Source organism: Hemitrygon akajei, chromosome 1 (assembly GCF_048418815.1).
Source record: "Hemitrygon akajei chromosome 1, sHemAka1.3, whole genome shotgun sequence".
NCBI classification, from domain to species: domain Eukaryota; kingdom Metazoa; phylum Chordata; class Chondrichthyes; order Myliobatiformes; family Dasyatidae; genus Hemitrygon; species Hemitrygon akajei.
Genome location: NC_133124.1, coordinates 31,976,621 through 32,194,249, shown reverse-complemented (window position 1 = coordinate 32,194,249; position 217,629 = coordinate 31,976,621). Strand labels below are relative to the sequence as shown.

The 217,629-nt window shown below is 40.5% G+C and overlaps 1 protein-coding gene across 2 annotated transcripts; it reads left to right on the top strand.

Annotated features, from left to right (window-relative positions):
• Positions 1-30,997: 30,997 nt before the first annotated feature.
• LOC140725264 (ATP-binding cassette sub-family C member 9-like) lies at positions 30,998-197,287 on the top strand. 2 transcript variants are annotated; one of them, XM_073040510.1, is made up of 32 exons: positions 30,998-31,265; positions 80,837-81,048; positions 82,354-83,016; positions 83,661-83,770; positions 85,280-85,352; positions 92,910-92,966; positions 93,064-93,249; positions 99,242-99,394; positions 102,045-102,200; positions 104,691-104,879; positions 111,284-111,392; positions 120,183-120,223; positions 122,050-122,160; positions 147,137-147,304; positions 152,795-152,952; positions 158,848-158,971; positions 161,402-161,665; positions 162,600-162,661; positions 167,467-167,623; positions 169,121-169,226; positions 173,684-173,973; positions 174,133-174,247; positions 174,393-174,495; positions 175,078-175,266; positions 179,869-180,064; positions 180,300-180,413; positions 183,316-183,448; positions 185,331-185,546; positions 192,372-192,480; positions 192,596-192,674; positions 195,078-195,254; positions 196,480-197,287. In XM_073040510.1, exons 3-32 carry the CDS (start codon positions 82,420-82,422, stop codon positions 196,678-196,680), a joined length of 4,743 nt encoding a protein of 1,580 aa, XP_072896611.1. In that variant the 5' UTR covers positions 30,998-31,265; positions 80,837-81,048; positions 82,354-82,419; the 3' UTR covers positions 196,681-197,287. The 2 variants fall into 2 exon arrangements, with proteins under 2 accessions (XP_072896611.1, XP_072896622.1); XM_073040521.1 differs by lacking the exons at positions 30,998-31,265; positions 80,837-81,048 and adding an exon at positions 82,204-82,262.
• The last annotated feature ends 20,342 nt before the right edge of the window (positions 197,288-217,629 follow it).

Below are 217,629 nucleotides of genomic sequence, written 5' to 3'. Positions count from 1 at the left end.
TTCCGGTCCACCGTCCGCTTCATGTTCCTTATTCCAGGTTTTCTGGTTTTCCCCAGTTTCTGTTGAGGCAGCTGATTCTTGTTTGGGCTGGCCTCATAAATAGCTTCAGGATTCTGCCTCTGGCTGCTGGATTGTTCCTGTTCAAGCCCCCTGTCTGTATCCCTTCCTGCCTGGAGCCTGCCCTGTTTGGAACTGTCTGTCTGTGTTCATGCCTTTGCTAGGTAGGCCTGGCTGTTTTGCTGCTACCTAGTGTTGGGAACTGTCTTGTTGTGTTCAGCATTCTGTGTAATGAGTCCTGGCCCTATGTCCTGTACCCAAGGAGGGGTCCTGGCTCTGTGTTCTGTGTTATGAGTCCTGGCCCTATGTCCTGTACCCAAGGAGGGGTCCTGGCTCTGTTCTGTGTTATGAGTCCTGGCCCTATGTCCTGTACCCAAGGAGGGGTCCTGGCTCTGTGTTCTGTGTAATGAGTCCTGGCCCTATGTCCTGTACCCAAGGAGGGGTCTTGGCTCGGTGTTCCATGTTCTTGTCTCTTCCTTGACTCTGGGCTCTAAGTTCCTGTCCTTCCTTGACCCAGGTTCTGTGTTCCTGTTCTCTCTTGACCAAGGCTCTGGGTTCTTGTCATGTCCATGTGCCTTGCCCAGCACAGGAGTACCTTGCCCAGCCCGGTGCTGGGATTCCCTCGTCCTGTGCTGAGGTTCCCTTGTCCTGTCCAGTAATCTCTTGTCCCATCCTGTGCCTCTCCTTGTCCTGTAGCCTCGTCTTGTCCTTGCCTGGTTCTAGAGTCTGAGCCCGAGTCAAGACTCGGGTTCTGGATCCTTGTCCAGTCTCTGGCTTGGAGTCCAAGCCCAGGCTCCTAGTCCCCAGTTCCATGGCCTGGTTCCCTATCCTAGTCAGGTCCTAGCCCAAGCCTGGAATCGTTGTCTTGTCCAAGGCCGGTGTTATGTCCAGTGTCCTTTCTTCCCCATTTTCCTTGCTTCCTTCTCACGCCTAGTCCTGTTCCTGATACTTCAATGTCTGTGTCTTGCTTTTGGGTCCACTCCAATGCCTCCCATTATGACAAATCTCTATTCTCACTCAGAGATGGCTCTCGAGATATGTGAGGTGATATTGTCATGCATCTTGACTGTCAAGGGGTAGTGCAGCAAGAACAAGTTAGTGAATATTTATCTTCCTGGTGTTCAGGACCAGCCTCTGCCATACACAGAAGATATTCCAAAGAAATAAGTGGGTGAATGGATTGAGAGATTTGCTGAGAATCAACATAGAGTCCAAGAGCTAAAAGGCATCCTTCAATGTTGTACAGAAATATGGGAAATAAATGACAAAAATATACAAGATACTTCAGTGAAGGAATCTAGAACGATTTGGAGATTGGCCTCTGTGTACATACACACATGTGTCAACTGTAACTCAGTGCTGGAAGGGGTGATTTTGGTTCTGGAGAAGAAGATTGAGCAGTTACTTGTCATCCTGTTAACAACTCCATTCCAAGTGGATTCTTGCTGTAGGTGAGCTAAAGCAATGCACTTAGGAAGATTAAGAAAAGGTTTAGTGCAATAACTTAGCTTTGCCACCGATAGAATTGGGATTATGGTGGATTGGTGAGCAGATGTGAAGATGATTGCAATCTTTTGGGGGACTGCCAAATTTGGAAGGATCCTTTATAGTTCCTGGTGTCTACAAAAATTGAAGGCTTTTGAGGTCAAGAAAGTTCAGCTACAGTGGTCGATGTTGTTTCCTGCAAATTTGAGAGATTTACTGTGCCTTTGACAAGGTATCTCACATGAGGCTACTTACCAAGTTAAGAGCCCATAGTATTACAGGATAGCTACTAACATGGTTGAAGCACTGGCTGATTGGTAGGAGGCAGCGAGTGGGAATAAAATGATCCTTTTCTGGTTGGCTGCCAGTGACTGCTGGTGTTCAGCAGGGTTTGGTGTTGGGACCACTTCTTTTTATGCTATATATCAATGATGTAGATGATGGAATAGATGGCTTTGTTGTCAAGTTTGCTGATGATACGAAGATTGGTGGAGGGGCAGGTAGTGTTGAGGAAACAGGTAGGATGCAGAAGGACAGACAGATTAGGAGAATGGGCAATAGACAATAGGTGCAGAAGTAGACCATTCGGTCTGAGCCTGCACCACCATTCTGAGATCATGGCTGATCATCTACTATCAATACCCGGTTCCTGCCTTGTCCCCATATCCCTTGATTCCCCTATCCATAAGATACCTATCTAGCTCCTTCTTGAAAGCATCCAGAGAATTGGCCTCCACTGCCTTCTGAGGCAGTGCATTCCACACCCCCACAACTCTCTGGGAGAAGAAGTTTTTCCTTAACTCTGTCCTAAATGACCTACCCCTTATTCTCAAACCATGCCCTCTGGTACTGGACTCTCCCAGCATCTTGAACATATTTCCTGCCTCTATCTTGTCCAATCCCTTAATAATCTTATATGTTGCAATCAGATCCCCTGTCAATCTCCTTAATTCCAGCATGTACAAGCCCAGTCTCTAACCTCTCTGTGTAAGACAGTCCGGACATCCCAGGAATTAACCTCGTGAATCTACGCTGCACTTCCTCTACAGCCAGGATGTCCTTCCTTAACCCTGGAGACCAAAACTGTACACAATACTCCAGGTGTGGTCTCACCAGGGCTCTGTACAAATGCAAGAGGATTTCCTTGCTCTTGTACTCAATTCCCTTTGTAATAAAGGCCATTAGCCTTCACTTTCTTCACGGCAAGAAAGTGGCAAATGAAATACAATGTTGGAAAATGCATGGTCATGCACTTTAGTAGTAGAAATAAATGTGCGGACTATTTTCTAAACAGGGAGAAAATCCAGGAATCTGAGATGCAGAGGGACTTGAGCGTCCTTGTGCAGACCACCCTGAAGGTTAACTTTCAGTTTAATTCAGTGGTGAGGAAAGCGAATGCCATGTTAGCATTCATTTCAAAAGGTCTAGAATACAAGAGCAAGGATATAAGGCACTGGTGAGGCCTCACCTTGAGTATTGTGAACAGTTTTGGGCCCCTAATCTTAGAAAAGATGTGCTGGCATTGGAGAGAGTCCAGAGGAGGTTAACAAGAATGACTCCAGGAATGAAAGGGTTATCATAAAAGGAACTTTTGATGGCTCTGGGTCTGTACTCACTGGAATTCAGAAGGATAAGGGGGATCTCATTGAAACCTTTCAAAAGTTGAAAGGCCTAGACAGAGTAGATGTGGAAAGGATATTTCCCATGGTGGGAGTGTCTAGGACAAGAGGGCACAGCCTAAGGATAGAGGGGCACTGTTTCAAAACAGAGATGCAGAAAAATTTCTTTAGCCAAAGGGTGGGGAATCTGGAATCTGTTGTCACCTGCAACTGTGGAGGTTAGGTTGTTCGGAGTATTTGAGGCAGAGATTGATAGGTTCTTGATCGGACATGGCATCAAAGGTTACGGGGAGAAGGCCGGGAACTGGGGTTGAGGAGGATAAAGGAAAAAGGGTCTATCAATCATGATTGAATGGTGGAACAGACTCAATGGGCCAGGTGGCCTAATTCTGCTCCTATGTCTTATGGTCTTAAGATCCTTGTATTACCTGCTATAGGAATGATTCCTGCTTGAGAAAGGATGTCAGTAAGCTGGAGGCTGCAAAAAAAAAGGTTGGTTAGGCTAGGATTTTGTTTCCTAGAGCGCAGGAAGCTGAAAGGTAACCTTATAGAGGTTATAAAATCATGAGGAGCGTAAGTCTTTTCTCAGGGTAAGGAGGTCCAAAACTAGAGGCCATAGGTTTCAAGTGAAGGAGGAAAACCTTAAAAGGGACTTGAGGGGTAATTTTTCACACAGAGTGGAAAGTACATGGAGTGAGCTGCCAGAGAATGTGGTAGAGGCAGGTTCAATTATGAACTTTAAAAGGCATTTGGGAAGTTACAAGGATTGGAAAGTTTAGAGCAGGGGTAGGCAACCTTAAGCACAAATGATTTTCAAGCATGTGTTATTCATTAATTTAAGGCAAAACATAACTAGATGTATTTAAATGGATAATTCCCCTATTTCAAGTTTTTTATGGCATTTATCTGGCCCACCGTCCGTTCATTAATATTCGATCCAGCCCACAGAGGCAAAAAGGTTGCCGACCCCTGGTTTAGAGACATATGGGCAAACACCGAAAAATGGGGCTAGCTCAATTAGGCAACTTGTCTGGTGTGGATGAACTGCACTTTTTTTTGTAGTACATGACTCTAATACCTTTCCCAGTGGTCGACACCAGAGCAACTCTTTCATATTGAGCCACAGAATCAGAAAAGTACAGCGCAGAGACAAGCTATTCTAGTCTGTGCTGAACCACTTAAGCTGCCTACCCCCATGACCTGCACAGGGACCATAGCCCTCCACACCCCTACCATCATGAACCTATCCAAACTTCTCTTAAACATTGAAATTGAGTTCACATGCACCACTTGTGTTGGCAGCTCTTTCTACACTCTCATGACCCTCTGAGAAGAAGATTCCTCCTCATGTACCCCATAATCTTTTTACCTTTCACCATTAACCTATGATCTCTAGTTGCAGTCCCACCCAACCTCAGTGGAAAGAGCCTATCCACACCCCTCATGATTTTGTATATCTCTATTACATGTCCTCTAAACCTTCTACATTCCAATGAATAAAGTCCTAATCTTTCCTTATAACTCAAGTCTTCAACGTATCTCTTTTTTTTGAAAATATTTGCGATTACCCAATTACATGAGAAACAAAGACAGTAGATTTTGGAAATCTGAAATAAAGAGAAAATGCTGGAAATACCCAGCATCTTTCTCCTTCCACAGATGTATCCTGACATGCCGGATATTTCTAGGTTTTTCTGGTTTTTATTCATGATGACTGAGTCTCTGAGATTTTCTCTCCTCTCATCCCTTCCCAAATGGGGGAGATAATTCCTGCCAGAAATACTACTTTGCCATGGTTTGATTATACAGTAGGCATTTTATCTGTTCCAATGGTCTTGTTGCTTTTCAGCAGTTGGATAGCCTTTTCAACCCCTCATCGAACTCAGTGACATCTATTTATTTTGGGGAGCTGTGGATCTTCAGTCCTGGTTGAATCCTGGTTGAAGAAATTTACAAAGTGCTTCTCCTAGCAATTGCTAACTGCCTCACTAAACTCAATGTGTTTGCTTCCATTCATGGTTCCTAGCAGTGTGAGAACTTGGGTGGTTGGGCTGCTCCTAATCTTTGACCGATGTAAACAATCTATGTATGTTCTAGATATCAGTGAATCTCCTGAGCTCTTTCCACCCACCATTTGAACTTCAGTTTTGTGTTGGACTTCAGTCCTCAGATCCCTTCAGATTTAGTTTTCCCTTTCTCATACAATATATGAAAGTTGTCATTCATCCTGATTATTATCTAGGTTAAGTTACAAGTGGGCATTAACTAGTTCATTAACTGAGGAGTTGTGATGATAAAATAACATCATGAACTAGCTATATTAAATTATTCATAAAAGCACGTGTTTGCAAATGTATTTGAAGGACACTTTAAAATAGTTTTGAATAATCAATGCTGTCTTATAAGCTCAGTACATGAAGTGTTAGATCAGCTAAATATATTGCTTCATAATGATCATGAAGCTGGCTAAACATTACCAGTTACAGAGCTTCCCTTAGCTTCCCAGCTTTCATCTGATCAGCTATTTGGAGTCATTAGTATATTGGAAATTATTTATCATCTTTTATATAAAAATGAAAATGTGTAAAAAATTTTAAAAATTTAAAAAAAATAAAAAATTTAAAAAAGCCTAACATGGACTTCATGAAGTTCATTCTTCTCCAAAGCATATGCTCCCAAAAAAAATGTTTAGAATAAGTTACAAAGAATAAAAATATAATTGTCCAGATGGATAGTCTGGAAGATTTTTGTTAATAGCAACGTGATTTTGGAAATGAATATCTTTTACGCTACAGTTTATCATTGCTTCTTTTATAAATATCAACTTATTGAACACTTAAGCACTGAAAATCAGTTCAGAAAAGTCTGATGCTAGCACAATTAGCAAAATATCTGATTTGCAGTTAGGTTTGTTAATCCTTAACCAGGCGGTTGCTTGAACGTGGCTTAATGTTTTCATCAATTCTCACCTCTTTGTTTGAAACAGATGAAAGCCCCATATTAATTTCCAAACCCTCCTTTCAAACATCTTCTCTTCAATTGCCAAATGCACTGAAATATAATATACACTACTCTGTGAATTTATTGTTTATTTGACATACAATTCAGAGCTTGGTTACCAGGGAATGGATTCAGGCGCTTTCCCAAACTGGTTGTGTAACTTCCATTGCAGTTTCAGGGCAGTATTCCAGTTTGTATTTCAAAATGAAACCGGGGTCTACAACATTGATTTAAACAGGCTGAAAGAATTGCTCTCCAGCAGAAATATGACTGATACACAGATTTTGTAACATATATTGGAGCTTATCAACACTTAGAAATAATTGCCATGTAAGCTGCAGAATGCTGTATCTTCTCTCTTAGATATATAAACTCAAAATGCAAACAGATAAAGGCCACTCAGCTAAAATTGCTTAATCAATCTCTCTCACACACGGACAACACACCCCTTAGTATGTTGGAAAAATATATAGAGAAGCAAAATGAATTGCTTATCTAAGTAATTGCAGAAACACTATATAAAATGGCAAATTTCTTCTATACAAAAAACCTTTGACTCCCTTTAAATGTTGCACTGCAGTATTTCAGAGATTCAAAGCGTATATTTGTCATTTTAACTTACTTAGATTTCTAATACGCGTACACTGATAAATAGTTCTGCCTCAGTCATTTTGCAATGTGATGTCAAACTATAAGCCCTTACTCCAAAAATGTCTCTGTTTTTTACATCTGGTATTTTCTACCATTCCACTTTCAGAACGTGTACTTTAAAATGCCAGTGCTTTGAGAGCGCAATTATAAATTAGCCACAAAAGGTTACATATCAACATGATATGTAATATCCTTCTGAATATCCTTAATTGGTTAGATAAATCTTGTCTGTTCTTATCTAACCAAATGCAACTTCCTGCTTAGTCAGAAATTATACTGGGTATAAAAGGATAAGAAAATGTGAATTACAGGTCAATGTCACAGTGCTCAAGCTGGTTTACTGACAACTATCCTCTACACTGTATATAGCAGAGTTGTAATGAGCTAAAATTTATAGAGCCCATGGTGTGGTGTGCTGGGCTGAGGCAAAATTTTCATTCCTGCCATTGAGTTAGCACTCTAAGAAGCAAAACAGTAATATAAGAAACCATACATTCTTATGCTCTTGGTGGAAGATGGAGATAGAGAATTGAGTGGCATGGTGTTAAGAGAACAATCTTTCCCTTAATGTCAGAAAAATGAATACTTAATATTTTAGCAATATTTGAGTAATATTGTAAATATTGTTTGATTAAGCATTCTTTGTTGGTTACATAATGCATTGTGGGTTATATGTAAAAGTACATAAATGGCATACACCATTACACCACCACATCATGCGCGCATGCCTTGGTTAAAGTATAAACAAAGTTAAACCCACATTCCCGGCTCCCTTGTTTTCCTTTCAATTAGATTTTATTTTTAGAAGTTACAAAGCATACAGTGGCAATGAGGAATTTTTAAATGAACTCAAGATGACTACTTACCTGTTGAAGTACAGTGAGACATTCAGGATTTTAAAAAAGCATAGCAAAATGTTCAGGTTAAAAAATACACAGATGTTAAGAGTTTAAAAAAAAGACAGAAAACAGAAAAAATTGCAGGTCTATAAACAGTGAGTACCTGATAATAATCCAAAAATTAAAGAGCAGAACTGGCTGGCTACATCAGGAAGTTAGACATGTTCAATTGCACAAATGATAACTGGTTGCTGTATACAAAATGAATTGAGCAGCATTTTGAAGAAAATGAAACAGCCAATGAGAAGTGAGTGTCAATTTTGCTGAGTGCATTGGATTTAAATGCATTCAGTTTGCTTAGAAGTCTGAACGCTCCAACCTAACCAGCTAAAATTAGATTTGTTCACAAAGTAATGCAGTAACATTTATATCTGAAACCATTGTCGAACTCTTTAGGTTTCATAAACTGAATCAAAAGGAAGGGGAGTCCATTTCGGCATATGTGGCTGAATTGAGAAAGTTGTCCGAGCATTATCAGTTCAGAAATGAGCTTTATGATGCATTGAGAGATTGTTTAGCTTGTGGAATCTTATAAGAAAGCATTAAAAAATGGCTCCTAACTGAAGCACAACTTACATTTAAAAGAATAGTTGAAATCTCTGTATCAATGGGAACAGCAGAGACACACAATTGAGTTGCAGTCAGGGATGAAAGTGAGCATGAACAAAATTGCAGCATTTAAACAGAATCTGGCCTGGTTGAACAAATTGTGTCATTATTGTGGTAGGGACTCACATAGACCAGACCAATGAAGATTTAAAGGTGAAACTTGCAGAAAATACAACAAAGTAGGACACAATGCTCCTCAGACAGGATGAAGAGGTCAATACTCCCCAATGCCATTAGGCTTTACAATTCAACCGCCAGGACTTAAGAACTTTTTAAAAGCTATTATTAATGCTTTTTGAGATAGTGATTTAGTTGCATATCATATTTTTTACTGAGTTAAGTATTGTATGTAATTAGTTTTGCTACAACAAGTGTATGGGACATTGGAAAAAAGTTGAATTTCCCCATGGGGATGAATAAAGTATCTATCTATCTATCTATCTATCTATCTATCTACATACCAAAAGCATGTTGAGCAGACAAAAATAAATTACCTGCACAGGTAAGAGAAATAGATAAAAAGTCAAGTTGCGGTTTCAAAAAGAGCTCTAATCTATGTGCTGTTGATGAAAAATCTGATAATGATGAGAGTGACAGTGGACTAGGTAGCTTTGAGATTTGAAGTGTGAAAACTAACAACAGACAAGCAATATGGCTTACACCAGAAGTGAATGGCAAATATATTAAAATGGAATTGGGCATTGGCTGATTCCACAAAATGAGTTTGAATAGCATTTCAAAGATGCTGAACTAAAGCCTTCAACTATCCAACTAAGTACTTGTACTATGGAAAAGATCATTCCTGTGGGAATGACATTCATAACAGTGAAATACAACTATCAACAAGCCACGGTGGGCTTGTATGTGGTAAAAACAGGAGGGCCAACATTGTGGGTATGTGATTGACTGAAACAAGTACAACTTAATTGGAGACCCAACCAGCAGCTGCATGCCACATCCCTTACAATAGAGCCAAATGAAAGCAAATTAAGAAAGATTCTGGATGGTGCCACTGTAGTGTTCAAGGATGGCATGAGAAAACTTGCACATATCAAGGATAAAATAGTGTTAAATGAAAATGCCACACCTCAGTTTTGCAAAGCCCATCCGGTTCCTTAAACCATCCATGATAAACAGCCAGTGAGCTAGATTGCACGGAGGCTGAAGGAGTGCGTTCCAAGATTAAGTGAAGCAACACCAGTAGTCCCAGTAGCCAAGAAGAATGAGTCTGTCAGGATCTGTGGTAATTTTGTGGTCACCGTCAACCCAGTACAGAAAGTAGATCAATACTCTCTGCCCAGGACAGAGGATATCTTTACAAATCCTTCTGGAGAGAAACACTTCAGCAAAGTGGACTTAGTTGAGCCCTACCACAGATGATGATGGAAGAAGAGTCCAAAGTGTTTCTCACTATAAACACTCACAAAGGGCTTTATTGCTATAATAGGCTAATTTTTGGAGTAGTATCTGCACTCTGGCAGAAAGCTATGGACCAGGTGCTGCAAAGTTGCCCAGGCACTCAGTGTTACCGGGATGACATCATCATGACTGGCAAGGATGACAAGGAACATCTCCAAAATCTCAAGACAGTGTTTTAAAGATTAGAAGATTAGGGGCTCAAAGCATGATGCAAAGCAGTGTGAGGCGGCTTTCAAAAAAGTAAAGGAAATGGTGATGTCTAACACTGTAATTACACATTATGATCCATATCATCCGCTGAAGCTTGCCTGTGATGCCTCGCCTTATGCTATAGGTGAAGTTATGTCACATGTTCCGCGTGATGAAAGTGAATGCCTTTACATCATGTTCCCTTACTGCTACAAACAAAAATTAACACCCAGATTCACAGACAAGCCTTTGTCTGGTTTAGGGTGTAAAATGTTTCAACCAGTACTGGTATGGGAGAGAACTGACCCTCATTACTGTTCATCAACCACTAGTGTCCATTTTCAATTGAGAGAAGTGCGTTCCATTAACAGCAAGTGCTGAGATAGGCTCTGTTTCTTGGACAACAAGGTCGATTCAAGAGGACAACTGATTATGAAAATGCTAATAGATTATCCTGCTTACCCTTGGGAAAGGAGATTCCTGAAAAATTTACAAAAGAGAACATTCCTCTTGATGTACTCTCCCTAATGTAAATCAAAAGTCTTCCTATTACTGCAGAGATCATTCAAAGAGAGATCAGGAAGGATGCTACACTGTCCCAGGTCTGCATGGCAACCCAAAATGGCTGAACTGTGCAGCAGAAATCCCAGTTCCCCCATATTTACCAGTGCCGGGATGAACTTGCCCTCAACTGAAGTTGCCTTATGTGGGGTTTGAGAGCTGCTCTACCATTCAAAATGAGAGCTAAAGTGTTGGTGAAGCCACGTGCCAATCATCAAGGCATATTCAAAATGTAAGCATTAGCACAAAGCTTTGTCTGATGGCCTGGGATAGATCAGCAGATCAAGAAGCTTGCCGTGCACTGTTCAGGAAGCCAACACATCCACAGGATGCTAAAGAACAGCCCTGCTCCATTCCTGGGAGGGGCCTGCATTGCCCAGGCAGAGCCACCACCCCTCACCCTGCCCATCAGGAAAGAAATCCTCCACAGTGATTAAGTCTTTAGATCTGAATGGGACAATTAAAAATTTAATATACTGGGGATACCAATATAGTAGTTGTATTATATAGGATTTCTTCTTTGGTAATAGGTGGGCCAGAATTAGGGTGTTTAATATCTGGGGGTTCCCCTCTATTTCTTTCAAAAAGCTGCTCTATATACTGAACCCACCTCTCACATACTTTATCTGGATCTGTTAGTATGGATCCGTCTGCTGATCTTATACATCCTGTAGAGGGGGTTTTCTTCATTCCAGTAATTTCCTTAATTTTCTTGTGCATTTCTTTGCTGTTGTTAATATGGCCTTCTACTTCATTGCATTTTTGATTCAGCCATTCCTCCTTTGCAAAATTGCATAATTGTCTGGTCTGTCTGTCTAGCTCTCTGTGTTGCACGTTATTGCACTTTGTTGCACTAACCTTCTTTGTTCCATCAGATCTAAAATTTCTTCGGCTATCCACCCCTTGTTGGTGTGTTGGATTACTTGTACTGGGATTATCTCCTCTGCTGATTGCTGTATAGCATATTTAAATCTGCCCCAAATAGGTGTTGTTTTCATTGAAGTGTTCTTCTACAGCTGTTTTGAATTGTTGCTTAAGTATGCTATCATTTTTAAGTTCTCCCAACATATACTTCTTTCCTTTCCTCCACCAAAGCTTGGAATCCACCTCCCTGCTGCTGAAGACTTTAGTGATTTTAGGTGACACCACCACCTGGTTATTTTTCTGGTGACAAACACTCGCCATAGACAGAGCTCCTTCAGTGAGATAGTGTGCACCCGGACCTAAATCCTACGTGAAGGCAGAATTGTCTTGGGTGGGAAAGCTATATAATTGTTATTGGCATTTCCTGATATTTAGTCAGGACCTAACCACCCCATACACATCCAGACATTAAACACCCTAATTCTGGCCTATCTATTACCAAAAAAGAACTAACTAAAGCAATGAAAAGCATGAAACATGGTAAAGCCACTGGACCTGATGAAATTTCAGTGGAAATCATACAAGCCGTAGAAGATCTGGGCATAGATATTCTTCTTGAACTGTTTAATGCCTGATGATCTCTTGAAATCAGTATTTATCTCTCTGTGAAAAATTCCTGGAACTATTGACTGAGAAAATTATAGAACAGTTAGTCTTATGAATCACATAATAAAAATGTTGTTGAGAATCATTTTGTGTTTAATTAAAAACAAGTTAAGGCCAGAAACTTCTAAACTGCAAAATGGGTTTATTGAGGATAGAGGAACTAGGAACGCAATTTTCATGCTACGAATTCTTTCAGAAAGGGCAATTGAATATCAAAATGATGCCTTTTTAGGTTTTATTGATTTCACTAAAACATTCGACAAAGTGCAACATGAAAAATTATTTCAAATTCTCGCTAAACTAAACATAGATGGAGGGAACAATTGCTTCAAAATTTTTATTGGAACCAAACTGTGGCGGTAAAAATTGATGATAATATAAGCAGTTGGACTAAAATTCAAAGAGCTATATCTATGTCCCTAAAACCTTTGCACAGTACTGTACGTGTGCATATACTGTATATGATGGGTACTTATGGTATAATTGGGTACTGTATACCCAATTTCCCTTGGGATCAATAAAGTATGTCTGTCTGTCTGTCTATGATGACTAGAGAGCAATATTTTACATATTTGTTTTTGGATATCCATAATATGCCATATTAGTGGATGCGGTTACAAAGTGTCAGAAGTGTTCCCAATAGCCTCCACGACAGCCTTGTATACCTCTGATCTGTTGAGAAGCCTCTTCTCAAGGACTGGTGTCCCAGAACACGTAGTGACAATGGACCACAGTTCATTGCGGAACAGTTTCAGTCACTCTTGAAAATGATGGAATAAGACATATTACAACTGTACAGTACCACCCAGCTACGACTGGCTTGGCCAAAGTTGGAAAGCTCTGTCCAGATTCTAAATAACATACTTTGAGCAATGTCAGCAGAACATGCTACACTGACACTGAGTCAGAAGCTCGCCAATGTTCTCCCTTGTTTTACTTTCAATTAGTTCTAATGTTTGGAGTTACAAAACATAACATTGGTCAGTGACTTCAAGAAGCGGGATGGAGATATGCCTTCTTTTGTATCAATACTGGAGATGGTTAAGAGTTTCAAGATCCTAGGTGTAAATATCACCAACAATTTGTCCTGGTCTAACCTCCTGGATGCTACAGCCAAGAATGCACACCGATGTCTCTGCTTCATAAACTAATGAAATTCAGCATGGGCCTGATGACCCTTACCAATCGTTATAGATGCAGCGTATGCTGTCCAGATGCATTGCAGCTTGGTACGGCAACTGCTCAGCTCAAGACCATAACAAATTTGCAGAAAATTTTGAATGTAGCACAGCCCCTGAAAACCAGTCTCCCTCCACGCACCATCGACTCCATCTGCAATATTTCCCATTGCCTCAGGAAAGAAGCCAACATAATCAAAGGCCCATCTCATCCTGTCACTCTGTCAGGCAGAAGATATGAAAGTGTAAGAGCATGTACTACCAGCTTCAAGGACAACTTTTATATGTTAGAACATAGAGTAGTACAGCACATTACAGGCCTTTCGGCCCACAATGTTGTGCCGACCCTCAAAACCTGCCTCCCATATAACCCCCCAACTTAAATTCCTCCATATACCTGTCTAGTAGTCTCTTAAACTTCACTAGTGTATCTGCCTCCACCACTGACTCAGGCAGTGCATTCCACGCACCAACCACTCTCTGAGTGAAAAACCTTCCTCTAATATCCCCCTTGAACTTCCCTCCCCTTAACTTAAAGCCATGTCCTCTTGTACTGAGCAGTGGTGCCCTGGGGAAGAGGTGCTGGCTGTCCACTCTGTCTATTCCTCTTAATATCTTGTACACCTCTATCATGTCTCCTCTCATCCTCCTTCTCTCCAAAGAGTAAAGCCCTAGCTCCCTTAATCTCTGATCATAATCCATACTCTCTAAACCAGGCAGCATCCTGGTAAATCTCCTCTGTACCCTTTCCAATGCTTCCACATCCTTCCTATAGTGAGGCGACCAGAACTGGACACAGTACTCCAAGTGTGCCCTAACTAGAGTTTTATAGAGCTGCGTCATTACATCACGTCTCTTAAACTCTATACCTCGACTTATGAAAGCTAACACCCCATAAGCTTTCTTAACTACCCTATCTACCTGTGAGGCAACTTTCAGGGATGTGTGGACATGTACTCCCAGATCCCTCTGCTTCTTTACACTGCCAAGTATCCTGCCATTTACTTTGTTCTCTGCCTTGGAGTTTGTCCTTCCAAAATGTACCACCTCACACTTTTCCGGGTTGAACTCCATCTGCCACTTCTCAGCCCACTTCTGCATCCTATCAATGTCTCTCTGCAATCTTCGACAATCCTCTACACTATCTACAACACCACCAACCTTTGTGTCATCTGCAAACTTGCCAACCTACCCTTCTACCCTCACATCCAGGTCGTTAATAAAAATCACAAAAAGTAGAGGTCCCAGAACAGATCCTTCTGGGACACCACTAGCCACAACCCTCCAATCTGAGTGTAATCCCTCCACCATGACCCTCTGCCTTCTTCAGGCAAGCCAATTCTGAATCCACCTGGCCAAACTTCCCTGGATCCCATGCCTTCTGACTTTCTGAATAAGCCTACCATGTGGAACCTTGTCAAATGCCTTACTAAAATCCATGTAGATCACATCCACTGCACTACCCTCATCTATATGCCTGATCACCTCCTCAAAGAACTATATCAGACTTGTGAGGCACAATCTGCCCTTCACAAAGCCATGCTGACTGTCCCTGATCAGACCATGATTCTCTAAATGCCCATAGATCCTATCTCTAAGAATCTTTTCCAACAGCTTTCCCACCACAGACGTAAGGCTCACTGGTCTATAATTACCTGGACTATCCCTACTACCTTTTTTGAACAAGGGGACAACATTCGCCTCCCTCCAATCCTCCGGTACCATTCCCGTGGACAACGAGGACATAAAGATCCTAGCCAGAGGTTCAGCAATCTCTTCCCTTGCCTCGTGGAGCAGCCTGGGGAAAATTCCGTCAGGCCCCGGGGACTTATCTGTCCTAATGTATTTTAACAACTCTAACACCTCCTCTCCCTTAATATCAACATGCTCCAGAACATCAACCTCACTCATATTGGCCTCACCGTCATCAAGTTCCCTCTCATTGGTGAATACCGAAGAGAAGTATTCATTGAGGACCTCTCTCACTTCCACAGCCTCCAGGCACATCTTCTCACTTTTATCTCTAATCTGTCCTACCTTCACTCCTGTCATCCTTTTGTTCTTCACATAATTGAAGAATGCCTTAGGGTTTTCCTTTACCCTACTCACCAAGGCCTTCTTATGCCCCCTTCTTGCTCTTCTCAGACCCTTCTTAAGATCCTTTCTTGCTACCCTATATTCCTCAATAGACCCATCTGATCCTTGCTTCCTAAACCTCATGTATGCTGCCTTCTTCCACCTGACTAGATTTTCCACTTCACTTGGCACCCATGGGTCCTTCACCCTACCATTCTTTATCTTTCTCACAGGGACAAATTTATCCCTAACATCCTGCAAGAGATCCTTAAACATCGACCACATGTCCATAGTACATTTCCCTGCAAAAATATCATCCCAATTCACACCCGCAAGTTCTAGCCTTATAGCCTCATAATTTGCCCTTCCCCAATTAAAAATTTTCCTGTCCTCTCTGATTCTATCCTTTTCCATGATAATGCTAAAGGTCAGGGTGCGGTGATCACTGTCCCCCAGATGTTCACCCACTGACAGATCTGTGACCTGACCCGGTTTGTTACCTAATACTAGATCTAGTATGGCAATCCCCCTAGTCGGCCTGTCAACATACTGTGACAGGAATCCATCCTGGACACACTTAACAAACTCTGCCCCACCTAAACCCTTGGAACTAATCAAGTGCCAATCAATATTAGGGAAGTTAAAGTCACCCATGATAACAACCCTGTTGTTATCAGATTCATGAATGGACCTTTCATATACTATAAGATAACTTTAGAACCCTTAAGATTTTTATTTATAGCATGATCTAGCATAATGTATGACATGCTAAGCAAAAACTTTTCACTGTAGCTCAATAATAAAGCAATTCAATCCATCATAATGCTGATGAAACATAGACTTTTGCCTCAAAAGAGGGAAAACTTGTGGTTCTTCTGAACTACCTTTTAACTACTGGCTGAATGACCCAGACCTCATTGTTATTTCAATGAATGATGGGGGTCTTGAACGTCCTTTGGTGACAAGTGTAACACTTGTGATGTTACAACAGCAAATGCCTGCTATATAAAAAACAAACATGACTTGTGAGTCTGAGTTGGTAGACTGTGGGTTGTGCAGCTTAAAAATATCAAGACTGACACTCAAATGCAGGACTGAGGGAATAGTGTATTGACATTAATGTCATCTTCTGGATAAACCATCAAAGCTTGTGCCCCTAACCGGAACTAAAGATTCCGTGCATTCCATGAAAGTGGTCCTCATATTCTGGTCAATATTTTCATCCCAATCAATCTCATTGGGAAAAAGATAATCCCATCATTAAGATGCCGCATTAATCATACCACTAATATTTGAGTGCAGTAGAACTCAAACTGAAAATGTAGATCTGGAGATCTTCAGGTATCCAACTTTGTATTGCAAGGACGTGGCTGTGGACGAACCCAAGTGCAGGATACAGGCGCGGAGACAGAGTCAGGAGGTGTAAGCGCCGTAGCGAGCATGGAATAGGTATCCAGGAGAGTCTTTATGCAGAGACAAGGTTCACGTAGAGAATCCAGGAAACGATGCAGAACTTAGAACTGACAGTCCTAAAGAACCATGAAACGAGGTTATTCATACAACAGTCGACCAACGAACTGGCAGCTCCTTGTTGTGATTCCAGGGTTTTGATCCTGCATTGGCTGATGGAAGGCAGGTGTGTGTAACTATTGGAACTGGGAATGATTGGAAATTAGACGAGGGGATCGAGGCCCAATTACTGAGATAATAACAAGGTGGGGAATTGCCAGAGGGCACCATGACACTTTGCACTCTAAAGTGAATGAAAAAGATCCAATGCACCCCTTTGAGACAGAGATGTTGAGTCATCCTTTACATCCTGCTGTCATATACTTATTGTGATCACTCAGTTAAAGGTATATTCTGAATAAAGGGTTTAGCTGTTGCTGTTTGTAGGAACTTGTTGTATACAGATTTGTTGTGTGTGTCCCGCACTACAATAATATGAAAGGTTTCTTATTAGTTGTACAATGGTTTGGAATGTCCTGTAAACCTTGTTGAAAATGAGCATAAAATCATAACAGTAAAACTAAAAGTAATTTACATTCCAGTGTACCAAGTGCAAATAAAAAGACACATTGTAACAACGGTGGTGAAAGAAATTGAAAATTTAAAAGCCAGTTATTCATTCAGAGAAAGAAGGATGTCTGGCATCTTGACAGTTTTCTGTTCAACTGGATCAGTAGGTATTGGACTTCACGTTCTTACTGAAAGAACCTACCAAAAACTAGCTGTCAAATCGTGGGTTCCAAATTCACACAAAGAAGTCAACATTAATATCATGAAACACACACAAATCGCTGGAGGGACTCAGCAGGTCAGGCAGCATCTATGGAAATGAACAGACAGTCTACACTTCAGGCTGAAACCCTTCGTCAGGACTGGAAATGAAGCAGAAGACAGCAGAATAAAAAGATGAGGGGAAGAGAAAGGAGGATAGTTAGAAGGTGATAGGTGAAGGCCGGTAGGTAGGAAAGGTAAAGGGCTGGAGAGGAAGGAATCTGATCAGAGAGAAGAGTGAACTCCAAGAGAAAGGGAAGGAGGAGGAGACCTAGGGAAGGTGATAGGCAGGTGAGAAGAGACAAGAGGCTAGGGTGGGGAATAGAAGGGAGTTGGGGAAGTTCGAGGAGAAATCGATATTTATGCAATCAGGTTGAAGGCTACCAGAAGGAACATAAGTTGCTGCTTCTCCACCCAGAGGGCGGTCACATTGTGGCACTAAGAGGTGGCCATGGACCGACATGTCGGAATGGAAATGGGACATGAGAATTAAAATGTTTGGCCACTGAGAAGTTCTTATTTTGGCAAATGGAGTGGAGGTGCTCGACAATGTGGTCCCCCAATTTATGATGGGTCTCACCATTGTAGCAGAGATCGCATCGGGAGAACCAGACACAATAGATGACCCCAGCAGATGTGTACGTGTAGTGCTACCTCAGCTGGAAAGACAGTGTAGGGCCTTGAACGGAGGTGATGGAGGAAGTGAATGGGCAGGTGTGTCACTTTGGCTGCTTGCAGGGATAAGTGCTGGGGGGCGGGGGGGGGGTGGTCAGATTAGTGGGGATGGACGAATGACCAAGAGAATCATGGAGGGAGTGATCCTTGCAGAAAGCAGGGGGAGATAAAGATATGCTTGGTGGTAGGATCCCTTTGGAGATGGTGGAGGTAGAGAAGAATGATGTGTTGGATCTGGAGGCTCATGGGGTGGTAGGTAAGGACATGAGGAGCTCTATCACTGTTAAGCCACTGGGAAGATGGGGTGAGCACACACACTCAGGAAATGGAGGAGATGCGGGTGAGAGCAGCTTCAATGATGGAGGAAGGGAAATCACCTTCTTTGAAGAAGGTGATTTCTGATGTCCTGGAAAGGAAAGCCTTGACCTGAGAACAGATGTGGCAAAGACAAAGGAACTTAGAAAAGGGAATAGCATTTTTACAGAAGACAGGGCGGGAAGAGATATAGTCAAGATAATTGTGGGAATGGGTAAGTTTATAAAAGATATCAGTTGACAACTTGTCTCCAGAGATGGAGACACAGAGATCAAGAACGGGGCGGGAGGGAGGTGTCAGAGATTAAACCAAGTGAATTTAGGGGCATGTGGAAGGTAGAGGCAAAGTTGATGAAATTAACAAGCTCAGCATGGGTGCATGAATCATTCTCAGTGTAGTGGAGGAAGAGTTGGGGAGCCTTACCAGAGAAGGACATGGTAAGGCATGGACTGTTCTACATAACCAATGAAAAGGCAGGCATAGCTGGGGCCCATGCAGGCACACATGGCTACTACTCGAGTCTAGAGAAAGTGCGAGGTACTGAAGGAAAAATTGTTGAGGGTGAGGACCAATTCTGCCAAACGGAGGAGGATGGTGGTGGAAGGAGACTAGTTGAGAAAGAATTGGAGAGTTTTACGGCCTCTTAATGGAGGATAAAAGTGTATAGGATGAAAGTGAGGCTGTTAGGGCCAGAGAATTGAAAGTTAGTGAGGAGATCGAGAGCATGAGAAGTGTTGCGGATGAGGTGGTAGGGGACTGAGCCAAGGGTGGTAGAATGGAGTTGAGGTATGAGGACACGAAGTCAATGGGGCAGGAGCAGGCAGAGATATAATGGGCCTACCCGGACAAGGTTTGTGGAACTTGGGAAGGAGGTAGAAGTGAGCAGTGAGGGGTAAGGGAAGAATGAGTTTGGTGGCAGTAGCTGGGTGTTCTCCAGAGTGGATGAGGTCAGGGATGGTGTCAGAGGCAGTTTCATGACGGTGTGGAGTGGGGTCCTCCTTTAGGGGTAGATACCAACAGGAGGTGTCTGAGAGTTGTTGCCTGGCCTCAGCAAGGTAGAGGTCAGTCTGTCACATAAAAGTCTGTGGGTTTGATGGTAAAATTAGGATTGATGCGGCCAGAGTGGAGGGCAGTGCATAAAGAGGGGGTAAGGCTCAAGGAGGGGAGAGGAGTGCTGAAGTTGAGATGGTTGATGACTCGTAGGCAATTTGAGATGAGAAGATCCAGAGCAGGCAGAGAACCCAATTGGGTGTCCTAGAAAAGGTGAAGGCTTGGAGATGGGAGACGGGATCATCAGTGCGGGGTGTGGAATCCTTGACAGAGAAGTGGGCTCGGAGTTGGAGGTGACGGAAGAGGAGCTCGGCGTCATGGCGAGTTTGGAACTCACTGAGGTCTGGGTGAAGGGGGACAAAGGCAAGTTCCTTGCAGAGGACAGAACATTCCGCTTAAGAGAAGGGAAGGTCGGAGGGAATGGTGAAGACACGGCAAGGATTAGAGCTGGGATCAGAGCGGGGAAGAGAATAGGTGGCACCAGCAGAGAGGGGAGGGTTGAAGTGTCTGGGAAGGTGGGTTGGGAGGAAGATGCAAGCTCTGAGGACACAAGAGGTGACGGTGGAGACTGAGAGATGTGGAGTTGGAGAGTAGAAGTAGGGAAAGAGTTGCCCAGAGACCCAGCTGCAGCAAGGAAAGTCTCAGCTTTGATGTGTTTCTGATCTAGGTCCAGGCTGCAGCCAGGGATAGAGGTCATGCAAGTATCTTAAAATACTGTTTCAAACCACTAGAAGGTGCTACAGCATGGCATTTAGCCAAAGTACCACAACTACTGTATCATTAGGCTCTCCTTATATTTGCAGAACAACCTTCAAAAAACAACATGCTGCTACACTATATACAAAACAAATGAAATTGCGGAAAAGCATTATTGATCTTTCCTTAATAGCACTAATTTGCAGAATAAAAGGCACATTTATTTTTTGGAGAAGTTAACTTAAATGACATGAACATAGAAACATAGAAAACCTACAGCACAATACAGGCCCTTTGGCCCACAATGCTGTGCCTAACATGTACTTACTTTAGAAATTACCTAGGGTTACCCATAGCCCTCTATTTTTCTAAGCTCCATGTACCAACCAGGAGTCTCTTAAAAGACCCTAACATATCTGCCTCCACCACTGTTGCTGGAAGCCCATTCCATGCACTCACCACTCTCTGTGTAAAAAAAAACTTACCCCTGACATCTCCTCTGTGCCTTCTTCCAAGCACCTTAAAACTATGTCCCTTCATGTTAGCCATTTCAGCCCTGGGAAAAAGCCTCTAACTATCCACACGATTTATGCCTCTCATCATCTTATACACCTCTATCAGGTCACCTCTCATCCTCCGTCACTCCAAGGAGAAAAGGCCGAGTTCACTCAACCTATTCTCATATTCTGTAGCAGTTCTTCAGATCACTGCAAAATGTACAGAACAGCAGGATGCTGTCAAAGAGCATTATGCCTGTCAAAGAGAATCCTTTGTTTTAATCCCAATTGGCCTTGCAGCATTAATTAGATTTATTCATTTAGCATTTGTAGTCCTTTCCTTTTTACTGTTGGCGAGGCTGGTATTTATTGCCTGTCTTAACTGCTCTGAAATCGTGAGATTAATGGAGGTGGGTACAATTACAATATTGAAAGGGCACGTGGTCAGATATGTGGATAGGAAGGGGGGAAATGGGCCAAGTGCAGGAAAGTAGGACTAGCTCAGAAAGATCAGAATAGATGGTTTCAGTGCATTTTAACTCTGACCATCCGCCATAAGCAGGACTTCCCGGAGGCCAATCATTTTAATTCCAATTCCCATTCCTGGTCAACACTTGTAATGAGCAGTTAACATCAACTAATGACACATTCAAAATGCATAGGAGGTAGGTGGGTGGGGGTGGGGGGGAGAGATGAGAGGCAGGCAAACGATAGGTGGGAAAGGTAAAGGGCTGATAAAGAAGGAATATTATAGGAGAGGAAAGGGAACCATGGGGGAAAGGGAAGGAGGAGGGGCACAAGAGGGAGGTGATAGGCAAGGGAGGAGAAGAGAAGAGGTAAGACAAGGGCCAGAATGGGAAATGGAATAAGGGAGAAGGGGGAAGGGGGTAAATGACTGGAAGCTAGATAAACTGACGGTCATGTCTTCATGTTGGAGGCTACCCATTTTGAGGTTCCACTTGAGAACCAGTTGCTGTTCTACCTTAACTTCTATCATTCTTCTGCAGTGATCACTGTAGAATGATAGGTGGGTTGATTGTATGAGTGGAGGTGAGGTGAATGCTCTCTCTCTCACACCTGGATTTGTGATTACCTCACCTCAGTATCTGGACTGATCCAGCCCATGAGCCGGACCCACCATCCCACACTGTGCTCCTTATCTTTGAAAGTTTGTAGACTCACGCCACCAGTTCTTTGTACTTGCCGTCTTTAAAATTCCACCACATAGCTTGCGTTGTCCCTCTTCATTCTTTTTAAATGAAATGTACCTCACTCAGTTCCATCCGTTATGTTTCCGTCATTCCACTGGGCTGTGTATGTTACTTTGAGGTCTATTATTGTACATCTGACTGTTTATGATGCTTCAAGATGTCATCCACAGATTTCAATATTCTGCTTTGCATCCTCAAGTCCAAAGAGCAGTGATTTTTGGAGTAAACCGCTATATACAATTCGCCAGTTTAAAGGACATAAGCCACGCCCTCCTTTTTTAATATTCTTAAGCCATTTGTTGGTTCATTGTCTCAGCTGTTTCATTAGCGATTTTACTAACAAGTTTATTATAACACACTCTTTTAAAAATAAAAATTATCTTTTATTATAACACAATCTTTTAAAATCCATTTGTAGACATCAACTGACTGATGTCATCCAACCTCTCTTTTGGTCAAGTATGATTTTCCCTTAACAAATTTTGCTAGCTCTGCTTTATTTATTCACGCTGGTCGAATTCATTGTTAATTTCCCCTGAATTGTTTTTCTAAAAGCTTCCACATTACGTTCAGATGACTGGCCTAAAAATATCCAGTGTTATTCCTCTCACACTTTCTAAGCAAGCATGTAAACATGTTTCCTTGGAGTTTTCTGGTACTATTCCTGGACCTAAAGAAGACATAATAATTAGGTTTAACCATTTCTATTCTTATATCCCGTAATAACTTGGAAAGAACTCAATCTAGACTAGATAATTTAACCTCTTTAAGTACCACTTTTTAAATTCCTCTTACATATATTTAACCCTTCCAATATTCTAAAATTGTCCTTGTTTGCTGTTGCTTTTGTAATGTCCTCATAATCACTGTGTAAAATATTTGCTTATTAATAGCTTTCAATAAACTGCCAATCCAGCAGGTTAGCTGGATGTTACAACAGGCACCTCAAAGCATTAGAAAAGTACCACATACAGTGTCTCCACAAAATCCTCTCAATCACTGGAAGGATAAACAAAGTTAAATCTGGAAGGCTAGGTGAACCAATGTCAGCATCCTCACCCAGGTGCACATCCCCTCTATTGGGGATGCGTATAAGGCACCACTTCTTTTGTGTGCCTGAGACCAGTCTTCCTTAAAAGGACACCTTATTCTAAAGTAATCACAGGGCAAGATTACCAGCATGGCAAATGAGAAGGTTCAAGGATCTTTTCAAAGTATCAATGAAAGAAGAGCAGCATTCCCACTGGCCCATGACTGTTCCAAAGAAGGAACATTTGGGATCGTATTGAGAATTGGAAGCTCATACATAGGCAGCCCGGCATTAATGATGAAATAATGATATCGTCTCTCAAATTATTCACTTGCCTATGTCAGCATGGGAGTCTGTATATTGGCTTCATCAATCATCTTAAAACACACAAAACTGGAAAGGACACAAGCCATGCTTAAGCCCATGGTACAACTTAAGAAACAAGAAGAACTGCCAATCAGTTCTGGTTTTTGATTTGCTTTCTCAGATCTATTTTGTAATTTTCTATTCAGTTTGATTCCACCTTGAATATCATCGAACAAAGATGTGAAATTCAGTTTGTTGGAGAAACTAAAATTTGTTCAGGCAGTACAGTGCGCCTGATGAGTACGAGTCTTCAATAGTAACATCAAACTGCTGTTTATTGATTACAGCTCAGTGTTCTACCCTCCATTCTAATCAAAACGCTCCAAAACCTGGCCTCTATACCTCCCTCTGCAACCAGATCCTTGACTTAGTCACTGGGAAACCACAGACTCTGAAGATTGGAAATACCACATCTTTCTCTCTGATAATCAACATTGGCACACCTGAAGGATGCAAGCTTACTCTCTGTGCACTGTTGCCAGGAGACTAGGCATGGCTCAAATGCCAACTATAAATTTGCTGATGGTGAAAAGGAGGTGTACAGGAGCAAGAAAGAACAGCTAGTTGAGTGGCGTCGCAGTAACAATCTTGCACTCAACATCAGTAAGACCAAGGAATTGCTTGTGGACTTCAGGAAGGGGAAGTTGAGGGAACACACAAGTCCTTATCGAGAAATCAAAAGCGGAAAGGGTGAGCAGATTCAAGTCCCTGGGTGTCAAAATCTCTGAGGATCTACTCTGAGCTCAACGTATTGATGTAATAACAAACAGCCACAGCAGAGGCCATATTTCATTACGAGTTTCAGGGGAATTGGTATGTCATCAAAGACACTCAGAACTTCCTATACTGTGGAGAGCATCACCATCTGGTATGCACAGGACTTTTACAAAAAAAGCTGTAAACTCACTAGCTCCACCATGGGCATTAGCCTCCCCAACATCCAGGACACCTTCAAAAGGCGATGTCTCAAAAAGGCGGTATCCATTATTAAGGATTCCCATCACTCTGGATATCCCTCTTCTCATTGCTACCATCAAGGAGGAGGTACAGGAGCCTAAAGACACTCACTCAATGTTTCAGGAACAGCTTCTTCCCCTCAGCCATCAGGTTCCTGAAAGGACAATGAACCCATGAACACTAACTCTCTATTTTCCCTCTCTTTTTGTACTAATTTTGTACAGTGGCATGCAAAAGTTTGAGCACCCTTGGTCAAAATTTCTGTTACTGTGAATAGTTAAGTGAGTGGAAGATGAACTGATCTCCAAAAGTCATAAAGTTAAAGATGAAACATTCTTTTCAACATTTTAAGCAAGATTAGTGTATTACTTTTGTTTTGTACAATTTTAGAGTGAAAAAAAGGAAAGGAGCACCATGCAAAAGTTTGGGCACCCCAAGAGATTTGAGCTCTCAGGTAACTTTTACCAAGGACTCAGACTTTAAATAGCTTGATAGGGCTATGGCTTGTTCACAATCATTGTTAGGAAAGGCCAGGTGATGCAAATTTCAAAGCTTTATAAATACCCTGACTCCTCAAACCTTGTCCCAACAAGCTTCCTAACACTCTGAAAGTTAAAATAAATGATGCCCACAAAGCAGAAGGCGGCTATAAGAAGATAGCAAAGTGTTTTCAGGTAGCCGTTTCCTCAGTTCGTAATGTAATTAAGAAATGGCAGTTAACAGAAATGGTGGAGGTCAAGTTGAGGTCAGGAAGACTAAGAAAACTTTTTGAGAGAACTGCTCATTAGATTGCTAGAAAGGCAAATCAAAACCCCTGTTTGACTGCAAAAGACCTTCATGAAGATTTAGCAGACTCTGGAGTGGTGGTGCACTGTTCTACTGTGCAGCGACACCTGCACAAATATGACCTTCATGGAAGAGTCATCAGAAGAAAACTTTTCCTGCGTCTTCACCACAAAATTCAGCATCAGAAGTTCGCAAAGCAACATTTAAACAAGCCTGATGCATTTTGGAAACAAGTCCTGTGGACTGATGAAGTTAAAATAGAACTTTTGGCCGCAATAAGCAAAGATATGTTTGGAGAAAAAAGGGTGCAGAATTTCATGAAAAGAAAAGAACACCTCTCCAACTGTTAAGCACGGGGGTGGATCGATCATGCTTTGGGCTTGTGTTGCAGCCAGTGGCATGGGGAGCATTTCACTGGTAGAGGGAAGAATGAATTCAATTAAATACCTGCAAATTCTGGAAGCAAACTTCACACCATCTGTAAAAAAGCTGAAGATGACCTCAAAATCCACAATGGACTATCTCAAGAGGTGCAAGCTGAAGGTTTTGCCATGCCCCTCACAGCCCCCGACCTAAATATCATCAAAAATCTGTGGATAGACCTCAAAAGAGCAGTGCATGCAAGATGGCCCAAGAATCTCACAGAACTAGAAGAGAAGCCTTTTTCTAGGAAGAATGGGCGAAAATCCCCCAAGCAAGAATTGAAAGACTCTTAGCTGGCTACAGAAAGCATCTACAAGCTGTGATACTTGCCAAAGGGGGTGTTACTAAGTACTGACCATGCAGGGTGCCCAAACTTTTGCTTCAGGCCCTTTTCCTTTTTTGTTATTTTGAAACTGTAAAAGATGGAAATAAAAAAGTAAGCTTGTTTAAAATATTAAAGAAATGTGTCATCTTTAACTTTATGCCTTTTGGAAATCAGGTCATCTTTTACTCACTTAGCTATTCACAGTAACAGACTAGGGGTGCCCAAACTTTTGCATGCCACTGTATATATTCCTTATTGTAATTTATAGTTTTTATTACTACGCATTGCAATATACTACTGCCGCAAAACAACAAATTTCATGTCATATGCTGGTGATATTAAACTTGATTCTGATTCAGAATATGCAAAGCATGATATTTATGGAGTAAATTTGACTTGTAGATTATGAGACATGGAGGTGGAGAATTTACGAACAAAATTAAATCTGGATGTAATTAAGGTAGTTATAGGGGAAAAAGTAGCTGCTGAAAATGGAAATGTGGAACTTGAAAAGCTAACCATGACAGAAATGTGGTTTTAAAGCTCAGCCAACTAATAACACACTAAAGTTCAATTCAGATGTAGTGATCTGGTAGTGCTGTCATTATTGGCAAGGTTTGCAGTGGGAATTTGAGATGGGTTCAATTTCCCACATTCAGTTGAAGGATTTTGTAATTTATCCAAGCCTAAATCTCTTGTGGTAGAAAGACTAAAGTTCAAACTTCAAAGTAAATCAAAGTACATATATGTCATCATATACAACCCTGAAATTCATTTTCTTGTGGCAAATCATAGTAAATACAAGAAACACAATAGACTCAATGAAAGACTACATCCAAAAGGACAAACAACCAATGTGCAAAAAAAAAATAAACAAACTGTGCAAATACTGTACAAAAATGAAAATAAAAAGAAAGAAATAATATTGAAAACATGAGATGAAAAATCCTTGAAAATGAGTCTAGTTCAGTGGGAACAGTTCAGCAATGGGCAAGTGAAGTTGAACCCCTCTGGTTCAAAAGCCTGATGGTTGAGGGGTAATAACTGTTCCTGAACCTGGCGGTACGGGTTCTAAGGCTCCTGTACCTTCTTGGACAGAAAAGCTAGGCGAAGACTGATAAAGAGGTTATAATTGTGGATCGTATGGATAGTCAGAGGCTTTTCCCCAGGGCTGAAATGGCTAGCACGAGAGGGCACTGTTTTAAGGTGCTTGCAAGTAGGTATAGAGGAGATGTCAGGAGTAAGTTATTTTTACGCAGAGGGTGATAAGTGCATGGAATAGGCTGCCGGTGGCGGTGGTGGAGGTGGAAACGATAGGGTCTTTTAAGAGACTCCTGAATGGCTACATGGAGCTTAGAAAAATAGAGGGCTATGGGTAAAGCCTAGGTAGTTCTAAGGTAGGGACATGGTTCGGCACAGCTTTGTGGGTGCAAGGGCCTGTATTCTGCTGTATATTTTCTGTGTTTCTATGTTCCTAATTGTCAGTGACCATGTGCTTGCAAAAAGCAGTATCGCAATAAAAAGGCACTAAATCCTTCTGAAATTTGGTGATAACATTACAAAGGATAGAGAAGCTTCATTGTTTGAAATGTCTACAAATGAAAATCCTGGAGTCTGCTCTATCCTTTGCCACAAAGAACAAAACAGAACATAGGCCCATCTTCCTTTAATGAGACAGGTAGGAATAAAAACTATAATTTAATTATGATTTCAATGTTAAAGGTATTTTACCACTTCAATAACCTGCAACAATCAAGAAGACAATGGTTAAGACAATGGGTCTCGGTTCAAAGTGTCAACTGTACTCTTCTCCATAGATGCTGCCTGGCCTGCTGAGTTCCTCCAGCATTTTGTGTGTGTTGCAATGGTTAATATTAAACAAGACACAGGACTGCAGGTTCTACTATTTGAGTATATACTGCTACTTGTAACAACTGTTCAGTTCATTGGTTATTCTCACCCAGTTACAGAATCATAGAACACTACAGCACATAAACACACCTTTTGGCTCATTTAGTCTGTGCCAAGCTATTAATCTGCCTGGTTGCAATGATCTCCACCCCTCCAATCCACGTGCCTATCCAAAATTTCTCTTAAATGTTGAAATCAAACCCGCATTCTCCACTTCCACACCTGCACCATCACCATCATCTGAGTGAAAAATATTCCCCTTAAACATTTCACCCTTAACCTATGATCTCTAGTTCTAGTCTCACCCAACCTCAGTGGAGAAAGCCTGCTTGCATTTACCCCTCATAATTTTGTATACCTCTATAAAATCTCCTCTCATTCTTTTACTCTGCAGGAAATATAGTCCTAACCTACTCAACCTTTCCCTATAACTCATGTTCTCAAGTCCTGACAACATTCTTTTAAATTTTCTCTATGCTCTTTCAATCTTATTTACATCTTTCCTGTAGGTAGCTGACCAAAATTGCACACGATACTCCAAATTAGGCCTCCCCTACATCTTATACTATGTCAACAGAACATCCTAACTCCTATACTCAATATATTGATTTATGAAGGCCAATGTGTCAAAAGCTTTCTTTACGAACCTATCTACCCTTGATGCCACTTTCAAGGAATTATGGATATATGTATATTCCTAGATGCCTCTGTTCTTCAACACTCCTCAGTGCCCTAACACTCACTGCATGAAACCTACATACCCTGGTTCGTCCTCCTAAAGTGCAACAGCTCACACTTGCCTGCATTAAATCCCATCTACCATTTTTAGCCCATTTTTCCAGATTGTCCAGATCTTGTTGCAAGCCTTGATAGTCTTCCTCGCTGTCCACTGCATCCGAATTTTAGTGTCACCCGCAAATTTACTGATCCAGTTAACCACATTATTATTCAGACCATTGATATAGATGACAGCATCGAACCCAGCACCAATGCCTGTGGCACCCCCTCCCCCCCCCCAGTCACAGGCATCCAGAGAGGCAACCATCCACTACCACTCTGACTTCTCCCTTAAAGCCAACACCAAATCCCATTTACTACCTCATCTTGAATGCCAAGTGGCTGAGCCCTCATGGCCAACATCCCATGCAGGACCTTTGCAAGAACCTGCTAAAGTCCATGCAGACAACATCCACTTGCCTTGCCTTCACAAAAAAAAACTCTAAGATTGGTTGGACATAATCTACCACAAAGTCATGTTGACTATCTCTAATTATTTCCTGCATATCCAAATACTTACAGATCCAGTCCCTTAGAATACCTTCCAATAACTTACCCACTACTGATGTCAGGCTCACCGATCTATACCTTCCTGGCTTATTCTTAGAGCCTTTCTTAACCAACAGAACAACAAAAGCTATCCTCCAATCCTCTAGCAACTTTTGTACCTGCATCTCTACTGGAATTGGAGAGACTTCAGTGCTGGTTCACAAAAATGATTCTGGGGATGAAAGGGTTAAAGTATGAGGCAGGCTCGATGGCTCTGGGCCTGCACTTGCTGGAGTTTATAAGAATGAGTGGTATTCTCACTGAAACCTATTGAACGTCAAAAGGCCTCGATACACTTGAGTGGATGTTTCCTGTAGTAGGCTATAGAGGTGTCCAGAGGGCACAGCCTCAGAATAGAGGAAGATCCATTTCAAACAGAGAAGAGGAGGAAATGCTTTTGCTAGTGAATCTGACTAATTCATTGCCACAGATGGCTGCACGGGCCAAGTCATTGGGTATATTCAAGGTGAAGTTTAAGAGGCTTTTGATTAGTCAGGGTGTCAAATGTTATGGGGAGAACGAGTTTGAGAGGGATAATAAATCAACCATAATGCAATGGCAGGGCACTCGATGGGCCAAATGGCCTAATTCTGCTATGTCTTATCATCTTTATTGTCTTATACCTCACTCACGCTAAGGACATTTTAAGTATCTCTGGTAGGGTTGCTGTAATTTCTGCATTTGCTTCCCACAGGACACGCAGGAACACATTGTCAGGCCCTAGGGATTTATCCACCCTAAGTGACCTGCCTTGGGTGTAACTGCCTTCCTGTATCGTCCATCAATCAACCCCTCAGCCTCGAGAATGATCCAGAGTTCATCCAGCTCCAATTCCTTAACACGCTCTGAAAGAAGCTGCTACTGGATGCACTTTGTGTCAGACACACTAGAGGCCTCCCTGCCTTCCCTCACCCAGTAAGAGGAGCATTCCACTAACCTGCCTAACATCTCCACGGCTCTAACTGTGTAATAAGAAAGAAAGAAAAATTAAATGAAAACAAATCTACCCCTCCTCTCCTTGCCGAAGCCTCTATGGGCCAAAGGCTGAACTCTCCACTCTCCACACTAGCCTACTCACATTAAGGCCGCTCCACTTAAACCTAGCTTCTTTTTATTGGACTTTACCAAGAGCCTACTTATACTGTACACTGTCCAAAGTCTCCCCGAACACCGTGGTGCGCAGAATGTCCCAACTGCCTCCTCCCCACTAACCCCCAAGCTTCTTTATTTAATTCTTTTATGGGAACTAATAATAGTAATTTTATTGAAAAGAAATGTTTTTTGTTTATTGTGATAAATGAAACAAATTGTTAAGGCATGGCTTTAACAACAATTGTGGTGCCTTAGACTGTCTGCATAAACTCTAATCCGGTCTATGTTTTAGTATTAAGCCGATTTAAGTAACAGTGTCTTCGAACCTTTCGAACTCCGGTTTATAAATTAGTTGCTTCTTGTTTTCTTCTAGTTAGGCATGAATATAATCCACAATAAGATATTTTTCCTGTAAACATTATATTTTAAAAGAACGAACTGTGAACAAAATATGAAATCATGAGATCTCTTCTTAAAGTTCATGTCAAAGGAAAATGCTTTCGAAAAAATAATGACATCCCATTTCTAGAGTTGAATTTAATAAACAACAAAATATCCGTGCTGTTGTAAACTGCTGCAAGTTCTACTGATCATCAGACAGTAAACGTGAATATAATTTTGTTCCATTTTTAAAAATAAACACGATTCCCTAAAACAAGTAACGGGGGACGGTTATCATCCAGCACCGAAGAATAGGAGCAGGTGAATTACTGTGAAACTGATTTTTCTCTACGAGAAAAACCCCTGCGGTATTCACAGCCAAGCCCACTGCGTGTGTGTAAAAATATACCCGTGTTTAACAGGAGCGGATGCGGTATGCTTGTCCGCCCGGAGGGGTGACCGACCTGGGCGACGGGGATCGTCATTAGCTAACTCTTGCCCAAGGGAGGTTTATTTGGTGCTCGCCCTGACCGTAAGTGCTGAGCCCTTGCTCGATTAGCGGGCTGTGGCCAGGTAAAGCGTTTCGTGCTGAGGGGCGAGCAGCTGTCCCTCCGCGGCAAGTCCGAGGACTACTGGGCCTACTGCCAAATAAGGAGTGGGCTCTGCAGAAGGTAAGTGCGACCACCAGATTCTTTGAAGTATGCTAGCAATTTTTTTTTAATTTTTAGTGAATTTCCCCTGCCCGTGGCTTTAAAAATAGCACAAATGTCACATTTTGCAGACTGGGCGGACCTGCCAGTGTTGTTGAGAATGTTATTTATCCAGCAGAGTAAAACCCAGGCTTGTGGGTTTGTGAATTCATTCTGAGATCTTCACGTAAATGTACTCCTGCAATACCTCACTGCACGGCGTCTGTGTTTGGGCAGAAATTGGCTGGGTGTTCTCCAAATATGTTTAATGCCGCTTATGTACTCCAGCTGATGTGGAAGGAGCTGGGACCAGTCGCGAAGACGCTGCGGTATAATACATTTGTTTAACCGTTTACTGATAAGTAAAAAAATTAGTCTTTGGAAATGGTAAGTATGAACAGATGAAGATGAATTGACAGGTCATATTTTGGCAAAATGACAAAATCTGCTTTCATTAAATTCCATTAAAAAACTCATTAGTCGCAAGATAATTAAATGAGCTTGGCGACCCATGATGCGCTTTTTTCCTTCACTGGGTTTGGTCCATCGTCATTTTAATCATCAATGTAGCCTGTGGTAGAACTGTTGCCCCAGGAGATAACTAAACAGAACATTAACGTGTAGTATTTCAAATACTTTCTATGTAGATATTAAAATATGCAGCTTTTTCGTACTTTGCTTTCGATTGACTGCAGTACACAAATATCCTATTTAAATCTTTTTTTAAATAAACGAAAGAAAGAGTGGAGTGGAATTTTGCAGTCTGTGGATTTGTGGCAATTGTTTTGGCATACATTGCAAACTGAACCTTCCAGCTGACATCCATTGAAGAATACTAATGTAGAGATTCCTCTGATGTGATATGATTGGCAAAGAGAAACCACAAGAGAGGAAGAGGATTAGGCTATTTGGCCCATCGAGACTTCTCTGCCATTTCTTTATGGCTGATCCATTTCCCTCTCAGCACAGTCTTCTACCTTCTCCCCATAACCCTTTATGTCCTGACTAACCAAGAATCTATCAACTTCAGCCTTAAATATACCCAATTACTTGGTCTCCACTGCCACCTCTCGTGGTTAATTCCAGATTCGCCACTCTCTGTCTGTTCTAAATGCACGTCTCTCTACTCTGAGGCTGTGTCCTCTGGTCCAAGACTTCCCCCACCATAGGAATGATCCTCTCCATATCCACTCTATCAAGGCCATAAGACCAAAAGATATAGGAGCAGAATTAGGCCATTTGGCCCATTGAGCCTGCTCCACCATTTTATCTTGGCTGATCCACTTTTCCTCTCAGTCTCAATCTCCTGTCTTCTTCCAATATCTCGTCAGTGCTGACCTATCAAGAATCTATCAACCTCTGCTTTAAATATACATAAATACTTGGCCTCCACAGCAGCCTGTGGTAATGAATTCCACAGATTCAACACTCTCTGGCTAAAGAAATGATAGATAGATAGATACTTTATTCATCCCCATGGGGAAATTCAACATTTTTTCCAATGTCCCATACACTTGTTTTAGCAAAACTAATTACATAAAATTACTCAGTAAAAATATGATATGCATCTAAATCACTCTCTCAAAAAACATTAATAATAGCTTTTAAAAAGTTCTTAAGTAGTTTACTTAGATACATTAAATACAATCAACCCCGGCACTTTAACATATCTTACTCCTGGCGGTTGAATTGTAAAGCCTAATGGCATTGGGGAGTATTGACCTCTTCATCCTGTCTGAGGAGCATTGCATCGATATCAACCTGTCGCTGAAACTGCTTCTCTGTCTCTGGATGGTGCTATGTAGAGGATGTTCAGGGTTTTCCATAATTGACCGTAGCCTACTCAGCGCCCTTCGCTCAGCTACCGATGTTATACTCTCCAGTACTTTGCCCACGACAGAGCCCGCCTTCCTTACCAGCTTATTAAGACGTGAGGCGTCCCTCTTCTTAATGCTGCCTCCCCAACACGCCACCACAAAGAAGAGGGCGCTCTCCACAACTGACCTATAGAACATCTTCAGCATCTCACTACAGACATTGAATGACGCCAACCTTCTAAGGAAGTACAGTCGACTCTGTGCCTTCCTGCACAAGGCATCTGTGTTGGCAGTCCAGTCTAGCTTCTCGTCTAACTGTACTCCCAGAAACTTGTAGGTCTTAACCTGCTCCACACATTCTCCATTAATGATCACAGGCTCCATATGAGGCCTAGGTCTCCTAAAGTCTACCACCATCTCCTTGGTCTTGGTGATATTGAGACACAGGTAGTTTGAGTTGCACCATATCACAAAGTCCTGTATCAGTTTCCTATACTCCTCCTCCTGTCCATTCCTGACACACCCCACTATGGCCGTGTCGTCAGCGAACTTCTGCACATGGCAGGACTCCGAGTTATATTGGAAGTCTGATGTGTACAGGGTGAACAGGACCGGAGAGAGCACGGTCCCCTGCGGCGCTCCTGTGCTGCTGACCACCGTGTCAGACCTACAGTCTCCCAACCGCACATACTGAGGTCTCTCAGTCAAGTAGTCCACTATCCAATCCACCATGTGAGAGGTGGATTTCTCCTCATATCTATTGTAAAAAGGATGCCCTTCTCTTCTGAGGCTGTCTTCTCTGGTCTTGGACTCTCCCACCATAGCAGACATTGTCTCCACATTCACTCTATGGAGGCCTTTCACCATTCGATATGTTTCAATGAGGTCACCCCTCATTCTTCTGAATTCTAGTGAATACAGGAACAGAGACATCAAATGCTCTTGATATGACAAGCCATTCAATCGTGGAATCATTTTCATGAACTTCCTTTGAATTCTCTCCAGTTTCAGCACATCCTTTCTAAGATAAGGGGTCCAAAACAACTCACAATACTCCAAGTGAGACCTCATCAGTGCTTTATAAAGTCTCAACATTACATCCTTGCTTTTATATTCTTGAATTGAATGTTAACATCGCATTTGCCTTCCTCACCACAGACTCAACCTGCAAATTAACCTTTAGGGAATTCTTCACAAGTCCCTTTATACCTCAGAGTTTTGTATTTTATCTCCATTTAGAAAATAGTCAACCCTTTCGCTTCTTCCACCAAAGTGCATGATCATACACTTCCTAACACTGTATTCCGTCTGCCACTTTTTTGCCCATTCTCCTAATCTGTTTCAGTCCTTCTATAGCCACTCTACTTCAAAACTATCTGCCTCTTCACCTATCTCCATATCATCTGCAAACTTTGCAATAAAGCCATCAATTCCATCATCCAAATCATTGACATATAATATAAAAAGAACTGGTCCCAACACAGACTTCTGTGGAACACTGCTAGTCATCAGCAGTCAACCAGAACAGGCTCCTTTAATTCCCAGTCTATGCCTCATGCCAGTCACCCACTGCTTTATCCATGCTAGAATCTTTCCTGTAATTCTGTGGGCTATAACTTGTTAAGCAGCCTAATGTGTGGTACATTGTCAAAGGCCTTTTGAAAATCAAAGTACATAACATCATTCGGTTCTCCTTTATTTATCCTGCTCATCAATTCTTCAAAGATTTCCCCTTGAGGAAACCATGCTGACTATGGCCTATACTTTCATGTGCATCTGAGTATCCTGAAACCACATCCTTAACAATCAATTCCAAAATCTTGACTGAGGTCAGATTAACTGGCCTGTAATTTCCTTCCTTTTGCCTCTCTCCCTTCTTAAAGAGCAAAGTGACATTTGCAATTTTCCAGTCTTCCAGAAGCTTTCCAGAGTCTAGTAATTCTTAAAAGATCATTATTAATACCCCCACAATCTCTTCAGCACCTCTTTCAGAAACCTGGGTGTACACCACCTGGTCAGGAAACTTATTTACCTTCAAACATTTCAGTTTCCCAAGAACCTACTCCCGAGTGTAGCTTCACACACTTTATGACCCCTGACACCTGGAACTTCCACCATACTGCTAGTGTCATCCACAGTGAAGACTGATGCAGAATAGGTTGTCTGCTATTTCCTTTTCCCCCATTACTACCACTCCAGCATTGTTATCCAGTGGTCTGATATTCACTGTTACCTCTCTTTTACAGTTTATGTATTTGAAGAAAGTTTTGGTATCCTCTTTAATATTATTGGCTAGCTTACTTTTGTATTCTATCTTCACTTTGGGACTTTTCAGTTTCTCAAGCACCTTTTCACTCATAATGGCAACTTCACTCGATTCTGTCCACTGACGCTCTTGAACTTCCATCATTCTGCTAGTATCTTCCACATTGAAGACTGATGCAAAATACTTACTCAGTTCATCCCTCATTTCCTTGTAACCATTACCACCGTTTTCCAGCAGTCCGATATCTACTCTTGCTTCTCTTTCACTCTTTAATATTATTGGTTAGTTTACCTTTGTATTCCATCTTTTCACTCTTTGACTATTTAGTTACCTTCTTTTGGTTTTTAAAATCTTCCTAATTCTCTATCTTCCCATTAATTTTTGCTCTATTATATACAGTATGTATCCTGCGCCTTCCAAATTGTTCCCAGAAACACCAGCCATTGCTCCTGTGCCATCATCCCTGCTAGTGTTTCCTTTCAATCTACTTTGGCCAGCTTCACTTTCAGGCCTCTGTAATTCCCTTTACTCCACTGTAATACTGATACATCTGACTTTAGCTTGTCCCTCTCAGATTGCAGGGTGAATTCTATCATTATGATCATCCCCTAAAGGTTCTTTTATTTTCAGCTCTCTAATCAATTCCAGTTTATTGCACAACACCCAATCCGGAATAACTGATCCCCTAGTGGGCTGAACCATGAGCTGTTCTAAAAAGCCATCTTGAAAGTATTCTACAAGTTCCCCCTGTTGGGATCCAGTACCAACCTGCTTTTCCCAATCTACCTATATATCGAAATCCCCATGACTATGGTAACATTGCCCTTTTGACACGCATTTTCTTTCTCCCATTGTAATGCTGTCCCCCTCAACAGTGTCCAAAATGTTATACTTATTATTTTCGAGGGGAGAGAGTAAGGAAAGCTGACTCTAATGGAGTCCAGACCTTAACATAAGTGCTTGGGAAACTGTTTTGGAGTTGTAGGATTATCCATGCTGATCAAATTGCCACCTGAGTTAGTCCCATTTGGCCCACAGCCCTCTAAACCTTTCCTGTCTAAATTTCTTTTAAACATATAATTATACCCACATCTACCATTTCCTAGGGCAGATTGTGTTTTATATTTTCCCCCTCTGCCCTCCATGTGGAATGAAGTTATGACTCCAGTTCCCTTTACATTTCTCTCCTTAAACCTGTGCCCTCTAGTTTTTGATTCCTCTTCCCTAGGAAATAAACTGTGACTGATCATCTTTTCTATGCCCCTCTTCCTTTAGAACAAAGCAGCAGAGCAAGATACAGGCTGCTACTTCATGAGTAAATTGGAATATCTCTGTGTAATATAGTTCTGAAGTTTGTTTGTGCCAAGTAATATAGGTTTAAATGCTGTTTATATATTTCTATGAAGACGTAACTGCTCTCCTTTACTCCGGAGAAGAAATGACCCAGCCCAACCAGTCTCTCCTTATAACTCAAGCCTCTCAGTCCTGGTGACGTCCTCAGGGATTGTTTCTGCACCTGATGACATAATTCCTGTAACTAGACAACCAGTCAGCCAGTACCGGGGGCAGCACAGTAGCCTAGTGGTTGGCATAACGCTTTACAGTCCCAGTTACTCATGTTCATTTCTCATCACTGTCTGTAAGGAATTGGTACGTTCTCCCCTTAACTGTGTGGGTTTCCTCCAGGTGCTCCAGTTTCCTCCCACATTTCAAAAATGTATGGATTAATTGGTCACAGGGATTTAATTGGTCACTGGCTTGTTGGGCCAGAAGGGCCTGCTTCCACACTTTATCTCTAAATAAAATTAAATTTAAAATAAAATAAAAACCTGCATACAACATTCTAAGTGCAATCTCATCAGTGCTTGAACAGCTGTAATGTGACATCCCAGTTCTTCTACTCAGTGCCTTGACCAATGAAGTTAAGTGTGGCAAATGCCTTCTTTACCAACCTGTCCGTCTGTATCCTGACTCTCATGCAGCTATGTACTTGTACCCCTGGGTCCTTCTATCTTACAACATTCTCCAAGATCCTACCATTTAGAGTACAAGTGCAGTCCTGGTGTAACTTCACAAAATGCAACTCTCTCTACTTGCCTGTGTTAAACCATTTGCCGTTCAAAGGTCCAATTTAATGTCAGAGAAATGTATATAATATACATCCTGAAATGCTTTTTCTTCGCAACCATCCATGAAAACAGAGGAGTGCCCCAAAGAATGAATGACAGTTAAATGTTAGAACCTCAAAGTCCCCCCCCACCAGCTCCCCTCTCTCCCATGTGGCAGCAAGCAATGATCCCCCCCTTCCCCCACCAGCAAAAAAAAGCGTCAGCACCCGCCACAGAGCACTCAAGCGTGAGCAAAGCAACAGCAAAGGCACAGACTTGCAGTAACCCCAAAGACTTTGCGTTTCACCCAGTATTCAACATACCACAGGCTCTCTCTCTCTCCCTGATAAGGGAGAAGGAGATGTCTCCATTTTCCCAGTGAGCAGGGAGGCATAACAAACAACTCGCTGTTTTCTGATGTTAAAAGTCCATTACGTTGCTTTTTTCAAGCTCTGTACCTGAATATCTCAAAGACCTTGGGGCTCCAGGTACACAGCCGTAGATGCTTCGACTGCCCTGACGACACACGGGTCTCCTGCCATGACATCGACTCTTGATCCGCCCGTCTCCAGAGCCCCGAGATCCTAGGCTTCCAAATCCGAGCTGGACTCTTAGGCCGAGCCCTTGGTATGCTGAACAACGGCCAGCTATGAAACCCCGAGAGCAGGTCCTATTCCTGCAAAGAATCGAAGTCGGTGTGTAACTCCAGGTCAGGGTCTTCAAAAGAACCCTGAAAGGGAAAAATAAAGATATTAAAGATGGAAATAGAGCTATTTCAGAAGATGCAAGCAAAGGAGTCGCCGTTTAGTGCCATCATTACTCCACTCAGCCACCACGAGTATGGCCAGTTGATCTAAGTCCTTTTGTAATCTTAGAAAATCTTCACCTCACCTTTAGAATGGAAGGCTGTCAGGGAGGGAAGGGTTAGATTGGTCAGTGTATGTTAAAGGAGCAGCAGAATATTGTGGGCTGAAGGGCCTATACTGAGCTGTACCATTCCGTGTTCTATGATGCCACCAATTTTGATGATGTCCTTAAATACTAACCATTTCTACTACAAACTCATTGGAATCATTAATATAGATGACAGACAAAGATAGCCCCAGCACTGATTCCCACACACACCACTGGCCATGAGTCTGCAGTGTGAAAACAACCTTTGACTGATTGTAGCCTAATCCACTTTTTTTTTATCTCTAGGGGCCAACAATGACAACAAAAAAGTTGCTTGAAGGAAATCATTGTTATACAGTGACTCATAGCCAATCTAATAACTGCTTTATTACAGGAGTGATAGGGTCTTGGCCGGAATGAGCCAAGGACAGTGGAAGAAGACAAACCAAAGGTTTTGCCACATCATGAAAGGAACAGAAAGTGGCAAATGTGAGACTGTTTTTGCAGCCACCATTTAGTGAACTATTGTGAACTGGTTCTTGCTCAGAGATAGCTTAATCAGAGCACCTGAAAGTGGACATGATGAGGTCCTAGCCAATAATAAGACCATAAGATATAAGAGCAGAAATAGGCCATTTGGCCCATTGAGTCTGCTCTGCCATTCAGTGATCCAATTCTTCCAGTCATCCCACTCCCCTGCCTTCTCCCCATACCCTTTGATGCCCTGGCAAATCAACAACCTATCTATTTCTGCCTTAAATACACCCAATGACTTGGCCTTCACAGCCACACATGACAACAAATTCCACAGATTTACCACCCTCTGACTGAAGTAATTTCTCTGTATCTCAGTTCTAAATGGATGTCCTTCAATCCTGAAGTTGTGCCCCCTTCTCCTAGAATCCCCTACCATGGGAAATAACTTTGCCATATCTAAACTGTTCAGGCCTTTTAACATTTGGAATGTTTCTGTGAGATCCCCTTCATTCTCCTGAACACCAGGGAATACAGCCCAAGTGCTGCCAGATGTTCCTCATATGGTAATCCTTCCATTCCTGGAAGCATTCTTGTGAATCTTCTCTGAACCCTCTCCAATGTCAGTATATCCTTTCTAAAATAAGGAGCCCAAAACTGCACACAATACTCCGTGTGGTCTCACGAGTGCCTTATAGAGCTTCAACATCACATCCCTGCTCTTATATTCTATACCTCTAGAAATGAATGCCAACATTGCATTCGCTTTCTTCACAACTGACTCAACCTGGAGGTTAACCTTTAGGGTATTCTGCACAAGGACTCCCAAGTCCCTTTGCATCTCTGCATGTTGAATTTTCTCCCCATCAAAATAATAGTCTGCCCATTTATTTCTTCCACCAAAGTGCATGACCATACACTTTCCAACATTATATTTCATTTGCCACTTCTTTGCCCATTCCCCTAAACTGTCTAAGTCTTTTGGCAGGCTCTCTGTTTCCTCAACACTATCTGCTCCTCCACCTATCTTTGTATCATCGGCAAATTTAGCCACAAATCCATTAATCCCGTAGTCCAAATCATTGACATACATCGTAAAAAGCAGCGGTCCCAATACCGACCCCTGTGGAACTCCACTGGTAACCAGCAGCCAGCCAGAAAAGGATCCCTTTATTCCCACTCTCTGTTTTCTGCTGACCAGCCAATGCTCCACCCACACTAGTAACTACCCTGTAATTCCATGGGCTCTTATCTTGCTAAGTAGCCTTATGTGTGGCACCTAAAAATCCAAGTATACCACATCTACTGCATCTCCTTTGTCTACCCTGCTTATAATTTCCCCGAAGAATTGCAGTAGGTTTGTCAGGCAGGATTTTCCTTTCAGGAAACTGTGCTGGCTTTGGCCTATCTTGTTATGTGCCTCCAGGTACTCTGTAATCTCATCCCTTAACAATCGATTCCCAACAACTTCCCAACCACTGATGTCAGGCTAACAGGTCTATAGTTTCCTTTCTACTGCCTTCAACCCTTCTTAAATAGCGGAGTAACATTTGTAATTTTCCAGTCATCCAGTACAATGCCAAAATCTATCGATTCTTGAAAGATCATTGTTAATGCTTCCACAATCTGTCCAGCTACTATCTTCAGAACCCGAGGTTGCATTCCATTAGGTCCAGGAGATTTATCCACCCTCAGACCATTAAGTTTCCTGAGCACCTTCTCAGCTGTAATTTTCACTGCACAAGCTTCATTTCCCTGATAGTCTTGAATGCCCAGTATACTAGAGATGTCTTCCACTGTGAAGACTGATGCAAAATATGCATACAGTTCCTCTGCCATCTCTGCATCTCTCATTACAATATCTCTATTGGTCCTATAATCTACCCTTGACTCTCTTTTACCCTTTATACTTAAAAACACATTTAGTATCTTCTTTGATATTAGTCACCAGCTTCCTTTCATAATTCATCTTTGCTTTCCTAATCCTAATTCCTTAGTTTCCTTCTGCAAATTTTTAAAAGCTTCCCAATTCTCTATCTTCCCACTAGCTTTGGCTTCCTTGTACACCCTCACTTTTGCTCTGACTTCACTTGTCAGCCACAGTAGTGTCCTTCTTCCCTTTGAAAATTTTTTTCTTCTTATTTGGAAAATTCAAGTTAGTCCATTTTATTCCTTATGCTGCTTGCATTCAAATACAACACTCTCAGTCCAGTATTTGTTGCTTTCTGTTTTAACTGCACCGCGCCTTTATAACTCTTTAACCCATGCCACTGACTGTGATTAAGTCTCATCTCCTGCCTGCTCTTTCTATAATCTCTGTTGCATGCTCCCTTTGATTTATTTCTCTTTTTCCCTTCCTCAACGCTATCACTCCAGTTCTCATTCCCCTGCCAAATTAGTTTAAACCCTCACAAACAACTCTATTAAATGTGCCCGCTAGGATATTGGATCCCTTTGGTTCAGGTATAACCTGTCCTTTTTGTACAGGTTGTGCCTCCCCCAGAAGAGGCCCCAATGACCCTGGAACCTGAAGCCCTGCCGCCTACACCAGTCTCTCAGCCACACGTTAATACGCCTGATCATGCTATTCTTGTACTCGCTAGCACGTGGCACAGGCAGCAATCCTGACATTACTACCCTAGAGGACCTGCTTTTCAGCTTCCTACCCAACTCCCTGAATTCTCTCCTCAGGACCTCCTCCCTTTTTCTACCTATGTCATTGGTACCACATATACCAAGACTTCTGGCTGTTCATTCTCTCCCTTCAGAATACTCTGCACGCGATCTGAGACATCCTGTACCCTGGCACCTGGGAGGCAACACACCATGCGGGTATCTCTATCAGGCTGACAGAACCTCCTGTTTGTTCTCCTCAGTATGGAATCCCCTATGACTACCGCATTCCTCATCTTCCACTTTCCTTTCTGCACCACAGAACCAGGCTCAGTGCCAGAGACCCAATCGCCATGGTCGTCCTCTGTCAGGTCATCATTTCAACCACATCCAAAACCAGATAACAATACCTGAGGGGAATGGACACAGGGGTGCTCTTTACTATCTGAGCTCTTCCCTTCACTTCCCGGACAGTCACCCACTTACCTAACTCCAGCAGCCTTGGGGTGACTAACTCCCTGTAGCTTCTCTCTATCTCCTGTTCACTCTCCCTAGTAGGCTGTAGGTCATGGAGCCGCAGCTCCAGATCCCTAATGGTGCACCTGGCACAGATGTGGCCAGCTGGGAGACTGGAAGATTCCCAGGATTCCCACATCTGACACCCAGAACAAAATACTAACCCTACTGACATGCTCTCTATTCCTCAGAAATAAAGCAAAGAAAAACCAAAAACAAAGTCCACCTAATCTGCTAAACCTGGAGATCATTTCCAAACAACAGGCTGCTTTTTTTTGGTAAAGTGAAAATGACAGTCTTTTGAAAAGAACTGCCAGTGACCTGAGGTAAACTTAGTCCAGTATTTGCTGACCTGGTTATACTGGTTTGAACTGGCTTCACTCGGGGAGAACAAAGAAAGTGACATTTGGCATAATTCTGGTGGAAGAACAATAAAGTGGGCCAGATCTAATGAGAAGGTGACATAGGCTCTGGCCCATCTGACTAGCCTGTGAAATTGAAACACAGCAGTTCTATATGATTTTAAAAGGGATGAGAATTTCAGGTTGGGAATAGCAAAAACTCTGAAAATCATCCATCACAGAGGTTGTACGTGGTCTATTATTGCAATTCGAATGTGCAGGAATGTAAGAACCTGCTGGGAGTGGTGGGCTCTGCCCAATGCATCATGGGCATATCCTTCTCCACTATTGGTAGTATCTACAGGAGATGTTAGCAATAAGCAGGCAACATCTATCATCAAAGATCCCCACCACCTTGCCATCTTCTTGTAGCTACTGTTGGGCAAGAGATACAAAAGTCTGAAATCCCACACCACCAAGTTCAAGAACGGCTACTTCCCTTCAGCCGTTCAGTTATTGAAATGGCAAAATTCTAATCACTAAAGTTTAGCATCACTATGACCATGACCACTTTGCATTAAAGTGGACTTTTTTTTTTAGCAACACACGCAGAATCCTGGGGGATCTGAGCAGGTCAGGCAGCATATATGGAGTGAATTGAGTAGTGGATATTTCAGGCCAAGACCCTTCTAACTGTGTTTTCTTGTAAAGAAAATATAAATTTAATTTATATTTTTCCTGCGAATACAACTTAGATGATGCTGTGTGCCTGTGATGCTGCTGCAATTGTGCATATGACTTTAAATAAACTCGATGTCAGAAACATAAAGATTGTGTCAGGATCAGGAAAAACTCCTGGCCAGCATAAACTCCTATTCCTGGGCTTTATCTTTTCTATTCTTTAGCCGTTCAGGGAGAGTCAGAGAGATCTAGTGAATGTGTGCACAGATATTTGGTCTTGTATGAATTGCATGCTTGCTGTTAATTTAACCAATAAAGGTATTTCTTAATTAATAAAGATTCTCTTTGCCTAAACAATTCATCATTGTAGTTGACGGTGAATACCTGCAACACTGGTCTAGCTTCAGCGCTGGTTTTGACTAATTAAAAAATTGTAAGGTTTAGATTTCAATTGATAAGCAAACCAGTCTATATTGACATGGAAGGAGGCCTGTCAGTTGTGAGAATGTTTCCATTACCCCATTAATCTCCCAGTAAAATATACCAATATCCTTATCAACTCTGTCACACCCACACACCCTTCCTTAAACATTCACCTAGACATTAGAGGCTATTTAAAATGGACACTTCCCCTGGCCAGTAGTATAGTAGTGGGAGGAAACTTGCATAGTGCCATGGAAAACATGAAAACTTTGCATTGAGAGTACCCACAGTCAGGGTCAAAGCTGGTCAGTTGTGCTGTGCAACGGCAGCTCTACTAGCTCTGCCACTGTCCTCTCGGAAGCAGATGGATGCCATGCGTGCTGAAGTTCAAAGAATTGGTAGAGAAGGAAACCTTGGAGACATCATAATGATTACCTCCCGGAGAAAGAATTTTTATTTTCCCGCTATTTCCCACAGGAAATGTCATCCCTAGTGTCCTCCTCAACTGCATCCATCCCAGTTACCACAAACTGTAGTGCAGATTCTTTCATTAGAGGAACAATAGATAAGGACCCCACTGTTCCATAAACTCCAAGAGAAATAACTCCAGCATCAACCATTGTGAATGATTTTTTTTTTCAAATGTCATCTCCAGTGTCCTCCTCAACCACATCCGTCTCAGTGACCAGAAAGGGTGGTGTGGTTTCCTTCATCTGGAGGTGTCGTAGTTAAGGACTTCACTATTGCATAGCTCGAAGAAAAATAATTCCAGCCATGATTATAACCAATTGGTCTGCCACTCATCTAAGCTTGGTGCAGACTTCTGTCAAGCAAGGTTATGTCAGTACCCCTATACATTTCTCAAGCTTTCTCAAGGTATTGTTGTATGTCACCTCCAATGAACTTCCCTCCTGTGACGTAATGGAGATGATCTACATCACTAGTGAGAAAACATTTATCCTTCATTCTAGAAGTTGATCAGGCTATAGCATGGCAAATGATGCCTGCATGTGCACACATTTGGAGGATAACTCCAAGCCATAAATTAATCTACTGAGGCATACACTGGGATGGGATTTCTACTAGTTTGCCCCTGCTTCACCTCATAGTCCTGAAATAAAGGAATTGTCAATATTTCAAATTAATACCCGATTCAGGGTTTCAGTCATAAATGTCGATAATTCCTTCCCCTCGTCCCGTCCACCACCTCCCCCCAGTAGATGCTGATTGACTTGCTGCGGAACGTTTATTGCTGACAGTGAAGCATCTTGCCAAATGGCTTTGACAGTCTACTCTGGTAATCGCTCTGCATCTCTAGAAGTTTCTCCAAGTTTTAGCTGACGTACTGATTCTATGAAAACTTTTAAGAAGGTAGAGGTGTTACAGTGCCTTCTGTATAATGGCACTTGCGTGCTTATCCCAGGACAGATCTGCTGAATGGAAACCCGAGGAAGTTAAAGATTTTGCTTCCTGAATACTTTTGGGTATATTTTATGGATTTTTGTCTGCTGATCATTTTCAGATCAGGCACCATTTTTAATCACCTATGTATTTATTATTTCAATTCATAATTCAAGTCATTTAAAATGTTCTCCACAATGTAAGCTGAAAAGTTTTCCATCTTGTCCAGTTATGCCTGGCCATGCTTAGGCAGGGCAGATGCTGCATAGCAGGACAGGTTTTAGGAAAACAGGACATGGAGTCTGAAGGAGGCAGGTGAAGATGCCACGATGCCTCAGCCAGGAGTGGAAAACAATGCTGATAGAGATTTTTAACCTTCTATGTCATGTGAGCCTCATCTGAGTTAAATAACCTGGTCAAAGACTTGCGTTTGTCAAAAGCAAAAAGCAGAATTACTAGGTTCAAGACTGCAAGGATGGAATCTCCTGTCAGCAGACACAAAATTTTCTGTGAAGGATTTTGATATTTGAGACAGATGTTTCCCGGAATGACTGATACCAAGATTAAAGAAGGCATTTTTGTTGGTCCACAAGTCAAACAGGTCACCAATAACAGGCAATTCGAAGAACATCGAGTGGGATCAGAGAAAATTGCATGGAAGGCATTCAAGGATGTTGTTTAAGATGTCCTTTGCATCTACAGAGCACCAAACTACATGCATCTGGTTGACAGCATGCTTCAAGCATACAAACCCATGACCTTTCCCACTCAGCTGCCTGTTACTGGGTCCCCTCCTCTTTCCTTTTCTCCTATTGTCTACTCTCAATCTCCTGTCAGATTCTTTCCCTTCTCCAGCCCTTGACCTTGTTCACACACATGGCTTCACCAATCACCTTCCATCTAGCCTTTTCCCCTCCCCGCCCCCATGTTATTATTCTGGCATTTTCCGCCTTCCTGCGCTCAGTACCGAAGGAGGGTCTTGGTCCAAAACATCAACTGTTTACCCTTTTCCATAGATGCTGCCTGACCTGTCGACTTCCTCCAGTGTTTCATGGGTGTTGCTTTACTTAATATACAGTATTTCAACCCTACAGACTTAAATGTAGGGAGCCTAATGAAGACATTTTCAGATGATAAAAAAGTTAATTTGTTTTGTGGAAAAAATTTAGTTTGCAGAAGGTCTGGTTAATTGAGCGAAAAGTGCAAGTGGGGTTTAATCTAGAGCAGTGTGAAGTAATGCTTTTGGGGAGTTACAAAGAAATTCAGCAGAAGTAGTTATAGATATTTCTGAGGTGATATCATTTATTAGCCAAGGCATGGGATTGCAGAAAAGAGAAGTATGCCAGAGGGCATACAACATTAGTTTGACCACAGCTCAAGTTTTACCCACAGTTCCAGTCATTGTATTATAGGAAATACATGATTGCACTAGATAAAATTCAGAGGAAATTTTCAATATCTTGTCAAGACTAGAAAACTATAATTCTGAGAAATAATTGGATAAGGTCCCATAAGCTTTTGTAACCATTTTATTGACCTGAACTTCCAGCTTTAAGGATCTCTGAATGTACATGCCAAAGTCATTTTCTATACGCTGCTTAATATTCTGCCGTTTTGCTTTTTGTTCCCTTGTATTTCGGAACAGAGGAAGCTGAGGACAGACTTAACTGAGGTACATAAACTATGAGAGACCTAGACAAGCAATGTAAGAAGGACCTATTTCCCCCAGCAATGGTATCAAAATCAGGGGGGCATAGGTATAAAGTAATCAGTTAACGGATCAAGAGGCGATCTCAGGCAAGATTTTTTTCACCATATCTGCACTCATATTGTCAATTGTACAACAAAGTGGAAGTTTCAGCTGTGTGTCAATAGGTGCTGTAAATCTATGTTGTTATTATTATTAGTAGTAATAGTAGTAGTAGTATAAGCGGCCTTGGACTTTCTGTCTTTATTAACTCCCAAGTACACCAGTAGATTTAAAGTCTTGTAGACCACTTACTGACACTGAAAAACACTGTATGGGCAATTGTAAACATAAGAGACTCTGCAGATGCTGGAAATCTTGAGCAATGCAGGTAAAATGCTGGAGGAACTCAGCAAGTCAGGTAGCATCTGTGGAGGGGAATAAGCATTCGATGTTGGGAGCTTTGAAGGGCGTCATCCCTAATATTGACTGCTTTGGTTGCTGTCTGACTTATTGAGTGTCTCCAGGATTTTGTGTGTGTTGCACAAACAATTGCACCATCTTCAACGTCAGGTCTAAACATGATCTGGAGGAATCTGAAGAATCTAGTTTAATTAGGAGAGCTTGGTAAGTGTGACAGGAATATCTTTATTCAAATTGCCTTAGGACTTAGACCTTGCCAGTACAATTTGTTTTGTGTTTTAAGTGCATATATATCATTTAGTGCACCACCATAATTTGATTTTAAGATGGCCCTCAGTAGTGAAACGGTGTCTAAGGAGCTTACTTTGAAAAGACGCTTTGAGGATTCAAAAGTGGGCGCTTTGGAAGAAACTCAGCACGCTGGCTATTTTGATTTTAGTCCTGTACAATGAAAAGATTTTGTTTCTTTGGGGCCACTCAGCCATTTAATGGAATTTGCTAGCTGTGATTTCTGTGAGTATGAACTCTCAGCCCTGGTGAACTGAAACATGAGCAACTCCGAACTTATTTGAAAAATAAAACTAACAACAAATAAAATCAGAGTTACCTGTCAGCTGCTCTTTCTCGCAGTAGTCAGTTAATGAATTACCTCTTAACAACATATGCATGTATTGCTCATTTTGTGATATTTGTTAGTTATTGTACAAGATAGAACAATCGTGTTTCCCTTGGGTAAACAAGTATGCTGCCTCCTTTTTTTTTATCATTTGGTATTATAAGAATTTATCTTGAAGATTCTTGATAACCATCCAGGCACAATTTATGTGATCGTTATCTAATTATTTGTTTTAGCATTCACATTTTGCCTGCCTGAACAGGGAATCAGATTCCCTATCTCTGGCTTTCCTGAAGCTTATGAACACTTGTTGATGTGGGTTTTCTTCCCCCTTTTCACCCTAGGCTGCTGAGAACAAATGTAATACCACATTGGTTACCATGTTAGAAATAGATAGACTCTGTCTGTGAGGAGTTTGTACATTCTCTCTGTGACCGTGTGGGTTTCCTCCGGGTTCTCTGGTTTCCTCCCAAAGGCGTATCGTTTAGTAGGTTAATTGGTCATTGTAAATTGTCCTGTGAATAGGCTAGGGATCAATGGATTGATTACTGGACAGTGCAACTTGTTGGGCTGGAAGGGCCTGTTCCGTGCTGTATCTCTAAATAAAAAAATTAATTATCAATTTGCTGATTACGCTGTTCCGGGGGAATGGAACATTGCAAATGGCACTCCACTTTTCAGGAAGGGAGGGAGGCAGAAGAAAAGAAATTATAAGCCAGTTATCCTGACTTCAGTGGTTGGGAAGATGTTGGGGTCAGTTGCTAAGGATGTGGTTTCAGGGTACTTGCGGACATATGATAAAATAGGCTGTAGTCAGCATGGTTTCCTTAAGGGAAAATCTTCCCTGACAAATCTGTTGGAATTCTTTGAAGAAATAATAAGTAGGATAGGCAAAGGAGAATCAGTGGATTTGTGGATTTGGATTTTCTGAAGGCCTTTGACAAGGTGACATGAGGCCTAGGGTATTGCAGAAAAGATATTAGCATAGATAGAGCATTGGCTGAATAGCAGCAAGCAAAGAATGGGAATAAAGGGGGCCTTTTCTGTTTGTCTGTCAGTGTCCACAGGAATCTGTGTTGGGCCCGATTCCGTTTGCATTCTATGTCAATGATTTGGATTATGAAATTGATGGCTTTATGGCCAAGTTTGTGAATGATATGAAGATAGGTGGAAGGGCAGGTAATGTTGAGGAAGCAGAGAGACTGCAGAGGGGCTTAGATGATGAGAATGGGTAAAGAAATGACAGATGGAATACAGTGACGGGAAGTGTATGGTTGTGCACTTGGGTAGAAAGAATAAAACCACAGACTGTTTTTTATATGGGGAGAAGATTCAGAAATCCAAGGTACAAAGGGATTTAGGAGCCTTCTTGCAGGATTCCCTAAAGGATTTTTTGCAGGTCGAATCATTGGTGAAGAAGACAAATGCAATGTTAGCATTCATTTCAAGAGGGCTTGAATTTAAAAGCAAGGATGCAATGCTAAGGCTATATAAGGCACTGGTGAGGCCTCACATGGAATATTCTGAGCAGTTTTGGGTCCTTTGTTTAAGAAAGGATATCCTGACATTGGAGAAGGGTCAGAGAGGTTCATGGGAATGAAACGGTTATCGTATGAGCAGCGATCGAAGGCTCTGGGCCTGTACTTGCTGAAATTTAGAAGAATAAGGTGGGGGGGGGGGGTCCTCATTGAATGTTGAAAGACCTAGATAAGAGGATGTAAAAAGGATGTTTCCTTTGTTGAGGGAGTCTAGGACCAGAGGGCATAGCCTCAAAATAGAGGGGCATCCATTTAGAACAGAGTTGTGGAGGAATTTCTTTAGCTAGAGGGTGCTGCAGGTTACTGTGGAAGTCAGGTCACTGGGTGCATTTAAGGTGGAAATTCATAGGTTCTTGATTAGTCAGGGCTTGAAAGATTATAGGTAGAAGGCAAGAGAATGGTGTAGAGAGGAAAATGGATCAGCCATGATGAAATGGCGGAGAGAACTCGATGGGCCAAATGGCCTATTTCTTCCCCTATGTCAAACTTGGGATATGAATGAATATATTTAAGTTAAAGGTGATTTATGAGATTATCTTGAAGTATAAATCTTTTAAACTGCAAAACAAGAGAACGTGTTTTGTGCAGATATATAAAGCTTTTGCAATAGGTTGTGAACTTGAAAGTGTTTTCAATTTGGTCTTGCTTAATAATAGGATAAAATTCTAGGATAGTTTTGCAATATTTATCTATTAGACTACGAGAACTGTGAATTTAATGATTTACAAGGCTTGAATTTGGATATTTCATGTAACTTGTGAGTCTTACCAGTAATAGGCAGGATTGTTTTGTGTAGAAAGTGTTTCTGATCTTGCCTATCAGCCACAGCTGTAGGGGAAGGAGAATATAAATCATAATAATTAAATGTCTAAGAACATAAAACATAGAATAGTACAGCACAGTACAGGCCCTTCAGCCCACAATGTTGTGCCGACCCTCAAACCCTGCCTCCCATATATCCCCACACCTTACATTCTAAAGAACTATGTAGAATTAGCCCATAAGAACTAGAGGGCTTGGCATCTAAAAGTAACATTGTAGCCAAGCAAACTCTTCTGCTTTAATGGTAAAATGTCTTACAAATGTTTTCTTATAGTTGTAGTGATAGGTCTTTAGGATCTGTCAACTGTTTTAATTCTGCCTTGCCGCAAAGTAATCCAGAAATTCCCTACCAATACCTCTCTGCCCCCCCCCCCCACCCCCTGCTGCGGGTTATTATATTATCCAGAACATTAAAACTGCACTGAACCCCACTCCAGAGGAAGAATAGACAGCCACTGGTAACGGAGTGCCGTGCTCTTGACTATACCATCGTTCAGATAAGGCACCTGCACTCATAGCTACCGGTATTTTAAATTCCAGGTGTTATGGCCAATTTGTATCCTTCAATCAGCATTGCTAAAGCGAATTTTCGGTTTGTAGTAAAATTATGTGCTTCGGGGATATCAAACCTGAAAGTTTGGTAAACTGGTCACGTGCTGAGTTACTGGAAAACTTGTTTCGAATACCATTGATACAGATGCTTGTCGTGTTCGGGCTGACTCCTTTAGGATGTGGTGAGAGGGTGGGGGAGAGAACAAAATGGGGAAATTGCCATAGTGCAGAATGTAAAAGAAATTAATTGGCAGAAAGGATAGTGTAAGTTTAAAGAAAGTAGTATTTTTTAGAGGAGGTGTAAATGTAAGGAGTGCAGTTTTTACTTGAAATTATTGAGCTGTGTTGATTTCTAGAAATCATAATGTGTTCAGTTGAAAGATGAGTCACCATTCTTCAAGTATGTGTCATACTTCATTGCAACAGCCATGGTGGGCCAATTTGAGAACGGCAGACAATTGGAAGCAAAGAGCGGAAATGTTTTGCAAGCCAGTTATCCTTTCTATATTTGACCTCTCCTCTGTAGAGGAGACTGCATTGTGAGCAGATAATACAGTACAAGTATGAAATAGTAATGTACTGGGTGGGAAATTAAGGCCAAATAATGTTGGCTAGTTGCAAATAAAACACTGCTGAATTTCTAGATGAAAGCTCTTCAGCCTGGAATGTTAATTCTGAACCATTTTTAAATAGATGCTGCCTGACTCAGAGTGCTTGATTGCATTTTCTGCTCTTATTTCAGATTTCCATTTTTGGTGTTTGATTTTTGATTTATAGTTTCTGGAGGTGATTCATAGGTGGGGCAAAAGAAAGAAAAGGAATAATGATTGGGTCCCCTGTGGATGCATTTCTAAGAACTGAGTCCAGGATAAATCTGAGGAATGAATGGTAATTAGAATATATCTAACAATGCATTGAAAAAAATGGAGAGGTGCTCTATGTACAGAAGCAGGGTATCACCATATTCACCTACTCCCAAGTAAGAACATAACATGAAATAGTTTATTTGACCCCTCGTGTTCTTTACATCATTCATTAAGGGCATAGCTGGTGTTTTACCTCACATCGCTTTCTGTACTAGCCCCAAATCCTTTGATCACCTTAATGTTCAAAATTCTGTCCAAGAGTCAAGATTGTTTACTGCCATTCTTCAAGTGTAAAGGAGAAGAAAATGATTGTTATTCTGGATCTGTTGGCGTAAATTAATCATGGAATACATTCCTTTGGACTTTTTGACATGTATGGTACACTCAAAAACAAATAGTTTTCGTAAAACATGGCAACCTTTTCTGCAGTTTGTCGATGTAAACCTGTCTGCTCTACTAGTAAGGGCTTTTGTATAGGATGTTGTGGTGATGTCTGTATTTTGATGGAAGTGTTCTGATAGCTGATATCTGTGAGGGGAAGAAATGTATTTGAAAATTGAAAGTTTTGTTATGCTGAGCAAAAAAAACAAAGACGCAATAAGCATAAAGAACACAATAAAATAAAGCAATCCTATAAAATACAATGTGCAAGTAATCATTATTTTATATATTGTAAGTACATAAAGTGACACTAAGTGATGTGTATGTAGTGGTGGTAGGAATGGGAATGGTGGGATGGGTTAATGGGTAGAGGTGTCGATCAGTCTGACGGCTTGGAGGGAGTAATTGTTTTCAAGTCTACTACTCCTGAAATGGATGCTGCATAACTTCTTCCCTGATTGGGGTGGGACAAACAGTCGATAAGCAAGGTGGGTGGGACCCTTCATAATATTGTTAGCCTATTTCTGACACCATTCAGTGTATATTTCCAATTGTTGTTTCGAATATACTCAATGACTGAGCCTACACTATCCTCATCAGCAAAGAATTCCAAATGATTTCTTCCCCTCTGGTTGTATTAGGAGCAGAAATAGGCTATTCTATTCCTCATTCAATAAGATAATGGCTAATCTGATTATGACCTCGTCTGTATCTACCTTTAGTAATCTTTCCATCTATTGTTTATCAGAAAACTGTTTATCGGGTCCTTAAAAATGCAGGTCCGAAATTCTGAAATCCAAGAAGCTCCGAAAACCGAAGTTTTCTTCGCCAACAGCTGACATCACTCAGGTGTGACGTGGCAGCACTAGCAGAGGCCGCCAGACGTCAGTTGTGGCTCAGTGCTTGTACTGGTTACACGTGCATTTACTGTTGGCTGATATTTTGTGTTCACTGTTGACTTTGTGTTTAATTTCACTGTGAAAATATCAAAAAGAGCTGCAGATACCCCTACGGGTAACAATGAGAAAAAGAGAAGGAAGCATCTATCATTATCAATAACGCAGAAAGTGGAGTTATTGCAGAAGCTTGATCGTGGTGTGTCTGTGCGGCGTCTTTCTGAAGAATATGGTATCGGAACTACACTGTACATGAAATAAAGAAACAGAAAGACAAGTTACTGAAGTTTTATAGTGACAGTGACTTTCTACATTTATTCCAATAAGTCATTTACCATGTGTTTAATTCGGTTCATTTGAAGCTGAATATTTTTATGTTTTATTGATGTTTTTGTTGGAATTTTTTTTGTCATTATTCCCTAAAGAATTACAGTGTAACAACTATTTACATAGCATTTACATTGCATTAGGAATTACAAGAAATCTAGAGATGATTTAAAGTATATGGGAGGATGTGCGTAGGCCTGGAGCTCCACCAGGTCCTAAAGTCCACCTGCACTGAGACAGATTAAATAAAGGACTTGATTATGCGTGTTTTTTGTATCCGCGGGGGGTCCCAGAACCAATAAGGAGGGATTCTGAAGTCCAAACAATTCTGCATTCCGAAATGCAACTGGCCCCAAGGATTTCGGATAAGGGATTGTGGACCTGTATTGTGAATGTAACAAGCAGACTCAATACAGGGGAAACTACAGATGTAGTGTACCCAACCTTTGAATATATTGTATTCTTAATGTCTCCGCTACGAAGGCAATCGTACCCTACCCTATTTTCCAGTGCCAACACTTCAAGCAACTATGGAATTGCCAGATTGATTACCATCTCTCCTTCTATTACCATTGAGCAGCTGCAATGTCTGCACTTCGTAAGCATGCATTTCATCTGTTTCCCTAAGACCTCTCTTTTCTATTACACTTCAGCTCCCTAAACAACACAAATCTATTTATCAAGCATGTGCTATCTGTTACCAGCATCCTTCGAAGATGTGGCATCAGTTCCTTCATGTGTGCACCATCTCTGAATCGCCATACTGAAATTCCAATGCACAAGCTTCATTACTAGATGAGCAGTAATTTCTTCCACTTTGAAAGACCAAATCTTTCATTGTTTGATTCCCACCACAGACCCCCGCTCCCTGGAGAACTGAACTTGTCTACACACAAGCTTATTGCCATATTTCACCCCAAATTAATGTTTAAATCTCATGTCCACATTTTGAAGACAGCCTTTTTTTTTCCTGAATTCTGACTCCATAAGACATGGGAGCAGAATTAGGCCATCTGGCCCATCAAGTCTGCTCCACCATTCAATCATGGCTGATCCTTTTTTTTCCTCCTCCTCAACCCCAAGTCCCAGCCTTCTCCCTGTAACCGTTGATGCCATGTCCTATCAATCTGTGACTTAAATACACCCAACGACCTGGCCTCCACAACTGCATGTGGCAGCAAATTCACCACCCTTTGGCTAAAGAAATTTCTCCACATCTCTGTTTTGAAAGGACGCCCCTCTATCCTGAGGCTGTGCCCTCTTCTCCTAGACTCTCCCACCATGGGAAACATCCTTTCCACATCTACTCTGTCTACGCCTTTCAACATTTGAAAGGTTTCAATGAGATCCCTCCTCATCTTTCTGAATTCCAGCGTGTACATACCCAAAGCCATCAAATGTTCTGCGTATGATAACCCTTATATTCCTGGAATCATCCTTGTGAACCTCCTCTGGAACCTCTCCAATGCCAGCACATCTCTTCTAAGATGAGGGGTCCAAAGCTGTTCTCAATACTCAAGGTGAGGCCTCACCAGTGCCTTATAAAGCCTCAGCATTACATCCTTGCTCTTGTATTCTAGACCTTTTGAAATGAATGCTAACATGGCATTTGCCTTCCTCACCACCAACTCAACCTGCAAATTAACCTTTTAGGGTGTTCTGTACAAGAACTCCCAAGTCCCTTTGCATCTCAGATTTTTGGATTTTCTCCCTGTTTATAAAATAGACTGCACATTTATTTCTACTACTAAAGTGCATTTTCCAACATTGTATTTCATTTGCCACTTTCTTGCCCATTCTCCTAATCTGTCTATGGCCTTCTGTGTACTACCCGTTTCCTCAACACTACTTGGCTCACCACCAACCTTCAAATCATCTGCAAACTTGGCAACAAAGCCATCTATTCCATCATCTAAATCATCTATATACAGCGTAAGAAGAAGTGGTCCCAACACTGAACCCTGCGGAACACCAAGATTCGCTGGCAGCCAACCAGACAAGGATCCTTTTATTCCCACTCGCTGTCTCCTACCAATCAGCCAATGCTCTAACTATGTTAGTAACTTTCCTGTAATACCATAGGCTCTTAACTTGGTAAGCAGCCTTATGGTGTGGCACCTTGTCAAAGGCCTTCTGAAAGTCTAGATATACAACATCTACTGCATCTGTTGCAATGTGGAGGGGCAAAGGGTGCTGGAGGAGGACCCAAATGCAAGCCACAAGCTTGTTTCGTAAGGTTAACTAAATAGAGTTTATTACTATTTACAAGGAGAGCCATGACGCAAGGATAGAACAGAGAGAAATCGAGGAGAGCAAAGAGGAAATGGGAATAGGCATTAAGGACAAGGACTCAGGCCAGGGACTAGGCTGGGACTCAGGGTCTGGGGCTAGGACTGGGAGCTCGGGGATCAGAGCCAGGACCCAGAACACAGGCCTTGGAGCCAGGACCTGGTACGTGGAACACCCGAGCCAGGACCTGGTACGTGGAACACAGGACATAGAACACTGAGCCGGGACTCCTCCTTAGACACAGGATGGAGTCGGGACACTTTGACACAGGGTCAGGACCCTTCTAGGGTACGGGGCCGGGACCCCTCTTTAGACAGGACATGGATACGGAGACCACACAACGACAGTCCATTCGAGTAGCGGCAAACGGCCTGCCTACTGAGCTAGATACAAGATGACAAAACAACGGACGGTACAATAACTGGGCCCAAGTTTGCTCCAAGCAGCGGGAGCTCTTGACTCACCCTGTTCACCTTGCCAGGACCTGCTCTGGCGAGGGAAGGCTGCTTGTTGGCACTTGCTTCGGGAGGAGACTTGGCTCGCTCCGGCAAGAAACATAGTTGGCTCCTGCTAGATGACTTGGGCTCGCACTGGCTTCGGTGACTTCGTTAACACTCCATAACGCACTCGCACCGAACGACTGAAGCCGGGGCCTCATAAACTACCGGTTCGGTTGAGAGTAAATTGCCTATAATCACCAAGCCCGAGGGACACGGGAAAACAGGGAATTAACAGGAAACAAGGAGTCATCGGTCTGGATCGTAACACAAACTAGGTAAGTTTAAAGGGAACCCAATCCGGACCATGACAGCATCCCCTTTATCTATCCTACTTGTAATCTCCTCAAAGAATTCCAACAGGTTTGTCAGGCAGGATTTTCCCTGAAGTAAACCATGCTGACTTTGTAATGTCTTGTGTCACCAAGTACGTCATCATCTCATCCTTAACAATTCACTCTAACATCTTCCCAACCACTGAGGTCAGGCCAACTGGTCTATAATTTTCTTTCTGCTGCCTTCCTCCTTTCTTAGAGTGGAGTGACATTTGCAATTTTCCAGTCCTCTGGCACCATGCCAGAGTCCAATGATTTTTGAAAGATCATTTCTAATGCCCCCACAATCTCTAATGCTACTTCTTTCAGAAGCCTAGGGTGCAGTTCTTCTGGTCCTGGCGACTTATGTACCTTTAGGTCTTTCAGCTTTTTGAACACCTTCTCTCTTGCACCCACTTCTCTTCCTTCACACGTTACAATGTCAGGCATACTGCTAGTGTCTTCCACAGTGAAGACTGATGCAAAATACTCATTTAGTTCATCAGCCATCTCCTTGTCCCCTGTTATTTTCTAGCGGTCCTACATCCACTCTCATTTCTCTTTTGCAACATACTTGAAAAATATTTTACTATCCATTTTGATATTATTTGCTAGTTTGCTTTCATATTTCATCTTTTCCCTTCTAATTATTATTTTCGGTGCTCTCTGTAGGTTTTTAAAAACTTCCCAATCCTCTATCTTCCCACTAATTTTTGCTTTGTTGTATACCCTTTCTCTTGCCTTTACAATAGCTTTGACTTCCCTTGTCAGCCATGGTTGTACTATTTTACCATTTGAGTATTTCTTCATTTTTGGAATACACATGTCCTGCACCTTCCTCATTTTTCCCAGAAACGCACACCATTGCTGCTCTGCTGACATCCCTGCCAGCAGCTCCTTCCAGTTTACTTTGGCCATCTTCTCTCTCATACTTGACTCGTTACATCTGCTCACCCAAGCTTTTATCACATTTTAGCTTGATCCTGCAAAGCAATTTAAAATGTTTTTGTTACTTTAAGAGGCAACATGTGCCTTTTGGACATTGTTGACAGGTTGAACACTCCAGATCTGAACGTTGAAATAGATTCAGGAATGTGAAGGCACTAGATAGATAGATAGATACTTTATTCATCCCCATGGGGAAATTCAACTTTTTTTCCAATGTCCCATACACTTGTTGTAGCAAAACTAATTACATACAATACTTAACTCAGTAAAAAATATGATATGCATCTAAATCACTATCTCAAAAAGCATTAATAATAGCTTTTAAAAAGTTCTTAAGTCCTGGCGGTAGAATTGTAAAGCCTAATGGCATTGGGGAGTATTGACCTCTTCATCCTGTCTGAGGAGCATTGCATCGATAGTAACCTGTCGCTGAAACTGCTTCTCTGTCTCTGGATGGTGCTATGTAGAGGATGTTCAGAGTTATCCATAATTGACCGTAGCCTACTCAGCGCCCTTCGCTCAGCTACCGATGTTAAACTCTCGAGTACTTTGCCCACGACAGAGCCCGCCTACACAAAATGAATGATGTAAAATAGGAATCAAAGGACATTCCTGACTGGCCTCCCTCATTCACTGGTCCACTAACTTAGAGTGCAAATTAGGCACAGAAGCCAGAGCATCTGCTCCACATTGGTCACTTCAAAGTTCAAAGTGCATTTATTATCAAAGTATGTATACAACCTTGACATTTGTCTCCTGACAGGCAGCCATGGAACAAAGAAACCCAAAAGAACCCTTTTTGTAAAAAAAAGACCATCAAATACCCAATGTGCAAAGGAAAAAAATCATGCAAACGATAAATGCAAGTAAATAGCATTCCGAACTGAGGTCATCAAAGAGTCCATCTCCAGGCCCTTAGTTCAGAGCAGATCAGCAAGCCAAACCAGCCTGTCCCTCACCTTGGGCCCTAGCACCCTGACCTTTTCAATCTGGCCGGGTGCCATTGTCCAAACATTGGATTCAGCTTCTTTGATAAGCTCTGGAGCCTGGATCCCGCTGCCTTGATTCCGCCTATACCTGAACTTCGCAATTCAGCCCTGCGCTTAAATCCTGATCGTGATCCGAACATCGGATTCAGTCGCTTCGATTGGCTCTGGGATCTGGATCCTGCCACCTTGATTTGGCCTGTACCCAACCTTCCTGATTCAGCCCAGCTGTTAAATTGATGTTTCTGTACGTTTTGTAAACTCAATTAGCCTTAAAATCTTTAATTTTGGCTTCAGCAGTCCTTCCAGAGGATTTCTGCCCGAAACGTCGGCTGTACTTTTTCCCATAGATGCTGCCAGGCCTGCTGAGTTCCTCCAGCATTTTGTGTGTGTTGCTCAGATTTCCAGCATCTGCAGATTTGTGACGGGTAACTGGGTGACCATCAGGAGGGAGAAAGGGGATGGGCAGCCAGTACAGAGTACCACTGTGGCTGTTCCCCTCAACAACTGAATACAGCTTTGGATACTGTTGGGGGTTTGACCTAGCAGAGGAAAGTCACAGCAGTCAGGACCCTGGCACTGAGTCTGGCTCTACAGTTCAGAAGAGAAGTGGGCAGATGAGGTGAGCTGTAGTGATAGAGAATTCATTGGTTAGTGAAACAGAAAGGAGGATCTGTAGACAAGAAAGAGATTGTTGCCTCCCAGGTGCCAGGGTCAGGGACATCTTTGACTGAGTCGACAGCATTCGTAATTGGGAGGGTGAGCAGCTGAAGCTTCTGGCCCACATTGGTACCAGTGACATGGGCACTCAGAGTGCCAAGGTTCTGCAATATGAGCTCAGGGAGTTGGTGCTAAATTGAAGAGCAGAACCTCCAGGGATGTGATCTCAGATTGCTGCCTGTGCTAGATCATACAGTTTAACACATGGCTAAGGAGATGGTGCGGGAGGGAGGGCTTCAGATTTTTGGATCATTGGGCTCTCTTCCAGAGAAGGTGGGATCTGTACAGAAGGAACAGTTTGCACCTGAACTGGAGGAGGACTAATATCCATACAGGAAGGTTTGCTGGTGCGAGGAATTTAAACTGGAGTTGCTGCAGGAAGATGGGAACCAGAACGCCAGAACAGATAGCGGAATGGTTGTAGAGAAAGATGTTGTTAAGCTTCCTACGAAGTCTGGAATTGAAAGTTCAAGCATGTGGGGCTAATGTTCTGAGCTGAGCATATTGCAGGAGGAGCAGGACTGGCGGCTCAGTGTTCCAGGGTTCTGTTGTTTTAGATGTGACAGAGTGGGGTGATTAAAGAGGGAGGGGTGGTGTTTCTATTCAGGGAAAATGCCACAACAGTGCTCAGTCAGGGCAGACTGAAGAGCTCGTCTAGTGAGGCTTTATGGATTCATCTGAGGAATACAGAAAGTATGACAATTTTAAAAGGATTATTTTCTAGTCTACCCAACAGTCTGTAGGATTTAGAGGAGCAATTTTGTAGAGAGATTGCAGAAACATAAGTTTTTGATGGTGGATGGATTTAGTATATTGACTGTAAAAGTGCTGAATAGGAAAGAGTTTGTCAAATGTGTTCAGGATAGTTTCCTTAACCAGTACATAGAAGTCTCAACTAGAGGGAGTGTGATACTAGATCTCCTGTGGGGAATGAGACAGGGCAGGTTACAGAGGTTTGCATAGGGGTATGCTTTGATCATAAAGGATAGGTCTGGTCCTCAGGTTGAGATTCTAAATTGGAGAAAGACCAATTTTGATGGTATTGGAAAGGATCTGGCAAGTGTGGACAGGTAATATCCCTACCTGTCTAAAAAGATCTGGGACAGTTTTTTTTTCTGGCAAAAGTGTACTCGATACATAGACGGCTTTCAAAAGTGAAATTTTGAGGGTACAGAATCTGTATGTTTCTGTCAGAATAAAATGCAAAGATGACAGATTTAGGGAACCTTGGTTTTTGAGAGGTACTGGTTTTTAAGAAGAAAGAGGTGAATAGCAGGTATAGACAGGCAGGCACAAATGAGGTACAGTACTTGAGTATAAGAAATGCAAGAGAACACTTAGGAAGGAAATGAGGAGGACAAAAAGAAGACATGAGTTTGCTCAAGTAGTGTGGTGAACTACATATACCTGTCTGGACACGCCCCCTGCTGACTGCTCCTGTGGCTCCTCCCACAGACCCCGGTATAAAGGCGATTGAGGTCTGAGCCCGGCCTCTCTGTCTCCAGGATGTAGCATGGTGGTCAACCACTGCTTGTTCCTTCTTCCAGTCAATAAAAGCCGATACCTCGCCTTTACGTCTCAGAGAGAGTTATTGATGGTGCATCAAGTAGACAAAGTGAAGGTGAGTCTGAAGGACTTGTACAGATATGTTAAGAGCAAAAAGATAGCAAGGGACAAAATGGGCTTCAGCAAGGCCTTTGACAAGGTCCCAAATGGAAAGTTGGTCAAGAAAATTCAGTTGCCTGACATTCAAGTTTAGATAGTAAATTTGGTTCACAGAAGCCAGAAAATGATTGTAGATGTCCTTCTCTGTGACTGAAGGCCTGTGACTAGTGGTGTGCCGCAAGGATCGGTGCTGGGCCTAATGTTGTTTGTCATCTATATCAACGATATGGATGATAATGTGGTAAACTGGATCAGCAAATTTATGGATGACGCCAAGACTGGTGGTCTAGTAGGCAGTGAGGAAGACTTTCAAAGCTTGCAACAGGATCTGAACTAGCTGGTAAAATGGGTTGGAAGATTGACACTTGAAATTCAATGCCCCCACGTGTGAGGTGCTGCTCTTTAGGAGGATCAACCAGGGTATATCTTACACGGTGAATGGTAGGGCACTGAGCAGAGGCATCTGGGAATACAGATCCATAATTACTTGGAAATGGTGTCACAGGTAGATAGGGTCGCAAAGAAAGCTTTTGGTCTTCATAAGTCAGTGTATTGAGTACAGGAGTTGTGATATTACAGGAAAGATGTAAGTATGATTGAATGGGTGCAGAGAAAATTTACAAGGCTGTTGCCAGATTTCAGGACCCGAGTTAGAGGGGAAAGTTGAATAGGTTAGGTCTTTATTCCTAGAATGTAGAAGATTGAGGGGAGATTTGATAGACATTTACAAAATTATGAAAAGTAGAGCTAGGGTAAATGAAAGCATGCTTTTTCTACTGAGGTTGGATGCGACTAGAACTAGAGGTCATGTATCAAGGGTGACAGGTGAAATGTTTAAGAGGAACATGAGGGGGAAACTTCTCAGAGAGTGGTGAGAGTGTGGAACAAGCTGCCAATGGAAGCCGTGGATGTGGGCTCAATTGCAATGTTTTAAGAGGAATGTGGATGGGAGGGGTCTGGTCTGGGTGCAGGCCGATGGAGCTGGGCATATTAATGGTTTGACATGGACTAGATGGGCTGAATGGCCTGTTTCTGTGCTGTAGTGTTCAATAATTCTATGACTCTAATCCTTTTGGGTCCTCTATATGTCTTCAGCTCTTTTACAGAACATAGTTTCTAATATTTCTAAGTATTAGTTTAAGCAATGAACAGTATTTCCAAATGACCATGCATTTTCCTGGAAATACACATTTTTATATTTTACTGCATATCTACTATTTGCATGAAATTACTATATTATTTGCATATGAATAGCATGCACCATTAACTTTCCCGTTATTTTTGCAGTATTCTTTTACAAAACTAAGAGTATAAGCAGTGAGAATATTTATGGATGTTTTCGTTTTCTCCAATGTAACATTATTTGAGTCATTTTTAAACATATTAAATTATTTTCTATTTACTTTTCACTATTAAAATCTACAACCCTTTGGCTTTGGCTCATCAGGCTTGGGTGAGGTAGATTGTCTTGTAAGTTTCTCTTTCAATCTGTGTCATCACTTGTTCATTCCTCATCTGTTAGGAAATAGTAGTTTGGTGAGAATGGCTCCAGGGGCGGTGTTCTGTGCTGTGGATGTGGGAAGTCTGGGAGGCGTCCAGTCTCGCAGATTAAAAACATCTGCACCAAGTGCATCAAGCTGCAGCTTCTCGGGGAACGAATTAAGGAACTGGAGCTGCAGCCTGCTGATCTTCGACTCATACGGGAGAACGAGGAGGTGATAGACAGAAACGACAGGGATGTAGTCACTCCCAGCTTGCAGGTGACTGTCAGGAGAAGGAGAGGAAATGCACAGCCAGTGTAGAGTGCACCTGTGGACATCCCCCTTACTGTTGTGAGGGCTATCCCTCTAGACAACCTCTTACTACGCAGGCCATAGTGTCAAGATAGTCATTTTGGCAGGATTCCAGGAGTTTTTGAAATAAAAGTGATTAAATCAGTCTGAAATGTTCAATAGAATAAACTGGGCAAGTTCTTAGACTCTTTAAAAACTCTTTGGTTTCGATAACTTGAATAGAAATTACTGAAGAGTGTTATTAGATTTTGCCTTCTTAGTTGTAACACAGATGATATATTCCCAGTAACAGTATCTCCAATGTCCTTTTTAAATGGATCTTCTTGAAATATGTACTGGATAAAATGCCTTTTGTAGAAAATATGGAAGAGAGCTATCCATGATTAATTGATCAGCAGCTGTGAAACTTCTACAAACCTGAATTAAATTAATGCCATCCTGTATCATTTGCAGTTTTGGATTTGGCAACAAATGTAACTAGCAGTGAAATTAACAAGAACTTTGTACACGTGTTAGTGATAGTAAGCTTAAATGAATTAGGATGTTGGTAAAGTTTCATAAGAAACCCAGTATTTTTTCACTTGAAAGGCCAGTGATATTTAGGTTATAATTTCCTGTTCTTGTTTTCCTAAGGATGCTGGTTACTGAGCATTGTTAATTTCAGAATGGATTTTCTGAGAAAACGAAGCTTTTTGAGCCAGGGTCGAGAATTCTTGGTTATTCTTTTAATCTATTGATTTAGAGATACAACACATAATAGGCCCTTCCGGCCCTTCGTGGCCACACTGCCTGACAGTCTCCGATTTAACCCTAGCCTGATCACGGGACAATTTACAACGACCAATGAACCCACAAATCGGTACATCTGTGGGAGGAAAACCAAGCACCTGGAGAAATTTGTGCATTCCACAGGGAGGATGTGCAGACTTCTTACAGATGACGTCAGAATTGAACTCCAACTCCAGTGCCCCGAACTGTAATTGCCTCATGCTAACCACTGCTGCACGCCTACTCTTGTGGGGGGGGGGGGGGGGGGGAAATATATTTAAATTAGAATCACATGCATTATGTGGATTGGCAGTAAAATAAATATGAATTACCCAACCCTGAATGAATAGCTTCTCATTTATAAACAATACTAATTCATAAAGCTATGTAGGGGCACGTTCCTGCTAGTCGATTCCATTTGTCATTTACTGTAACTAGGAGCTAACTTGTAGAAATTACTGTAAGGAAGCCGCATTATTAACATTGGGGGAATTATATCGGATTACATTGCTTCTTCCTTAGGGTAGATTGAGTCTGGGAAAGTCCCTAAAAAAAAAAAAAAAAAAATTTGTTCAGTTGAAGTACATTGTGAAATTAGGTTTTCTGTATTGACTGTGTTTACTCTGTGTATAAATGTTGCTGAATATTGAAAGGAAAAAGCATTGTAAACCCTTTTATATGTTGAAATAACAAAGTTGCCCTTTGCAATAAAATAGCATTTTTAGTAAATAATTACCTTACTTGTTGTTAAAGAGTCTGACATTTTTATTTATTTAATGATACAGTGCAGTGTTAGGTGCCAGCAACCCCTGGCAAACCCAGTTAACCCTAACCTAATCATGGGACAATTTACAATGACCAGTTAACCTACCTGGCATGTCCATTGGACTTTGGAAGGAAACCGGAGCACACAGGGAAATCCCAAGGATTCCATGGGGAGGACATACAGATTATTTACAGAACAGCGGTGGAATTGATCTCTGAACTGCAGAATGCCCCAAGCTGTAATAGCATTGTGCTAACCGTGACACGACTGAGGCTTCATCCGAAGTCTTTGAATTGTAAATGCAAACAACATTCCTTTCTTTGTGGAAGCAGCAATTCTGTGGATGTTACTTCTTTTATAAGCCCGATTTTCTCTTTAGGCCATTTAACCCATCGGGTCTGCTCTGCCGTTTCATCAGGGCTGATCCAATTTTCCTCTCAGCCCCAATTTCCAGCCTTCTCCCTGTATTCCTTCGTGCCCTGACCAATCAAGAATCTATCAACCTCTGCCTTAAATATACATAAAGACTTGGCCTCCACAGCTCCCTGCGGCTAAGAATTCTGAGGCTGTCCCCTCTGGACTTAGATAGATAGATAGATAGATACTTTATTCATCCCCATGGGGAAATTCAACTTTTTTTTCCAATGTCCCATACACTTGTTGTAGCAAAACTAATTACATACAATATGATATGCATCTAAATCAATATCTCAAAAAGCATTTATAATAGCTTTTAAAAAGTTCTTAAGTCCTGGCGGTTGAATTGTAAAGCCTAATGGTATTGGGGAGTATTGACCTCTTCATCCTGTCTGAGGAGCATTGCATCGATAGTAACCTGTCGCTGAAACTGCTTCTTTGTCTCTGGATGGTGCTATGTAGAGGATGTTCAGAGTTTTCCATAATTGACCGTAGCCTACACAGCACCCTTCGCTCAGCTACCGATGTTAAACTCTCCAGTACTTTGCCCACGACAGAGCCCGCCTTCCTTACCAGCTTATTAAGACGTGAGGCGTCCCTCTTCTTAATGCTTCCTCCCCAACACGCCACCACAAAGAAGAGGGCGCTCTCCCCAACTGACCTATAGAACATCTTCAGCATCTCACTACAGACATTGAATGACGCCAACCTTCTAAGGAAGTACAGTCGACTCTGTGCCTTCCTGCACAAGGCATCTGTGTTGGCAGTCCAGTCTAGCTTCTTGTCTAACTGTACTCCCAGATACTTGTAGGTCTTAACCTGCTCCACACATTCTCCATTAATGATCACTGGCTCCATATGAGGCCTAGATCTCCTAAAGTCCACCACCATCTCTCCCACCGCAGGAGACATCATCTCCGCATCCACTCTATCAGTCTTTCACCATTTCATAGGCTTCAATTAGTTCACCCCTCATTCTTCTGAATTCCAGTGAACACAAGTCCAGAGCCTTCAGATGCTCTTCATATGACAAGCCATTCAATCCTGGAATCATTTTTGTGAACCTCCTTTCAACCCTCTCCAGTTTCAGCACATCCTTTCTAAGATAAGAGGCCCAAACCTGCTCACCATACTCAAGTGAGGCCTCACCAGTGCTTTATAAAGTTTAAACATTACAGCCTTGCTTTTATAATCTCGTCCTCTTGGAATGGAGTCTAACATTGTATTTGCCTTCCTCACTAAAGACTCAACCTGCAAATTAACCTTTATAGAATCCTGCACAAGGTCTCCCAAGTCCCGTTGTGTATTTCAGTTTTTTTTTGTATTTTCTCTCCATTTGGAAAATAGGCAACCATTTAATTTCTTCTAGATGACCATATTGTATTCCACTTTATTCCATCTGCCATTTCTTTGCCCATTATTCTAATTTGTTTAAATCCTTCTGTAGCCCCTCTACTTCCTCAAAATTATCTGCCCCCCCCCCCCCCACGTAGCTTCATATCATCTGCAAACTTTACAAAAAGCCATCAATTCCATCATCCAAATCATTGATATATAACATAAAAGAACTGGTCCCAACACAGATCCCTGTGGAACACCAGTCACTGGCAGCCAGCCAGAAAAAGCTCCCTTTATTCTCCCTCTTTGCCTCCTGCCAAACAGCTACTGCTTTATCCATGTTAACTCTTTCCTGTAATATCATGGGTTCATAACTTGTAAGGACCCTGATGTGTGGCACCTTGTCAAACGCCATCTGAAAATTCAAGTACAAAACATCAACAGATTCTCCTTTATCTATCCTGCTTGTTATTTCTTCAAAGAATTTCAACATATTTGTCAGGCAAGACTTTTCCCATAAGGAATCCATGCTGATTTTTGCCTATTTTATCATGTGCCTCCAAGTAACCCGAAAGCATAACCTTAACAATCAACTCCAATATCTTCCCAACCACAGAGGTCAGACTAGCTGGACTATAATTTCCTTTCTTCCGCCTCTCTCCCTTCTTGAAGAGTGGAGTGACATTTGCAATTTTCCAGTTTTCTGAACCATTCCAGAAGCTAGTAGTTCTTGAAAGATCATTGCTAATACCTCCACAATCAGCCGCCTCTTTCAGAACTCCGGTGTGTATCCCATTTGGTCCAGGTGACTTATGCACCTTCAGACCTTTCAGTTTCCCAAGAATGTTTTCTCCAGTTATGGTAATTTCAGATACTTCATGCTTCCTGATACCTGGAATTTCCAACCTACTGCTTGTGTTTTCCACAGTGAAGACTGATGCAAAATACTTATTCAGTTCATCTGCTAGTTTGTTGTCCCCCATTACTACCTCTCCAGCATTGTTTTCCAGCGGTCCAAAATCTACTCGCGACTCTCTTTTTACACTTTATGTATCTGAAGAAATCTTTTGGTATCCTCATTAATGTTATTGGCTAGTTACTTTTGTATTCCATCTTTACCTTAATGGCTTTTATGGTTGCCTTCTGTTGCTATTTAAAAGCTGCCCAATCCTCTAACTTCCCACTAATATTGCTCTATCATATGCCCTCTCTTTGGCTTTTATGTTGGCTTTGACTTCTCTTGTTAGCCATGGTTGTGTTATCTTGCCTTTAGAATATTATTTCCTTTTTTGGGGTGTTCTGTTGCCATCTCCTTCAGTGTTCTTTTCCAATCAGTTCTGACCAGCTCCTCTCTGATGCCTCTGTAATCCCCTTTACTCCACTGCAATGCAAACACATCCGACTTTAGCTTCTCCTTCTCAAATTTCAGGGTGAATTTGATCATATTATGATCACTTACCCCTAAGGGTTCTTTTACCTTAAGCTCCCTAATCAATTCTGATTCATTGCACAACACCCAATCCAGATCCTCTAGAGTGCTTGACTAAGAGCTGCTCTAAAAAGCCATCTTGTAGGCACTTTATCTCCCATTGTAATTCGTAGGCTCCAGCCTCACTACTGTTTTGGGGTGTGTGTACAACTCCCATCAGTCTTTTAACCCTTGCAGTTCCTTAGCTCTATCCAAAATGATTCAACACCTCCCAACCCTATATCACGCCCTTTGTATTTATTTAAGTTCACCATTAGATAGTACTGTGCATGTAGAATGTGAATTGCTTGACTTCAATGATTGTAGACTTTAGTATCTGACTGGAAGAAACTCTGCTATAGGAATTTATAATTGTTCCTCTCGTACTTCAGCAGAAATGGAAAGAGTGAACAAGTTCCTGGGTATAAGTATTTCTGATGACCTAACCTGGACGTAACATATTGATGCAGCTATAAAGAAAGTAAGATTAATAGCTATAATTCATTAGGGATTTGTGGAGATTTGACTTGTTAATAAAAACACTCAAACATCTACAGATGTACTGTGGAGAGCATTCTGACTGGCTCCATTACCATCTGGTATGGGGTGGGGAGTGCAGCTACTACAGAAGATCAAAGTAAGTTGCAGAAACTTGTAAAGTTAGTCAGCTCCATCGTGGGTACCAGCCTCTGTAGTATCCAAGACCTCTTCAAGGAGCAGTACCTTAGGAAGGCAGCGTCCGTCATTAAGGATCCCCACCACCCTGGACATGCCTTCTTCTCATTGTTACCATCAGGAAGGAGGTACAGAAGTCACACACTCGGCAATCCAGGAACAGCTTCTTCCCCTCTGCCATCTGATTTCTGAAAGGACATTGAACCCATCAACACCACCTCACTACTGTTTTATTTCTGTTATTTTTTTTACCATTTATTTTAATTTAACTATTTTTCCATTGAGAGTAGGGGAGATTCAAACAAGAGGACGTGATTTGAGAATCAGGGGGCAAAAGTTTAAGGGTAACACGAGGGGGAATTTCTTTACTCAGAGAGTGGTAGCTGTGTGGAATGAGCTTCCAGTAGAAGTGGTAGAGGTAGGTTCGATATTGTCATTTAAAGTAAAATTGGATAGGTATATGGACAGGAAAGGAATGGAGAGTTATGGGCTGAGTGCGGGCCAGTGGGACTAGGTGAGAGTAAGCATCGGCATGGACTAGAAGGGCTGAGATGGCCTGTTTCCGTGCTGTAATTGTTATATGGTTATTTAATAGTTATATATACTTAATGTAATTCAGTTTTTTTCTGTATTTATTTTTCATTCATTTCATTATACTGCTGCAGTAAAGTTAACAAATTTCATGACCTATTCCGATGATATTAAACCTGATTCCGATTCTGACTCTGTGTATATTCCTCAAGATTTACAGCATTTTCAGAATCTCTTGTGTTTATGGGTTACAATTGTCATCAACTTTATTGCCACTGACAAGGCTGCACATTTGGAAGACTATTGTTTTAGGTCTTAAATTAATAGACAGTGCATTCCCCCAGCTAACCCAGTCTTTCAATAACACTAGAGCTGCTATATTCTTTGGTCTCAGTACTATTTCCTGGCATGATTCTCATAACTCTTTATTCTTCTTATTGTCCAAAAATCCATTTTAGTCTTGAATATACACTCTGTGCCCACTTTACTAGGACCTCCTATTAGGTCTTCTGCTGCTATAGCCCATCCACTTCAAGGTTCGATGTGTTGTGTATTCGGAAACGCTCTTCTGCACACCACTATTGTAATGCATGGTTGTTTGAGTTACTGTCACATTCCTATCGGCTTGAACCAGTCTGGCCATTCTCTTCTGAGCTCTCTCATTAACCCACAGAACTGCCACACACTGGACCTATTTTGCTTTTTGCACCATTCTCTGTAAACTCTAGAGCAAGGGTTCCCAATCTTTTTTATGCCATGGACCGAGGGTTCTGTGAAACCCAGGTTAGGAACCCTACATCCAGAGGCTGTTGTGCATGAAGATCCCAGGAGATCACCAATTTCTGAAATAGTCAAGACATCCCATCTACCACCACAATCAGTCCACTTAGATCACATTTCTTACCCATTCTGCTGGTCTGAACAACACTGAACCTCTTAACCATGTCTGTATATTCTTATGCATTGAGTTGCTGACATGTGACTGGCCGATTAGATTTCTACAGATGTACCCAATAAAGTGACCACTGCATGTACAACGCCTCAATACTGACAATTGTCTGGAAGAAAGAGACTTCCAAAAGTTCACAGGTCTCTGCATCTCACTGAAATACTTGACCTTTTATTCTGAAACTCTGCTCACTTGTTCTAGGTTAACCCCAAAAGAGAAAGCATCGACCTTATCAAGTCCACTCAGAAACCTGTGTTTTAGTGTGACAACTTTGTTCTTCTAAACTCCAGAGATTGCAGTGCCATTCTTCCCAATCTTGTACGTCAACATTCTCACCCTGAGAATCAATGTACTACAAATACATCCTAACTTTAAGTATGGAAACTTTAACTGTGCAGGAAACTCCAAGCATGACTGCACCGAAACCCTGCACAGTTATAGCCCTCACTCTTGTACTCCACCTCAATTACACAACATTACATTTGCCTTTGCTATATATGATTTTAGTATTGTGTTTCCAGAATAGCAATAGCTAGATGCTCTGTCCCTCTCTTCTACATTTTCCCTCATCATCTTCCTCCTTGGACAACTTGGTAATCTCTTCTCACAACAAAACAGCTTCTTGGAAGGCGGTCAGGCATCGTGTTCTTCCGGTGAATTGGAAGGATTTTGCATTGCAGCATGGTAATAGTGTTCCAGTGCCTTGAGGTTGCAACTACACCCCAGAACTAAGTATGCGAAGTCTCAATTATCAAGCTGCTATATCAAGATAATTTTCCAGTTTCCAAATGCTCAGAGGCCAAACATCCAACTATTGTCAGCTCATTCATTGAAACATTGAAGAGGATAGGACTTGCACTCAACAAGACAAAATCTATACCAATCTTGACCATTAATTTTTTAATACTTCCCTCTAGTGAATTTATTTATTTTTTTCAAAAGGTATTTTGCCCTTTTTGATCACCTGATATTTTTGTAAGCTTTCATTATGCTTTTGTATTTTTATTGCAAAAGAGGATGTAATGAATCTACCACATCCTTCTGTCTCACAAATAAATCTGACTTGACTTCAAAGAAACATAAATTCTTGCTACCTTCTTCCTTTTTATAATCTGTTTATATTTCTTGATAGATTCTGGGCAGAAATTTGTTCTTTATCTTACTTGATATTTTATTTTTCTAAATTTCTCCAAATCCTCAGGCCTATAATTACTCTTTACAGTATTATAAAACTTGTATTGTTATGCTATTCTTAACTTTAGCAACAGATCTCATGTAATCTTCTCAATATACTGTAAATTCATTAACAATTATGAAATATTTCTTTGTATCCACTACTGCTCATCTGCTGTCATACCTTTCTAATCTGATTTTCCAACTTGCTCTTCATCTATTATTTAAGTTCATTTCAACAAAATATAAAGTTCTGCCACATTATGATCACTGTTCTCAGAACATTCATTACTCTGAAATTACTAATTATTTCTAATTATTAGGTATAAAATCAGTCAATATAATACTGAAGGTGGCCATTCAGCCCATCAAGTCTATGCCAGATTTCTATACAACAATCCAGTCAGTCCCAATTTCTATATTCTTATAGGCCTGCGAGTTTATTTCCCTTAGCTGTCGAGCCAACATCCTTTTAAAATCACTGATCAGCTCCTCTTCCACCATCAAGTTTCATATCAGTACCACTCCATAACTGCTATTAGATCCTACTCAGTTCTTAGAACCATAGAACATTACAGCACAGAAACAGGCCTTTTGGCCCTTCTTGGCTGTGCCGAACCATTTTTCTGCCTAGTCCCACTGACCTGCACCTGTGCCATATCCCTCCAAACCCCTCTCATCCATATACCTGTACAAGTTTTTCTTAACTTTCAAGAGTGAGCCCGCATTCACCACTTCATCTTGCAGCTCATTCCACACTCCCACCACTCTCTGTGTGAAGAAGCCCTCCCAATGTTCCCTTTAAACTTTTCCCCCTTCACCCTTAACCCACGTCCTCTGGTTTTTTTCTCCCCTGGCCTCAGTGGAAAAATTCTTCCTCTATCACTGTCCTCCAATCCTTTGCCATGCCACATCTTTTTACCATGGTACTGTGGCATTATCCATTGATTCCTCTTACTCACTTTTGTGCTGAAACTACTTTGCAAAACTTGCAAAGCCACAAATCATTTAATATTTGTTATTATTCTAGCTCTGTTTTAACAATTGGCATTCTAAATCTACTAAATTATTCATTGTTAATTTTAGTTCCTATTGCTAATAATTTTCTATTATAAAATGTAAGAATTTTGTACTGTGCCCAAGTCTAAAGAGTTTGTGGTTCATTTTTACACAATGTGTAAGTACTAGATGTGAACTTTAACTTCTGAGTCTGCAGTGAAAGATTATTAGAGCATAAACCTTGAGTGGGCAGTTGTAACTAATTTCAGTAATCATGGGCAGAAATCTAGATTAATTACTGTGATACAGTGGAAAACTTTTATGTATTTATAAGTCCAATGCTATGTTTTGATGGAAATTTGTAGGACTACATATCTGTAAGTATAGTTAAATGTACTTACTCTTTCAGAATTCAGCTCCTTTAAAAGAAATGTAGTAAAGCGTCGGGCTTTCACTTATATATTTTTTGATATATGTGATAAAAGAGAGGAAGAAAATGTGAAAAGGAGATTCAGAGACAAATGCAGAAGATCCCAGCAAGATAAATATTTAAATGAATTATAGTTCTCAATTTATTGCATTGTTGACACTGACGAACTGTAAATATTCATCTAACAATAGGCATTTTCAGGAATGAATCACAAACCACACAATTAATATTTGTTAAAACCCCTCACTAAATTATAAATGAGTGCTCGAAGAGATGGAACACCTCTTTCCTCCTTCCGCTCAGTGATGAGGAGCAGCAATGACTCCTACTTGATTTTTCACCAAATACACAAACATTTAGATTACCCTCCACAGGGTATTAACCACTGCCTTACCGTGCCACCTATTGGCGACTATTATGATTGAACAGGCTGGGAATCTAAAAGAGTGAGAGGCATCTTGATTTAAGCGTATAAGATACTCAGGGATAGTTACAGGACAGATGTGGGAAGGAGGATTCCTTGTGGGTCACTGATTAAAAGTAAAATGTCACCCACTTTTGAGAGCATGAGTCTTTGGAACTCTCATCATCAAAGGGTCTTATAAATGTAATCTTTGAATAGTTTTAAGATAACATAGACAGATTTTTGGATAAGAGGTGCAGGTCACTGGGAGCGAGATGGGAGTGTAGGTTATAGTATAAGATATTTGGCCATATCTTGAAGTTGAAGCAGAAGGCCATCTGGCCCTTGGAGTCTACTTTGCCCTTTATTGTGATCATTACTGACCTTCCACCTCTGCACTATTTTTCTGTAATGTTCCCAAATCCTTTAGTATCTTAATGTTCAGAAATCTAGCAATCTGTGTCTTGAATGAACATAAGGACTGAGACTTCAGAGGCTTGTTGGGTAAAGAATTCCAAATGCTCACTAACACCGTAGTGAAGACATTTTTTCACATTTCAGCTGAAAACAGTTAACACCCCTCATTGTGAGATTGTGCCTCCTGATCCTAGAATTGTCAGCAGAGAAAACATCTCTGCACCTGGCTTGTCAGGCCGTTTTAAAACATGTCTACATTTCAATGAGGCCTGCTCTCATTCTTCTGGACTTTAGCTGCTTGGGCCGTGACGAGACCGCAACTGTAGTTTTGTGTATAGTTTGGGTCTACTTCACTAAGAAAGGATGTAATTGCCATTGAGAAAATACAGCATAGATTCACGATCAAGAGTAAATTTGAAAGTTAACAGATGTGGGGAGGGTATTCCAAGCTTTCATGTGCTTGGTGAAAGATCAGTTTTGAATTAGTGCAGTTCATCATTACTGAGGATAATGCAGAAAAGAACTACTCCAAACTCTAAAGAAAACAGTCCCACTCTACCTCAATCTCACCAATATGCCAAACCCACCATCCCTGGATTCAGTAGAATCAGAATCAGGTTTAATTTCATTGGTACATATTGTGAAATTTGTTTACTGTGGGGCAACAATACAATGCAATACATATTAATTGAAAAAACTGAATTATAGTAAATAATTTTTAAATAAAGTAGATAAGTAGTGCAAAAATAAAAATAAAAAGTTCTTTTCAAAAAGTTCAAAGGAACATCTAAACAAGCCTGATGCATTTTGGAAACAAGTCCTGTGGACTGATGAAGTTAAAATAGAACTTTCTGGCTGCAATAAGCAAAGGTATGTTTGGAGGAAAAAAGAGTGGAGAATTTTATGAAAAGAACACCTCTACAACTGTTAAGCACGGGGCTGGATTGATCATGCTTTGGGCTTGTGTTGCAGCCAGTGGCATGGAGAACATTTCACTGGTAGAGGGAAGAATGAATTCAGTTAAATACCAGCAAATTCTGAAAGCAAACATCACACCATCGTAAAAAAGCTGACGATGAAAAGAGGATGGCTTCCACAACAGGATAATGATCCTAAACACACCTCAAAATCCACAATGGACTACCTCAAGAAGCTCAAGCTGAAGGTTTTGCCATGGCCCTCACAGTCCCCCGACCTAAACATCATCGAAAATCTGTGGATAGGCCTCGAAAGAGCAGTGCATGCAAGACGACCCAAGAATCTCACAGAACTAGAAGCCTTTTGCAAGGAAGAATGGGCAAAAATCCCCAAACAAGAATTGAAAGACTCTTAGCTGGCTACAGAAAGCATTTACAAGCTGTGACACTTGCCAAAGGGGGTATTACTAAGTACTGACCATGCAGGGTGCCCAAACTTTTGCTTCAGGCCCTTTTCCTTTTTTGTTATTTTGAAACTGTAAAAGATGGAAATAAAAAAGTAAGCTTGTTTAAAATAACTTTATGCCTTTTGGAAATCAGGTCATCTTTTACTCGCTTAGCTGTTCACAGAACTTTTGACCGGGGTGCCCAAACTTCTGCATGCCGCTGTACAGAAGGTTGTCAAGGTTTTTGATGACATGCTGAATCTCTGGATTAGAAGTAGAGGCACTGTTGTGCTTTCTTTGGCAATTACATTTATATGATGGGTCCAGGACAAGTCCTTGGAGACAGAAACACCCAGGAATTTAAAGTTACTGATCCTTTCCATCTCTGATCCTTCAATGAGGACTGGCTCATGGACCTCTGGTTTCTCTCTCTTGAAGTCTACTTTCAATTCCTTAGTCTTGCTGACATTGAGTGAGAGGTTGTTGTTATGACATCACTGAGCCAAATTTTCAATCTCCCTCCTGTTTGTTGTGGTTGTATCTTGGGTACAATGATGTCATCAGCAAACTTGAATATCATGTTGGAGATGTACTTTAGAAAACCGATGGTAGGGGGGTAAGAAACTGTTCCTGAATCATTGAGGGTGTGCCTTCATGCTTCTGTACCTACTTCCCGATGGTAGCAATGACAACAAGGCATTCCTAGGTGGTAATAATGGATGCTGCCTTTTTGAGGCAACATTCTTTGAAGGTGCCCTGGATACTATGGAGGCTAGTGCCCATGATGGAGCTGACTAAGTTTACAGCTCTCTGCAACTTACTTCGATCCTGTGCAGAAGCCACCCCTCCCCATTCCAGATGATGGTGCAGCCAGTTAGAATGCACTCCATGGTACATCACAGAAGTTCAAAAATACAATTTAACGTCAGAGAAATGTATACAATATACATCCTGAAATGCTTTTTTTTCTTCACAAACATCCACAAAAACAGAGGAGTGCCCCAAAGAATGAATGACAGTTATATGTGCTCCCCCCCTCCGCCCATAAGCAGCAGCAAGTAACAATCCCCCCTCCCCCCTCTGGCAAAAGAAAAGCATCGACAAGGCCACCGAGCACTCAAGTGTGAGCAAAGCAACAACAAAGACATCAACTTGCAGTTAGCCCAAAGACTTCACGTTTCACCCAGTATTTTACATACCACAGGTCCTCTCTCTCTCCCTAATACAGGAGAAAGAGGTGTCTCCATTTTTCCAGCAAGCGGGGAGACATAGCAAACAACTCGCTGGTTTCTGATGTTAGAAGTCCACAACGTCACTTTTCTCGAGCTCTGTACCCAAACAACTGGGCACACAACTGCCGATTTTCCAACTCCCCTGACAACACACAGGTCTCCTGTTGTGACACCGACCCTCGATCCGTCCGTCTCCAGAGCCTTGAGATCTCAGGCTTCCAAATCCGAGCCGGACTCTTAGGCCAAACAACAATGGTCGGTTGTTGTTGTACCCCCGAGAGCGGGTCCCATTCCCTCAAAGAACCGTAGTCAGCATGTAACTCCAGGTCAGGGTCTTCAAAAGAACCCTGAAAGGGAAAAATACGGATATTAAAGATGGAAATAGAGCTGTTTCCGAAGATGCAAGCAAAGGAGTCGCCGTTAGGTGCCATAACCCTCCTAAGCTCTGCCTTCTTATCTGTAAAAATGTGCAAGTGTTTTTGTTGACATAACGAATCTCCTCAAATTCCTAACAAAATATAGGCACTGTCGCCCAAAACTATACACTATTCTTCTACTAAACTCCATATAGACAACATCTACTGCCCTGCCTTCATCAATTTTTGTGGGTTACCTCCTCAAAAGACACAATTAAATTAGTGAGGTAGGGTCTTACCCCACACAATGCCATACTTAATATACCTGATCAAACTATGCCTTTCCAAATGAGCATAAATCCAATCCATTAACATTTTATAAATATTCTATAATTTCCTTACTGCTGACATAAGGCTCACTGCCCTGTAGTTCCTGGTTTAACTCTGCTGTGCTTCTTGTATCAGGGAACGGTAAGATGCAGATCAGAAGATGTAAAAGTCTCAGTTAGGGCCTCATCCTTTCCTGCTTTGCTTCTCGTAGCACCTGGGATAGATCTCATGCAAACTTGGGGATTTGTTAATCCTCATGTGTATCATAACATCTAACACCTCCTCCTCCTTAATACTGACCTAATTCAGTCTATCCATGTACTCCTTCCTGAACTCTATCTTCCATATCCCTTCTCCCTCTATTCTTCATTTTCCTTTTTCCCACCATTCTGCTACCTCTCTGTACTAATCTCAGATTGCACATATATCCTGCCATGGTGCTTCACCTTCTTTTCATCCTGTTTTCCCTGCAAGGGCCACCATATTGTAAGAACAAATGGCAACCTTAGAGAAAGGACTAGAGGAGAAAGCCGAACAGTTACAGGGATGAACAAAACAGTGTCTGTTAAGGGTCAGAATCTTGCCTTCGGTGGGATTCTAAGATGAGTTAGAAAGTTCTGGGGATGTTGCATTCCAAGAACAAAGGCTTTATTAAGATTTTCCATAATGTGAAGCCACATCAGAGGATTAGGCCATTCAGCCCTTTGAGTCTGTTCCGCCAATCCATCATGGCTGGTATATTATCACTCTCGACCCCATTCTCCTGCCTTCTCCCTGTGACATTTCACACCCTGGCTAATCAAGAACCTACCAACCTCCATTTTAACAGTACCCAATAATTTGACCTTTGTAGCTGTCTGTAGCAATGAATTCCACAGATTGACTACCCTCTGACTAAAGAAATTCCTCCTCATCTCTTTTCTAAATTGGTGTTCCTCCATTCTCAGGCTGTACCTCCTGGTCCTAGACTCCCCCATTTTACAAAACATCCAATCCACATTCACTTTTTCTTTGATAGGTTTCAATGAGATTCATCCCCCCCCCCCCCAATTCTTCTAAACTCCAGCAAGTACGGGCCTGGAGCCAGAGAACCTCCTCTGAACCCTCTCCAATGCTAGCACATCCTTTCTTAGATAAGGGAGCTAAAACTGTTCACAATGTTTCAAGTGTGGTCCGACCAATGTCGTATAAAGCTGCAGCTTACATCCTTTCTGTTATATTCTTGTCCTCTCAAAATTAATGCAAATTTTGCATCTGCCTTCCTCACCGTGATTCAATCTGCAAGTCAACCTTTCAGGAATTCTGCACGAGGACTCCCAAGTCCCTTTGCACACTTGACTTTTAAATTTTCTCCCCATTTAGAAAATAGTCAATGTCTTTATGCCTTCCACCAAAGTGTATGACCATAGGCATCCTTACACTGTATTCCATCTGCCACTTCTTTGCCAGTCTCTTAATCTGCCCAAGTCCTTCTGCAGACTTCCTTCTCCCTCATCACCACCTGCTCCTCCGCCTGTCTTTGTAATGTCAGAATCAGAATCAGGTTTATTATCTCCGGCATGTGACCTGAAATTTGTTAACTTAGCAGCAGCAGTTCAATGCAATACAGAATCTAGCAGAGAGAGAAAAATAATAAAATTAATCATAATAAATAAACAAGTAAATCCATTATGTATATTGAATAAATTATTCAAAAATGTGCAAAAACAGAAATACTGTACATTAAAAAAAAGTGAGGCAGTGTCCAAAGCTTCAAAGTCCATTTTGGAATAGGATGGCAGAGGGAAAGAAGCTGTACCTGAATCACTGAGTGTGTGCCTTCAGGCTTCTGTACCTCCTACCTGATGGTAACAGTGAGAAAAGGGCATGCCCTGGGTGCTGGAGGTCCTTCATAATGGACGCTGCCTCTCTGAGACACCGCTCCCTAAAGATGTCCTGGGTATTTTGTAGGCTAGTGCCCAAGATGGAGCTGACTAGATTTACAACCTTCTGCGGCTTCTTTCGGTCCTGTGCAGTAGCCACTCCATACCAGACAGTGATGCAGTCTGTCAGAATGCTCTCCATGGTACAACTATAGAAGTTTTTGAGTGTATTTGTTGACATGCCAAATCTCTTCAAACTCTTAATAAAGTATAGCTGCTGTCTTGCCTTCTTTATGACTACATCAATATGTAGGGACCAGGTTAGATCCTCAGATTTTGACACCCAGGAACTTGTAACTGTTCACTCTCTCCACTTCTGATCCCTCTATGAGGATTGGTATGTGTTCCTTCGTCTTACCCTTCCTGAAGTCCACAATCAGCTCTTTCGTCTTACTGACGTTGAATGCAAGGTGGTTGCTGCGGCACCATTCCACAAACTTGGCCACAAAGCCATCTATTCCGTCATCCAAATGATTGGTATATAACATGAAAAGAAAAGACTGCAACACTTTTCCCTTGGAACACCACCAGTCACAGGCAGCCAACTAGAAAAGACCATAAGACAAAGGATCAGAAGTCGGCCATTCGGCCCATCGAGTCTGCCCCATCATTTTATCATGAGCTGATCCATGCTCCCATTTAGTCCCACTCCCCCGCCTTCTCACCATAACCTTTGATGCCCGGGCTACTCAGATACCTATCAATCTCTGCCTTAAATACACCCAATGACCCAGCCTCCACTGCCACCCTTGGCAACAAATTCACCACCCTCTGGCTAAATTTTTTTTATCTCATCTCTTTTCTGAATGGACGCCCCGCAATCCTCAAGTCATGCCCTCTCGTACAAGACTTCCCCACCATGGGAAACAACTTTGCCACATCCAATCTGTCCATGCCTTTCAATCTTCGAAATGTTTCTATGAGGTCCCCCCTCATTCTTTTAAACTCCAAGGAGTACAGTCCAAGAGCGGTCAAACGTTCCTCATATGTTAACCCTCTCATTCCCAGAATCATTCTAGTGAATCTTCTCTGAACCCTCTCCAACGTCAGCACATCCTTTCTTAAATAAGGAGCCCAAAACTGCACACAGTACTCCAAGTGAGGTATTACCAGTGCCTTATAGAGCCTCAACATCACATCCTTGCTCCTCTACTCTATTCCTCTAGAAATTAATGCCAACATTGCATTTGCCTTCTTCACCACCGACTCAACCTGGAGGTTAACCTTAAGGGTATCCTGCACGAGCACTCCCAAGTCCCATTGCATCTCAGAACTTTGAATTCTCTCCCCATTTAAATAATAGTCTACCAGTTTATTTCTTCTACCAAAGTGCATGACCATACACTTTCCAACATTGTATTTCATTTGCCACTTCTTTGCCCATTCTCCCAATCTATCCACGTCTCTCTGCAGACTCTCTGTTTCCTCAGCACTACCGGCCCCTCCACCTATCTTTGTATCATCAGCAAACTTAGCATATTCCATAATCCAAATCGTTGACATACAACGTAAAAAGAAGCGGCCCCAACACACATCCCTGCTCCTATGGTAACTGGTAACCAGCAGCCAACCAGAATGGGATCCCTTCATTCCCACTCTCTGTTTCCTGCCAATCAGCCAATGCTCTATCCATGTATGTAACTTTCCCGTAATTCCATGGCTCTTGTTTAGCAGCCTCGTGTGGCACCTTGTTAAAGGCCTCCTGAAAATCCAAATACACAACATCCACTGCATCTCCCTTGTCTAGCCTACTTGTCATTTCCTCAAAAAATTGCACTAGGTTTGTCAGGCAGGATTTTCCTTTAAGGAAACCATGCTGAGTTCTGCCTATCTTGTCATATGCCTCCAGGTACTCAGTAACCTCATCCTTGACAATCGACTCCAACAACTTCCCAACCACCGATGTCAAGCTAACAGATCTATAATTTCCTTTTTCCTTGCCCCTTTCTTAAATAGTGGAGTGACATTTGCAATCTTCCATTTGTCTGGAACCATGCCAGACTTTTGAAAGATCATTGCTAATGCCTAAGGCTCCCTTTATTCCCACTCTTTGCCCTCTGGTTTTCTTTTAAAGCTTCCCAATCCTCTAACTTCACACTATTTTTTGTTATATGCCCTCCATTTTCCTTTCATGCTGTCTTTGACTTCCCTTGTCAGCCATGGTTCCCTCATCCTCCTTTTAGAAAACTTAATCTTTGGAATGTTTCTATCTTGTGTTTTCCAAATTGCTCCCAGAAGCTCCAGTCATTGCCGTTCTGCTGTAATCCCTGCTCATATTCCTTTCCAATCAACTTTCGCTAATTCCTCTCTCATACCTCTGTGATTCTCTTTACTCCACTGTATAAATGTTCTATCTAACTTTAGCCTCTCCCTCTCAAACTGCAGAGGCAATTCTATCTTTTTATGATCACTGTCTCCTAAGGCTTCCATTACCTTCAGCTACCTAATCAAATCTGCTTCTCTGCACAACACCCAATCCAAAATTGCCCTTTCCCTAGTGGGCTCAACCACAAGTTGTTCTAAAAAGCCATCTTGTAGGCATTCTACAAATTCTCTCTTTGGGGGATCTACAGCCAACCTGTTTTTCCTCATCTCCTTGCTTAGTGAAGTCCCCATGCCTGTTGCAACTTTGCCATTTTTACATGATTTTCCTATCTCCCAGTGCAATTTCTATCCTACATCCTAGCTACCTTTTGGAGGCCTGTATATAACTCCCATCAGGGTGTTTTTACCCTTGCATTTTCTTAACTCTACCCACAAGGTTTCTACCTATTCTGATCCTATGTCACCGCTTTCTAAGCATTTGACATCCACTACACACATGTCAAAAAATACAAGATATACAAAATAAATTTGCAGTGTTTTTTTTACATGATTTATTTTAGAGCTACTTTTATATTGTATCTCATAATTTCATATTGTGATTTTTGAATTCTGTAATGGTGAATTTCCATAACCCAGGCAACTATAACGTGGGGATTGCCTGTACTTCAGTTTTACCTTACTTTATTTTAAGGTAACACATTGGAGAGGTACTGTGGGAATTACGTAATAACAAGTTTTCTGTTTTAGTAATGAAGTTTCTCATTATTTACTGAAGGGGTATATCTTTGGGTTGTATCTATCCTGAATTTTTAGAGTTTTCAACTTCTTGATTGGCAGGTTGATGTTGGTGAGATGACTGCATTGAATGCCTGGGGCTTTGAGTGAACAGAAGAGCAGCCAAATAATACCGGAAGCAGTCAGAAGGATTTTGAAATAAACAACATGTGGGTTAAGGAAAAAGCATAATAAGAATTGATGATTCATACAGATTCTGGGAAAGAATCTTAAAGAAGTAAAGAGGGGAAAACACAAAAGGAAAAGTAAATAAAGTAAGAATTTGCATTATTAAACTTTCCAGCTGATGAGCAGGAATTAATTTTCCTAATGTCTTAAAGGATGCTAAGAATGAAACGAACAAGTTAAATTTTCTCTGCCGGTTCAGTTACTTTATATTGTGCAGCAGAGCAACTTTCTTTTATTCAGTGCATTTAGTATTGGGGCAATATTGATCATTACATTTTTGGCAGCATTTTTTTTGCCATTTGCTTGAAGTTGTGCATTATTTGCATAAATAAGAATTGGTAGCATTAGCTCTACTGACATTTTAACAGCAACATGTAGCCAATTGTCTACCAGAGCATTTGCTGTAGGTACGAAGCTAAGTTTTTCATGATAGTATTCAAAGAAGGAATATTATTCCTGTGTATGTTCTTGATAATTTTTTCATAAAACTGTACTATTAAAAATATGAATTAGTTATTTATTTCATTTTTTGTTTGTTCATTCTTAATATATATGAATCAGTTGTAGTCAATAAATTATTTTTTAAGTGTATTGTCAAGCACTTTTGACATTTTCAGAATAAGGCAATATAAATTAAAATGTTTTCCATTTACTAGATTCAATCAGATTATATTACATAATTTGTGAAAAATGTTAGCTTTTGTTAGTACAGATCACTTTGGCTCATTACATAGGCTGTGGTAAGAAATATAATTTGTTTCTCAATCTAAGGAACTTTTATTTACATTAGAGATGATTTTGTTTGCCCACCCCCTCAGAAAATAATGCTGCACATTAAATCAGTTACATGGACACTTTTTCTGTTCAATTTCTGTTCTTGCATTATTTGTCAGTGAAGAAGGTTCCTAAGATACAGATGTTTTTTCTTCATTAAAATTTGATGATGAACTGCAATAAAAAATAAATTACAAATAAAAAGAATTCTCATGTGCTTTTCCTGGATGAAGAACATTCCTGATTCTAAAATCTTAATAGAATTATATTTCGCTTCAGTTATTGAGAAAGATCACATCTACCATTGTTTCCCTGCTAGGAACTCAGTGAGTGACGCAATTGAAAGCTGACTCAGTTCCTGTTTTAAATTGTTTTGCTGAGTGACAAGTGTGCAATGAGTGACCTCATTAACTATGATTCTGAGCATTAAAAGGATGTTCTGCTAACCTCAGATTACATATTGAGATAACGAATGACTGAGAACCCAAGTGAATGGTTTCATTAAAGAAAATACCTTCCTTTAGCAGTAAACGCTTATGCTATTTTGAAAATGTTTAAATGAAATGCAATACAGGTATTTTGATCAGTTGATTAATTACTTTATTTTTCTTTTACAGGTGACTTGAAAATAAAGAACACAAGCTGCATTTGCATTGAATGAATACCAAAAAGAAGTAATTGACATGGAAAATGCTTTTATTATATTTTGTGGACTTGCCCACAAAAACTATACTTCTCAACCAGCTGAGGAGGCTCATATTAAAGACATTTGTTTCAGTGAAGGCGTAAACCTCCTTGTACATCTGACATTTGTGTTCTGTTCTGTAATTGGTGTAGTTGTGATTAAGTGCAGACAACGTTCCCCTGCAACATTCCCTACAGGTTTGAGAGGCTGGATTCATTTTCCATGGCACAATGTGCGATGGATATTATCATTTTTCTACATTTTTGTATCAGCCTGTGCTGTGGCAGATGGCATTTTATCACAGTTGTATTCAAAGTTGGACAGACCATTTATTTATGTACCTGATGCAGCACAACTTGTCTCGTGTATCCTTTCTATAGTTTATTACGATGTTGCGGAAAGTGCAAATGCACCCATGTTTTTGGTGCTTTTTATATTTCACTGGCCTGCTGCCTGTAGCATTAGTGTGTTGAAGGCTTATCAGATGTATTCCCAGAGGTTTATCACCAGTGATCTGACTTTTCTCCTCGACTGTACCTTGGCTTCAATCTATGGACTTTTTGTCATTCTGGAACTCAGCATATTTTTTAAAAAGGTATGTCTTGTAATATAATTTCAAAGAAAAAGTGCATGACTTTATAAGAGGCAAATTATGTTCATGTGTTCTGTTCTATTATATTTTTCACTATGAGCCATTAAACCTCTTTATGTAATATAAATTACCACAAGATTGACAGCCTGCAGTGTTGCTTGTGTGGGAATAAGAAGAATACAACTATTGTTTACCATATTCAAAGTTTTGAAGGGACTGAGGCATGTTGTTGTTAGGGTTAGAATTTGCTCTGAGTACAGTGAACCTTTAATGAATGTTGGTTTTCCACCGCAATTAATATAATAGCTATTTAATAGATTAACCATTGCCTTGATTATAGTACTAAATTCTTAAAAGCTGTGTTTTCATTAATTGGCATTGAAAAACAAGTATTATGAGTGCATAGCATTTGTTGGCAATTTACTCTTTTATTCTCTAAAATGTATTAAAATAGCTGCACTTCTGTCATGTTGATCTTTTGAAGTGACAGCACGTCACTGCATTGTATTTTGTGAGTATTCAGATTTACCAAGTTTATTGTTGCAAAGAATATTATATCTATTTTGTGTACTATTGAAAGATGGCAAATTGTTTTTGAAATCTTAAGTAGCAGAATGAGTTTAATTGGAATAATTTCTTTCTTTTAGGGGTATTATGGTCCAGGGTATTCCAGAGATATCCCACCCTTAGAACTACAAGACCCAGAAAAAAAATTTCATCAGCCTTACGTCAATATTTTGTCACAGATCACCTACACGTAAGGAAAAAAATGCTAAATTTTGTTGTCTACTATTTTTAAAATATTATTGTACAATTAGAGTCATAGAGTTCTAGGAAAGTACAGCATAGAAACAGGCCCTTCAACCCATCTAGTCCATGCTGAACCACTTAAGCTGCCTACTCCCATTGATCTGCACCAGGATCATAGCCCTCCTTACCCCAACCGTTACGACTACTCTACCATCCATGTGCCTATCCAAACTCCTCTTAAATTTTGAAATTGTGCTCATATGCACCACTCGCACTGGCAGCATATGTCACACTCACATGACCTTCTGAGTAAAGAAATTTTCCCTCATGTTTCCCTTAAACTCTTCACTTTTCACCCTTAACCCATCACCTCTAGCTGTAGGCCCACCCAACCTCAGTGGAAAAAGCATGCCTGCATTTACCTTATCTATACCCCTCATAATTCTGTATACTTTGATGAAATCTCCTCTCAATCTTTCACATTCCAAGGAATAAAGTCCAAACCTGTTTAATCTTTCCTTATAACTCAGGTCCTCCAGATCCGGCATTAGCAACATCCTTGTAAATTTTATCTACTCTTTCAACCTAATTTACAACTTTCTTGTAGGTCAGTGACCAAAACTGCACACAATTCTCTAAATTTGGTCTCACCTATGTCTTGTACGTCTTTAACATAACATCCCATCTCCTGTACGCAATACTTTGATTTGCGAAGGCCAATGTGCCAAGAGCTTTCTTTGCGACCATATCTACCTGCAACACCACTTTCAATGAATTATGGACCTGTATTCCCTTATGTTTTCATATCTAGAACTTTAACTTTAGATTGTTTTCTTGCTCAGTTGATTGTGTTATATGTAGTATTTTGCCCATGTGCTTGCTATATTTGCAAGTGGCCATTTGACTTAGAAAGGTATTTTAGATAAGTCCATTCCTCCATATGTGCTATATGGAATAGTGAGTAGGAACTCTGATTACTTTTCGAACCAAGATAGCTGAGCCACTTAGCCAAACCACAACCAGTTTACCTGAGAACAATGACATTTCGGTAAGCCACTTTGTGTATGATGTTATCAGGTCTCAAGACAGTATTCTTATTCAGAAGCAGGTATCAGAACCTAGTTAATTATTTTCTCCGTTGTAGACTTATTGCATTACACCGAACTTGATCGTTGTATAAAGTCAAGTCTTTGCAGTCTAAGATTATAAGTTCAAGCCAATATAACAAGACTGATGCTGTAGTGTAAATGTTTTCAATGCATTGCTGAGGAGTAATCTTTTATATAGGACACTTGATAGCAGTTCTAACTTTTATTTTTGATGTATGTACAAGATCCTATGGAATCTTCCAAAGAATAACAAGAAGTTCTAATATGCCTAGCCAAAATTCCATTGGCATCTGGCATCACCAACAGCCAAGTAACCAGTGATTTGAATGTTTGTGAAAGCTTTATTGATAGGAATCGGCTAACAGGTTTCCACTCACTGCAACTGAACCATCTGTTTATTTCCTTAGGTGGATTTCATGGCTATTAGTAAGTGGTTATCGGGAACCAATCAAGATGGAAGTTCTAGGAAAACTCCCTCAGGTTGATTTTGATTTTTCACCTTCCTTGTTAGAATATATGCATCTCATAAAATGTGTATAGAATATAAAGTCAAAACTGTGTGCTCCCTGTATAAAGTGAAACAATCTAAGAATAATTAATATATCAGAATTAGTTTAGAGATGTAATTTTGGTTGAGTACAGTGTATTCTGGTTAATTGGGACACATCGGGACATTTTGACCCAATTAAGCAGATGCTCCAATTAGCTGAATTTTTAGGGAAATTGTGAAAAAGGTATAAAAAAGCAAACTAAGTAACAAATTATGCATTTAAATAAAATACAGAATAAATTAGAACACTACCAATAGTACTACAGTACTATAAAATTGTGTATTAGTTCCTAATAGTTATCAATGGAGGAATTTATCCAATGTACACAATGAACAAAATCAGTGCAGACCCCTAGTGCAGATAATGGACAACGTTCACACAATACTTTTGATGATTGCATCCTTCAAATTCTCATTTTCTTTGTAACTTTCAAGATGATTGTTAATAGATACCTTCAAATTCCTAATAGTTCTGAACCTGTTGAAGTAGTGAAATTATTTTATTTTCACTCCCAGTTGTTTTTGGCAAGTGCACGCCTGAATGCTTGAAACCACAGTGAGTAAAACAGTTTGGAATTGTCTTACTGCTTATTTCTCGCTGACTATCAGTGACAAAAATCACTGCTTTTTGAATACAAACACACGTAACTGATACTATTTAAAAACGTATCGTTTTAAGCACAGTGTACCATCAAATGGCCACACTAGTGTGCGCCACTAATACTAGTTAGAACTTGTTCGGCAAGTTTCCTGCCCCAACTAAGCGGCATAGTGTCCCAAGTAAATGAAAGGAATCCCGATAATTTTCTGGATTTGTTTCTGTTCTTCAAGAGTTGTCCCATATAAGTGGCTGTCCTGATTAACCGATGGCCCAATTAACTGGAATCCACTGTACTTTGGAAAGATCTGCCTGCATTTTTTCAATTCTACCCCAGTGGTAAAGCCACAGCTACTACTTTTGGAAAGGTTAGCATTGGCCAAGATGGAAGCTGACTAGAGTTTTTTTTAAAAATGTAAATGCTAGAAATCAAGCAAAAACAGAAAATATTGGAAGCATTTGACCATAAGATATAGGAGCAGAATTAGGCCATTTGGCCCATCAAGTCTGCTCCACCTTTCAATCATGGCTGATTCTTCTTTTCCCTCCTCAGCCCCACTCCCTGGCCTTCTCCCGTAACCCTTGATGCCATGTCCAATCAAGAACCTATCAGGTTCTGCCTTAAATGCACCCAGCGGCCTGGCCTCCACAACTGCCTCTGGTATCAAATTCCACAGTTTCACCACCCTTTGGTTAAAGAAATTTCTCTGCATCTCTGTTTTAAATGGACACCCCTTTATCCTGAGGCTGTGCCTAGACTCCACCACCATGGGAAACATGCTTTCCACAGCTACTCTATCTAGGTCTTTCAATATTCGAAAGCTTTCAATGAGATACAGTCGGCCCTCCTTATCCGCGGGTTCCGCATGCGTGGATTCAACCAACCGCGGATCGGGAAAACCTGGAAGTTCTCTATCCAGCACTCATTGTTTGAACATGTACAGACTATTTTTTCTTGTCATTATTCCCTAAACAATAAAGTATAACAAATATTTACATATATTTACATTGTATTAGGTACTATAAGTAATCTAGAGATGATTTAAAAGTACAGGCAGTCCCCGGGTTATGAACAAGTTCCGTTCCTGAGTCTGTCTTTAAGTCGGATTTGAAGTCGGAACAGGTACATCTGGGTATTATTTAGCGTCAGTTAGTCAAACATTTGTCTTAGTATATTCTATACATTTTACCTTTCTATGCATATAAAACACTGAAGAAACGTATGTATTTCAATAATTAAACCACTGCGTTGCTTAGTAATAATTGTAACTTTCATCGGGGCAGGGCCTTTCACATGCTCCATTAAAATTGTTCCAATCATTGACCAACTGTAGCCTAATGCTTTTCCAATGACTGATGGCATTTCACCTCTTTCTGATCGCTTTATTACTCCCACTTTATTTTCAATCGTAATCGTGATTATTTTCGTGAACAGAAACACTGCGGATTCAGAGCTGTGCCAGGTCCTAATGTCCACCGCACTGAACACGTTAAATAAGGTCCAGGGTTCAGCTGGGTCCTAAAGACCACTGCACTAGTCAGGCTAAATAAGGGACTTGAGCATCTGCGTTTTTTGGTATCCGCGGGGGGGGGGGGGGGGTCTCGGAACCAATCCCCCACAGATAAGGAGGTCCGACTGTAATGAGGTCCCCCCCCCCATCCTTCTAAATTCCAGTGAGTACAGGCCCAGAGCCATCAAATGCTGTCTATATGATAACCCTTTCATTTTCAGAATCAAATTTGTTAACATCCTCTGAACCCTGTCCAATATCATTTCTTAGATGAGAAGCCCAAAACTATTCACAATACTCAAGGTGAGGCCTCATCAGTGCCTTCTAAAGCCTCAGCATCAGATCCCTGGACTTATATTCTAGATACCTTGAAATGAATGCCAACATTGCATTTGCCTTCCTCACCACTGACTCAACCTGCAAGTTAACCTTAACGATGTTCTGCACAAGTCCCTTTGCATCTCAAATTTTTGGATTTTTCTTCCCATTTATGAAATGGTCTCCACATTTATTTCTTCTACCAAAGTGTATGACCATGCCTTTTCCAACATTGTATTTCAATTGCCACTTTCTTGCCCGTTTTCCTAATCTGTCTAAATCCTTCTGCAGCCTACCTGTTTCTGCAACACAATCTGCCCCTCCACCAATCTTCGTATCATCTGCAAACTTGGCAACAAAGCCATCATCCCATCAGCTAAATTATTGATAATACAGCATAAGAAGAAGCGGTCCCAACACGGAACCCTGCAGAGCACCACTAGCCACTGGCAACCAACCAGGAAAGGATCCTTTTATTCCCACTCGCTGCCTCCTTTTCTGTAATACCATGGAGTCTTAACTTGGTGAGAAGCCTTATGTATGTCACCTTGTCAAAGGCCTTCTGAAAGTCCATATATACAACATCCAGTGCATCCCCTTTATCTATCCTACTTGTAATCTCGTCAAAAAATCCCAACAGGTTCGTCAGGATATACTTAAATTGGAAAATAGTACATCCACTGCTGACAAGGGAAGTCAAGGTTAATGTAAAACCAAAGGAGGCATACAACAAAGCAAAAATTAGCAGGAGGATAGAAGGTTGGGAAGCTTTTAAAAACCTACAGAAACTGACTAAAATGACTATTATAACCTTGCCCTTAAAGAAACAATGCTGACTTTGTCCTATCTTGTCCTGTGACACCTATATCTGTTATCATCTCTCTTTTATTTTTTATATACTGTACTTGAGAAAGCTTTTTCTATCCACCTTAATATTGTTTGCCAGCTTGCTTTCATATTTCATCTTTTCCCTCCTAATGATTCTATTAGTCGGTTTTTAAAAGCTTCCCAGTTCTCTACCTTCCCACGAATTTTTGCTTTGTTGTACGCCCTCTCTTTTGCTTTTATGTTAGCTTTGGCTTCACTCATCAGCCACAGTTGTACTATTTTCCAATTTGAGTATTTCTTTGTTTTTGAAATACACCTATCCTGCACCTCCCTTATTTTTCCCAGAAACTCAAGCCATTGCTACTCGGCTGTCATCCTTGCCAGCATCTCCTTCCAATTTACTTTGGCCAACTCCTCTCTCACACCACTCACTGTAAATTTCCTTTACTCCACCGAAATGCTGATACATCATACTTTCCCTTCTCCCTATCAAATTTCAAGTTGAACTCAATCAGTTGAACCCCCTGCACCAGCTTCTCAGCCACGCATTTATGTGCCAAGTCATCCTGTTTCTACTGGCACATGGCACAGGTAGCAATCCAGAAATTACTACCCTGAATATTCTGCTTCTCAGCTTTCTGCCTAGCTCTCTAAATTCTCTCTTCAGGACCTCCTTGTTTTTCCTGCGTATGTCATTGGTACCAATATGTACCAAGACATCTAGCTGCTCTCCCTCCCTCTCCAAAATGCTGTGGGCATGATCCAAGATGCCCCTGACCCTAGCACTTGGGTGTGCCATTCATGTCCACAGAATCTCCTGCCTGTTCCACTAACTTATTGAGTCCCTGTCACTACTGCTCTCGTCTTCCCCCTCATTCCCTTCTGCACCATGAAGCCATACTCAGTGCCAGTAACCTGGTCTCCCTGGCATTCCCCTGGGAGGTCATCCCCCACAACAGTACCCAAAACTGTATATTTATTATTGAAGGGAATGGCCACAGAGATGCTCTGTGCTAACTGCCTATTCACCTTCCTATTCCTTCTCCTGACAGTCACCCAGCCTCCTGCCTCCTGTGACTTAGAGGTGACTACTTCCCTGCAACTCCAGTCAAAGATCTCCTCACTCTCCCGTACGGGCTGAAGGCTTCACACAGATGTAGTTCCTTGGGAGACTCTGTGTCTCCCGCGACTCCAACATTCAGCATGAGCAACACACAGTGACCGTTTAACCTACACAGTACCCCGACACAGTAAGAAACCCCCTCGCTGTGCGCTGCTCCTGCCACTGACTGGGATGCCGGAATGACACCGTTTGCCCATGAAGCCCACTTTTTAAACAAGCACGGCCAACCTGTGAGAGACCTGCTAGAGACCTCCTCACTGCGCGCTGCTCTCGCCACTGATTGGGCCACCAAAACATCTGGTCAGGCAACAGAGTTATTGTTGCAGGTAGAAGACCTCGAAGTTTTAGCTCTGCTTTCTTCCACAAATTATATCTGATCTGATAAGTGTTTCCAGCATTTTTCAGATTAAGGTGTTTGGTAATGCACCAGTGATAAAAAAATTTCTTTCATGTTAACTCTTCTGAGTGAATGGAAATAATTTTAGATAAATGGAAGCAGATATTTAATGCTGATTGTATTGGGCTACATAATCTATAATACGCACTGAACAGTTATACTAATTGCACCGCATTGCCTCTGTTTTGACTAATTTTCAGAAATCCCAGATATTTAATCTCAAACGTGGCACCCACCAGGGATGCCCTTTAAGTCCTTTTCTCTTTGATTTGGCTATAGAACCTTTGGCGATAGCATTTCGAAATTGTCCTGAATTGACCGGGATTTGGAGAGGGGGTGTTGAGCATAGAGTTTCTCTTTATGCTGATGACTTATTACTTTTTCTTTCAAATCTGTCTACATCCTTACCTCCAATGTTTTCACTTCTTGATCAGTTTAGCCAGTTCTCTGGCTATAAACTTAATTTACATAAGAGCGAACTTTTCCCAATTAATAAAGAAGTACAAGAATTAACATTTCGTGATCTCCCTTTTAAAGTAGTTCATAATCAATTTACTTATCTTGGGATTACAGTCACAAGGAAGTTTAAAGATCTCTTTCGTGAAAATTTTGCCAATCTTTCATATACTATAAAACAGAGTCTGTTACAATGGTCACCTCTATCCATGTCTTTGGTAGGTCGTATCAATGTTGTTAAAATGTATGTTCTCCCTAAACTTTTATATTTATTTCAATCAATCCCAATTTTTATTCCTAAATCTTTTTTTGATTCCTTAGACTCTATTATTTTGTCATATCTGTGGAAGAATAAGCGCTCTAGAATTAATAAAGTTTATCTCCAAAAATCTAAAAAAGAGGGTGGCATGGCTTTACCTAACTTTCGTTTATATTATTGGGCAGCCAATATACGTTGTGCTACCGTTTGGTCTTTTTTCTATGGCCAACCCGAGTGCCCTAATTGGGTGGCAATGGAGTTGAGTGCCACTAAAGATTTATCTATCTCTGCACTTCTTGGCTCTGTACTCCCCAGTAGCTTGTCCAGATTAATTGTTAATCCTCTTGTTAGACACACTTTGCGTATATGGGCTCAGTTTAGGAAGTTTTATGGTTTCCATGGTTTTTCCTTTTCTAGCCCTATCTTACATAATCACCTTTTTTTTACCTACTACGTATGATTCAGTATTTCATGATTGGTATAGGAAGGGCATTAGACATTTTGAAGATCTTTTTATTGATAATCGCTTCGCATCTTTTCAACAGCTCTCTGCTAAGTTCAATCTGCCCAATGCTCATTTTTTTAGATATCTCCAAATTGGACACTTTATTAATCCTTTAATTCCTAACTTCCCTGAAATGCCTGAGAAAAATGTTATGGATTTCTTTCTTTCTGTTAATCCACTAGGTAAAGGTTTAATATCATTTATTCGTGATAAATTAGCATCCTTACGGCGTGCCCCTGTGGATAAAATTAGAATGGCTTGGGAGCATGATTTAAATATCTCCTTATCTGATGAGACTTGGGATTCGATTCTCAAATCGGTTAATTCAACCTCTCTTTGTGCTCGCCATTGCCTTTTACAGTTTAAGATTGTTCATAGAGCCCATATGTCTAAATCTAAACTATCTCGATTTTACCCTAACATTAGTCCTCTCTGTGATAAATGCAAAAGGGGCGAGGCCTCTCTCATTCATATGTACTGGTTTTGTCCTAGCTTGGAGAAATTTTGGAAAGACGTCTTCATAACGTTATCTTGTATTCTGAATCACCACCTAGAACCTAACCCTTTAATTGCTTTGTTCGGTTTTTTGGGTGAGACAGATTTACGTCTGAGTTCGACTAAGTGTTGAATATTATCTTTTGCTTCTCTCCTGGCTAGACGTTTAATCCTCCTCAGATGGAGGGATGTTGCCCCGCCCACGCATGCTCAATGGCTTAATGATATTATGTCCTGCTTAGACCTTGAAAAAATTCATTATTCAGTTCTTAATTCGGATACAAAGTTCCATAAGGTCTGGGGACCTTTTATTGAGTATTTTCATAACCTTCCTCTTAACTAAGGTTTTTTTTTTCGGTCCCTTGCTTTCAGCTCCTTTTTTGTTGGTAGTAGGCATTAATATCTTCTGTTGCTAAGTGTATTTACAGTTTTGGGGGTTTGAATGTCCTGATGTATACTCTCTAGATTGTGTTGTGTTTGGTCTGGAGTTCTTTTTTGTTGCGGGGCTTGGGGAGGATACTAATTTTACATATCTTCAATTTGGGTGCTTTCTCAATTATCTTCTTTTGTATTCTATTATTATTGTATGTTTATTTTTGCACTGTATTAATGTTCTTCATTTCGATCTGGGGTTTTTTTTTATTTGTAGTGATGTAGAAAATGTATAAAAAAACTAATAATTGCACCACATTTGTCACTAATTTAATTTGTAAATGATCATAATGTATAAAAATCTCAGGTCAATTCATTCCATCATTTTGTATTGTTCAAAAAAAAGTACTTTTTGTGTATTTTTGCATTTCACAGAACAATTTTTTTCTTTTCATTTACCTGAAAACTTTGTCCACTTAACGCCTATTTCCTCTCACAACTCTAAGTATACGTGCATTTCAGCCCCACCCTTGTGACTAAGTTAGCAGACCCTTTTTCTGGGATGAGTAATCATGGTGCTGGTACTGTTAAAGACTCTATTCTTATATCAGTATTTTCTCTTTAGGATGAAACTGCACAGAAAAATTTTGATTTGTTAAAATTGAATTATGATAAGGAGAAGGTAAGTAAGTTTTCATGGTATCTGCACATCTAGATAGTTAATTGTTCTGTTTGTAGGATGATATTTGAATTTTAATATATTTTATATTGTATTTTAGGAAAATACATCCTCAGGAACGACAGATTCAAGAGATCTCGTAAAGGTTATTTCTAAAGCTTTTGCAATGCCTTTCCTAATAGCAGGATTTTTGAAGATTATAGGTGATCTAGCAGGATTAGCTGAACCTTTCTGCGTTGATGGCATCCTCAGATTTGTGGATGCAGAGCCTAAAGAATTGGAGAAGGTAAGGTTTTAGTTTATTTTTCTAAGCTGGCTCCACAGAGCACTAAATCTAGCTGTGTAGGTTAAATGCAAGTCAATGCACTCCTCCTTGGCTATATGAAATGTTCCAAGGGCATGTCACTGAGTATTGTGGAGGAGCAGAGAGATCTGGGGTTACATGTCCACAGATCCCTGAAAGTTGCCTCACAGGTAGATAGGGTAGTTAAGAAAGCTTATGGGGTGTTAGCTTTCATAAGTCGAGGGATAGAGTTTAAGAGACGTGATGTAATGATGCAGCTCTGTAAAACTCTAGTTAGGCCACATTTGGAGTGCTGTGTCCATTTCTGGTCATCTCACTATAGGAAGGATGTGGAAGCATGGGAAAGGGTACAGAGGAGATTTACCAGGATGCTGCCTGGTTTAGAGAGTATGGATTATGAGCAGAGATTAAGGGAGCTAGGGCTTTACTCCTTAGAGAGAAGGAGGATGAGAGGAGACATGATAGAGGTGTACAAGATATTAAGAGGAATAGACAGAGTGGACAGCCAGCGCCTCTTCCCCAGGGCACCACTGCTCAGTACAAGAGGACATGGCTTTAAGTTAAGGGGAGGGAAGTTCAAGGGGGATATTAGAGGAAGGTTTTTCACTCAGAGAGTGGTTGGTGCGTGGAATGCACTGCCTGAGTCAGTAGTGGAGGCAGATACACTAGTGAAGTTTAAGAGACTACTAGACAGGTATATGGAGGAATTTAAGGTGGGGGGTAATATGGGAGGCAGGGTTTGAGGGTCGGCACAACATTGTGGGCCGAAGGGCCTGTAACGTGCTGTACTATTCTATGTTCTATATGTTCTATTACAAACCTTTCTTCCTCAGTCGCTTTCTGGATAGTACTTTAATTATACATAGCAAAGAACGAATATGATTACCAATGAATTGTACCAAGAAACATCCTTTACAAAAATTGCTAATGTGCAATTTTGAGATGGGTAGTTAAAAAAGCAAAAATTATGAAAAGAAAACTCAGAAACTACAGAAATTAAAATCAATTACCCTTCAGAAGACAAATAAATAACAAAGGAAAATATTCTCAATAACTATATATGTGATCATCCACTCAAATGCTGGAGACTTGCTCCCAATAAGATCAATTTGAAGTTGAGGTTCAAGTTTATTTGCATTCAACTGTACACATTTATACATCTAAATGAAACATTGTTCCTTTGGGCCCAAAGTGCAAAACCATAAGGCCAAAAATATAGGGGCAGAATTAGGCCACTTGGTGCATCTTGTCTGCTCCGCCATTCCATCCGGACTGATTTACTATCCCTCCTGCCATTCTCCTGCCTTCTCCCCATAACCTTTGATGCACTGGCTATTCAAGAACCTACCAACCTCTGCCTTAAGTATACCCAGTGAACTTGCCTGCGCAGCTGTCTGTGGCAATGAATTCCATAGATTTACCACCCTCCAACTAATAAAAGAAAATTCCTCATCCTCTAAATAGTCTCAGTTCTGAGGCTGTGCCCTCTGATCATAGGCTCCCTCACTTTTTGAAGCATCCTCTCCACGTCCATGCAACACACACAAAATGTTGGTTGGAGGAACGTAGCAGGCCAGGCAGCACCTATGGAAAAGAGTACAGTCAGCGTCTCGGGTCGAGATGCCAACTGTACTTTCCATAGATGCTGCCTGGCCTGCTGAGTTCCTCCAGCATTTTGTCTGTGTCTTTTGCACCAATTCTTCAGCTATACATTCGTCTATCAAATCATCCTATTTACCCTCACTGGCATGTGGCACAGGTAGCAATCCAGAGATGACTAACCTGGAGGTCCTGCTTTCAGCTTTCTGCCTCTCTATATTCTCTCTTCAGGACCTCCTCCCTTTTCCAACCTATGTCATTGGTATAGTATGTACCAGGACTTCAGCCTGCTCACCCTCCCCCTCCTCTCCCTTTAGAATAAAACACAATACATAGAGTCACACTCAGTACATATAGTTACAATCCAGCGCACAGAGCCACAAAATAATACTGGTGCAGGTCCCTGAATGGCATGGCCTGTAGATTGACAGATTGACGTAAAGTGCAAGGTGCATGCTAATGTGAGAGTACTGGTGCTATTATAATAAAACCCAGCAGTAGTATATGAAGCAGCAGCAATAAAAGATTAAAAGTGACCAGTGCAGGATGAGAGTGTGTTGCTGAGTTGCGGGAGGGGTGGAGGGGAGTGACACGGTATTCAGAGTATTAAGAAGTTTAACAGCCTGTGGGAAGAAGCTGTTACCCAGGCTGATAATTCTAGTTATTACGCTGTGGCTGACAGCAGGAGGTCCAAGAGGTTGTGAGAGGATGTTCTGGCCTTCCTGGAGAAACCTTAAAAAAAAATGCATTTAGGTATTTTTCTTGTATTGATTGAGTTGTGGGCCAAATTCATGAAAATCCCGGGGTAGAAATTTATTTTTCAGTAATTTTTTTGTGCTCAGTCAGCTTTGCTAGAATTGTGCATCCAACTTGGCCTCAAAGGTGATCTCAAATCTCTCTTAATTTAGATAAAATATCTGTATTGCCAAATGCAAGGATGCTTTTCATTGACATCTCATTTTGACAAGCTGTCTATTTAAAACTGTGCTCACTCGGTAAAGCTAGCTTTTCTCTCTTAAAGGGTTTGGGGTTGGAGCTGCGTTTTATCTGTTATCGACAATTACTCAAGATTATGGGCAATGAAGTGACAAGGAATTACTAGTTTTCTGAAGACAGGAAACCACAGATGCTGTTATCTAGAATGAATAAAAAAAACTGCAGGAGGAACTATCAACTCAGGCAGCTTTCACTCATTACCATCCTTTCTGATCACCTTTGTGGCCTCCACCATACCTTCCCTGCCTCTGTTGACATCTCCACATTCCCTCCCTCACTTGCTTGTATCTGCCATCGACCCTCTTGGCCTGCATCCACTTGTCACTCCTAGGCCAACTCTTCCTTTAATCCTCCCTCTTACTTCTTCATACTGGCTAACTTCCCTTTACTTCACACTCTTGAGTCCTGGTGCAAAATCTCAACCGCAAAATATGGTCTTACCCTTGGCCTCCATAAATGCTGTTTGACCTGCCAAGTTCCTCTAGTAATTTTCTTTTTTTCTTAACCACTAATTTTCTTACTGCTACTTTTGAAGGAAGCCAGCAGGAACATTTTCTAGTTTACTTTGTGACAGGAAGATCTCCATGAACTGGCACTACAGTCGGTATACTATAGGCATAGCCCCAGTTTATGATAGAAAATGGTCCAGTGATCTCCAGTAAGTCCAGCAACACTTCTAGTGTTAAGTAATTTAGTTCAAACAAATTCTGTGAATTTTTCCTCTATTGGCTCTGCAAAAATATTTGATGGCAAATGCTTGCCAAATGAGCCAAAAGAGGTCTAAAGACCTACATCTAACTTTAGACAATAAGGCAAAGCTGATGGGAAATTGAGTATCATTTGTGAAAGCTGTGCGCTGATTGTTTTTATTTTTTATTCATGGAGTAGGTCCTCCCGGCCCTTCGAGCCTCACAACCTCAGCAACCCCTGATTCAGCCCTCGTCTCATCATGGGACAATTTTTACTAGGGGAATAGAATATAAAAGCAAGGAGATAATGCTGAGCCTTTGTATGACAGTAGTCAGGCCGCACTTGGAGCATTGTCAACAGTTTTGGGTCCCATATCTCAGAAAAGACGTGTTGTCATTGAGAGAGTCGGGAGGAAGTTCACAAGGATCCTTCCGGAATTGAAGGGGTTCACATATGAGGAGTGTTTGGCAGCTTTGGGCCTGTACTCACTGAAATTTGGAAGAATGCGGGGGGATCTCACTGAAACCTACTGAATGTTGAAAGGACTAGATAAGGTAGATGTGGAAAGGATGTTTCCCATGGTGGGGGTATCCAGAACTAGAGGGCACAGCCTCAAAATTGAGGGATGACCCTCTAGACAGAGGTAAGGAGGAATATTTTTAGCCAGAGTAGTGAATCTGTGGAATGCTCTGCCACATACTGCAGTGGAGGCCAAATCTGTGCGTATGTTTAAGGCGGAAGTTGATCGTTTCCTGATTGGTCAGGGCATCAGAAGATATGGAGGTAGGCAGGTGTATGAGGTTGAGTGGGATTCGGGATCAATCATGATGGAATGGTGGGGCATACTCAATGGGCTAAATGGCCTAATTCTACTTCTGTGGTCTTATGGACCAATTAACCTACCAACAGGTATACCTTTGGGCTATGGGAGGAATCCTGAGCACCCAGAGGAAACCCACGCATTCCACGGGGAGGACATCTAGATTCCTTACATATGATGTTGGAATTGAACTCTGAACTCTGACCTCCACCCCTCAGCTGTAATAGTGTCATGCTAACCACTATGCTACCACGTTGCCTGCTTGTGTAGATTCAGTAAGTGACTTTTCAGAAGCACATGGCATCTAACTGGGTCAGCACAGTAGTGTAGCAGTTGGCAGCCAGTAGTAATATTGGGGTTCGATTCCTGCTGCTGTCTCTAAGGAGTTTGTGAGTTCCCCTTCTTGACCGTATGAGTTTCCTCCCACACCCCGAAGACATACAAGTTGGGTTAGTAAGCTCTGGGCATGCTATGTGGTCGCTGGAAATGCGGCTTACCCTCAGCAAAATCTACGCTGATTTAATTTGATGCAAATGACACATTTCACTGTGTGTTTCGATGTATATGTGATAATCAAGCTAATCTTTAAAGAAAATCTGTAATTAAACAGAATCCTAGTTTGGTCAAAGATTCCATCTTATGACATGTATAGTAAATGATGCCTGATTTTATTGTATTGAATCACTAGGAGTACCTATTGAACACCAAAACTATATAGTTTGGTATTTAGAACTTGCATATAACAGCTTACTGTTGACCTGAACTTTGTGGTTTTCACTTTGGATTTCCCAAAGATGTTTTTATCTCTGTGAAATTTTCCTCCCTCACCCCCACATTTTTCGAGAACAAATCATTGAGCTGGAGTATGTTCACATTACCTCATCCTCACAACCCCTTTTGCTGCAACAGCCTTATATAGACTTATATGTTCTCTCTAACTGCAGCCTGTGATAGCCCTGTGAACAGTCCATGAACAGTGACTTTAATTCAAGCAACATTTCTAAAGCTCCTCACTTGAACCCCATTGATGGTGTTTCAGTAATTTCCAAAGCCTTTGATAACTAGAACTTCTTAAAACACAGTTGAAGTAAATTTCCAATGTAGGTACAACACTGGCATTTATCCAACAATTTGGATAATTGTCTAGTATGTTCTGCTCATTAAAAGTATGGTATATCTAATCCAGCCAATTACCACCCAATCCACTCTTAATTATTAACAATGTGATGGAACCTGTGGACAACGTTGTGAATGCAGTGTACTTGGTACCAGTTACGTATTTGCTGATGCCCGTCTCACCAGGTACACTCAGCTCCAAACTTGCACCAAAGAGTGAAATTCCAAAATTCAGGTGAGAGTTACTGCCCAAGACATCAGGGTGTCCTGGAGTCATTGGGCATTGAAGTGGTTGGAGTCATATAAAAGAAAGTTAACGATTGGTGGTTCTTCATCCCCGCTGAGGACATCCCTCATGCAATAACCTTGACCTAGTTATCTCAACATGTTTCACCAATATCCTTACTGCCACTGAAGCAAATTTCCAGAAGCAAGAACGTTCTACACTTCAGCAAATGGATCAGCAAGAACTAGACTACATTCAGGCACAATCTGATAAGTGACAGGTAAACACTTATTTCAAAAGAACCAAGCAAATACCATCTCCCACAAACGAGAATATAACTATCTACACTTGACATTCAATGTCATTACTATTACCAGGTCCACACCAATATGATGATAAGCTTATGACGATCAAAAAGCTGAATGTAAAACAGAAAATCAACATGCTCAACTAAATGTATCTGTTTGTGGAGGTAATGGGCAAGTTTAATGAATTATAATAGTGTTCTATATCCTAATTTTACTTAGGGAGTACATTTTGTGAGTTTCTGGGAATTTACTAATAATGGCTACATTTTGGCATTCTTGATGCTGTGCGTAGTGCTCTTTCGCCACCTCTGCCAACAGACAGCCTTCTACATTGTTATTCGAGATGGAATACGCATAAAATCAGGTCTGCAGGTAAGATTCTTTCAGTTTATTCCATTCTCCCTTCAATGAATTTTCTCCTTCCCCCTCTAAGTGTTGACTTTTTTTCCTGGACTTTGATTTTAGGACATAGAATATTACAGCATAGAATAGGCTCTTTAGCCAACAATGTTGTACTGACATTTTAACCTACTCTTAGATCAATCTAACCTTTCCCTCTCACATAGCCCTCCATTTTTCTATCAACCATGTGCCAATCTAAGGGTTTCTTAACTGTTCCTAATATATCTGCCTCCACCAGCACCACCTCTGGCAGTATGTTCTATGCACCTACCACTCTCCGTGTTTTAAAAAAAACATATTTCTAAACATTCTTCCTATACTTCCCTCCAATCACCCTAAAATATTGTGCCCATCATATTAGCCCTTTCTAGTGGCTGGCCACCAAATGTATGTCTCTTCCCATCCTGTACACCTCTATCAAGTCACTCCTTGCCCTCCTTCGCTTCAAAGAGGAAACCCCCCCCCCCAGCTTGCTCAACCTATCCTCAGAAGACATGCTCTCTAATCCAGCCAGCATCCTAGTAAATCTCCTCTGCATCCTCTTTCCAATTTCCACATCCTTTCTATAATGAGGTGACCAGAACTGAACAAAATATTCCAAATGTGGTCTAACCGGGGTTTTATAGAGCTGCAACTCTATGTTCAATGCCTTGTGGCTGTTGAACTCAAACCATCATCTAGTGAAGGCCAACACTCCATATGCATTCTCAACAACCCTGTCAATTTCTGCAGCAGCATTGAAAGATCTGTGGATGTGGACCCCAAGATCTCTCTTTTCCTCCACACTGCTAAGGATCCTCCCGTCAACCCCATTTTTTGCCTTCAAATTCAACGTGAAACACTTCACACTTTTCCAGGTTGAACTCCACCTGCCAGGCCAGTGGTCACTTCTGCGTTTTAAGCAAAAGGTAACCTTTCTTTAACAGACACACAAGAGAATGCAGATGCTGGAATTTGAAGGAACAAATAATCTGCTGGAGGAACTTAGCAGCTGATAGGAAAGAAATGGTCAACATTTTGGATTGAAACCCTACATCAACCCAAAGGATCAGCAATTTATTTTCTCCCACAGATACCACTAGATTTACCGAGTTACTCCTGTAGATTATTTGTTGGTCATTCTTAAAATTTTTATAGCTGTCTGTGACTTAATCCTATGACCTGACAGGGTTATGGGGAAAAGGCAGGTAGATGGAGCTAAGTTTACGGACAGATCAGCCATGATCTTATTGAATGGTGGGGCAGGCTCGATGGGCCGGATGGCCTACTCCAGCTCCTATTTCTTATGTTCTCATGTTATAAAGTTGTTTGAAATCAGCAGGGTCTTTGGATGGTAATGAAGTGTTCAACCAAGTGTCAATACCCCAGTCTCTTTCCCCCGATATAAAATAAAAGGGGAAAATGTGGGAGGTGTTCAATAGGTCAGGCAACAGGTGTAGAGAGAAATACAGAGCTGATGTTTCAGCTTGGTGACCATTTAAGAGAACTTGTTTTAGAACTTCAGTCTCCCCTCTTCTCATCCCTTGTTCCGGTTCTTTCTCATAGAGGAATGAGGAAGGGTGTGCAAACAAAAGTGGGAGATTAACTAGCTGAGCAAGGTTGGGTGCACAAAATTTTAGCAAACAGACAGGTTTCAAGTTTTTCAGGGACTGGGAAATACAAAAACTAAAATGTGCTGTAAGCACTTCTGATTCTAGTAGTTTAATGATTATTCCAGAACTACTTTGAGCACAAGAAACTGGTGTGCACCCTCACCCCAGCCTCTCCCAGTAAACTTGATACCCCAACCCTCTCCATTAACTATTGTCTGTCCTTCTAGCCTTGCCACAGTTTCCAAACATCTTCCACTGTCCATCATCTTTTCTCATCTCCCAATCCCCAAAACTCAAGACGGGTTTCTGCCCTGAGGCCTGTGCGATTTATTACAGATTGGGCTTTGCCTCTCTCTTCTACTCACATGTTCCAGCTCCAATGTTCTGAATTGCCCTGTGCCATCTCAAGTAAACTTCAGCTGCTGCCTTTTAGGACTACTGTGTCTTTCTTCTCTGACAGCTGCAAGTTTTCTTTTTGACTGATTGTCAGGCAGTGAAAGAGTTTAATTATCTTAACATTAAATCCAGCAGTACATCTGCTTTCCACTTTGCTAGGCCGTACTGAGTTTTCAGACGTTAACCCCCACCATACGTTGTAACCAATGTGTTGCTCTCATTGGTATTCGTCGTGGCTTTGATTAAGTCGTGTTTATATTTCACACTTCAAAAAAAATATTACCTCACCTACAATGACAATACTTCCCATCCACTCATCTTCCACCATCAAAATGCACAAGAGCTATGAACACCTGCAGACTCCCCTCCCAGTCACACACCATCCCCCACTTAGCAATATATCACTGGGACTTCATGTTCACTAAGTTAAAACCTGGATTTACCGTAGCTAACTAACAACACTGGGTCTACCTCTAGCCGAAGAACTCCACCATTTTAAAACTATAGTTCATCTCCACCTCCTTAAGGGCAGTTAATAATAAGCAATAAATCAGACAGCAAGAGCCCCATGCTACTAAGTGAATACATATTTAAAAATCAGAAATATGAATATTTCCATATTATTTTTCCAGGCCATGATTTATTTGAAAGCGTTATCACTGCCAGTGTGGGTCTTCAATGGAGATCATCTGACGACGGGCCAGGTTATCAATTACATGTCAGTGGATACTTATCAAATAATGATGGTGGCTTTTTTGGGATTCTATATCATTTCCATTCCAATACAGGTATGTCAAATTTAATAGAGAGCTAAATGAGCAGATTGATTTTTGTAGGAAAGGTATTATAAACTGGCCTTTCCTCACTGGGGTTACTAGAATACTAGATCATGCATAAATAATTTGGAAGAATTGCGGCTGTCTCCCCTTAAGCACACTGGAACCACATACTTAAAGAATACGGACCATAGAAATAAAGATATTATTGAAGGAATTTTATTTAGAATGATGCACCATCAATAACTCACTCTGAGACGTAAGAAGCGAGGTATTGGCTTTTATTGACTGGAAGAATGAACAACACTACATCCTGGAGAATGAGGCCGGGCATCAGGCTTCAATCGCCTTTATACAGGGGTCTGTGAGAGGAGCCACCGAAGCAGTCAGCAGGGGTCTGTGGGAGGAGCCACAGGAGCAGTCCAGACAGGTATATGTAGTTCACCACATAGAAATATGGCCTTACTTTTGCAACTGAAATAAATATAAACCTGTATGTCTGTGCCCTACTAAGTGTACTTTCAGAAAGTACATTTCTGTACTTTCAACAAGTTTTTTTTTCAAAAAGGGATGTACCTACAAAAAGGTTTGAACCATATTGTGATACATATTGGTAATCAGTGGGATTATGTTCCTGGTGACAAATAAACAATCAATTCAGCACCATTAGTCAACAAGTGGGTTTCCTTTGAAATTCATTTTGTTGTAGTTGCTAAGGAAATTGAAATGAGCAATTTTTATTGAGATGAGTAGTTTTTACTGAAAGTAGAACCCATCAATGACCTGGTTTTTTTTTGAAAGGGCAATACTTCTCTCTTTAATGATAAGTCTTGCTCACAAATACTTTGACAGTCATCAAAGTAAGTCACATATTCATGCATATTAACTGTCAAAATATTTTTAATTGTTTTTTTCAAAATGATTTTGAAAGCAAAAACACATTTAAAAAATCATTATTATGAAAGCATTGTCAGCAAAATTTAATTAAAACCAATTAGAACATTTTTAAAATTACATGCATTAAGTTAAATCAATTTATATTGTTATATCAATTTGATAGAGTCACTGAAATGTAAGTGGGAGTGCAATGTCTGGGAAGCTGCAGGAAGTTGATTTTTCACCATCAAATGTCAGAATAGAATGGTAATTACAGTAGCTAAATCTTCCAGGAAGTTTGGAACATCCATATTTGTGTATACTTATAAGGAGTTCCAAGTTTCCTAACAGTTACAAAGGGAATGCCAACAGTTCAGATGGAACTGCAGACATTTTTCTGGAGAAACATAATCCTTTTGTTAATAATAACTATCCATCAATTTCTTCACACTTCTCTCATGAAAAGTTGAGAAGTAAAACACTAACTACTGACGAGTTCAAGTTAATCTCAATAATTTGAGATTCCCATTTTTAATCGAAAAACCTCAACTTACTGAAGCAATCTCAATGGTAGTGTCTGAAGATTATAATGCGTATATTTTGAAACTTTTGATTTTCTTGGAAATTTCCAGAATTGATCAATTTTGTGACAAAATAGCAAACTTTCCATATTCTGTCAGGGATATTGAAGAAAATTAGTAAGTAACCAGCTGTTGCAAAAAAGCCACTAGGGTAGGAACAGCTGAAGTTCTGAAACAACACAGTCAAAATATTCAAATATCACAGGGAATAATAAAGGGCAATGTTTATCATCCATTAAGTCACCAGCATGGTGTGTATTTTTGGCACAGCTAACCACATTCCCCAAAATCGCATATCATCTTTACTTTGAATGATATTATTGTGGCTTCATCAAAATACTGGAGTTCCCTTACCAATGCTACTTTGGATGTACCATAATCCCATAAACTGCATCAATTCAAGAAAGCATCTTAGGCCCATCTTTTCAGGGGTAATTGGGAATGGGCAATGAATGCTATGACTGCTAACAATCACCATATATTTAAAGAAAAAAAGGAGAGGGAATTTCAGATTCAGACAAGTTTATTGTCATATACACTAGCGTAGGATGAAATCCCCTTGCTCTCTTGAGCAGACAGTATAGATAGTAAATAATAAATACACAAGTGTAGAACAACAGAATGGTACAAAGGTGGTGGTGCAATGTGAAGTCATGCAAAAAGAAATGCTGAAGTAACAAGAGCAGAATAACTGAGTGACGTAGAATTAATAATTCCAAGATTGTCGCGGCACTACTCAGAAGGGGATGGGAAAGAGGTGACTTGTTCAGAAGTTAGTCTTAGTAGTGCGGAAGAAGCTGTTCTTAAGTCTCATCATTCAGGCTATCAAACTCCTGCATCTTCTCCCAGAAGGTAGAAGATTAAAAGAGATGGCCAGGATGACAGGCATCGTTGACAATACTATTTGCCTTCCTGAAAGAATGCACTGTGAATATGGTCAGGATTTTAAAGCCTGTATTTCAATTGCAATTGCATAAACCATTTATTATTTATATACTACTTAATTAATTTTCTATTTACTGTATTACTTGTATCTTGATTTCAGATTATACTGACAATTCTGCTACTCTATCTACAACTGGGGTACAGTGCTTTGATAGGAGTTTCTATCATTATCCTGCTCACCCCTCTGCAGTACTTCATCGCGAAAAAATTTATTTCTATTCAACAAGAAACAATGAAGTGTTCAGATGACAGGATCAAGAAATCCCACGAAATGCTGCAGAACATAAAGGTAATGACTGCTACTCAAGGTTAATCAAATCCAATTCTGCATTCCTCTTTTAACTTGGAAAAACAATGCACATAAAACTATTATCTTGGAGAATTCAATTCACTGTCTGATGTTAAAAGAATACTATCTACTGTCGTACCGAGATGCCATTTCATTCCGACTTGACAGACCACCTGGATCAGTTAATTGAATAAGGAATATGTGATCAGGTTTAAGGTGAGAGGTGGACGTTTGGAAGAGATCTGAAGGGAACTTTGTTGCACAAGAGCTGGTTGGAGTCTGGAAAATATTACCTGAAGAGGTGGTGTAGACAGGGACTCTCAGGACACTTAAGAAACGTAGACAAGTACTTCAATTGTCAAGGCATAGAAGGCTGTGTACCTAATAGGATTATATAGGTTATGGTGGGCCCGAGGGCTGCTTCTGTGCAATATGACTCAGTGACTTTATCACTATGATTGCAAATAACTTGGATTTTGTTCTACCGAATTGAGGAACTTTTCAGCAGCTCTAATTCCAAAAATCAATTTAAGACACAGAGCAGTACGTTTCTTTGAATACTGCTTATTAGGTTACTCCCCTGACAACTTTTTCAGTCAAATAATAATATCCTTAATTATTGTGACCATGGTAGCATTCCCTTCAGTCCCAGTGAGACCTAGATCGAAACTATTCTCTGCAAAACAGTCTAAGAAGTTTAAATCTTCTGAGTCTTGACTAACCACATCTGTTCCATGGTTGAGAGGTTGCGTGGTGGCTGATCTCAAAGTTATTTCAGCTCACAACTTCAAGGCTTTACCTTATTTGAAATTAAATCTGTAGCATAATGCTGCATGGTAGCATAGTGGTTAGCACACACTTTACAGTACACGCAACCCAGGTTCAAAACCCACCGCTGCCTGTAAAGAGTTTGTACGTTCTCCCCATGACCACATGTGTTTCCTCCAGGTGCTCTGGTTTCCTCCCACAGTCCAAAGACATGCCAGTTGGTAGGTTGATTGGTCATAGTAAACTGTCCTGTCATTAGGCTAGGATTAAATCAGGAGATTGCTGGGTGGCATGGAAGGGCCTATTCTGCACTGTATCTCAATTTTTTTAAATGGTTGGATATAGTTATAATGATGCTTTGCTAGCCACGAGAAATCGGTTTGACTTCTCATTGCTTTTGGACTTAATGTGCGAAGAAGTCAGTTGCACAACACCTGAAAACGTACCATAAATTGAAAATTGGCTTGAAAGGAATAAAGTAAAATGTGTTCATTTTTAGGGATAAGAAAAATCAATGATGATATTTAACTCCCAACTCGTCAGTAGTGTATGTGTATCCTAGCACCTTTGTTGGGTGTAATACTCCTCCAAATAGTGTTGGCCTAGCACCCAGAATTAATCTACAATGGGATCTTCATTCTTGCTTGTTCGAACAATGGCAGTCTTTATTTACTTGTGGACCAGTCAGGTTTACTAACACTTTGAAATAATAGTATTTAAAAGACCATCACTCATTCTTTATTCCCTCACAAAACTCCGGCTTCCTTTAACCTCAGATACCACAATATCTGTGCCTTGACTGCTGTGCCTGTGAAGAGCAGATCATGGTCATTCTCAACCTCTTATTCTCAGAATCATTCCAGACTTGTGCTTCTGAACTCTGCCACATCTGAAGGTTTTCTGTTCCCTGAGTCGTATTGCACAGAAACAGCCCTAGGGCCCACTGTGACCTTTCTAATCCTATTTATTCACATTAGGTACACAGTTTTCTATGCTTTGACAAACGAGGTACTTTCCTACATGTTTTTTAAGTTCATGAGAGTCCCTGCTTCCACCACCTCCTCATGTTAAAAGGCCTGAAGAGATTAGATATGACAAAGTTATTTCCCATGGTAGAGAGCACATCTTCAGGATTGAAGGACATCCATTTAGAACTGAGATGCGGAGAAATTACTTTAGTCAGAGCGTGGCAAATCTGTAGAATTTGTTGCCTCGAGCGGCTGTGGAGGCCAAGTCATTGGGTGTATTTAAGGCAGAGATAGATAGGTTCTTGATTAGCCAGGGCATCAAAGGGTATGGGGAGAAGGCAGGGGAGTGGGGATGACTGGAAGAATTGGATCAGCCCATGATTGAATGGCGGAGCAGACTCGATGGGCCGAATGGCCTACTTCTGCTCCTATATCTTATGGTCTAAGCAAAACTGCCTGCTTTGCAGCCTTCCCCAATGTCCATGCATTCAAAGGTTACATTCATGTATTTGGCAATAAAGATGGAGTTTGGAAGTGGTCAGGCCAGATCTTGCCTTGAATGATAATTGCCAGAGTTGAAATGTCAGAGGTCTGTGACAGCTGCCAGAATCTGGCTCCAGCATTGGAGGACCATATTGTATCAGCAATATTTACCCTGCAAGGCAAACTATTGAGTTTCCTCAGAGAATACTCCCTCACTTCTTTTTATTGTAGGATCATTCAGAGGTAACATTCTCCAGAGTTGGAAGAATAAACTTGCATTATTATGTGACCTTTTAAGAACAAGAGACAATCTGCAAATGCTGGAAATCCAAGCCCCACACACAGAATGCTGGAGGAACGCAGCAGGTTCCTGTACCAAAACCATCTTGGTTTTGGTCTCTCTCTCAAATGTCAACTGTACTCTTTTCCATTGTTGCTGCCCAGCCTGCTGAGTTCGTCCAGCATTATGTGTGTGTCCCTTTAAGATCTATCTTTGAAAATTGCACCTGCTGAATTAATTGCATTTAACTTCATATTTGTAAATATCTATTTTCATATGATCCACAAAGCTATTTTATCACTGTTTACAATATATTGGCTTTTGTTCATTAATCGGCAAGAGGTATAACGTACATAATGCAATGCAATAATTTACTTGGTTCACAGCATCTCTCTTCTGTGATCATGCATTCAAGAGGGATTAAAGCAGATTATTCCAGTTTCATTTTAAACTTGTAATACATCTTGTTGGATCAGAATCTTGCAACTTACACTAAAATTTGGCTGTAGAGATGAAGACTGAAATTTCCACCTCCAGAGTTTAAAATGCCAGGTGCTTTCATGTTTCCAAGTGTTGTGTTTCAAAATGTGAATGTGTAAAGTAAACGAAGGTTTGTTAAAGTAACTCTTAAGAGTGACGTCTGTGGCAGAAACAAGCAAGGTACTGGCCAAATTATCAGAATTGTGGGCAGCTCTGAGAGGCTGGTGTCAAAAGGATAACCGAGTGAAAGTTTGGTTACAGCAGAAGTCAAGAAAGAAGCAATAAGGAAAACTTAATTGAATCTTGTTATTTAAGGAGAGAGTTCACTTGCAACAAAGCTAGAGGAAGAGATCTTGTAGCAGAAAAGTAAATTGGATTGGCATGGTAGAGCTGTCTAGACGCCTAAGATTTTAAATGATTTTAAGTTCAAGTTTATTCTCATGGTTGTACATACATACGGTATAAATGCCAATGAATATTAGCTCTTCTTGCTGCAGCAGCACAATATATCACAACATGGGTCTCAGCACCAATCTCTGCCTCACAACTGGAAAATTACCACTTTAATCATACTTTCCATTAACTAATACTCATCCTCGGCTTGTATTTACAGTACTCCCAATACCAATTCTCTAATTTTATTTAAATTTCTTGTGTGGGAACTTATTGAAAGCCTTCTGAAGCTCCTAATATAAGATATAAACTGGTCTGTCCATATCCACCTTGTTTACGACAGCATAGTTCCTCAGGACATGATATCCCATTCATAAATCCAGTACAGTAGTGTATTTGTCAACGTAGAACGGAGATCGAGTTTCTAAATCTGGCAGGAGCAAAGGATGTTGGAATGGTGAGGGTGGAGCGCCACGGGAGGGTTGTGGGGCAAGTGGCAGAGAAGACGTGCCAGGGGCAGGAGTGGCACAGATGCCGACATACCCAGCCCTGAGACACCAAGCAAGGTGACCTGATTCCAAGCAATTGGTTTATTGATCATTACAGAATGTCTCTCTAGTGCTTCTCACTCCATTCCCTCTCCCTTCCCATTTTCCCAACCATGATCCCACTCTCCCTGTCCCCTTACCACTTTCAGTCCATATTAGAGACTATATCAGAATCAGATTTACCATCACTCGCATATGTCATGAAATTTATTTTTTTAGGCAGCAACATTGCAGTGTAATATATAAAATTAGTATAGTATTGTGCAAAAGTCCTGGGCATCCTAGCTATATGTATGTGACCAAGGTTTTTGCATAGTACTGTGTGTAACCACATTACTTACAATCTTCCATTGTGGGAACCATTCTAGAATCTAAGGAATTTCAGAAGATGACAACCAGAGTTCACAGATATCTGCTTTTAGATAATATTTATTTATTTGATCTCATTTATTTTGGACCTGGAGCCCTCTATTATTTACTGAAGATTTTGCCTATGTATTTGATTAATTTCCCTGTCATTTCCTTTTTCCTCTATAAAATTTGTCCTGTAAGCATTGCTCATTAGTTTTGGTTAGTCTTGTTTGTGCATCTGTAGAAACTCTTGCAGTCTTTTGTTACATCTCTTGTTTTTTTCCCTTTTCCCTTTCCTTATCAATCTGCAGAAGTTTGTTCGAGTGTTCTGTAGCAATCCAAACCTCCTATAACTCCTAAGCAAAGATGCGGGCACACTTTTCTTATGATTACATCTATGTGTTTGGGTCCAGGACGGATCATTTGATATGTTAACACTCAGGAAGTTAAAGCTGCTCACTCTCTCCACTGTCAAATTCCCCCTATGTAAATGGGTGCATATCCCCCCTATGTAAATGGGTGCATATTCCCCCTATGTAAATAGGTGCATATTCCCCCTATGTAAATGGGTGCATATTCCCCCTATGTAAACCTTCCTTCCCTGTCCTGAAGTCAACAGTCAAATCTTTAGTTTTGCCTTCATTGAGCTAGAGGTTGTTGTAGTGGCACTGCTCAGCGCAATGTCCTATCTTGCTCTAGTATGCTAACTCATCACCCTCTGTGATTTGTCCAACAACTACAGTGTCATTGGTGAATTTGAAGGTGGCATTGGGGCTGAGCTTAGCCACACAGTCATGTGTTTATAGAGAGTAGAGCAAGGTCCAAGCACGCAACCTTGAGGTGTACCTGTGATGATGACCAAGAAGGAAATATTATTACTGATCCTCACTAACTGAGGTCTGCCCATAAGGAATTCAAGTATCGAGTTGCAGAGGGGCAGAGGGGCACAAAGGCCTGAGTATAGAAGTTAGAGGATGAATTTGGATGGGATGATTATGTTGAATGCTGATCTGTAGTTGGTGAACAGCAGTTTGACATATGAGTTCCCATTGTCCAAATGATCCAGAGCAGAGCTATGTGCCAGAAAAATCGCATCTGCCATTGACTTGTTGTGGCAATAGGCAAATTGGAGCAGGTCCAGGTCATCCTGAGGAAGGAGTTGATTTGCACCATAACCAAGATCTCGAAACTCTTTATGTAAGTGCTATCAGGCGGTAATGTTTGGTGCAGGTCACCACACTCTTCTTGGGTACTGGTTCAATAGATGCCTCTTTGAAGAAGTGGAAACCTCACACTGCAGAAGCAAGAGTAATTCATAGCCGTTCCACTTTCAGTACAACATTATCAATTGATGCTGCATTCCTTTTCGCTTCCCCAACTTAAACAGCCTCTAATGTGACAGCGCTATTTTTGTTTCCAATAGATCAGTATGGTTTCCATCAACTCTTACATACTCACACTTCACCTGCACTGCCTGCCTCAAATTATTTATTTAATTCTCTCACCTTCAGCTTTATCCCCTATCATCAAAGTCCATACTCCCTAGACAATGCACTCATGGGATATCATGCTAAAACATGCTGCCCTTTTACAGTATGTCAGACCACATATTTAAAGTTCAAAGATTCGGATCTTTGCGTCAGATCTTACTTTAATCAACTGGTTCTACCTGGTTGTCCAATTACTATCAAGAGTTGTTCGCCACGTTTTTTAATCACTGCAGCTTTAAGCTGTAAGTGAAGAGGATTTAACAATGAGAATAAATTAGATACATTTCTATTTCTTTGAAAGGTATAATTGAGACTACCTGCCATGTCTGCCAGTTAGGTATTAGGCCTAACTCTATTGTGCTTTGTGGAATATTGAGTGTCTAGAATGAACAGCTGGCTTCCTCTTAGCAAATATTTTAATATAGAGTGATAGATCACAATTCTTGAGAAATGTGTCTAGCATTTGCATGGCCTCTAGAACAAACATTATGAATTTTATTGATTATTCTGTTCCAAATGCGGCCATTCAAGTTTTATTTTTTTACCCTTGCAGTCAATGCCTTTCTACTACAACATGTAAATAAACAGTTCAAAATAATTAAATTGGTGTTCTTATTGTTTCTACATTGTAATTATCTTCCAGCTTTTGAAGCTTTACTCTTGGGAAGGGGTCTTTACCAAGGCCATTGAGATGGCAAGGGAGAAGGAGCTGAAATACATGCTGAAAGGAGCTGTTTACGTCATTGTGACATGTGAGTTAGATTTATCAATGATAATTATTGTGAAATTTTGGTAACATGAATCCAAATCTGCTCAAAATGTCTCTTGTTTTACAAAGTTCAAAGTAAATTTAATATCAACATACATAAATGTTACCTTATATAGCCCTGAAATTTATTTTCTTGTGGGCATTCACAAGTAAATACAAGAAACACAATAGAATCGATGAAAGACCATATCCAACAGGACAGGCAAACAACCAGAGTGCAAAAGATGACAAACTGTGCCAATACAAAAAGAAAAAAAAATTATAATAAATAAACAAACAATAAATATTAAGAATATGAGATAAAAGTCCTTGAAAGTGAGTCCATAGGTTGTGGGAACAGTTCAGTGATGAAGTGAGTGAAATTGAGTGGTTATCCCACTTAGTGCAAGAGCCTGATAGTTGCGGGATAATAACTGTTCCTGAACTTGGGGGTGTGTGTTCTGAGGCTCCTGTACTTTCCCGATGGTAGCAGTGAGAAGAGAGCATGGCCCAGGGAGGTGAGGGTCCTTGATGATGGATGCTGCTTTCCTGCGACAGCGATCAGTGTAGATGTGCTCAATGATGGTGATGGACTGGGCTGTATGCACTATTTTGTTGTCAAGGACAGTGGTGTTTCCATACCAGGCCATCATGCAACCAGTCAATCGAGTATATTCTTCACCACACATCTCTAGAAGCCTGTATAAGTTTCAGATGACATGCTGAATCTTCACAAACCTCTAAAAAAGTAGAGTCACTGCTGTGCTTCCTTCATAACTGCACTTACATGCTGAACCCAGCACATATCCTCAGAATAGGGTGGATGAACTTGCAGCACTGTTGCAGATTGGCAGGTATGATGTTGTAGCACCAATGAATCATGACGGAAAGATTACAGCTGGGAGTTTAATGTCCAAGGATATACATTGCATCGAAAGGATAGGCAGGAAGGCAGAGGGGTGGCGTTGCTCTGTTGGCAAAAAAAAAAATGAAATCAAGTCATTAGAAAGGGGTGACAAAGGGTCAGAATGTGTTGGATCATTGTGGATAGAACTAAGGAACTGCAAGGGTACAAAGACACTGATGGAAGTTGAATACAGACCCACAAACAGTAGTAAGGATGTGGTCTACAAATTACAGTGGGAAGTAGAAAATGCATTCCAAAAGGGTAAAGTTACGATAGTCATGGGGGAATTTCAATATGCAGGTAGACTGGGAAAATCATGTTGGTGCTGGATTACTGAAGGGGGAATTTCTAGGGTGCCTATGGGTGGTTGAGCCCACAAAAAGATCAGCTACTCTGGATTGGGTGTTGTGCAGTGAACCAGAGTTGATTAGAGAGCTTAAGGTAAAAGAACCCTTTGGGGAAAGTCATCATAATATAATTGAATTTACTCTGAGAAGGAGAAGGAGAAGCTAAAGTCAGATGTATCAGTATTACAGTGAAGTGAAGGGAATTACAGTGGCATGAGAGAGTAGTTGGCCAGAATTAATTGGAAAACAACACTGACAGGGATAATGATGGAGCAACAATGACTGGAATTTCTGGAAGCAATTCGGAAGGCACAGGGTATATACATCCCAAAGAGAAAGAGGTATTATAAGGGAAAGATTAATAACCGTGGCTAACAACAGAAGTTAAAGCCAACATGAAAACTAAAGAGAGGGCTTATGATATAGCAAAAATTAATGGGAAGGTAGAGGATTGGGAAGTTTTATGAAGGTAAATATGGAATACGAAAGTAAGCTAACCAGTAATATTAAAGAGGATATCAGAAGTTTCTTCAGACACATCAAGTGTATAAAAGAGGTGAGAGTGGATATCAGACCACTGGAAAACAATGTTGGAGAGATGGTAAGGGGGACAAGCAAATGGCGGATGATCTGAATTAGCGGTATGGTGGAAGTTCCGAGTGTTGGGGGCATGAAGTGTGTGAAGTTACCGTAACTAGAGGGAAGGTTGTTAAGAAACTGAAAGGTCTGAAGGTAGAAAAGTCACCTGGACCAGATGGTGTACACCCCAGAGTTCTGAAGGAGGAGGCTGAAGAAATCATGGAGGCATTAGTAATGATCTTTCAAAAATCACTAGATTCTGGAATGGTTCCAGAAGACAGGAAAATTGCAAATGTCATTCCACTCTTCAAGAAGGAAGAAGGAAGAGAGGCAGAAGAAAAGAAACTATAGGCCAGTTAGTCTGACCTCCGAGGTTGGGAAGATGTTGGAGTCGACTATTAAGGTTGAGGTCGCAGGATACTTGGAGGCATATGGTAAAATAGGCCATAATCAGCATGGCTTCCTCAAGGGAAAATCTTGCCTGACAAATCAGTTGGAATTCTTTGAAGAAATAATGAGCAGGATAGACAAAGGAGAATTCGTTGATGTTGTATACTTGGATTTTCAGAAGGCCTTTGACAAGCTGCCACACATCAGGCTGCTTAATAAGCTAAGAGCCCATGGCATTACAGGAAAGAATCTAGCATAGATAAAGCAGCAGCTGATTGACAGCAGGCAAAGAATGGAAATAAAGGGAGCCTTTTCCAGTTGGCTACTGATGACTAGTGGTATTCCACAGGGGTCTATGTTGGGACCGATTCTTTGTATGTTATATGTCAATGATTTGGATGATGGAATTGATGGCTTTGTTGCAAAATTTGTAGGTGATACGAAGATAGGTGGAGGGGCAGGTAGTTTTGAGGAAGTAGAGAGGCTACAGAAGGACTTCGACAGATTAGTAGAATGGGCAAAGAAATGGAAGATGGAATACAGCATTGGGAAATGTATGGTCATGCACTTTGGTAGAAAAAATGAAATGGTTGACATTATCTAAATGGAGAGAAAATACAAAAAACTAGGTGCAAAGGGACTTGGGAGTCTTTGTACAGGATTTCCAGAAGATTAACTTTCAGGCTGAGTGTGCTGTGGTGAGGAAGGCAAATACAATGTTGGCATTCATTTCAAGAGGACTAGAATATAAAAGTAAGGATGTAATATTGATACTTTATAAAGCCCTGGTGAGGCCTCACTTGGACTACTGTGTGCTAGGTTTGGGGCCCTTATATCTTAGAAAGGATACGCTGAAACTGGAGAGGGTTCAAAATAGATCCCCAAAAATGATCCTAGGATTGAATGGCTTGTCATATGAAGAGCATTTGATGGCTCTGGGCTTATGTTCACTAGAATCCCGAAGAATGTGGGCTGACCTCATTGAAACCTATCGAATGGTGAAAGGCCTTGATAGAGTGGATGTGGCGATGATGTTTCCTATGGTGGGAGAGTCTCAAACCAGAGGACACAGCCTCAGAGTAGAGGGGCATCCTTTTAGAACTGAGATAAGGAGGAATTTTTTTATTCACAAGTGGTGAATCTGTGGAATTCTTTGCCACCAGCAGCTGTGGAGGTCGAGTCTTTATGTATATTTAAGGCAGAGGTTGATAGATTCTTGATTGGTCAGGGCATGATGGGATATGGGGTGAAGGTAGAAGATTGAGGCTGAGAGGAAATTTGGATCAGCCATGATGAAATGGGAGAGCAGACACAATGGGCCAAATGGCCTAATTCTGCTCCTACATATATCTTATGGTCTTAATTATAACACTGAGGAATTTTAAGTTGCTCACCCTCTCCACCTTTGATCCCCCGATGAGTACCAGCTCATGGGCCTCCGGTATCGTTCTCCTGAAATCATTTTCCGAAAGGTTGTTGTTGTGACACCACTCAGCCAGATTTCCATTCTCCCTCCTACATGCTGATTCATCACGACATTTGATTCGGCCAACGACAGAGGTGTGATCAGCTAAACCTAATTATGGCATCAGAGCTGTGGTTATCCTCACAATCATAAGTATAAGGTGTGTAGAGTAGGAGTGCTAAGCACACAGTCTTGTGATGCACCTGTGCTGATGAAGATTGTGGTAGAGATGTTGTTGCCAATCTGAACTGACTGGGTTCTTCAAGTGAGAAACTGAGGATCCAGTTACACAAGGAGGTATTGAGGCTTATTAATTAGTTTTGAGGGGATGATAGTGTCGGTTCGTTTTTTTGAGATTCTTACACACTTGATACAAATGCAATACGCCAACTTCTGTAGATAGCCATGATTCTTTAGTTAAGCAAGTACAAGCTTTTTGGAGCATCACTTAACAAACTTTGTGGTGCTTGTGGAGCCCTGTCAAGCGATGCCGTCCGAACAAGGGAACAGCCCTCCCTTTTTATAGGGTTTTACACCACAGTCAGTACACAATAGACAGTAGGTGCAGGAGTAGGCCATTCGGCCCTTCTAGCCAGCACCGCTATTCACTGTGGTCATGGCTGATCATACACAATCTGTACCCTGTTCCTGCCCTCTCCCCATATCCCTTGACCCCGCTATCTATAAGAGCTCTATCTAACTCTCTCTTGAATGCATCCAGAGACTTGGCCTCCACTGCCTTCTGGGGCAGAGCATTCCACATATCCACCACTCTCTGGGTGAAAAAGTTTTTCCGCATCTCTGTTCTAAATGGCCTACCCCTTATTCTTAAACTGTGGCCTCTATGCAAGTTACAATTTTTAGCTACCCCCACAGTCACATGCCCGGCAACAGTGATAGTACGAGACAAAGAGTACTTAAGCACCTAAAACGGAAGCAAAGGTCATCCACCCAAGAACACTGTGTGTGGTTAGTATCTAAATTCTTGCATGTCATCAGGACAAATTATCCTTTAACATCTCAATAGTACTTGACAAAAACCACTTAATCACCTAAAAGCATCTAATTTCCTGCAAGTCAACAGGACAAATTACCCTGTAACATCTCAATAGTATTGAATGCCGAGATGTAGTCAGTGAAGAGCATCCTGAGGTATGCATCTTCACAGTCCAGATGTTCCAGTGTTGAGTGACAAGCCAATGAAGTGGCATCTGCTGTTGATCTCTTCGTGACAGTAGACAAATTGGGGTGGATCCACGTCACTTCTCAAGCAGGAGTTGATAGGTTTCATCACTAACCCCTCAAAGCACTTCATCACAGTGGATGTGAGTTACTGGATAATAGTCATTGAGGCAAGTTGCCATGCTCTCTTTAGGTATAATTGAAGCCTGTTTGAAGCAGGTAGGTACTTCACACTACTGAAGTGAGAGGTTCAAATGATCGGTGAACGCTCCAGCCAGTTGATCAGTACAGATCTATGGTACTCAGCCAGATACCACATCTGGGCCGGATGCTTTCCATGGGTTCACCTGCCTGAAGGATGCTCTCACGTCACTGAAATCACAGGGTCTTTGAGGGCTGTGGTTCCTCCATGTTTGGACAGTCAAAGTGAGCGTAGAAGGCATTGAGCTCATCTGGGAGTGAAGCCTTGTTTTCATCTGTGTCGCTTGCTTTCACTTTGCAGGAGGGGATAACATTCAAGCCCTGCCTCAGCTGCCGAGCATCCTTCAGTGATTCAAGTATGGTTCAGAATTGCCACTTAGCACGTGAGCTGGCTTTCCAGAGATCGTAACTGGACCTTTTGTATTTTACTTGGTCACCAGACCTGAATGCCACTGATCTGGACCTCAGCAGATTGTGGATCTCAAGGTTCAACCAGGCCTTCTGGTTTGGGAAGACTCTGAGTGACACTCGTCTACAACTGTTTTTATAAAATCCGTGACAACTCTGGTATACTCGCTCAGATCTTCTGAGTCCTTGAACGTAGCCCAGTCCACCGGCTCAATGAAATCCTGTAGTTGCTCCTTTGCCTCCCACAACCACCTCTCTGTTATCCTCATCTCTGGAGCTTTGAACCTTTGCCTCTGCCTGCATGCAGTTAGGAGGAGCACAGATTTGCCAAAATGCAGTCTAAACATGGAAAGGTGGGCATTCTTAATCATAGTATGGCAGTGGTTGAATCTGTTGGGACCCCTGGTGTTGGCGGTGATAGGTTGATGAGAATTGGGCAGATATTTCTTCCAACAAGCCTGCGTGAAGTCCCCAACAAGGATAGGCTGCTTCTTGGGTGTTGATGCCGGCATTCAATGCTTCGAGTGCCTGCTTAACATTGGCCTTTGGCATGGTGTAAACTACATTCAGGATCACGGAGGAGAATTCTCTTGGTAAGTAGAATGGCCGCCACTTAATCATTAGATGTTCCATGTCGGGGGAGCAAGGGTATGGCAGGTAAAAGGGGTTACAAATTTTATTGGTTATTCTAAAATCTGTATGTTTTATTTTATATTCTTTCCCTTTACAATGAGGTGCCTTTGAATCAAAGGCACCATAACACAAAAGACAAGAATTTAATTTAGTTCTGATAAGTAGCTTGTGGGGATTATTGTTTCAGTGCTTTCTAGTGGTTGGCTGATTGCGTTTGTAGATATTCGGGCCACATTTTGTCTGTGGTTGAATCTGTTCATCTGCATTGATTTTTAAAATGCTTAAATAATTGTTTTAGTGTAAAAGCATTGAATTGTCTGGTTTTATTTTTATCTAGTAATGGTGGGTAGTTGAAAAGATGGGAAATAAATAAGGCAACATGTTGAAACTGTGAAATATAGGTTGGAGCTGTTGCAGATAATTGCAAACAAAAGAATGTTAGAAATGCCCAGCAGATGTGGCAGCAGTTGTCAAATAAGGAAAAGGAAGGACATTTTTCAGATAGGTAACCGTACAACAGAATTGGTTAATGTTGATACAGAGAAAGCGAGTTACCTGATAGTGTTCAATGCGAATTTGTGTCCTGAAGCCTGCAAGGTGACCAGATGGAAGATAGGATGCTGTTCCTCAACCTTACATTGTGATTCATTGGAGTAATGCATAAGGTAACAGACAGGTCAGGGTGGATTAGTGAGTAAAAGTCACCGGCAACTGGAAGCTCGTAGCCATCCCTGAGAACAGAATGAAGTTGGTCTGCAAAGCATCCAGCCCTTCTGAGTTTGTTTCTCTGTCACAGAGGAGACCATGTTGTGGGCACTGAATGTAATATATTAGATCGGAAGAGTTGCAAGTGAATTGCTGTTTCACTTGAAAAAACTTGCTGTTTCCTAAATGATGGAAAGTGGTGTAATAAAAGCTGATTCCTTCATCCATAGCTCTACGCAGCTGTTTTAATTCTGGTCTATCTAGCTGTAAACCATATCACCAACAGTGGTTCCTCTTCCAGATCATAGTTCAAAGTTCAAAAGTTATATTTATTATCAAAGTATTACCTCCTGTGTCCTTCAAAGATATGTCTTCAGCCACTTTCCTCTCATCCTGATGCTGTCTCTCTGTAACATTGTCCTGAAACATTTCCACATGTATGCTCCAACCTGTAGTCCTATTTGGCTACTCTTGAACCATTCCACTATCACTAAATTTTCAGATCTGACATGCAGCATTGAATGAACAGAAATTTTCTCACATATTGGAGAGATTAAAGCCTTTGATGTCAATCTTTGTCATAAACTTTGTTCTTTAACGAAAAGTTAGCATCCTAGCCACTGACTAGATCCTTCTCCTTAATACTTGTCTGAAACTAAGATAGCCTTGGTGTCATACTTAGTGTTCATTTGGCCTTTTGAGCTCAGATCATTCATTGCTGAAACTTTTAGCAATACTTTACTGAGCTCTAGGCTTGACTATTTCAATGCATTCTGGCTAGCTATTTCGTTCATTCTATTCTCCCTTACTCAGGTCATTCAAAACTTTGCTATCTGGGCCTTTAACTGCTTTTTCTTATCCCCTTGCAGTTTTGTAATCCTTTGAATATGGAGGTCCTAAAAATTTGGTTTATTGATTAATTCACCATTGGTGACTGCCTTGAGCTGAAGACATTAAACTTTAAAGTTTATGTAGAAATACTTCACCCCCTTTAAGATGCCCCACAAAACCTAACTCTGTCTGAACTTCAGGCTGAGCTCTCTAATATTTCCCTGTAAGGCTTGTTTTAAGTTTTTGTTTAATAACTCCACTTTGGAAATTTTGCTATGTTAAATGTATAGTTACATGAGGCAAATTGTAACAGGAAGACGTGAATTTAAAATAATTACTGAGTGAGGAGAAAATTGTTCGAGTTGCCTTTATTTTAAAGACAAAAGCATTAGTTCTTTTCAGAAAATGTAATAAATACTTGAATTAGAGCATGTTACAGGACTGGTGAGTGCTCTGAGTAAACGGAATTAATTTGGGGTTTCATTAGCAAAACACAAATATATTGGTGAATGACCCATCTGACTGCCATATGATTCCATGATGATTCTTAGTCAGCTTCAGCAAAGGTAAAATTGAATCAAGACAATTACCCTAGAAACACATGAAAGAAACTAGACAATGAACAGTTTGATTTGAAAAAGCTTAAAGAAATTAGACTCTCATTGTCCTATTAAAAATTACAAAAGGGATTAAAATTTACAACATTCATCCATTGTACAAGAGATTTACACAATGAATGCATAGAACCTGAAATACAGTATATTCTGGAATGAGCAGATGGAAAGCATAGGATTAGGTGGCGAAGTAAGAAAATTGCAGTAACATAAGAGGATATTTTGGTAAAATACAGTGTTTTCATACAACTAAATGTCTTAAAATATAACTTCATAGTATTAGAAAAGCTTCTTTCTGAGACTTTAATTGAAACTATCGTAATATCTAATTGTTTAGTTGCCAGATACTTTTTAATTTCTGCTAATAACTTATTCCAAAGCTTGAGCAGTGTGAATGCTGATGTTTAACACTGTATAATTGAAGTTATTAAAGCTCTTGTTGCAGTTTTCTTTTGTAACTCTGTCCTTTATAAAGCTTTCTGTTGTCTCTACTACTTTGGATAATTTATTTTATTACAAATTGTCTTTGCAGTATTCCTCACCCAAGTGACACCTGTTTTAGCAACAGTAGTGGTAGGTAGATGTATATCATTCACCATTTTGATTTAATATTTTTGTCTGTCTTAACTGAGATAACAAAATAATACAAAAATTTAAACTGCAATAGTTTATAGGCCTGCTATAATTTGCAATGATAGTTCACTCTGGAGAGTGAAGCTATGTTTATTTATATCATTCCCTACTCTTCCCTCAAACCACTTAGAATTGCTGAAGTTAATTATATTGTGTGGTCATCAGGAGATGGCAATGCATATATTTTGTAAACCAAATATTTTGATGGCAAGTCTAACCGCATTTTACAAAAGTTGCCATGATCCTGCCTTGATATTGAAATGCATTCTTCCCTTTCCGGACAATTGCTCATAACCTGAAAGTAAGTCAGCTAAGAACAAAAACAGTGTGTGGGAGAGGATCACAGAACACCTATGATGAGTGAGCAAGCAGTTGTGAGATGAGTGGCTGCCAGTGAGCTACTGTCCCATCTCAACTTGGCTTGACACCATCCCCCAGTTGTTACCCTTGGGGGGGGGGGGGTATAATAGAAATGGAAATACAGAAATGCAGCAGCTAGCAAACCCTACCCCATCCATCTTGCTGGTGTCCATAAACCAGACATTTGTAACAGATGTGCTGAAAATATGTGGCATATTAATCAAGATCTGACAGAGAAAAGCTGAGTTAATAGTTAAATTGTCGAGTTTATCAGAAACTAAATTGAGATTTGAGTTCTGATGAAGGCTGTATATCAAATATTAAATTTTCATTTATCTCTCAGGTGCTGGCTAACTTGGTGAACTTTTATCTATTTTTATTAATGTGAAAATTGGAAATGTTCACATTTCTGATTTACATTGCGAAGTAATATAAGTATACAAATTTGGTTGACAAATTCAAAAAGTTTTGCCTTTTTTCCCCGCTGTTGCTTAACAAGAGCATTCAATTATGTCAAGAGCATTTTATTTCAAAGTCCAAAATTTTTAGTGATTAAAATCTCACGGTATTGTGGGCATTAATTTGAAAATCTGAGTTAAAGGTTAGATTCCTTTCCATTCAGTTAATGTCTGGAATTAACAAAAATTTTACTGCTACACTTTCGGTTGTCATCTGTCAGTTTGATTATATGTCTAAGCAGCAAGTTTTGCAAAGAGTAAAAAAAAAACTGTGGTATGACCTGAAAAAATCCAGTCATAGCTTGAGCTGATCTTCAGTTATAATGAGCCTTTTGGTCCCATTTGAAGTGCATTACCATCTGTCATTACCTTTTGAACTTTATGATATTTTTAACAATTGGGATGTAGTGGCATGCCAATGTTATGAAAGAACTATTATTGTTTTGCTATAGTTAATTTTAGCTCAGTCTTCAATAAATACAATGATAAATTTAGTTTGGTCATAGTTTCATTAGCTGTATCATTTATCTCTGCTTATTGTGTGTGCATAGAAATTTAATTCAGGCAGTTTCTGCTTTAATAGCAAAAAGTCCCTGTTGTGATATTTTTAAAAAGGTCAAATTTAATTAGCTTCAATACAAATCTTAAAAATGACAAATGTTATGTATTTTCCAAAAGTCTAACTTTTTGCATTTTAAAATGTTAACATTTTAAAACTTCTTGTATTTCAAAATTAGTTGGATTTATTTATGTATATATTTTGAGCTGCACAAATTGCTATCACTTTTTTTCAAATGCAGTTTGTACATACGTCAAAAGATATATGCAGCACACAAAATATATACATAAGTCAATCCAACTAACCTGTAGGCTGACTCATGTTGTAAGCAATGCAGGGGACCTTTGTTATCATTGATTATTATTTTTTTCTTTCCCTTCTGTGTTTAGACTTTCAGTATCTACTCTAGTTTCAGTGGATCGCCGTTGACTGCTAACGTGGCTTTTTCAGCACTAGCACTTTTTGATAAATTTAATTCTCCACTCATTTTGTTCCCTATGGTAAGTTCAATACTACTTTGTTAAGTACATATAACACAAGACTTTAGAGAGATGAGAATGAAATAATTTGTGATTTGGTCTACTGTGTGGAGTGCTTGTTGAGTCAAATAAAGTATCATTAAGTTTCGAAGAGCTTTTTAAAACTGTAGGGGATCTGTATCCCCGGCCAGTAATAATAAATATTTACATCTGTGCATGAAGAATCATTTACAGTGGAGTGGGTCAATACTTTGTCCATTGTCAGATTGGATCATTCAAGTATGAAGGAAACATTAAAATTGCCCCTTCATGCACGAAAGAGGAAAAGGCCATTCACATCATTGACATGAGAGACTGCAAATGCTGGAAATCTGCAGCAACACACACGAAATGCTGGAGGAACTCAGTAGGTCAGGCAGCATCTATGGAGGGAAGTGAACAGTTGACATTTTGTGCTTGGGTTCTTCATCGTGTCCTGACAAATGGTCTTGGACTGAAACATCAACTGTTCATTTCCCTCCACAGGTGGCCCCTGACCTGTTGAGTTCCCCCAGCATTTTGTTGAATGTTCACTCACATCACTGAGCTCTTAGTTCATGATCGGTCATGAATCAATTTAATTTATCTTATTTTTATTCCTTCTTCCAAATTGGCATCCGTAAGAAAAATCAATACTTGCCTTGAAAATTTAAATTGATAAAAGAAACATTTTTTTTTTGGAATTTCTGACTTCCACTGCTCTTTGTTTAACTTCATCCTCAAATAGGATGACTTGATACTTATTGTGGAAACCACAGAAAGGGTGCAGAGGAGATTTACAAGGATGTTGCCTGGATTGGAGAGCATGCCTTATGAGAATAGGCTGAGTGAACTTGGCCTTTTCTCCCTGGAGCAACGGAGGATGAGAGATGACCTGATAGAAGTGTATAAGATGATGAAAGGCATTGATCGTATGGATAGCCAGAGCTTTTTTTCCCCCAGGGCGGAAATGGCTAACACAAGGGGGCATAGTTTTAAGGCACTTGGAAGTGGGTACAAGGGGGATGTCAGAAGTAAGTTTTTCACATTGAGAGGGGTGGGTGTGTGGAATGCACTGTCAGCGAAGGTGGTAGAGATGGATACAATAGGGTCTTTTATGAGCTTAGGCAGGTACATGGAGATTAGAAAAAAAGAGGGCTATGTGGTAGGGAAATTCTAGACAGCTTCTAGAGTAGGTTACATGGTTGGCATAACATTGTGGGCCAAAGGGCCTGTAATGTGCTGTAGATTTTGTATGTTCTATGTTCTAATTATTATGTTTCTATACGCTTAAAGATATCTTCAATGAATTTTTTTTCTGTTTGTACTGTACTTTATTAAATAGCCTGGTGAGTTTAAACATCTCTCAACCTTTCAAGCTTGGGATAACAGAAGACAACTTCATTTCAGTTGCTATTATATTTTAACCTCTATGCCATTCTAGTGAATCTGTTATTTACCGTTTATCTGAGAAAAAGTAAAATTCTGTGTTTGTTTTAAATGAAAACAAAGTACTGGAAATGGTCAGCAGATTTCCAGGTTCTATAGAAAAACAAGCAAAGATCAGATATTTTGTCAGAACTAAAACAAGTTTATGGTGTAACTATCAATTTGAGTTTGTTTACTCTATTACATTGGTATATAATGCAATAAAAAGATTTGATCTAAAGAGAGAGAGATAATAAAAAGTAAAAATAAAAATACACATTAGTATTTCTAAATCTGTAAGTTACTGCATATAAGTTATATCGCAGGCATAAAGTTGGGGAGAGCTCAGGAAAATTCTAATCTCTTTGGAAGTGGTAATAAGCAAATTGTTGGAGCTGTTGACTGACATTTCCTGGGCTGTGACTCCCTGGCTTTGGAAAAAGTGCCATTGGAATGAAAAACTCTGAACATAATTTCTTTGTTAAAAATGAAGCAAGATAGAAAGCAGGAAACTACAAACAATTATCTTAACATATCTCACTGGAAGAATATTAGAAGCCATTATTATCAAACACATTATTGCATAGCATGCAGAAAATTTCAAGATAATGTGGGCAAAATTAACATGGTCATGTGAAATGGTAATCATTTTGACTGATTTATTGGAGCTTTTAAAGAAAAAAACAACACAGTGGAGGTCAGATTTCCAGAAATTATTTAATAGGATGGCAGTTCAGAGGTTATTGTGGCTCAGGTTGTAGGATGTAACAGTGGCTTGGTACAGAGTAGGCATCAGTGGTGAAAATCAAGAATAAAGTGCAGATGCTGGAAATCTGAAATTAAAACAGAAAATATGAGGAAAAATCAGCAGATTAGGGATGAGAGTCATGATATATTGTGGGATCGCACAGTAGTCATGACCAGCTCCTTTAAAAAAATCTCTCGGCTTTTACTCCAGTTGTATTAAGTTGATGTGCTTTAATCCATTAGCCCCTCAATTAAACTCCTCTCATCCATCTTTCACCCATAAACCCTGATCATTAAATCCCATCCCTTTTCCATATAAACCCCATTTCATAAATGCTTTCCAAATCCACAAGCCTTGTATATCAGATGTGACTTGCATGTGAAGACTGAGACAGCTGTTCGCAAGTCCTTGGGATTGAAGAGGGCAAGGCAAAGGAGGAAATTGGCTATGACTACCTTCTCAAATGAGATTGTGACATCTATCCAAACCTTAATGCCTCACTGTACTTAGTGACTACAACAAAAATGTGACTAAGTTTGTTGTTTCTTTTGCACAAATCCGATTCATCATCTTCAAAGCTAATGCTGGCCTCAGTTGTTAAATAATGGCACTGGGTCACCTTGTCACCAATAATAAAATAGCTTAATATAAGAGAAGAACATCGAGTAAGAATGCATCTCTAGTTATAACATGGGATTCAATAGGCAAAGAGTGTTGGCATTGCAGAAAGTCATGTCAGAGGCTGTTTTCTAGGAACTTGGCCTTGCTGTGTCATAGGGATTGCCTGCATCGTCCATTCTGCCTGGAAAAATAAAATGAACATGTGTAAATAATGAGAGATTGCAGAGCTCTGCCAATCAGAGAGAATTGAGTTTCCTAATTCATGACTTGGAACAAAAATTATGACATGGCTACGTCAAATGATTGAGAATGTTAACAGAATGTAAGTGTTCACTGCTAGGAGAACTGAATGTAAAAATAAGGAGGTTATACCTCAGATATATAGGATGCTGATGAAACCAATTCTGGTATTCTGTGTATAGTACTGATCTTCTAAACTAACAAAGGATAAAAGTGTATTGGAAACAGCTCAAAAGAATTTTACGTGACTAACTCCTAGGGTTGGTTACCTTTTGAGAGAAGTTTGGATAGGTTAGGTTTGCATTTGTCAGTATTTAGGAGTAAGAGAGGACTTGGTTGACTCATGTTGAGGGTGAATGCACAGAGTGTGTTTCCTCTGATGAGTGAATCTAGAACTAAGAGTCACTGGTTAGAAGAAAAGGGTTACTTATTTAAAACAGACGAATTAAAACATTTTCACACACATTTTTAAGGCAGAGGTAGGTTGATGTTTGATAAGTGCGGTAAAAGGTTATGGAGATTATTTGGGATGCATTGAGATCAGCCATAATCTCACTGAATGGCAAAGCAAGCTTGAGGGGCAGAGTGGTCTTCTCCAGCTCCTGATTAATATATTCTTACATGCATATGAACACAAAAACCTCTTTCTATAAAATTAGAACAAGCAAATGGTCCAGGAATATGGCAATCTACAATCCACGTGTTACCCATCTCATTACGTGTTTCTGTCTGACTTCTCATTAATAAGGTTGTGTAAGAATCTCTTCAATACATTTCACCCTAAAGTAGTTGAAATGTTGCTGTTCCTTTACTAAGGCAGCTTTCTCCGATGGTCCTCTGGACTGTTTTGTCATCCTTTCTCATTCTCTACTTTATGGACCTCCTGTATATTTTAGATTGTTTTACATTGTCTCTTGACTTATAATTTTGTCTAATTCTAACAGACACAAAGTGATAATTGTTCAGGCATGTACATTCCCTTTGTTTTCTGAGCTCCTAAACTCAATGTTTCTCCTTGTGAGTGTTAACCCTTGTACTCCCAGCCTTTCATGCTGTCCCCGGATTTGAAAATCCTGTTTGCAAGACCAATGTTCCTTCTGTTGTTCTCTAATGAGGAAGTGTCACATCAGTAGTTTTTTTTTCCATGTTGGGCAGGTCAAAGTTAAAGTAGAATTCTGTGGTCATATGCACAAATACATGTGTGCACTGGTGCAAGGAAAAAATTACTTGCAGCAGCATCACAGGTATGTTGCAGAATTCACAAGAAAAACATTATGCACAATGTTTACAAGAAAACAGGATTAGGACAGGAAAAACTCATTTTATTGCAGAGGTTAAAGCAGTCATGGTTTTGCTAAACTATGGTGATTAGGGTTTTGCCAGTTAATTCAAGTCAAGTAGCTATTCTTGAACCTGGTGGTGTGGGACTTTAGACTTCAGTACCTCCTGCTGGGAGAAGAGGGCATGGTCTTGGTGGTGGGGATCTTTGATGATAGGTGTTGCATTCTTGCATCAGGCTGTTTGAGAGCTGTTGGAGCTTCACTCATCTAAGCTAGTATTTCATCACACTCCTGACTGATGCCTTCTGGAGTGTCAGAGGGTGAGTCACTCAGCGCAGGAAACCCGTTCTCAGATGTACTCACATTACGTGTCTTTCATGTAGCTAACGCAGTTTCTGATCAATAATGATCCCTGAGGAGATAGTGGGGAACTCAATGATGATAAAGCCATTTAATGTCAAGACCAGAGGATAAGACCTTTTATGGGCTGGATATAACAATCATACAGCATCTTTGTGATTTTACTCTGCTTCTTGTGAGCTGGGCGTAATAGGACAATTTTCCACATTTTTGGATAGAGACAGTGTTTTAACTGTACTGGAACAGTGTGGGTAGAAGTACAGTCAGTTTTGCTGTGCAGGTCTTCAGTTTTAAAATGGGGCCAATCATTAGAGCAGGTGAAAAGTTTGGTATCTTGTGCTCTCAACTTCCTAAATAAAGCCTTTTCTAAGACACAGACGAAAGAGATATAGGAGCAGAACTAGGTCATTCAGTTTGCTGCACCATTCCATCATGGCTGATTCATTATTCCTCTCAACTCTATTTTCCTCTTTTCTCCCTGTAAGATTTGATGCTGTTACAAATCAAGAGACTATCAACCTCGGCTTTAAGTATACCCAATAATTTGGTCTCCATAGCTATCGGTGGCTAAGAGTTCAAAAAGTTTAAAATTCAAATTACACAGATTCATCACCCTCTGGCCAAAGAAATTCCTCGTCACCCCTGTTCTAAAGAGCTGTCCTTGTATTCTGCACCCTCTGGTCCTAAACTTCCCCAATATAAAAAGAAGAATTATGGAGTTTAATGGAATATTGTCTTATTTGCCTGGATGAGTGGTGGTCAAGCAGGCTGTTTGATAAGTAAACCCAAGAGTCAACATGCAATGTGTATGCTGCATAGCAGTGGCTTTCCGAGGTCTAAAATCACTTCTAAAACTATGATCTTTGCAACTTAGGAGGAAAAAGCAACAACAACTTTTCCAAGTTGCTCACCATCTGATTTATAGAAATAGTAGTACATCGAGCTGAGCTCTTACAGTGTAGCTGCAGCACTAATATCACTTGACAGCAAAGTTAGGACAACTCATTCTAACCATCTTTCATCTCATTAACTTACTCTTAATCATCTGCAAGGTCATTGAAGGTGTTGCCGACAATAGATGCAGAAGTAGACCATTCGGCCCTTCGAGCCTGCACCACCATTTTAAGATCATGGCTGATCATCTACTATCAATACCCGGTTCCTGCCTTGTCCCCATATCCCTTGATTCCCCTATCCATAAGATACCTATCTAGCTCCTTCTTGAAAGCATCCAGAGAATTGGCCTCCACTGCCTTCTGAGGCAGTGCATTCCACACCCCCACAACTCTCTGGGAGAAGAAGTTTTTCCTTAACTCTGTCCTAAATGACCTACCCCTTATTCTCAAACCATGCCCTCTGGTACTGGACTCTCCCAGCATCTGGAACATATTTCCTGCCTCTATCTTGTCCAATCCCTTAATAATCTTATATGCTGCAATCAGATCCCCTCTCAATCTCCTTAATTCCAGCGTGTACAAGCCCAGTCTCTCTAACCTCTCTGCGTAAGACAGTCCGGACATCCCAGGAATTAACCTTGTGAATCTACGCTGCACTTCCTCTACAGCCAGGATGTCCTTCCTTAACCCTGGAGACCAAAACTGTACACAATACTCCAGGTGTGGTCTCACCAGGGCCCTGTACAAATGCAAGAGGATTTCCTTGCTCTTGTACTCAATTCCCTTTGTAATAAAGGTCAACATTCCATTAGCCTTCTTAACTGCCTGCTGCACTTGCTCAATCACCTTCAGTGACTGATGAACAAGGACTCCTAGATCTCTTTGTATTTCTCCCTTACCTAACTTTACACCGTTCAGATAATAATCTGCCTTTCTGTTCTTACTCCCAAAGTGGATAACCTCACACTTATTCACATTAAACGTTATCTGCCAAATAACTGCCCACTCACCCAGCCTATCCAAGTCACCCTGAATTCTCCTAACATCCTCATCACATGTCACACTGCCACCCAGCTTAGTATCATCAGCAAACTTGCTGATGTTATTCTCAATGCCTTCATCTAAATCGTTGACGTAAATCGTAAACAGCTGTGGTCCCAATACCGAGCCCTGTGGCACCCCACTAGTCACCATCTGCCATTCCGAGAAACACCCATTCACCGCTACCCTTTGCTTTCTATCTGCCAACCAGTTTTCTATCCATGTCAATGTCTTCCCCCCCAATGTCATGATCTTTGAATTTACCCACCAATCTCCTATGTGGGACCTTATCAAATGCCTTCTGAAAATCGAGGTACACTACGTCCACTGGATCTCCCTTGTCTAACTTCTTGGTTACATCCTCGAAAAACTCCAATAGATTAGTCAAGCATGATTTACCCTTGGTAAATCCATGCTGGCTCGGCCCAATCCTATCACTGCTATCTAGATATGCCACAATTTCATCTTTAATAATGGACTCTAGCATCTTCCCCACTACTGATGTTAGGCTGACAGGTCGATAGTTCTCTGTTTTCTCCCTCCCTCCTTTCTTAAAAAGTGGGATAACATTAGCCATTCTCCAATCCTCAGGAACTGATCCTGAATTTAAGGAACATTGGAAAATGATTACCAATGCATCCGCAATTTCCAGGGCCACCTCCTTTAGTACCCTAGGATGCAGACCATCTGGACCTGGGGATTTGTCAGCCTTCAGTCCCATCAGTCTACTCATCACCGTTTCCTTCCTAATGTCAATCTGTTTCATTTCCTCTGTTACCCTATGTCCTTGGCCCATCCAAACATCTGGGAGATTGCTTGTGTCTTCCTTAGTGAAGACAGATCTAAAGTACTTATTAAATTCTTCTGCTATTTCTCTGTTTCCCATAACAATTTCACCCAATTCATTCTTCAGGGGCCCAACATTGTTCTTAACTATCTTCTTTCTCTTCACATACCTAAAAAAGCTTTTGCTATCCTCCTTTATATTCCTGGCTAACTTGCATTCGTACCTCTTTTTTTTTTGCCATCAAATGCAATCAAATAATTTGTAGCTCATTATTGCTAATCCTTTACAAATTCTGATAAAAAAAATATATAGTTTATATATGACGGAGTTCCTTCAAGTACACACTGCAGTCATTCATAAAGGCACCGTGGTTTCAAGGATAATTAGATATGGCCAATAAATGCAGTTTTTGTCAGCTCGGCCAACAACCATGAAAGAATTTTAAAATTGTATGACTATTTCTTTTGAATGCATTCCTTATGATTATTTCATCATGCATTTTATTGTTTTATGCTTGAGGACATTTTTGCTGGGGTGAATTGGGTGCCACTGGGCAATGTTTTAGTAGGATCTCAAATGGTGTGGGTGTCCAAGAAATTGTAATTTAATTCTTTATGCAGGAATTTAACCCTGAAGATGAGGATTTTAAATATGAAGTGTTGGGGAATTGGAAGCAATTATAGGTCAATAATTTCAACACCAAAATACTTTAACTCAATGAATAAGTTTTGAAGAACTGTTGTTGTAACTTGCTCTCAAATACAGCAGGCTAATTGTGTACTTCAACTGGAAGCAAAGCAAGAAATTGTGGCAACCCACTTTCTGCGCAGGCGAACCGGCTCACAAATAGCCAGCGCGCAGGGGGAGACTTTGGTAATGCACCTCTGATGTCATTTCTGCCCGGAGAGGGCAGGTGCTAGGGATTAAATGCCAGTGCCGCAAGGTTTGAATAAACTAGACTTGAAACGACTTACCGACTGCGTGTCGTTATTTCAGCGTTGTGTGTAACACATCACTACATTGGTGACTCCGACGGTCCAAATGGGATTTGGACCAAAGATGACCGACTCTTCATCTGTTCACGCAGTTTCGCTAAAACTGCCGACTTTCTGGTCGCTGCGACCACGCGTGTGGTTTAGCCAAGCAGCAGCCCAGTTCCAGATTCGGCAGATATCTTCTGATTCCACACGTTACTACCACGTGGTGAGCGCCCTTGACCAGGAGACGACCGCCCAGGTTGCAGATTTCATACAGTCACCCCCGGAAGAAGGCAAATATGAAGCATTCAAAGCGCTGCTCATTGGGACCTTTGGCCTCTCACGGCGTGAGCAGGGTGCCCGCCTGCTTCACCTGGACGGTTTGGGAGACAGACTGCCGTCAGCATTGATGAACGAGATGCTGTCCCTGGCTGACGGACACAAGCCCTGCCTCATGTTTGAGCAAGCGTTCCTAGAGCAACTGCCCGAGGACATACATCTGCTGCTGGCCGACGCAGATTTCAGTAACCCCCCGGAAGGTGGTGGCCCAGGCAGACGTGCTGTGGAAAGCCAAGAGGGAGAGCGTGGCATTCGTCGGTCAGATTACCAGGCCACGCGCCCAACAGTGGACCAGACCAGGCCTGGCAGGGGGGCGCACACAACACAGAGGCAGGAGTGAGGAGGACAGTGAACAGTGGTGTTTCTACCAACAGCGGTGGGGCACAAAAGCCCGCCGTTGTCGCCCGCCCTGCAGGGGCCAGGGCCAGCTGCCGCTAATGACCATGGAGGCTGGCCACCAGGACAGCCTCTTGTACGTCTGGGACAAACAGTTGGGATGCCGCTTCTTAGTCGACACCGGAGCGGAGATCAGCGTCTTGCCCCCAACGGTGTACGACACCTGCAACAGGAAGCCAGGACCCACCCTGAAGGCCGCAAACGGCAGCACGATACGGACCTACGGCACCCGCACAGTGCAGCTGCAGTTCGGCATCAGCCGGTTCACGTGGGACTTCACACTGGCCGCGGTGGCCCAACCACTCCTGGGGACGGACTTCTTGCGAGCTCACAGCCTGCTGGTCGACTTGCAAGGGAAAAGACTGGTCCATGCCGAGACTTTCCAGACGTTCTCCCTGGGTGAAGCCAAGTTGCCGGCCCCACACCTGGACTCCATCACGCTGTCAGACAACGAATTCACCAGAATCCTAGCGGACTGTCCATCAATTCTGGCACCGCAGTTCACGGCAGCCATGCCCAGACACGGGGTAAAGCACCACATTCCGACCCAGGAACCACCCCTCCACGCCCGCGCACAAAGGCTCCCCCCAGAAAAGCTCCGCCTGGTGAAGGAGGAGTTCAAGAGGATGGAGGAATTGGGGATCGTACGGAGGTCCGACAGCCCATGGGCCTCCCCCCCGCACATAGTGCCCAAAGCAGCCGGGGGTTGGAGATCATGCGGCGACTACCGCAGACTGAACGAGGCTACAACTCCAGACCACTACCCCATGCCACACATACAGGATTTTGCAGCAAACCTGCACAGGGCAAGAATCTTTTCCAAAGTAGACCTCGTCCGGGGATACCATCAAATCCCGGTGCACCCTGAAGACAAACAGCACTCATCACCCTGTTTGGCCTGTTCGAGTTCCTCCGAATGCCGTACGGCCTGAAGAATGGCGCACAGACATTCCAGCGGCTAATGGATGCGGTGGGACACGACCTGGACTTTGCGTTCATCTATTTGGACGACATCCTTATAGCCAGTAATTGTCGTCAGGAGCATCTGTCCCACCTCTGCTAGCTCTACTCTCGCCTGAGTGATTTCAGCCTCACTATCAACCCGGCCAAATGCCAGTTCGGTCTCAATACCATCGACTTCCTGGGCCACAGGATTACCAAAGACGGGGCAACACCTCTGCCCGCCAAGGTAGATGCGATCCGCCACTTTGCCTGGCCCAACACGGTCAAAGGGCTGCAGGAGTTCGTTGGTATGGTGAACTTCTACCACCGTTTCCTCCCCTCAGCAGCCCGTATCATGCGCCCTTTGTACACCCTGATGTCGGGTAAAGGCAAGGACATTACTTGGGACGAGGAGGCCGCGGCCGCTTTCGTTAAAGCCAATGAAGCCTTGGCAGATACCGCGATGCTGGTGCATCCCAGAACGGATGTTTCGACCGCACTCACGGTGGATGCATCCGACACAGCAGTCGGTGGGGTGCTGGAGCAGCTCATCAAGGGGCACTGGCAACCCCTGGCATTCTTCAGCAAGCACCTACGGCCACCCGAACTCAAGTACAGTGCTTTCGACCGGGAGCTGTTGGCACTGTATCTGGCAATCCGGCATTTCAGGTACTTCTTAGAAGTTCACCGCGTTCACGGACCACAAACCGTTGACCTTCGCGTTCATGAAGGTGTCCGATCTCTGGTCGGCTCGCCAGCAGCAACATCTGTCCTACATCTCCGAGTACACGACGGACATCCAGCATGTCTCGGGAAAGGACAACGTCATGGCGGACGCACTCTCCAGACCAGCTGTCCAGGCCCCGTCCCTGGGGGTGGACTATGCAGCACTGGTGGAGGCGCAGCAGGCAGACGACGAGATGCCCAGCTACAGGACCGCAGTCCCGGATTGCAGCTGCAAGACTTTCTCGTAGGCCCAGGTGAGAGGACCCTCCTGTGCGACGTGGCTACCGGCCAACCTCGCCCCATCGTCCCGGCAGCCTGGAGGCGGCGAGTTTTCAACTCCATACACGGTTTGGTGCACCCATCTATCAGGACAACCGTCTGGCTGGTCTCCAGCAAGTTCGCGTGGCACGGACTTTGCAAGCAGGTCAGTGAATGGGCCAGAACGTGCGCGCAGTGCCGAACAGCCAAGGTGCAGCAGCACACTGGCAGCAGTTGGAACCCACCCACCGGAGGTTCAACCACATTCATGTGGATATCGTGGGCCTCCTACCAGTGTCCTGAGGAGCGTGGTACCTCCTAACTATGGTAGACCGGTTCACGAGGTGGCCAGAGGCGGTCCCGCTCACCGACACATCTGCCAATTCCTGCGCCCGAGCACTGATTGCAACCTGGGTAGCACGTTTCAGGGTACCGGCCCACATTACCTCCGACAGAGGTGCCCAGTTCTCCTCCAGCCTGTGGTTGGCTGTGGCCAGCCTGTTGGGAACACAACTACACCACACTACTGCCTACCACCCACAGTCGAACGGACTGGTGGAGCGTTTCCACCGTCACTTGAAGTCGGCTCTCATGGCCCACCTGAGAGGACCTAACTGGGTGGATGAGCTTCCCTGGGTCCTGCTTGGAATTCGTACAGCGCCCAAAGAGGATCTGCACGCCTCATCAGCCGAGTTGGTGTATGGCACACCCCTGGCTGTCCCAGGAGAGTTTATACCAGCCCCAAGGGGGCAAGAGGAAGAACCCGCAGCAGTCCTGGACAGGCTACGCGAAAGGCTCAGCAACCTGGCCCCCGTACCAACTTCACAGCACGGACGGACCCCGACCCATGTACCCAAAGACCTGCAGAACTGTAAGTTTGTGTTTGTACAAAGGGGCGGACACTGGGCACTGCTACAGCGGCCGTATGAGGGGCCGTTCAAGGTGATCAACAACAACGGGTCCACGTACGTTCTGGACATTGGGGGGAGAGAGGAGGTTTTCACGGTGGACTGACTCAAACCAGCCCATGTGGACGGCGCAGCCGGTCGAGGTTCAGGCACAGCGGTGCAGAGGCAGACCTCCCAAACAGAGGCTGATTCAGACTGTGGACATTGGGGGGTGTATCGCTGGTTCTGGGGGGGGGGGGGGGGTTATGTGGCGACCCACTTTCTGCGCAGGCGAACCGGCTCACAAATAGCCAGCGCGCGGGGGGAGACTTTGGTAATGCACCTCTGACGTCATTTCCGCCCAGAGTGGGCGGGCGCTAGGGATTAAATGCCAGCGCCGCGAAGTTTGAAAAAATTAGTCTCGAAACGTCTTACCGACTGTGTGTCGTTATTTCAGTGCTGTGTGTAGCACATCGCTACAAAATTATTAAAAAAAACAAAACTACTGTGAATGCTGGAAATCTGAAATATAATAACACAATAAATATTCAGCAGATCAGACTGCATCTGTATGGAGAGTAGCCAAGTTAACAAGTGAGACTATGACCTATTCAGCAAAGCATGTTAATTCTGATAAAAAGCTATTGTCCTGAAATGTCTATTCTTTCTTTTTTTCACTAATACTGCCTCACCAGCTGAAGCATTCAGGCATTTTCTTTTTTAATTAAACCAAAATTTTCCCTAATTCTCTCTAAGTAACATGCTCAGAGAGTCACGATCGAAGAAAAGTTACTTAAGTTTATTGTCCCTATAATGGCAACTCCTGGGAATCTAGCATTCTGTCAGCACAGCCCTGGAGTCTGGTACATCTAGATCCTTTGGTCCTGGAGAGAGACTTGAATCCACAGTATCTAACTTAAGTAAAAACCTTACCACTAATTTAAATGTAATTTGATTTCTATGATCCACATATTTGTTGAATTTAATTTTAATTCCTTCAATGTAAATTTTCCTAGCCAGGTTTGAGAGCGAAATGAAGATTTGAGAACACTCAGTTAATCCCATGTCTGTATTTCAGGGCCTACCTGGATCATTCCTTTTTTATTTAGAGATACAGCAGACCCTGCCGACAATTACATCTATGTGACCAATTAATCTACTGCCCCGTAAATTTTTGGAATGTGGGAGGAAACCGGGACACCTGGAGGAAACATGCAGTCACGGGGAGAATGTACAAATTCCCTACAGACAGCAGCAGGAATTGAACCCAGGTTGCTGGCATTGTAATACATTATACTAACCGTCGTGTCACCCCTACATTTCCTTCCCACCCCTGTGACAGTGTTGTCACCAATAACAAAAATAACTAGGCCCAGAACGCATGTGACTCTTACAGCTCAAACAAGTTTTTATTTTACTTGTGTACAAGGAGAATGGGATGGTCCCTGTCACCCACACCATTCTGAAGTCTAAACAGTAAACTGCTATTTTTCTGCAGAATTGACTTATCAGTTACAGTTATTGACCATCTGGTAAATTGCGTGTGTTTGAATTTCTTACCCACAAGATCCATTACTACTCATAATAAAATTCAAAAGTTATAAGTCAAATGAAACTTCAAGATAGTTTGAAGTTAGTAGAGCAATTGTCCCTTAGTTGTTGGGTGCGTTTCACATCCATTATTCCTATCTCGTCTGTCTCTGGCACCCCCGATTGTGTAAAGCGATGCTATTTTTCCAGAAGATCTTTCAAGAAAGTCTCACTACAGAGGCCTCACTCCACTGACTTGAGTAAACAGAACAGAAGCCAGCTCCACTCCCCCCCACCCCGCCTATCACGTCTGTAGGAACCAGAGGTGTCTCTGGCAGTCTCACTTGACCACATCTGCCCCAGGCTAGTCTTGCCTGGATGTTATCTTTAACCCTTGCCTTACCACAACTTCCTCAACAGCTCAACCGATAATCTGACAGTTTTTTGCTAAATTGGAGTATTAACATTGTAACAGCATACTCTTTAAATTAGGTTGGATTGAATAACACTATATCTAGCACTTATCTATTTAGAATTAAATGAATTACACTGTTTGTCAGTGCCTTGGTATTAAACTGCCTGGCATGTAAGGAATTTTATAAATAAAGTGTTTTTCTGTGCAGTAGACAGAATGTAGCAGGAGTTTTAACATGGTTTTGTGAAGTTGCTTTATAATCTAAAAATAAGCAGCTTTCAAAGATCCCAGTAGCAGTATTTTTGAAACTGAAACTTCTGATAATTTTTGTTGCTTGAAATCAGCCACCTATCAATTTTCAAAATGACTATTGCAGACTGCTCTATAATATGCAGACCTGTGCACTAGTTTATTTTTCCTCTCTGCCTGTCCTCTGAGTGAATTATTGCATCAGTGACTTTTTGCCACTGGCAATCTAGCTGAATTTTAGAATCCAATACTGTATAAGACATGGGAGCAGAATTAGGCCATTCAGCCCATCAAGTCTGTTCTGCCATTCCGTCATGGCTGATCCCAGATCCCACTCATACACCTGCCTTCTTGCCATATCCTTTGATGCCCCGACCGATCAGGAAACAATCAGCTTCTGCCTTAAATATATGCATGGACTTGGCCTCCAACACAGTCTGTGGCAGAGCATTCCACAGATTCACTGCTCTCTGGCTGAAAAAAAATTACTGCTTACCTCTGTTCTAAAAGGTTGCTCCTCAGTTTTGAGGCTGTGCCCTCTAGATCTGGATACCCCCACCACAGGAAACATCCTCTCCACATCCACCCTGTCTGGTCCTTTCAACATTTGGTTTCAATGAGATCCCCCCACATTCTTCTAAGTTCCAGTGAGGACAGGCCCAAAGCTGTCAAACCTCATATGTTAATGCCCTCATTCCTGGAATCATCCTCGTGAACCTCCCTGAGGAACACCACTAGTCACCTCCCACTCGCTGCCTCCTGCCTGTGAGCTATTTCTCTGTCCATGCCAGTATCTTTCCGGTAATGCCATAGCATTTTGTCTTGTTAAGCAGCCTCATGTGTGGAACCTTATCAAATGCCTTCTAAAAATATAAGTAGGTGACATCCACTGCCTCTCCTTTGTTCACCCTACTTGTTACTTCGTCAAAGAACTCTTAACAGATTTGTCAGGCAAGAATTCCACCTCTTACCAACAGAGCCACGTCACAGCCTGTGCCTTCCTGCAAGTTCTTTTAATACAAGGTACATCTTTTGATGTTAAGCTCCCAACTATGGCCTTCCTTCAGATGTGACTCAGTGATGCCCACAATGTCATACCAACCAATCTCTAATTGTGCCACAAGTTCATCCACCTCATTCCAAATGCTACATGCATTTATATACAACACCTTCAGTCTTGCATTCTTCGCCCTTTTGAATTTTGCCTCTGTGGTACAATTTAACCCTTAGTTCTCTCTGCATTTGTACCCAATCATTGGCTTGTCCTTCCTTACGTTCATGTTACATCCATCGTCTGCTTGTAAACCTGCTGGCCCATCCTCAGTTCTATCATCCTGGTTTCCATCCCCCTGCCATATTATTTCAAACTACTCCTAACAGGTCTAGTAAACCTGCCCGCAAGAATATTGGTCCACCTCGGATTCAAGTGCAACCCAGCCCTTTTGTACAGGTCCTGCCTGCCCCAGAAGAGGTTGCAATTATCCAGTAATCTGAATCCCTGCCCCCTGCTCCAATTCTTCAGCCACGCATTTATCTGCCACCTCTTCTATTCTTATCCTCACTGTCGCGTAGCACAGGCAGCAATTCCCATATTACTACCCATGAGATCCTGCTTCTCAACTTCCTTCCTAACTCCCCTGTGTTCTTTTTTCAGAACCTCCTCCCTTTTCTACCTGTGTCGTTGGTACCAATATGTTCCGCGACTTCTGGTTGCTCACCCTCCCTTTTCAGGATATTGTGGATGCATCCAGAAACATCTCAGACCCTGGCATCTGGGAGGCAAGCTACCATCCATGTTTCCTTTTCGTGTCCACAAAATTGCCTAATTGTTCCTCTGGCTATAGAGTCCCCTATTACTGCTGCCATCCTCTTCAGTTCCCGACCCTTCTGAGCCACAGGGCCAGACTCTGTGCCAGAGGCACGGCCGCTATTGCTTCCCCCAGGAAGGTCGTTTCCCCCCTGCCAACAGTACACAAAATGGAATACCTATTGCTGAGCGGGACAGCCACAGGGGTGCTCTCCACAATCTGATGTTCTCCAGTCCCTCTCCTGACAGTCACCCATTTCTCTGTCTCCTTTAGCCTTGGGGTGACTACCTCCCTATAGCTCCTGTCAATCACTGCTTCACTTTCCCTAACAAGTTGTAGGTCATCGAGCTGCAGCTCCCAATTCCCTAACACAGACTCTAAGGAGCTGTATATCGATGGACCTGGTGCAGATGTGGCTGTCAGTGAGGCTGGAAGTCTCCTGCAATACCATTTCTGACACTCAGAATAGAACATTAGCTCCGTTGGCATTCCCCCTATTCTCTCAAGAGTTAAATAAGGATTGAACTCACCTACTTACCCTGCCTCTGCTTGTTCTCGCCAAAGCCTTGTTGAGCCAAAGCCTTACTACTCTGCTGCAAACTACGCTGACAATTACTGCTCTGCTAGGCGGTACCTCTCTTTTATAGAGTCTGGGTTTTTAAAGCTCATTGCCGGACCTGGGCAGGAACACTTCTGTTGCATCTGTTTGATTTTAGTTCTATAAAAGCTGGCATGCTGTTTGTGTGGCAGTTAACATCTATTCCAAGTTTGATATTGAGTTGAGATACAAGCAATTAATTCTCTGTGACAGCTAGACCTATCATTTTATTGATTAGAAATGTAAGTTATTAGATTTAGTTTTCCACTATCAAAATTATTTCAAGCAGATAATTTAAGAGACTTGCATTTATAAAGAATAATTCACAGCCTCAGTCATTCAAAGAATACTTTTGTGGAGTGTTCATAGTTCTAAGAGTAAACACAAGAGATTCTGCGGATGTTGGAAATCCAGAGGAAGACACAGAAAATACTAGAGGAAATTAGCAGGTCAGGCAGCATCTATGGAAAGAATAAACAGTCGACGTTTCAGGCCAAAGCCCTTCATCAGTCGTTTTGGCTAGGAATCTCAACACTCTATTCCTTTCCATACATGCTGCCCAACCTGCTGAGTTCCTCAAGTGTTTTGTGTGTGTTACCCATAGTTCTAATATGCCACTTTTAATTCACTTTTTTGAGATGATGTACAGGATTCCAGTGAAACCATTACGCTAAAAGGGAGCATTAGAAATGGGGCCCTGGTCAGTTTAAAGGGAGTGTGGGAAACAGCATCCTAACAAGCTGAAAAGGAGTACAGGAAACAGGACCTTGATTAGTTGAAAGGGAGTGCAGGAACAAGGGTCTTGGTGAGACAAAGGAGAGTATGGGAACAGGGCTCCAGTGAGTAGAAAGGGATTTTTCAAACGTTACCTGTTCAGCCAGATGCCATGCATTTCAGTAATGGATTATTGGAGTTTTATTGAGTGTTATAAAGGATGATTCTAAAAGCTATCCATTCTTGTTGAAATTATACTTTAGAACTGCTGTATGAAGTAGCCAGGAAGCAAATCATTTCAACATCTGGACTCATTCTGGACACATTCTTTGCAGCCTGTGTTGACTTAACATGACAGCATAAGTTCAATTGACCTTAACTTTCCAATCCTGGAGACAGGTAGCAAGGACTTTAAAGATGAATAAACCTCAGCCAGTATATTGAGGCCCTGTCCTGGAGGCCTCCAGAGACTTTTGAACAGTTTTGAATGTCTCCAATGTAGATATTTGAAATGTAGGCAGACTTGTATAAAAAAAAGAAATAAAATAAAAATAGTTAAAATAGTAATTAAAGCATTAAGTGTGTACATGTCCCACATGCTTTTCCACAAGAACCCTATAAAATCCAAGGAGTTAGATGTGTAGTGCACCTGATGTTAGTTGTGAGTTCTCTGGCAGAGCTGGCATCTGACTCACTTATAGACTTCCACGTGTTAATAAACTTGCATAGTGAACGTCTAATGGCTGACAGCTGGCATTTCCCAATGGAACTGCTGGTCACTGGGAAATACATTTTTGCTCATTTTCATGTAGGATATTTCAGTGATTCCCATTTCGGTTGAAGGAGATTAAAATTGGCCAAAGGTCCAAAGGCACATTTAGTATCAAGTGGAAGCAACAACCATATTTTATGAACAATTAAACAACTGATGTTTGTTTCTAAATTAATTAATGGAGAATAATCACCTAGGGTAGAAGAGAATAGCTTGGATGAATGGACCTGTGCCAAGAGAGTGAAAGGCAGGTCTCTTTATGGTTGAAATGATGAAATTGGTGAAACTTCAGTGTAGTATATAATAGGGTTATGAAAAACAACTTTATTTCAATTTTAACAGTTCAGCAATTGAGCTCTTTCTGAGCAGGATGTGAGCAGTGTCTCCACTGCTTTGTGATACTGCAAAATAATGAGGCAATTCAGCAACACCTTTTTAATTTGTAAGTTGTGTTCCTTTTCTCCGTGTTTTATGTAAGGTGTGTAGATTTACTCCATGTTAAATATTTGATTGTGGATTTTATAGAGAAGTAATTGGAAGTTAAAAGATGTTATCCTAGAAGACATCTAAAATCTAAAATTCTAGAAAGTCTAAAATCTTATAGAATATTTAAATTTGACTTTTTTCAATACTATACCTGTAAACTTATTTAATGCTGAACTTTGAATAAATAGCATTGAAAATATGTGTAGAAGGACTTGATTATTCACCTTTAGAGTGCAATTATTTCATTTTCACATCTTAACCATCAGGTGTTTTAACATATTTCAGTCCTGTAGAATAATAACAGAATTATTTTTCCTTTTACTTTTTGTGAGAAATGTTCTCACTTCCCTTTTTCTAAAGATTTGCATTGCCTTGTTTCGTAATGTGCAGACTGCTTCAGTGATCTTGGGAAATGATACAGCTGATTCTTTGGTCCTGGATCTGATTTCCACATTTTAGCCCACACCGTCATATCGCGATTAATATTGTGGTCAGTAGCTGCTCAGCTTATCACATATGGAAATAGAACTTTGCCCTTGGCTTCTAGTATAGAGCTTCTGAAAAATTATTTTTTTTAAGATAAAGGTAAGATAAGATTAAGATCATGTAAATAGACTAAATTCATAAAAATTTGAAACATGATTAATAATCAGAACACCAAAAAGTTGAAATGACAAAAATGCTGTTCACATGGTCCTGAGAATAGTTAATACCCAGTTTTAGATTCATTAATGTACTAGCTAAACAAACTTGATCCAATGATAAAAGAGCAAAATCTAAAAATTGTCAGCACACGCATACAAAAACTGCCATGGAACAGGAAATGCTGGACTAATGCCGAGACTGATACAGTAGAAAGAAAGTGCAAATTGGTGTAGAAATATGCAGACTAAATATACAACCCTTTGAAAAATAATATCTGATAGGTAAAATCATAAATAAATGTCTGATTTTCTTTTATTCGGGGCATTGAATGTAAGAGTAATAGTGCCGTTAACAGGCAATGGTTTAGATATGGTGCAAATGGACTTTTAAACAATCCAAGTTAACATGCAAGAGATTAATCAAAATAATAAAATGTAAAGGAAATAGCAGATGACATTAAATTAGTTTTGGCTCAATGGGCCAAAATCCCTAATTCCATTCCTATGTCTTATGGTCTTGTATGGGAATAAGCATAGAGTTAAATGAGAATTATTTTCTATTTTATCCCATTGTTCATCAACCTCCACCTTAAATAGACACATTGATTTGGTCTTCACAGCCGCCTGTGGCAATGAATTCCACAGATTCAGCACCTACTGGCTAAAGAAATTCCTCCTTCTCTCCGTTCTAAATGGACATCCCTCTGATCTGGTACTGTGCCATCGGGTCCAAGACTCCCCCACAACAGAAACATTCTCCCCACATCCACTCTATGGGCCATATCAATTAGGTTTCAATTGATATGGCCCATTGTTCTTCTAAATTCCAGCGAGTACAGGGCCAGAGCCATCAAAGGGCGCTTATACGATAAACCTTTCATTTCCAGAATCATTCTCGTGAACCTTCTCTGAGCCCTCTCCAATATCAGCACCTCCTTTCTAAGAAAAAGGGCCCAAAACTGCTCACTATACTCCAAGTGAGGCCTCACCTGTACCTAATAAAGCCTCTACATTACATACTTTTTATATTTCAGTCCTCTCGAAATGAATGCTAACATTGTATTTGCCTTCATCACCACTGACTCAACCTGCAAGTTAAGCTTTAGCGAACCCTGGATGAGGACTCCCAAGTACCTTTGCACCTCAGATTTTTTAATTTTATCCCTATTTAAAACAAAGTAATCTATACGTTTATTCCTTCTACTAAAGTGCATGACCATTCACTTACAAACACCTTATTCCATTTACCACTTGTTTACTCATACACATAATCTACCTTAAGCCCTTCTGCAGCCTCACTGCTTCCTCAACACTACCTGCTCCTCCACCTATCCTCATATCATCTGCAAACTTGGCCACAAAGCCATCGATTTCATCATCCAAATCATTGACATATAATGTAAAAAGAAGTGGTCCCAGCACTGACCCCTGTAGAACACCATTAGTCACTGGCTCAGAAAAGTCTCCCTTTCTTCCTACTCTGTGCCTCCTGTCGATCATCCAATGATCCAATGCTCTATCCATGCTAGTATCTTTCTTGTAATACCACAGGCTCTTATCTTGTTAAACAGCCTCATGTGCAGCACCTTGTCAAAAGCTTCCTGAAAATCCAAGTACATAGCATCCACTGGTTCTCCTTTGTCTATCCTGCTTATTATTTCCTCAAATAATTCCAACAGTTTTGTCAGACAAAATTTTCCCTTAAGGAAACTATGCCGCCTTTGGCCTACTTTATCATGTGCCTCCTAGTACCCTGAAACCTCATCTTTAACAATTGACTCCAACGTAGTCAATAACCAAAATAATAGTCTTAGGTGCGTGGAATGGGCTGCCAGTGACGGTGGTGGAGGCGGATACAATAGGGTCTTTTAAGAGACTCTTAGATAGGTACATTGAGCTTAGAAAAATAGAGGGCTATGCAGTAGGGAAATTCTAAGCTTTTAGAGTAGGTTACGTGGTCAGCACAACATTGTGGGCCGAAGGGCCTGTAATGCGCTGTAGATTTTCTGTGTTCTATGTTGTATGTTCTAAGGAACCCAGCATGTCATACAAGACGATTCATTTAGTAAAATGAGCGCAAAGATAGAGTTCAGAAATGAGTCACATTATAGTTTAATTAAGAAACCAGGTATTATCCATTGAAAAAGGGAGCTGAGTGATTTAAAAGAATGAAGAGATGTTTGGATTTTGGTTAGTGCTAACAACAAAACCATGAAAGGATAAAACCTTGAATTTTACAGAATACTAGGTTTAATTTGAAACAAGGTAACCATTGTGAATCTATATAAAACTGAAGTTCCAGTATTCTACTATTCTGGTCTTTTCACCGTAGGTCAGATGTTAGAGCAATAGAGTTTGCAGTGCATATTCTTTAAGATTCTGACCAGCGTCAGAAAGACAAGTTCCAAATTCCAGATTGAGGATCCAGGAATTCCCCACGTACGGAACTGTGGAGAAACCTTAGTAGGACTGCAGCAGTTGAAGGCAGTAGTATCACTTTTCAAGACCAATTAAGATTATGCATTAAATCCTGCATTTGCAAGTGGTGCTCACATCCCATATATACTAAAACTACAAAGAGAGATTATGACTGCTTTTTACCTGAAGTAAAAATCATGGAGTGTTGACAGGACCGATAATTATCAGATATAAATTTAGAAGGGTAAACGGTGTGAAACTGACAGCGTTACCGAAGGTGGTGATTGGAGTATAGAGTGTCTCAACATTTAAAAATGGATTAGTAATTTGTTAAAGGAAAAGAATTTGAAGAATATTGGAATGGCCTAGAGAAGTTTTAACATCTACTTTATTTGCCATCTATACATTGAAACGTACAGTGAAATGGTTGTTTTGTGATAGACGTCAACACAGTCTGAGGATTGTGCTGAGGGCAGCCTGCAAGTGTCACCACGCTTCTGGCGCCAACATAGCATGGCCACAATTTATTACCCCCATCCGTGTGTCTTTGGAATGTGGGAGGAAACTGGAGCCGTTGGAAGAAACTCGTGCAGTGACGAAGAGAACATGCAATTTTTGTAGAATCAGCCCCAGGAATCAAACCCCAAATGGTGATCACTGGCTCTATAAAGCAATTGCGCTAACTGCTAGGCTACGCTTGTTCATGGATGTGATAAAGGAAAACGCTGGGTAGAATCACTATTTAATTTCTTTGCAAAGTTATAAATTAATGCTTTTTATTAGGCTGCTGTGTATTTTGGGCTCTCACAAAGCGAAACCCAACAGCATGAATGACAGTGATGCTTCACTACCAGATGAACTCAACAGTTTCTATGCACGCTTTGAAAGGGAAAACACAACTACAGCTGTGAAGATCCCTGCTGCACCTGATGCCCTGTGATCTCTGTCTCAGAGGCCGATGTTAGGCTGTCTTTAAAGAGGGTGAACCCTCACAAGGCGGAAGGTCCTGATGGAGTACCTGGTAAGGCTCTGAAAACCTGTGCCAGCCAACTAGCAGGAGTACTCAGGGACATTTTCAACCTCTCACTGGTACGGGCGGAAGTTCCCACTTGCTTCAAAAAGGCAACAATTATAATAGCACCTAAGAAGAATAATGTGAGCTGCCTTAATGACTATTGCCTGGTTGGACTCACATCAACAGTGATGAAATGCTTGGAGAGGTTGGTCATGACTAGACTGAACTCCTGCCTCAGAAAGGACCTGGACCCATTGCAATTTGCCTATCGCCACAATAGGTCAATGGCAGATACAATCTCAATGGCTCTCCACACGGCTTTAGACCACCTGGACAACACAAACACCTATGTCAGGATGCTGTCATCAACTATAGCTCAGCATTAAATACCATCATTCCCACAATCCTGATTGAGAAGTGGCAGAACCTGGGCCTGTACCTCCCTCTGCAATTGGATCCTCGAATTCATAACCGGAAGACCACAATCTATGCAGATTGGTGATAACATATCCTCCTTGCTGACGATCAACACTGGCGCACCTCAGGGGTGTGTGCTTAGCCCACTACTCTACTCTCTATATACACATGACTGTGTGGCTAGGCATAGCTCAAATACCATCTATAAAGTTGCTGATGATACAACCATTGTTGGTAGAATCTCAGGTGGTGACGAGAGGGTGTACAGGAGTGAGATATGCCAACTGGTGGAGTGGTGCCACAGCAACAACCTGGCACTCAACGTCAGCAAGATGAAGAGCTGCTTGTGGACTTCAGGAAGGGTAAGACGAAGGAACACATACCAATCCTCATAGAGGGATCAGAAGTGGAGAGAGTGAGCAGCTTCAAGTTCCTGGGTGTCAAGATCTCTGAGGATCTAACCTCGTCCCAACATATCGATGTAGTTATAAAGAAGGCAAGACAGCAGCTATACTTTATTAGGAGTTTGAAGAGATTTGGCATGTCAACAAATACACTCAAAAACTTCTATAGTTGTACTGTGGAGAGCATTCTGACAGGCTGCATCACTATCTGGTATGGAGGGGCTACTGAACAGGACCGAAAGAAGCTGCAGAAGGTTGTAAATCTAGTCAGCTCCATCTTGGGTACTAGCCCACAAAGTACCCAGGACATCTTTAGGGAGCGGTGTCTCAGAAAGGCAGCGTCCATTATTAAGGACCTCCAGCACCCAGGGCATGCCCTTTTCTCACTGTTACCATCAGGTAGGAGATATAGAAGCCTGAAGGCACACACTCAGTGATTCAGGAACAGCTTTTTCCCCTCTGCCATCTGATTCCTAAATGGATATTGAATCTTTGGACACTACGTCACTTTTTTAAAATATATATAATTTCTATTTTTGCACGTTTTTAATCAATTCAATATACATAATTGATTTGCTTGTTTATTGATTATCATTTTTTGTATTCTTCTTCTTATTATTATTATTTTTTTCTCTCTCTGCTAGATTATGTATTGCATTGAACTGCTGCTGCTAAGTTAACAAATTACACGTCACATGCTGGTGATAATAAACCTGATTCTGATTCTAAAGTATCAAAGCCACAGAAAGCATTCAGTTAAGTTCAAGCAGCTGTCCTTCTGCTAAGATACAACTATGTATAGCTGGAGATTTGAACCAGAATGGTGCTTTATTGTTACTTAGAAAATTGGTCACATCTTTGATGTTGCCTAGCCAATGATATATTGGAAATATGAAAGACTTGAACCAGTTCAATTGTAACAAAGGATAATTTCACTGGACTTTTCAAAGAGAGCTACGTTTTATTTCCAGTCATGTTTTAATCTCGGACTGTAACGTTTGAACTATAAGGATATTTTTGTGATTTTGTTTTTGATCTGTTCAAAGTCAGAAAATAATATTTTGCAAGTAAGCATGTGACATGAAGTTAAGAGTACTAATATTTCAGTATTCAGCAATGCAAATGCAGTGTAAAGCTTAGATGTCAGCATGATGCTGAAAGAACAGGTGGCTTTTACTTAAAATGGATAAATGAACCCATTAACCATCTTGCAATATTTACATTTTGCCTCTGTGTACAGTTATATTGCAGTTGGTGAGTAGATACGGTGTAAAATTAACTTGAGCTGACACATTAACAACATTGAATGTGATGTGAAAACAGCTGAATCAGTTTGGTTTTTGCAGTTAGGCTTTAGGTGTAAATATCTATAATTTAATTGAACTGATTATTTTGTCATTGCCACATATTTGATCTTGCTGTGTAGATTATTTTTAAATGTTATTGATTTACTGTTTATTCATTTAAGTTATTCAACATATATGCCTCATTTTCCACAATTAATGCTCCTCCTTTTTTTCCATCTGAATTTAAATTCAGTCACCAGATTAAAAACAATCTCATTCCTGTCCATTTTATTGCAGGTTGCAAAAACAATCGTGAATGGAATTGTTAGTTTTCGCCGAATAGCATCTTTTTTTAACACTGAGGAATTGAAACAAATGACAGGATCTGACGTTGGCAATAAAGATGCAGGACACCACATAAATCCGCAAGATACAGCTGGCAAAAATGGCTACTTGCCTGTTGAAGTAAGTAGTAATTAATAATAATATTCTTGTGTTTTAAATAAAACATATCATCTTGATTAAAAGAGCAACATAATTTTCTAGATATTTTTACAGTATTTCAAATCAAAAAGGCACATTTCAAAAATGTTTAAGGCTACTAGGATTAAGTTTTGTTAGGAATTTAAAATCGGTATTTGCAATAAGTTAAAGTCTGTCCCGAGCCTTATAGGCTCATCAGGCAGGTGCTTATGCTGGTGTCCGTGGCATGAAGCAACCGAGAGTACGAGACTCCCCCCCCCCCCCCAGATAGGACGCCAGTCTATCACGAGGTTAACCCCCAGCATTTTCAGCTCGGTGGACTGATGCAATGTGTGGTAAGTGCCTTGCTCAAGGACACAACATGCTGCATCAGCTGGGGCTCGAACTCACGATCTTCAGATTTGCAATGAAACATGCTAATTCTTCATTGCGTTTGTACTTCTCTATGGACCTATGCAGTTTTGAAATGGAACTTAAAATTAGAAATCCATTTTACCAAAGCACCCTCTACTGGGGCCTGGGACCCCTCAAGAGCAATTTAACTTGTTGCTTATTTTGAGGCATCCTGCATTCACTTTAGTATTCAGTATACCTGGCTTGGATTACACCCAGCCTGGTACCTCATTCTGTTACACTCAGTAAAAGTTTCCTGTTGCCATAAGATTAAGCCTGAATCGAAGTCAATGGGAATATCATTTGAAATTTGAGCTTTCAGAACTTCTCCCATTTTAATACCTTCCTCGAGGCATTTTCAACTAGCTCAGTGAAAATAGTGGTTCCAAGTTCAAAGTAAATTATTATCAAAGTACATATATGTCGCCATTTACAACCCTGAAATTCATTTTCTTGTGGGCATACTCAATAAATCAATAGAAAAATAACCATAACATTATCAATGAAAGACTGCACAAACTTGAGTGTTTAACCAGTGTGCCAAAGACAACAAATTGTGCAAATGCAAAAATAAATACATTACATAAATAATTAAACAATAATTATCAAGAAGGTAAAGTGACGAGTCTTTGAAAGGGAGTCCGCTGGTTGTGGGAACATTTCAATGATGGGGCAAGTGAAATGTTCTCCTTTGGTTGAGGGGTGGTAACTGTGTGGTGTGAGTGCTGAGGCTCCTCTACCAACTCCCTGTTGGCTGCACGAGAAGAGAGCATGTCCTAGCTGGCGGTCATCCCTGATGAAATGGATGCTGCTTTCCTGTGCTCAATGGTGAGGAGGGCTTTATCCCTGGTGGACTGAGCTGCCTTTTGTGGGACTTCCTGTTCAAGGGCATTAGTGTTTCCATACGATGTTGAAATCAGTCAGTACAGTATACTCTTCACCACACATCTATAGAAGTTTTAGATGTAATGCCAAATTTCCCAAACTCCTGAGGAAGTAGAGCCGCTGCTGTGCTTTTTTCATAATTGCACTTGTATTCTGGGCCCAGGACAGGTCCTCTGAAATGATAACACCGAGGAATTTAAAGGTGTTGACCCTGTCCACCTCTGATCCTTCGATGAGGGCTGGCTCATGGACCTCTGGTTTCCTTCTCCTGAAAACACTCAGCAGCTCCTTGGTTTTGTTGACATTGAGCAAGAGGTTGTTGTTGTGGCACCAGACAGCCAGATTTTCGATTTCCTTCCTATACGCTGATTCATCACCACCTTCGATTCAGCCTGCAACAATGGTGTCATTAGCAAACTTGAATATGGTATTGGAGCTGTGCTTAGCCACACAGTCACAAATGTAAAGTGAGTAGAGCAGAGAGCTAAACGCACAGCCTTGTAGAACACCTGTGCTGATGTAGATTTTTAAAGAAATGTTGTTGCTAATCCAAACTGACTAGTGTCTGCTTCTGAAGAAATTGAGCATCCAATTGCACAAGGAGGTATTGAGGCCAAGACCTAGAAGCTTATTGATTATCTTTGAGGGGATGGTGGTATTGAAGGCTGAGCTGTAGTTGATCAAGAGCATCCTGATGTACAAAGGTATATATCTTTGCTGTCCAGACGTTGAATGAAGAACCAGTGAGGTGGCATCTGCTGTTGACCTGTTGCTCCATTGAAACACAGAAAACCTACAGCACAATACAGGCACTTTGGCCCACAAAGCTGTGCCAAACGTGTCCTTACCTTCGAGATTACCTATGCTTACCCATAGCCCTCTATTTTTCCAACCTCCATGTCTCCTAAAAGACCCTATCATTTCCACCTCCACCACCGCCAGCCCATTCCACGTACTCACCACTCTCTGTGTAAAAAAAAAACTTTCCCCGGCATCTCCTCTGTACCTACTTCCAAGCATCTTAAAACTGTGCCCTCTCGTGCTAGCCATTTCAATCCTGGGAAAAAGCCTCTGACTATCCACATGATCAATGCCTCTCATCATCTTATACGCCTCTATCAGGTCACCTTTCATCCTCCGTCGCTCCAAGGAAAAAAGGCTGAGTTCACTCAACCCATTCTCATAAGGGATGCTCCCCAATCCAGGCAACATAATTGTAAATCTCCTCTGCACCCTTTCTATAGTTTCCACGGTCAGCAAATTGGAGTGGATCTAAGTCACTTCTCATGCAGGAGTTGATATGTTTTATCACCAACCACTCAAAGCAGGAAGGGTAAATAAAATTAATGTGATAGGAGAGCAAGTTTGTGGGAAGCAGATGGTACAGTAATGCTACAAAAGGTAAATACTTCAGGTAGAGTATAAGAAATTTTAAATTAAGATTGAAAATACTGGAAATATATGGCAGATTGGGCACCATCCATGGAGACGGAAACTGAATTAAGATTTCAGGTCAATAACATTTTCTTAGCTTTATTAACTTGTTTAAAACAAAAAAAAGATTAGGTAATTGTACTTTAGAGTCTACAAGTCAAGTCACTTTTATTGTCATTTTGACCATAACTGCTGGTACAGTACATAGTAAAAATGAGACAACGTTTTTCAGGACCATGGTGTTACATGACACAGTACAAAAACTAGACTGAACTACGTTAAAAAAAACAACAACACAGAGAAAGCTACACTAGACTACAGACCTACACAGGACTGCGTAAAGTGCACAGAAACAGTGCAGGCATTACAATAAATAATAAACAGGACAGTAGATTTTAAAAGACACTAAAGAATTAAATATTATGTAACAGATAAGAATCATTAGAATATAATGACTTACAATATAAAATCAGGTCTTTTAGCCTATAATGACTGCTGAATGGAGTCATCTGGTTTCTTCCTCTTTCCCAGCACTGGTCTATTAAGTTATAACACAACTCGTGTTCAACTCAGTTTGATTGTAATGAGGATGAGGATATCTGCCCTCTGGTGGAACTTTTCATTCTGCCAATGAACTACTTGAATGAGGCATGGAAAATCACCTTTCCAGATTTGCAGAGGACAATGTAGATGGGAAGGTAATATTGCAGTGATACTAATAAATTAAGTAAATGGGCAAAACTATGTCTCAAACAAGAGAAAATCTGAGCAACACACACAAAATGCTGGAGGAACTCAGCAGGCCAGGCAGCATCTTTGAAAAAAGTGCTCTCAACGTTTTGGGCCGAAACCCTTGGGCAGACATGTCTAATGGAGATGCAAAAAACTACTGATGCTGGGATCCGGAGCAACAAACAATCTGCTGGAGGAAGATTTTTGATCGACTGTTAATGAACAAAATCAGCATAGATGCCTAGTGTAGATAATGGACTACCTTAATACAATGCTTTTGACAATTGCATCCTCCAAATCTTCATTTTCATTGTAACATTCAAGATGATTGCCAATATCTTCAAATTATTCATAGTTCCTAACTTGTTGAAATAGTGAAGTTGTTTCATTTTCACTCCCTGGCATCTCCAAGCCTGAACGATTGAAACCACAGTGAGAAAAACAGTTCTAAATTGTCTTGCTGCTTATTTTTCACCAACTGGTCATTGTCCATTGTGTCCTACAGTGACAGAAAGCCTGTGTTGCAGAGTTTTTAAAGTGGAAAAGCCATTGCACTTGGGCACTCCCACTCTCTCGGCTTTGGAAGTCCAGGTCCAGTGGTACACACAAGCATCGCAACTAGAGTCTTCCTTGGTTGCAGTGGATGACCATGACTGCTTATGTGCCTCATAATTGCCTTTGCTCTCCATGGAGCATTGCAGAGCCGCCTTCCTGGCCATTAGATCTCACTGTGGATCTGATACGCCCAGTCTGCCGGAGCTGACTTCACGTGCTAGGATAGGCATGACCCTATCTCACCGGGCTCTCCTGTCCAAGCGGTGTACTGGGGTGTGGGCGTCGTTGCACACAAACAGCTACTTGGAGCTATAGGTGAGAGTTGAGTGTCCGGTGGGGATCAGAGGTGAGTGAGCTGCCTTGGAATGAACAAGACAAACCCCTTCACAAAGATGCTACCCCTCCCTGGATATCTCATACACCCCTAATCCCCATTCTCATCAACTATCTGTGACAAAAGTTACTGCTTTTTGAACGCAAGCACACACAGCTGACACTATTTTTAAAAATTGTTCGCTCTAAGCACGGTGTAGTGTGTAGCAGCCACACAAATGTACAAATCTGACACTGGTTAGAAACTGTTCAATTAAGCAAAAGATTCCCATATAAATGAAGGGAATCCAAGCTATTTTCTCAATTTGTTATTGTTCTTTTAAGAGTTGTCACAAATGACTGTCCTGATTAATCAATAGCCCAATTTACTGGAACCCACTGAATTGTAAAGGACTAACAGAATTCTGTGAAAATAAAAGTTATTGTTAGTAGCTTGTACCAGGATAGCATAAGCAGTTCAGCAGATCAAGTGACTGTTGAGAGAGAAAAATTAACTTGGCTTCAACAGTTTATTGGGGAAGAGGCTGTCTCAATCCTACTCTTTGTGTAAAGATATGCTTCCTGATTCTATTGGTGGGAGAAAACTAGTAACAAACACCATTAATGTTTAAAGGGCCATTTCAAGCAAGAAGTTTAAATAAAACTTTTTGTTCGATTCCCTTTATAATATTGATAAGCGCTAGCACAATTAATGGTTTTAAATAACAGATTGATAGCTTTTTGCCATATAAAGAAGTTTAGACCAATGGATAGAATCTGGATACAGATCAATCACAGTCTCATTGAATGGTAGAGCATGTTCAAGGGGAAATCTTTTAATTCTGTCTTCTTCATGCTGAGTCATCAATTTCAGTTTAGTTGCTTGATCAAATGGTCAAAACCTTTGAATAATAGGTTGTCATGCCATTGCTTCATGATCTTGTAAGACTTAAATAAAATATTAAAATACAGTAAAACAGACTCTATGAAAGACTTATTTGGTCTTTAATGGTTACCATAGGTAATTACTCTAAATCTATGTTTCATAAAGTAACTTTGTCACTCATTCCATTTAATTTTGGAAGAATGATTGACCTGAATTTTACCAAAAAAATGTGTAATTTCTTCTTATTAAAATCATACTTGACTTTAACCTTGCAGCTCCTGCCAACAGAAAAAGATGTTTCTGATCGTTTCAACAGCAATGATTCTTCGGACTACCAAAACAAACCCCATCCAGAAGCTATAATGAATTACTCCAATGAAGCAAAGCTGGAAGAATGTGATCCAAATGATACGGAACTCCTTCCCAAATGCAGGTGAAATTTCAGACTCATTCATTGATTCTAAATTTGTTGTAGTTAGTTATTTATTGTTTACAACTAACAACTGTTAGTAATATTGCTGTAAAGTAACTTAAAAATAGTCATTGAGTTATACAGGATAGAAACAGGTCCTTTAGCTTGCTTCTCCTATGTTGACCTTCATAGCTACCTATACTGATCCACATCCCTGGATTAATTTCAATCTCTCTATGCCCTTTTCTTTTAAGTACTTGTGCGGGTGTTTCTTACATTTCATTACTTCCTGCCTTCACCACCAATCCTGACAGCTCATTTCAAATACCAAGTAGTCCTTGTGTTTTAAAAAAAAATCACCCCTCTAGCCTCCTCCCTCTCACACTAAACCAATGCTCCATACCATGAAAAACGGACACTGGCTGTCTGCATCTCTCATAATTTTATATGCCCCTATCGTGTTTCCTTTCGGCCTCCTTTGCCCCTGGGGAAACAGACCCAGCCGATACAATCTCTCTTGAGAACTCAAACCCTCTATGTCAGACAGTGTCCTTGTGAATCTTTTCTATACCTTGATAAGGAATGGACATAACAGTAGTGATGGAGTGGTATTCCTGGGGATTGTCCAGTGAGACCATAGGGTTAGATCTTAGAAACTGGGGCTGAATAATGGACGCGCCCCCCCCCCCCCATTTGAGGAGCTTGCATTTAGATAATTTGCTCATTCTTCATAATCGTAAGAATAAAAGTGATGCATTAGCGGGAGACTTTAATTTCTTTGGTATTAACTAAACTACCCAAAGTGTTAAGGCCTAGACAGGTGAAACTTGTGAAACGTGGGCAGGAAGTTTTACTGAGTCGATATACAGGGTCCTACTCAGGACACTCGACCTTCACTTGAGGAACAAGGCAGGGCCGGTAACTGAAATGACAGTGACTCTAGTAGCCATAGTTTTATTAGTTTTAAGATAGTGATGGAAAAGAATAGGACAGGTACATGGTTTGGGGTTCTAAACTGGAGCAGAGCTAATTTTGAGGGAATAAGACAGAATCTATAAGGAGTCGATTCTAAGAGCCTGTTTGAAGCAAAGAGAATGAGTAGCAAGTGAGAGACTTAAGTGTATTAGCAAAAGTCGCAGAACAGTGTGAAGGGTAAACCTGACAAGTTTAGGGAAGCTGGCTGATGAGAGATATTAAGCCTCAGGTCAAGAAGAGGGAAAAAGAATACATTGGATTTTGGAGGCTATGAATGACTATCCTTGGGATATGGGGGTACAAGTGCATAGTTTGTTGAAAGTTGCATCACAGGTTCAAAGTTCGAAGTAAATTTATTTTCAAACTACATATACATATGTCACCAAATACAACCCTGAACTCCTCTTTCTTGGGGGCATTCACATTGGATCCAAAGAAACACCATAGAATCAATGAAAAACCGCACGCAACAAGACAGGCAAACAAACAAGCCACGTGCAAATACAAAAAGAAAATAATAAATAAATAAGTATTAGGAACAAGATGAAGAGTCCTTGAAAGTGAGTCCATAGGTTGTGGGAACAGTTCAGTGTTAGGGTGAGTGAAGTTATTCCCTCTGGTTCAAGAGTGTGATGGTTGAGGCATAATACTGTAACTATTCCTGAACATAGTGGTGTGGGTCCTGAGGCTCCTGTACCTCCTGTCTGATGGCAGCAGTGAGAAGTGAGCATGGCCTGGATGGTGGGGTTCTTGATGATCAATGTTGCTTTTCTGTGGCAGTGTTTCTTATATGTGCTCAATAGTGGGGAGGGCTTTACCCATGATGGACTAGTCTGTATCTGCCTCTTTTTGTAGGCTTTTCTGTTCAAGGGCATTAGCGTTTCCATACCAGGCCGACATGCAACCAGTCCGTATACTCTCCAATGTCCATCTCTAGAAGTTTGTTAAAGTTTTAGATGACATGCCTAATCTTCACAAACTTCTAAGAAAGTAGAGGACTACCGTACTTTCTTTGTAATGGCACTTATGTACTGGGTCTAGTACAGGGTGATGACAAAGTCATTTAACACATTGGCTTCATTAGTCAAAGTACTGAGTATAGGAGCTGGCACATTAGGATACAGTTGTATAATTGGCGAGGCCACACTTGGAGTACTTTGTACAGATCTGGTCACCCTGTTATAGGGAAAATGTGGTTAAACTGGAAAAAGGGCAGATTTCAAAGGATGTTGCCAGGATTAGAGGTCCTGAGTTGCAGGGAGAGGTTGGCCAGGCTGGGTCTTGATTCCTTGGAACACACGAGAATGAGGGGTGACCTTATTAAAATGTCTTAAATTATGAGAGACACTGATAAGATGGATAAAAGCAGACTTTTCCCCCAAGATAGGGGGCAGAGACTTAGGGTAAGAGGAGTAAGGTTTAAGAAAGACTTGAAAGGCAACGTTTTCACCAGAGGGTTGTGAGTAGGTGGAATCAGCTGTTAGAGGCAGTGGTTGAGAGGTACAATAGTATCATTTAAAAAGTACATGGATGAATATGGGCCAAGCACAGGAACATGAGACAAGTTAGGTGGACAGTGTGACCATCGTGGACTTGTTGAGCTGAAGGTCCTACAGTATATCCATGCTGTATTGCTGTATGACTGGCAACACCTCCTCCTTCATAATATTGATAAGCTCGAGGACGTCACTGTACTGGCTTCTATTTCATTGTCCAAGATAAATACAAATGTTAGTATTCATTTAACTCCTTGTACATTTACCATACTAATCCTTGGGGAACCTACTCTCCATAGGGCTTAACTACATAGTAGGGGCTGGGTTCAACTCGGAAAAGTATGGATAAAGTAAAAAGGAAGGAGAGTACAGGACAATTTACAGAAGTCTTCAGAATAAATAATAAGACAAAAAGTTTAGAAAGGGATAAGAATTTAGCATCAGGCAACATGGAGACAAAATTGAAAAAGAATTGTGAATACAGGACTGAAGGTATTGTATTTGAATGCATGTGGTAGGTAATCTTGTAGTGTGGTTAGACATTGACAAGTATGATGTTATGGGCATCACTGAGTCAGGACTGAAAAAAATGAAATGAAATCCTCAGAGAGAAGTGATATAGGATCAGAAGATGTAGAGACATTGTGGATAGAGTTAGGAAACTGAAAGGATAAGAAAGCCCAGATTGGATTTATATGCAGGCCTCCAAACAGTAGCCAGGCTGTGGGGTACAAGTTACAACGAGAGACAGAAAAGGCACGTAAAAAGGGCAAGGTTTCAATGGTCATGCGGGATTTCAATTTGAAGTTAGTTTAGGAAAATTATTTTGTTGCTGGATTGCAAGAGAAGGAATTTGTAGAATGTCTATGAGATGGCTTTTTAGAGCATCTTGTATTGGTATTAAAGTGGAGTAAAGGAAACAAGAGACATGAGAGAGGAACTGGCCCAAGTTTAATGCAAGGGGACAGTAGCAAGTATAATGGCAAAACAGCACTGGCTGGAGTTTCTGGGGGCAATTCAGAAGATGCAGGTTGGTTCATTTCAAAGAAGCAGCAGCATTCTAAAGGGGGGGAGGGATGAGGCAACCTTGGCTAACACAGAAAGTCAAAGACAGCATAAAAGCAAAAGAGAGAGCATATAATTTAGCAAAAATTAGTGGGAAGCTGTTAAAAACCAACAAAAGGCACCAAGAAAGCAATAAGGGGGGGGGGGGGGAATGAAAAATGATGGTATTGTTGTACACAATATGATGGATTGTTCTGTAGTTTAGACCTATAGCACTACATCAAGGACGTTTAGCCTTTGCAGTGTCCAAAAGGAAGAAATTGTTTGCAACTCTACACCATATTGAAGTCTGTTTACTGAAGAGAAAAGAAAACATAAAGGTATAGAATAATACAAAAGGCTACTGGCAACAGTGTAAAGCTTGAGGTTTCTATAGTCCATACTAACAAGTTCAATATTGCAAAGTGTTTAAAAACGTATAATCATTGCTAGACGGTAGGATTGTTACAGTCCTACCGCTTAGCAAGGATTATATGTTTTTAAACTTTACACTGTTGCCAGTAGCCTTTTGTATTATTCTATACCTTTTATTTAGTGCAATTAATTGCTTAATTTAAAAATGGACTGTTTATTCACAGTTATTATCATAACTAAATGGTTGTATTTAGTGTTGATATGTTGTGATTTATTTCATATAATATCCAGTGCATTACATATTGAAACATTTGGCTTGTATTATAGATATTTTTTATTAAATAGTTCACTGTCCTGAAATTTGAACAAAGAATCCAGTGTATGTAACTAAAAAACATTTTATGATCTTTAACCCCACTCTATTAGAATGTCAAAGATTCCTTTGAAAATACGATGCACAGCAGTTACCAGACAATTGGAGTATTCATTTAACTTGAGCATTTATTCAGATGAGGACTTGTTCTCTGTACATGTTAAAATAAAAGTACAGCTGCTTCATGAGAACAGATTTATCCCCGCCCCCATTCCCCACAGAGTGAGTACATTGGAGTAGTAGCAGTGCCATTCTGCCTGGATCTTCGCAACCGTTTACTCAGAAATAAATCCGTCAGTCCTTACCAAAGCCAAGAACCACAGGTTTATAAGGATGTTTTAAATGTTATCTTGTTGTCATTTACAGGTTGAATTATTAGCCTGTGCTCATATTGCTGTTGCCTCCTCATTACAATTTTATACAATATGTTCCACAAATCTCCTTTCGTGTGTCTCTTTGGATAAATAACATCCATTTGCTTTTACTTGTATTATGTCTTTAATCTCGTTTATAGTTTTAAAGTTGAAAATCTTCCGAGAGCAGGTATTATTCATGGATGTTTGAGTAAGCTCAATTATTTAACTGTCCATCATGTCCCAGCCCTTGGTTTCAAGCCTAGAAACATCCTTCAATAGAATTGGATAAAAAATATAGTTTGGAAGGAGATTATTCAGTGTGTTATGGTTATGATGGTTGTTTGGTATGTTAAAGTTAAAGTCTGTCCCGAGCCTTATAGGCTTATCGGACTGGTGCTTATGTCAGTTTCCGTGGCATGAAGAGGATGAGACCACTCCCCCCCCCCCCCCCCCCCAGGCTAGGACGTCAGTCTATCGTGAGGTTAACCCCCATCATTTTTGCCAGTACCCATTTTCAGCTGGGTGGACAATGTGTGGTTAAGTGCCCTGCTCAAGGACACAACACGGTGCCTCGGCTGTGGCTTGTTTGGTATGCCTATTCATTCATTCATTTCATTCTCTGGCTCTTGTAAGTACTTGTTCCCTACAAGTACTTATCCCATTGTATTTCAGTGCCCTTTTGGTTGTTGTATTTCAGTTCACAACAGCTAGAGCCCTCCAAGCTATTGGCTCTGTTCCAAAGTCTAAAGAACGTTGGGAATTGAATGCCAGTGCATCTGTTGTTTCTAAGTCTGCTTCCTTGCATACTTGGTGATACAGACAAATGAGCCCTGGGGATTTATAGGTCTTTAATCATCTCAATTCCATTTCATTCAGCTACACCAATTCTTTAGCCATGCATTCACCTGATCTTTTCTCCTGTACTATGCTCACTAGTATATGGCATGGGAGCCTATATAATGGAATACACACCATTTCAGTAATCCTTTTCACCAAATGAGTTCATTCTGGCATCCCATTGACTAGGAATATGAGTAAAATGTAAAAAAAAATGAGGTTATTGCAATATTAGTGTAAAGTGGGTGGTTGAAGGTTGGTGTGGACTCCATAGGCAAAGGGAAGCCTCAGTACTGAATCTCTCTGTGATTCTATGACTTCATGAATGTTGCACTCTTCATTTTAAAAATGCAAAGTTTATCAAAATGAAGGGAAAGATATATAAACTTTTAGTGTTTGTTGTGTTTGAATGTAATCAAAAATTACTTAAAAATTGAATGCAATATTTTCTTTTTCCTAGTACAAGCTGTGTACTGGAGATCCACCGTGGCTACTTTACATGGAATAGTAACTCTGAGAGATCTGTCCTTCAGGATATCTCAGTAAAAATTCTCAAAAGTAAAATTACAGTTATTGTAGGCAAGGTAAAGTAATATACTCACAAATCTTTGAATATTACGTACTGTATATTGAAATGGCATTTCTTATGTGAAAGGTCATGTTAGATCACTTAATCAGGAGGAATACAAACAGGTGGAGTGGTAAGCTATTTAGTATAAAAAGTATGATTTTTATGGCATTTATACTCTGGTTATACTTGAACTTGAAGCACTGGGGGGGGGGAGCAGAAGGAGAGAGAAAAGAGGGTGCGTGGGTCACTTAAAGTTAGAAAATTCAGTGTTCATGCCATTTGGTTGTACACAACCCAGTGGAATACGAGGTGCAGTTCATCAACTGTGTTTGGTCTCACCCCAGCTAGGACTGATAGGCCTAGAGTAGGAATGTGAAGGGGATTTGAAATGGCATGCAACCAGGACATTCCAGACAGACCACAGCTGTTATGCAAGATAGTCCCCTAGAAGGAGCTTCATCTTGCCGATGTAGACCAAACAACATCAAGAGCAATGAATACAGCAGATGAGATTGCAGGAGGAGCATCTGAATCTCTGACCTTTGTTTTGGTCCCTGACAGTGGTGATGAAGGTGGTTTAGAGGATTAAAACTGAAAGCAATTTGCTAATACCAGAATAATCGAAGCCTAGACTCCTCTGTCTCCAGAAGGTTTGATTGTTTATATGTTTAGAGATGAGAATAGACTTTTGTTTTAGATGCTTATCGACGGACATGGATCAAAGCAACATTGCTGTTGTTTTTAATCAGGCTTTTGAAGGCAGCTATGGCAAATGTTCAAACTGGAGCAGAGACAAAAATGTTAAAAATTGCAGTTGGTTGTAGACAGAATGCACAATGTGGAAGTGGATGTACATTTAATATCTATGTACATAAAATCTCATTCCATTAGTAAATAATCTTGTTAATTAAGGTGAGGGATGCTATAGATATAAGTAGAGAACTTGAAGTTTAGGCACCTGGAATCAGCATCAGAAGTGAAACGGATGCAGAATGGATCTCAGCCCGAAACAGCGACTATTTACTCTTCTCCATAGACGCTGCCTGGCCTGCTGAGTTCCTCCAGCATTTTGTGTGTGTCACTTGGATTTCCAGCATCTGCAGATTTTCTTGTGTTAGGGATGCAGAATAAATCCTAGCCTCCTCCCAAAGCTAGCTGCATTTCTGTTGTATCAAGCTGCATTTTCCCATTTGCTATACTTAATGTTACTTGGGACCTCAAAATGTTGATGAGTCAAAGCATTTTGTTTAGTCATGTACCTACAATAATAAGGGGGAAATAATATCACATGAAAGCTTGACTGGGAAAGTCATACTGTATGTTCCCTGTGCCTTTCCAGAGGGTTGAAATAGAATTTGATGAAGAAATCACAAATATAGTATTTTGCTTTTAAAAATTATACATTTTGATTATTATTAACATTTAGTTTTTAAATAAATGTCTTTCAAATATGTGTGAAATATTTGGATTTCAATAATTTCTATAAGAGCACTCTTGCCTGCCATTCTTTATCAGTGTTCTTACAACATTCCCTTCCCCTCCAATCCTGCCTATGCACTCTGCTTCAGAGTGCTCTAAATAAAGCGGGCATATTCCCCCATTGCCCTACTTCTTCACAGTTGTACTTGACCGGAAACTCAACCATGCACACTATTTATTTAAGTTCTGTGCAACTAAAGTGAGTCGTCCTGGAATGAAACACGATGACCACTTCAAGATGGTATATGTCACCCAGAAATGAAGTTGTTCCCTGTGTTAGAAGCGCCATAATTGTGACGACTAGATTTCAATAGCACTTTGGTGCTCTGGGATCCCACTGTTATGTCTAGCCTTTGACCCTGTCAAAACCACCAGACACATTTCCCAATTCCTAATCACCTGAAATTGCAAAGTCTGACCTAGCTATCCTTGCAGACATCCCCAGGAGTCAATTGGATCTCTGACTATCTCTCCCACCAGCCCCCGCCATCTGGCAATCTCATTCTTCAGTACTGTATTTTCCTTTGATATCCTACAGTGAGTGAGCCATTGTTTCACCTCTAACATATTCAGTTTACACTGGCCTTCTGCTCCCGTGTCGTTTACTCCAACTAGCCCTTCAATTCGTTGCATTGTAATCTACTTTATGATGAAGAATTATCTACCCCACTTCAAATTGGAACTCCCTTTCCCTTCTCCCCAGTTTCTTTCAATGTTGGGATTCTTCCCCAGCTGTAAATACATGAACTCTGGTTCTCATCTCTGAATCCATTGGGAAGAACATGCTAGAATCTGCACACCTCTGACATCCATTTAGAAGTGTAAGATCTTTGATCAATGGCCATCTGGCTGAGGTACTGGTAGTCCTCCAGAAGTAATTATTGGCATCAGTATTAGAATAAGAGGGGAAACAATTAAGATAAAAGAAACTTAGCTAATTTTCATCAAATTTTGATCATTTCAGGTTGGGAGTGGAAAATCATCCCTTATTTCTGCCATATTAGGAGAAATGATTCCTGTCTCTGGTCATATAGTCTGGAGATCAGCTAATCAACCCATGGCCTATTCAGCGCAAACAGCTTGGCTGAGAAATGCTTCTTTACAGGAGAACATTTTGTTTGGAGAAAGCTTTGATGAAGAGCGTTTTCAGGCCGTGATTGAAGCCTGTGCACTTCAGCCTGATATTGACATTTTACCTGCAGGGCGGCTGACAGAAATTGGTGAGAAAGTAAGTACACGGAAGGATTTATAGGTCATTTTTAAACATGAGATTCTGCTGATGCAGATGTTTATCGGTGCAAGGCTTTAAGAAACATCTCAAGGGAAGAAGAAATGCTAAGGAGGTGAAAAGGTTTAGATGGGGAATTTGAGAGTTTAGGATTTGAGTCATAAGTCATGGTGTAATTAAGATCATTGAAGTTTAAGTGTCCAAATTAGAGTGCATATAATAATTATTATTATTTAAGGAACAATTTATACAAATCAAGGTGCTGTACAATGGGATAAAGTGCAAACATTAAAATAAAAGACAAAATGATATTGGTTAAAAGCAAGGTTAAATAAATAGGTTTTGATCTGGAATTATAAGTGCATGTGAGTCTGCACCCCTTATAGTTTTAGGTATTGAGTTCCACAGTTTAGATACTTGTATATACTGTATACATATATAATTTATATAGCAGTGTGACTGTTTAAAGATGGGGAATGGCTGAAAAGATTGGAGGCAAGGTATCCCTGGTGGTCACTAGAGGTAACAATATGGGAAAATAAGTCATTGTAAATGAATTGATTCAGCAGCAAAAAAAAAAGTTCTCTCCAATCCAATGTCAAATAAATTTTAGCACCCACTCATCATGGCCAGGTTGAAATTAGCTAGTTTAACACTGCCCTGACCTATTTAACTAAAACATGTAGTGTTTAGTTACACTCATTCTACAAAGCATTGCTTTCCTTCTTTAGTTAGATGCTTAAAGATTAACAGTAGAAAAAGTAAGTCACCCAGCAACCTGCGATATCAATTCATGAGTTATATCTTCCTTACTACGTGTTACTAAGTAATATTGATGTATGTAAATCTCAGCACTACATGCTCCATGTATTTTCATATATTCTGTTTAAAGTTATTAAGACTATTAGCTACATATCCTTTCTTTTGTCCCCAGGGTATTAACCTGAGTGGTGGTCAGAAGCAGCGTGTTAGTGTGGCACGAGCACTCTATTCAAGGTATGGATACTTCTGTATATTTTGCTGAATGTGATGGAAATAAGGAGATGAGCTTAGTTGCTGTTTGATGTAAGGATTAAACTGATAGAGTCCCTACACAGTGCTGCTTTAGCACGTGTTTCAACATTCTGTAAGTTTTTATCCTTAATTGCAAACTCTTTATACCCCTGACAACACGCGTTTAATTAACTTGTTCATAATTCTGAGGTTTCCCATCTCACATTTTGTAAGTAGCAGTGTCATGGACATTTTCCAGTTATAAAGAAAGTTTTCCCTAATGATTAAGGATTCCCTAATGATTAAGGATTTCCCTAAGGATTATTTCTGAGTGTGTGATTTCATTAAGGAGAAATGCCTGTTCGTGCAAAATAGTTATTGATTTGTCATTAATATTAAATAGGTAATTCCTGATATTGGACTTCAAATTTTTAGACTAAGGTGGCTCCCTTTTCTGGTTAGGTTATCATTTCAATAATGGAATGAAATTCCACAAAGGAAATATATTACTGCAGTAAAGCAAATTGTTTTATAAAGGCAAACACGAGGAAATCTGCAGATGCTGGAAATTCAAGCAACAACACACACAAAATGCTGGTGGAACACAGCAGGCCAGGCAGCATCTATAGGGGGAAGGGTCCTGACGAAGGGTCTCGGCCCGAAACGTCGACAGCGCTTCTCCCTATAGATGCTGCCTGGCCTGCTGTGTTCCACCAGCATTTGTGTGTGTTGCTTGTTTTATAAAGCCTCACTTTGCTTGTGAGCAATGTGAATGACACTGGTCTTGAACATTAAAGCATCTCTCAACTAACAAGTTGGCAGATTTGGGGTTGAAGGGCTTGGCCCTGGTAAGGTCATTGCTTTGGTATCCCAGCCATACTTCTCAAAGTAGGTTCAAACATTTCAATATCAATGATCACCATTGTGCGTGCAACGTCAGTTTTGCTCTATGTGATGCTTTGGGCTTCATGCAAATGAAAATATTCAGGATGAAGGTTCTCTCGTGAAACTGATAAGAGTCCCTACACAGTGCTGCTCTAGCACGTGTTTCAACATTCTGTAAATTTTTATCCTTAATTGCAAACTCTTTATAATTTCCTGACAACACGTTTAATTAACTTGTTCATAATTCTGAGGTTTCCCATCTCACATTTTGTAAGTAGCAGTGTCGTGGACATTTTCCACTTATAAAGAAAGTCTTCCCTAATGAAGAGAATCTTGGAAGGTCACAGTTTAACATTAAGTTATTTACTTGGGATGGACAATGTTTGATCGTAGGGGTATATTACTCTTCAATGTTTTTTCATCATTACCATCGCTCTACTTGCATTAATTTTGATGTATCCACCTTCCTGGGAAGAATGAAGTGGTCCTGTGTCTTTTTGAACAGCTCCCACTGATCAATTACTTTCCCATTAACAGGTATGTTAAATATGGATAACTTGATGCATCTTGTTGAAATTAGCCCTATTTCGCTTTCAGTACTAAATACTAGTTTTGTATTTAACCTTTTCAAACATTAACCCTATCCTATTATGTCACTATCAGATAACCATTCATGCACCATTAATTGAGGCTTGTTTTGGATAGATAGACAGGTAGATAGCTTATTGATCCCAAAGGAAATTAGTGTCACAGTAGCATTATAAGTACACAGTTAAAAAAATGTTAGAAGTAGAAAGAATAAGAAAATAATTTACCACCAACAATCTAACAGGACGGGGTCATCACTTTTTCTTTAGATTAGATTATGAGGACACTCAGTCCTCGTTTATTCTCATTTAGAAATGCATGCATGCATTAAGAAATGATACAATGTTCCTCCAGAGTGATATCACAAAAAAAACAGGACAAACCAAAGACTCACACTGACAAAAAACCACATAATTATAACATATAGTTACAGCAGTGCAAAGCAATGCTGTAATTTGATAAAAGCAGACCGTGGGCACGGTTAAAAAAAAGTCTGAAGTCCCAATCGACTCCAATAGTCCCGATACCAGGCAGCAAAAGGGAGAAACTCTCCCTGCCTTAAACTTCCAGGCACCGACAACTGGTGCCCTGGAAGCAACCAACCACAGCAGATTCTGAGTCTGTCCGAAAACTTCGAGCCTCCGACCAGCCCCTCCGATACAGCCTCCCGAGCGCCATCCTCTGCCGAGCGCCTTCGACCTCGTCCCGGCCGCCGAAACAAGCAAAGCCAGGGTCTCAGAGGCCTTTTCCTCCGGAGATTCCGGACCGCACAGTAGCAGCGGCAGCGAAGCGGGCATTTCAGAAGTTTCTCCAGATGTTCCTCCACGCTCTCACGTCTGCCTCCAAATCAGGACTGTGCACGGATCCCTACTTAACACGGAACAGATATCCATTCTCCAGAGAGGCCGCGCGCACTGCGACGCGCCGCAATCTTCTCTTTCTCCTTCCCCAGCTATAGGTAGACTCATTATAGAGCCTAATGGCTGAGGGTAAGAATGACCGCATATAGTGCTCTTTGGAGCAGTGCAGTTATCTTATTAATCATTATTTAAACTAATATAGCCTACCTCCTTGTTGTCTCTGGGTATATTCCTGAAAGCTATTCTGAGCATTCAGGGCACATTTTTCAAACTCATTATCTAAGTGTAAAATAAAATTCCAAATACTGTATATTTTACAAGGAAAACTGCAAGTGAAAATGAAGAAATTGGTGTAAGGTTTCATTTGAAATCCCTCTGCTGCCTACCCATCTCATTCCTGGAAATTATAGACAACATAGTGATTTCCAGGGGCACTTTGCACCAATATAGATATTTTATATCAGGCATGCAATATCAATCTTTGTGCAACAGTAAAGAAATTTGTGATTCTGAAGCACACCTGATACTGAGCACACCTGCTTTTTATTAGTGCTGTTATTGTTGTAGTGACGATAGAGGTATTTAGAATTGTGAGAGGTATAGATAGGGTAAATGCAAGCTGCCTTTTTCCACTGAAGTTGCGAGGGACTACAGCCAGAGGTCATGGTTAAGGGTGAAAGGTGAAAAGTTTAAGGGGAACATGAGGAGAAACTTCACTCAAAAGGTTGTGAGAGTGTGGAACAAGCTGCCAGCGTAAGTGGAGCATGCAAGCTCGATTTCAACGTTTAAGCGAAGTTTGGATAGGTACATGGATGGTAGGGGTACGAAAGGCTATGGTCCTGGTGCAGGGCAATGGGAGTAGGCAGTTTAAATGGTGAGGCATGGACTAGGTGGGTCAAAGGGCCTGTTTCTGTGCTGTACTTCTGTATAACCCTACGGCTGTAATGGAAGAGCAAGCTCGAGTGGCTGCAAGTCCAATTCCATCTCGTAATGTGCATTCACATATAAATCAAGCAACAGTTTTGAGAAGGAAACACAGTTAATATTTTAGATGAATGGATAAATCTGAGATAAATATGCTTCAAGTTACAGAGAACAGAAGGCAACATCATTGATAAGGTGGAGGGCATAGAGTATAATGATGAAGGCAAATGGAAGAGAAAGCTAGTAAAAGGCTTTGGAATATTTGTGGTGAGGTATAAACAGTAAATGTTGTATGCCGAGATCTTTCATCAGGGCTGTAATGGAAGGAAGGAGGTAAAACCATAATAAGAAGTTGGGGGAGGGGAAGGTAAGGGCTGGCAGGTGATAGGTGAGACTAGGTGAGGGAAAAGGTCGATGGGTGGGTGGGGACAGGAATAAAGTAAGAAGCTGAGAGGGAATAGGGTGAAAGGGGTAAAGGGCTGAAGAAGAAGAACTCTAAAAGGAAGAAATTTGGATGTGTAATAAAAATTAAACCTTTGTAAGGCAGTGGAATAAAACAGGAGGAGTTAGTCAAATTGGATGGTTGTTTGAGATAGTTCCACAGGCTGCACTAACAGTTTGGTAGGTTTTAAATGACAAATGAAGACGCTTTTATTGACGTGGATTAAATAGTTGCTTAACTTTGTCTGTGTAGTCCTGTTTCACAGCTCTGATCATCCCTTTATATAGCAGGGACATGGAGGATAATGGTGCCTAACAAAAAGGCAACACAATGGAATTGAGTTGAATCCATAAACCCTAAAATGGAAGTCATTGTGATTTTTTAGTTTTTAATTCTATAAGAAATTATAGATTGAGTTCCAGTATGAAGTTTTTTATTACAGTGTAGTGAAATAGAGCAGAAATATGAAATACTGTATAGGAAATATGGAATTTAACAAAAATATTGTAATTGTTTAGGCTGTCATTAATCACTAGAGAGAATGTACAGGGTAATATACATCTCCTTTAAAACTGGAGATTTAAGTGATAACCAAGCTTTTGTATAAAATTATGAAGAGTATGAACAGGATAGGTAAGTGAACAGAAATGACAAATTATTTTACAAGTTATTGGTATGTGTTTAAAATACCTTGCAGTCAAAGAGAATACTGCTTTATCACTGAATTTGCCATTTATCTTGTGGGCAGTGTGCCTTTATAGCAAATTTAGTCTGAGAATTTATTTTATGGTTAACTAGTCCAAAATCATACGAATGACAACCAACCAATCATCAATCAATCAAAAAATTGCCTCTTGTTCTTTACTGATTCTACTTTGGGGCAATACAATAGCAATTTAAAGTGTGGTCAGCGATCAATTACACGTTTTGCTAAAGATTTGCTTTAATTTTATTGTACTTGCCTCACAGACTTTTCTAAATCCTAAAGTAAAATAGTCAGAATTGTTTTATAAACCCTTTGGAATTTTGAATTCAGTTGAAAGTTTTGAAGCTTCAGTATCTTCATTGTCTTTTCAACAATGAGTTATTCTACCTTTAATTTAAATTAGGTGCCCTATTGTAATATTGGATGACCCCTTATCAGCTTTGGATGCACAAGTAGGAAATCATGTTTTCCACCAAGGGATCATTGGGATTTTAAAGAAAGAAAACAGAACTGCCATTGTTGTAACACACAAACTGGAATACGTTGAGGAAGCAGACTATGTAAGCAAGATATCTTAATTGAGTTTGTGGAGTTTCCCTTTAAGACATTAACATTAATTTAGATAATGTAGCGTTCCACCTGTCAAGAATGTATTTATTAATTCTAAAGGATCAAAGGTTCATTTATTATCAAAGCATACAACTTGAAATTTTTTTTCTCTGTGTAGCCATGAAGCCAAGAAAGAAAGGCAGCGCAATTGTCAACTAACAAAATCGCCCCTCCCCACATAAAAAATGAACGAAAACGTAACCAGCAAATAAATACCCCAAATCCCTCCTCCCAAACAAAAAAAAACAAAATGGAAGAGGCACAACGAACCCCAATCTATTCCACTTTTAAATACCTCCTACGGAGTTAAAGATCTTAGATGACTCTTTCCCATTAACCCTTCTCAAACCGTCTCACTGCTCTTTAGTTGGGCCTTCAAGTTCCATAGGAGAAGGAATAGACTGTTGAGCCCCTGGATTCTGTCTGTAACCTCAATTAGATTATTGGTTATATCTCGACATTAATCCTCTTCTGTGCCTCCTCTCTGAGTACATTTACCTTAGAAAATGTAATTAATCTATTGAATAAAAGAAATCATTCGATCCAACATCCACACCCTCAGTGTAACAAATTACAGATTTCATCCTTTAGTTATTTAATTCAGAAAAGGTCTGGCTGTGGTTTTTTTTTATTGAATATGCTCCCTTGTTCAGGTTTGCCCCTGTCAAAATAATATTTTGTGTCAAAAATGACTGAGTGTTGCTAGAAATTTAAATATTGAAAGAAAAATTAATGCCTTCATAAGGAGTGATTGAGCCAATAATCATGGATATCTTAAGGAGAAGCTGGATATGCAGATAAGAGAATCAAATTAAAGGATTCATAGCACATAGCACAGGAACAGGCCTTTGGCCCACAACTTTGTGTCAACCTCACTAAAAAGTAAATCAAAAACACCCAGACAAGAATGCCTCCTACCTACACCATCCCTCCATCTTTCTGTCCATCTAAGATCCATGTGCCTATCCAAATGTCCTTTAAAAGCCTCGACCACTTTACCAGGCATCCACAATTCTAAGTAAAAAACTTAACTCTGACATCCCCCTTGAACCTATGCCCTCTCACCTTCAATGCATGCCCTCTGATATTAGACATTTCAACCCTGGAAAACAGGTACTCTCTGTCCAATGTATCTATGCCTCTCATAATCTCCCCTATGTGACATATTAGAAATAAATGGAAGAGCAAGAGAAAGCTTTAGTGAAGCTTTAGCTTCAGCACGGATCTTTGAGGCACTTGACATGTTTATATATTGGAAAAACCTGTTAGCCCTAATGTGTTTGTTTTGCTGCCTGTCCTCCTTTTAGTATTTTTGGAAGTGTGCAGTATGTAATCAAAATTATGTTCAACAAAAGTTTTAGTTCGATAAAACAGTGTAAATACAACAAATCAGCAGCAAGAATGAATTCAAATGTTTAATATTCTGAACTGTGAATGGCTTGTTTTAGGTAATTGCTATGCTGGATGGAAAAATTGAAATACAAGGTACCTACCAGGAGATTGCTAAACAAAATCCAGATTTGATAAAAACGTGGAAAAGTCTGACTTTAAAAGGTTTGTCTTATAACACAAAATGCACTTCTGTAATGTCTGGTATGTGAATATTTTTAAGATTCACCTTTCTTGTAAAACCCATAGCACCTTTTCACAAACTATCCTCCATCTACGTAACCAAGCACTCCTTATTTCCCAAACAGTATTGGAAAATTTGTTGCCTAGATTACAAAATATTATAAGTTTGAAAACAAAGCTTGAAACTTATGTTTATATGACAATCTGTGGACATCAGGACTTCCGTATCGTGGCAGCACAGCTGGAGCTGTGGTCTAACAGCCTGAAGAGGCAATTCAAGAGCAGGAGCAGGGATCAGCAGCAGAGCCTGGAAAATACCAGCCTCCCCATTGTTCTTGATTGACTCGCACCATCTACCTTTTAGGTGCAGAACGTCTAAATAAGATGGTCATTCATTATAAACTTAAAGTTTGCCACTCCAGAAAACTCCTTTTAGGAACCCGCATCACGCACCAGAACTATCCAAGCTGATTATAGAAATAATGGTCTTATGTCTTTTTCCACCAAGGATACTCCAGCTTTGTCACAATGATGATGATAACCTGACTACCAAAAAATATAGCAGGAAAGGTATTTAGAATATTAATTCAAATTCTGCTTCAATTTACTAGGTATCTGTGTAAGGCATTGTCAATAGTCCTTTCAAGTGCTTCTTAAATTGCAATTTGAAAGCTTTTCAATTAATCTAGCTGTAGTAAGTCTTTCCCTTTTTGGTCACCTATGATATGTTCCCTTGTGGTGACAGCTTAGGCAGTAGAAGAGTACTGAGCTTTTCTTGAGGACTCTGTGACCTTATGCAATTCTGGGTCTTGTGAACAAATTTCCAGCATTTCGATGACTGTTTCAGTTGGCCATCAGGTGCAAACAAGTGAAGGAGATAATATGGAATCTGAAGTGCTATTGCGCAGGAAAAGTAATTATTATTACCTTGGGAAAGCTGAGATTTATAAATACGAGCTTCAATAATAGTTGTGACAAAGGGCTTTTGGAAGTGGTCTTAGCAATCATGTTAATAGAGCTGATCACTTGGGTCACGGTAGGTGGAATGGTCCAGCTGGAAACTGTTCCCTATCATTGTACGCCAGACCAAATATCCCAGTAATATTAAAGCCCTTGCTCTAGCCACAAATTAATCTATATTTCCACTTTTTCTCATTCTTGGGTGCCACTGGGAGAAATCAAGTGGTTACTATATTTTAAGTTCCTGTTTTTTAGTACTCCACACCCATCATCATCCAGGTCATTAAAGTTTTGACTGCAGGACCTCAATATGTATTCTCGCTGCTGCTGGTACAGCATGTACCACAACTTATGGCTTATGATCATCTAAATAGGCTCTGTAGTCTTCAATGAACCATTAGCCTGGCATGATGAAGTTGCTTCCCACAAGCCATCAAGCTAATCGAAACCTCCACACACTAATCCATCTTACCACGCACTCCACCACCATTACATACGTAGTATTAGAACCATAGAACACTACAACACAGTACAGGCCCTTCAGCCCTCCATGTTGTGCCAACCCATATAATCCTTTAAAAACAGTACTAAACCCACACTACCCCATAACCCTCCATTTTTCTTTCATCCATGTGCCTGTGCAGGAGGCTCTTAAATACCCCTAATGTTTTATCCTCCAGCACTGGCAAGTCATTCCAGGCACTTACAACCCTCTGCATAAAAAACTTACCCCTGATGTCTCCCCTAAACTTCCCTTACTTTGTGAACATACAGTCTATGCATAAAATAATTACTTCTACTTTCTCTTTTATAGGGTTGCATTTATAATTTATTAGGTTTTTTTTGTTTCCTTTATTGTGTTCTTTATACTTACTGTGTTTTTTTATGCTACATCAGATCTGGACTAACAATCATTTCATTCTGCTTTACACTCATGTACGGAAGAATGACAATAAACTATCTTAAAACTTGAATTCATGTATCCTGTTAACTGAGGAAGATCTAGTTATCTATCCTTTTGACCATTCAGATCTGTTTTGTTTCTGCATTTCGAAGTTGAAAGTAAATTTATTATCAAGGTAAATACATGTGACCATATGCAACCCTGATTTTCACTTTCTTGCGGTCAGTAAGTCCAAGAAACACAATAGAATCAATGAAAGACCACACCAAACAGGACGGACATAGACTAATGTGCAAAGGACAACAAAATGTGAAAATGCGAAAGAGAAATAATAATAAATAACAATAATAATAATAATTAATAAATAAACAATAAATATCGAGAGCATGAGGTGAAGAGACCTTGAAAGTGAGTCCATAGGTTGTGGGAAAATTTCAGTGATAGGACAAGTGAAGTTGAATGAAGCTATCCCCACTGGTTCAGGAGCCAGATAGTTGAGGGCTAATAACTGTTCCTGAACCTGAGGGTCCTGCGGGTCTTGTACCTTCTTCCTGATGGCAGCAGTGAAAAGAGAACCTGGCCTGGGTGGTGAGTGGGTGGTAGTTAGGTATACCTTTTGAGCCAATCTCAGACTCCTCGCAGTAAAGTGACATTCCTACATCAGAATAGTAGTTTGATGGTGCAATGCTCCTGGAGTATTCATGTATTGCCTGGATTTTCCTTATCTTTGAAGTGGGAAGGTGAGCAATTCTGATGACCAGTATTCCAGGTATATTAATACCAAGTATTTTATTAAATAGATAGATAGATAGATAGATACTTTATTCATCCCCATGGGGAAATTCAACTTTTTTCCAATGTCCCATACACTTGTTGTAGCAAAACTAATTACATACAATACTTAACTCAGTAAAAAAATATGATATGCATCTAAATCACTATCTCAAAAAGCATTAATAATAGCTTTTAAAAAGTTCTTAATTCCTGGCGGTAGAATTGTAAAGCCTAATGGCATTGGGGAGTATTGACCTCTTCATCCTGTCTGAGGAGCATTGCATCGATAGTAACCTGCCACTGAAACTGCTTCTCTGTCTCTGGATGGTGCTATGTAGAGGATGTTCAGGGTTTTCCATAATTGACCGTAGCCTACTCAGCGCCCTTCGCTCAGCTACCGATGTTAAACTCTCCAGTACTTTGCCCACGACAGAGCCCGCCTTCCTTAGACATCATATGAGGTTATTAAGCCTTTTGCCTTGCCAACCATGTCCTGGATATCGAATTCCTGACATTAACCTGGTATTCATGAGTACTTTACAGGACAGCCATGCTTTGATACGATGCACCAGAGAGCTTGGTGGCGTACTGTAGCAAATGTCTTTGGCCAATCTATGAAAGCCAAGTTCAAGGGTTGCCTTTGTTCATGGCATTTTACCTTCAATTAGCATGCTGTGAAGATCATGATATCTGCCACCTGCCAAAAACATGCAGCTAATGAAAAGTGCAGATACCAATAGCAGCACACCTGCATGATAATGAATAGACAGCACGTACTTTGTGTTACCTACATATCCATATTTTGCTAGGAGAGGATGCAATGGTGGACTAACAGGTAGGTCTTTAAGAGAGGAATCAGAAAGGAGCAAGTAAAGAAAGGATTTATGCATTTATGAAAGAAATTGTAAGAGTCAGCAAGACTGGAGAACCTTTCAGAAGAGAAAATTTGAGTTGATTGCATATTTATCTATAAGACCATTAGACATAGGAGCAGAATTAGGCCACTCAACCCATCGAGTCTGCTGCACCATTCCATCATGGCTGATCCTGGATCCCACACAATCCCATACACCTGCCTTCTCACCATAACCTTTGATGTCCTGACTAATCAGGGAACTATCAATTTTCACTTTAAATATACCCATGGTCTTGGCCTCCACAGCTGTCTGTAGTAGAGCATTCCACAGATTCACGGATTTACCTAATTTGTTACTCAGCTATAGAGCTGTAGATCAGCTTTTATTATTAATTCATGTACAGGATATGATGTTGCTATCAAGACGAGCATCTTTTGTCCATTCGTGAAAGCCTTTGGTCTGAGGAGTGTGTAAGCTTTTGAGGCCATCATTACAAATTCTATGTTTTAAATCACGGACAGGTACAAGTTCTCTACTTAACATGATGTGGTTCAGAGTCATCTCTGGAACAATGATACTTGACATAACGCAAACTGTTGTTTCCATTAAAAATGAAATCTGGTGGACTATATAAAGGGTCAATCAGCTCAATATTCATCGTGAAGAGTAAGTGACATTCAGTTGGGGTGATAGGTGATCAAGGCCATTCACAGGGGAAACAGTGAAGATTTAGAGACTTTATTAAAGGTGAAGAGGGTTTAGAAAAATCAAGACCTGGAGGTAGTGGAACTTCTGCCAGGAGGCAATAAATGGAAATCACATACCTCTCTGTGGGAATTGTGGGTTCCAGGAGGTCGTGGTGCAGTTCAGAAAAAAATTGCTTATTTTTCTAGTTTGTGATTATGCATGTTTGATTTAAAGGGAGTCAAATTCTATTTTAACAGATGACCATCATGAAGAAAAACAACCTAAAGTTGAAATGGTGACTGAAGTATCAAAAATGGAAAGAAGGCCTGATGATAATCTAAAAGGAAAACTAATACAGGAGGAGGAAAAAGAAGAAGGGTCTATATCCATAAAAATATACTGGCATTATGCCCAGTCCATTGGTCTATTCTTTTCATTTTTGTTAGTTCTCATAGTGACAGCAAGGCAAAGCTTTCTGGTAGCTATTGATTTCTGGCTTGCTCGGTGGTCATCTGCATTCAGGAACCATTCAGAAACTGAAACTCAGGTCTGTATTCAATTTGTTTTTTCCTTGCTTCTTTTCCCCAAAATATGTTAATAGCCTAGTTCTAGCACTATATGTTATGTTATGCATGCTTTAATATTTAAATCCATTGGTGAATATGCAGTTATTTTTACTTAGCCAATATTGTTTTATTTTTCCCAGTATGAAAATAATATAGAAGGTGACGTTTTCAGTCAGTACCTCCATGGATACATTGGACTGGCTTGTGGAGGAATTTTGTGTGTTTTGTTCAGTTCCTATACCCATGTCATTTCAGGTATGTGTATTCTTGCACAAACAATTGGATCTAATTGAAGTATTAAGTGTAATCTAGCTAATAATGTGTTTATTGTCTTTCAGAATAGTTTTTTACTTTATGTATACACATTCAATGGTTTCCTTATTATTTTGCCATTATGAAGGTGTCCGTGCCTCAAGACATCTCTTCACAAACATGCTGCTCAATGTTACAACCCTCCCATTAAGATTCTTTGAAACAACACCTGTTGGAAGAATTTTAAACAGGTATGAATCATTTAAAAATACAATAATTACATAGTTCACTTCCAGATAATAATCTATTCTTAAAATATTATTGCATAGTATAACAGATTGGAATAGTTGGAAGCTGTAATTACAGTGGAAAGCAAGACTGGGTTTCATATGGAATGGTAACCAGAAATGTGGAATGTGTCAGAGCTCCAGATATATATCTGCAAGCAACTTGGATTAATTGTTGTTAAGAAGAAAGTTTACAAAGTGGTCATTCACTTACGTTCAATGCAATCTTTTCACTTCAAAGTAATTTATGCAGAAAGTGAAGATGGCAACATTAAGTTATTTTAAAGATAAATGCAGTGATCTTAACAACATATTGTTGTGTTTGTTTCGGTGTCTGCCTTCACTGGGATAAAGGCTGGTCAACTGCATAAAAAGAATTGCATTACTTACTTTTAGTGGAGGTTGTAAAGTTCCCTGGTTTTTTTTTAAAGAATCTGCTATAAATACAGTAATATGGTAGAACAAATAAGCTGTATTTAAGGTTACATCTGGCATTATTAAATACACATTTGTGCACCAACTTATTGAGACCTTGTTTACTTCCAGATTCTCATCTGATTTCAAGACCATAGATGATCAGATTCCCATGAGTCTGGAGAAACTCATGGCACACATTATGTGGTGCTTCAGTGCCATTTTGATCAATGTGATCGTGACTCCTGTTTTCCTTCTTCCAATTGTTCCATTACTTGTTCTGTACTATTTTCTTCAAGTGTTTTTTAGAGCTTCTGCCAGGTAATTTTCTTTTAAGTGTTCTACAGTTTAAGTGATTGTCAACATGAATTGAATTAACTTTATTACTTACATCCTTCATATACGTGAGGAGTAAAGATTTTTACATTATGCCTTCATCTAAATGTGCAGTTTGTAGTAATTTATAATAAATAGTATGTACAACAGGACAGTCAACATAACATAGAAATACAGTTGTGTCAACATAAATTAAGCAGTCTGATGGCCTGGTGGAAGAAGCTGTCCGGAAGCCTATTGGTTCTGGCTTTTATGCTGCGGTACTGTTTCCCGGATGGTAGCAGCTGCAGTTGGGGTGACTCAGGTCCCCAATGATCCTTCCAGTCCTTTTTACATGCCTGTCTTTGCAAATGTCCTGAATCATGGGAAGTTCACATCTACAGATGCGCTGGGCTGTCCGCACCACTCTCTGCAGAGTCCTGCGATTGAAGGAAGTACAGTTCCCATACGAGGCAGTGAAGCAGACAGTCAGGATGCTCTCAATTCTGCACCTATAGAAAGTTCTTGGGATTTGGGGACCCATACCAAACTTCTTCAACCATCTGAGTGAAAGAGGCACTGTTGTACCTTTTTCACCACACAGCCAGTATGTACAGACCACGTGAGATCCACGGTGATGTTTATGCCGAGGAACTTAAAGCTGTTCACCCTCTCAACCCTAGATCCATTGATGTCAATAGGGGCTAGCTTATCTTCATTCCTCCTGTAGTCCACAACCAGCTCCTTTATTTTTGCGACATTGAGGGAGAGGTAATTTTCTTGACACCACTGTGTCAGGGTGATGACTTCTCTGTAGGCTGCCTTGTTATTATTTGAGATTAGGCTTAGCTCAACATTTTGATTGAACTTATTAGAAATGCAACCATTTATCCAGGTTCTTAAATTCTATTATCTACAGTCTGGTGTCTGTAGAATGTATTCTAATGTTGTAAGCTTTTAGAAATATAAGGGCTATCCTTTGGTTGAAGTTGAACTTATTTTCTAAATGCAATTTCTAATTGTGAATTCAGATTAGCCATATTATGCACTGCTTTAATTGGCCGTAGAATATTAGCACAAATAATATGAAGCAAAGACAGTCCATGTCTAAGAATCAGATAGTTATAAGATTCATATATTGTACAGAACAAATGTTCCTTCAGTTCTGTAGCTCACGCCTGTGAAATTGGAATGAGGATTAGTCATTTTATACCCCTAGGGATTTCAGGAATTTTCTGTAAATAGTGCTGGACTATTTATGCAGCTTGGACTGTAAAATAAAGTCAAGAATATAATAATCCTAACTTGCAGGCAGTTTTAACCACTTTTTGAAGTGAAAACACAGAAATGGTGCTTCATCAGTCAAGGCTGGACTGACATTCTACAGAAATAAACAAGTAAAATGAGAAAGAATGAATTATTTAGTTATTTTGTAGTCTGTCATTATCAGGACATAATTTTTTGTGAAATTTGATTATTCTAATTGCATTCTTCCGTACTGAATAGTTGTAAAAGCACTCAAATCGGTACAGAGTTCTGCACAGCCAAAATTGAAATAAGAATGCCTTGGCTGACACTTTGTAATTACATAAATAAAATTTTACTGCTAAGCTTCCAGTAAAAACTTTCTCTTCAACTTTTCTTATTGCATTCTTCAAATTTTCATCCTTCTTATGACTGAAGGTGACGATCAACTTTTCTTATTGCATTCTTCAAATTTTCATCCTTCTTATGACTGAAGGTGACGATCACGAAGGTATAGCTTTTACAGCAGGAGTTCCCAACCTGAGGTCCATGGACCCCTTGGTTAATAAAAGGGGTCGGTCCATGGCATAAAAAAAGGTTGGGGACCCCTGCTTTAAGATAAAAAGTGGATGTTAGAGAATCTCCGCAGCTTTGGATTGAAAGGTCTAATCACATTTGTGTCTGAATTCTCACTATGCACACCGATATTTTCCAACCCTTGTATTGCATGAGACATTGATAACTTTCATTAAACTTTTCCCTAAACTCTATTGTTTACTTCAAATCGGGTGTATGACCAAGATTATTGTTTGCATATGTAATATTTTCTCACCCCTATCGCTGCGGGCCACTCTCAGTTAATTTAGCCATGGCTTTTTGTATAGGGGTAGGAAGGTCCAGGATTCATGTCATTCGAAACTGTTGAGCTCTTCAAGTCAGTACGTCAACCCAAGTCTGAGGGAGAGTGACACTTAGAAAAATAATATCATACAGATGAGATTTCCTTCTCAGACGGCCTGACCAGAACACAGGACTTCATCTGTACTTACCACTAGATGAACTTCACATGAGCAAATTGATTGTGATGCTTTCCTATACTTAGACAGTGGCTTCACTTCAAAATTACTTTATTGACTAAAAATCTCCATCGGGAGTGTTGAGCTCATGAGATAAGTTACACAAATCCAACTTTTAGTTCAAGCACAAGGAGTCTGTTAACATTATCCTTGTTCTCCTCTCAGTCAAAATTCTGAAACCACCATTTTCCATTTCCTCTTCTCCTGATTGCGCACCAATCTCTCTTCCCTATTTCTGGCTCTAAACAGCCCTTCACTTCACCAAATCCGGAGATTGAGCTTCTGTTTTCAGTGAAAGGGTGGCAACCTGTTGTCTTTTAGCTTCAGTTGCTAAGCAGCTTGACTGATCACGAGTTCCTTTTGCACGCCAGTTTACTAGTTGAGATTTAGCTGGTACTTGCTGTTGGTGAATGAGTTGTTTCTGTTGTTTGTTCTGGTGATGGTGGCTAGCCGGCTGCTAATTGTGAATAGGTGGCTTGTAATTGCCTTCTAGTAATGGCTAATAAACCTGCTATGGTTTACTGACACTTGTTGCCGGATAAATTGTGTCTAGCTGTTGTTCATAAGTAGGTAACCTCCAGAGACATGGTGCTGCTGGTTGCTGATTGCTTTCGGCTTTTATATAGCTCGATCAATGTCTTGGATAAATTCAGAAGCATGGCGCCAATATGCACCATTTTGTATACCTGTTTTCAGCTCTCAGAAATATAATCAGCCCCTTTTGGCAGGAATGCATGAACAATACTGGATTATAATTCCTGAAGTCAGTGTTGTGAAATTTGGTTCCTTCTGGCAACAGTTCCAATCTGCTTTATTATTTCCCTGATGTTCTCCGGTTTTCCTGTTTCCAGCTCAAATTGTATGGCCATTCAATTGAATCTCTCTTTCATAATTTTGAAACATTAAATCATTAAAACTTGTGATTTCCCCTTGAAAAAATAGACTAATTCCATAATTGTATCCTAATAGGTACTCTTAAAACTATAATTCTTATACTGTTTGATGACTCGTAATTTCTGCACAGCAGGTTGCATTTATGTAATGGCCTTACATTACTTTTACAAGACTTTGCGGTCATGATTGGCTTTCTGTTGTCTGTTCTAACAGGAGATTGTTTGATTCTGTTGGAAGCTGTTTCTGTTCATGTATGCACTGCAAAGTATCTCTGTGTGATTTCACACCTTTATTTGGAAGAAATATCCTGTCAGTAACATTCATAAGTTTGCTTAACGTATCAGTATCCCTAGAAGTATGATGGTTAGATGAGGATTGAAACCTTTTATAGGCACAAAATGCTTCTAATTTGTTGAAATTGGAATGTCTATCAATTGCTAAAAGCCTGCACAAAAATGGTATGATCTTGAATGCCAATATTTTTTCCTTTAGCCAAGTGGGACGTAAAATGCTTGGAAGGGGAGGAATTAAACCCCTTATATGGCACTTTCCGTGTACTGCAATATTTGTACACCATTTTTAAAGAAATGCTACTGTTTCTTGGGAACAAAGACACTCATGACATCTTCATATTTGTTTTTATTTGAGTTCTTTGCAATTGTGTCCCTGCATGTTTAATGTAATTAAATCATCCACAAATTCACCCTCAGAACTTGCATTAAGGCTGCAACTGCTGTTAGGCAAACAAATCTCAAGGCTGTATAATTTATACATTCTTTAATAATAAATGCACTTTGAATCTTTGAACTACCATGTTGTTAACATGATAGCAAAATCTCAATTCAGATCCTAATGGACATGTACTACAACAGAAAGCTGACTCTCACTAATAGGTAACCTTCATCAACAGAATGAGTTTGGGTGATTGTAAGGTGAACTTTGGAGATTGCAAATGTAAATTGTTCTGCTAAATATCTGAAATACAAACTGCAAGTAAAACAGCCTTTATCTGAATATATACATAAAGGTAATAGTAAAACAGATTGTACATTTTGGAATCTGATATTAAAATGATAACAAGTTCTGTGCTTTTAATTCTGAATAATTTATCTTCAATATTTTTTGGTAACCTTTACTTCTTCCCCAAACTTAAGGTCATGAAGTTAGCACTGAGCAAAAGAAAAGAATTTTGTCAGTGGCACAGTCATATTTTGGAAAAGATTTATTGAACTTTCCATTCTGTATGACAATTAATTGAAATCTAATATAACTGTCACTGTCTTCGGATAAAATATAAGACAATTCTGCAGACTGATTTCATCTCTCTTACATGTAACTTGCAATATCAGCAGAATTTGTAAAAGAATATTAATTGTGTTCTTCTTCATTGAAGGGAACTTCAGAGGTTGAGCAGCATCACCAAATCACCTGTGTTTGCACACTTTTCTGAGACACTTGGGGGTCTGACAACTATCAGGGCGTATAAACTTCAAGACAAGTTCCTTCAACAAATTCTTGAGAAGATTGATTGTAATACTGTTGCTTTTTTATATCTGAACACTGTCAACAGGTGGCTGGCTATACGACTGGTTAGTTTATAAATTAACTATATATTTAATGACATCTGAGATCTCTTTATTTCTTTCTTAGTGCTTGTGAGAAAATCTATTTGGAGTTATTAATGGCGTAGTATTAGAAGACAATCTAAAATTTTAACCTTTAGTTGCCAGATGTTTGATACGTTAATAATGATTAATATCCTTTGTATCTGAATTTTGAAACATACACAAGTCAGTTCAAGTTAATATCAGTTCTGTTTTTCAGGATACAATTGGAACAAGTGTTGTGTTTGCTTCAGCAATCTGCTCATTATTGACAGCAACACTGGGTTACCTGCAAGCTGGCCTTGTTGGCCTTGCCATTCTATATGCTTTAAAGGTACAGTAAAATAGCTAAATGCAAATTCATAAAAACTATGTTTTCAATGTTAGAGAGGTTGTTAATGAATAAATGCTATGTATGATTCTCCATTTATTTCTGATAGTTATGCTACAAAGTCATTTGACTTTTAGAAAATACCTTGCCATTTAAAAAAACAAAACTTCCTACAAACAAGATGAGTCAAACAGATCTTTCTACTTCTCTTTGTCTGTCAGGAATATACTTTAAGGTGCAAAGCAGTGATGCGCTAAGGACCAATAACAAAGATCAGTCAGAAGGATTAATATAACGTAATTGTTTTTCAAAATTCTATAAGTTTGTCTATAAGAGGAACAGTTTAACATACTTTCCACACTCATCTTTCACTTTACTGTGCAAATGTAATAAGTTCTTGCAGTTAAATCTTATCCAGGTTCTGCTTGATCTTACTTACCATTCATCTACCAAAACATCCCTTCAGATGCTGAGTTCATTACTTTAGACTTTACTTTGGTACTTGGTAGATTTTTCCTGATAATTTTTTTTTTCCCCAAGATTGATTCTAAATTTATACTTCACTAATTTAAATTTCTAACCAGTCTTCCATTCTCAAGCTCTTATATCACAGAATTATTCCTTAAATAATTCATGCATTTCTTAATACATTACTGTATTCATTCAATCTCTCTTCACAATTGTCACCTCAGATATTTTTTCAAATTGTACATATAAGTTTAATCCATTGAAAATCAACAAACTGCAGATGTTGAAAGTCTGAAATAAAACAGAAAATGCTAGAAACACGCACAGCTGATCAGGCAGCAATTGTGTAAAGAAACCGTTAACATTTCAGGTCAAAAGTGAGAAGATTATAAAACAATTTACCTTTATGATGCAGAGAAGATGGGGCAGACATGGGAAGGATACCTTTGAGAGGGTGTGGCCAACATTTAAGGAGCTGTCCAGTTAATAGATCAACAAGAAAGGTTGGGGGAGAGGAACAAAAGACATTAGATCAGTGAAATACAGATCAAAATTGTTGTTAAAAATCTACAGAAAAAGGCAGGAAAACAACAAACTTCAGATACTGGAATCTGAGATAAAAAGATAAAAATGCTGGGAAGTTTCCTGGCTCAAAACTTTAAATGGTTTTTCTTTCCACAGATACTGTATGAATGGCAGAGTTCTTCCAGCATTTCCTGCTTATTTTTTCAGAAAAATGCTGAAAATAGTCAAAACATCAGACAGTGCCTGTGTAGAGAAGAAAAAAAAGATTTGATATTATAAATGAATAATCTTGCAGCAGAATTGATCACTTTTGATATAATCAGGCAAAGTGGGGTGTCTGAAATAGTTGAATTAAGTTATAAAAGGCTGCAATATGCCCAGGCAGAAAATGAGATGTTATTCCTCAAACTCATCATGTGCTTTGTTGGAATAGTATCGGAGGCCATAGGCAGTGTAACAAGGAGAATTAAAGTAAAAGAGAATTAAAGTGACAGGTAGCTCTAGCTTACTCTCCAGCAGGATTCTGCAGACAGTCTGCCAGTCTGTAATTGGTTTCTCCAGGACCTAAGAGACCATATCATGAACATTGAATGCTGTATGCTATATTGCAAGAAGTAGAAGTAAAATACTGCTTCGTTTGGAAGGCCTATTTGAGTCTCTGAATGGTGGGAAGGGATGAGGGAAAAGATCAGCTTTTTTTTTTACCTCATGCAGTTGCATGGGAAGACATGGACAATTGGTAGAGATGGGAAAATGGACCAAGAAGATACAAAGGCAACAGTCCCTTCAGAATGCTGAAAGAGGAAGGGAGGCAAGAAGAGACTGGTGGTAGAGTGTTTCTGAACTTGATTAGAATTGTGTAAGGATGATCTATTAAATGCAGAGGCTAGACAGGTGAAAGGATAATGGGGAATCTTATCCTTGTTCTGGCTAGGAGGAGCAGGGTTGAAAATCAAAGAGGAATTAAATGAAATGTCGTTGAGGGCTGTCAGCTATTGTATAGAGGAAGCCATGGTTAAGGCAAAAGGAAAACATCTCCAAAACAACTGTGTAAAAAGTCTTTATTAACAGAACAGCACTTGATGGAATTGAGAAAAATGAATGGAGTCCTTGTAGGAGGCAAGGTGGGAGGAAATGGGGAAATGAAACCTCTGCCAGCCTCGTTGTGGGATATGGGGAACAGTCCTTGTTTCAGTCCTACAGAACTCTCCCTGTACTCTTTATCCAATGTTATAATGTTTCTTCCTGCACTTGTAGAGAACTTGAACATGTCATTTTTTCTGCCACTTTCCAACTTGCTCTTGCTTTCACATCTTCTTCTTCCCTCCATTTTTTGACTTATCTGTTTTCATCTCAAAGTGTAGTTTAGTAATTAATACCTATTACATGCCCACAAACTCCCAGCACTGTACTTCTTACACCGTATTTCCTGCAAGAATACATTCCATTCTGTCCCCATTGTTGCTGCTAAGATGATAGGTCTTTTCATTTGATCTATCCAGCTCTCCTCCACCCTCTCTGCAAGCTAAAACTAGCTTATTTGCTCACTCTCCCATTTCTCATAAATACTCTTTGACCTGAAATGTAAATTATTTTTAATGTTCCCCCTTCTGTAATTGATGCCGGATCTACTGTGTGTTTCCAGTATATTTTGTTTTTAATTTGGGTCTAATACCTGATCTGTGATGAGTTAGCTTTCAAGGTTATCATAACCAGAATAAAGGTTAACAAGAACATGATCTGCTATGTTGCAAATTATATTGAGATTGTAAAACCATTGCAAAGGAGTAAAATAATTGAGTATTACTACTTCAAAAGGAAGATGGCAAGCAATGTAAAGAATAAACTGAATGTTTTTTTTATTATTAGTTTCATTGTCTACTTTTATTTACATGGTTCTTATTTTTCTCAGATGTCTTCTTACTTGAATTGGTGTGTCCGGGAATTTGCTGATATGGAAATGCAAATGAATGCAGTAGAAAGAGTCAATCATTACACCACCCTTCCATCTGAACAGGAACGTGAAGAATCACAAATTAATACAGGTTCAGACTTTAAGTTATTTAATGCATTAATATCCAGTCTACTGTTGTTTAACTGATGAACAGTATACGCTTGATTTGAATTCTTTAAAAAGGAATTCTTAAAATTCAAACTTGAGTATGCTGTTCACATTGCCTTATGGCACCTGGTAACAGCCTGCATGCTGAAATTTACAGTGCAATTTGAATTGAAGTAATAGTGTTAGCAGCATGTAACAAAATTAGTCAAATATAATTGCAAAAACACAAAATGCTGGCAGAAATCAGCAGGCCAGACAGCATCTATGGGAGGAGGTAGTGACGATGTTTCGGGCCGAAACCCTTCATCAGGAGTGAAGTAACATGGGATGGTGGAGAGGGGATAAGAAGTGGGGGGAGGGATAAAGTAGAGAGCTAGGAAGTGATAGGCTGGGGGGAAATGGGCTAGGGGGAAGGTGGAGAATTATGGGAAATAAAAGAGAAAGAAAGGTAGGGCTGGGGGGAGATTATAGTGAGGGGGGAGAAAAGAGAGAGAAAGAGAACCAGACTAAAATAATAGATAGGGATGGCGGTAAGGGGGGGCAGGGGTATCAACGGAGGTCTGTGAGTTGGATGTTCATGCCGGCAGGCAGGAGGCTACCTAGGCGGGAGATAAGGTGCAGCATGCAGCTCCGTCGATCTGTGTGTGGCCTCATCTTGACGGTCATCTTATTTCCAGCATCTGCAGATTCACTCGTGTGCAAATATAGTTGTACTTTTCCTTGAGTTTGGGATCAGTTGAATTTGGGCTGACATCTAACATTGGTGTATTATACTTTAATTGTAATTATTCATCTCATTTAAAAAATAACAGCATATAATCTTAATTGCTCACAAATGCTAATAACGTAAATGGGAATTTGATTACACATAATAGGTTGTACACCCACAAGTTTTTACCACTAAACAAATTCCTTTTAGTTAGTTTACCTTCAGAGATTATTTATAGAATAGCAATCAGGAGCAGAAATGGGTGTTCTCTGATTTCATTTCAATGCCATTTTCATTCAAAAATATTGTTTATGATTTCTAACAATGATTTTTAACTAAATTCCTTTTATATAGTGCTTCCAAATTACTTCCCAAAGCACTTCAGAGTAGTGGTTTCAAACAAAAAAAAATACACTGAGCCCCATATGAAAATGTAGAGTGGCTGACTTGAGTCTTGGACAGAGGAAGATTTCAAGTAGCTGTTTAAAAAAGGAAAGAGAGAGAATGACAGAGATGGCTTTGGAGAGAATTTCAGCGCTTAGGGTTCTAGCAGCTGCATGCCCAGCTGCCAGAGATGAGACTGGGAATTCTGGGAGTACAATGCCAAGGATCTATCTTTAGCTCTCTCACTTCTCTTCTACATTTTGTCCCATCAGCAATATTATTTGAAAACATGCATCACTTCTTTTTGCAAGTACTTCAGTGACACTTGGCTTTATTTCACCATCACCTCAATGATCCCTTGCCATCTTTAAATAGTCCTTATTCACCACAAGCACATAATTAAAATTGCATGATTTCCTATATGCATTTTTTAAAGATCATCATAAATTTGGCTATGATTATATACGTATTCCAACAATGATTGGTTTTTTCACTACTTACATTATCACAGTGACTACAATTCTGAAGTACTTCGTTATGTGTAAAGCACATTGGTAATATATTTTGGGCCATCCTAAGGTGACGAAAGGGTGCTGTAGAAATGTAATAGAGTCCCAATGAAGGGTCTCAGGCCAAAACATTGGCTTTTTATTCCACTCCATTGATGCTTGGGCCAATTATTTTATATATTTTAATTAATTTTTTTGGAAAAGAAATATTAATTCTTATGCCCAAAATGTTGGATTACTCACCAGATTTTTTTTTCATGTAGCTTTTCCTTTAGACTCAAATCTCGCCAACTGGCCTCACTCTGGAGAGATAGAGTTTAATGAGGTCAGTGTACGATATGATAAGAAGCTTGACCCTATCCTGCACAAAATGACATTAAAAATTAACCCTGGAACAAGAGTTGGAATTTGTGGCCGAACTGGAAGTGGAAAGTCAACTTTGACATTAGCTCTCCTGAGAGTTATTGATAACTTTGAAGGTTTGTGTTTCTTGATTAAAAATTGAAAGCTTGCATGGTATAAATAACCAAGGGGGGAAATACACTAAAAATTAGATTATGCCAATTAATCAGATTTTTGCATAATTTATAAATTTATTAAACTGTAGATTTTTGAATAAGTTAATTGATGTACAATGAAAGACATAATACACAAGTCGATGGGAGTAGGCAGTTTAAATAGTTTGGCACAGACTAGACAGACCAAAGGGCTTCTTTCTGTGCCGTACTTTTCTATGACTCTGACCACATATAGTAATTGCAGTAATATCAGCCTAAATAATAAAAACTACTCATTACAAATACGCTCCATGCCAGTCTATTTCTCAAATTACAAAGTTTGAAGCATTACACCATTTTTTTTTAAAGAAGTACGTAGTTCACATGAATCTCCCAGTGTAAATGACAACACAGCAAAGTGTTTTTATACTCCCTTGAATCCATTAATGCAGCAGCTGGACTGCCATGGGATTGTTTCCTTATTGTTGCATGAATAAATGTGGTTACTTGAGAAGCTATTTAGATGCTAGAGGCAAGGAAAGAGGTACAGAAGGTCATATTGCATAACAGAACCATGAGGAGCATGACTTGTTTGGTTGAGAATCTGTGCCATTATAAATTATTTCCAGAGAGAACGTGAGAGATTTTTGTGATATTCATCAAGATTGAGATATTGAACAGTACATTCAAATACTACATAGTCAAAGGTTACACGAAACTATTTGGAGAAGGTTTTGGAAAACATTTCTTTAGGCATATTTTAATCATTGCTGGAACTGGTTGACAGTAAGAGTGACTGAAGGCATTTAAGAACAGATATTCTACGAAAAATATTCAGAGGAATTGAAAAGACTTGGCAAATAAAAACAGAAAATACAGGAAATACTTTGACTATTGGCAAGTCAGGCTGTGTATAGAGAGAGAAAGTGTTAACGCTTCAGATCAGTGATCTTTCATCAAAACTGTGCTTTTGGAAAAGTCTGTAGAATGCTCTGTTAAAACTTAGATTTTTCCATCCAGACAGAATTCAAGAAACCATCGAAAGCAGTTAAATAGTTTTGTAACAACCAGAAGGCAGAATTTTAAAACTGTCAATAGTTTGTCTATAATACTTCATATTTTCAGTGGGGGGTTGATGTTATAAATTCAGTGTATATTTAGACTTTGTCACATACTCACTTTGAAGTGCCTTTTTTAAGACTGTAAAGTGATCTGAGTTGGATAAAAATAGACCACTTCATAAGATCTACTGGAGAAAAAAGGTAGAGGAGGAATCAGTGATTAAGTAAGGACATAATAAATGGTGAAAATCCATCTTTAATATTAAAAAGTAAAATTAGATTTAAGATTTTGGTAAGATTTAATTATTCATATCAGATAGCAGCTTTGAAGTGAACCAATTACACTTGAAAAGGATGAAATGTTTAACTTATTAAAAATTTTGATAATTAAATTAACTTTTGTCAGTAAAATGCCTAGCATGGTTTTCCATAACAATGTTTTATCCCAGCACTAAGGATGGTATAGACTACATTAAACTTTGTAATAAGCAATGAATAGTATTCAATTAACAGCTATATAAAACCTGTATATTTATTGAATGGTAATCATAATGTGATGAATTTCAGTACAGGAGGGAGATTCTAGGATAAGGTAAAGTTGGTATTCAAAGTCTCAATAGAAAAAATCATAGACTCAGAGAAATAAACAACAATGTAATTGCAGAGCAATTTATTCTAAATCCAGGAGCTCTAAATTGCCAAAATAAATAAGCAAGGGCATCTAAAGAGGTAAATGCTGATGTGAAAACAAACCAAACTTGACAAAGTGCAAAAACTAGGATAGGTCCTGGTGTCTAGGGAAATTTCGATAAATAATGGTACATAAGAGGAGTATAAACAGAAATTTGCAGGTGACGTAACCATGAACAGGTAAGTATTCAACATTAGATAAAAGATGTTAAGGAATGCTGAGATTGTTGCAAAACTGAACATCCATCTATAATGAAAATGATGAAATAATGAACACGCTAGTGACTTCTCACAATCAATATTAGCTAAACTACAAATAATGGCAAATAATGAAAAATTACTAGGATTAGATGGTTTCTACTCCTTTTTTTCTTAAATAAATTAAGTGGGAAAACTGCAGACTCTCTTATCCTTCAGAAATCTCTTAACTGAGTAATTACTGGTTTTGGAGCATTGTATATCCCACTTGCTATTTAAAAAAGTGGAGGAGGATGTAGGAAATTGTGCTGTTGTCTATAGTTGGCAAATTAAATTGCTAGTATATTATTGACTTTGGAAACTTTTCACCTTATCTCAGAGAGCCAGTATGATATTGTATTGTTACGTACCCCGTAACTGGGTCACTTACCAGCAAAGATAGAGAGGTCCGTTGAAGTCTGATGGTACTATTTTTAACAGTATTTATTGATAAAAATACACAAAAATAATATCAATGCAAACATACAGATAATATACGTCGTCAATACTAAATCTAAAAGTGCGGGTATAATAATAATCAATAAGAAATAGCTCTATCGTTGTCTAGGGGATAATGTATTGTCCGATGGAAATATAAAAGTCACTCAAGTTCATTCAGGCTGCAGCTTTTGGTTGGAGAGAGAAAGACGGATTTTTAGAACTTGCCAGTTTTTCCTTTTTATGATGTCGATCCTTCGAAATGTCGTCGGCGGTGGTCTCTTCTTTAGCTAAGCCATCTTCCGTGGTGAGGCCCACCAATTCCGAGGCAAATGGAAAAGGACGCACGTGGGCTCTCCACCGGCTGTCGCTATTACGCTGTCACGGGATTTCTAGCGTTTCTCCTGGTGCGTCTAAAGGGGTTGTTCCCCAGACCCTCTTTTATCCTTACTCATGGGGTCTCAGATGTCAATCAGGTTGGGAGGATGCCATCCCCCAACCAGCCCACGTTGCTCATTCCTTGAGGGCTTCGATGAATAGCACAGTGCTCGATACACAATTCCGTCTCCAAGAGACAATGGCCGTTTCCCGTGGCTTTGTATCGCTGAGGGGGCCAGGACATTCCAAACCCCTTTGTGGATTCTGCGTGTCTTTCTCTCATTTCCTGGGTCTCCTGACCTGAATTAATAGCGATCTTGCGATTCTCAAAAAGGAGGGGGCTACTTTGTACCCTTCGGCCCCTCAGAGTTGGGGCACAGGCGTAACAGTATATGGTAGATAGCACCTAAAAATCCTAATTTTTTTTGAGTTGACTTAAGTACAGATACTGATTGTCAATGATGGTTTCACATGGATTTTCAAAAGGCAATTGATGATGCTCCTTAATCAAAACTTTTAATTAAATTTTAAGTTTATGTTCTGTTATGAACAGTTTTCAAAGAACAAAATAACCAATGTAACATTTATGCGACAGGCAGGTATATGTCTAGGGGAAAAATTCCAGCCACTCGCCAACCCTGCCTCCCGTATATGCAGATGCTGTGGAAAGCAAGTTAACGCAGTGTCGCACACACAATACCAAGTTCACACCAGACACAGTTATAGAATATACTTTAAGGAGTTTACTAGAACTAAGTGATTACTAACGATACAGTATATATGAAGGAAAAGAAAATAAAGTAAAAGGCGCCAAAACTCATCAGAGTTCAGTCAATTTAGTGCACATTGTTGGAGCTCAATCATCGAACCGTTCAACCACTCTTCGCACTCCTCTGACCTCACACCTGGGACCACCCGAAGTGGTCAACCGAACAGTGCGGCACACGTCCACCTTCTTTGGCATCTTCTTCCCCGACTCTCGAAAAGACAGCAAAATCCCAACTCCCATACCCACAAAAAAAAATGACATCCAACCCCATTGGTTAACAAATGAATACAATCCCCGTTATCAGCAATTCTAAACGTAAACAGGCTGCGAGAAGCTTCGAGAATGCTCTGCAAGACAACGCTCTCTCACCAATTAGCATAGCAAAGAAGCAGTTTTACTTTTAACAAACAAAGAAGCCATTTTGATTAACATATGCAGTACACCAGTGAATATTGGGATTCCTGTTCATGTCTGCAGTAATTGAACAGGCCATATCTTGTATTTGTGTATCTTTAAACTTCTGTGAAATTGGGTTAGGTTGATCTGGTTCTGACTCACTGCCTGCACCCCCCTGGGCCAGATCAGGTGACCATATTAGATGACGCTTCTTTCCTGAGGGAGCCCATCAGCAAATCCACAAAGATGAGTAGTTAGTCTCAAGTTTATCTGTGGGTAGACCTTTAGGTCTTGTCATAATGAAGGTTTTGTGATGGGGTGAGTGAAGTTATCCCATTTGGTTCAAGATCCTGATGGTTGAGAGGTGATTTCTGTTCCTGTGAGTCCTGAAGCTCCTGTACCACCTTCCTGATGATAGCAGCAAGAACAGAGCATGACCTGTGTGGTGGGGGTCCCTGATGGTGGCTGCCTCTTTTCCGCAACAAAACTGTGCAGATATACTCAATGGTGGGCTTTACCTGTGATGGACTGGGCTGTATCCACTACTTTTTGTAGGATTTTCCATTCAAAGGTGGTTCCATACCAGCCTGTGATGTAGCCAGTCAATATACTCTCCAGCATAGGTCTTTAGAAGTTTGTCAAAGTTTTGAATGTCGTGCTGAATCTTCATAAAGTTCTAAAGAAGTGGAGGCACTGCTTTCTTTGTAATTGCACTTGTGTGCCAGGACAGGCCCTCCGAAATGATAACACCAAGGAACTTAAACTTGCTGACCTTCTCTACCTCTTAGGCTCTGAGGACTGGCTCTCTGATCTCTGGCTTTCTCCTCCTGAAGTCAATATTCACCTCCTTGGTCTTGCTGATATTGAGTAAAAGGTTGTTGTTATGGCCTTCAGCCAGATTTTCAATCTCTCTCCTTATATGCTGATTCGTCATCGCCTTTGTTTTGGCCTATGACAGTGACGTCATCAGTAAACTTGAATTTGGCATTGGAGCTGTACTAAGCCACACGGTCATGAGTGTAAAGTGAGTAGAGCAGGGGGCTAGGCACTCAGCCTTGTGGTTCACCTGTGCTGAGGGAGAGATTGTTGAGGAGATGTTGTTGCCAATCCGAAGTAACTGGGGTCTGCAAGTGAGGAAAATGAGGATCCAACTGCACAAGGAGGTATTGTAGGATTTGAAGTTTATTGATTAGTTTTGAGGGGATGATCGTATTGAATGCAAAGCTGTAATCGATAAAGAGCATCTTGATGTATGCATCTTTGCTGTCCAGATATTCCAGTATTTAGAGAAGAGCCAATGAGATGGCATCTGCTGTGGACTTGTTGCACCAGTAGGCAACTTGGAGTGGATCCAGGCCACTTTTCAGGCAGGAGTTGATATGTTTCATCACTAACCTCTCAAAACATTTCATCAAAGTGGATGTAAGTGGTACTGAACAATAGCCATTGAGGTCGGTTACCATGTTCTTCTTAGGCACTGGTTTAAGTGAAGTCTGCTTGCAGAAGGTGGGTACCTCAGACTGCTGCAGCAAGAGATTAAAGATCTTATGTGAACACTCCATCAGCACAGGTCTTCAGTACTTGGCTGGGTACCCCGTCTGAGCCAGCTGATTTTTGTGAGTTCACACTTTGCATGGTGCTTGATGTCAGCCTCAGAGACTGAAATCACAGATCATCAGAGTCTGTGGGATAGTGCCTCAATGTTTTGACGGCCAAAGAAAGCATAAAAGGCATAGAGCTCATCTGCGTGACGCTTGATTTTGCTTTATAAGCAGTGATAGCATTGAAGCCCTGCCACAACTGTCAAGCATCCTTTCGTTGATTCATGTTTAGTCCGGAATTGCCACTTTGCCCATGAGAAGGCTTTACAGAGATTGTACCTGGGCTTCTTGTAACTTCCTTGGTCACAGGACTTGAATACCTCTGACCTGGCCTTCAGCAGATTGCAGCTCATGGTTCATCCAAGGCTTCTCGTTGTGGAAGACTGAATAATTTTGTGGGGACACACTCGTCTACAACTATTTTAATAAAATCCGTGACAACTATGGTTTATTCATTCAGACCTACAGATGAGTCCTTGAACACAGTCCAGTCCACTAACTCGTAATCCCATAGCCGGTCCTCTTCCTCCTGCGACTTCTTCATATTTGTCATAATTTCTGGATCCTTGCTTTTTGGCCTCTGCAGGCAGGAGAAGGACAGCCAAATATTCAGATTTCGCGAAATGCAGTCTGGGCATGGATTGGAAGGTATTACCTAGCTTAGTATAACAGTGGTCTAGTGTGTTGGGACCTCTGGTACTACAGGTTATATGCTGATGGTAATTGAGCAGGGTTTTCTTCAAACAAGCCTGGTTGAAGTCCCCTTTTGTGATCTGAAATGCATTGGAGTGGACTGTTTCTTGTTTGGAGACGGCATCATGCAGTATGTCAAACATTTGACTGCAGTTGGCCACTGGAGGAATGTACACTGTCAGGATTATGGAGAAGAACTCCCTAGGTAAATAGAATGGCCGACATTTGACCGTTAGGTGTTCAAAGTCAGGGGAACACAATTTCGACAAAACCTTTGCCTCATTTCCCTCTGCTACAGCAATCTTGCCCTCAGGTCCTCTATTTTGTTCTCCACCAACTGCACATTTGCTAACAAGATTCTGGGTTGGGGGATGTGTCTCATTCCTCTGTGCTTTAGCCTGGCTTGGAGCGTTTCAGTTGGGCACCCTGTCAGAATCACCCAGCTACAATTCCGCCCATTATCTCCATTTCTTTATAAATAATGTTTATTCAGCTTTTGCTTGTTTATAGAGGATTTTAATTTTGATGGTCCTTATCTTTACAGGCTGTATAAAGATTGACGGTATAGACATTTCCATTGTGAAATTGGACCACTTAAGGAAATCAATCTCAATAATTCCCCAGGACCCTATTCTGTTCAGTGGCACAATCAGGTAAATCATAGGTAGTAACTGAAGTGATATCAGAGTGCCCATGAGGAAATGAATTACATTTTTTCCATTTTTACCAGTTTGCTGAAATGCATTATAACCTCTGATTAATGTTTAGATTTAATTTGGATCCATACTCAACACATAGTGATGAAGAACTCTGGGAAGCACTGGAAGTTACACAGTTGAAGCCTATGGTAAGTGAGTCATGTATTAAAATGATGTTGCAGAGAGATGGTGAGGGTGAGGAAAGGATTGCTACCATGAGGGGTAGAGGAAGGCAATGCAGGGTTGCAGGTCAGTATGTGGATCACCGGTCAGAATTTGGAGGTGGATGGAATATCACAGGAAGAGAGAATCTGGGTAGATGGGCAAATGGTACTTTGGACAACTTGAACAAGAAGGGGATGCCTGAGATCACAACTGGGGTTATGGAAGGTGTGAGGACCTTAAGTCAATAATAATGACCCTCCCTTGATGACCCTCTCTTGCTTCCGTGACCTAGGCCTTCAAATCCATTGGTTTGGCACAGTTGAAGGTAAATGAGCATTGTACGCCAGTTAAAAAACCAAGCACTACAAGGTGCTGACAATACCTCTGATTTCTGCTACAACCAATGTCTATTCAAGCACAGAATTTAGGGATTAAACAGAGTTTATTGTCATATGCATAGGGCATTGAACTTGCAGTAGCATCACGGTCATATAGCATCATATGTGCAGCATTCATAAGAAAACATGACTTGAGCAGTTTTTACAACAAAAAAAGGTTGTCAATCAAAATGATCATAAAGTTGCTGTTCTAGGTTGGTTCAAGAACTGAACATTTTGATAGGCATTTACAAATTCTGCATATAGTCAGTTTTAATATTTTAAACAAGTTCAAGATCAATAGCAATGTAGGTCTTTGGACACCTTTCTGTTAATGGTTAGATTACAACTGCCTGGCATTTTTAATTTAAAGCCTCTATACCTGCAAGGAAGCAAATTTTGACTGTCATTTTACAATGCTGTTTACTGTGGAATCTGAAATATTTCTAAACTACTATGTAGTGCAGTGAAACTTTTACTTTTTACGATTAAGAAGGCAGTTTCCTCTTGACAGGTTGTGGAGGACATTCTGAACAAATTGGTAATAGCAGTGTCTGAAGTTTTGACTTTGTCAAGACATGCACGTATAGAAAGAATGTTTGCTTCACTACACCAGCACACCTGTTGTGTAGATCAAGCAATGCTCTTCAGCAATAGTCAATATTTCCTCAATGAATTGTTCAGTGAAAATTTCTGTAACCCATAAATACAGAGTTTTTTCAGTATAGCTTTGATAATGAGTTCTACACTTTTCCTTTAGCTTCTTTCTGCTAAAGGCTAACATGTTAATTATGTACTTCAAATTCTTGCTTGGTTGAATTGCTTTGAAATGCCCACATTTGTCTGAATATCACTTACTAGCTAGTAAATACTCAATGGAAAAAAGAGCAATATCAAAGATTTGTAATGTGTTTTAAGTTCCTACTGCAGCTTCTATGCCATTTCTATATGCAGTGTGTTTTAACAAGAAGTCTATCTATTCAACCAATATGAACCATGCCTCTCTTCCCACAAGTCTATAATGCAAAGCTTCTATATATAAACTGTTTAATTTAATATAGTCTTAACTTGTTTTCTTTAAATGTTTGAACATTACAATGTTTTGACACTGAATGTCTCTACAATAGTGTAGTTTCCAAATATTAATGTATCTTTAAAGAGTTTACAGATCATAATAAAAATGGCCCATCTTGAATCAGAAAGCACTGTGTTGATTTGAGAATGGAGCTGACAGTTAGGGAATGTGGCCAAGATGGAAAATACCACATTGGTGAAGGAGGTGGGAAATAGTGGAAGGGGTAGGAGAGGTTGGTGGTGAGAGAAGGAGGTAAAAATCACAAGAAAAATGAGAGCTGGTCAGATATAACCAAAGCGACTTGTAGAAATCCACAATCATCCTGATATTGGTACATGCAACCATGAAATCTAGGTAGATATTACAGAAAAAACTGAAAAGGCCAAGTCAGGTAGTATCTGTGAAAAGAGAAATAATTACTATTTCAGGTCTTGGATCCTTCAAAAAAAAACTAGGAAAGAGAGAAATAAGTCAGTTTAAGAAGCAGAGAAAACAGGTGAGGACGATGGTTGGAACAAAGGAGTGAAACGAAACATGAGATGATCAAAAGATTGAGGAGTTACCTCAGTGTGAGGCAAATAAGGTGCCACCCTTACTGACAGGCAGCTTTCAGTATCTGACAAGACAGAGAACTATGACATTCCAAGACATGGAAGATTGTTGTAATGTCAAGTCCTTTGAATTATTCATACTCTTATTGGTGTTCAAAATAGAAAGAAACAGAAAAATGCAGTTTGATACCCACACATTTAAGAGGAAACATATTTAATTCCTTTTAACAATCTAGACTAAATAGAACGTTGTCATTCACAGAGGTCTTAAGATCGATCAGCAATGAATTGTTAAGAGCAATAGTAATTTTAAAGAGAATATTTTGATATGCAGCTGATTGAATCGCTGACTTTAAATTCACATGATATGTTTTATTTCAATAGGTCAGTGAGCTTCCTGAAGGGCTAAATGCCATTGTAGCAGAAGGGACTGAAAACTTCAGCCAGGGGCAGAGACAGCTTTTTTGCATCGCTAGAGCAATGATCAGGAAATCAAAAATTATCATTATGGATGAGGCCACTGCATCTGTTGACATGGAAACTGATGCTGCTCTTCAAACTGTAAGGATCTTTTTTCTGCATGCTCTGAATACAATTTGCGTCTTACAATGAATTGTCATAAATCCAAGTGATCTAATGCTGACTGGATTTTATATTTGAACTAGTGTTGTTGCAAAATTTTGCCTTATATACATGGCGTTCTGCTGTGATTTATTTGTTATATTAGGAGTTCTGAATTAGCTTATAGAAGTCAAAGCAGTGCAGTAGATCTCTATGTCAGCAAAATATACTTTTGCATTTGCATCTATTTATTATCTACTTAAACAGAGTAAAGTTTCTGAAGAATATGTAAGGAAGGATATGGTTTCAGGTGACAATACTTGGATGGAATTTCTTTTAATGATGGAAATTTTCAGCAAGTTAAATGGCAAATGTGAAGATAAATGATAAACATGTCATTTAATGACCTACTAACAGAAATAAAAGATTAGACATTAATGTGGCAGAGAAAGGCAAAATGGGAAGGTGATAAATTAGGATAAATGGATATATTTCTGCTGGGGCAGGTCAGTAATGATAACATTTCAAAATTGACTCATTTTCTATTTTCATGTGTTCGAATATGGCAACTTCTCATACTATTTGATATGCCTGAATTGTCCTCAACTGATTACTTCTTCCTCCTTATTCCTCAAATAATCGTTATAGAATTCCCTTTAAATCTGGCATAAATTTGGAATGGCACCTTCAAAGGTTCCCTGTAAGACATTGAAATGTTTTCTTCTAAGGGGATCTAATTTATCAATAATCTACATTTTCAAATAAAAATGCTTATAAAGTCAACCAATGACTACTGAGTTCCCATGCCATCTTTCAGTTTCCAGTAACAGAACATTTCAGATATAGTGGTTCTTTGTGCTTTTAGATTTCAGACTCTAGTAGTGGCCCCAGGGTATCATCCACTATTTAAAATATTCAGATTCATTGACTGCATTCTTAAATTTCATTTCAATTTTTGTACAAGTATATGGAATGCCATAGAAATTTATAGTCCTATTGGCTCTGCAATCCAATGCTATTATACATCCCAGTGTCTGTAAATGTTAATCATTTTCCTATAAATGGACATTTGGGGTTATAATACGTTTTCAGCATTAATATTTTGAATTGTTACATTTTTAATGTCAGAGTAATCAATATGTTCAATGCTAACCTTCAGAACATCTGGCATTTGGTACTACAACTACCATTCATTGTACCTCTGTGCATTTGGTTTCTTTTCTAGGTTCTCTCTACTGCATGTACAAATAGCACAACTCTTATTATCGCTCATAGAATACAAACTATTATGGATTGTGAGAGAATTCTTGTTATGGATCAAGGGAGGATTGTCGAAGATGGAGATCCAAAAATCCTGCAACAAAGCGACAGTATATTTTCTAGACTGATTAAAGGACCGCCAAATCATGATCAGACAGATTGCTAAAACTGTTTATACATTTTTAAAAATCCTGTAAAGTGGGAAATGTCAGCAAGAGAACTCCTTACCAAAAGAATACTCTACGAAAAAGAAAAGAGTGATTTTAAATATTGTATTATAACAGTTCAATCCAAAGTAACTTGAAGATTTGATTTTGGTGCCTAATTTGAGTGTTGATATGTGATTAAATGTATTTATACTGTACATTTGTTTGTGATAGCTAGTCCTAAACCTGGTGCTGTAAGAATTACCAGCCATTCAACTTGTATACTGTGTATCACTTGATAATTCACCAGAATCTGTTGTGTAAAATGAGATGTCTACTAAATATTGTTGATACAAGGAATGTCTTCCATTCAGGCTTGATTAGTGTTTCTCTATTGAATATAGTGTAGCTGCAAGGTAAATGAAGTTCCACTGGAAAAATGTTAACAGTTGATAGAAGTTAAATAAGAATAATAAAATAGTGGTAACTCATTTGTAATATTATGAACAAGTAAATTAGTAATATTTGGATTTGGTACTGTTTTTCCATATTTTAAACAAAGTTATGAGGTTCCAATTAGATTTAGAAATCTGCACTATATTAAAATCGGGTTTTACTAAAAAGAAATCAACTGCCTTTGTTTTGTGTCAAAGTTAATGCTGAATATTAATAATTGAAAACTTTTATAGAATGTGGTACAGTACAGGGCAATACAGGAAAAGGCCTTTTAGCTTAATTAGTTCAACATAACATTATGGGCCAATGACACCTGATCACTTCTGCCTGCACATGGTCCATATTCCTCCATTCTGTGCATATTTGTGTGCCTAAGAGCCTTTTAAATAGTTCTGTCAGATCTGCCTCCACCATCACCCCTAGCAGCATAAACACCCACCACTCTGCATTAAAAAAAAAACACTTGGCTCCCACTTCTCTCTCTCATCCTGAATATATACCCTCTAGTATTAAGGATTTTGACTAGGGAAAAAGTTACCAGCTATCTACTCTACCAATGTCTTTCATAATTTTATAAACTTCAATCAGGTCAGCCTCTGCCACGTGAGAAATTAATCTTAGTTTGTCCAACTTCTCCTCATACCCTCTAATCTTGGTAAACCTTGCCCGAACTCTCTCCACAGCTGTCTCTTCCTATAATGGAGTGACCAGAATTGAATACAGTACTTCAGATGTGGTCTAATTAAAGTTTAATAAAGCTGAAACATAATTTCCTGACCCTTGAACTCAGTACCTTAACTTATAAAGTAGACAAGTCATATGCCTTCTTTATGACCCTATTGACTTGTCACTCTCGGGGCGCTAATGACTTGGACCCCAATATCCCTCTACGTCAATACTGTTAAGGATCCTGCCATTAACAGCATATTTTTCCTTAATCATTTATATCACAAAGTGCAACACCTCACACATTGCCAGATTAAACTCCACCTGTTACTTCTTTGCTTTTATCTGAATTGATCAGCATACTGCTATAATCCTATGGCAACCTTCTATATTACAATACCAATATGTGTCATCTGCAAACTAAATATTATAATTTCAAACAGCAAAGATCAAAACAGATGCAAACAGTACAGATCCCTGTGGAACACACCAGCCAACAGACCCACTGAGCGCTAACCTCCGTCTTCTATCTACGGGCAACCCAAAAGGCCAAATCTCTCTGGATCCTATGCATATTAATCTTCTAGATGATCCTACCAAGAAGGACTTCCTGAAATCCATGTAAGCAACATCCACTGTTCTACCTTCATTGCTTTCATTAATCATCTCCTCAAAAAAAAACTCAATTAAGTTGTGAAGACATAACCTGGCCCGCACAAAACAATGCTTTTCCAAATGCTCATAAATCTAACTAACAGCTGATGAGACCCCACCAACCTATAATTTCCAGGGTTCATTTCCTTTCTTGAACAAAGGAACAGCATTAGATAGACATTTTTGGTCCTTTGCGATCATCTCTGTGGCTGGAGACAACACAAAAAATATTGGTCAATGCCCTAGCAATCTCATCATTTGCCTCTCTCAATAACTTGGCCCTAGGCACATATCCATCTCATAATGTTCTTTAAGAAACCCAACACAACACCTTCCTTTAAGTTAAATTGCCCTAGCATTATTAAGGTCTCCACACTGATCTCACTCTCCTCCACATCCTCTCTTTGCTAAATACAGATGCAAATTACTCATTTAGAACTTCACCCAGCTCCTCCACCTCCAACCAAGTTCCCTCCTTTATCCTTGAGTAGTCCTACCATCTCCCTTGTTAGCGACTGCAATAGAAAGATAATTAGGTCTGTTGTGATAGTGGTTGTCCATATTTCAATGATGTAACTAAATGTGTCAAAGAGGTTAGTCTACATGGACTTCAACAGGCCTTTGACAAAATCCCGCCTGAAAGATTGGTCCAAAAAGTAAGAGTACATGATCTTCTGGGTCAACTTGCATAATTGGATATAAAATTGGTTTGGTGATAAGAGTCAGGGTAATGGTTGAAAATTGTTTCCAACTGAAAGACTGTAACCAGTGGAGTATGCCAAAGATCAGTGCTAGCACTCTTGCTCTTTGTAATGCAGATTAATGACAAGGATGTGAATGTAAGAGGTATCTTCAGTGTGTTCAGAGGTGACACCACGGTTGGTAGAGTTGGCTATAGAACAATATTGAGAATTTGGCAGAGAAATGTGATATATTTTGGGAGGAACACTAAGGCTTGGACATACAAAAGCACCAGCAGGACTCTTGGACAAACTGAGGAACGTAGAATAGGGAAATGTGCGCAGCTTCTTGAAGTGCAAGTCAAAAGATGAATACCTCATGATTCTCTGGCTCACAAAAACACAAAACCAACATGTTACTATCATCACTACATATATCCAACATGGTAGCTTCAAATGACATCAAAGAGGACTCAACTCTGACCTGCATTCCATAAAGAACCAATCTGACACATCCCTATAACGAACATGACTGGCAAGGAAGGAGTAAGGAAGGCAAACTCCAACAGGGTCCTTCTTCTTACAAAATGTTTGCAGCATTGTCTTTTCATAAAGAACACTATTTCATCAGAGGCTAAACACAAAATATCATGATAACAAAATCGGTCCAAGCACTAGCACCTGCTGGATTACATCATCAGCCAAGAGACTGTAAAGATGTTCATATCGTCCATACCAGTGACAACTATCAATCACTAATGGACTGACCACAATAACAGCTGGACTGGCCTAATCCACTAACCTATTCTAGAAATATCAATGTCATCAGAAGCAATTCTGCAAGAAGATCAATGTCAAAGCAATCATGGACCTCACAATGGCAGCTCTTCTCAGACAGCATCTCATGAACTATCTAGACAGGGAGTTGACAGAGTATTCACAAATTATGGGCTACAGTGAAGTTCACTCTAACTGTCACTTGGAAAACAAAGAAAAACCAAATTGGGGCTACTAAAATCCCAAGACTCTAGCAACACACACAAAATGCTGGTGGAATGCAGCAGGTCAGGCAGCATCTATAGGGAGAAGCGCTGTCGACATTTCGGGCTGTGTGTTGCTTGAATTTCCAGCATCTGCAGATTTCCTCGTGTTTGCGTACTAAGACTACATACCTTTACGGAAGTTCATCAGCAAACAGCAACAGTCACAAATTTATAATCTGTTTTGCAGACATCTGGAAAAAAGAGAATATTCTAGGGGTTTTCCAAGAATGTGCAACTCTAACTGCTTTCAAGAAAGGGACAAGTCCTGCTGTGGCAACTTCAGGGGTTCCCCCCTGCTGTGTCTAAAGGGAAAGTCATTGCCACAGTATTTCTCAATCTCTTCCTCACATTGACTAAAGCTGCTCTCAAATCGTCATGAGGAATCTATCCATCTATAGCACAGTGGACTGAAGGATATGAAATGGTGAACTTTATAGTCAACATCGGCAAACCATAGGTCCTCTACCCACCTCCCCATGCTGTATCACTTTGCCCTCCATTTAAAAAAAACTGTGTGTGAGACTGAAAAATATGGACAACTTCGTACATCTTCAGAGCCATCTCTCAGTGAGTGTGAACGGTGATGAAATTCACCGTCTCTTTCAATGTACCAGCATAATCTTTAGTCAACTACTGGAGAAAGGTATATTTTCAGAACAAGCTCTCAGACCTGACATAATACTCAGTTTTCCAGTTCTGATCCAAAACATTTGATTCTGTTGCCACAGATGCTACTTGATCTATTGAGTATCTTCACCGTTTTCTATGTTATTTCAGATTTCTATTGTCTGCAGTTCATTACTTTTGGAAAGAAGCTTAGTATTTGTGTGTACATATGTTTCAATATGCAGTGTTTAAGTGTGTATTCACATATATGAACATTTCTATGTTAATGAATGCATGCATTCATGCCTGTTCTTTTACTGTTAGAAATTAATGTGCCTTTTTATCTCTACTATTGATAAAGTTGCCTCAATTGAGGTTGTGTCCACATATATTGATACAGCACTGTAATTGTTTTATTTATTGCAAGTGTACAAGTTAATAATCTTAAACATTTGTATTCCTTGTGCAGTACAGCGTGGGGGTTGTTATATTTGGCTGAGAGGCAGCAGCACTTTAAACAGCTGCAGTTTGTTAAATCAATGTCATGGATTAGTTTACAATGTTCAGATTGATATTGTATACTGCCTTTCCCAAAGCAAAACTGCACTGATATTACACAAGGAAAGAAAGCAAGCCAACTGAGAGATACAAGGCAGGCACAGGATTATCTCCAGTACCTTTATTCCATTGCAAGAAGGCAAACAGTGTTTAAAACTTTTATTCAGGAGATGGTCGGAAAAGATCAGAAAGCATATCCAGACTTCAGTACTTAAAATGGAAATGAAAGTCTGAGATTAGGTAGAAGGCACAAGAGATTAAGAGACATATGCAAGGCTGGTGGAAAGATACGATAATAGGTTGAGTAGAGAAAAAATGGTCTAGAGAAGGTATGGATAAAACATATGTTAAATTAATAAGCCAGATGTTGACATAGGTCTGTATTGATACACCTGTGCAATGAGATACTGTTCCTTAAATTTCCACTGAACTTCATTGACATATTGTTGGAGACACAGGACAGAGAGATCAGATTGAGAAGCTGGAAATTCAATGATGATAAACAACTACAAGCTTGTGAATTAAAACAGAACTGTTTGCTTACCCCATTATGGCAGTGAAGAGACCTCACTATAAGAACTGAGTTCAGGATACTAAAGAGAACAAAATATTTGTAAATTATTCTTTCACCTGGAACAATTCAAATCATTGGACAGTACAAAGGGAAAAGGTAACTATCATATGTTGCACATCATGTCCACAGAAAAGGCCGGAAACACTGTTAACAGTGTTGAGAAAATGGTTGAGGAAATTACAAATAGATGTTTGGAATAGTGAAAAAAAACAGTAAAACAATCCCAAAATAACTGAGTCTGGTCTAAGCATGCACCAAAGAAATATATTCAGGAAGTGAGCACAGTGACTGCCCCTGACATCTATGAAACATTTGGCCAACCATACATCAAGAAGCCCCGAAACTGAAATCAATAGGCACCAAGTGGAAAGCACTTCAATGGTTAGAAATGTACCTCTCTCCAAGGAAGATGGTTGTGATTGTGGTCGTCGTCCCAGCTGTGCAACATTGCTGCAGAAGTTTCTCAGGAGAATGTCCTGGGCTAGTGATCTTCCTTTGTTTCAGTAATATCTTTCCTATCATTGTAAGGTCAAAGGTGAAGGTGTTTGCTGATGATTGAGCAATGTTCAGTTCCATTCAAAACTCCTCAGTAAATATAACTACCTACTCCATCATATTACAAGACCTAGACTACTCCAAGCAAAAACATGGAGTGGTAAGTAATTTTTGTACCGGAAAAGAACCAGCCTATAACCTGCTCCAAGAAAAAACTGAAGTCTAAATACATGCCTTTGACAAAGGCAATACCATTGTCAAGACCCCCATCATCAATATCCTGTGGTCACTTGATCAATGCAACGTACACCACTACAAACATCCATGACTTGCACCATGGGTGCTCAGTGGCTGCAGCATGTACCTTCTACATAATGTGTTGTAGTCACACATAAGCAATTTATTCCACAAAACTGCACTGAGGCTTCAGGTGCCAGGGGTGGGCAATAAACGCTGGTCTTGTCAGTGATGACCAGATCCTGAAAAAAATGGATAAATAAATGTAGGACATTGTGCAAGAGAAAATGGAACAGCCAAAAAAAGTCAGTTTGTGTGTGATTTTCTTGGCTCCTGAAACACTTGCCGAAAGAGTTCAGAAAATTATTTTTTAGGGTAATAAATTTCCCAGTGGCACTTAAATAGAAAAAGGGTGCTGGCAAATGCATAGTGGAAGTACTGCAGAAGGCAGAGTGAAAAATCATCTTTGCAAGGATACACCTAAATAAAGACTATAACATTGTTCTCATGGAGGGATTAACTGTAAGGGTCTGTAAGAGTTCCAGTTGGTTGGTTTAATTGGATATTTGGGGAATTTAGATCCATAATTCCTTGAAAGTGGCTTCACAGGTAGATGGAGTTGTAAAGAGAGCTTTTGGCACATTGGCCTTCATAAATCAGAGCACTGAGTGCATTAGGTGGGTGTTAAGTTGAAGTTGTTTCAGATGTTGAAGCTGTATTTGAAGTATTGTGTGCAGTATTGATCTGCAGGAAGGATATTAATAAGCTTGAGAGAGTACAGAGCGAATTTACAAGTATGTTGCTAAGACTTGTGGACTTGAGTTATAGGGAAAGGTTGAACAGGAATAAAGTGCCTGGAGCGTAGGAGAATGAGGGAAAATATATATAGAAATACATAAAATCAGAGGTATAGAACATAGAAAATCTACAGTACATTTCAGGCCCTTCGGCCCACAATGTTGTGCCAACCATGTAACCGACTCTAGGAGCTGCGTAGAATTTCCCTACTGCATAGCCCACTATTTTTCTAAGCTCCATGTACCTATCTAACAGTCTCTTAAAAAAGCCTATTGTATCCGCCTCTACCACCTTTGCTGGCAGTGCATTCCACACACCCACCACTCTCTGTGTGAAAACTTGTCTCTGACATCCCCATTACACCTACTTCCAAGCACCTGAAAACTATGCCCTCTCATGTTAGCCATTTCAGCCCTGGGGAAAAAGCCTCTGGCTATCCACATGATCAATGCCTCCCATCATCTAATAGACTTCTATCAGGTCACCTCTTATCCTCCGTCGCTTCAAGGAGAAAAGGCCAAGTTCACTCAACCTATTCTCATAAGGTATGCTCTCTAATCCAAGCAACATCCTTGTAAATCTCCTCTGCACTCTCTAGATAGGATAATTAATACATGCAAGTTTTCTCCGAGGTTGGGTGTGACTAGAACTGGAGATCATAGGTTTAGGGTGAAAGTTGAAATATTTAAGGGAAACCTGAGGGGGGTACTTCTTCATTAATGCAAGATATTCTGCAGATGCTGGAAATCCAGAGTAACACACAAAATGCTGGAGGGATTCGGCAGATTAGGCAGCATTTATAGAAAGAAAGAAAGAGTCAATGTTTTGGGCCAAGCCCCTTCATCAAGACTGGAAAGGAAAGTGGAATAAGCCGAGTAAGAAAGTAGGGGGGAGGGGAAGGGGCACAAGCTAGAAGGTGGTAGGTGAGGGGGAAGGTAGGTGCTTAGGTGAGGGGTGGATGAAGTTAGAAAGTGGGAGGTGATAGGAGGAAAAGGCAAAGGGCTGAAGAAAAAGGAATCTGAAAGGAGAAAAGAGTGGATTGTGGGAGAAAGTGAAGGAAGAGCGGAGGTAACAGACAGGTGAGGAGAAGAGAAAGGATAAGAGGGGAGCCGGAATGTGGAATGCAAAAAGAGGAGGGGGAGAGGGAAGAAATTACCATAAATTAGAGAAATCAATGTTCATGCTGTCAGGTTTGAAGCTACCTAGGCAGAACACGAGGTGTTGCTCCTCCAACCTGACAGTGTCCTTACCATGGCAGTAGAGGAGGCCATGGGTCAACATGTCATGAGAATGGGGATTGGAATTAAAATGGTTAGCCACTGGGAAATCCTGTTTTCTCGCAAAGAGCATGAGGGTGCTCAACAGAGCAATCCCCCAATCTACGTTAGGTCTGACTGATGTAGCAGAGGCCACACTGGGAACATCCTTTCCTGACAGACCCACAGATGAAGCGCTGTCACACCTGGAAGGACTGTTTCTGTCCTTGAATGGTAGTAGAGGGAGGGAGGAGGTGTAGCACTTCTGCTTTCAGAGGTGAACACCAGGAGGAAGATCGACGGGAAGGGACAAATGGACAAGTGAATCACTGAAGCAGTGATCCCTGTGGAAAGCAGAGAGTGGAGTAGGTAAAGATGTATTTGGTGGTAGTGATGCACCATCAATAACTCACTCTGAGACGTAAGAAGTGAGGTATCGGCTTTTATTGACTGGAAGAATGAACAACACTACATCCTGGAGAATGAGGCCGGGCATCAGGCCTCAATCGCCTTTATACAGGGGTCTGTGGGAGGAGCCACAGAAGCAGTCAGCAGGGGTCTGTGGGAGGAGCCACAGGAGCAGTCCAGACAGGTATATGTAGTTCACCACAGGTAGGACCCCACTGAACACGGCAGAAGTTGTGGAGAATAATTTGTTGGCTACAGAAGCTCATGAAGACAAGAGGAACTCGACCCATGTTAAGGTGGTGGAAAGATAGGGTGAGGGTGGACATCTGGGAAATGGAGGAGATGCAGGTGAAGGATCTCAGAGTGTGGATCCCAGTGGAAATAATGGATGCGAGTTCAATTGCAACATATAAGAAACATTTGGACAGGTTCACAGATGAGAAGGGTATGGAGGACTATGGTCTGAGTGAGGGTAGATGGGACTAGAAAACAGATCAGCACAGATTAAATGGGCTGAAAGTCTTGTTTCTATGCTGTAGGGCTCTGTGACTCTATGAGAATAAATGCAAATATGCATAAAATGCAGAGATCAGAGTTGCAGATAGAGACATATGTCAGAAAAAATATATATAACATTAGGTTTACTCCAAAGCTTTGGAGACTGAGCCAGAAATTGCTGCAGAAATGAATGATATGCTTGCATTCAAGGAAAGATGGTTCAAACATGGCCAGGATTGAGCTTGTTTAAAAAAAAATTGGTGGTGATAGAAAGCAGTGGAGATGTTATATTCTGGGGAGTTTTTAATAGAGATGCAGAAAGAAGATTGCTATGAAAGTTTGCCCACATATTTCAATTCTTTTAAACAGAAATATGGTTTATTAGGCATGTTTACTTACTAATTGATGCACCATCAATAACTCTCTGAGACGTGAGGCGAGATATAGGCTTTTATTGACTGGAAGAAAGAACAAGCAGCAATTGACCACCATGCTACATCCTGGAGACTGAGGGCAGGTCTCAGGCCCCAATCGCCTTTATACCGGGGTCTGTGGGAGGAACCACAGGAGCAGTCAGCGGGGGGGGGGGGGGGGGGGGGGCGCGTGTCCAGACAGGTATATGTAGTTCACCACACTAATACATCTTGATAAGCGATAAAAGCTGGAACAAAGATCAGTCAGGAGGTGTTGCTTGGTCCCGGTAATTAAGAAGACGTTGATGGATTGGACTCTGTAGTTCACCCAGTGATGTGTTTCTGATCACTCGGTTTTTTTGTTGCTGTTTGCACAATTTGTTTTATGCACGTGGGGGGGGGGGGTTGATGCTTTTCTTTGAAGGGGTTCCATTGTTTTTCTTTTTCTCGTAGCTGTCTGCAGGGAAGACGAATCTCGAGGTTGTATACGGCATACATGCTTTGATAAGAAACTGCACTTTGAACTTTAGACGACCAACAACTAACCCTTCCCTCGGCAGCCACAGGCTCACTTGCTAGGTGGTGCTCAGTGGTCCCTGCTCTTTGGCTCAACTGGCAGCCATAGTCTGCACGATCAGGTGGCTCTCCACGTATACTGCACCAGCTTCGTCCTACTTGGAATACCTACTCCACAGCAGAGGATCTTTACACAAGTACTCCACGCTTCCCTGTCAGTGAGTCCACTGTCAGCTGAATACACAATAGGCAGATTGTCTTGCCTTTCATATTTCACAGACAGCAAACTTCAAAACTGTGCAGTTTCAGCTGCTTAGAAAACATGAGCTAGATTTCACAACAGTAGAGCTGATACAAGTCTCTCTGGAAATCTATGTATAATAAATCCACCAGTTTCCCTTTATGCAAAGTGTGTTAATTCTTCAAAGAACTTCCATAAATTGGCTAAATATGATTATGTTTAACTTTGTTAACCATGTTAACTTTGCCTGACTACTTTGAATTTTTCAAAGTGAATTCCATTAATGTCTTTAAGAATTGTTTCCAACATTTTCCCCAATGACAAGCTAACTAGCCTGCAGTGTCCTGCTTTCTGTAAACTTTTGTTATTTTCCAACCAAATGGAACTTCCCCAAAATTGGGGGAATTTTGGAAAGTTACATTCTATGCATCAATATAGTCACTTCTTCAAAGACACTATAATGAGGTTCATCGGCATCAGAAGTATCAGGCCGCAGGTTCAACAGTTTTCTCAGGACCACTTCCTTGATGATTAGGTTTTCTGAGTTTCTCCCTCCACTCTAATTCTTAATTGTATAGCTGCTTTTGGGATGTTACTTGTATTCTCCAAAGTAAACAAAGACACACTATGCCATTTAATTCACCTACCAACTCCTGTCTTCTATTATTAAATCCACAAACTCACTTATTTTCACTTTGTTAGCACTTTTAAAATACTTGTAGAAACCCTCACTATTTTATATTTATATCTTTTTCTATATTTCAGAATCAGAATCACATTTAATATCACCGGCATACGTCGTGAAATTTGTTAACTTTGCCGCAACAGTACAATACTCGATAAATAAGGGGGGAAAACTGAATTACAGTAAGTGTATACATGTATATTAAAAAGTTAAATAAGTAATGCAAAAAGCAGAATTTTTTTAAAAAGCAGTGAGGTTGTGTTCACGGGTTCAATGTCCTTTTAGAAATTAGATGGCAGAGGGGAAGAAGCTGTTCCTGAATCGCTGAGTGTGTGCCTTCAGTCTTCTGTACCTCCTACCCGATGGTAACAATGAGAAGGGGGCATTTTTCTGGGAGGTGGAGGTACTTGATGATGGAAGCTGCTTTTCGAGGCACCACTTCTTGAAGATGTCCTGGATACTACAGAGGCTAGTGCCCATGATAGAGCTGACCAATTTTACAGCTCTCTGCAGCTTACTTTGATCCTGTGCAGTAGCCCTCCGATATCAGATGGTGATGCAGCCAGTCGGAATGCACTCCACAGTACATATGTAGAAGTTTGAGTGTTTTAGGTGACAAACCAAATCTCCTCAAACTCCTAATGAAATACAGCCACTGTCTTGCCTTTATAGCTGCATTGATTTGTAGGGACCAGATTAGATCCTCAGAGATGTTGACACCTAGGAACTTGAAATTGTCACTCTCTCCACTTCTGATTCCTCTATGACTTCTGACTTGCTTTATCTTAGACTTTAATTTTTTTTCTAGTCTTTAGTCAGCTTTCTGCTTTGCCATTTTTATACAATTGTACAGTATACTTTTTCTTTAAGTGGAATATTAGTTTTAATTTTTTAAAGTAAATCACAAATGACAAGTCCTCCACTGGGAATTTTCTTTTTCATTTGTATATATCCATTGCTTAACCCAATTTGCCAGATCACTTTGCCTAGTTCTGCTTCCATAATTGTCTTTCAAGTTCAAAATACTAAACTTTGCCCTATTCTTTTCTCCCTTCAAACTGAATATAACACTGAAAAATGTTATAATCATTGCTGGTTAGGGTTCCATATAAACATAGAAAACCTACAGCACAATACAGGCCCTTTGGCCCACAAAGCTGTGCCGAATATGTCCCTACCTTAGAAATTACCTAGGCTTACCCATAGCCCTCTATTTTTCTGAGCTCCATGTACCTATCCAGGAGTCTCTTGAAAGACCCTATCATTTCCGCCTCCACCACCGTCGCCGGCAGCCCATTCTACGCACTCACCACTCTCTGTGTAAAAAACTTACCCCTGACATCTCCTCTGTACCTACTTCCAAGCACTTTAAAACTGCGTCCTCTTGTGGCAGCCATTTCAGCCCTGGAAAAAAGCCTCTGACTATCCACATGATCAATGCCTCTCATCATCTTGTACACCTCTATCAGGTCACCTCTCATCTTCTGAGTGGATGTGGAGAGGACCAGAAGCACAGCCTCAGAATAGAGGAACACTCATTTAGAACAGAGATGAGAAGGAATTTCTTTAGCCTTAGGATATTGTGATCTCAATTTATTACGGTCTGCTCACTTGAATTATTATAGCTTTCAAAATGTTTTAAGCTTTGCACTCGCAGTGGAGCTAATGGAAATGCATAAAATTTGGCATTAGTTTAAAAGAATTTAACGCCTAAAGATAACAGACACAAATGTGGCCAAATACTTTTCCAGTCCTGTTAAAGTTTACAAATAAATGTCAAACATACTGTCTACTTGAAAGGAAACAAATTCAGGGCTACGTGGAAAGAACAAGTGAATGGGATTGATCAAGTTACATTTCTCTGCCTTTTTTCTTCCCCTATATTATTTTACTTTTTAAGTATTTATCCTCTCATTTTTAAAACATGTTAGGGATCCTAGTTTCAAATTGTTATATGATACGAGGGGTGATTGATAGGTTCATGGCCTAAGGAGTGAATTTTAGAAAACCTAGAACATAGTCCCCTCCTGCATTTACACACTTAGTCCAGCAGTCGTGGAGCATACGGATCTTGGACCTCCAGAAAGTGTCCTGTTTAAAAATAAGCACTCCTGTTTGAGGGGCGGGGGGAAATGACCTACCGGGGAAAGCAACAGTGGCCGCGCCTCTGGCACAGAGTCTGCCCCTGTGGCTCAGATGGGTAGGGAAAGGAAGAAGGCAATAGTAATAGGGGACTCTGTATTTAAGGGGTCAGACAGGCAATTCTATGTAAGAAACACAGATAGTAGTTTGCCTCCCAGGTGCCAGGGTCCAGAATGCTTCTGATTGTGTCCACGATATCCTGAAGTAGGAAGGTGAACAGCCAGAAGTCGTGGTACATATTGGTACCAACAACATAGGTAGGAAAAGGGAGGAGGTCCTAAAATACAGACTACAGGGATTTAGGAAGTAAGTTGAGAAGCAGGACCTCAAAGGTAGTAATCTCAGGATTACTGCATGTACCATGTGACAGTGGCGATTGTAGGGATGACACAGTGGATTGAAAAGCTTGAGCATATAGACATTAAGAAAGAGGATGTGCTGGAGCTTTTGGAAAGCATCAAGTTGGAAAAGTCTACGGAACTGGACGAGATGTACCCCAGGCTACTGTGGGAGGTGAGGGAGGAGATTGCTGAGCCTCTGGCAATGATCTTTGCATCATCAATGAGGATGAGAGAGGTTCTGGAGGATTGGAGGGTTGCAGATGTTGTTCCTTTATTCAAGAAAGGGAGTAGAGATAGCCCAGGAAATTACAGACCAGTGAGTCTTACCTCAGTAGTGGTAAATTGATGGAAAAGATCCTGAAAGACAGGATATATGAACATGTGGAGAGGCATAATGTGACTAGGAATAGTCAGCATGGCTTTGTCAAAGGCAGGTCGTGCCATATGATCCTGATTGAATTTTTTGAGGATGTGACTAAACACATTGATGAAGGTAGAACAGGAGATGTAGTGTATATGGATTTCATCAAGGCATTTGATAAGGTACCCCATGCAAGGCTTATTGAGAAAGTAAGGAGGCATGGGATCCAAGGGGACATTGCTTTGTGGATCCAGAACTGGCTTGCCCACAGAAGGCAGAGTGGTTGTAGTTGGTCATATTCTGCATGGAGGTCGGTCATCAGTGGTGTGCCTCAGGGATCTGTTCTGGGATTCCTTCTCTTCATGATTTTTATAAATGACATTTACAATTTTTGTAAATTTGCTGATGACACAAAGGTTGGGGGCATTGTGGGTAGTGTGGAAGGCTGTCAGAGGTTACAGTGGGACATCGATAGGATGCAAAACTGGGCTGAAAAGTGGAAGATGGAGTTCAAATCAGATAAGTATGAAGTGGTTCATTTTGATAGGTCAAATATGATGGCAGAATATAATATTAATGGTAAGACTCTTGGCAATGTGGAGGATCAGAGGGATCTTGGGGTGCAAATCCATAGGACACTCAAAGCAACTGTGCAGGTTGACTCTGTGGTTAAGAAGGTATATGGTGCATTGGCCTTCATCAACTGTGGGATTGAGTTTAAGAGCCGAGAGGTAATGTTACAGCTATATAGGACCCTGATCAAATCCCACTTGGAGTACTGTGCTCAGTTCTGGTCAACTCACAACAAGAAGGATGTGGAAACTACAAAAGGGTGCAGAGGAGATTTACAAGGATGTTGCCTGGATTGGGAAGCATGCCTTATGAGAATAGGTTGAGTGGACTTGACTTTTTCTCCTTGGAGCGACGGAGGATGAGAGGTGACCTGATAGAGGTGTATAAGATGATGAGAGGCATTGATCGTGTGGATAGTCAAAAGCTTTTTCCCAGGCTGAAATGGCTAGCACGATAGGGCACAGTTTTATGGTGCTTGGAAGTAGGTACAGAGGAGATGTCAGGGGTAAGTTTTTTTTACGCAGAGAGTGGTGAGTGCATGGAATGGGCTGCCAGCAATGTTGGTGGAGGCGGATACGATAAGGTCTTTTAAGAGACTCCTGGATAGGTACATGGAGCTTATAAAAATGGAGGGCTATGGGTAACCCTAGGCAATTTCTAAAGTAAGTACATGTTCGGCAAAGCTTTGTGGGCTGAAGGGCCTGTATAGTTTTTCTATGTTTCTATGTGTCCCTTTGTTCAAACAGTTTGTTATATTTACAAAAAAACTTTAGCAAATTTGTCAAATATGATTCTCCCTTTCATAAGACAGGTTGACTCATTTAGTTTGGCTTATGATTATCTGAATGTCCTGCTATTACCTCCTAATTTATGGATTTTAGCAACATACTAAGCCAAGTGTCTGCTTTCTGGCTCCCTTCTTTTTTGAATACTGGCATTACAGGTTCAAATTAGAGACATGGTTTAGAGCTGCTTGTTTTCGATCTTATCTATATGAGGGCTTGGAATTTCATTGAACAATAATTGTTCAAAACCCCAAACCCCTGACTCACAGCCATTAATATAGACTTTTTTCACATGCCGTTCTTTCTGCTTCCTCCAGAAAGGCCTAATTCCCTCACTGATAGCTTTGTCAAGTTCATGCCAGCCGTATGTGTGTACACATACTGTAGACCTGCGTAGGAGGGATTGCCAGGATCGTCTATAAACAGGAAATCACCAGCATCAAGAGAGAGGTCAGGATGGCAAAAAGAAGACAGTGGTTGCTTTGGTAGACAACGTGAAAGAGAATCCCAAGGAATTCTACAGCTATACTAAGAGCAAAACGATAACAAGGTCCTCTTGAAGAAGAGTGTGGAGACCTATGCATGGAGCTGAAAGAGATGGTTGAGATATTAAATTAACTTTTTGCATCTGTTTTTACTCAGGACACAGGGCAAGAGTATCGAAATGAGCCAAAACAGTAGCTGTATCACCAAAGAGGAGGTGGTTGTTGTCTTGAGGTAAATAAATCTCCAGGGCCTTACAAGGCAACCCTCGGACCTTGTTGAAAGCCAGTGCAAAATGGCAAGGCCTCTCACAGAGATATTTAAAATTTCCTTAGCCATGGGTGAAGTGCCAGAGGGCTCGACGATAGCTGATTTTGTTCCATTATTAAATAAAGATTCTAAGAATAGGTTGGGAAATTATAAATCGGTGAGCCTGACATCAGTCGTGGGTTAATTATTGGGAGATATATATATGTATTTGGATAGATAGGGGCCTGAAAAGAATTAGTCAACATGGTTTTGAGAACAGCAGGTCATGTCTAACCAATCTTACAGATATTTTCAAGGAAATTACCAAGAAGGTTGATAAAGGGAAGGCAGTGGACGTTGTCTACATGGGTTTGGCAAGGCCTTTGGCAAAGTCCGCATGAGAAGTTGGTACAGAAGTTTAAGCTGCTTGGCATTCAGGATGAAGTAGTCAACTGGATTCAATGTTGGCTTAGCCGGAGAAGCCAGTGAGTGGGAGCAGATGGTTGTCTCTCTGATATCAAAGCTTGCAGAGTGATCTGGACCAGCTGGGAAATTGGGCTGAAAAATGGCAGATGGAATTTAATGCAGCGAGGTGTTGTATTTTGGCAGGACAGCCCAGAGTAAGACTCACACAGTACGGTAGAACAAAGGGACTTGGGAACACAGGTCCATAATTCCTTGAAAGTGGCGTCACAGGTAGATTGGTTGCAAAGAGAGCTTTTGGCACATTGGCCTTCATTGGCATCGAGTACAGGAATTGGAATGTTATGTTGAAATTGTATAAGACAGTGGTGAGGCCGAATTTGGAATGTTGTATGAAGTTCTAGAAATCTACCTACAGGAAAGATATCAATAAGACTGAAAGAGTGCAGAGAAATTTTACAATGATGTGGCCTGGGATTGAGAACCCAAGTTACAGGTAAGGGGTGAATAGGGTAGGGCTTTATTCCCCGGAATGCAGGAGATTAAGGGGAGATCTTACAAAATCATGAGTGGCATAAATAGGGTGAACTCAGGCAGGCTTTTTCACCACAGTTTGAGTGAGACTTGTACTAGAGGTCAGCTTTAGGGTGAAAGGTGAAATATTTAAGAGGTATCTGAGGGGGATCTTTACTCAGAGGGTGGAACAATCCACCAATGGATGCAGTAGAAGTGGTTCAGTGTTAAGATCTATGACAACTTTGGCTGGTTTCATGGATGAGGGAGGTATGGTGGGCCACGGTCTGGATGCAGGTAGATAGGACTAGGCATTAAAACAGTCTGGCTCAGGCAAGCTGGGCCGATGGACCTGTATTTTGCTGTACTGCTGTTTTACTCACAGCATGAAAACCTGACACTCCAGTTCTGTCATCACTTTCCATTATGGCAGCCACGATAGAGCAATAACCATATTATTTCACTAGAAGGTGAAATACGTTATATGGTGAGAGCAACAAAGTTCAGTCTTGTATCTGGGAGGATGTTATTGTCAAAATAACAAATAGTGTCTCACAGACCTTAGCCAGCGGGAAAATTCATTTAGAAAGGGATTCCTATAACAAGGTTACTCCAAAATAATGGTTAAGGTCTCTTTCTCACCTTTTTCATATAACCGGAGGCAAATCTGTATGAAGCATATGTTCATTGGATGAGTCCATCATCTGCATAATGACTGCAACAATTCAGTAGTGAAAACCTGACAAAAATTCTGGCCTCTATCTGCTTTGCCCATCTACCCTATGCTCTAAGCATTATGACATCATTTCACTTGATCGTGATATAACTTTGCTGTTTTACACAGCTTCAGCACAACAGCAAGAGGGCTTCCCCACTCACAGATTTAGACCTTAGCAAGCTTGATCCAGCTTTCACAATTCCTCTTCTAACTGTGCTTTAAGAAAATAAATGGACCTGGCATCATGGCAGATACAAATACAAGACTGATTTATTAATTTATTGAGATACAACGTGGAACTGGCACTTGGAGCAGTGCAACCCAGCAATCCCCCGACATAACCCCAGCCTAATCACGGGACAATTTACAATGACCAATGACCAGCATGTCTTTGGACTATGGGAGGAAACCAGAGCACCTGGAGGAGACCAACACGGTCACAGGCAGAACATACACATTCCCTACAGGCAGCAGTGGGAATTGAACCCGGGTCGCCTGTACAGTAAAGGGTTGCACTAACCACTACACTACCATGCCACTCCATTTGTCCCCAACAATGTTACTGTAAATCATTAAATTATCGGGCGTCTTTAGAAATGCTTTACAATGCAGTGCAAGGGAAGTTTACACAATACAGCAGAACAGTTCAGCGCAGTATGCCATAAAAAAACAAAGAGCAGCTAGAGGTCTTCTGGTAGAAAATGAATATTTAACACAGCACCAATTTCAAAAGATCGCAACTCTGAACAAGCAAGCATGGTGGTTTTGACAACAAGTTAGGAGTATCAAGAAAGCACCTACTAATGAAAGTCATGGAGGTCTCTATATACTTGAATTGAGGAAAGCAGGTTAAGCACTTTTAGGCTATTCAGAGAGGTTAATATGTTCAGCACTCTGAATTCTTATAAGATGCGGGTACTTCTCTTAACATGCCTGTCCTGGTATTTGATACATTATCCCAAGATCATCACTGCCCTCAACACTTCCTGCCACACCTGTAATACTTTCCTTCCTTGGGGTATGCATCATTCATAATCAAATGCTGTCCTTCATCTACTTAAGTCATCTTTATATTGCCACAATCTATGATTTATTATTGAATCATGGGTTTTCAGGTCAAACCAGCTGAACTTCGAGCTCATTAAACTCTGTAAACTGAACTTGTTCTTAAACTATTTTTGAACAATTATGGGTTTTGTGTCTCCTTTGGCTACAAGACGTCTTGATGGTCGTTTATCAGACGCTAAATCATAAGCTTTCCATCAGGTTTCACTACAACTGGACTGACCAAGAAAATGAAAGTGCAGTCAACCTATTTCCTAAAAAATGGTTACAAATTATACTTGGCCAAATTTCTGTGCAGAATTTGCCCCCAGCAAAAATGTACGGAAATGGATCACATAGCAAAAGCAAGTTTTTGTGATTCCAAATGATTCCATTATTCTGTGCCAACGTATGCTCTCAAAATCTTGTTACGTATTTGTAATGGTAATTCAGAAGGAATGCTACTAGACTTATAAAAGTAAGGTAGCAAAGCACATAAAAAGCCTAACATTTAAAAATCCTTTTCAGGCACAAGTTGGAAAAAAAAATGCGTCTTACACTAAATAAAGAACTCTAAATCACAATGTTGTGGCTTGAAGAGGAAAAGCTATGTTCAGTATCAAGATATGTCATTGCATTATGATTACACCATTCTAATACTTGTGTATCATGTCATCTTAAAACGTACATTTATTGATACTTGCACTTAAAAATCCTTCTAACAATGACAACATGCAGAAAAGGTTTAGTCATTAAATGGTGCTAGACAGCGACTTCTTCAAGCTCATCCGCGGAAACAGTTTAATTTCTACCTTTAATGTCTCTCTTTTTCCTTTTCAAGGTGGATGGGGTTCTGTTGAAGAACCTGACTTACAGCTGCACTCAAACTCCGGTCTTTACGATGTTGGTTTCCGCTCTCAGGGCTCACTGACAGACCATTTTTCGATATCCTGAGGACACGGCCTTCGGGATTCTGAGGTGTTGCGGCTCTGGGAGTGAGCCGAATCTAAGCGGGCGCTGCTGACCGAAGCATCGCGGGAGAAAATGAAACATCAGTAGTAGCGGATTACCTTACAGCGGCTCTGTACTCGGATCAGGCCCTCTCTCTCTCTCTCTCATCAGCAGGGGAGAGTTTGTTGCTGATTCTCAAGCTGGAAAACGGGGACAAAAAATGACATGGCAGAGTTTAACACCATAAATCAGTGTTTTGTTTTGTGTCCTCTCTCACTGTGTGACACCTCTCTCTCCTTACATTAGGGAGAGAGAGAACCTGTGGTATGTCGAATTGTCAGGTGAACCATTAGTTTTTGTTGTCCTGTGTCCTTGGGGGCTTTGCTATTGTTTGCTTGGTGGGTGGAGAGTGCTTCTTGCTGAAGTGGGGAGGGGAGGGAATTATTGCTATGCTGCTACTTGGGTGTGGGAGAGGGGAGTAGGGGGGCTTTACGGTTCTCACATGTTTACTGTCACTCTTCTATTTTTGTAGATGTCTGTGAAGAGCAAGAATTTCAGGTTGTATATTGTATATATTCTCTGATATTAAATGGAACTATTGAATGACGTTTATGTATTTGGTACAGTTAATGATTTACACATTGTGGTGTCTTGCATCAATTAATTTCTTACAGAATGAGACACAGTAGATAAATCCTACTTACTCTTCTCATTAGATGGAAATGATATTGAATAACAGTTCATTATGTGTCTTTGAGCTGTGCGAATAAAAGAAGAAATATTTGAGTGATTTTTGAGCAGCAAAAGCAGCGCAGTGCGTAACACTTTACAGCACCAGCGACCGGGGATCAATTCCCACCACTGTCTGTATGGAGCTTGTATGCTCTTCCCATAACTGCGTAGGTTTCCTCTGAGTGCTCTGGTTTCCTCCCACATCCCAAAGCTGTATGGATGAGGGTTACAAAGTTGTGGGCATGCTGTGATGGCACCGGAACCATGCTGACAGTAGTGGGCGGCTCCCAGCACATCCTTGGACAGCATTGGTGGTTGACAGAACATGCTGCCGTTCACCATATGTTTCAATGTATATGTGACAAATAAAGCTAACTTATATAAGCATACTGTATACAAGTTTAAAAAGTGTTGAATGAATCTTTCAGTGGACAGCAATGTTTATTTAAAAATAGCTTAAGATTTACCAGATTACTTCCACAATCAAAATCAGGCTAACAGTTGACGGAAGTTCTACATGGATATTTTATGATTAATAAGTATATTGAACAATCTTGGATAGGTTGTTTCTATAACAGCTTATGTCTATGACTGTGAAAGGATATTTATTTCTTACATATATTTCATTTCCGGTACCATATCTCTATTTCATTAAATTTTATCTGGAAGTCCACCTACACAACATCAACAGCACTTTCCTCAAACTAGAGTTGTCTTTAAAAACTTGTTATATCATTTATTGGCTTAAACTTTCCTAAATACCATATTATCTAGTCTCGGGTAACTAGATCAAGAAGCTTCTCCGTTATTAATACCAAGTTGACAGGCTTGCCGTTGTCAGCTTTTTTAAGTAGTTGTTCAACATTTTCA

Bases quoted from the DNA above. Each gene is read 5' to 3' on its own strand.
- LOC140725264 (XM_073040510.1), top strand. From the start codon at position 82,420: ATGGAAAATGCTTTTATTATATTTTGTGGACTTGCCCACAAAAACTAT. The intron at 122,161-147,136 runs GTAAGTTCAATA...ATTTTATTGCAG, and splicing joins CACTCATTTTGTTCCCTATG to GTTGCAAAAACAATCGTGAA. The intron at 192,675-195,077 runs GTAAGTGAGTCA...TTATTTCAATAG, and splicing joins TTACACAGTTGAAGCCTATG to GTCAGTGAGCTTCCTGAAGG.